General features: G+C 47.8%; 3 protein-coding genes across 5 annotated transcripts; 1 reads left to right on the top strand and 2 right to left on the bottom strand.

Annotated features, from left to right (window-relative positions):
- Nucleotides 1–46792: 46792 nt before the first annotated feature.
- On the bottom strand, nucleotides 46793–120857 carry slc17a8 (solute carrier family 17 member 8). Its single transcript, XM_070901554.1, has 12 exons — nucleotides 120390–120857; nucleotides 106966–107221; nucleotides 103055–103173; nucleotides 81700–81814; nucleotides 75459–75546; nucleotides 71475–71561; nucleotides 69032–69174; nucleotides 65599–65748; nucleotides 62052–62184; nucleotides 56875–56985; nucleotides 52266–52393; nucleotides 46793–48362 (listed from the first exon to the last, which is right to left on the bottom strand). Exons 1-12 carry the CDS (start codon nucleotides 120488–120490, stop codon nucleotides 48009–48011), a joined length of 1785 nt encoding a protein of 594 aa, XP_070757655.1. The 5' UTR covers nucleotides 120491–120857; the 3' UTR covers nucleotides 46793–48008.
- Nucleotides 120858–125813: 4956 nt separating this feature from the next.
- Nucleotides 125814–160501, top strand: fgfr1op2 (FGFR1 oncogene partner 2). Of its 3 annotated transcripts, none has more exons than XM_070901551.1 (6): nucleotides 125814–125865; nucleotides 134727–134863; nucleotides 142613–142730; nucleotides 145353–145495; nucleotides 154047–154160; nucleotides 159380–160501. In XM_070901551.1, the coding sequence occupies exons 2-6, from the start codon at nucleotides 134729–134731 to the stop codon at nucleotides 159512–159514; spliced, it is 645 nt and encodes a 214-aa protein (XP_070757652.1). In that variant the 5' UTR covers nucleotides 125814–125865; nucleotides 134727–134728; the 3' UTR covers nucleotides 159515–160501. The 3 variants fall into 3 exon arrangements, with proteins under 3 accessions (XP_070757652.1, XP_070757654.1, XP_070757653.1); XM_070901553.1 differs by lacking the exon at nucleotides 125814–125865 and adding an exon at nucleotides 126339–126358; XM_070901552.1 differs by lacking the exon at nucleotides 125814–125865 and adding an exon at nucleotides 126492–126592.
- An 11808-nt stretch (nucleotides 160502–172309) lies between these two features.
- tm7sf3 (transmembrane 7 superfamily member 3) lies at nucleotides 172310–221485 on the bottom strand. Its single transcript, XM_070901550.1, has 12 exons — nucleotides 221384–221485; nucleotides 202283–202437; nucleotides 199853–200000; nucleotides 194381–194501; nucleotides 192247–192418; nucleotides 189585–189762; nucleotides 186239–186325; nucleotides 184713–184799; nucleotides 181222–181374; nucleotides 179525–179622; nucleotides 174324–174486; nucleotides 172310–173157 (listed from the first exon to the last, which is right to left on the bottom strand). Exons 1-12 carry the CDS (start codon nucleotides 221466–221468, stop codon nucleotides 172895–172897), a joined length of 1710 nt encoding a protein of 569 aa, XP_070757651.1. The 5' UTR covers nucleotides 221469–221485; the 3' UTR covers nucleotides 172310–172894.
- Between the last annotated feature and the right edge of the window lie 1791 nt (nucleotides 221486–223276).

Genomic DNA, 223276 nt, shown 5'->3' with positions numbered 1-223276 from the left:
GCACACAACAAGCCCAGGTTTCCCTGCTCAGGCCTGAGTTAAAATCACAGTCGGGCCCCCTTCGGGCCGCACCGTGCCCGGGTACAGAAGGACCCTGTTGGCTCCGGGCGCCTGTCCGTGCTGCCCATTCAGGGGAGCAGGTTAAAATCGCAGATGTTGCGATCATGGCGGCTTTCGGCCAGGCAAAGAACCAGGGCGATTTTTACTGCCTACCCGCCAGGTTTCTGTAGCGTTGCCCCTAAAGTGTTTACATTGACCAAATCGAATGTTGAATGGGTGTAAGGTTGCCCAATTAGAATCATAGGATCATACAGCACAGAAGGAGGCCACTTTGCCAATCAGGCCCATGCTGGCTCTCTGAAGGAGCGATCCAATCAGCCCCACTCCCCCAATATTGCCCCATAGCCCTGCACATTACTCTAATTAAGTCAAACTTTGTGGGAAAAAAATGGATAAATCCCAAACAAATGAAAAATAATGTCACTGGCCTTTCATTCCTTGTAAAATTATTGTGTTTCGTGTCTCACAAGTACTCATTTAACAAGCATTACATCATCACTAATGGCCTGTCGTCACATAATCACTAACTGGGGCTTTGCTCATTGTTACTGTGAAACCGCTGTGAGGCAGGACATTAAATCACCAATACATAAAACTGCAAGACTGGATTTAATACTTCTTGCCATAAGATCGATTCTTTTTATTCATTCCTGGGATGTGGGCGTCGCTGGCAAGGCCCAGCATTTATTGCCTATCCCTAGTTGCCCTTGAGAAGGTGGTGGTGAGCCGCCTTCTTGAACCGCTGCAGTCCGTGTGGTGAAGGTGCTCCCACAGTGCTGTTGGGGAGGGAGCTCCAGAATTTTGACCCAGCAACGATGAAGGAACGGCCGATATATTTCCAAGTCAGGATGGTGTGTGACTTGGAGGGGAACGTGGAGGTGATGGTGTTCCCATGTGCCTGCTGCCCTTGTCCTTCTAGGTGGTAGAGGTCGCGGGTTTGGGAGGTGTTGCCGAAGAAGCCTTGGCGAGTTGCTGCAGTGCATCTTGTAGATGGTACACACTGCAGCCACGGTGCGCCGGTGGTGGAGGGAGTGAATGTTGAAGGTGGTGGATGGGGTGCCGATCAAGTGAGATGCTTTGTCCTGGATGTTGTCGAGCTTCATGAGTGTTGTTGGAGCTGTGCTCACCCAGGCAAGTGGGGAGTATTCCATCACACTCCTGATTTATTTAAATCCTTGCTGTACTATTTGCAGTAAATTTATTTAAAAGGTGGTGACTTCTAAACAAGATTATTGGGAGAGCCAACAGGGCAGATTTACATTTTAATTGCCGTTTCATTACAGCATCAACTGGGGAGGGTCACAGGCTGTAAGGGGATGCCCAATTTACCAATCTTCGGATATCAGCCGTGGCTCAGTGGGCAGCATTCTCACCTCCGAGTCAGAAGATTGTGGCTTTAAATCCCATTCCAAGGACTTAAGCACAAAAAAATCTACGCTGTGGCTCAGTGGGCCGCACACTCGCTTCTGCGTCAGCAGGTTGTGGGTTGGAGGGGCAGTGCTGAGGGAGTGCTGCACTGTCGGAGGGGCAGTGCTGAGGGAGTGCTGCACTGTCGGAGGGGCAGTACTGAGGGAGCGCTGCACTGTCGGAGGGGCAGTACTAAGAGAGTGCTGCACTGTTGGAGAGGCAGTACTGAGAGAGCGCTGCACTGTTGGAGGGACAGTACTGAGGGAGTGCTGCACAGTCAGAGGGGCAGTACTGAGGGAGCGCTACACTGTCAGAGGGGCAGTACTGAGGGAGTGCTGCACTGTCGGAGGGACAGTACTGAGGGAGCGCTGCACTGTCGGAGGGGCAGTACTGAGGGAGTGCTGCACTGTCAGAGGGGCAGTACTGAGGGAGTGCTGCACTGTCGGAGGGACAGTACTGAGGGAGTGCTGCACTGTCGGAGGGGCAGTACTGAAGGAGTGCTGCACTGTGTACTGAGGGGGCGCCGCACTGTCAGAGGGGCAGTACTGAGGGAGTGCTGCACTGTCGGAGGGACAGTACTGAGGGAGCGCTGCACTGTCGGAGGGGCAGTACTGAAGGAGTGCTGCACTGTCAGAGGGGCAGTACTGAGGGAGCGCTGCACTGTCAGGGGGCAGTACTGAGGGAGTGCCGCACTGTCAGAGGGGCAGTACTGAGGGAGTGCTGCACTGTCGGAGGGACAGTACTGAGGGAGCGCTGCACTGTCGGAAGTGCTGTCTTTCGGATGAGATGTTAAACTGAGGCCCCATCTGCTCTCTCAGGTGGATGTAAAAGATCTCATGGTACTATTTCGAAGAAGAACAGGTGAGTTATCCCTGGTGTCCTGGGGCCAATATTTATCCCTCAACCAACATCAATATCACAGATTATGTGGTCATTATCGCATTATCTGGTCCTACATTACAACAGTGACCACACTTCAATAAGACCCACATTGGCTGTAAAGCGCTTTGAGAAGTCCTGCGGTTGTGAAAGATGCAAATGTTTACTTTCTGCGCTCTGTCCAAGTGTAACCTTTCACCCAGGTAGTAAAAACAAAAATTAACGGCAACATTTTCTCTTGTAAATTAATCTTCAGGTAATTTTGATTGGTCTGTCTATCATTCTCGGCATGGTTAATCCAATATCTTTAAATTCAAGGAACATTTTGTGTATTGAAGTCTGAACCAACCTGTAACCAAAGGGCACTCAAATTGGTGACATCTTCCTTTTTAAAATTGCTATTTAAGCCCTGGTTAGCAAATATTCAGAAAAATGCACTGGCGTATTCTGCTCGTGGAAACATCACTTCCAACTTTACAGCTATTTGTTTCTCATCCATTAACCAGCTTTCTTTCCGTGGTATTACATTTACCCGTAAACCATAAAACTGGAATGTTTGTAACAAGCTTCTCCTGCACTGCATTGTCAGCTGTGGATCAGTGGGCAGCACTCTCGCCTCGGGGTCAGAAGGTTGTGGGTTCAAGTCTCACCCCAGGGACTTGAGCTCATAAATCTAGGCTGACACTCCAGTACAGTACTGAGGGAGCGCTCCACTGTTGGAGGGGCCGTCTTTCAGATGAGACATTAAACAGAGGCCGAGTCTGCTAAAAGATCCTGTGCCCCTATTTTGAAGAAGAGCAGGGGAGTTATCCCCGGGGTCCTGGGCCAATATTTATCCCTCAATCAATATCACTAAAAGAGATTATCTGGTCATTATCACATTACTGTGTGCGGGAGCTTGCTGTGCGCAAATTGGCTGTCGCGTTTCCCACATTGCAACAGTGACTACACTCCAAAAATACTTTGTTGGCTGTAAAGCGTTTTGAGACGTCCGGTGGTCGTGAAAGGCGCTATATAAATTCAAGTTTTTCTTTCTTTCTTTCCTATCACTAGTCCAGTCACTGCTTCAAGCAAACCTACTAAATTTACAAAGACTGATCTTCATTCAAGGTGGTGTCAGTCTCCGCTGTGGCTGTCCCTGCTGACTAGTGTTATAAGAACATAAGAAGCAGGAGTCAGCCATTTGGCCCCTCGAGCCTGCTCCACCATTCAATAAGACCATGGCTGATCTGATCATGGACTCAGCTCCACTTCCCTGCCCACTCCCCATAACCCTTTACTCCCTTATCATTCAAAAATCTGTCTATCTCCGCTTTAAATATATTCAATGATCCAGCCTCTGGGGCAGAGAATTCCACAGATTTACAACCGCCTGAGAGAAGAAATTCCTCGTCATCTCAGTTTTAAATGTGCGATCCCTTATTCTGAGACTATGTCCCCTAGTTCTAGATACCCTCACGAGGGGAAACATCCTCCCTGCATCTACCTTGTCGAGCTCCCTCTGTATCTGATAGGTTTCAATAAGATCACCACTCATTCTTCTGAACTCCAATGAGTATAGGCCCAACCTACTCAACCTTTCCTCATAAGTCAATGCCTTCATCTCCGGAATCAACCTAGTGAATCTTCCCTGAACAGCCTCCAATGCAAGTATATCCTTCCTTAAATACGGAGACCAAAACTGTACGCAGTACCCCAGTGTTAACTAGTTGACATTCACTATAGAGGCTCATTCGCAAACTAACAGCTACGTAGATACCTGAAGGTGATCAGTGACCAAGGAACCATTGGAAGGTCATGCCGCTAGCATTAGACGACACAAGGTGGGAGGAGGCTCGTGTGGAGCATAAATATCGGCACAGACCAGTTGGGCCGAATGGTCTGTTTCTGTGTGTGATTCTATTTAACCCAACAAGAGAATGATGCCTTGTGAGATTGAATGAGCAAGTTAATTATTAGAAGGTCCTGTCAAAGATTGTATACATTTAAAATGTAATGCTTTAGTTTAACTGCTTCTCAGCATTCAACTTCCCAGCGGCTTTCTGCAATCCCGTAGCTCATTTTACCAACGTGATACAGAAATAGGCTTCAGGTTAAGACTGGCTCGCTGACCTGCAACGTTGCAACTTGAAGCTAAACGTGACCATTTTAGCTTCGGTCCATATTTCAGCGAGTTGATTAACAATGAATGAATTAACGAGTAAATATTTTACTGGTCCAATATCAACAAAGCTTCCTGGAAAAAAAAACGGCTCGATTTGATTTCGACCAGCTGAACGCCTCCATAAATTTAGCACAATGGTGCACGGAAAGTCAAGGCTGTAAATTATTTATCAAATGGGCTGTTTCTCTGAGAACTGAAATTATCAAACGGCCGTGAGGCAATGTTTTACTGGCAGGACAATTGCACCCGTAGTCAAGGGGATTGGAAAGTTACTGCTCAGGAATGGCATTTTTCAGCTGTGATTATTTACTCCAAGTTTTAAATTGGTTCTGGGTAAAAAGTTGCAATGATTTCTGGATCTCTAGAATTTTAACACGGATTCACGTATTTAGAAATTACATGTGAACTTATATTTTGTTTCACTTATTCATTCGCAGGATGTGGGCGACACTGGCAATTTATTGCATTTATTGGGCATTTATTGCCCATCCCTAATCGTCCTGGAGAAGGTGTTGGTGAGCCGCCTTCATGAACCGCTGCAGTGCATCGTAGCAGTTTCTTTTGATATGACAGAGTGGCTTGCTAGGCCATTGACAGTCAACCACATTGGAACTGGAGTCACATATAGACCAGACTGGTAGGTTTGTCAGCCATGGCTCAGTGGGTAGCACACTCGCCTCTGAGTTGAAAGGTTGTGCGTTCAAGTCCCACACCAGAGACCCGAGCACATAAATCTGGGCTGACACTCCAATGCAGCGCTGAGGGAGTGCCGCCTCGTCGGAGGGGCAGTACTGAGGGAGCGCTGCACTGTCGGAGGTGCAGTACTGAGGGAGTGCCGCCTCGTCGGAGGGGCAGTACTGAGGGAGCAATGCACTGTCGGAGGGGCAGTAGTGAGGGAGCGCTGCACTGTCGGAAGTGCAGTACTGAGGGAGTGCCGCCTCGTCGGAGGGGCAGTACTGAGGGAGCTCTGCACTGTCGGAGGTGCAGTACTGAGGGAGCTCCGCACTGTCGGAGGGGCAGTACTGAGGGAGCGCTGCACTGTCGGAGGGGCAGTACTGAGGGAGCACTGCACTGTCGGAGGGGCAGTACTGAGGGAGTGCTGCGCTGTCGGAGGGGCAGTACTGAGGGAGCGCTGCACTGTCGGAGGGGCAGTACTGAGGGAGTGCTGCACTGTCGGAGGGGCAGTACTGAGGGAGTGCTGCGCTGTCGGAGGGGCAGTACTGAGGGAGCGCTGCACTGTCGGAGGGGCAGTACTGAGGGAGTGCTGCACTGTCGGAGGGGCAGTACTGAGGGAACGCTGCACTGTCGAAGGGGCAGTACTGAGGGAGTGCTGCGCTGTCGGAGGGGCAGTACCGAGGGAGCGCTGCACTGTCGGAGGTGCAGTACTGAGGGAGCGCTGCACTGTCGGAGGGGCAGTACTGAGGGAGCGCTGCACTGTCGGAGGGGCAGTACTGAGGGAGCGCTGCACTGTCGGAGGGGCAGTACTGAGGGAGCGCTGCACTGTCGGAGGGACAGTACTGAGGGAGCGCTGTACTGTCGGAGGGGCAGTACTGAGGGAGTGCCGCACTGTCGGAGGGGCAGTACTGAGGGAGCGCTGCACTGTCGGAGGGGCAGTACTGAGGGAGTGCCGCACTGTCGGAAATGCCGTCTTTTGGATGAGACGATAAACTGAGGCCCCGTCTGTTCTCTCAGATGGACATAAAAGATCCCATGGTACTATTTTGAATAAGAGCAGGGTAGTTATCCCCAGTGTCCTGGCCAATCTTTATCCCTCAATCAAAATAACAAAAAAAAACAGTTTAGCTGGTCAATATCACATTGCTGTTTGTGGGAGCTTGCTGTGCACAGATTGGCTTCCGTGTTTCCCACATTACAACAATGACTGCACTTTAAAAGTGCTTCATTGGCTGTAAAACATTTTGAGACGTCCGGTGGTCATGAAAGGCGTCATATAAATATAAGTTTTTCTCTCAAGAAATCACATTAGTGAACCAGTTGTTTTTTTTACAACAATCCAGTAGGTTCATGGTCATACTAGCTTTTTATTCCAGATTTATTTAATTAACTGAATTTAAATTCCCCAGCTGCCGTAGTGAGATTTGAACTGACCTCCCCAGATCATTAGTCGCAGCCTCTGGTCCAGTAACATGAGCACTATACCACTGCATATAGAAGCCTTCAGAGTTGAAAAATTAAATGCCCAGGATGCTTCACATTCAAACAGCTGGTGGGACGGGAAGGAGGATGGCCGAAGGCTTGATCGAAGTGATGGGTCTGGAGTAAGTTTGTAAAGGTAAAGGCAGAGGCAAAGCGGTTTAGAGCAGGAGTTCCAGAGAGCAATATCCATATGACTGAAGACTGTGCTGCCATTTGGAATTAGGATTCTTCTTCTGAGGTGCTCCCTCGTATCATAAGAACATAAGAACATAAGAATTAGGAACAGGAGTAGGCCATCTAGCCCCTCGAGCCTGCTCCGCCATTCAATAAGATCATGGCTGATCTGGCCGTGGACTCAGCTCCACTTACCCACCCTCTCCCCATAACCCTTAATTCCCTTATTGGTTAAAAATCTATCTATCAGTGATTTGAATACATTAAATGAGCTAGCCTCAACTGCTTCCTTGGGCAGAGAATTCCACAGATTCACAACCCTCTGGGAGAAGAAATTCCTTCTCAACTCGGTTTTAAATTGGCTTCCCCGTATTTTGAGGCCGTGCCCCCTAGTTCTAGTCTCCCCGACCAGTGGAAACAACCTTTCTGCCTCTATCTTGTCTACCCTTTCATTATTTTAAATGTTTCTATAAGATCACCCCACATCCTTCTGAACTCCAACGAGTAAAGACCCAGTCTACTCAATCTATCATCATAAGGTAACCCCCTCATCTCCGGAATCAGCCTCGTGAATCGTCTCTGTACCCCCTCCAAAGCTAGTATATCCTTCCTTAAGTAAGGTGACCAAAACTGCACGCAGTACTCCAGGTGTGGCCTCACCGATAACCTGTACAGTTGCAGCAGGACCTCCCTGCTTTTGTACTCCATCCCTCTCGCAATGAAGGCCAACATTCCATTCGCTTTCCTGATTACCTGCTGCACCTGCAAACTAACTTTTTGGGATTCATGCACAAGGATCCCTCTGCACCGCAACATGTTGTAATTTCGCCCCATTCAAATAATATTCCCTTTTACTGTTTTTTTTCCCCCAAGGTGGATGACCTCACATTTTCCGACATTGGATTCCATCTGCCAAACCTTAGCCCATTCGCTTAACCTATCTAAATCTGTTTGCAGTCTCTCTGTGTCCTCTACACAACCCGCTTTCCCACTAATCTTTGTGTCATCTGCAAATTTTGTTACACTACACTCTGTCCCCTCTTCCAGGTCATCTATGTATATTGTAAACAGTTATGGTCCCAGCACCGATCCCTGTGGCACACCACAAACCACCGATTTCCAACCCGAAAAGGACCCATTTATCCCGACTCTCTGCTTTCTGTTAGCCAGCCAATTCTCTATCCATGCTAATACATTTCCTCTGACTCCACGTACCTTTATCTTCTGCAGTAACCTTTTGTGTGGCACCTTATCGAATGCCTTTTGGAAATCTAAATACACCACATCCATCGGTACATCTATATCCACCATGCTCGTTATATCCTCAAAGAATTCCAGTAAATTAGTTAAACATGATTTCCCCTTCATGAATCCATGTTGCGTTTGCTTGATTGCACTATTTCTATCTCGCTATTTCTTCCTTCATGATAGCTTCAAGCATTTTCCCCACTACAATGTTAAACTAAGCGGCCTATAGTTACCTGCCTTTTGTCTGCCCCCTTTTTTAAACAGAGGCGTTACATTAGCTGCTTTCCAATCCGCTGGTACCTCCCCAGAGTCCAGAGAATTTTGGTAGATTATAACGAATGCATCTGCCATAACTTCCGCCATCTCTTTTAATACCCTGGGATGCATTTTATCAGGACCAGGGGACTTGTCTACCTTGAGATCCCTTAGCTTGTCCAGCACTACCCCCCTAGTGATAGTGATTGTCTCAAGGTCCTCCCTTCCCACATTCCCGTGACCAGCAATTTTTGGCATGGTTTTTGTGTCTTCCACTGTGAAGACCGAAGCAAAATAATTGTTTAAGGTCTCAGCCATTTTCACATTTCCCATCATTAAATCCCCCTTCTCATCTTCTAAGGGACCAACATTTACTTTAGTCACTCTCTTCCGTTTTATATATCGGTAAAAGCTTTTACTATCTGTTTTTATTTTTTGCGCAAGTTTACTTTCATAATCTATCTTTCCTTTCTTTATTGCTTTCTTCGTCATTCTTTGCTGTCGTTTAAAATGTTCCCAATCTTCTATTTTCCCACTAACCTTGGCCACCTTATATGCATTGGTTTTTATTTGATACTCTCCTTTATTTCCTTGGTTATCCACGGCTGGTTATCCCTTCTCTTACCGCCCTTCTTTTTCACTGGAATATATTTTTGTTGAGCACTTTGAAAGAGCTCCTTAAAAGTCCTCCACTGTTCCTCAATTGTGCCACTATTTAGTCTGTGTTTCCAGTCTACTTTAGCCAACTCTGCCCTCATCCCACTGTAGTCCCCTTTGTTTAAGCATAGTACGCTCGTTTCTGACACAACTTCCTCACCCTCAATCTGTATTACAAATTCAACCATACTGTGATCACTCATTCCGAGAGGATCTTTTACTAGGAGATCGTTTATTATTCCTGTCTCATTACACAGGACCAGATCTAAGATAGCTTGCTCCCTTGTAGGTTCTGTAACATACTGTTCTGTGAAACAATCCTGTATGCATTCTATGAATTCCTCCTCAAGGCTACCCCGAGGATGACTCGCTTCCACCTCAAAAAGGGATGTGTTCACAGGTGTTTCAATGAAGGACCTAATATTCCAGATCCTGAACTACATGTTGAAGGGTGGATTTTTTTAATGTGTGGTGGCTGTTGCACACCAGCCACCACACGGGCTTGACAGAGCCAGGTCTTGGTCCTGTGGCAAGGGTTAACCATGACGACTGGAGACCTGCTCTGCTGCACGGACCTAGGTGCGCACACATATATCGCAGTGTGCACTGGCCCGTGCTGCCCCTGGGCCCTCGCCTCTTCTGGGCCCCGAACTCACGCCTCTCCTGGGCCCCGATCACATCGCTCTGCAATCTCTCGCCGTTCCTTCGCCCCGACTTCGCCGCTCCTGTACCTGCCCACGCTCCAATCAGGGACCTTGATCATGGTGACATCCAACCCAGTCGCCCTCTTCACAGCCGTCGCCCTCCTGACCCGGCTCACACTGCACCTTGCAGTAGCAACTCCATCTACCCACTTGTTGCACAGAGGGCCAGAGTTAGAGTGTTCAGGAGGGGATATAGGGCTTACAGAAATAGGACGGGGAGGCGTTATGGAAGGGTTTGTAGATATGGACTAGGATTTAGTGCACTAGGGGAGAGGGAGCCAACATACGAGTCAGTGCTGTGGTTATGGAGCTTGTGACAAGGGTTGATTACCAATGCTTCAATCTACCCAACTTGGCGCATGCTGTAGTTCATCCACCTCAGGTGTCAGCTGTGGCTCTGTGGGTCGCACTCTCGCCCCTAAGTCAGAAGGTCGTGGGTTCCAGTACTGCTCCAGGCCACAAAAATCAAGGCGGACACACCCAGTGTAGTACCGAGGGAGCGCCGCACTGTTGGAGGTGTCGTCTTTCGGATGAGCCGTTAAACCGAGGCCCCCCGTCTGCTCTCTCAGGTAAACGTAAAAGATCCCATGGCACTATTTTGAAGACGAGCAGGGGAGTTATCCCCGGTGTCCTGGGGCCGATATTTATCTCTCAATCAACAACACCAAAAACAGATTAACTGGGCATTATCACATTGCTGTTTGTGGGAGCTTGCTGTGCACAAATTGGCTGCCGCGTTTCATACATTACAACAGTGACTACACTCCAAAAGTACTTTAATGGCTGTAAAGCACTTTGAGATGTCTGGTGGTCGTGAAAGCCTTTGGATGTTGGACAAGCAGTGTGACAGCACGGAGATGACCCAGGAGTTGGGAGAACTGGTCCGATTGTGGACTTTTCTCAAACCATTTTATCATCATCATAGGCAGTCCCTCGGAATCGAGGAAGACTTGCTTTCATTCTAAAAGTGAGTTCTCAGGTGACTGAACAGTCCAATACGAGAACCACAGTCTCTGTCACAGGTGGGACAGACAGTCATTCAGGGAAGGGGTGGGTGGGACTGGTTTGCCGCACGCTCCTTCCGCTGCCTGCACTTGGCTTCTGCATGCTCTCGGTGACGAGACTCGAGGTGCTCAGCGCCCTCCCGGATGCACTTCCTCCACTTAGGGTGGTCTTTGGCCAGGGACTCTCAGGTGTTGGTGGGGATGTTGCATTTTAGGGAGGCTTTGAGGGTGTCCTTGACACATTTCCTCTGCCCACCTTGGGCTCGCTTGCCGTGTAGGAGTTCCGAGTAGAGCGCTTTCTTTGGGAGTCTTGTGTCAGGCATGCGAACAATGTGGCCTGCTCAACGGAGCTGGTCGAGTATGGTCAGTGCTTCGATGCTGGGGATGTTGGCCTGGTTGAGGATGCTAATGTTGGTGCATCTGACCTCCTGAGGGAAACAATCCTGTCCCATACACCCCACCACTCCCCTCGCTTCCCCCACCCCTCCCACCCAACACACACACACTCCACAACCACTAATTGTACATTTAGACATCATGGGCTAAATGTCTCACTTCGAAACACATTGCCAGAAATGAATCGGTTGAGGACCTTCGTGATCTGAACAGACATTTAATTATCCCTGTCGCTGCTTATCTTTATAATCCTGCTGCTAAGCAGAGATCCACCCAGCCCTTGTTAAAAGGCGTTAATCAATAAGGCAATTATCGGCTTTATCTGGGAGTCTATTCCACATATCCACGACTGGGTTATATGACACCTGGCATTATTAAATGGCCGTGTGTGGGATAGAGAAAAGCCGAGGCAATAACGCTGATCACAGTTATCAGAAAATAGAAGCCATTTAACAGGAGGGCGAGATTAGATTCCCTTCTCTATCACTGATAAAGGGAGCTGGCAGCACAGTCGGTGGTGTGAGTGCCAGAGATAAGGAGCTGTCAGCACACATTCACCATTCACACACAGCATGTGGGGGCGGAGAGGGCCAGAGAAATCTCCACTAATGCAATAAGGAGAGACAATTAGAAAGCGGAAGGAAGGAAGGAAGGAAGAAAGAAAGAAAGAAAGAAAGAAAGAAAGAAAGAAAGAAAGAAAGAAAGAAAGAAAGAAAGAAAGAAAGAAAGAAAGAGAGAAAGAGAGAAAGAGAGAGAAAGAAAGAGAGAGAAAGAAAGAGAGAGAAAGAAAGAAAGAAAGAAATAAAGAGAAAGAGAAAGAGAAAGAGAGAGAAAGAGAAAGAAAGAGAGAAAGAGAAAGAAAGAAAGAGAGAAAGGAAGAAAGAAAGAGAGAAAGGAAGAAAGAAAGAGAGAGAGAAAGAGAGAGAAAGAGAGAAAGAAAGAAGTTGAATTTAGAAATAGCAATGTTGCATTTATAAGGAAGGACTTGCACATGTCATGTCTCAGAAATGCCCCAGACTGGTTTGCATCCAATGAATTACTTTTGAAAGTTATGTCGAGAAACATGTCATCCATTATCCAGGCGCTGAGTCCTCAGACAGTAGTGACATGAACGATCAGTTAATTGGCTTTGGTGCTGTTGACCTGGGGGGAAATATTGGCCATGACACCGGGACAACTCCCTGCTCTTCATCAAATTGTGCCGTGAGATCTTTGGCATCTAACAAATCCAGGGCAAGTTGATCAGGCGGTTAAGAAAGCACAAGGGATTCTTGGGCTTTGTAAATGGAGTCGTTGAATACGAAAACAAGGACATTACTCTCAACCTTTATAAATCACTGGTTCTGCTCCAGCTGGAGTATTGTGTCCAATTCTGGGCCCCGCATGTTAGGAAGGGTGTGAAAGTCTTAGAGAGGATGCGGAGGAGGAGGTTTACCAGAATTATACAAGGGATGAGGGATTTCAGTTATGTGAAGAGATTGGAGAAGCTGGGATTGTTCTCTTTGGAGCAAAGAAGGTTAAGGGGAGATTTAACAGAGGTGTTCAGAATGATGAGGGGTTTTGACAGAGTAGGTAGAGAGAAACTGTTTCCTCTGACAAGTGAGTGCCTAACAAGAGGTCAGAGATTTCGGGGCCGATTTTCGGCAAGGCCCCCGCCCGCCCAAGTGCTGCCCAAAGTGCTGCCGGTGGCCGCCGAGGTGCCGGACGGTACTTTGGGCGGGATATTCATGGCCGAGGTCCCTCGAAGGTCGGCGGACGGCAAACGGACGACGTACGCCGCCAATCTGGGCGGCAGCGGGCGGGAGGTCTCATTCTCGGCGGCAGAGGTGCTTGCCGGCCAAGTGCCACCGAGGATGGAGTCGGGGCCCACGGAGGGTCGAAGACCTGGAAAAAAAATCACCAGTAAAAAAATTAAAAAACTATCGAAAGACGTCCGGGGGACCCCATCCGGGTAAGTCGCCATTTAACTTTTTTTTTTAATGTTCACTTAATCTTTTTTTTCAGGTTATTCTTACTTACCGTCGGGGACAGGCCAGCCTCCAGGCAGCGGCCCACCCCGCTGACGTTAGCGGGCAGTTCCCGGCAGCTCGCCCCTCACCCCCCCGCTCCAGGCCCGCCCCGAAAGTGGCACTGGGCGGATCTCCGGGAGGAATTTCGGCGGCAGTGGGTGACAGCGGGCGGTGAGTGCTGAATTTCGGCCCCTCAAAATAATTGCCAAAAAATAACTAGAGAGGAAATTAAGAGAATTTTCTCCACACCGAGTGTTGTGATGAGCGGGAACGCGCTGCCTGAAAGGGCGGTGGAATCAGAGGCCATAGGAACTTTCAAAAGGCAATTGGACATGTACTTGAAGAGGAGTAATTTGCCGGGCTGTGGGCAAAGGGCAGGGGGGGAGTGGGACTAATTGGATCGCTCCTTCAAAGAGCCTGCACATGGCACAATGGGCCGAATGGCCTTCTGCTGAGCTGTAAGATTGATTTCTGACGAATTGAACCACTGGAGGAGGTAGATAGGTAATCCTGCAGATAGAACCAGAATACGGTGGAAATTGCCATACAGGCACTTATTTCCACACTTGGTATCTGTGAGCTCAACGTGTGAAGACCCTCCACATTAGTGAAGTCCATTTTCTTTCTTCTGCTCTTCAGTTTGCCAGTGAGGAAGGGCCAATGAGCGAGTGAAAAGCTCCTTAAATCCTCCCGCACTTTGCATTAGTTTCTCCCTGGTATTCCAGCTGAAAGTAACTGTGACGAGGAGGTGACCAGATCCTACATGTCCTTCGGAAATCCCATTTAAAGATTGATTCGGTGCCTTTAAAGTTGACCGCTGAATGAAATCCTTGTTTCATAAAGGACCCAGGTTCTTACAATCGGTCTCAATGTAAGCACAGCAGGCAAAACAAATAGTGAACATTGTCTCACAAAACATCACTGCCAGTAAATCCGGAGGTTTGCAGTCTGTACACTGCCCTTGGTCACAGAGTCACGCAATGCACCAGGACAGGAACAGGCCAAATGGCCCATCAATCTGTCCCACCAGAGCCACCCAGTCTAATCCCGCTCCCCCCCCTCACTCCCCATACCCTTTAATATCCCACCCAGTCTAATCCCACTCTCCCCTCAATCCCTGTACCCTTTAATATCCCACTCAGTCTAATCCCACTCCCCCCCTCACTCCCAGCACCCTTTAATATCCCACCCAGTCTAATCCCACTCTCCCCTCAATCCCTGTACCCTTTAATATCCCACTCAGTCTAATCCCACTCCCCCCCCTTCACTCCCCACACCGTTTAATATCCCACCCAGTCTAATCCCACTCACCCTTCACTCCCCATGCCCTTTAATATCCCACCCAGTCTAATCCCACTTCCCTCATTCCCCATATACTTTAATATCCCACCCAGTCTGATCCCACTCTCCCCCTTGCTCCCCGGACCCTTTAATATCCCACCCAGTCTAATTCCAGCCGCCTGCTCACTCACCAGACCATTAGGTGTCAGCCGTGGCTCAGTGGGTAGCACTCTCATTTCTGAGGCAGGACATTGTGGGTTCAAGACCCACTCCAGAGTCTTGAGCAAACAATCCAGGCTGATACACCCAGTGCAGTGCTGAGGGAGTGCTGCACTGCCGGAGGTGCCGTCTTTCAGATGAGATATTATACGAAGGCTCTGTCTACCCTCTCATATGGATGTAAAAGAGCCCATGGCATTATTTCAAAGAAGAGTAGAGGAGTTCTCCCTGGTGACTTGGCCAATATTTATCACTAAAACCGATTATCTGGTCATTATCACGTTGCTGTTTGTGGGAGCTTGCTGTGCGCAAATTGACTGCTACGTTTCCTACATTACAACAGTGACTACACTCCAAAAGTCTTTCATTGGCTGTAAAGTGCTTTGAAATGTGCTGAGGTCATGAAAGATGCTATATTAATGCAAGGCTTTCTTTCAATAATTCTCTTTTACAATAAACAATCTAATTTGCTTTTATAGACTCCATTTTCAGCAATGTTTGTAGCAAAGAATTCCACATTCTCACCACTCTCTGTGTAAAGATATCTTTCTGACCGCCCCTATCATTCTTTTCGTGATTATCGAATGCCCTCTTGTTACTGTGTCTGCCTTGGCGTTTCTGGTACAAGAACATAAGAAATAGGAGCAGGAGTCGGCCATTCGGCCCCTCGAGCCTGCTCCGCCATTCAATAAGATCATGGCTGATCATCGACCTCAACACTTTCCTGCCCGATCCCCATAGTCCCTTGATTCCCCTAGAGTCCAAACATCTATCGATCTCAGCCTTGAATATGCTCAACGACTCAGCATCCACAGCCCTCTGGGGCAGAAAATTCCAAAGATTCACCACCCTGTGTTGAAGAAATTCCTCCTCACCTCAACCCTAACTGGCTGACCCCTTATCCTGAGACTGTGCCCCCTGGTTCTAGACTCTCCAGCCAGAGGAAACATCCTCCCAGCCTCTAGTACCACTGTATATTACCCAGAGGAGATGTTTTGGCACAGGGACAACAACCAAAATCAGGACACATGTTACAGATTTGACAGTGCTAAGCATTTTAAGGGAAAGCAATACATTAGCAGTGAGAAAGAACAGTTAAATAACGTAAGGTTTCCAACCCTGCCCTTTAAATATATCGCAATGCAACAACAGCTCCTTATAAAAGTAACATGTGGAAACAATTAGTTCAGATAATTAGTTCATCGAAATCATAGAAATTTACAACACGGAAGGAAGCCGACAAAGAACTATCCAGCTTAATCCCACTTTCCAGCTCCAGGTCCGTAGCCCTGTCGGTTACGGCACTTCAAGTGCACATCCAAGTACTTTTTAAATGTGATGAAGGTTTTTGCCTCTACCACCCTTTCAGGCAGTGAGTTCCAGACCCCCACCTCCCTCTGGGTGAAAAAGGTTCTCCTCAAATCCCCTCTAATCCTCCTACTGTAAATCAGATTGGTAGAAGGATTAGAGGGCAGTTTGCAGAGCAGAGTATTTCGGCGCTTTTGGAACTGGTAAAAATATTTCAAATCGGTACCAAAATTCTACAAATCTCTCATTCTCCATGAGGGCGTCATTCAAACATTTGTGTATTGGGCATAATACTGGGGAGTATTTCACAAACATCAAAGAGCTATTTAAAAAACACAAAACCACACAAACTACAAATATGCACCATCAAGACCTTCTGGATCTACCAATCAAAAGGGACTCTGGAGATGGGATGATGTTGAAGCAGCCTTTGTATGGGCTTTCCATGAATTGACATTTTCAATCTTTGTGCTGCTAAATGGTGTAATATTTTGTGGTCTAACTTTCAACAGAAGTATTCTCGACAGACGATCCAACCATAAAGAACGGTTTCCCATATATTTGCCAAACGCTAAGCTATAAGTTGATATACTTTTTAAGAAATATATACTTACAAATATAAACCTGCTGTTACTAACTAGACTTGTCAATTCCACTGCTTTTGAGTGAATGTTGTTGTTCGGGTGACATTCAAGTCTAAATGACGCCTGTTGGTGATCCTCTAGATCTCGTGGCTCCACACTGACATTCTACACAGCTCCTCGTGCACTGGTCCCACCAAAACCTCTGCTGCAGTCCAGGGTCAAGATGAAAGTGTAAACACAGGGATTATTCATTAAACAGTTTGCCTAATACTCTCCAAAACATGTCTTGCCCGGGACCAGCCTGTAACAATGCAGCAACGCAATAACGTGGAGCCCTACTCGAAAATGGACAGTCAGACAGACAATATTAAAAGGGCCGTGACATTATGTGTGGTGGGGGGAGAGTATAAACAAATCAAGAGAGAGAGAGAGGAAATGGAATATAACATTAAATCAATGGAGATGATATGAGACAAGCAATTAAAACAACGAGATCAAACGGGATTCACTGTGGAAGTGAAATGATTAGCTATGTGGTCAACGATTTTTCAGCTAATCAATCGATGGGATTCCACATAAATTATAGGCAAGAATGTTTGAAACATTGGGCACGCACAACATTGGATAAAAAACCTTAACCATAACAGAAAGCACAAAGAGGATGAATAAAGAATGGTTTCAGTATGCAGCAAATCTGATGATTTCCACACTTAGAACTGACACTCCATTTGTGGAATCTGTCGAGGGAATGCTACAGTTGGGGCCATTTGCAATATTAGCTTCAAACACCTTCGGAAAAATGTGCAAGAAAAAGCTGAGGATAAGATAGACTGCGCAGCAGCCAATTGATCTCTTCAAAGATTTCCTTGGCTCAGTGGGCAGCACTCTCGCCTCTAGATTCAGAAGGTTGTGGGTTCAAGACCCACTCCAAACCCGAGCACAATATCTAGACTGACACTCCAGTGCAGTACTAAGGGAGTGCTGCACTGTCGGAGGTGTCGTCTTTCAACAATGAGATGTTAAACCGAGGCCCCATCTGCTCTCTCAGGTGGATGTAAAAGATCCCATGGCAATATTTCGAAGAAGAGTAGGGGAGTTATCCCTGCTGTCCTATCCAATATTTATCCCTCAATCAACACCACTAAAACAAATTATCTGGTCATGATCACATTGCTGATTGTGGGAGCTTGCTGTGCGCAAATTGGCTGCTGCGTTTCCTGCATTACAACAGCGACTACACTTCATTGTGGTGTCAGCTGTGGCTCAGTGGGCAGCACTCTCGCCTCTGAGTCAGAAGGTTGTGGGTTCAAGTCCCACTCCAGAAACTTGAGTTCATCAATCTAGACTGACACTCCCAGTGCAGTGCTGAGAGAGCGCTGCACTGTCGGAGGTGCCGTCTTTTGAATGTGACATTAAACTGAGGCCCCGTCTTCTCTTTCAAGCGGACGTAAAAGATCCCATGGCTCTATTTCGAAGAAAAGCAGAGGAGTTCTCCCAATATTTATCCCTCAACCAACATCACTAAAACAGATTATCTGTTCATGATCACATTGCTATTTGTGGGATCTTGATGTGCGCAAATTGGTTGCCACATTTCCTACATTGCAACAATGACTACACTCCAAAAGTACTTCATTGGGTGTAAAGCGCTTTGAGATGTCCGGTGGTCGTGGAAGACGTTATAGAAATCCAAGTCTTTTTTTCGTTGGCTGTAAAACGCTTAGGGGCATCCTGAGGTCGTAAAAGGCACCACAGAAATGCAAGTCTTTCTTTCTTCTTCCTCGATGGGTTGCACTGAGTGTGACAGGAACCCCACCCAATAATTGTTAAAATGCCATCGGGCTTCTAATGACAGTCGTAGGAACTAGGCTTTGGCCGGAGTCAGGTGAACACCTTGGTCGCCTAAGAAAAGGACCCAGTTGAGGTGGTGACGAGCAGAAATGTGGCGGTAAGTACCTTGGCACAGATATTTTAACTGCCCGTCCGCCTCGTTCCTGCCGGGAGGGGTGGGTTACAATTACCCCACGACTTGTTTTTCAATACCCAGCAAGATGACAGCGAGAAACTACGCTTTCCTGATATACATTAGACTTTCCTCAAGGTGCAAGTTTATTCAGGATCGCACAATCGTGATTTGAAGTGGTAATTAGTTCGACTTTGTGGTGCGAGGTTGCTTATTAATGCCAACTACTGAAGCGATGAGCCCTCGGGGCTCCGTGAGCTGTAACAACAAGCCTCTGAGGCCATTGATAAAGATTGTTTTGGTTGAATATTGATCAATAGCCATTGTGGGTTAATGAAACCATGAGAGGTATGTTGTCAGCTCACAGCCTGGAGCTCTCAAAGGTCAGAGGGCAGCCGTTCGCTCCCTCTCTCTAACAGGTTATTCTCTGTGTTTTCACAGACAACAACAACAACTTGTATTTATATAGCACCTTTAATGTAGTGAAACGTCCCAAGGCGCTTCACAGGAGTGTTATGAGACAAAAACAATTTGACACTGAGCTGCATAAGTAGAAAGTAGCGCAGGTGACCAAAAGCTTGATCAAAGAGGTAGATTTTTAAGGAGCATCTTGAAGGAGGAAAGAGAGGTAGAGAGGCAGGGAGGTTTAGGGAGGGAGTTCCAGAGCTTGGGGTCTCGGCAACAGAAGGCAAGGCCACCGATGGTGGAGTGATTATAATCAGGGATGCTCAAGAAGGCAGAATTAGAGGAGCATAGATATCTCGGGGGGGTTGTGAGGTTGGAGGAGATTACAGAGATAGGGAGGGGTGACGCCATGGAGGGATTTGAAAATAAGGATGAGAATTTTGAAATCGAGGCGTTGCTTAATCAGGAGCCAATGTAGATCAGCGAGCACAGGGGTGATGGGTGAGCGGGACTTGGCGCGAGTTAGGACATGGGCAGCCGAGTTTTGGATCACCTCTAGTTTATGTAGTAGACAGTAGAGGAAGGCCGCCTATAACTACAACTTGCCAAGGAGCCTTGGAGAGTTTCAGATTTGGGCACAAGATAGAAAACAGAGAAAAGCTGCAATCACGCAAAATGATTACATTGCACTGTTGAGGAGTGATTGTGAATTCCTGTATTTAAAGGGGCTCTCAGTCACCTCGTCGTGGAACAGTTTGCTCACTGGTGTCGGGCTGTCGGCTTGCTTCCTCATTTCAAGAGATTTGTCAAAATGACCGCTCGCTGGTTATGTTCACAAAGTTATAGAGTCATTATTAGAGTCATTACGGCACAGAAGGAGGCCATTCGGCCCATCGAGTCCGCGGCAGCTCTCTGCAGAGCAATGCAGTCAGTCCTATTTCCCCCGCTCTATCCCCATAGCCCTGCTAATAAACATAGAAACTAGGTGCAGGAGCAGGCCATTCAGCCATTCGAGCCTGCACCACCATTCAATATGATCATGGCTGATCGTGCAACTTCAGTACCCCTTTCTTGCTTTCTCTCCATACCCCTTCATCCCTTTAGCCATAAGGATCATATCTAACTCCCTCTTGAATATATCTAACGAACTGGCATCAACAACTCTCTGCAACAGGGAATTCCACAGGTTCACAATTCTCTGAGTGAAGAAGTTTCTCCTCATCTTGGTCCTAAATGGCTTACCCCTTATCCTTAGACTGTGACCCCTGGTTCTGGACTGCCCCAACATCGCGAACATTCTTCCTGCATCGAACCTATCCCGTCCCGTCAGAATTTTATATGTTTCTATGAGATCCCTTCTCATTCTTCTAAACACCAGTGAATACAGGCCCAGTTGATCCAGTCTTTCTTCATATGTCAGTCCTGCTATCCCGGGATTCAGTCTGGTGAACCTTCGCTGCACTCCCTCACTAGCACGAACGTCCTTCCTCAGATTAGGAGACCAAAACTGAACACAATATTCCAGGTGAGGCCTCACCAAGACCCTGTACCACTGCAGTAAAACAAACTAATTGGAACAAAAGGGAGATGAATCATAGGAACAGGAGGAGGCCATTCAACCCCTCAAGCCTGTTCCGCCATTCAATGAACTCACGGCTGATTTGTATGCTAACTCCATTGATCCGCCTTGGCTCCAGATCCCTTAAAACCCTTTTATCAAGCAAAAATCTATCGATCTCCGATTTTAAATTATTAATTGAACAATCGTCTGTTGCTTTGTGTGGGAGAGAGTTCCACACTTCTACCACCCATTGCTACCAACCTGAACAGCCTGGCTCTGATTTTACATTTATTTCCCCTTGTTCTGGTCTCTCCCCACCAGTGAAAAAAGTATCTCTCTGTTTACCCCGTCAATTCGGTTCAAAATCCAAGAAACCCCAATCACAGCTGCGTACAGTTTACAAGTAAGGATACTGCATGCAGCGCCAATAAATATTGATTTTGGTTCCGGGAGAAATTTTGCTATGTATTATACTCCGAAGCAAAGTTCAAGACTCGGGCTCAACCACTATCGGCAGAAACATCAGAAAGCAAAGCTGCGGATGTTAAGTAAATATCAGGTTGTACAATATGTATTCAGGACTGGGCCAAGATCAGTTTGCTGCCCGTTGCAAACTCACTTTAATTTTCTGTTCCCGAAGGTCAAGTACAAAGTCAGTCTATCTTACATTAGACAAGCTCGAAACAGGTGCATCTGCAGGGATGCTGTTCCATGCACTGGAAGGCCAATGGGCAGCCTTCTGCTGTGATCTAGAAAGAAAGAACATGGATTTAAACAGCGCCTCTCACACCCTCAAGATCCTGTTGTAATGTAGGAAACGCAGCAACCAATTTGCAGCCAATGAGCCATCAGTAGAACGTAAGAACATAAGAAATAGGAGCAGGAGTAGGCCACTCGGCCCATCATGCCTGCACCACCATTCAATAAGCTGATCTTCTACCTCAACTCCACCTTCCGTACTATCCCAATATCCCTTGCTTCCCTTCGTGTCCAAAAATCTATCGATCTCTGCCTTGAATATACTCAACGACTGAGCATCCACAGCCCTCTGGGGCAGAGAATTCCAAAGATTCACCACCCTCTGAGTGAAGAAATTCCTCCTCATCTCAGTCCTAAATGGCCCAACCCCCAACCCTTTATTCTAGACTCTTCGAGGGAAAATCCTCTCAGTTTCTACCCTTTAAGATTTTTATATATTTCAATGAGATCACCTCTCATTCTTCTAAATGGCAGGGAATATCGGCCCAGACGCCTCAATCTCTCCTCATAGGGCAATGCCCTCATCCCAGGAATCAGTCTGGTGGACGCTCCTGGAATACTCACCTGCTCTTCTTCCAATAGCACCACTACCAGAAACTGAACTGGACCAGCCACATAAATACTGTGGCAACAAGAGCAAGTCAGAGGCTGGGTATTCCGGGGCGAGTGTCTCACCTCCTGACTCCCCAAAGCCTTTCCACCATCTACACGGCATAAGTCAGGAGTATGATGGAGCATGTCCACCTGTGGGGGCAGACGATGCCTTAGATTAATGTCTCATCTGAAAGATGTCCCCTCTGACAGCACAGCGCTCCCTCAGTACTGCTCCTCCAACAGTGCAGCGCTACCTCAGTACTGACCCTCCGACAATGCAGCGCTCCCTCAGTGCTGCAGTGGAGTGTCAGCCTGGATTATGTGCTCATGTCTCTGAAATGGGATTTGAACCCATGGCCTTTTGACACCGAGGCGAGAGTGCTTCCTACTGAGCCACAGCTGACACCTAATTACAGGCTATTTAAGTACTTTTGAAGTGTAGTCACTGTTGTAATGGGGGAAACGCAGCAGCCAAATTGCGCACAGCAAGCTCCCACAGACAGCATCGTGATAATGACCAGATAATCTAATTTAGTGCAGTTGGTTGAGGGATAAATATTGGCCCCAGGACACCGGGGATAACTCCCCCTGCTCTTCTTCAAAATACCATCTGTGGGTCTTTTACGTCCACCTGAGAGAGCAGACGGGGCCTCGGTTTGATTGAATGAATGCAAAATATCAAGTTGTGGTACATTTGGGAAGCAATGCACTGGGAATGTATTGAGGTGAGACTGGACGGTAATGAGTTTGGTGGTGGACCAGATTTTGCTGCATCATCACGGTAGTTGCAGAAATCAGTAAAAGGAGAAAGGAAAGATCTTTCACGACCTCTGGACATCCCAAAGCACTTAACGGCCAATGAAGAACATTTTGGAGTGTAGTCACTGTCGTAATGTGGGAAACGCGACAGCCAAATTGTGCACAGCAAGCTCCCACAAAACAGCAAGTGAAATAAATGACCAGACCTGCTGTTTCGGTGAGGATGGTTGAGGGTGATCAGCAGACTTGGAGAGTGAGTGGAGGGGACGGAGTCCCTGGAATCATTAAAGAAACAACTAGCTGGGGAAAGAGGGCTCCAGCGTTCAGGAGGGGAGAAGATTGGGTTGCAAAGTAAATATTTTGCCACAATAATTTCGAAAGAGAAATTGGTCTGAGTGTCCACTCAATGATTGACAGCTTGTTGCTTAATCCCACGCTCCCAGCTTGAACAGCCCCTGAAAGTCGACAAATATGAGTTGTAGTAAATAAAACCTTTGTCACAGCCTGCAGTATCAACGGTGTTGAAGTTCTGCCAACACAGCCTCGTGACAGCCAGGAATCCATGAAGTTACTGAAGGGCCTTTGAAGCTTATCAGCTTTTCTAACATTCCGTGCAGCAAGTCATTTCCCAATTCTCCCAGGCAGAGGTTGTTTTTTTCCATTGCAATTAATTGAATTCCCATTTTACTCAAAGTTGGCTTCTAATTCAGTCAATTAAACTCAGTGCTATTGATACTGACAGCTACGTGTAAATAGTTCCTTTGCTTAGTTCCCACTCGGCCAGCGCTCCAATGCTCACCGACTTCCATTGCCGCCCCATCCAACTACACGTTGAATTCAAAATCTTCATCTCCATCGAGGAATTCCTCCACTGTATCTCAGGGTAAGGGGTCGGCCATTTAGGACTGAGATGAGGAGGAATTTCTTCACTCAGAGTTGTGAATCTTTAGAATTCTCTGCCCAGAGGGCTGTGGAGGCTCAGTCGTTGATAGATTCAGGTCTGAGATCGATAGATTTTTGGACTCTAGGCGAATCAAGGGATATGGGGTTCGGGCGGGAAAGTGGAGTTGAGGTAGATCAGCCATGATCTTATTGAATGGCAGAGCAGGCTCGAGGGGCCATATTGACGACTCCTGCTAATTCTTATATTCTTATCACTCTTCTCTACCTTTGCAACATCCCCCACCCTTATGTACCAACCGCTGCTCTTCCTGCATTGGCCTCCTCCATATCTTCCTCCCTGCTCTCCCACTACATTATCAGTGACAGAGTCTTCATCATCTCAATCCGACTCCCTGAAACTATCTCCTTCTACCTCTCTGCGTCACTATCTCCCTTCCCTCCTTCAACAGCTTTCTCAGAACCTACATCTTTGGCCAGTTCATCTTTCGCCTCCCCTAATTCTCTTTCGACTATACATTATGTTAAAGGCATCATACAAAACAAGTTGTTTGGACAACATTGGACGCTCATTCTCAAAATAACATTTAGTTATTTACCACAAACTATAACTGGTGCTACATAATGTGCTGCTTTGTATAGTTGTTTCAAAATAATTGAATTATTTCTCTTTTCCTATTTCCACCTTTGGAACAGGTGAGGGAACCCTATTATGGAGCACACATCATTTTACCATCCTGTGTTGAACACATTACACTTCACTGATTTCAAATGACCTCAACTCGAGGGTCCCACTTGGACTATGAAGAAAGAAAGAATGAAAGACTTGCATTTATATAGCGCCTTTCACGACCACCGGATGCCTCAAAATGCTTTACAGCCAATGAAGTACGTTTGGAGTGTAGTAACTATTGTAATGTGGGAAATGTGACAGCCAATTTGCGCACAGCAAGCTCCCACAAACAGCAATGTGATAATGACCAGGTAATCTATCTTTTGTTATGTTGATTGAGGGATAAATATTGGCCAGGACACCGGGGATAACTCCCCTGCTCTTCTTCGAAATAGTGCCGTGGGATCTTTTGCGTCCACCTTGAGGGAGCATTGGTCTAATGTCTCATCCAAAACATGGCACCTCCGGCAGTGCAGCACTCCCTCAGTACTGCACGGGAGCGTCAGCCTAGATTTATGTGCTCAAGTTCCTGGAGTGGGATTTCAACCCACAACCTTCTGACTCCGAGGTGAGTGCACTACCCACTGAGCCACAGCTGACACAGAGGGAGCAGTCTATCACGCCACCTCTCTGCCTCCCTCCACCCTCCTTTGAGAGACAGCTTAAAACCTACCTCTTTGACCAAGCATTTGGTCCCCTGTCCTAATGTCTCCTTCTTTGGCTCGGTGTCAATCTTTGTCCGATTGTGCTCCTGTATATAAATGCAAATTGCGATTGTTCTACAATGGCAGTGATTTTAACCACAAACCTCCTGCTATTCTGGGCCTCGAATCTCAGGTAACTCTGCCTGATTTCTTATTTGCTGCTTTTTCCAGTTTCAAAGTCTTGGAGCTGGAGGTGTCTGAAACTCTGATTCTCTCAATATTGCCTCGCTGATGATGAAACCCGGCACGGTTATGGTACTGGACTAGCAACGCAGAGGTCAAGAGTTCAAAACACATCATGGCAAGTTGTCACATTGAATTCAAAAGGCTGGTATTGTTTGGATTCACGTCGGACAGGACCATGAAAACTGCCGGAAAATTCAACTGGTTCACTAATGTCTTTCAGGGAAGACAGAATTTGCGTTTATCAAGCCCTTTTCATATTCCTCAGGATATTCACAGCTTATGAGGTACTTTTGAAATGTAGGAGACATGTCAGTCAATTGCGCACAGCAAGATCCCACAAACAGCAATGTGGGAATTACCAGATCAGCTGGTGTTGGTGATGCTGGAGAGGAGATTATTGCAAAGGGGATGGAGTATAAAAGCAGGAAAGTCTTGCTATACAACTTATACAGGGTATTGGTGAGGGCACACCCGGAATACTGCGTGCAGTTTTGGTTTCCATATTTCCGAAAGGATATACTTGCTTTGGAGGCAGTTCAGAGAAGGTTCACGAGGTTGATTCCGCGGATGAGGGGGTTGACTTATGAGGAAAGGTTGAGTAGGTTGGGCCTCTACTCATTGGAATTCAGAAGAATGAGAGGTAATCTTATCAAAACGAATAAGGTTATGAGGGGGCTTGACAAGGTGGATGCAGAGAGGATTTTTCCACTGATAAGGGAGGCTAGAACTAGAGGGCATAATCTTAGAATAAGGGGCCATCCATTTAAAACTGAGATGAGGAGGAATTTCTTCTCTCAGAGGGTTGTAAATCTAAGGAATTCGCTGCCTCAGAGAGCTGTGGAAGCTGGGACATTGAATAAATTTAAGACAGAGATAGACAGTTTCTTAACCGATAAGGAAATAAAGGGTTATGGGGAGAGGGCAGGGAAATGGAGCTGAGTCCATGATCGGATCAGCCATGATCGTATTAAATGGTGAAGCAGGCTCGAGGAGCCAAATGGCCTACTCCTGCTCCTATTTCTTATGTTCTTATGGTTGAGGGATAAATATTAGCCTCAGGACACCAGTGATAATGCCCCTGCTCTTCAGTTTTGGTTTCCTAATCTGAGGAAGGACGTTCTTGCTCGGGATGGCAGGACTGACATATGAGGAGAGACTGGATCGACTGGGCCTGTATTCACTGGAGTTTAGAAGGATGAGAGGGGATCTCATAGAAACATATAAAATTCCGTCGGGACTGGACAGGTTAGATGCAGGAAGAATGTTCCCGATGTTGGGGAAGTCCAGAACCAGGGGTCACAGTCTAAGGATAAGGGGTAAGCCATTTAGGACCGAGGTGAGGAGAAACTTCTTCACCCAGAGAGTTAACCTGTGGAATTCCCTACCGCAGAGAGTTGTTGATGCCAGTTCATTAGATATATTCAAGAGGGAGTTAGATGTGGCCCTTACGTCTAAAGGGATCAAGGGGTATGGAGAGAAAGCAGGAAAGGGGTACTGAGGTGAATGATCAGCCATGATCTTATTGAATGGCGATGCAGGCTCGAAGGGCCGAATGACCTACTCCTGCACTTATTTTCCATGTTTCTATGTTTCAAATAGTGGCCCTGGGATCTTTCACATCCCCTTGAGAGAGCAGGCGCAGTCTCAGTATTAACTCATTTGAAAGACAGCACCTCCAACAATACAGCACTCCCTCAGTATTGCATTAACATACTCAAGTCTCTGGAGTGGATCTTGAACCCACAATCTTCCGACTCAAAGATGAGAGTGCTACCCACCGAGCCATAGCTGTCACCTTCCATCATCACCTGGTCTGGCTTCCATCTGACTCCAGTCCCCTATTACATAATTGACTTTTAATGGTCTCAAGCATTCGGGACATTAAAGCCCAAGACTTTGAGAGTGTAGCCCACGTCCGAACAACAAACAAATCCTAGATCAGACCAACAAAATCGGTAAGTATCTGTAGATATACGTAAACTAACGGGAACAGGGATTTCAAGTGTGGATGTGGTCCGTGAAAAGATTGGGCACCTCTGATCGGGCCAATCCCCAACGGGTTTAACGTCCCCAGGTTTCACAAGTTTAAAGTATTTGCATAAATGCGTTGCGTGTCACTTTAACACTGTAATCAATGACCGTCTAATTTTGAACAGGTTGTTACCGCCTTCAAACCAGCACCTAAAGAAATAATGTCACAGCAGAGGAAATGAAGGGGGAGAAATGGGCAGAAGTTGGAGGCTTGGCCAGCTCTTGCTGATTGGTGTTCATCAACAGCCTACCATCGATACAGAGCCCCGAACTGCAGCAGATAGATTCCTATCCTTCTCACCATTTAGAATTTATTCGTCTCAACAATAAACATCGAGTAAGATGTCAGCTGTGGCTCATTGGGTAGCACTCGCCCCTGAGTCAGAATGTTGTGGGTTCAATCCCACCCCAGAGACTTGAGTATGTAAGTGCAGTGCTGAGGGGGAGCTGCACTGTCGGAGGGACAGTACTGAGGTAGTGCTGCACTGTCGGAGGGGCAATACTGAGGGAGTGCTGCACTGTCGGAGGGGCAGTACTGAGGGAGCACTGTACTGTCGGAGGGGCAGTATTGAGGGAGTGCTGCACTGTCGGAGGGGCAGTACTGAGGGAGTGCCGCACTGTCGGAGAGGCAGTACTGAAGGAGTGTCAGAGGGGCAGTACTGAGGAAATGCTGCACTGTTGGAGGGGCAGTACTGAGGGAGTGCTGCACTGTCAGAGGGACGGTACTGAGCGAGTGCTGCACTGTTGGAGGGGCGGTACTGAGAGAGTGCTGCACTGTCAGAGGGGCAGTACTGAGGGAGCGCTGCACTGTCGGAGGGGCAGTACTGAGCGAGCGCTGCACTGTTGGAGGGACAGTACTGAAGGAGCGCTGCACTGTCCAAGGTGCCACCTTTCAAATGTGATGTTAAACCGAAATCCCCATCTGCACTCTCAAGTGGAAGTAAGAGATCCCACAGCCATTATTCCAAAGAAGAGCAGGGGAGGCATCCCCGGTGTCCTGGCCAATATATATCCTTCAAACAACATCACTAAAATACAGATTATCTGGTCATTATCTCTTAGTTTTTTTGTGGCAGCTAGCCCTGTGCAAATTGGCTGCTGCGTTTCCTACATTACAACTGTGACTATGCTTCAAAAGTACTTCATAGGCTGCAAAGTACTGTTTGCCTCCCTCTGCTTATCAAGGCAGACATTATCACATTGTGTCTAACACTTATGTTAAGAAAGGACATGGGGTAAATTTAGCAAGCTTGCATTAAGCCTTGGTACGGGGACATTGTTGGTAGCTGATGCCCACGGCTGTTATTATTAAAACAAGAGCATCACAGAGGGACCCTTCACGCACAGACTGTCGAGCTCAAGTGACATCATTCACCATGAAACAGGACACCATGGAAACGGAACTGACCTAAATAAGTGAGCAGAGTACTCTGACCCTATTAGAGGAAAGAAAAGCATTCGTACGGATCAACTGGAGAAAAGCAATGAAAAGAATTGTTCAGCGCCTGTCCATAATGTCCCAGTGTGCCTTGCACCCCACCTTGTACCCTGTAATACCGACACTCTTGGATTTCTGTGGCACTGTCTTTCATTTTTGCACAGTAGATTTTTTCTCTTCTCTTTCTTGCACTGCACCAAGGTTAGGTAAATGTGAGTAAGCAAAGAAATCAGCCTCCAGACCTCTCTCTGCCAAGTGTCTGCCTGCGCTCAATGGATAGCACGCTCGCCTCGGACTCAGAAGGTTGTTGGTTCAAGTTCCACTCCAGAGACTTGAGCACAAAAATCTAGACTGAGACTCCAGTGTAGTGCTGAGGGAGCCCCGCACTGTCAGTGGGGCAGTACTGACGGAGCCCCACACTGTCAGAGGGGCAGTACTGAGGGAGTGCTGTACTGTCGGAGGGGCAGTACTGAGGGAACGCTGTATTGTTGGAGGGGCAATACTGAGGGAGCCCCACACTGTCAGAGGGGCAGTACTGAGGGAGTGCTGCACTGTCAGAGGGGCAGTACTGAGGGAGTGCTGCACTATCAGAGGGGCAGTACTGAGGGAGTAGTGCATAGAAACATAGAAACATAGAAAATAGGTGCAGGAGCAGGCCATTCGGCCCTTCGAGCCTGCACCTCCACTCAATATGATCATGGCTGATCATTCAACCTCAGTACCCCACCCCAGCCTTCTCTCCATACCCCTTGATCCCTTTAGCTGTAAGGTCCACATCTAACTCCCTTTTGAATATGTCCAACGAACTGGACTCAACAACTTTCTGTGGCAGAGAATTCCACAGATTCACAACTCTCGGGGTGAAAATGTTTCTCCTCATCTCGGTCCTATATGGCTTCCCCTTATCCTTAGACTGTGTCCCATGGTTCTGGACATCGGGAACATTCTTCCTACAATGTAAACAACTGGGGCCCCAGCACAGAACCTTGCGGTACCTCACTAGTCACTGCCTGCCATTCTGAAAAGTCCCCATTTACTCCTACTCTTTGCTTCCTGTCTGCCAACCATTTCTCTATCCACGTCAATACATTACCCCCAATACCATGTGCCTTAATTTTGCACACTAATCTCTTATGTGGGACCTTGTCAAAAGCCTTTGAAAGTCCAAATACACTACATCTACTGGTTCTCCCTTATCCAATCTACTAGTTACATCCTTACATCCTCAAAAAACTCTAAAAGATTTGTCAAGCATGATTTCTGTGATGTCCTTACCCCTTACTATAGAATCACATGAGGCATGTACTGCAGACAAAGTCACTACATGGCCTGAACCTTTATTCCCAGGACCAAGAAGTGCTGACCCTATGTGGGACCTCCCTTTATATACCTGGATGACCAGGTGAGGAGTGTCTCCCACAAGTTCACCCCCAGTGTACAGTGTTGTTACATAAGGGTTACAGTTATGTGAAGGTTACAAACATGACATCACCTCCCCCCAACGTCTTTGGGTCAAAGATTGAGTCTTTCAGGCGGTCGACGCTCTCTCGTGGAGCGCCGCAGTTGGGGCTCTGGTGGTTGGGCCTTGGCATGCGTCTCTGTCGCCTGAGGTGATTCCGGCCTGTCCGGGCTGGCCGCAGGGACTGTGCATGCTGTTGAATGTCCTTGTTGCTCGTTCACTGGCAGTGGTGTGGGTGACATCTCATGATCTTCCTCAGGTTCCTCAGTGTCCATGCTGAACCTTTTCTTGACTTGGTCCAGATGTTTGCGGCATATCTGCCCATTGTTAAGTCTGACCACTATGACCCTATTTCCCTCTTTGCCAATTACAGGACCCTCAAGCCACTTGGGTCCCAAAGCATGATTGAGAATGAATACAGGGTCAACGATTTCTATGCAGTTCCCCACTGAGTTGTGATCATGGCACTCGATTTGAGACTGGGGCTTGCCCTCAACAATGTCTGACAGGGCTGGCTGAATGAGGGACAGCCGCGTTTTAAGCGTGCATTTCATGAGTAGTTCCGCGGGCGGGACTCCCGTGAGTGAATGCGGCCGGGACCTATAGGCCAGCAGGAGGTGCGATAGGCGGTACTGAAGGGAGGGTCCTTGAATCCGGAGCATGCCTTGTTTTATGATTTGGACCGCACGTTCCGCCTGGCCATTGGAAGCCGGCTTGAACGGTGCTGTCCTGACGTGTTTAATATCATTACCCGACATACACTTCTGGAATTCATAGCTAGTGAAACACGGGCTGTTGTCGCTAACCAGGATGTCCGGCAAGCCGTGGGTCGCAAAGACCGTATGCAGACTCTCCGCGGTGGTGGATGTCATGCACGAATTCAATATGATGCACTCGATCCATTTCGAGTACGCATCGACAACAATCAGGAACATTTTTCCCATGAACGGGCCCGCGTAGTCCACGTGAATACATGACCATGGCCTGGTGGGCCAGGGCCACGGGCTGAGTGGGGCCTCCCTGGGGGCATTTCCCAGCTGAGCACACGTTGTGCACCTGCGAACCCAGTGTTCCAGGTCTGAGTCAATTCCCGGCCACCATACATGTGACCGGGCAATGGCCTTCATTAGCACGATGCCTGGGTGCTCACTGTGGAGTTCCCTGATGAATGCTTCCCTTCCTTTCTGGGGCATGACTTCCCGGCTGTCCCATAGCAGGCAGTCGGCTTGGATGGCGAGCTCGTCCATCCGTCTCTGAAACGGTCTGACCTCCTCGGGGCACGCTTCGTGTGCGGGCGCTCAATTCCCCAGTCAGGACACATTTCTTTATCAGGGATAGGAGAGGATCTCTGTTGGTCCAGATTTTGATCTGGCGGGCTGTGATGGGGAAGCCTGCGGTATCGAAAGCCTTGACGGCCATGACCATCTCTGCCCTCGGTGGTCGCCAGTGGGAGCCTGCTGAGCGCGTCAGCGCAATTTTCGGTGCCTGGCCGGTGCCGTATGGTGTAGTCATACGCAGCCAGCGTGAGGGCCCACCTCTGTATGCGAGCTGACGCATTGGTATTGACAGCCTTGCTGTCGGACAACAGGGATGTTAACAGTTTGTGGTCCGTTTCTAACTTGAACCTTCTGCCGAAAAGGTACTGGTGCATCTTTTTCACCCTGTAGACACATGCGAGTGCTTCCTTTTCAACCATCCCATATCCCCGTTCTGCCTGGGAGAGCGACCTGGAGGCATAAGCCACAGGTTGGAGTTGGCCCTCATCATTACTCTGCTGCAACACGCACTCAACCCCATAGGATGATGCATCACACGTTAAAACCAGTTTCTTACAGGGGTTGTACAAGGTCAACAGTTTGTTAGAACAAAGCAGATTCCGCGCCCGATTGAAAGCCCGTTCTTGACAGCCCCCCCAAAACCATTCACAACCCTTACGCAGGAGCACGTGCAGCGGTTCCAACAATGTGCTTAAGTATGGCAGAAAGTTCCCGAAGTAGTTCAAAAGTCCCAGAAATGATCGCAACTCTGATGTGTTGCCGGGCCTGGGCGCACGACGGATCGCCTCCATTTTGGATTCGGTAGGCCGGATCCCATCTGTGGCAACCCTCCTGCCCAAAAACTCGACCTCTGGGGCCAAAAACACACACTTGAACTTCTTTAGTCGTAAGCCTACCCGGTCCAGTCGGCGTAGTACCTCCTCCAGGTTGTGGAGGTGTTCCTTGGTATCTTGACCCGTGATTAGAATGTCATCTTGGAATACGATTGTTCCAGAGATGGATTTGAGCAAGCTTTCCATGTTCCTCTGGAAGATAGCGGCCGCTGAACGAAGGCCAAATGGACACCTGTTGTAAACGAATAGCCCCTTGTGCGTAGTGATGGTGGTCAGTAGCTTGGATTCTTCAGCCAGTTCCTGGGTCATGTCGGCTGAAGCGAGGTCCAACTTGGTGAACAGCTTGCCACCTGCCAGCGTGGCAAAAAGATCCTCCGCTCTCGGAAGCAGGTATTGGTCCTGTAGTGACATTCGGTTGATGGTGACCTTGTAGTCGCCACAGATCCTGACCAAGCCATCCACTTTAAGGACAGGAACGCTGGGGCTTGCCCAGTCACTGAATTCAACAGGCAAAATTATGCCCTCTCTTAGCAGCTGTCCAACTCACTCTCGATTCTCTCACGCATCACATACGGCACGGCTCTGGCTTTGTGGTGCACTGGTCTGGCGTCCGGGGTGATGCGTGATATTTTGGTGCCCTTAAAGGTCCCAACACCTGGTTGAAAAAGTGGCTCGAATTTCTGTAGGACCTGTGAGCATGAACTTCGCTCCACAGATGAAATGGCGTGCACATCCCCCCATTTCCAGTCCATCTCGGCTATCCAGCTCCTCCCCAAGAGCGCGGGACCATTCCCCGGGACAATCCAGAGTGGCAGCCGGTTCTCCGATCCATTGTGTGTGACCACCAAGTTTGCACTGCCTAGCACTGGGATGATCTCTCTGTTGTACGTCCGTAGCTGCGTGTCAATGCGTTCCAGTTTGGGCCTGTTAGCTTTGAGTGGCCATAGTTTTTCAAATTGTTGGGCATTCATAAGTGACTGGCTGACTCCTGTGTCCAGCTCCATGCGTACCGGGATGCCATTTAATAGAATTTTCATCATCATAGGTGACGTTTTGGTGTACGAGCTGTGGACGTCTGCCACATGAACCCGCTGAACTTCAGCGTCCATAGCTTTGCCCCAAGCATCACCCTGCCTTGCAGACCCCTTGTCTTGTTCCTCTGTCGTGTAAACTAGCCTCGCTATGGGCTTTCTGCACATTCTGGCCAGATGTTACAGTTTCTACAGATAAATTGTTGAAACCTACAGGTTTTCGCAGGATATCTGCCACCGCACCTCCAGCATGAGCTGAGATTGTTGTGAACAAAGGAACTGTTAACAGGCATTCCTCTCTGATTGTCTCTTTGATTACTCCTGAGCACTCTGTTGCTGAGTGTCAATGGTCCCATCCCGGGACGCATTGTCCCTTGTGATGGCGTGAATTGCCGATCCCCCTGCCATTGTCTCTGTTGCTGGCCCACCCTAGAGCCTGTTGCTGCCTGGCAGTGTCGAATTGCCCTTGCCTGCCTGCGGGGTTCTGAATCTCGTTTACAATGTTAACTCCCTGGTCCATCGCCACGTTGGAACCAGGGCTGCACGCGTAAATTATCTTGGTCTCCTCTTCCCCTGCCATGAAGGTCTGAGCTATCAACGTTGCCCTTTCCAAAGTCAAGTCCTTGGTCTCAATAAGCTTCCTGAAAATCCCGGCATGACCAATGCCCTCAATGAAGAAATCCCTTAACATCTCCCCACTGCAGGCACCTGTGAACTTACAGAGGCTGGCCAAATGCCGAAAGTCCGCAACGAAGTCTGATATGCTTTGTCCCTCCCGACGCCGGTGTGTGTAGAACCGGTGCTGGGCCATGTGTATACTGCTCACCGGTTTGAAGTGCTCACCGATCAGAGTGCTGAGCTCTTCAAAAGACTTGTCCGCCGGCTTCTCGGGTGCGAGCAGATCTTTCATCAGCTCATACGTCTTGGATCCACAGCTGGTCAGTAGATGCGCCCTCCGCTTGCCAGCCGCTTCCTCTCCCAGCCAGTCCTCCGTGACAAAGCTGTGCTGGAGCCTCTCAGCGAAATCATCCCAGTCCTCACCAACACAGTACCGTTCCTCTGTGGTACCGGTGGCCATCCTTGTGGGTCATTGATTCCCGTTTCTCGTCGCCAAATGTGGTTACCTTACCCCTTACTATAGAATCACATGAGGCATGTACTGCAGACAAAGTCACTACGTGACCTGAACCTTTATTCGCAGGACCAAGAAGTGTCGACCTTGCGTGGGACCTCCCTTTATATACCTGGATGACCAGGTGAGGAGTGTCTCCCACAAGTTCACCCCCTGTGGTCAAGGTGTGCATTACTCAGGTGTATATAGTGTACAGTGTTGTTACATAAAGGTTACAGTTATGTGAAGGTTACAAACATTACAATTTATTTTTCATAAATCCATGCTGACTTGGACCGATCCTGTCTCTGCTTTCCAAATGCGCTGCTATAACATCTTTAATAAATTGACTCCAGCATTTTCCCCCAACGATGTCAGGCTAACCAGTATATAATTCCCTGTTTTTTCACTCCCTCCTTTTTCAAAGGTGCCGTCTTTTGAATCAGTTGTTAAACCGAGGCCCCCTCCTGCCCTCTCAGGTGGGAGTTACACATCCCATTTGTTGTGTATGCAATAACTGTTAGACTGAGTACTGTTTAACACCAATAGGTATAGCCTTGGCTCTGCTTTATTAAAGTCCCAAGTGACTAATATACAAAATGGCTGGCCTTTTATACTTGGGCTGCACAACAGTGATGCCATCTAGTGGCTAGTGATCCCAAAAGTACATACATGACAATACCCCCCCTCTGAGATATTAACAGTCTTTTACAAACTGAGATGGTCCGGTGTTTTACGCTCCCAGGTTGACCGTCTCAGTTCAACTCCAGCCTTGGGTGAGTGTTCAGAGTCTGTTGTGACTGGTAGCTGGGTGGCTGACCTGGTGGGAGTGGCAATGGCCATGTCAGGGATTGAAAGTCCATTTTTATTGAACATGTCAGTGATTGAAAGTCCCGATTCACTGATGACCACTGAGTCCTCTGATGACTGGGGGTAGGTTGGTTGGTCGTCGATTGTCTCTTCCTCCGACTGTTCCGGTTCATCTGTGTCCCGCAGCTTTGTCTGATCCATATGTATCCTGCATGTTTGCCCATTTTCGAGCTTGACAATAAATACTCTGTTGCCTTCCTTGGCCATGACAGTACCAGTGATCCACTTGGGACCTTGACCATAATTCAGAACATATACAGGATCATTTACAGAAATATCGTGTGACACAGCTGTGCGATCCTTGCTGACTTTGTATTCTATATTCAACATGATTATTCAAGTCAGGCTGTAGCTTGGTCTTAAGCTTTTCATCATTAGTTCAGCAGGCGAGACCCCGGTAAGCGTGTGTGGTCTTGTCCTGTAACTAAGCAGTATGCATGACAGGCGGGTCTGCAGTGACCCTTGAGTTACTCGCTTCATACTCTGCTTTATGATTTGGACAGCACGTTCTGCTTGCCCATTGGATGCAGGTTTGAACGGTGCTGACCTTACATGTTTGATACCATTGAGTTTCATGAACTCTTGAAACTGCTGACTGTTGAAGCATGATCCATTGTCGTTAACAACGATGTCAGGCAGACCATGTGTCGCGAACATGACACTGAGATTCTCAATGGTAGCTGTGGATGTGCTGGATGACATGATTATACACTCTATCCACTTCGAATTTGCATCCACCACAACTAAAAACATCTTCCCCAGGAAGGGTTCTGCAAAGTCGATGTGGATCTTGGATCATGGTTTCGACGGCCACAACCACATACTGAGCAGCGATTCCACTGGTGCTTTGTTGAGCTGCATGCAAGTGTTGCACTGATGCACACATGATTCCAGCTCAGAGTCAATTCCCGGCCACCAGACTGATTCCCGGGATGGCGGGACTGACATATCAAGAAAGACTGGATCAACTGGGCTTGTATTCACTGGAGTTCAGAAGAATGAGAGGGGATCTCACAGAAACGTTTAAAATTCTGACGGGTTTAGACAGGTTAGATGCAGGAAGAATGTTCCCAATGTTGGGGAAGTCCAGAACCAGGGGTCACAGTCTAAGGATAAGGGGTAAGCCATTTAGGACTGAAATGAGGAGAAACGTCTTCACCCAGAGAGTGGTGAACCTGTGGAATTCTCTACCACAGAAAGTTGTTGAGGCCAATTCACTAAATATATTCAAAAAGGTGTTAGATGTAGTCCTTACTACTAGGGGGATCAAGGGGTATGGCGAGAAAGCAGGAATGGGGTACTGAGGTTGCATGTTCAGCCATGAACTCATTAAATGGCAGTGCAGGCTCGAAGGGCCGAATGGCCTACTCCTGCACCTATTTTCTATGTTTCTATGAGACCTGGTGATGGCTTTCATCATTACAATGAGGGGATATGTGCAATGTAACTCACGTACAAATTTCTCTCTCCCTTTCTTGGGCATAACAACACAATTACCCCACAGTATACAATCCGACTGAATAGACAGTTCGTCTTTGCAACCAAATGTAAAGTTTGGTCTCCTCGTACATTTGCTTGGGTATGGCAGACCAATCACCTTTGAGGATGCAACTCTTCACCACCGATAAAATCAGGTCCTGGCTGGTCCAGATCTTAACTTGTTGAGCCATGACAGATGTTCCTTCACTCTCAAAAGCATCCATAACTAACAATAGGTGTGGGCAACGGCAGACGGCTCAAAGCATCGGCACAATTCTCGGTGCCAGGTCTGTGGTGAATGACATAATCATAAGCGGATAATGTCAGCGCCCACTTCTGGATGCGGGATGAAGCATTGGTATTGATACCTTTGTTTTCAGAGAACAGTGAAATGAGCGGCTTGTGATCTGTCACCAGTTCAAACCGAAGACCAAACAGGTCATGATGCATCTTTTTAACCCCATACACACAGGCTAGTGCTCCTTTCTCTACCATGCTGTCGGCTCTTTCCGCTTTAGACAAACATTTTGAAGCATATGCGACTGGTTGAAGTTTACCCGACTCATTAGCTTGATGGAGTACGCAACCAATTCCATATGTTGAAGCATCGCAGGCCAATACTAAATGTTTACATGGTTCATAATGTACCAGCAGCTTGTTAGAGCAAAGCAGATTAGTGGCTTTCTTAAAAGCTCTCAAAATTGAGATGCACTCCACACCCAGTTGTCGTCTTTTCTTAGCAGCACATGCAGTGGTTCTAATAAGGTGCTCAATTTGAGTAGGAAGTTTCCGAAGTAGTTGAGTAGACCCAGGAATGAATGCAGCTCTGTCACATTCTGCAGCGTGGGTGCATTCTTAATGGCCTTGGTTTTCGCGTCCGTGGGCCTGATGCCGTCAGCAGCAATTTTCCTCCCCAGGAATTCGACCTTTGACGCCATGAAGATGCAGTTCGAGCGTTTCAGTCTGAGTCCCACTTTGTCCAGATGATGTAGAACCTCTTTCAGGTTGTTCAGATGTTCCTCAGAGTCACAACCTGTGATCAGGATGTCATCTTGGAACACGACGGTTCTGGGAACGGACTTCAGTAAACTCTCCATGTTCCTCTGAAATATTGCTGCAGCCGAGCGAATTCCAAAAGGGCATCTGTGATAAATAAACAGTCCTTTATGCGTGTTAATGCACATAAGTTTCTTCGACATCCCGACCAGCTCCTGTGTCATGTAGGCCGACGTCAAGTCCAGTTTGGTGAACGACTTCCCCCGGCTAGTGTTGCAAACAAGTCATCAGCCTTCGGTAACGGGTACTGATCCTGTTTCGAAACCCTGTTGATTGTAGCCTTGTAGTCTCCACAGATTATGACTGTGCCATCACTTTTCAGCACAGGAACAATGGGGCTGGCCCATTCATTAAATTCAACTGGTGATATGATCCCTTCACACTGGAGTCTGTCCAGTTCGATTTCGACCTTTTCCCTCATCATATACGGAACTGCCCGAGCTTTATGATAGACTGGTCTTGCAACTGAGTCCACGTGGATCTGCACCTTGGCTCCCGTGAAGTTGTCGATGCCTGGTTTGAACAGCGAGGGGAACTTGCTCACTACTTGGGCACATGTATCTTCCTCCGACGACAACGCCTTTATATCGTTCCAGTCGCATCTGATTTCAAGCCAGTTCCTGCCGAACAGCATTGAGCCACTGCTTAGGACAATCCATAGTGGTAACTCGTGAACTGCACCATCATACGATATTTTAATTGTGGCACTGCCAATCACCGTTATGAGTTCTTTGGTGTATGTGCGCAACTTGGCATTGATTAGACTCAGCCTGGGCCTCACAGCCTTAGGATCCCACAACTTGTCGAATGCCCTCTGGCTCATTATCGAGTGACTCACCTCCGTGACCAGTTCCATCGATACCGGCACCCCATTAAATTTCACATTGATCATTATCGGTGTGCTCTCAGTTAGGAACGAGTACAGTTCATACACTTCCTCCTCTGGTATCTCGGATTGTGTATCCAGATCCGCGCTAGTATGACCATCATCCTCCACTTGGTGTGTTGCAGCACACTTGCTCATCTGCGGATACTTGCGCTGGAGATGCCCCACTCTCAGACAGCCTTTGCAACTATACTGCTTAAATCGGCACTGCTGGTGCCGGTGATTTCCTCCACAATGCCAACACGGAGAAATCGGATACATTCCCGCTGGTGGACTTTGGGCAGCCACAGGTTTCACGTATGCAGTCGGGTAGGCCCTGTAATGTGCCACTCTGCCGAATGCCAAAACAATCATATTTACAGTACTTGCCGAGTTTCGATTTTTCACTGATATCTGCTTTACACTTCTATCCGTCACCATGCATGACTGAGCGATCGTGATGGCCCTGTTCAAGTCCAACGTCTCCACCGCCAGTAGTTTACGCAGGATCACCTCGTGGTTGATGCCAATTACAAAGAAATCCCGCAGCATGTCCCAAGGATTAATTAGCAATCTCGTTGTGCGAGGCCCCTTGGGGAAGAGTGATCATAATATGGTGCAATTCTACATTAGGATGGAGAATAAAACAGTTAATTCAGAAACCATGGTCCAGAACTTAAAGAAGGGTAACTTTGAAGGTATGAGGCGTGAATTGGCTAGGATTAATTGATGAATGATACTTAAGGGGTTGACTGTGGATGGGCAATGGCAGACATTTAGAGACCGCATGGATGAACTACAACAATTGTACATCCCTGTCTGGCGTAAAAATAAAAAAGGGAAGGTGGCTCAACCGTGGCTATCAAGGGAAATCAGGGATAGTATTAAAGCCAAGGAAGTGGCATACAAATTGGCCAGAAACAGCAGCGAACCCGGGCACTGGGAGAAATTTAGAACTCAGCAGAGGAGGACAAAGGGTTTGATTAGGGCAGGGAAAATGGAATACGAGAAGAAGCTTGCAGGGAACATGAAGACGGACTGCAAAAGCTTCTGTAGATATGTAAAGAGAAAAAGGTTAGTAAAGACAAATGTAGGTCCCCTGCAGTCAGAATCAGGGGAAGTCATAATGGGGAACAAAGAAATGGCAGACCAATTGAACAAGTACTTTGGTTCGGTACTCACTAAGGAGGACACAAACAACCTTCCGGATATAAAAGGGGTCAGAGGATCTAGTAAGAAGGAGGAACTGAGGGAAATCCTTATTAGTCGGGAAATTGTGTTGGGGAAATTGATGGGATTGAAGGCCGATAAATCCCCAGGGCCTGATGGACTGCATCCCAGAGTACTTAAGGAGGTGGCCTTGGAAATAGCGGATGCATTGACAGTCATTTTCCAACATTCCATAGACTCTGGATCAGTTCCTATGGAGTGGAGGGTAGCCAATGTAACCCCACTTTTTAAAAAAGGAGGGAGAGAGAAAACAGGGAATTACAGACCGGTCAGCCTGACATTGGTAGTGGGCAAAATGATGGAATAATTTATTAAGGATGCCATAGCAGCGCATTTGGAAAGAGGTGACATGATAGGTCCAAGTCAGCATGGATTTGTGAAAGGGAAATCATGCTTGACAAATCTTCTGGAATTTTTTGAGGATGTTTCCAGTAGAGTGGACAAGGGAGAACCAGTTGATGTGGTGTATTTGGACTTCCAGAAGGCTTTCGACAAGGTCCCACACAAGAGATTAATGTGCAAAGTTAAAGCACATGGTATTGGGGGTAATGTGCTGACGTGGATTGAGAACTGGTTGGCAGACAGGAAGCAAAGAGTAGGAGTAAATGGGGACTTTTCAGAATGGCAGGCAGTGACTAGTGAGGTACCGCAAGGTTCTGTGCTGGGGCCCCAGTTGTTTACATTGTACATTAATGATTTAGACAAGGGGATTAAATGTAGTATCTCCAAATTTGCGGATGACACTAAGTGTGAGCTGCGAGGAGGATGCTATGAGGCTGCAGAGTGATTTGGATAGGTTAGGTGAGTGGGCAAATGCATGGCAGATGAAGTATAATGTGGATAAATGTGAGGTTATCCACTTCGGTGGTAAAAACAGAGAGACAGACTATTATCTGAATGGTGACAGATTAGGAAAAGGGGAGGTGCAACGAGACCTGGGTGTCATGGTACATCAGTCATTGAAGGTTGGCATGCAGGTACAGCAGACGGTTAAGAAAGCAAATGGCATGTTGGCCTTCATAGCGAGGGGATTTGAGTACAGGGGCAGGGAGGTGTTACTACAGTTGTACAGGGCCTTGGTGAGGCCACACCTGGAGTATTGTGTACAGTGTTGGTCTCCTCACTTGAGGAAAGACATTCTTGCTATTGAGGGAGTGCAGTGAAGATTCACCAGACTGATTCCCGGGATGGCGGGACTGACATATCAAGAAAGACTGGATCAACTGGGCTTGTATTCACTGGAGTTCAGAAGAATGAGAGGGGATCTCATAGAAACGTTTAAAATTCTGACAGGTTTAGACAGGTTAGATGCAGGAAGAATGTTCCCAATGTTGGGGAAGTCCAGAACCAGGGGTCACAGTCTAAGGATAAGGGGTAAGCCATTTAGGACCGAGATGAGGAGAAACTTCTTCACCCAGAGCATGGTGAACCTGTGGAATTCCCTACCACAGAAAGTTGTTGAGGCCAATTCACTAAATATATTCAAAAAGGAGTTAGATGTAGTCCTTACTACTAGGGGGATCAAGGGGTATGGCGAGAAAGCAGGACTGGGGTACTGAAGTTGCATGTTCAGCCATGAACTCATTGAATTGCAATGCAGGCTCGAAGGGCCGAATGGCCTACTCCTGCACCTATTTTCTATGTTTCTATGTTTCTATGTCTGCCAACACAGCCCCGAACTTATACGGTCCCGCTAGACGTCTCAGGTCAGCAACGAATTCCACCGCATTCTGGCCCTCTGAGCGAATGTGTGTATAAAATCTGTATCTCGAGATGATGATGCCTTCGTCTGGCTTAAGGTGGTCCCGTACCAGTGTACACAATTCTTCATACGTCTTCTCTGTTGGACTCACAGGCAGGGGTCCATTCTTTATCAGGCCATAAATTTTTGGACCGCAAACCGTGAGGAACACCACCCGGCGCCGATCTGCGTCACCGACCTCCTCCATTTTGTTGGCCACGAAGAACTGGCTCAAACAGCTCACTAAGTCTGCCCAATCTTCTCCTTCCACAAATAGCTCCAACAATCCAATTGTGCTCATTTTTGCATGCAAAGGTTCTTGTTACCTCGTCGCCAAGTATTGTGTATGCAATAACTGTTAGACTGTGTACTGTTTAACTCCAAGAGGTATAACCTTGGCTCTGCTTTATTAAGGTCCAAAGTGACTAATATGCAAAATGGCTGGCCTTTTATACTTGGGCTGCACACACGTGCGTGCAGCCCAGTGGCCTCCAACATTGACGCCATCTAGTGGCTAGTAATCCCAAAAGTACATATGTGACTCCATTTCAGCTCTGCGGCGTGATGCGGCCTGCGAGAAGGATGGAATGATGGGGATGTGTTGAGCAAAGGGGATCTGGGGGTTTAAGTCATCCTGGTGTGAGGGTGGAGGTCTGTTTGGAGGAGGTGGCAGAGTTCTGTGACCAGCTCCTTGGTGAGGCACTGCTCCTCGCTTAATGGAAGGTAGGGGACATGCTCCCAGAATACCCTCGGAGGGTAAGGCCTGCTGCTGAGTGCCCTTATGTCCCTCCCCATCTCTCTGTGTTTATCGCTGTCTCCGCTGCCTTGTGGATCCTGGAGAGCGAGGTGGCATGCCAGTACAGCCCCCAGTAATGTTACCAAGTGTAGCAGTCTGAATACAGTTTTGGTTTCCATATTTACGAAAGGATATACTTGCTTTGGAGGCAGTTCAGAGAAGGTTCACTAGGTTGATTCCGGAGATGAGGTGGTTGACATGAGAAAAGGTTGAGGAGGTTGGGCCTCTACTCATTGGAATTCAGAAGAATTAGAGGTGATCTTATCGAAATGTATAAGATTATGAGGGGACTTGACAAGGTGGATGCAGAGAGGATGTTTCCACTGATGGGGGAGACTAGAACTAGAGGGCATAATCTTAGAATAAGGGGCTGCCCATTTAAAACTGAGATGAGGAGGAATTTCTTCTCTCAGAGGGTTGTAAATCTGTGGAAGCTGGGACATTGAATAAATTTTATTCAGAGATAGACAGTTTCTTAACCGATAAGGGATTAAGGGGTTATGGGGAGCAGGCAGAGAAGTGGAGCTGAGTCCATGATCAGATCAGCCATGATCGTATTAAATGGCGGAGCAGGCTCGAGGGGCCTTATGGCCTACTCCTGCTCCTATTTCTTATGTTCTTATGTTCTTATGAATCTTTGAAGAATAAATGTAGCACTTATTAGCTGCCAGCAGACTCCTAATAGATAAGAACCTTAAATTGCTGAATGAAACTGTTGCAGTGGGTGAAACTGTACCAACCCGAGAGCTGCAAGTGATTACTGATGATCCCTTTAATTAACAGTCCCGGGAGCCGGCTTCCTGGTGCTGCATGCCAGCTCTCCCTGTCGCCGTTTACTCCAGGCGGTGAGGTAAGTGGCGAGGATCAATTTAGCAGATCGGCCAGTCAGTGAGCGTTGCACACGCACTGACGTCACGATCCACCCGGTTTTGATGTTCCCGTCGATACCTCTTATTGGCGGCACTGTGGGGGGAAGATTTGGCGTGCGGCGCCGGATTTGCCTCGCCCTCGGCGATACCGGTCTAGCGCCCCATTAATGTCACCTACTGGCACTAATGGAAGGCGCTAAAGGGGACGAATTTTCCCCCCTTGGTGTTTAACTTTCACTTTGAAGTCAATGGAATGTAAAATCGTGTGCGGTGTAAAACAGGTGACCATAGGAACATAAGAACAGGAGGAGGCTATTCAGCCCCTGCCGCCACCCCCCCGCCCCCACACCATCCCCCCCCCCCCCGTGAGCCTGCTCCCTTATTAAATTTGATCAGGGATGAGTGATCTGTTCAGGCCAATTTCCCTGCCTGCTGCAGAAAGTTCAGATCTGTCCCAAAGACATCAGTACTCGATGCCAGGATTTCAAACCAGCTCTGTTCTCAGTGCAATTAAATTGTTGAAAATGTAGTTGGCTATGCAGTTATTTTAAGGAACAATCTGGTTGAGGAAGGGTAATAATGGATACGAATACCGCGGCAGCGAAAGTGTCAAAGAACTATGAGCGCTGTGGCCCTTTGATTCAGATTCCTATGCCTGATTATGATCCTGTTAAGCATCTTGGGAGGTTTTCCTATGTTAAAGGAGCTTTATAAATGAAAATTGTTGTTGCTGTTCTATAGAACCATAACACAACTAGAGCCACCGTCTTCAGGGGAAAAGGGAAGATTATGTAGGATGCAAGGAGGTTGTGAATGGGATGGCCTTATCAATAAATGCATCGCTGAGAGAAAATATCACAACAGTTTGAGATTTAAGCCCGTACCGGAAGAGTTTGAAGCTGTTTATGAAGAAGGGGCAGTTGGTTTGAAGACCATTCGGAGATCTTGGCACCTGTTGTATCTCAACCATACCCAAGCCTCGTTTTGAGGAGTATGTGGATCATGTATGACCTGTGATTGCTTCACAAATACTCCCACCTTTCATATACTCATCCGAACCTCTGCTGCCCATATCCCAACACACATCAAGTCCCGTTCACCCATCACCCCCCTGTGCTCGCTGACCTACATTGGCTCCCAGTCCGGCAACGGCCCAATTTTAAAATTCTCATCCTTATTTTCAAATCCCTCCTTGGCCTCGCTCCTCCCTATCTCCTGCAAATGATATGCTGGCCTTCACTGCAAGAGTAAGAGCAAGGAAGTCTTGCTGCAATTGTACAGGGCTTTGTTGAGACCACACCTGGAGTACTGTGCACAGTTTTGGTCTCCTTACCCAAGAAGGATATTATACTTGCCTTCATCATCATCAGCAGTCCCTCGGAATCGAGGAAGACTTGCTTCCACTCCCAAAGTGAGTTCTTTGATGGCTGAACAGTCCGATACGAGAGCCACAGACCCTGTTGCAGGAGGGACAGACATTCGTCGAGGGAGGGGGTGGGTGGGGCTGGTTTGCCGCGTGCTCCTTCCGCTGCCTGCGCTTGGCCTCTCCACGCTCTTTGCGCTGAGACTCGAAGAGCTCAATGCCCTCCTGGATGGACTTTCTCCACCTCGGGTGGTCTGCGGCCAGGGTCTCCCAGGTGTCAGTGGTGATGTCGCACTTTACCAGGGAGGCTTTGTGGGTGTCCTTATAACGTTTCCGTTGTCCTCCTTTGGCTCACTTGCCTTAGAGGAGATGCAACAAAGGCTCACTAGATTGATTCCTGGGATGAAAGGGTTGTCCTATGAGGAGAGATTGAGTAGATTGGGTCTATACTCTCTGAAGTTTTGAAAAATGAGAGGGGCTCTCATTGAAGCGTATAAAATTCTTAGAGGACTTGATAAGATAGATGCTGAGGGGTTGTTTCTCCCGGCAGGAGAGTCTAGAACTAGGGGTCACAGTCTCAGGATAAGGGGTCAGCCATTTAAGACTGAGGTGAGGATGAATTTCTTCGCTCAGAGGGTTGTGTATCTTTGGAATTCTCTGCCCCAGAAAGCTGTGGATGCTCAGTCATTGAATATATTCAAGGCTGAGGTCGAGAGATTTTTGGACTCTAGGGGAATCAAGGGAAATGAGATCGGGCGGGAAAGTGGAGTTGAGGTCGAAGATCAGCCATGATCTTATTGATTGGAGCAGCAAGCTCGAGGGGCAGTGTGGCCTACTCCTGCTCCTAGTCCTTATGTTCTTACATGCCTTCAACTGCATAGGCCATAAACTCTGGAATTCCCCCCTTAAACCTGTCCGCCTCTCCACCTCTCTCTCGTCCTTTAAGACCCTCCTTAAAACCGACTTCATGGACCATGCTTCAGGCCACCTGTGCTAACGTCTCCTTATGTGGCTCGGTGTCAAATTTTGTTCGATAATCCCTCCTGTAAAGCGCCTTGGGACGTTTTAAAGGCACTATATAAATGCGAGTTGTTGTTGACATTGAATAAAATGAATCCAGTGTTGGCACTGGATCATCTGATCTCATCCAGAGGGGTTTGATTCTTGCGTGCTCTGGTCGTTGCATCCGTGCAGTGCAAATCTACCATCCAGGACTGAACGGTATACTTCATCCAACATTTGCAGGCATATTGATAGAAGAAAGACTTGCATTTATATAGTGCCTTTGGATATCTCAAAGCACTTTACAACCAATGAAGTACTTTTTGAAGTGTGGTCGCTGTTGTAATTTATGAAACACAGCAGCCAATTTGTGCACAGCAAGCTCCCACAAACAGCAATGTGATAATGATCGGATAATCTGTTGTTTAGTGATGTTGGTTGAGGGATAAATATTGGCCAGGACACCAGGGGTAACTCGTCTGCTGTTCTTCAAAATACTGCGATGGGATCCTTTACGTCCACTTGAGAGAGCAAACGGAGCCTCGGTTTAACGTCTCATCCAAAATAATGGCACCTCCGACAGTGCAGCGCTCCCTCAGTACCGCCCCTCCGAAAGTGCAGCACTCCCTTAGTACTGCCCCTCCAACAGTGCAGCGCTCCCTCAGTACCACCCCTCCGACAGTGCAGCTATCCCTCAGTACCACCCCTCCGACAGTGCAGCACTCCCTCAGTACTGCTCCTCTGACAGTGCAGTACTCCCTCAGTACTGCCCCTCCGACAGTGCAGCGCTCCCTCAGTACTGCCCCTCCGACAGTGCAGCGCTCCCTCAGTACCACCCCTCCGACAGTGCAGCTATCCCTCAGTACTGGCCCTCTGACAGTGCAGCACTCCCTCAGTACTGGCCCTCTGACAGTGCAGCACTCCCTCAGTACTGGCCCTCCGACAGTGCAGTACTCCCTCAGTACTGCGCCTCCGACAGTGCAGTGCTATCTCAGTACTGCTCCTCCGACAGTGCAGTGCTATCTCAGTACTGCGCCTCCGACAGTGCAGTGCTATCTCAGTACTGCGCCTCCGACAGTGCAGCACTCCCTCAGTACTGCTCCTCCGACAGTTCTGCATTGGAGTACCAGCCTGGATTTTTGTGCTCAAGTCTCTGGAGTGGGACTTGAACGCACAACCTTCTGACTCAGAGGCACAGGAACTAACTTACTTATCATTTCAGCTTCTCCGCATCATGTAATTTCAAAAATGTCCCAGTGCCTGACACAGTGCTTGTTTATTACTGTTATAATAATCACACCAAGATCAATAAATCCATACTTGCTCACATCAAAGTTCAATCAGTTTAACATCAATAATAGTATGCATGGGCTGTATGGACACAAGTGGTCCTGTAAGCCGATCAGAACACAAACTGTGACATGGTTTAACATGCTATTAAGTTTAACATTACAGCATTCATTCCTGAACTGAAATAATAACACAACATCATTCTGAAGAATCACTTGATTCCGCCACCTCACCCCCACCATCTCCCTTGCCCCGCGAGGTTTTAATCGCTGGTACAGGAACAGTCAGTTTTGGGAAGAGGTTTTGACATGGGCAAAATTCATGCCTTTTATCCGCCTATGTGGGTCATATATGACAACATACAAGCACAATATGGTTTATTTTCATTTACCCTGAATGATTTTCTCCATTCAAGTCTGAGGGGTGACCTAACAAAGGTCTTTAAAATCATGAAGGGGTTTGATAAGGTAGACATAGAGGTGTGTTCACTTGTGGGGAGAGTAAAAAAACTAGAGGCCATAAATATAAGACAGTCACTAATAAATCCAATGGGGAATTCAGGAGAAACTTCTTTACCCAGAGATGGAACTCGCTGCCACAGGGAGTGGTTGAGGCGAATAGTATCGATTCATTTAAGGGGAGGCTAGACAAATATACGAGGGAGAAGGGAATAGAAGGATATGCTTTTTTCCATTCATTCCGGCATGTGGACGTCACTGCCAAGGCCGGCATTTATTGCCCATCCCTAATTGCCCCTTGAGAAGGTGGTGGTGAGCCGCCTTCTTGAACTGCTGCAGTCCGTGTGGTGAAGGTGCTCCCACAGTGCTGTTAGGGAGGGAGTTCCAGGATTGTGACCCAGCGACGATGAAGGAACAGCCGATATATTTTTAAGTCAGGATGGTGTGTGACTTGGAGGGGGACTATGCTGATGGGGTTAGATGCAGAAAGGTGTGAGGAGGCTCGTGTGGAACATAAATAACGGCACAGACCAGTTGGGCCAAATGGCCTGTTTCTGTGCTGTGAATTCTATCTAATATAACTTTCATCCAGGGCCAAATTCTTGGTGAGTATTTATAGTCACCAGTAACTAATTGTACAATTTGAGGGACAGCCATTTCTACAACTGTAATCTTAGAAAAGGGCAACAATTTTTATGAAGTTGTTATATATGACGTTTATAAGCCAATAAAACCGATTCTGTCTTGAACTTTGATATTTAGTCCAATTGTCACAGCATGTAGTGCGGATCACGTGATCTCATTGTGACATATCTCGAAAGTCCCCATTTTCACAGTGAGAACTGTTCTGATCTTCTACCAATTCCTCGTGTGCTTTTCCTCGTTTCTTTCTCCAGCTCTCTTTCCGGGCTCCGTTGATTTGGCTTGTAGCACCATACGAGGTTTTCTTCTTTGGACTGATGTAGCTTTCATCGTTCAGCTCCGTCTCCTCCGCCAGTTCGTCCTGCTCAATGAAGCCACACTTGTCGTCACTTGTCGTCTCGGGGTCCGCCCAGTCCTGCTTCTCCCCCGAGGCAAAGATTCCGTAGAATATCACCCCGCTGTAGTGGACCATCGAGGCAATCACAAATACGTTCTGCCACTCCTCACGGGTCTGAAGGAAATCAATTACAAACATGTAAGCAAAACATGATGGCTTTCTATAAAGAAAGGAAGGAAGAGAAAAGGAAGAGGGAAGGAAGGGAGGATGGGAAGAAGGAAGGGAAGAAGGGAGGGAGGAAGGGAGCGAAGGAGGGAAGGGGGGAGGTTGGGAGGAAGGGAAGAAAGAAGGAAGGAAGGAAGGAAGATGAGAGAAAGAAAGAAAGAGAGAAAGGAAGAAAGAGAGAAAGAGAGAGAGAAAGAAAGAGAGAAAGAAAGAAAGAAAAGAAGGAAAGAAAGAAAGAGAGTAAGTTCTGACAGAAGTGAGAGTGCTAGCCACTGAGTCATGGCTGACACCTTAAGGTGTGTGAACAAGAGGTACAGAAAAGGATACTATGGTCTACACCAATTTGGATCAACTGTTCATTTCATATTTTTAAATTAAGATTAAAATATTACTCCAATGGCAGGAACCATAAGAACATAGAACATAACATAAGAATTAGGAACAGGAGTAGGCCATCTAGCCCCTCGAGCCTGCTCTGCCATTCAACAAGATCATGGCTGATCTGGCCGTGGACTCAGCTCCACTTACCCGCCCACTCCCCGTAACCCTTAATTCCCTTATTGGTTAAAAATCTATCTATCTGTGACTTGAATACATTCAATGAGCTAGCCTCAACTGCTTCCTTGGGCAGAGAATTCCACAGATTCACAACCCTCTGGGAGAAGAAATTCCTTCTCAACTCGGTTTTAAATGGGCTCCCCCGTATTTTGAGGCTGTGCCCCCTAGTTCTAGTCTCCCTGACCAGTGGAAACAACCTCTCTGCCTCTATCTTGTCGATCCCTTTCATTATTTTAAATGTTTCTATAAGATCACCCCTCATCCTTCTGAACTCCAACGAGTAAAGACCCAGTCTACTCAATCTATCATCATAAGGTAATCCCCTCATCTCCGGAATCAGCCTCGTGAATCATCTCTGTACCACCTCCAAAGCTAGTATATCCTTCCTTAAGTAAGGTGACCAAAACTGCATGCAGTACTCCAGGTGCAGCCTCACCAATACCCTGTACAGTTGCAGCAACACCTCCCTGCTTTTGTACTCCATCCCTCTCGCAATGAAGGCCAGCATTCCATTTGCCTTCCTGATTACCTGCTGTACCTGCAAACTAACTTTTTGGGATCCATGCACAAGGACCCCCAGGTCCCTCTGCATCTCAGCATGTTGTAATTTCTCCCCATTCAAATAATATTCCCTTTTACTGTTTTTTTCCCCAAGGTGGATGACTTCACACTTTCCGACATTGTATTCCATCTGCCAAACCTTAGCCCATTCGCTTAACCTATCTAAATCTCTTTGCAGCCTTTCTGTGTCCTCTACACAACCCACTTTCCCACTAATCTTTGTGTCATCTGCAAATTTTGTTACACTACACTCTGTCCCCTCTTCCAGGTCATCTATGTATATTGTAAACAGTTGTGGTCCCAGCACCGATCCCTGTGACACACCACTAACAACCGATTTCCAACCCGAAAAGGACCCATTTATCCCGACTCTCTGCTTTCTGTTCGCCAGCCAATTCTCTATCCATGCTAATACATTTCCACTGACTCCGCGTATCTTTATTTTCTGCAGTAACCTTTGGTGTGGCACCTTATCGAATGCCTTTTGAAAATCTAAATACACCACATCCATCGGTATACCTCTATCTACCATGCTCGTTATATCCTCAAAGAATTCCAGTAAGTTAATTAAACATGATTTCCCTTTCATGAATCCATGCTGCGTCTGCTTGATTGCACTATTCCTATCTAGATGTCCCGCTATTTCTTCCTTAATGATAGTTTCAAGCATTTTCCCCACTACAGATGTTAAACTAACCGGCCTATAGTTACCTGCCTTTTGTTTGCCCCCTTTTTTAAACAGAGGCGTTACATTAGCTGCTTTCCAATCCGCTGGTACCTCCCCAGAGTCCAGAGAACTTTGGTAGATTATAACGAATGCATCTGCTATAACTTCCGCCATCTCTTTTAATACCCTGGGATACATTTCATCAGGACCAGGGAACTTGTCTACCTTGAGTCCCATTAGCCTGTCCAGCACTACCCCCCTAGTGAAAGTGATTGTCTCAAGGTCCTCCCTTCCCACATTCCTTTGACCAGCAATTTTTGGCATGGTTTTTGTGTCTTCCACTGTGAAGACCGAAGCAAAATAATTGTTTAAGGTCTCAACCATTTCCACATTTCCCATTATTAAATCCCCCTTCTCATCTTCTAAGGGACCAACATTTACTCTAGTCACTCTTTTCCGTTTTATATATCTGTAAAAGCTTTTACTATCCGTTTTTATGTTTTGCGCATGTTTACCTTCGTAATCTATCTTTCCTTTCTTTATTGCTTTCTTAGTCATTCTTTGCTGTTGTTTAAAATTTTCCCAATCTTCTATTTTCTCACTAACCTTGGCCACCTTATACGCATTGGTTTTTAATTTGATACTCTCCTTTATTTCCTTGGTTACCCACAGCTGGTTATCCCTTCTCTTACCGCCCTTCTTTTTCACTGGAATATATTTTTGTTGAGCACTATGAAAGAGCTCCTTAAAAGTTCTCCACTGTTCCTCAATTGTGCCGTTTAGTCTGTGTTTCCAGTCTACTTTAGCCAACTTTGCCCTCATCCCATTGTAGTCCCCTTTGTTTACGCATAGTACGCTCGTTTGAGACACTACTTCCTCATCCTCAATCTGTATTACAAATTCAACCATACTGTGATCACTCATTCCGAGAGGATCGTTTACTTGGAGATTGTTTATTATTCCTGTCTCAACACAGAGGACCAGATCTAAGATAGCTTGCTCCCTTGTAGGTTCTGTAACATACTGTTCTAAGAAACAATCCCGTATGCATTCTATGAATTCCTCCTCCAGGCTACCCCGTGCGATTTGATTTAACCAATCGATATGTAGGTTAAAATCCCCCATGGTTACTGCCGTTCCTTTTTCACATGCCTCCATTATTCCCTTGTGGTGCTGTTGTGTTGTTACTTGTACCCTCCTCCGCACACAAACGTTGTGAGGTGTGTGAACCTTTGGCCCCTTTAACACGACAGTAACGAGATCAGCAGTTGCGTTTTGCAGACGCAACACGCACTGGCTTAATGAATTCATAGAATCATAGAATCACACAGTGCAGAAGGAGGCCATTCGGCCCAGCGTGCCTGTGCCGGCTCTGTGAACAAGCGATCCAATGAGTCCCACTCCCCCCTGCTCTTTCCCCACAGCCCTGCACATTTTTCTTTGCAAATTCCTTTAATGAGTTACTATTCAATTTTCTACCATCACCCTTTCATAAGATCATTGACATTTACAGCACGGAAGGAGGCCATTTCGGCCCATCGTGTCTGTGCCGGCCGACAAAGAGCTATCCATTTTCCAGCTCCTGATCCGTAGCTCTGTAGGTTATGACACTTCAAGTGCACATCCAGGTACTTTCCAAATGTGGTGAGGGTTTCTGCCTCTACCATCCTTTCAGGCAGTGCATTCCAGAAGAAAAAAATTCTCCTTATCTTTCGGTTAGATTTATTGCCAATTACTTTACATCTGTGCCCTCTGGTTACCGGACCTCCTGCCAGTGGAACCGTTTCTCTCTATCTACTCTTTCAAAACCTCCTTATAATGTTGAACACCTCTGGTAAATCTTCCCTTAACCTTCTCTGCTTGAAGGAGAACAACCCCAGCTTCTCCAGTATCTCCACATCACTGAAGTCCCTCATCCCTGGAACCATTCTCGTAAATTTTCTCTGCAATCTCTCTAGAGCCTTGGCATCCTTCCTCAAGTGTGATTCCCACAATGGGACGCAGTACTCCAGCCAAGCAACGGAAGGAAATTGTCAGTCAGAAACCGAGGGTAAGTTTGGTTATACCTTGTGTATCGTCATTGCTCCGACGATTAATGGGCAGATCATTCCTGACAGGGTCCCCACACCGTTGGATATGCCCATCAGAATGCTGGCATAGCGGGGCGCGATGTCCAAATGGTTCACATTGAATCCTGAATTCAACAACAATAGAACATAATCCGAATCAGATGGGAATGGAGTGTATCGACATTTCATTGCAACACGTGAATGGTGCTCAACAGTTGAATGAGCTTCCCTTTGCCCCAAGGATACCTGCAAACACATGGCAATAGTTGGAGGGCCCGATTTTCGGCAAGGCCCCCGCCCGCCCAAGTGCCGCCCAAAGTGCCGCCGATGGCCGCCGAGATGCCGGACGGTACTTTGGGCGGGATAATCATGGCCGAGGTCCCTCGAAGGTCGGCAGGCGACAAATGAAAGACGTACGCCGCCAATCTGGGCGGCAGCGGGCGGGAGGTCTCATTCTCGCCGGCAGAGGCACTTGCCGCCCAAGTGCCGCCGAGGATGGAGTCGGGCCCCACGGAGGGCCGGAGACCCGAAAAAAGAACAACAGCAAAAAAATGTAAAAAAGTATCGGAAGACCTTCAGGGGACCCCATCCAGGTAAGTCGCTGTGGAAAAAAAGTATTGAAATGTTCACTTACCTTTTTTTCAGGATCTTTAGCCTCACCGTCGGGCACAGACCAGCCTCCAGCCGGCGGTCCGCCCCCGTTCTGCCACCAACTCCCGCCGACTCCCGCCCGCAGGAATCTGGGAGCTCGGCGGGCGGGAGGTCAGTTGGGTCACTCGGCCGTCCGCTGACGTCAGTGGGCGGTTCCCAGCGGCTCTCCCCTCCCGCCCGCTCCAGACCACCCCCAAAGTGGCACTGGGCGGATCTTAGGAGTAATGTCGGCGGCAGTGGGCGGAGATGTGCTGAAAATCGGCCCCTGAGGTTTTGAAGATCCATTGCTCGGGAATCTCATTGGAGGTGACTGATCGAAATTTCACCCTGGAACTGACCTGCATTATATTGCACCTTTAACGTAGTAAAACACCCCAAGGCGCTTTCACGGGAGCGTTATCCAACAGAATTCAACATCGAGCCACATAAGGAGATATCAGGACAGGTGACCAAAAGCTTGGTTAAAGAGGGAGGCTTTAAGGCACGTCTTAAAGGAGGGGAGAGAGGCGGAGAGGTTTAGGGAGGGAATTCCAGATCTTGGAGCCCCGGCAGCTTGGATAAGATGCTTTCACCTTACAATGGTGATCACCGGGCTGAGTGCTTCCAATTTCAGTCTCGCCTCCGAGGACAAAAGGGGAAGACCCAGCCGAATGCGGCACTGTCGGGAAATCTCAGGCGCGCAGAACCGTGAGCTGTCATCGGCCATGGACGGGTGCTCTCCCTGGGAGCATACAACTGCACAATCGCCTTTACTGTCCCAGCCCGAGAGTCCTGCAACGGATCACTTGGCACTAGCGTTGCAGAATATGCCGTGTGTCCATAAGAACATAAGAAATAGAAGCAGGAGTCGGCCATTCGGCCCCTCGAGCCTGCTCCGCCATTTAATAAGATCACGGCTGATCTTCGACCTCAACTCCACTTTCCCGCCCGATCCCCATATCTCTCGATTCCCCTAGACTCCAAAAATCTATCAATCATAGCCTTGAATATACTCAGAGACTCAGCATCCACAGCCCTCTGGGGCTGAGAATTCCAAAGATTCACCAACCTCTGAGTGAAGACATTCCTCCTCATCTCAGTCCTAAATGGCCGACCCCTTATCCTGAGACTGTGACCCCTGGTTCTAGACACTTCAGCCAGGGGGGGAAACATTCTCTCAGCATCTACCCTGTCAATCCCCCTCAGAGTTTTGTGTGTTTCAATGAGGTCACCTCCCATTCTTCTAAACTCCAGAGATTATGGGCCCCTTCTACACAATCTCTCCTCATAAGGCAGCCCTCTCATCCAGGAATCAATCTCCTGGGATGGTGAGGAGGACGTTCTCAATTTCACATCCCCGAGAGAGGATGCTCCAAGATGTATTCTTTACTAATCTTGTTCTTCCTCCCCCCTCCTCCCACTCCCAGTTTTCTTCCACTATCTTATTTGTTCCCTCGAATCATTCGATGATACCGCACAGGAGGAGGCCATTCGGCCCATCGTGCCTGTGCCGACAATTAGTGCCTGCTCCTGCCCCAATGCCTTGTAAATTTTTCCTTTTCAAGTATTTATCCAATTCCCTTTTGAAAGTTACTGTTGAATCTGCTCCCATCGCTTCAGGCAGCGCGTTCCAGATCACAACAACTCGCTGTGTAAAAACATTCTCCTCCTCTCCCCCTCTGGTTCTTTTGCCGATCACCTTAAATCTGTGTCCGTCTGGTTACCGACCCTCCTGTCACTGTAAATAGTTTCTCCTTATTTAGAATATGAGTCTGTGATTTTTTTCATACAAGAACAAAATTAATGTCCGACTGAAGTTATCACGAGCTCACAATTGGAGCAGTACTATTGCCTACCTGGTGTGTGTCAAGGCTAGATTTTCAATCCAGCGGAGGTTTGCAATCGCAGGGAGCGCAGGTGGGAGCATCTGGGCTGTGATGCTTGGCTTATCTCCACCTCTGACCCATTCACCATTCAAGCACGGCTTTCCCACTGGGAGCCTTGAATTCACTCTGTGATTCACGCATCATGGAGAGGGAGTCACAGCCTCAGCTACCACACGTGTGAAGTCTTCCGCTACTGATCCCCGCTCTGCTGCCACGTAGGAAGCCATTCGGTCATAGAAACATACAGCGCAGAAGGAGGCCATTCGGCCCATCGTGCCTGTGCTGGCTTTGTGAAAGAGCGATCCAATTAATCCCACTCCCCCCGCTCTTTCTCCATAGCCCTGCACATTTATTTTCCTTTTCAAGCATTTTGGAAGTGTTAACAAGGCAAGAAAAAGCACAATAAATGGTAGGAAGCTGAGAAGTGTAGAGGAACAGGTAGATAGGATGAGAGAGCTGTCTTACGATGAGAGGTTGTGTAGATTGGGCCTATACTCTCTGGAGTTTAGAAGAATGATCTCATTGAGACATACCAGGTTCTGAGGGGGATTGACAGGGTAGATGCTGAGAGGTTGTTTCCCCCTGGCTGGGGAGTCTAGAACCAGGGGGCATGAAACGTTAACTCTGCTTTCTCTCCATAGATGCTGTCTGACCTGCTGAGAGTTCCAGCATTTTCTGTTTTTATTCCAGATTCCAGCATCCGCGGTATTTTGCTTTTGTCTCAGGATAAGGGGTTGGCTATTTAGGACAGAGATGAGGAGGAATTTCTTCACTCAGAGGGTCGTGAATCTTTGAAATTCTCTGCCCCAGAGGGCTGTGGATGCTGTGTCTCTGAATATATTCAAGGATGAGACTGAGAGATTTTTGAAGTTTAGGGGAATCGAGGGATTATGGAGGTCGAACGGGAAAGTGGAGTTTAGGTTGAAGATCAGTCATGATCTTATTGAATGGCAGACCAGACTCGAGGGGTCGAATGGCCTACTCCTGCTCCTATTTCTTATGTTCTTATAAGGTGGTTAAGAAGACATACTTTCATTATTAGTTGCGGCATAGAATACAAGAGCAGGGAGGTTATGCTAGAACTGCATAAAACACTAGTTAGGCCACAGCTGGAGTACTGCGTGCAGTTCTAGTCACCACATTACAGGAAAGATGTGATTGCACTGGAGAGGGTGCAGTGGAGATGTTGCCAGGACTGGATCGTTTTAGCTATGACGATAGATTGAATAGGCTGGGGTTGTTTCTTTGGAACAGAGGCTGAGGGGAGACTTAATTGAGGTGTATAAAATTATGAGGGGCCTGGGTAGAGTGGATGGGAAGGACCTGTTTCCCTTGGCAGAGGCTTTAATAACCAGGGGGCATAAATTGAAAGTAATTGGTAGGAGGTTTAGGGGGGAGTTGAGGGGAAACATTTCTTCCCCCAGAGGGTGGTGGGGGTCTGGAACTCACTGCCTGAAAGGGCGGTAGAGGCAGAAACTCTCATCACATTTTAAAAGTACTTGAATGTACGCTTGAAGTGGTGTAACCTGCAGGGCTACGGACCAAGAGCTGGAAAGTGGGATTAGGCTGGGTAGCTCTTTGTCGGCCAGCACGGACACCATGGGCCGAATGGCCTCCTTCTGTGCCATAAAGGTCTATGATATATACACATACACATGTGCGTGGACAATATATACACACATGCACATACACAGAAAAAGACATACATTTGACTTGCTGATATATGCACTCATATATACAAGCTCACGTACACAAAGATATTTATACACATGCGCATATCTACGCACAGATCAATACAGAGCATTAAACAATGGGAAATAATGGATTCGATTGGACACAGATCAACAGCAACAACTGGCATTTGTATAGCACCTTTAATGTAATAAAGCATCCCAAGGCGCTTCACTGGAGTGTTATAAGACAAAAAATGAATTTGACAATGAGTCACATAAGAATAAATTATGGCAGGTGACCAACAGCTTGGTCAAAGAGGTAGGTTTTAAGGAGCACCTTAAAGGAGGAAAGAGAGATAGAGAGGCGGAGAGGTTTAGGCAGAGAGTTCCAGAGACTAATAATAAAAGATAACCCACCTGAAATCGCGAATCCACTAAATCCAACTGCGAGCACCAGGAAGGAGATCGCGACCCCCCTGGTGTGGGAATAACCAACAACCAGCAACAAGGTAGCCTCCATACCGAAGCCTGTGAAAAATTAAACTTCACATCAGTGACTGGAATCATCAATTCAACCTATATCCAACACTCACACCAAGTCCCGCTCACCCAGCACCCCCTGTACTCACTGCCCGTGTCCTAACTCACACCAAGTCCCGCTCACCCATCACCCCCTGTGCTCGCTGACCTACACTGGCTCCCGGTTAAGCAACGCCTCGATTTTAAAATTGGCACCCTTCTTGTCAAACCCCTCCAGGGACTCGGTCCCGCCCTATCTCTGTAACTTCCTCCAGCCCTACAAACCCTGTGAGATCTCTGCGCTCTTCTAATTCTGATCTCGGGTGCACCCCTGATTTTCATCGCACACCATTGAACATAATCCTAGAAATTTACAGCACAGAAGGAGGTCATTTCGGCCCATCGTGTCCGCACCGGCCGACAAAGAGCTATCCAGCCTAATCCCACTTTCCAGCTCTAGGTCCGTAGCCCTGTAGGTTGCGGCACTTCAAGTGCACATCCAAGTACTTTTTAAATGTGGTGAGGGTTTCTGCCTCTACCACCTTTTCAGGCCGTGAGTTCCAGACCCTCACTGCCCTCTGGGTGAAGAAATTTCCCCTCATATCCTCTCTTAACCTCCTAGCAATGACTTTAAATCTGTGAATTTTAATCACTGAATGCATTCTTGCAAGGAACAAGAAGCAGCCATTCAGCCCCTTAAGCCTATTCCGCCATTCAATGAGATCATGGTTGATCTGCGACCTAACTGCATATACCTGTGGCCGTGCCTTCAGCTGCCTGGACTCTAAGCTCTGGAATTCACTCCATAAACCTCCCCGCCTCTCTTTCCTCCTTTAAGATGCTCCTTAAAACCTACCTTTTTGACCAAGCTTCTGGTCACCAATCATAGGGCTTTCCTATGAGCCCCTCAACGCTCGGTTGCCCGCTCAGAAAAACCACTAACGTTTGGTGAGTAACGCTGGTGAGAATTTCCACTTTTATGTTTAAACTAATTCAAACGAATCGCCCAGTGAGAAAATGGGCGCTACACCTTTATTGTCGGTGGTTTTCTCAGCGGTTAGTGGGAAATAAGTAAAATGGGCAGTTCTTGCCGGAATGGACGGTAAGTATTTAAAATTTAGTCCGAGGCTGTGGTTGGGCCTAGGGAGGAGGGAAAACTTTAAAAAAAATGTCAATGAAAAAAAACGTACAAAGCATTCCCAAGACACTTTTACATCTGATCGCTATTTTAAAATTTTAAAAAAATACAGAACCTTTAACTTATTTTTCTTTGCAGAGTACTTTAGGACCAAGATGAGGAGAAACTTCTTCACTCAGAGAATTGTGAACCTGTGGAATTCTTTACCACAGGAAGTTGTTGAGGCCAGTTTAGATATATTCAAAAGGGAGTTAGATGTGGCCCTTACGGCGAAAGGGATCAGGGGGTATGGAGAGAAAGCAGGAATGGGGTACTGAAGTTGCATGATCAGCCATGATCATATTGAATGGCGGTGCAGGCTCGAAGGGCCAAATGGCCTGCTCCTGCACCTATTTTCTGTGTTTCTATGTTTCTATGTTAGTGACCTACTGCTCTGTTTAAGCAGCTTTTACAGGGCGGTTCCCTCGGGGATCTGGACGTCGGCGGTTGAGGCCAAACTTATGCGCTGGCGATTTTTTTCGGCAGTTTGATCCTGGCGGGCGTCTTCAGATTTGGGCACTACTAATAAAAAAATGAATGGGGAAACTTTCGCCGGGCGAAAAAACAGCTGTACCGCCAAGAAAATCGCCGGTAACCCGCCAAAAATGACAGGAAAATCTAGCCCATAATATATCATCTGGCTCTACATTTGTTTGGTAGCGCTCCTGTGAGTGCCTTGGGATGATTTTAGTATGTTGTAAATCGGCAATGGTGTCATGAACGGTAACTCTGTCCAGGCTAACTCCCTTTTGCCCGCGGCCGTGAGATTATTGACGCCCCACACAAGTGCCGACGGGAGGTGTTTATAAACTGGGCTGCTGCTTTTTTGAGCGGACGCTGGCGTAACCCGTGCGTGCGTGCGCCCAGGTGGCCAGACAGCTCAGGCGGGCGCAGCATTCCCCCGCGGGCGTTCACCATTCACACGCCTCTCCCCTCTGCGGGGCCGTGCTACTAATCGTTGGCGGAGAGGGTCAAAGACGAGGATGAGGAAGTGGCAAAACATGTGTTCCTGGCACCGTTGGGAGCTGCCCACTTTTGGGTGATTGTCTGGTCAGAAACAGCACGGTGGGGCAGCGTCTGTCCACGCCCTCTCGGGCCACCACACTTTAGGAAGGACGTCGAGGCCTCAGAGAGGGAGCGGAGGAGATTGACCAGAATGGGCCACAGGGAGGAGGGACCTCAGTTATGTGGCGAGACTGGAGAAGCCGGGATTGTTCTCCTTTGAGCAGAGAAGGCTAAGAGGAGATTTACTAGCGATGTTTGATATTATCAGAGTTTTGATAGAGTAGATAGGGAGAAACTGGCAGTAGGGTCGGTAACCAGGGGACACAGAGTTAAAGCGATTGGCAAAAGAACCAGAGTTGAGATGAGGAGAATGCTTTTACGCAGCGAGTTGCTGTGCTCTGGAACACGCTGCCTGAAAGGGCGGTGGGAGCAGATTCAATAGTAACTTTCAAAAGGGAATTGTGCAAATTCTTAGAAAGGAAAATGTGCAGGGCTGTGGGAAAAGAGCAGAAGGAGTGGGACTAACTGGATCGCTCTTTCACAGAGCTGGCACAGGCACGATGGGCCGAATGGCCTCCTTCTGTGCTGTAAGAATCTGTGATTCTACATCATTTGACAAAGGTAGACAGACGTTGAAGGCGATACGATGTAAAGGTCAGTTCTGCCGGCATCAGACTGCCAGTGGTTGTCATGGAGAAAGCTAACACGGCCATTGTCTTGTCAAAAGACTCCAGACATTTCATTGTGTCTCAGAAATAGACTGAAGGCCATCGCTGAGATTGGCTGGACTCAGATCGGAATGGCGATCTGTCAGAGGGCGAATGTTAAGCAGCTTCACTGCTGGTACGGACCCTGACTCAGGACAGAGTGAAGCATCGGGAGCAGAGGTCAGTCAAGGTTACGGGGTCAGAGAGGGGGAAGCCCCCTCCTACTGGTCAAATGCCTGCCATGTGATTCTACGGGTTCAGAAGGTTAACCGTTATCAACATGATTCCATTTGTGGGGAGTCCAACACCGGGGGCCATCAATATAAGACAGTCAGCAAGAAATCCACTAGGGAATTCAGGAGAAACTTCTTTACCCAGAGAGTGATGAGAATAAGAACATAAGAACATAAGAAATAGGAGCAGGATTAGACCATTTGGCCCCCCGAGCCTGCTCCACCATTCAACAAGATCATGGCTGATGTGATCATGGACTCAGCTCCACTTCCCTGCCTGCTCCCCATGACCCTTTACTCCCTTATCGCTCAAAAATTTGTATCTCCACCTTAAATATATTCAATGACCCAGCCTCCACAGCTCTCTGGGGCAGAGAATTCCACAGATTTACAACCCTCTGAGAGAAGAAATTCCTCCTCAATCAGTTCTAAATGGGCGGCCCCTTATTCTGAGACTATGCCCCCTAGTTCTAGATTCCCCCACGAGGGGAAACATCCTCTCTGCATCCAGCTTGTCGAGCCCCCTCAGTATCTTATATGCTTCAATAAGATCACCTCTCATTCTTCTAAATTCCAATGAGTAGAGGCCCAACCTCCGCAACCTACAGAATGTGGAACTCGCTCCCACAGGGAGTGGTTGAGGCGAATAGTATCGATGCATTTAAGGGGAAGCTGGATAAACACATGAGGGAGAAAGGAATAGAAGGATATGTTGATGGGGTGAGATGAATTTTAACCAATAAGGGAATTAAGGGTTATGGGGAGCGGGCGGGTAAGTGGAGCTGAGTCCACAGCCAGATCAGCCGTGATCTTGTTGGGTGGCGGAGCAGGCTCGAGGGGCTAGATGGCCTACTCCTGTTCCTAATTCTTATGTTCTTATGTTCTCATGTTCTTATTAATGCTGGGGAAGTCCAGAACCAGGGGTCACAGTCTAAGGATAAGGGGTAAGCCATTTAGGACCGAGATGAGGAGAAACTTCTTCACCCAGAGAGTGGTGAACCTGTGGAATTCTCTACCACAGAAAGTTGTTCAGGCCAATTCAGTAAATATATTCAAAAAGGAGTTAGATGTAGTCCTTACTACTAGGGGGATCAAGGGGTATGGCGAGAAAGCAGGAATGGGGTACTGAAGTTGCATGTTCAGCCATGAACTCATTGAATGGCGGTGCAGGCTCGAAGGGCCGAATGGCCTACTCCTGCACCTATTTTCTATGTTTCTATGTTTCTATGAAGAGGGGTGGGAGGAGGCTCTTGTGGAGCATAAACACCGGCATGGTCTAGTCGGAGCCGAATGGCCTGTTTCTGTGCCATATACCCAATGCAATCCCATGTAGTTCATCCTCGTTGCCTTTCCAGTGATACGAGGCTCCCGGGGCAGGCAGGTGAGGGCCGGATTCGATTGTAAACATCGTCGCAGCTCGATGACCGGGAATTTTTGGGGGTGCCGGGGGGTGGGGGAGGAGACAGAGGGGACTGACTGCTGTCTACCCGGTCAGAGAAACCCACGGGGGGGGGGGGGGGGGGGGAGTGTGGGGGAGGGGGGGCAGCCGAGTGACCAGAAGCTGAGCGAAGTCTCACCTTCTATTGTTGGGGCGGGGGGGGGGGATTCCTGGTGGAGCAGGAGTGCTCTCACCCACCCCCACCTCCGAGTCCCAGAAGGAATCCTCGGAGCCTCCCCTCCCCCCCACCCGCGCCCCCTCAGCTTTCCCTCTCCACAACCTCAGCATCCTTCCAATACGGCACACATTCCTCTAACTGGGGTCCGATTAAGGTTCGTGATTTTTATATTCTAAACACCTCGTGTGGTAAAACCGAAGATCCCATTAGCCTTCTATTTTTGTAACAGCTTTTTCCACCTCATCGTGGCAAACACACACCGACCAAGGGCAAAAACTCTTCAGACCAACAAATCGTCTGGCAAAAGCACTGACTGAGAAGCGGACGTCCGTGTTACCTCCGCAGTTCATGATTTTCCGGACGGTGGTTGTGGATAGAATATTTCTGCTCCTCAGGAAGTCGGCAATCTGTCCTCCAATTGGCACAACAATGGTCATCACCATATGAGGCACAGCCGACAGTATACCCACCTGCCAGGAAGAAAGGTTTAACACTGCATTCATATAAATTTAAGCAAATGTATAAAACCGCTAGCTATTGATTTGCTTGGGTTTGGCAACGATAACTCTAACACCCACTCTTGTTACTCACAGGATGTCACTGTTATCTCCAAGACCCAATGGCCTCGCGTGTTAACCCTCCATGGGGCCTCAGGAGATCTTAACACGTTATTTGACCTGTCAGCGGCCATTTTATATTTATGCCCCCCCACCCCTCCCCTCAACCTTGTTCTGGACTCATCCACAGGGGAAAATCGTTTCTCCACAACCATCCCTTCACAGAAGCATACATCACAGGAGGAGGCCATTCGGCCCATCGTGCCTGTGCCGTCTCTGTGAAAGAGCGATCCGCCCTTTCAGGCAGCGCGTTCCAGATCACAACAACTCGCTGCGTAAAAAGATTCCCCTCATCTCCCCCTCAGGTGCTTTTGCCGATCGCCTTCAATCTGTGCCCCTCTGATTACCGACCCTCCTGCCACTGAAAACAGTGTCTTCTTATTTACTCTGTCAAAACTCCTCATAATTTTGCACAACTTTGAGGCGATGAAGGGTTTTGATCGAGTAAACAAGGAGAAACTGTCTCCAGTGACAGGAGGGTCGGTAACCAGGGGGCACAGATTTAGATCATCGGCAAAAGAACCAGAGGGGGAGAGGAGGAGAATGTTTTTACGCAGCGAGTTGCTGTGATCTGGAACGCGCTGCCTGAAAGGGCGGTGGGAGCAGATTCAATAGTAACTTTCAAAAGGGAATTGGATAAATACTTGAAGGGGAGACATTTGCAGGGCTACGGGGAAAGAGCGGAGGGAGTGGGATTACATAAGAACATAAGAAATAGGAGCAGGAATAGGCCATACGGCCCCTCGAGCCTGCTCCGCCATTTAATACGATCATGGCTGATCCGATCATGGACTCAGGTCCATTTCCCTGCCCGCTGTCCATAACCTCTTATTCCCTTATCAGTTAAGGACTAATTGGATTGCTCTTTCAGAGAGCCAGCACAGGCACGATGGGCCGAATGGCCTCCTCCTGTGCTGTCAACTTCTATGATTCTATGATTGTATAACTCTATTAAATGACCCCTACTGAACCCCTTCATAATTTTAAAGACCTCGATCGGGTCTCCTCTTTGTCTTCTCTTTGTCCGAGTGAAAAGACCCCAGCCTGCTCCTTTACACATAAACTTCAACAACCAGCACATATACTCTGTGCTTTTCTTTCTCTTTAAGCAATTCTCCCTCACTTATTCACATCTTCGCTGCATTAATTAATTTACCCGCTACAATGGGCTTGACTAGGGATCTCATTATTTTATTTAATCATTGATTTTTCACAGTCTATCAATTATTTGTTAAGACAGCCCTTTAAGGTCCTTCATTCCATATTCCATGGCCCCCTGTTTAATTACATTTCTACCAGATATCCTGTCATCCTGTGCATGATATCACCATCTCAGCATCTCCAGCAGACAAGCAAGAGGCGATATTACAATAATAGACAGCGCTTTAATGAAAGCGCTCACTGTAACGCAGTTGGACCATTCTTCAATCAGATACTGGATGAGTTCAATACTTGTGCTATTTTAATTTCAGTTGCTTACCTAACCCGTTGTGTAAACAGAATACTCAAGGGTGATGTACGGGACCTGAATTCTCTCCCTCTTTTTTGCCGCTGACTGCAACTCACTTCTGAATTCAGGGTTGGTGAGTTCTGGGCTCAGTGAGATTCACTGACTCCATGCTCGAGGGAGAGGCGTGAGTTCGGGGACCAGAAGAGGTGAGGGCCCAGGGGCAGCACGGGCCAGCCCACACTGCGATACGTGTGCGCATTAGGTCCGTGCAGTAGAGCAGTTCTCCAGTCGTCTTGGGTAATCCTTGCCACTGGACCGAGACCTCGCTCTGTCAAGCCCGTGTGGTGGCTGGTGTGCAACGGTCACCACACGTTAAAAAAATCCACCCACAGGCATCTTCCACCCTTCAACATGTAGTTCGGGATCTGGAATATTAGGTCCTTCATTGAAACACCTGTGAACTCATCCCTTTTTGACGTGGGAGCAAGTCATCCTCGATAGGAGGGACCGCCTATGATGATGATTATGTTCGAGGCAAAGGCTTGATTCAGCACAGTCACCTCAATTCTCAAACCCGTCGGGCTGTGAGCTTGGGATCAGTGAGTCGCCCTCTCAAGGGCTCAGAGCTCCTGAATTTTCACCGACAGAGGGATTTTCTTCTCCCTCTGGCCCTCAATGCAGTGCAACATTATCTCGGGTTGGACCCTAAGGCCTGGGTTACCCTCTTCATGGGAGGGTGGCGAGGAGTTCCCAACCCTCCAGGATTATCCTGGAATCTCCAAGAATTAAAGATTAATCTCTCAGACTCTTGCCTCAAACAAGAAAAATCATAGGGGCATTGAGAATAATTCTTTGATCAGTTTCATTTATTAGTTCTAAAATATTGGAGACAAGCGAAACATTTCTGTTCGCTTTGACATTCAAGTACTATCCAATTGGGTAACAGAGCTTGTCCATTCCCAATTGGCTGCGGGAATGCGATGTGCCACGGGGATGGGGGGCGGGGCGGTTGGAGGTCATGTGATCAAACCTCCTGGAATACGCCCAACCACAGATGGCAACGCGAGGGCAGTGGCAAGGCGAGGCTGGACAGGGGAGCAGCAGGACTCCCGGAGGGAGGGAGGGGGGAGGGGGGAGGGAGGGAGGGAGGGGGAAAGGGAAGGGAGGGGGAAAGTGAAGAGAAGGAGGGAAGGAAGGAGGGAGGGAAGGAAAGGGAGGGAAGTGAAGGGAGGGGGAAAGGGAAGGGAGGGGAGGGAAGGGAGGGAGGGAAGGAGGGAGGGAAGGAGGGAGGGAAGGGGAAGGAAGAAAAGAAGAAAAGAAGGAAAGGGAAGGGAAGGAAGAAAGGAACGAGGAAAGGAAGGAAGGAAGGAAGGAAGGAAGGAAGGAAGGAAGGAAGGAAGGAAGGGAGGTAGGAAGGAAGGAAGGAAGTGAACGAAGGAAGGAGGGAGGGAAGGAATGAAAGTGAAGGGAAGAGAAGGGAAGGGAAGAGAAGAGAAGAGAAGAGAAGAGAAGAGAAGAGAAGAGAAGAGAAGAAGAGAAGAGAAGAGAAGAGAAGAGAAGAGAAGAGAAGAGAAGAGAAGAAAAGGGAAGGGAAGAGAAGAGAAGGATTGATTTGGGATCCCAACATTTGAAGTGTTGCTATGTGTCTGACATGTAACCAGGGCTCTCTCCTGAGTAGGAGAACTAGGGATCCCACCAGGCAGCAACAGAGAAGTGCCTGGTTGGAGCAGACACTGCAGCCCCCAATCCGAGGCCAGTACCTGCACTTTCATTGCAGCAGATGTGAGGAATCCCTCTTGTAAAACCCGCTCACTTACCTTGCTGATTGCAAATCCGAAAACCTCCTCAAAGTAGGCGGGCTGGCTGATGAGCAGCAGGTAGAAGGTCCAGCTTCGGCAGAAATTGGCCACAATGATGGCATAAACCGGCATGGAGGTGAAGAACTTCAACCAGGGGGTCCTGAATTTCTGGGAGAGAATGGGAGAATGGGCGCAGTCAGTCTCAACACATCAGGAAATGAGAAGAGCCAACTCACGCACGGGAAGTTCAGTAAAACAGGAATAGCTCACAGGTGGGACAGGAATAGCTCACAGGTAGGACAGGAATAGCTCACAGGTAGGAAAGGAATAGCTCACAGGTAGGACAGGAATAGCTCACAGGTAGGACAGGAATAGCTCACAGGTAGGACAGGAATAGCTCACAGGTGGGAAAGGAGTAGCTCACAGGTGGGAAAGGAATAGCTCACAGGTAGGACAGGAATAGCTCACAGGTGGCACAGGAATAGCTCACAGGTGGGACAGGAATAGCTCACAGGTGGGACAGAAATAGCTCACAGGTGGGAAAGGAGTAGCTCACAGGTAGGATAGGAATAGCTCACAGGTAGGACAGAAATAGCTCACAGGTGGGAAAGGAGTAGCTCACAGGTAGGACAGAAATAGCTCACAGGTAGGACAGAAATAGCTCACAGGTAGGACAGGAATAGCTCACAGGTGGGACAGAAATAGCTGACAGGTGGGAAAGGAATAGCTCACAGGTGGGACAGGAATAGCTCACAGGTAGGACAGAAATAGCTCACAGGTGGGAAAGGAATAGCTCACAGGTGGGACAGGAATAGCTCACAGGTGAGGAATAACACAAGAAAACAGAAAAACCAAAATCTAAAGCCTCCTGGTGTGAGCTCCGCCCTGTGGGAGCGTGTATCGAGAATTGAGGCACTGAGGTTAATATCCCTACACGTTTCATTTTAATAGATGGAGATGTTTACCATCCACACCTGAATCCCCGCTCCACATCCCGACTGCACTAAGCTCTGGGAGTTCGGATTATTTTGGAGGTGGCACCAACTGCACGAGACCCACGTGTCAGGGTGCACATGTTGGGAATTCCGGACTAACAGTCAATGGCTTTAAAGAACATAAGAATTAGGAGCAAGATTAGGCCATTCGGCCCCTCGAGCCTGCTCCGCCATTCAATGAGATCATGGCTGATCTTCTACCTCGACTCCACTTTCCTGCACTATCCCCATATCCTGTGATTCCCTTAATATCCAAGGTTTTGAAGGTTTATTCCGTAGAATTTACAGCACAGAAACAGACCATTTGGCCCAGCCGGTCCGTGCCGGTGTTTATGCTCCAAACCAGCATCCTCCCACCCCTCTTCATCTCACCCCATTACCATATCCTTCTATTCCTTTCTCCCTCATGTGTTTATCCAGCTTCCCCTTAAATTCTTCGATACTATTCGCCTCAACAACTCGCTGTGGTAGCACGGACATTCCACATTCTCACCACGCTCTGGGATTCTCCTGAATTCTGAATTCCATATTGGATTTATTGATGACCATCTTATTTTTATGCTTCCTAGTTTTGGACGAATATTATCTCTATTATATATTATCAGTCCATTAACAACAATTAACGGAAAATCTTGTGGGATCCACAGACCTCGGCACTTGAATACCCACAAGGCAAAGCTCTCCGCACTGGGAGTACGGACTTGTCGAATTGAACCTAAGGAGCTCCATTAGGGCTTAAACACACAGGGGTTGTTGTAACTGTTGCGTAACTGTAAAGCATGCACTCTCATGTTCCACCACCAAGGAGCTCATCCCCTGAAGTTCCAAGGGATCCCAGCATCCCTTGGGAGCACTGTATATAAGCCGGCCCCTAAGGCCTGTTCCTCACTCTGGAGTGTCTTATTAAAGACTGAGGTCACTGTATCTTTAACCTCCCTGTGTGCAGCTTCATCTGTGTTAGGAACACAATAGTAACCATGGGCAATATCCTGATATTGAATTGGCTTCCCATTATACACCTCGCACAATTCCCCCCTTCCATTGACTTCTGTTTAACACCATTCCGTTTAACGCCATTCACCAAAGTGCAAATTACCCCTACAACCTTCTTGGATGCATGTCAGCTGTGGTTCAGTGGGTAGCTCGGAACTCGGAACTCCTTCACGGCAAAGGAGTCAAAGGTGGGCAGAGGAAACGTTGCAAGGACACCTTCAAAGCTTCCCTGATAAAGTGCAACATCCCCACCGACACCTGGGAGTCCCTGGACAAAGACCGCCCTAAGTGGAGGAAGTGCATCCGGGAGGTCGCTGAGCACCTCGAGTCTCATTGCCGAGAGCATGCAGAAATCAAGCACAGGCAGCGGAAGGAGCGTGCGGCAAACCAGTCCCATCCACCCTTTCCCTCAACGACTATCTGTCCCACCTGTGACAGAGACTGTGGCTCTCGTATTGGACTGTTCAGCCACCAAAGAACTCATTTTAAGAGTGGAAGCAAGTATTCCTTGATTCCGAGGGACTGCCTATGATGATGATGATGAGTGGGTAGCACTTACGCCTCGGAGTCAGAATGTTGTGGGTTCAAGTCCCACTCCAGAAACTTGAGCATATAAACCTAGGCTGACACTCCCAGTGCAGTGCTGAGGGAGTGCTGCACTGTCGGAGTTGCCGTCTTTTGGATGAGACGCTAAACCGAAGCCCTGTCTGCTCTCTCAGGTGGATGTAAAAGATCCCATGGCACTATTTCAAAGAAGAGCAGGGTAATTATCCCCAGTGTCCTGGGGCCAATATTTCTCCCACAATCAACGTAACAAAAACAGATTATTCGGTCATTATCACATTGCTGTTTGTGGGAGCTTGCTGTGCACAAGTTGGCTGCCGTGTTTCCTACATTACAACAGTGACTACATTCCAAAAGTACTTCATTGGCTGTAAAGGGCTTTGGGACGTAAGATGGTCGGGAAAGGTGCTCTAGAAATGCAAGTCTTTCTTTCTTTCTAAAACTGCTAAAACTGAGCAATGATATCACTTAAGCCTCGTTCAATTTTAAAACTCTCATCTTTGTTTTCAGATCCCTCCATGGCCTCGCCCCTCCCTATCTCTGACTACGACCCTCCGCGATCTCTGAGCCCCTCAAATTCTGTCCTCTTGTGCATTCTCGACTTTCCATCGTTCCACCATTGGTGTCCGTGCCTTCCGCCCCAAACCCTGGAATTCCCTCCCGAAACCTCTCCGCCTCTCTCTCCTCCTTTAAACTTAACTCCTTGACCAAGCTTTTGGTCACCTGTCCTAATATCTCCTTATGTTGTTTGGTCTTTGTTAATCGTTCCTGTGAAGCACCTCAGGACATTTTGCAACATTAAAGGCGCTGTATAAATGGCAGTTGTTGTTGTTGTTGTTGAGGGCAGGCACAATCCTAGGCCAGTGAGTACTGAGTCTGTATTGGATGTGCCAACTCACCTGGGCAGCGTTTATTAGAGTGGCCCCTTCCCCGATACTGGACTCGATATACGTTTTCTCCTCTTTTGTTATTGTTGGGTGTTTTGCTGGACTTTCATAGGCAAAGAGTAGCCAAAATATGTACCATATCATTCCAAACATGCCTGCAAAATCGGAGAGGAAAAGTGACGACATTGCACTCGATCGGTGTGAGCCCTCGAGGTTATATTTCTGCTGCACACTTCTGTCATGGTTTAATCTTCAAATCCAAGCACAGATAACCCCCTACAGTTAGGTGTCAGCCATGGTTCAGTGGGCAGCACTCGTGCCTGAGTCTGAAGGTTGTGGGTTCAAGGCCCACTCCAGGGACTTTAGCGCAAAAATCTAGGCTGACACTCCAATGCAGTGCTGCAGGAAGCCTCATTGTTGGAGGGGCAGTACTGAGGGAGCGCTGCACTGTCGGAGGGGCAGTACTGAGGGAGCGTTGCACTGTCGGAGGGGCAGTACTGAGGGAGCGTTGCACTGTCGGAGGGGCAGTACTGAGGGAGCGTTGCACTGTCGGAGGGGCAGTACTGAGGGAGCGTTGCACTGTCGGAGGGGCAGTATTAAGGGAGTGCTGCACTGTCGAAGGGGCAGTACTGAGGGAGCAGCTGTACTGAGGGAGCGTTGCACTGTCAGAGGGACAGTACTGAGGGAGCGCCTCACTGTCGGAGGGGCAGTACTGAGGGAACGCTGCACTGTCGGAGGGGCAATACTGAGGGAGTACTGCACTGTAGGAGAGGCAATGCTGAGGGGAAGGGGCAGTACTGAGGGAGTGCTGCACTGTCAGAGGGGCAGTACTGAGGGAGCGCCTCACTGTCAAAGGGGCAATACTGAGGGAACACTGCACTGTCGGAGGGGCAATACTGAGGGAGTGCTGCATTGTCGGAGGGGCAGTACTGAGGGAGCGCCGCACTGTCGGAGGGGCAGTACTGTCGGAGAGGCAATGCTGAGGGAGTGTCGGAGTGGCAGTACTGAGGAAGTGCTGCATTGTCGGAGTGGCAGTACTGAGGAAGCGCTGCACTGTCAGAGGTGCCGTCTTTCGAATGAGACGTTAAACCGAGGCCCCGTCTGCCCTCTCAGGTGGGACGTAAAAGATCCCACGGCGGTATTTCGAAGAAAAGCAGCGGAGTGTCCTGGGGCCAATATTTATCCCTCAATCAACATCATAAAACAGATTATCTGGTCATTATCACACTGCTTTGTGTGATCTTGCTGTGTGCAAATTGTCCGCTGGACAAGTCCTCCACCTGCCATTGCAGGGAGGGAGGGAGCTCGGATTCCCTATGTTGGGAGTTCCCATGCCCTTGGTCTTCAAAGGGACCTGGCAGAGGAACACCTTTTGTACGCAGGCGTGTCAGACCCCTCCATGGCGGACGTGTGGCCCACCCAGGGATCTAGCGCGGGGAGGATCGGGCGGGCGAGTGGCTGTTCCATCTGCACTTTCTGTTCTGGTTTTTAAGGCAAGCCCATGTTGTAAGGTGGTGTCAGGGGCATGTAAAGTACAGACACTCCCTAACAACCCACACTTCATGTGACCTCCTGGGAGAGGCACAGAGACAGATAAATATCCAGGCCAATTCACGGGGGAAAATGGGAAATTCCTCTCCGACCCCCTTAAGCGATTGAGACTAGTCCAGGAGGCCACCCTGTCCCTGAATTCTCTGCAGTAACAACCTCTGGCACCAGGTGATCTCCGCCCCAGCCAGAAACAGGTCCCTCTTGCCTGGAGGAACTCAGCCAATCAGCATCCACTGCACGAGACGGCAGCCTATCCCAGAGGCCCACTGTTCTCTGGGGAAAGAAGACCCGGCCAACATCCAAACCAACTTTGCCCTTACACAACTTGCCCCCGGTCCTACCCAGCCGACCCAGGTGGACTAATTGGTCCACACAATCACAGTCTAGTCACCTTCGTTATTTTCCAATCCTCGATCAAGTCGCCCTTAAGTCTATGCTTCTTCAAAGACATTGCTGTTTGTGGGAGCTTGCTGAGTGCAAATTGGCTAACGTGTTTCCTACACTCCAGCAGCGATTGCACCTCAAAAAATACTTCATTGGCTGTAAAGCGCATTGGGACGTCTGGTGGTCATGAAAGGCGCTATAGAAATGCAAGGCTTTCTTTTTTTATAGTGTTACAGCCTCAGTGTGTGTCCTGGAATTGACCCTATTGTGTTATCACCCGATGTAACACGAGCTCCCCTCTAGTGAAACTCAACGCCAGCGAGCTTGCTTTGCAAAGTTGCCGCTTTGAACCCAGGGACAGCATTCTCACCTCCTCCACCAGCCAATTAACACTGAGCCACCTCTATACCGGGTCTTGCTGCACACTGGGGGAGGTCACTGTTGACAAATTCCTCAGCAATGGTGTCTGGAATAAAATGGTGAATGATTGCGATTTCGGGCCCTTTCGCAGGGGACTTACCATACACGTAGAAAACCGATGACCAGCCTTTGTACTGGACCAGGAGTCCGGCGAGAGGCATCGCCACGACCGCCCCAGCGTAGGAACCTGAGGAGAACACGCAATCGGACGATGAGAGACAGCGCTTCACCCAGACTCTTCGCCAGTAACCCAACCCTCTCCCCGGGATGAGCTTTGTCATCATCATCACAGGCAGCCCCTCGGAATCGAGGAAGACTTGCTTCCACTCTTAACCTGAGTCCTTAGGTGGCCGAACAGTCCAATACAAGAGCCACAGTCCCTGTCACAGGTGGGACAGACAGTGGTTGAGGGAAAGGGTGGGTGGGGAGTCTGGTTTGCCGCACGCTCTTTCCGCTGCCTGCGCTTGATTTCTGCATGCTCTCGGCGACGAGACTCGAGGTGCTCAGCGCCCTCCCGGATGCACTTCCTCCACTTAGGGTGGTCTTTGGTCAGGGACTCCCAGGTGTCAGTGGGGATGTTGCACTTTATCAGGGAAGCTTTGAGGGCGTCCTTGTAACGTTTCCTCTGCCCACCTTTGACTCGTTTGCCGTGAAGGAGTTCTGAGTAGAGCACCTGCTTTGGGAGTCTCGTGTCGGGCATGCGAACAATGTGGCCTGCCCAGCGGAGCTGATCGAGTGTGGTCAGTGCTTTGATGCTGGGGATGTTGGCCTGATCGAGGACGCTAACGTTGGTGCGTCTGTCCTCCCAGGGGATTTGTAGGATCTTGCGGATTTGGCCAATGTGACCGACTACCAGAGGAGGAACAGCCTCCAGTGGCGGGAGGGTCGGTAACCAGAGGACACGGATTGAAGATAAACGGCAAAAGAACCAGAGGGGGAGATAAGGAGACAATTTTTTTTTTGAACGCAGCAAGTTCTGGAATGGAATGCGCTGCCTGAAAGGGTCATCGTTGTGGTGAATCTGCGCAGCCCCCACTCCGAGGCCAATATATCCCTCCTGAGGGGCGGGGCCCAGTTACTCCAGGTCTGACTGAGTCTGACTGAGGCTCTGCGTTAAAATAGCAGACGCAGGAAGCTTCTTTGAAAGCATTTAGCGGCTGTACTTTCTAGCCTCATTTCATATACCTCATGAGCTTCACAAGGTGACCTGTGCAAGACGTGTCACGAGGGTCTGTGCACTCTGGGGTGCAGTGGTCAATAGGTCTCAACGCATTTTGTTTTCATTATTCATTCTCAGGGTGTGGGCACCGCTGGCAAGGCCAGCATTTATTGCCCATCCCTAGTTGTCAATGAGAAACGTAGAAACATAGAAATATAGAAAATAGGTGCAGGAGCAGGCCATTCGGCCCTTCGAGCCTGCACCACCATTCAATATGATCATGGCTGATCATTCAACCTCAGTACCCCACCCCAGCCTTCTCTCCATACCCCTTGATCCCTTTAGCCGTAAGGGCCACATCTAACTCCCTTATCCAATGAATTGGCCTCAACAACTTTCTGTGATCGAGAATTCCACAGGTTCACAATGCTCTGAGTGAAGAAGTTTCTCCTCATCTCGATCCTGTATGGCTTACCCCTTACCCTTAGACTGTGACCCCTGGTTCTGGGGAGAAAGTGAGCCTTCTTCTTTAACCGCTGAGTGTCTCGTTGGGTCACTTCACGGGGCGGGCCATATTGTCCGCAGGCCAGACATGAGACTCCCAAAGCAAGCGTTCTACTCGGAACTCCTTCACGGCAAGAGAGCTCCAGGTGGGCACAGGAAACATTTCAAGGACACCCTCAAAGCCTCCCTGATAAAATGCAACATCCCCACCGACACCTGGGAGTCCCTGGCCAAAGACCGCCCTAAGTGGAGGAAATGCATCCGGGAGGGCGCTGAGCACCTCGAATCTCGTCGCCGAGAGCATGCAGAGACCAAGCGAAGGCAGCAGAAGGAGCGTGCGGCAAACCAGACTCCCCACCCACCCTTTCCTCCAACCACTGTCTGTCCCACCTGTGACAGAGACTGTAATTCTCGTATTGGACTGTACAGTCACCTGAGAACTCACTTTTAGAGTGGAAGCAAGTCTTCCTCGATTCCGAGGGACTGCCTATGATGATGATGGTGATAGAAGCTTTGTTCCGCCTACATATCCCTCAGAGTTCTTTCAAACTTGCACTGGAGAATATTAAGTCTTTACATTTCGTAGCTCCGTAATATCAAAATGTGTCTGTTGCTCGCTAATCTGACTGAGTTGATTATATTGGAAGTCACTGCTCGCTAGCTGTGCAGCAGGCTGTATTAAAAACTTCCGGTATGAAGCAACATTAATATGTCACCATAGCAACAGACATTCTTTCCCATCAGATATCAGTTAACAAGTGAACATTTACCACATGTCCCTGCATTGTCTACTGCGTGCAGGGCTGGACATTAATCCTGCAGACTCCCTCTTCTGTCAGCAGCATCGAAATGGCTGAGCTGATAACATGGTCAGTTTGATGGTCATCCGCCTCGCGGCTGGGAGTCCGAGCTTTTCACCCTCGTGCGTCACATGGGTTCGCACCATGGAAATCTACGCCACAGGAGGCCATTCGGCCCATCGTGTCCGCACCGGCCGACAAAGAGCTATCCAGCCTAATCCCACTTTCCAGCTCTTGGTCCGTAGCCCTGTGGGTTACGGCACTTCAAGTGCACATCCAAGCACTTTTTAAATGCGATGAGGGTTTCTGCCTTTACCACCCTTTCAGGCAGCGAGTTCCAGACTCCCACCACCCTCTGGGTGAAAAAAGTTCTCCTCAACTCCCCTCTAATCCTTCTACCAATTACTTTAAATCTATGCCCCCTGGTTATTGACCCCTCTGTTAAGGGAAATTGATTCTTCCTATCCACTCTATCCAGGCCCCACATCATTTTACACACCTCAATTAAATCTCCCCTCAGCCTCCTCTGTTCCAAAGAAAACCAGCCCCAGCCATAGGGCCTTATGTAAAGTTTGAGTCCCTGTTCTAATTAATTCCCAAATACCTCACCCTATTGATACGAATAGATCTTGGTATCCTGGTTTAGGATTTAGATGTCCGACATGACTCAGTAATTAGTGCTCTCTCTCTCGCCCCTGTGGGTTCCAGTCCCACTCCAGAGACTTGAACACAAAATCCAGACTGACACTCCCAGTGCAGTGCTGAGAGATTGCTGCACTGTCGGATATACCGTCTTTCAGATGAGAAAGAAAAGAAAGATTTACATTTATATAACGCCTTTCACGACCACCGGACATCTCAAAGTGCATTATAGCCAATGAAATACTTTTGAAGTGTAGTCACTGTTGTAATGTAGGAAATGAGATGTTAAACCGAGGCCCCGTCTGCTCTCACAGGTGGACGTAAAAGATCCCATGGCACTATTTCGAAGAAGAACAGGGGAGTTCTCCCTGGTGTCCTGGCCAATATTTATCCATCAATCAACATCACTAAAACAGATTATCTGGTCGTTATCACATTGCTGTTTGTGGGAGCTGGCTGTGCTCAAATTAGCTGCCGTGTTTCCTGTAGTAACTACACTTCAAAACAAAAGTACTTCATTGGCTGTAAAGTGTTTTGGGATGTCCGGTGGTTGTGAAAGACCCGATATAAAATCCTTGTTTTCAAATCCCTCCATGGCCTTGCCCCTCCCTATCTCTGTAATCTCCTTCAGCCTCACAGGTGGTTAGACTCTCGCTTGTTGGAGATGGTCATTGCCTGGCACTTGTGTGGCACGAATGTTACTTATCAGCCCAAGCCTGAATGTCATCCAGGTCGTGTTGCACGTGGGCACGGACTGCCCCATTATCTGAGGGGTTGTGAATGGAACTGAACACTGTGCAGCCATCAGCGAACATCCCCACTTCTGACCTTATGATGTTAGGGCTATGGCCTTCTCGCGACCTATCTACTCAACTCCTCTCTCATTGGTTACAGCGTGCAACCTTCATTACATCCTTGTTGGACGAGAAGCTAACGGCTAGGCCTGCTACAAAACCATGGCACAACCGCCGGCACTGACCACAGAATGACGTAGTAGCCAACCGGCTCCGTTCCAGCGGTGGGGCCCACATGCTCCATAGCCCGTGGCATGCTGGGTAGGTCACTCCCTGTAAGACAGTAATGGCCGTTTTTAATCCCTTTGCAAATGCAGTGCCTTCGCACAGCGATAATTAGAATTCACAACAACACAGAGAAGTCACACCATCCCTGTTATGTTCATAATAAAGTAATGTGACTGAGTACTGTAGACATGAGTAAGTGTGACCTTAGCTCCTTTATTCAAACTCCCAGAGTGTTGGTACAGCATGGGAGACCTGCTTATATACAGTGCTCCCAAGGGATGCCGGGATCCCTTGGGACTCCAACAGGTAGGCCATCTGGTGGTGGTATGATACAGGTTACCTAGGGTTGCATACATAACAATCCTGACTTGGACATATATCGGCCGTTCCTTCATCGTCGCGTCATCGTAGGAAGAATGGAAAAGCAGAATATTTTTTAACAGGTGAGAGACTAGTAAATGTTGGTATTCAGAGGGATTTAGGGGCCCTTGTACAGGAATCACAGAAAGTTTACATGCGGGTATAGCAAGCAATTAGGAAGGCAAATGGTATTTTATTGCAAGGGGGTTGGAGTATAAGAGTAAGAAAGTCTTGCTACAATTGTACAGGGCCTTGGTGAGACCGCACCTGGAGTACTGTGCACAGTTTTACAGGAAGGATATACTTAACTTGGAGTGGGATGCAATGGAAGTTCACTAGATTCTTCATCCTACGAGGAGAGATTGAGTAGATTGGGCCGATATTCTCTGGCGTTTAGAAGAATGAGAGGTGATCTCATTGAAACATATAAAATTCTTAGAGAGCATGAATGGGTAGATACTGAGAGGATGTTTCCCCGGGCTGGAGAGTCTAGAACCAGGGGTCACAGTCTCAGGATAAGGGGTCGACCATTTAGGACTGAGAAGAGGAGGAATTTCTTCACTCAGAGGGCTGTGAATCCCCCTCTTCCCCCCAGTCCTACTCTCGCAATCGAATTTAAAGCTAACGGGTACAGTAGCATAGTGGTTATGTTACTGGACTAGTGATCCGGAGACGTAAGTTCAAATCCCACCACAGCAGCTGGGGAATTTATAAATCAATTAAAATAAATCTGGAATGAAAAAGCTAGTGTCAGTAATGGATTGTTGTAAAAACCCATCTGGTTCACTAATGTCCTTTAGGGAAGGTAATCTGCCGTCCTTACCTGGTCTGGGCCTGTATGTGACTCCAGACCCACAGCAAAGTGGTTGACTCTTAAATAGCCACTCAACCACCTTCAAGAAGGCAGCTCACCACCACCTTCTCGAGGGCAATTAGAGATGGGCAATAAATGCCGGCCTTATTGGCAATGCCCAAATCCTGTGAATGAATTTTTAATTCCTGATTGTCCTTTTCCCCTACCTTTAACTTTGTGTTTACCTCTATAAGAACATCCCTTCCAAAGTGATAAACCCGAAGGCCCCGAGGACCAACTGAAATAGGGTCTCATTTAAATACTCCGGGCAGGCTGCTCCATGGACAGCTCCCCCTTCAGGCCAATTAAATTTGGGGGCTCAGAGCCCACCCCAGAATACATCACTCCCTCCCCATAACTTTTATCATAACATCCTGCCCTCCCACCTCGCCCTGTACCCCCAAAGCTAGACTTTCTTTTTATTCATTAACGGGATGTGGGCGTCGCTGGCAAGGCCGGCATTTATTGCCCATCCCCTAATTGCCCCTCGAGAAGGTGGTGGTGAGCCGCCTTCTTGAACCGCTGCAGTCCGTGTGGTGAAGGTGCTCCCACAGTGCTGTTAGGGAGGGAGTTCCAGGATTGTGACCCAGCGACAATGAAGGAACGGCCGATATATTTCCAAGTCAGGATGGTGTGTGACTCAGAGGGGAACGTGGAGGTGGTGGTGTTCACATGTGCCTGCTGCCCTTGTCCTTCTGGGTGGTAACATAGAAAATAGGAGCAGTAGTAGGCCATTAACCCCTCGAGTCTGCACCGCCATTCAATATGATCATGGCTCATCCTCTATCTCAACACCATATTCCCGCTTTTTTCCCATACCCCTTGATGTCTTTTATGTCTAGAAATCTATCTATCTCACTCTTAAATATATTCAGTGACTTGGCCCCCACAGCCTTCTGTGGTAGAGAATTCCACAGGCTCACCACCTTCTGAGTGAAAAAATGTCTCCTCATCTCGGTCCTAAATTTCCTACCCCGTATCCTGAGACTGTGACCCCTTGTTCTAGACTTCCCAGCTAGAGGGCGCGGCTTTGTCGAGTTGCTGCAGTGTATCTTGTAGATGGTACACACTGCAGCCAAAGTGCGCCGGTGGTGGAGGGAGTGAGTGTTTAAGGTGATGGATGGGGTGCTGATCAAGTGGGCTGCTTTGTCCTGGATGGTGACGAACTTCTCAAGTATTGTTGACTGAAGAACTCCGACCATGAATGAGTTGCCACATTATTGCATATAATTACCTGAATCAAATTGCCCCAGGATTTACAGCATCCACTGATAACAAGACTGAGAAGATAGTGAATGATACCGTATCAGAATTTTAGTGCATTTGGCAGGATTGATATTTGGTTTATCATTCCTTGATACGCCAGACACTTCAAACTCAGTTTAAACAGCTCCATAATATTAAACAATTTAACGATGATGTTGAAATAGGCCAGAGAGGAATTTAACTGGCTAACTAGTGCTCTATAAATCAGCAGACGGGGAGATTAATTGTACTGTGTTTCAGATTGCACCTTACTACGTAAGCATTTGTCATTAAGCTGTGGGTTTGTCAGGAGTAACTAATAAAACTGTCGCGATATCAGTTCCGATTCGCACAGGTCCGAGAAACGACGCACTGCCAGACCTGGAACACTTTGGGGTGCAATCGCTGTGCCATAACCCTCGGGGGCCAATCACCTCCGAGCTTTTCAGATTCCGCCATGGTAACTTCGACATAAGTGGGGTTCCCGCCAAAGGTACGACAGCGGAGGAGGAGAAATCCCGAGGAGGTTCCCTCCTGTGGAATGTTATAGTACGGAGAAAGGCCAATCATCACTTTGTCCAATCACTCAGAGAGTTTTTAACCTGTGGAATTCCCTGCCGCAGGGAGTTGTTGATGCCAGTTCATTGGATATATTCGAGAGGGAGTTAGATATGGCCCTTACGGCTAAAGGGATCAAGGGGTATGGAGAGAAAGCAGGAAAGGGGTGCTGAGGGAATGATCAGCCATGATCTTATTGAATGGCGGTGCAGGCTCGAAGGGCCGAATGGCCTACTCCTGCACCTATTTTCTATGTTTCTATGTTTCTATGTTTACCACTCTCGTCCTTGCTCCTCATTCCATTTAATATTCAAACATCTCATTCCCCGTTTAACAGAAGTTACGGATTCTGTCTCGACAACAGTTTACGGGAGAAAAAATCCAACCTCCCCTTTAATTCAGTTCTGGGCCCCGCCCCTCAGGGAGGATATATCGGCCTCGGAGGGGGAGCAGCAGATTCACCAGAATGATACCGGGGCTAAAAGGGTTAAATTCTGAGGACAAGTTGCACTGACTGAGCTTGTATTGCCTCGAGTTTAGAACAGTAAGGGCCGATCTAATCGAGGTGTTTAAGATGATTAAAGAAGTTGATGGGGTAGTGAGAGAGAAACTATTCCCTCTGGTGGGGGGAGTCCAGAACAAGGGGGCAGCACCTTAAAATTAGAGCCAGGCCGTTCAGGGGTGATGTCAGGAAGCACTTCTTCACACAAAGGGCGGTGGGAATCTGGAACTCTCTCCCCCAGAAATCTTGAGAGAGGGTTAATTAAAAATGTCAAAACGGAGATTAATATAATTTGTTGGGTAAAGATATCAAGGGTTATGGAACCAAGGCGGGTAAATGGAGTTAAGATGCAGATCAGCCACGATCTCATTGAATGGCAGAACAGGCTCGAGGGGCCGAATGGCCTCCTCCAGTTCCTATGTTCCTTAACTGTTTCTTGCGATTGTAAATGCCCTCTTACCGTCGCACCAACCACTGCGAAGAGTTAGTCACGATCTACCCTGTCGTAACTTCTTTTGATCTTGGTGACCGCAATTGGGAGGAAGGAATCAGACGGCCATCACCACAGGGAGGCTGGCCAGCAACAAGGGGTGAGGCAATTTCGGTGTGCGGGGGGGGGGGGGGGGGGCATCCCGGGGAGGGGGGTCTCGCAAGAGGTAGGGGAGCGGCAGAAACCCAGGGCATGGGAGGGAATATTCTTTCCTTGCGGTGCCCACCCGAGCTCTCCTGTTTCCCCTCTGCTCCCACCAGGAAAGGTAAAGAACTGCCGGGTTTGGGCCCCTGCTGTTCCTGGAGCCTCTCCCCTTGGGTTCAGGCGGGTGGCACTCATCACCTGCTCAGGGAACCTGGCGGGATCAGTACGTGGACCATTTTAACTGCCCGCCCAGGTGGCTGGGGTAGAGTTAAATTTGTTCCTTCAATGTTTAGGCTCACGTTTAAATATCATCATCATCATCATCGGCGGTCCTTCGAAACGAGGATGACTTGCTTCCAGGCCAAAAAAAGATGAGTTCACAGGTGTTTCAATGAAGGACCTAATATTCCAGATCCCGAACTACTTCCTGAAGGGTGGAAGATGCCTGTGGGTGGATTTTTTTAACGTGTGGTGGCCGTTGCACACCAGCCACCACACGGGCTTGACCGAGCTAGGTCTTGGTCCAGTGGCAAGGGTTAACCAGGATGACTGGAGACCAGCTCTGCTGCACGGACCCAGTGCGCTCACATATCGCAGTGTGGGGGCTGGGCCCATGCTTGGGTGCACACAGTACCCAGGCAAGGGGTCAATGGGGGAGAGATTCGGTTGGAGAGCGCGGTTTACAGCCGCAAACGTTGACATTAGCGCCGCTCGGCAGATTCAGTGTGGCGGTACCGGCGGGGCTGAGGAGAATCGCCCGGGAGCGCCACGCCGGTGCGCAATGCCCGCGGTCTCGACACACCTGCAACGTTTGGATTGCGTGGCACCCATAGCGCCCCCTAGTGACCCCGCCAGAGAACGCTGGCCTACAGAGCTGTCCCGGGGCACTAAGGGAAGGAACGACTGCATGAGGTAAATGTATAGTGATATTTATTTTTTGGCGATTTAACTTTATTTGGGGCGAATAAAGTATTGGGAATGTTCTTTGTCTTTTTTGTTCTGATTCTTTTTTTTTGCAGGGAGGCCTCTCTTAGCAACGGGATATTCAGCTCCTCACCCAGCCTAGTGCCCCGAGAGAAGTGTGGAACACCTCCCTTAGCGCTCCGCTCCACTCTCAGGGCGCAACCACTGAACTTTGCTGTTTCCGTCGCAAAGAATTTCCACCGCTAAATTTAGCAGCTGGCCGACATTAGCCTGAATTGTGTCAGCTGTGGCTCAGTGGGCCGCACACTCGCTTCTGCGTCAGCAGGTTGTGGGTCGGAGGGGCAGTACTGAGGGAGTGCTGCACTGTCGGAGGGGCAGTACTGAGGGAGTGCTGCACTGTCGGAGGGGCAGTACTGAGGGAGTGCTGCACTGTCGGAGGGGCAGTACTGAGGGAGTGCTGCACTGTCGGAGGGGCAGTACTGAGGGGGTGCTGCACTGTCGGAGGGGGCAGTACTGAGGGAGTGCTGCACTGTCGGAGGGGCAGTACTGAGGGAGTGCTGCACTGTCGGAGGGAGCAGTACTGAGGGAGTGCTGCACTGTCGGAGGAGGCAGTACTGAGGGAGTGCTGCACTGTCGGAGGGGGCAGTACTGAGGGAGTGCTGCACTGTCGGAGGGGCAGTACTGAGGGAGTGCTGCACTGTCGGAGGGGCAGTACTGAGGGAGTGCTGCACTGTCGGAGAGGGCAGTACTGAGGGAGTGCTGCACTGTCGGAGGGAGCAGTACTGAGGGAGTGCTGCACTGTCGGAGGGAGCAGTACTGAGGGAGTGCTGCACTGTCGGAGGGAGCAGTACTGAGGGAGTGCTGCACTGTCGGAGGGGCAGTACTGAGGGAGCGCTGCACTGTCGGAGGGGCAGTACTGAGGGAGTGCTGCACTGTCGGAGGGGCAGTACTGAGGGGGTGCTGCACTGTTGGAGGTGCCGTCTTTCCAATGGTCGTAAAAGATCTTATTACCACCATTTTGAAGAAGAACAAGGGAGTTCTCCCCGGTGTGCTCAACCAAAGTCACTGAAGAGCTCGCCCTTGGCCCCAATCGCTGCCCTGTTAAGTAGATTTAAAACGTACCTCCACAAGACCCTGGAGTATCCTCACGAACAGCACACAGCCGAAATGGGCTCTCGCTGCTGAGGGGATGAGCATGTTCAGTGTCGAGGTCAAAAATATCGCTGCTCCAAAAACCCTGGGATAGAAAACAGAACGAAAGGCGATCGGTAACATTGCTCATCAGCCAGCGAGCTTCACCCCCAAACTCCCATATAAACAACTATCTGAAGATTGTTTGTTCCATCACTGGGACGGCTGTTCGAGCGGTTGACGGCTGATGACATTATCGGAGGCATTTGTCCCGACTGAGGGAGCTGAGTTACCTCGTCACACCTCGCTTTATGTTAATCCAGCTTCCTCACGCTCAGCCTCAGACACTTTTCCCAAACCGTATCAGCAGTGGCTCAGTGGGTAGCACTCTCGCCTCTGAGTGAGAAGGTTGTGGGTTCAAGTCCCACTCAAGAGACTCCAGCACAATATCGAAGCTGACACACCCAGTGCAGTGCTGAGGGAGCGCTGCACTGTCGGAGAGGCAGTGCTGAGGGAGAGCTGCACTGTCGGAGGGGCAGTACTGAGGGAGCGCTGCACTGTCGGAGAGGCAGTACTGAGGGAGTACTGCACTGTCGGAGGGGCAGTACTGAGGGAGTGCTGCACTGTTGGAGGGGCAGTACTGAGGGAGAGCTGCACTGTCGGAGGGGCAGTACTGAGGGAGCGCCGCACTATCGGAGGGGCAGTACTGAGGGAGCGCCGCACTGTCGGAGGGGCAGTACTAAGGGAGCGCCGCACTGTCGGAGGGGCAGTACTGAGGGAGCGCCGCACTGTCGGAGGGGCAGTACTGAGGGAGCGCTGCACTGTCGGAGGGGCAGTACTGAGGGAGCGCCGCACTGTCGGAGGGGCAGTACTGAGGGAGCGCCGCACTGTCGGAGGGGCAGTACTGAGGGAGCGCTGCACTGTCGGAGGGGCAGTACTGAGGGAGAGCTGCACTGTCGGAGGGGCAGTACTGAGGGAGAGCTGCACTGTCGGAGGGGCAGTACTGAGGGAGAGCTGCACTGTCGGAGGGGCAGTGCTGAGGGAGTGTCGGAGGGGCAGTACTGAGGGAGCGCTGCACTGTCGGAAATGCTGTCTTTCGGATGAGATGTTAAACCGAGGCCCCGTCTGCCCTCCCAGGTGGACATAAAATGGCTCTATTTTGAAGCAGTACAGGGGAGTTCTCCCTGATGTCCTGGGTCAATATTTATCCCTCAACAAAAACAGATTATCTGGTCATTATCACATTGCTGCTTGTGGGAGCTTGCTGTGCGCAAATTGGCTGCCGCGTTTCCCACATTACAACATTGACTACCCTCATTGGCTGTAAAGCGCTTTGAGACATCTGGTGGTCGTGAATGGCACTATAGAAATCCAAATCTTATTTAAACCAGTGCCGCGATGGTATAAACCAGAATGCTCAAATACTCTGGGGCCCTGATATTTACTGGAGCGGGTTTTGTGAGCAGTGAAGAAGAGGTTTGGTCACCTGCCGCTGTTTTACCATCACAGTGTGCGTCTTTGTTTCCCAGCAGATTCCCCGCCCTGATTGGCAGACTTGTCTCCCTGTCCAGGGGGCGGGAGGGGGGCGGAACGTTCCAGAGGCTGCGGGCCTGGAGCAGCTGGGTTAGTGATAACGTGCGGGGAGGGGGGGTGGAGGTATCCAGAATCTGAGGGGTCTGGATCTTGGGGGTGGGGGTGGGGGAGGGAGAGTGTTCACCAATCCAAGGGGGTCCGATACCCGAAACCGGGTGGGCGGGGGTGGTGCTCTGATCGGGGTGTGGGGGGGGGAGGGGGGAGGTCTTTGGATCCCAGGGAGGATGCCCATAGTAGGTAGGGAAGCAGGGCAGCTTGGGACGGGTTGGGGAGGACGCACTCCTGCTCTTCCGGCCCACAGTCAGTGCTGTGAAGGCACGTACCTGCTTCCCGAATCTGTCCCTGCCTCCCTTCAGCTGCCGGGTTTCCCGAGGCCCAGGAAATCCGTCCGGCCGGGGTTAAACCTGGAAGAACTGGAAAGTGGGATTAGGCGGGATAGTGTTTTGTTGGATGGCACGGACACGATGGGCCGAATGGCCTCCTTCCGTGCTGTAAATTTCTATGATTCTAAGAGAAATAATATCTGAGGCATTCAACCTCATTATAATATTTCAATGGCCAACGGGAGGTGGGTGGGTTGGAGGCGGGTTGGAGATTTGGGGCGTGGTCAGGAGGCGAGTTGGAGATTTAGGGCGTGGTCAAGAGCCGGGTTCCAGCATTCCCAGCATGCCTTTCCTCCAGTTCGCTGCCAGCAACTAGAGGAACACAGGAACAGGAGGAGGCCATTCAGCCCCTCGAACCTGTTCTGTCGTTCAATCGGATCACGGCTGATCTGTACCCCAACTCCATTTTCCCGCCTTCGCTCCAGATTCCTCGATACCCAACAAACATCTATCGATCGTAGTCCTAAAACCTCCAATTGACCCTCAGCATCCACATTCAAGAAAGCAATGGATTGGATGTGAGGCCATGATGAGGCGCCGTATAGCTGCCCTGGGCTCAGTGAGCTTCCCCAAACATCCGCAACTGGAGGTTGAAGCTAAAAGTAACCAAAGAAATGAAAATAAGCAAATAAATGAGGACTATTCGGAACTTGCGTTTCTGGAAATGGCACTAAAGATCAGATTTACGGGATTAATTATGGGGTTAATTACGGGGTTAATTACGGTGTTAATTATGGGGTTAATTATGGGGTTAATTACGGTGTTAATTATGGGGTTAATTACGGGGTAATTCTCTGCTCAGCGTTGTTCCTTATGCCCACCGAACAAGCTTGCACCAAGTTCCGCTCAGCACTAAGTTATCGCAGGGGTTAACCCGTTTTTAAGCACCTGCGGTAACTAGCACAAAGAGGAATTCGGTACGTGTGTCTTTAGTATCTGTTGTAGAGTGGAAAAAGTCTCGTAGAAATTTTGTTTTTAGGGAAAATCTAGAAATAATGTTTAACATGAAAGGATTGCGTATATTTCATTTTCAGTGGCTTTCAAATATAACCTTTGGTGAAAGAAAGAGAGAAATATTTACCATCCCTCTTGGCCACATCAACCTCTAGAACTTCCAGAGCCTCAATGGACCCGTCAAGCACTGGGTCATTCCCCACATTGCGGAAATACCCTGAGAGAAAAGATCTGTCTGTTTACCTCACACCTCCTGGTCAATGTTGATATATTTATGTCTGCTTCTTAGATTACACAAAGCATAAGGGACTTGTACGTTTTGATGGACAGATGCCCTCTTTGTACATAGCCAGTAAAAGATTTCTCGGTCAATAAATAACCCTGCTGACAACTGCAGCTCAGAAGCGAAGCAAATTCAAAAGCACATGCCAGGAAAGATAATTAAATAACATCATTGATAGACAGTCAGAGACACGGCCTCAGACACGATCCCAGAACTGAGAGGTTATAACTATCAGGGAAGACTGAAGATGTCATGTATTCAACCAGCATTGTAACCCATGTATAGTCTGGCCTGGGTTGTACATTGTGGGAACACTGACCACTAGGTGGTGAACTTGTGGGAGGCACTCCTAACCTAGACCTTCAGGTATAAAAGGGGAAGCTCCGCCCACTTCCATCTCTTGAGTGCTATGAAATAAAGGACAGGTCACAGACTGACCTTCTCTCAAGCATGGGCCTCGTGTGCATTTATACTGTATAGTAAGGACGTATCAGAACAGGCCTGAGATCTTTTCTACAGAAAAGAGATGGCTGAGTGTAGACATAATAGTGGTCCTTAAAATTATGACGGGTTCGATAGGGTAAATGTCGCGAAGACCACTTGTGAAGGAGACCAAAACTACAGGCCATAAATATAAGACAGTCACTAATAAATCCAATGGGGAATTCAGGAGAAACTTCTTTACCCAGGGAGCGGTCAGAATGTGGAACTGGCTGCCACAGGGAGTAGTTGAGGTGAATAGTATCGATGCATTTAAGGGGAAACTGGATAAACACGTGAGGGAGAAAGGAATAGAAGAATATAGAAACATAGAAACATAGAAAATAGGTGCAGGAGTAGGCCATTCAGCCCTTCTAGCCTGCACCGCCATTCAATGAGTTCATGGCTGAACTTGCAACTTCAGTACCCCCTTCCTGCTTTCTCGCCATACCCCTTGATCCCCCTAGTAGTAAGGACTTCACCTAACTCCCTTTTGAATATATTCAGTGAATTGGCCTCAACTACTTTCTGTGGTAGAGAGTTCCACAGGTTCACCACTCTCTGGGTGAAGAAGTTTCTCCTCATCTCGGTCCTAAATGGCTTACCCCTTATCCTTAGACTGTGACCCCTGGTTCTGGACTTCCCAACATTGGGAACATTCTACCTGCATCTAACCTGTCTAAACCCGTCAGAATTGTAAACGTTTCTATGAGGTCCCCTCTCATTCTTCTGAACTCCAGTGAATACAAGCCCAGTTGATCCAGTCTTTCTTGATAGGTCAGTCCCGCCATCCCGGGAATCAGTCTGGTGAATCTTCGCTGCACTCCCTCAATAGCAAGAATGTCCTTCCTCAAGTTAGGAGACCAAAACTGTGCACAATACTCCAGGTGTGGCCTCACCAAGGCCCTGTACAACTGTAGCAACACCTCCCTGCCCCTGTACTCAAATCCCCTTGCTATGAAGGCCAACATGCCATTTGCTTTCTTAACCGCATGCTGTACCTGCATGCCAACCTTCAATGACTGATGTACCATGACACCCAGGTCTTGTTGCACCTCCCCTTTTCCTAATCTGTCACCATTCAGATAATAGTCTGTCTCTCTGTTTTTACCACCAAAGTGGATAACCTCACATTTATCCACATTATACTTCATCTGCCATGCATTTGCCCACTCACCTAACCTATCCAAGTCACTCTGCAGCCTCATAGCATCCTCCTCGCAGCTCACACTGCCACCCAACTTAGTGTCATCCGCAAATTTGGAGATACTACATTTAATCCCCTCGTCTAAATCATTAATGTACAATGTAAACAGCTGGGGCCCCAGCACAGAACCTTGCGGTACCACACTAGTCACTGCCTGCCATTCTGAAAAGTACCCATTTACTCCTACTCTTTGCTTCCTGTCTGACCACCAGTTCTCAATCCACGTCAGCACACTACCCTCAATCCCATGTGCTTTAACTTTGCACATTAATCTCTTGTGTGGGACCTTGTCGAAAGCCTTCTGAAAGTCCAAATATACCACATCAACTGGTTCTCCCTTGTCCACTTTACTGGAAACATCCTCAAAAAATTCCAGAAGATTTGTCAAGCATGATTTCCCTTTCACAAATCCATGCTGACTTGGACCTATCATGTCACCATTTTCCAAATGCACTGCTATGACATCCTTAATAATTGATTCCATCATTTTACCCACTACTGAGGTCAGGCTGACCGGTCTATAATTCCGTTTTCTCTCTCCCTCCTTTTTTAAAAAGTGGGGTTACATTGGCTACCCTCCACTCGATAGGAACTGATCCAGAGTCAATGGAATGTTGGAAAATGACTGTCAATGCATCCGCTATTTCCAAGGCCACCTCCTTAAGTACTCTGGGAATCAGTCCATCAGGCCCTGGAGATTTATCGGCCTTCAATCCCATCAATTTCCCCAACACAATTTCCCGACGAATAAAGATTTCCCTCAGTTCCTCCTCCTTACTAGACCCTCTGACCCCTTTTATATCTGGAAGGTTGTTGGTGTCCTCCTTAGTGAATACCGAACCAAAGTACTTGTTCAATTGGTCTGCCATTTCTTTGTTCCCCGTTATGACTTCCCCTGATTCTGACTGCAAGGGGACCTACGTTTGTCTTTACTAACCTTTTTCTCTTTACATACCTATAGAAACTTTTGCAATCCGCCTTAATGTTCCCTGCAAGCTTCTTCTCGTACTCCATTTTCCCTGCCCTAATCAAACCCTTTGTCCTCCTCTGCTGAGTTCTAAATTTCTCCCAGTCCCCGGGTTCGCTGCTATTTCTGGCCAATTTGTATGCCACTTCCTTGGCTTTAATACTATCCCTGATTTCCCTTGATAGCCACGGTTGAGCCACCTTCCCTTTTTTATTTTTACGCCAGACAGGAATGTCCAATTGGTGTAGTTCATCCATGCGGTCTCTAAATGTCTGCCATTGCCCATCCACAGTCAACCCCTTAAGTATCATTCGCCAATCTATCCTAGCCAATTCACGCCTCATACCTTCAAAGTTACCCTTCTTTAAGTTCTGGACCATGGTCTCTGAATTAACTGTTTCATTCTCCATCCTAATGCAGAATTCCACCATATTATGGTCACTCTTCCCCAAGGGGCCTCGCACAATGAGATTGCTAATTAATCCTCTCTCATTACACAACACCCAGTCTAAGATGGCCTCCCCCCTCGTTGGTTCCTCGACATATTGGTCTAGAAAACCATCCCTTATGCACTCCAGGAAATCTTCCTCCACCATATTGCTTCCAGTTTGGCTAGCCCAATCTATGTGCACATTAAAGTCACCCATTATAACTGCTGCACCTTTATTGCACGCACCCCTAATTTCCTGTTTGATGTCCTCCCCAACATCACTACTACTGTTTGGAGGTCTGTACACAACTCCCTCTAACATTTTTTGCCCTTTGGTGTTCTGCAGCTCTACCCATATAGATTCCACATCATCCAAGCTAATGTCTTTCCTAACTATTGCATTAATCTCCTCTTTAACCAGCAATGCTACCCCACCTCCTTTTCCTTTTATTCTATCCTTCCTGAATGTTGAATACCCCTGGATGTTGAGTTCCCAGCCCTGATCATCCTGGAGCCACGTCTCCATAATCCCAATCACATCATATTTGTTAACATCTATTTGCACAGTTAATTCATCCACCTTATTGCGGATACTCCTTGCATTAAGACACAAAGCCTTCAGGCTTGTTTTTTTAACACCCTTTGTCCTTTTAGAATTTTGCTGTACAGTGGCCCTTTTTGTTCTTTGCCTTGAGTTTCTCTGCCCTCCACTTTTCCTCATCTCCTTTCTGTCTTTTGCTTTTGCCTCCTTTTTGTCTCCCTTTGTCTCCCTGCATTGGTTCCCATCCCCCTGCCATATTAGTTTAACTCCTCCCCAACAGCACTAGCAAACACTCCCCCGAGGACATTGGTTCCGGTCCTGCCCAGGTGCAGACCGTCCGGTTTGTACTGGTCCCACCTCCCCCAGAACCGGTTCCAATGCCCCAGGAATTTGAATCCCTCCCTTCTGCACCACTGCTCAAGCCACGTATTCATCTGCGCTATCCTGCGATTCCTACTCTGACTAGCACGTGGCACTGGTAGCAATCCCGAGATTACTACTTTTGAGGTCCTACTTTTTAATTTAGCTCCTAGCTCCTTAAATTCGTTTCGTAGGACCTCATCCCTTTTTTTACCTATGTCGTTGGTACCAATGTGCACCACGACAACTGGCTGTTCTCCCTCCCTTTTCAGAATGTCCCGCACCCGCTCCGAGACATCCTTGACCCTTGCACCAGGGAGGCAACATGCCATCCTGGAGTCTCGGAGAAACGCCTATCTATTCCCCTCACCATTAAATCCCCTATCACTATCGCTCTCCCACTCTTTTTCCTGCCTTTCTGTGCAACAGAGCCAGCCACGGTGCCATGAACTTGGCTGCTGCTGCCCTCCCCTGATGAGTCATCCCCCCAACAGTACTCAAAGCGGTGTATCTGTTTTGCAGGGGGATGACCACAGGGGACCCCTGCACTACCTTCCTTGCACTACTCTTCCTGCTGGTCTTCCATTCCCTATCTGGCTGTGGACCCTTCTCCTGCGGTAAGACCAACTCGCTACACGTGCTACTTACATCATTCTCAGCATCGTGGATGCTCCAGAGTGAATCCACCCTCAGCGCCAATTCCGCAACGCGGACCGTCAGGAGCTCGAGGTGGATACACTTCCCGCACACATAGTCGTCAGGGACACCAGAAGTGTCCCTGAGTTCCCACATGGTATAGGAGGAGCATAACACCCGACCGAGCTCTCCTGCCATGACTTGACCCTTAGATACACTTAAATTGGCAACAACAATGTTAAAAGTTACTGACTGATATAAAAAAGAAAAAGAAAAGCTACTCACCAATCACCAGCCAATCACTTACCCCCTAGGCTGTGACGTCACCTTTCTGTTTCTTTCTACTTCTTTTTTGCCTTCTCCCTGTAGCTGCACAAGTACGCCTTTTATAGGCCTCTGCTGATCCCCGGACTCACGCCTCAGCGACCACGAACTCCCGCTGCCTCTCGCGGCCTTTTATAGGCCTCTGCTGATCCCCGGACTCACGCCTCAGCGACCACGAACTCCCACTGTCTCTCGCGGCCTTTTATAGGCCTCTGCTGATCCCCGGACTCACGCCTCAGCGACCACGAACTCCCGCTGCCTCTCGCGGTCTTTTATAGGCCTCTGCTGATCCCCGGACTCACGCCTCAGCGACCACGAACTCCCGCTGCCTCTCGCGGCCTTTTATAGGCCTCTGCTGATCGCCGGACTCACGCCTCAGCGACCACGAACTCCCGCTGCCTCTCGCGGCCTTTTATAGGCCTCTGCTGATCCCCGGACTCACGTCTCAGCGACCACGAACTCCCGCTGCCTCTCGCGGCCTTTTATAGGCCTCTGTTGATCCCCGGACTCACGCCTCAGTGACCATGAACTCCCGCTGCCTCTCGCGGCCTTTTATATATTGATGGGGTGAGATGAAGAGGGGTGGGAGGAGGCACGTGTGGAGCATAAACACCGGCACGGACCTGTTGGGCCGACTGGGAGAACTCACCTACTCTCCAATTAGTGCCATGGGATCTTTTATGTGCACCAGAACATGCAGACAGTACCTCGGTTTAACATCTCATCTGAAAGACGGCACCTCTGACAGCACAGCACTCCCTCAGTACTGCTCTTGAAAAGTGCCTTAAATTGGACAAAAATTGTGCACTTAATGAATTAACCCAACATGGCCTGGTCTCAGTCCAGGTTAGACCTTGTTCCCAATAAATCAAACTAGTCCGGCAACAAAAAAATCAAACTAAGCAAAATATGTTGCTGTGGCTGTACTGGGGGCCCAGTTATTGTTTGACTCAGGGCGTGGGTCGTTTAACACCCATTTCGAAGACTCTGTGTAGTACACTTACTGCGCACTGTCTAGACTTTCTCTGTTAACAGTACCATCTAGTGGATATAATAAAATAGGCTTTACTATTTTAAAGGGTTTAAATGGCCAGTGTGGCTGGGTGGTTGTAAACTACCAGAGTGTTGGGACACTCTTGGTGAATACTGTAAATTCAGTGATAACAGAACAACAACTTGTATTTATACAGCACCTTTAACGTAGTAAAACATCACAAGGTGCTTCACAGGAATGTTATCAAACAAAATTTGCCACTGAGCCACATAAGGAGAAATTAGGGCAGATGACCAAGTGCTTGGTCAAAGAGGCAAGTTTCAGCAGGGTCTTAAAGGAGGAAAGAGAGGTAGAGAGGCAGAGAGGTTTAGGCAGGGAGTTCCAGAGATTGGGGCCCAGGCAACCGAAGGCACGGCCGCCAATGGGGTTGAGCGATTATAATCAGGGATGCTCAGGAGGCCAGAATTAGAGGAGCGCAGATATCTCAGGGAGCCAATGTAGGTCAACGAGCACAGGAGTGATGGGTGAGCAGGAGTTGGTGCGAGTTAGGACACGGGGCAGCAGAGTTTTGATGACTTCTAGTTTACATTCCCTTAAAAAAATGGGTGGGGTAACAAATCTAGAGCCCCCTGGATGTCAAGGGACATACAGGGTAAGATAAAGAAAAAAAGGGAAGCTTATGACAGATACCGAGAACTCAATACTGCAGAAACTCTAGAGGTGTATAAGAGTGCAGAGGTGCAATTAAAAAAGATATCAGGAAAGCAAAGAGAGAGCATGAAAGAATGTTGGCAAGTAAAATCAGGGAAAACACAACGATGTTTTATAAATACATTGAGAGCAAGAGGATAACTAGAGAAAGATTATTAAAGAAGCAGTAGCAGGATATTTGGAAAAGCATAATTCGGTCAGTCAGAGTCAGCATGGAATTATGAAAGGGAAGTCATGTTTGACAAATTTGCAGGAATTCTTTGAGGATGTAATGAACAGGATGGATAAAGGGGAACCAGTGGATGTGGTGTATTTGGACTTCCAGAAGGCATTTGACAAGGTGCCACATAAAAAGTTACTGCACAAGATAAAGGTTCACGGGGTTGGGGGTAATATATTAGCATGGATAGAGGATTGGCTAACTAACAGAAAACAGAGAGTTGGGATAAATGGTTCATTCTCTGGTTGGCAATCAGTAACCAGTGGGGTGCCGCAGGGATCAGTGCTGGGACCCCAACTATTTACAATCTATATTAACGACTTGGAAGAAGGGACTGTGTAACGTAGCCATGTTTTCTGATGATACAAAGATGGGAGGAAAAGCAATGTGTGAGGAGGACCCAGAAAATCTGCAAAAGGACATGGACAGGCTAAGTGAGTGGGCAAAAATTTGGCAGGTGGAGTATCATGTTGGAAAGTGTGAGGTTATGCACTTTGTCAGAAAAAAATCAAAGAGCAAGTTATTATTTAAATGGAGAAAGATTGCAAAGTGCTGCAGTTCAGCCGGACCTGGGGGTACTTGTGCATGAAACACAAAAGGTTAGTTTGCAGGTACAGCAAGTGATCAGGAAGGCCAATGGAATTTTGGCCTTTATTGCAAAGGGGATGGAGTATAAAAGCAGGGAAGTCTTGCTACAGCTATACAGGGTATTGGTGAGGCCACACCTGGAATACTGCGTGCAGTTTTGGTTTCCATATTTACAAAAGGATATACTTGCTTTGGAGGCAATTCAGAGAAGGTTCACTAGGTTGATTCCGGGGATGAGGGGGTTGGCTTATGAGGAAAGGTTGAGGAGGTTGGGCCTCTACTCATTAGAGTTCAGAACATTGAGAGGTGATTTTATCAAAACGTATAAGATTATGAGGGGGCTTGACAAGGTGGATGCAGAGAGGATGTTTCCACTGATAGGGGAGACTAGAACTAGGGGGCATAGTCTTAGAATAAGGGGCTGCCCATTTAAAACTGAGATGAGGAGAAATTTATTTTCTCAGAGGGTTGTAAATCTGTGGAATTCACTGCCTCAGAGAGCTGGGACATTGTGGAAGCTGGGACATTGAATAAATTTAAGACAGAGATAGACAGTTTCTTAACCGATAAGGGATTAAGGGGTTATGGGGAGCGGGCAGGGAAGTGGACCCGAGTCCATGATCAGATCAGCCATGATTGTATAAAATGGTGGAGCAGGCTTGAGGGGCCGTATGGCCTACTCCTGCTGCTATTTCTTATGTTCTTATGGGGCCAATTAGAGACCATAAAAGAAATCTGTGTGTGGAGGGAGAAGACGTGGTTACGATTCCTAATGAATACTTTGCATTGTTTCCACAAAAGGGATCCAAGGCAAAGTGGCAAGTTGGATCCAAAATTGGTTCAGAGGCAGGAAACAAAGTGACTGGAAGGATGTACCCAGTGGGGTTCCGCAGGGCTCAGTGCTGGGTCTCTTGCTTTTTGTGGTATATATTAATGACTTGGACTTAAATGTTGGGGATATGATTAAGAAGTTTGCAGATTACACTAAAATCGGCTGTGTGGTTGATAATGAAGAAGAAAGCTGCGGATTGCAGGAAGATATCAATGGGCTGGTCAGGTGGGCAGAACAGTGGCAAATGGAATTCAATCCGGAGAAGTGTGAGGTAATGCATTTGGGGAGGGAGTAGTGTGAAATATTAGGCAAGATAAATATAGTGAGAGAGGAAGTATTAAGGGGCCAGTCCCGGATGAAATGTATCCCAAGCTGTTAAGAGAAGAGGCTCTGACCATCATTTTCCAATCCTCTCTGGCTACAGGTGCAGTGCCAGAGGACTAGAGGAGTGCTAATGGTGTACCTTTGTTTACAAAGGGAGAAAGGGATAGACCGAGTAATTACAAGACAGTCAGCCTAACTTGGGTGATGGAAAAATTATTGGAAAAAATCCTGAGGGACAGGATAAATCTTCATTTGGAAAGACATGGATTAATCAAGGACAGTTAGCATGGATTTGTCAAGGGAAGGTCGTATCTGACTAACTTGATTGAATTTTTCGGGAGGTTACCAGGAGGGTCAATGAGGGCAGTGCGTATGATGTAGTGTATATGGATTTTAGCAAAGCTTTTGATAAGATCCCACATGGCAGACAGGTCACAAAAGTAAAAGCCCATGGGATCCAGGGCAAAGTGGCAAGTTGGATCCAAAATTGGTTCAGAGGCAGGAAACAAAGTGACTGGAAGGATGTACCCAGTGGGGTTCCGCAGGGCTCAGTGCTGGGTCTCTTGCTTTTTGTGGTATATATTAATGACTTGGACTTAAATGTTGGGGATATGATTAAGAAGTTTGCAGATTACACTAAAATCGGCTGTGTGGTTGATAATGAAGAAGAAAGCTGCGGATTGCAGGAAGATATCAATGGACAGGTGGGCAGAACAGTGGCAAATTGAATTCAATCCGGAGAAGTGTGAGGTAATGCATTTGGGGAGGTCTAACAAGGCAAGGGAATACACATTAAATGATAGGACACTGAAAAGTGTAGAGGAACAAAGGACCTTGGAGTGCAGGTCCACAGATCCCTGAAGGTAGCAGACCAGGTAGATAAGACGGTTAAGAAGGCATATGGAATACTTGCCTTTATTAGTCGAGGCATGGAATACAAGAGCAAGGAGGTTATGCTTGAACTGTATAAAACACTGGTTAGGCCGCAGCTGGAGTACTGCGTGCAGTTCTGGTCACCACATTACAGGAAATATGTGATTGCACTGGAAAGGGTGCAGAGGAGATTTACAAGAATCTTGCCTGGACTGGAGAATTTTGGCTTTGAGGAAAGATTGGAGATGCTGGGTCTGTTTTCTTTGGAACAGAGGAGGCTGAGGGGAGACCTGATTGAGGTGTATAAAATTATGAGGGGCCTGGATAGAGTGGATAGGAAGGACCTGTTTCACTTGGCAGAGGGGTCAATAACCAGGGGGCATAGATTTAAGTAATTGGAGGGATGTTTAGAGGAGATATGAGAGGAAATTTCTTCACCCAGAGGGAGGTGGGGGTCTGGAACTCACTGCCTGAAAAGGTGGTAGAGGCAGAAACCCTCACCACATTTAAAAAGTACTTGGAGATGCACTTAAAAATCGAGAACTGGAGCGTGGTATTAGGCTGGACAGCTCTTGGTCGGCCGGCGCAGACACGATGGGCTGAAATGGGCTCCTTCGGTGCTGTAAATTTCTATGATTCTATGATACGTAGGGTAGAATATGGGAGGCCAGCTAGGAGTGCGTTGGAATAGTCAAGTCTAGAGGTAACAAAGGCAGGGATGAGGGCTTCAGCAGCGGATGAGCTGAGGCGGGGCGGAAACGGGTGATGGCAGCCCCTGCATAAGACTGCCGAGAAAAGCGTTGGGTATCTTTGAAGGTGGCAGGACAGGTTAATGTAGCAGTTAATGATGCATATGGGATCCTGAGCTTTATAGAGAGGTATCGGTCTGGAAATTCGGGTGGTTAGCAGCTCCCGTTAGCCCCCGCGGGGGGGGGGCATTAGCAAGGCACTAGCAAACGGCTTTCCGCCCGGGCTCGGCGCTGTCCACGACTCCCGCTAATTTCCGCGGGGAGTTTGGCGGCTGCGATAACCGGTAGCGTTCCGCTCCGCTCCGCTGGCCGATGCTGACATCGTCATCACCGTGTGCAGCGGCCCAGAGCAAAAATTGGGCATCGCCCTCCCCCCCCCCACCCCCACCCCCCCCTCCCCCCGAAGCCGTGGTGGGCGATGTCAGCGACAGGTTCAGGGGTCGTGAACCTGGGGTGCGGGCCACTCGCGGGGCGACACTCAAAGTGGAGGTGCGTTGTTGTTTTTTTAATTCCGATGTTTTGGTGCTCCCCGTGAGCGCTTTGAACATGGGGTTTGTGCTGCGATGGGTCGGCCTCAGTGCCGGGCTGTTAGCACAGCAACCCCACTCCCTGGGGGTCCAGGTAGGCCCCTCCTACGCGGCAGCGCTACAAAGCCCACCGCTGCGTCCCGCTAACGCCCCAGAAAGGAAGCGGAACACATTGGGCCAACAATTCCGGCCTCCTCGGGTCCGTACGGAGTTCTTACAGACCCGGGAAGGCATCGGAAATAACGGTTTCCAGCGCGCAATGCGCATGTGCTGGAAACCGCCTTTTCCGATCTGTCAACTTTCTGGCTTGACAGATCTCCCGCATCTCGGGAGCGAGGACATCTATAAGTGGAAATTTCCCATATTTACGATTAAAAATGTCCTCAAAAATCTTGCGCCTGAAAAAGCAGACGCATAGCCTACTTTTACAGGCACAAGTGCTTTAAAAAACACAAAAACATATAAAAATAAAGTTATTAAAACATATTTTATCATTAAAAACCCTCCCCACAATGGTAAGTTTATTTTAAAAAACTTTTTTTTTTAATCCGGAAATTATTTTATTTTAAGACATTAATAGCTTTCATTTAAATGAATGTAGTGTAATTATTTTCTATTTTTTATTATTGTTTTGGGTGTTTCGGGCTCTATCACAATCATAGTAATAGGAGTTTAGGACCCTGCGGAACTCCTATTACTACGATACACTACCTGATTGGCTGCCCAGAGCCATGTGACTCCAGCTGTGGGCCTGCGCATGCGTCGATGTGCACGCGCTGTGAATCGCAATCAGAAGAGGCCTCAGCATCGGAAAGTCGAACGTGGGCAGCAACTTAAGGTAGGTGCGTATTTTTTCTCTAAAATGCCCACGGGAAGGCCAAAACGGAATTTCAGGGCCAATATTTTGCGCTCCACTTCCTTTCCGGAGAGGGGGGGAGGGGGGGGGGGGGTGGGGAGGATAACCCCAATTTCCCACGAGAGTCGAGACTTCCACGCCTGGTGCACAGTCCCGTGCCTCGTGAGTATTACCACCCCTAGACGAGTGCAGTAGAATGTTCCCCCCCCATAGACTGCAAAGGCCAGGGAGCTATGCGAATCCTGTATAAAACATTGGTTTGGCCTCAAGCTGGAGTATTGTGTCCAATTCTGGGCCACTGCGCATTGGGAATTATGTGAAGGCTTTGGAGAGGGTGTAGAGAAGATTTACCAGAATGGTTCCAGGGATGAGGGATTACAGTTACGTGGAGAGACTGGAGAAGCTGGGGTTGTAGAGGTGTTTAAAGTCATGAAAGGTTTATATAGAGTAAATAAAGAGAAACTGTTCCCATTGGCGGAAGGGTCGATAACCAGAGGGCACAGATTTAAGGTGATTGGCAAAAGAACATCGAGACATAGAAAATAGGAGCAGTACTAGGCCATTCGGCCCTTCGAGCCTGCACCACCATTCAATATGATCATGGCTGATCCTCTATCTCAACACCATATTCCCGCTTTTTCCCCATGCCCCTTGATGTCTTTTGTGTCTAGAAATCTATCTCCCTCTTAAATATATTCAGTGATTTGACCTCCACAGCCTCCTGTGGTAGAGAATTCCACAGGTTCACTATTATGTATACAAGAACTCCACGAGGCTGAGTACTGTGAGCTAAACTTAGTGTGACCCTAGTCTTCTTCATTACAACTCCAGAGTGCCTAAGCAACGTGGCAGCCAACCGTTTATATTGGCCCAGTTGCGCCCTCTGGTGGCAAGTATTACATAGTTGCATACATAACATCCATCACCCTCTGAGTTAAAAAATTTCTCCTCATCTCCTAAATTTTCTACCCCGTATCCTGAGACTGTGACCCCTTGTTCTAGACTTCCCAGCCAGCGGAAACATCCTCCCCGCATCCAGTCTATCCAACCCAGTCAGAATGTTATACGTTTCAATGAGATCCCCTCTCATTCTTCTAAACTCTAGTGAATACAGGACTAGTCGACCCAATCTCTCCTCATACAACAGTCCTGCCATCCCAGGAACCAGTCTGGTGAACCTTCGCTGCACTCTCTCTATGGCAAGTATATCCTTCCTTAGGTAAGGAGACCAAAACTGCTCACAAAACTCCAGGTGCGGTCTCACCAAGGCCCTATATAACTGTAGTAAGACATCCTTGCTCCTGTACTCAAATCCAGAGGCGACATGAGGAAAAACTGCCGGATAGCATGGTGGGGCAGATTCAATAGTAGCCTTCAAAAGGAAATTGGATAAATGTTTGAAGGAGAAACAATTGTAGGGATATGGGGAAAGTGCGGGAGAGTGGGACTGATGGGATCGCTCTTCAATGGGCCGAATAGCCTCCTTCTGTGCCGTATGATTCTCCATCAGTTGGAGTGACCAAATCCCCAGTGAGATATTATATGGAGGCTTAGACAGAATAACCACAGAGGTAAAGCACAGAAGGCTGAACCTGGCTGCCCATTCTATCAGAGCGCAAGAGGAACCGGTTTCAGAATTATTGGCTGTCTATAAGTCCGCAAATTATTAAAAGCCAGGTAGAAAAAGTCATCGCACAGGCTAATGGAATGTCGGCCGTTAACTCAAGGGGTCTCAATTACAAAGGGCAGGAATTGATGTTTCAGTTGTACAGAGCTCTGCTCAGACCCTGTCTGGAGAAACTGTGTTCAGTTCTGGGCCCCGCCCCCCAGAGAGGGAGTGAGCGCAGATTCACCAGAATGATACCCGGGGCTAAAAGGGTTAAATTATGAGACCAGGTTGTACAGACTGGGCTTGTATTTCCTCGAGTATCAAAGATTAAGGGGTAAACTGATTGAGGTGTTTAACATGTTAAAAGCAGCTGATGGGGCAGATAGAGAGAGAAACTATTCCCTCTGGTAGGGGGAAGTCCAGAACAAGGGGCAGAACATTAAAATTAGAGCCAGGCCGTTCATGGGGTGATGTCAGGAAGCACTTCTTCACACAAAGGGCAGTGGGAATCTGGAACTCTCTCCCCCAAAAGGCTGTGGATGCTGAGGGTCAATTGGAGCTTTCAAGACTGAGATCGGTAGAGTTTTATTGGGTATAGAGAGCTAGAGAGCAAAGGGGTGTAAAAAAAAAAGAAAAAGAAAAGAAAGACTTGCATTTATATAGCGCCTTTCACAATCACCAGATGTCCCAAAACGCTTCACAGCCAATGAAGTACTTTTGGAGTGTAGTCACTGTTGTAATGTGGGAAACACGGCAGCCAATTTGCACACAGCAAGCTCCCACACACAGCAATGTGGTAATGGGCAGATAATCTATCTTACAGATGTTATATTAAATTAGATGTTACATTAAAATATCACATATAGAGCTATAACCAATTAGTTCACCTTAAATTATGATCGTGGTTATGATCAGATAACCTGTTCTTTTTATTATGTTGATTGAGGGATAAATATTGGCCAGGACACCAGGGATACCTGCTCTCCTTCAAAATATCACCATGGGATCTTTTACATCCACCTGAGAGGGCAGACAGGGCCTCAGTTTAATGTCTTCTGTGTAAGGCAGCACCTCTGACAGTACAACACTCCCTCAGCACTGCACTGGGAGTGTCAGCCTGGGTTTTTGTGCTCGAGTCTCTGGAGTGGAGCTTGAACCCACAACCTTTTGACGCAGAAGCAAGTGTGCTGCCCACTGAGCCACAGCTGACACAGTTAATGGAGCCAAGATCCAGATCAGCCATGATCTCACTGAATGGCAGAGCCGGCTCAAGGGGCCGAACGGCCGACTCCTGTTCCTAATGTTATTATTAAGGACAACTGTGATTTGACTGTCCACACATCTGGACCTCCTGAGGAGTGAAATAATTGTAAACATTACAAGCTGCACAAAACTGGAAAGTAATCCGCAAAAAATACATCATTTATCCCATTTCCCCGTTCCCATGATTGTCGATCAGTCAGAAGGAGATTTTCCAGACGATGCCTATCCCTTACAGAAGCGTAATGAGCTCCGATTAAGTGTCTCGGTGCTCTAGTGTTTTATTTAACAGAGGTATTGATTCCTTCACAGCAACGATCGGAAAATCTCCCTCTGTATGTGCGATGCTCTGGGACGTCCTATATATATATATATATATATATAGGTCAGTATTCACTAGAGTTTAGAAGAATGAGAGGGGGTCTCATTGAAACGTATAAAATTCTGACGAGGTTGGATAGATTGGATGCAGGGAGGATGTTTCCCCTGGCTGGGAGGTCTAGAACAAGGGGTCACAGTCTCAGGATACGGGGTAGGAAATTTAGGCCCGGGATGAGGAGAAATTTCTTCACTCAGAGGGTGGTGAACCTGTGAAATTCTCTACCACAGAAGGCTGTGGAGGCCAAGTCACTGAATATATTTAGGACGGAGATAGATAAATTTCTAGAAACAAAGGGCATCAAGGGGTATGGGGAAAAAGCAGGAATATGGTGTTGAGATAGAGGATCAGCCATGATCATATTGAATGGCGGTGCAGACTTGAAGGGCCGAATGGCCTAGTACTGCTCCTATTTTCTATGTTTCTATGTCCAGAAAGCCATCGTAACAAAGGCGTTAAATTTATCCGCCAGTTCCAGTGGAGGCTGGGTCTTTGAATGTATTTAAGGTGGAGATGGACAGATTTTTGAACGATAGGGGAGTCGAGAGTTATGGGGAGCGGGCAGGGAAGTGGAGTTGAAGCCAAGATCAGATCAGCCATGATCTTATTGAACGGCGGAGCAGGCTCGAGGGGCCAAATGACCGACTCCTGATCCTGTTTTTTATGTTCTTTCGTCTGCACAGCGACTTTAAGCGGCAGCGGAGAATTCGCCGATCCGATACTGCGAGGGCGGAGGGAGGAGCGTGAATAATTAACCGCGTCGACTGCAGCCCTCGCTCCCCGCGCGCTCCCGTTACAACAGACTGATCGTTTGACAAAGGAACAAAGAAAGCCGTTGCCAAGAAATGATTTCTGTGCGGGTGCACAATTATTCCCAGCCCTTCCCGCTCGGGCAGGAGAACGTGCCTTTAAAATGCAATCAATTTGCCAACAACAACTGGCTCAGTGAGGAGCTGAACAGCGACTAACAGTGCTTTGCCGACCCATATATACGTCAGAGCCGCAGACAAGTAATGGGATATATTTCACAACGACAAATGAGATAAAACACAAAAAGCTTTCATGGTTTCACAGATCTCTTCATCTGATTAGAGAAAAATTATGCCTTGCTCAGACAATGAATGTCTCGATATTTTCTCAGCGCAGTTTATTATCAGAAAGAGGGACATTGAGCAGCAGCTTATTACTTGTTTTTAAAACTGAGATGTGTCAAAATAGATGAGGTTTTCATTCCGTGAAACTCCAATTCCAAACACTAATCCAGGCTGACACTCCGCAGTGCAGTGCTGAGGGAGCCCCGCACTGTCAGAGGGGCTGTACTGAGGGAGCGCCGCACTGTCGGAGGGGCAGTGCTGAGGGAGCCCCGCATTGTCAGAGGGGCTGTACTGAGGGAGCGCCGCACTGTCGGAGGGGCAGTGCTGAGGGAGCCCCGCATTTTCAGAGGGACAGTACTGAGGGAGCGCCGCACTGTCGGAGGGGCTGTACTGAGGGAGCGCCGCACTGTTGGAGGGGCAGTGCTGAGGGAGCGCCGCACTGTTGGAGGGGCAGTGCTGAGGGAGCCCCGCATTGTCAGAGGGACAGTGCTGAGGGAGCCCCACACTGTCGGAGGGGCAATACTGAGGGAGCGCTGCACTGTCAGAGGGGTAGTACTAAGGGAACGTAGCTCTGTCAGAGGGGCAGTACTGAGGGAGCACTGCACTGTCAGAGGAGCAGTGCTGAGGGAGCGTCGCACTGTCAGAGGGGCATTACTTAGGATGCACCGCGCTGTCAGAGGGGCAGTACTGAGGGGAGCGCTGCACTGTCGGAGGGAATGTACTGAGGGATCGCTGCACTGTCGGAGGGGCAGTACTGAGGAGGTGCCACACTGTCAGAGGGGCAGTACTGAGGGAGCACTGCACTGTCGGAGGGGCAGTACTGAGGGAGCGCCGCACTGTCAGAGGGGCAGTACTAAGGGAGCGTAGCTCTGTCAGAGGGGCAGTACTGAGGGAGCGCCGCACTGTCGAAGGGGCAGTGCTGAGGGAGCGCCGCACTGTCGGAGGAGCAGTACTGAGGGAGCGCCGCACTGTCGGAGGTGCCGTCTTTCAGATGATGGCCGCAGATGCCCCCCAGGTGGACATAAAAGATCCCATGGCACTATTTCAAAGAAGAGCAGGGGAGCTATCCCCGGTGTCCTGGGGCCAATATTTATCCCTCAACCAACACCACTAAAACAGATAATCTGGTCATTATCACATTGCTGTTTTTGTGGGAGCTTGCTGTGCACACATTGGCTGCTGCGTTTCCCACATTACAACAGTGACTACACTCCAAAAGTCCTTCATTGGCTGTTAAGCACTTTGGGCCGTCCTGAGGTTTCGAAAGGTGCTGTATGAAAACAAATTTCGTCTTTCTACTTTAATTTATCACGTGACAGAAATATGGGTAACACTGTTTTGCTCTCGGCCCAGCTGCATCCACCCACCGAGCTGGAATCATAGAATCTCACAGCACAGAAAGAGGCAATTCTGCCATCGTGCCTGTGCCAGCTCTTTGAAAGTGCTGTCCAATTAGTTGTTCTCACTGAATCTCTCGCGTCACAAAGTACGTCTTAGGATAAGGGGTCGGCCATTTAGAACTGAGATGAGGAGAAACGTCTTCACTCAGAGGGTGGTGAATCTTTGGAATTCTCTGCCCCAGAGAGCTGGGGAGGCTCAGTCAATGAGTATATTCAAGGCAGAGATCGATAGATTTTTGGAATCAAGGGATATGGAGATCGGGCGGGAAAGTGGAGTTGAGTCCGAAGATCGGCCATGATCTTATTTGTTTAAATTCGTTTACAGATGTGGATGTCACTGCCAAGTGCCAGTATTTATCGTCCATCCCTAATTGCCCTCAACAACTGAGTGGCTTGCTAGACCATTCCAGTTAAGAGTCAACCACATTGCTGTGGGTCTGGAGTCACATAGAGGCCCAGACCGGGTAAGGACGGCAGATTTCCTTCCCTAAAGGATATTAGTGAACCGGATGGGTTTTTACGACAATCCAGTAGGTTCATGATCACCATTACTAATGCTAGTTTTTTTTTATTCCCGACTTATTTAATTGAATTTAAATTCCCCAGCTGCCGTGGTGGGATTTGAACTCACGTCTCCAGGTCATTAGTCCAGCTCTTTGGATGACTAGTCCAGTGACATAACCACTGTGCTACCGTACCCTATTATTGAACAGTGGAGCAGGCTAGAGGGGCCGAATGGCCTACTCCTGCTCCTATCTCTTAAAGTTCTTACCTGTTTGCAGCAAACTTGTTGGAGATGAATCCCCCTGGGATTTGGGTTACAATATACCCCCAGAAAAAGGAGCCATGGATCAGCCCCACTATCTCCGGGTTCCAGTTGAATTGCGGTTTCTGGAGGGAGAGAGAGAGGAGGGAAATGGGCAGAATTACTGCGGCCCTTGTCATATCTGCTCACCATGTTATTGCGTTTAATCAGATCACGGTTTAAAGCCAGCAGCCACTGATATAAAGCGCAGCCTGACCAAAGTGCTGCATCCAACAGCTGCTCTCCCTCTCAGCCCGCTCCAGATAAAACACGCCAGTGCCCAACAGGCAGCCTTTGATTCCACTAACATCTCAGCAAATCTCATTAAAGCGAGAGTAAGTGAATTAACGATTCAGTGAAATTTATAAACGCTGCCTGGTTCCTGCTCTTTCATGTCTTACAAACCCACACACCTGCGTACTTATGATTGGGTTACTTGCCGCATCTTTCATTCCCGCCTCTAACCGGTCACTAACTTGCTGCCAGATATTTATAACACCACGGTTCATAATTAGCAGCTCCCAGAGTCCCCTTTTGGAAATCACTATTGCATTGCACAAATTAGGTTGTGTGAATCATTTCCTACACCAGTTAAACTTGGAATCAGCTGAGATATCTTCCAGGAACAATCTGTCAAAGCAGTTTAATATATTTTTTTAATTCATTCTCAGGATGTGGGCATCGCTGGCAAACCCAGCATTTATTGCCATCCCTAATTGCCCTTGAGAACATAAAAACATAAGAAATAGGAGCAGGAGTAGGCCATACGGCCCCTCGAGCCTGCTCTGCCATTTAATACGATCATGGCTGATCTGATCATGGACTCAGGTCCACTTCCCCGCCCGCTCCCCATAACCCCTTATTTCCTTATCATTCAAGAAACTGTTTATTTCTGTCTTAAATTTATTCAATGTCCCGGCTTCCACAGCTCTCTGAGGCAGCGAATTCCACAGATCCACAACCCTCTGAGAGAAGAAATTTCTCCTCATCTCAGGTTTAAATGGGCGGCCCCTTATTCTAAGATCATGCCCTCTAGTTCTAGTCTCCCCATCAGTGGAAACATCCTCTCTGCATCCACCTTGTCAAGCCCCCTCATAATCTTATACGTTTCGATAAGATCACCTCTCATTCTTCTGAATTCCAATGAGTAGAGGCCCAACCTACTCAACCTTTCCTCATAAATCAACCCCCTCATCTCCGGAATCAACCTAGTGAACCTTCTCTGAACTGCCTCCAAAGCAAGTATATCCTTTCGTAAATATGGAAACCAAAACTGCACGCAGTGTCCCAGATGTGGCCTCGCTAGAAGGTGGTGGTGAGCCGCCGCCTTGAGCCGCTGCAGTCCCATAAGAACATAAGAAATAGGAACAGGAGTCAGCCATTTGGCCCATCAAGCTTGCTCCACCATTTAATAAGGTCATGGACTCAGCTCCACTTCCCAGCCCGCTCCCCATAACCCTTTATTCCCTTATCGCCCAAAACTCTGTCTAGCTCCGCCTTAAATTTATTCAATGACCCAGCCTCCACAGCTCTCTGGGGCAGAGAAGTCCATAGATTTACAACCCTCTGAGAGAAGCAATTCCTCCTCATCTCACTTTTAAATGGGCGGCCCCTTATTCTGAGACTATGCCCCCTAGTTTTAGTTTCCCCTGTGAGTGGAAATATCCTCTCTGCATCCATCTTGTCGAGCCCCCGTGTGGTGAAGGTGCTGTTAGGGAGGGAGTTCCAGGATTTTGACCCAGTGACGATGGAAGGAACAACCGATTTATTTCCAAGTCGGGACGGTGTGTGTAACTCAGAGGGGAACGTGGAGGTGATGGTGTTCCCATGCGCCTGCTGCCCTTGTCCTTCTAGGTGGTAGAGGTCGCTAGTTTGGGAGGTGCTGCCGATGAATATGAAATAATGGGAACCTACTTCTAGTAAAGGGGTGTCCAGAATGAGTACCTTGGTCAATGCCAGTCCAGCCCTTGAAGCCCAGGCCACTCAAACTCAGTTTTGCTTGCATTTCTCACCCTCTGAAGGTTTTGGAAAGGGCTGATCCAAGCCCTGTTGCCTCAATGGTGAATCAGACACCTGAGACAGATGCGGGGATTTAAACTTTATCAGTAGCCCATCAGTACAACAAGCTTGGACAACCTTTTCTCCATATTATCAGAAGTAGCTGATAAAGGGAAGTGTCTGGCTAATATTGGGTGGTTTGAATGTTCACTAAACGTGTACTCAAATGAAGTGGTAACCTACCTCTTAAACATGCCTCAACAGTGATATTTCATGGGAATTATTCTTTGTCGTGGATTTCACCTCTTATTATTTTTAAGATTTAACTGGACCAGCCACATAAATACTGTGGCCACAAGAGCAGGTCAGAGGCTGGGTATTCTGCGGCAAGTGTCTCACCTCCTGACTCCCCAAAGCCTTTCCACCATCTACAAGGCACAAGTCAGGAGTGTGATGGAATACTCTCCACTTGCCTGGATGAGTGCAGCTCCTGCAACACTCAAGCAGTTCGACACCTTCCAGGACAAAGCAGCCCACTTGATCGGCTCCCCATCCACCACCTTCAACATTCACTCCCTCAACCACCGGCGCACCGTGGCTGCAGTGTGCACCATCTACAAGATGCACTGCAGCAACTCGCCAAGGCTTCTTCGGCAGCACCTCCCAAACCCGTGATCTCTACCACCTAGAAGGATTAGGGTAGCGGTCACATGGGAACACCACCACCTCCACGTTCCCCTCCAAGTCACACACCATTCTCACTTGGAAATATATCGGCCGTTCCTTCATCGTCGCTGGGTCACAATCCTGGAACTCCTTCCCTAACAGCACTGTGGGAGCACCTTCGCCACACGGACTGCAGCGGTTCAAGAAGGCGGCTCACCGCCACCTTCTCAAGGAGCAATTAGGGATGGGCAATAAATGCTGGCCTTGTCAGCGACGCCCACATCACGTGAATTTTCAAAACTTAGGTGTGGCTGCCTGGTGCAAACATAGTGCCAAAAACTCATTGAGCTTTGGTCCCAGCTCCCCCGGCCACAGCCCCTCCTGTGACAGCCACCAACACCTTTCCGTGGGAACTCATGGGGTAATGCTGGGATCCGAACCGGCCAAATCCCTGCCGATCCTGGAGCCCAATTGGTGGAGTTAACGGAGGGACTGTGCATGAATTGGCAATTCCAGCAGGAGGGGTGGAAATGGGGGGAGGGAGAAACAGGGGGGAGGGCTGGAAACCTAGACCCACCCGGGGTTTCCCGCCTTATTATCGCTACCCAGCAAATTGCATCTCGAGAGGGTGGGAGCTCGTTCTGTGCACCCACTCCCCGCTTTGCCTTATGTCGTGGCACCAGTTTGGCAGTGAATCTGTGGGGTATTCCTGGGCTACCCCAGGAACCTCAACAGAAGCATTACATAGATTACATAGAATCTACAGACCAGAAACAGGCCATTTGGCCCAACAGCTCCATGCTCCACACGAGTCTCCTCCCACCCTCCTTCATCTCACACCATCAACATATCTCTCTATTCCTTTCTCCCTCATGTGATTATCCCGCTTCCCCTTAAAGGTATCTATGATGAATGGGGCCATTGGCACCTTGGATTTGCTGAGAGCAGGGGCAGGTTGTGTTGTGGGCCTGCACTGGGGCCTAACGTTGAATGACTGTTTGGCCTCTTTGGCCCAGGCAACCTCTTGCTCTTCAACAACAGCCAGCAACCTTCTGGCATCACATTAGCCCCACCTTAAAATTCTAGGCTCCCTTCTTGACATGAAATCGTCACGTAACGTTACACCCACATAACAACACGCCATGTATTTCCCATCTTTTCCGCCCTTCGTTAGATGCCCATCTGAGGGTTTACCTAGTGTGCGTTACACCTACCTCAATCTCTGCTTTGCCGTTTACATAGACGGTGTTGTTGTTGACCATCTCCACTATGGCCACGCCCAGGTTGCACCTGATGCCGAAGGAGATGCAGAAGCCAAGACCGCTCATGATGGCGATCATGTAACGCTTGGGCATCCCGAAGCAGTGGCAGTCACAAAACGGCTGCCTCAGCACCTCGCTCTTCACCGGCTGGCCATCTTCATTCAACTCAATTTCTTCCTCCTCCTCCACATTGGTGCCATCCACAGCTCTGGAGGGGGTAACAGCAAGCACAGAACACAGAGGATCAAATTTAGCAGCAAATCACGGAAAGCTTCACGTTGTCACAATGGGAACTATATCAATTATCTGGACGAGGGGACCGAATGTAATACCTGTATATCCAAGTTTGCTGGTGATACAAAGCTAGGTGGGAATGTAAGTTGTGAGGAGGATGCAAAGAGGCTTCAAGGGGCTATCGACAGGCTAAGTGAGTGGGCAAGAACATGGCAAATGGAATATAATGCTTAGAAATGTGAAGTTATCCACTTTGGTAGGAAAAATGGAAAAGCAGAGTATTTTTTTAAATGGTGAGAGATTGGGAAATGTTGGTGTTCAGAGGGACCTGGGTGTCCTTGTACACCAATCACTGAAAGTTAACATGCAGGTACAGCAAGTGATTAAGAAAGCAAATGGTATATTGGCCTTTATTACAAATTTGAGTATAAGAGTAAAGACGTCTTACTGAAATTATATAGGGCCCTGGTGAGACCGCACCCGGAGTATTGTGTAGAGTTTTGGTCTCCTTACCTAAGGAAGGATACACTTGCCATAGAGGGAGTGTAACGAAGGTTCACCAGACTGATTCCTGGGATAGGGGGGTTGTCCTATGAGGAGAGATTGAGTAGACGAGGCCTATATTTTCTGGAGTTTAGAAGAATGAGAGGTGATCTCATTGAAACATACAAAATTCTTACAGGGCTCGACAGGGTAGATGCAGGGAGGATGTTTCTCCTGCCCGGGGAGTCTAGAACCAGGGGTCACGGTCTCAGAATAAGGGGTCGGCCATTTAGGACTGAGATGAGGAGAAACTTCTTCACTCAGAGGGTGGTGAATCTTTGGAATTCTCTGACCCAGAGGGCTGTAGAGGCTCAGTCTTTGTAGAGTTTGACGATGTTTAATGTTATGAAGAGATGGGACAGAGCAGAGAGAAACAGGCTGTTTCCTGTGGGAGCAAGGTACAAAATTAAATGTAAAAGATTTAGGACAGAGAGCGGGAGAAACTATTTCACACCGAGGGATGTGCGGCTGAGGAATTCACGGGCGGAGTTAGTGATTGAAGCAGAGTTAATGTCAGCATTGAAGAATACGTGAGATAGATGGTTGAATAAAAGGGGATGAAGGGATGTGGGAAAAGGGCGGGTACATGGGATTAGGACACTGCTCCTGTGGGGAATGAACACCAACACGGAGTGGATGGGTCGAACAGCCTGTTTCTTTGTTGTCATATCTGCTACAACAACAACTTGCCTTTTTCGCAGTAAAAATGACCCAAAACACTTTGTAATCAGACAAAATTTGACATCAAGCCACATAAGGAGATATGAGGACAGGTGAGCAAAAGTTTGGTCAGAGGTCGGTTTTAAGGAGGGTCTTAAAGGAGGAGAGAGAGGTAGAGAGCCGGAGAGGTTTAGAGAGGGAATTCCAGATCCCAAGCATCTGATGGTACGGCCACCAATGGCGGAGTGATTATAATCAGGGATATTCAAGAGTCCAGAATTGGAGAACGGAGAGATCTCAGAGGGTTGTTGGGCTGCAGGAGGTTACAGAGATAGGGAGGGGTGAGGCCATGGAGGGATTTGAAAACAAGGATGAGAATATTGAAATCGAGGCATTACTTAACCGGGAGCCAATGTAGGTCAGCGAACACAGGGGGTGATGGGTGAACGGGACTTGGTGTGAGTTAGGACACGGGCAGCCGAGTTTTGGATGACCTCAAGTTTACGGAGGATAGAACATAACTCTTGATATACTATATATCGTAACAGAGCCAGCACATAATCTAAGCTGGCACTTGACAGTAGTACAGAGGGAGTGCTGCATTGTCGGAGGTGCCGTCTTTCAGGTGAGATGCTAAACTGAGAACTTGCTTGCCTGTTCTGGTGAGTGTAAAAGATCCCACGGCACTATTTTGAAGAAGAGCAGAGAAGTTCACCCCAGTGTCCTGGCCAATATTTATCCCTCAACCAACATCACTAGAAAACAAATGATCTGGCTATTTATCTCATTCTTGTTTGTGGGATCTTGCTGAGTGTGAATCAGTCACCGTATTCCTCTACATTACTACAGTGACTAGACTTCAACAATAAAAAACCTAGTTCATTGGTTGCAAAGAGCTGTGGGACGTCCTGAGGTCATTAAAGATCCTGTATAACAGCAAGTTCCTCAATACATTTCAGCAGGATTCTCATCGCCGTGATATCACTGAGTTCCCATTGTGTTCATGCTGGGGGAATCATTTTATCCGCACGCTGTGTGTAATGGAATTGTGAACCCGTTCCTTTCGTGACACATAGCTCGCAGCAGAAATCTCCCCCCATCCCCCAATCCCCCACATCTCCTCCAAACCCCCATCCCCCCATATCTCCCCCAAACCCCCATCCCCCAATCCCCCATCCCCCTTCCCAGCTCAGATCACAAGACACTAACGGATGAGGGAGGCCATTGAGCCCTTCTGAGGGCCATCCAGAGTGACCCTACAGTTCAGTCATTGCAGCATTCAATTAGACTCACAGAATCACACAGCACAGGGGGGAGGCCATTCGGCCCATCATGCCTGAGCCGGCTCTGTGAAAGCCCCCCCCCCCTGCTCTTTCCCCACAGCCCTGCTAATTTTTTACTTTTTCCAAGTATTTATCCAATTCCCGTTTGAAAGTTACTATTGAATCTGCTCCCACCGCCCTTTCAGGCAGCGTGTTCCAGATCACAACAACTCGCTGCGTAAAAACATTCCTCCTCATCTCCCCCTCTGGTTCTTTTGCCAATTATCTTAAATCTGTGTCTCTCTGGTTACTGACCTTCCTGTCAGTAGTTTGTGGTGAATAATTACCGTGTCTGTGCAACGGATCTGTGCACAAGAGGATCTAGGCTGAGATACGCAGGAGCTACTTCCTGAGCAGAATCTGATTGAAACATGCAAGATACTGAGGGGGATCGACAGGGTAGATGCTGAGAGGATGTTTCCCCCCCGGGCTGGAGAGTCTAGAACCAGGGGTCACAGTCTCAGGATAAGGGGTCGGCCAGTTAGGACTGAGATGAGGAGGAATTTCTTCACTCAGAGGGCTGTGAATCTTTGGAATACTCTGCCCCAGAAGGCTGCGGAAGCTGATACATAAATTCAAGACAGAGATCGCTAGATTTGTGGACTCGAGAGGAATTAAGGGGCATGGGGATCGGGCGGGAAAGCGGAGTTGAGGTCGAAGATCTTATTGAATGGCGGAGGGACCGAATGGCCTACTCCTGCTCCTAATTCTTATGTTCTTAAGAAAGACAAATCATCAGCTGCAGCGAGCTGTGTAGTATTGAAGCCATCAACAGGCCGAGGCCATTGGAGGGAGCAGCGTGCGGTGGTATAGGGAGCAGCGCGTGCTGCTGCAGGAGGGCGACGGCTGACTACAGTGTGGGCAGGCACAGCAGGAGCGGCGAGGTCGGGGCGAAGGAGCGGCAAAGAGTTCGTAGAGGGATGTGATCGGGGCCCACGAGAGGCTAGTGTTCAAGGCCCAGGCGAGGCGAGGGCTCAGGGGCAGCATGGGCCAGCCCACACTGCGATACATGTATGCGCACTAGGTTCGTGCAGCAGAGCTGGTCTCCAGTCGTCCTGGTTAACCCTTGCTGTTGTGTATCTGTAAAGCATGCACCCATGTTCCGCCACCAGGGAGCGCATCCCCTGAAGTCCCAAGGGATCCCAGCATCCCTTGGGAGCACGGTATATAAGCCGGCCCCTAAGGCCTGTTCCTCACTCTGGAGTGTTTTAATAAAGACTGAGGTCACTGTTACTTTAACCTCCCTGTGTGCAGTCTCATCTGTGTTAGGAACACAATAACTGGCGACGAGTATACAAATCCAACGCAGAGATGCAGTAAACTGTGGGCATCCTGGAGAAGTTCTCGGAGGGTGAGGACTGAGAAGCCTATGTCGAACGGCTAGACCAGTACTTTGAAGCCAACGAGCTGGACGGAGAAGGAAGCGCTGCAAAAAGGAGAGCGGTCCTCCTCACGGTCTGCGGGGCACCGACCTACAGCCTCATGAAGAATCTTCTGGCTCCAGTGAAACCCACAGATAAGTCGTATGAGTTGTTGGGTACACTGGTTCGGGAGCATCTTAATCTGAGGGAGAGCGTGCTGATGGCGAGGTATCGGTTTTACACGTGCCAGCGATCTGAAGGTCAGGAATTGGCGAGCTACATCGCCGAGCTAAGGCGACTTGCAAGACAATGTGAGTTTGATGGCTACCTGGAGCAGATGCTCAGAGACTTTTTTGTACTGGGCATTGGCCACGAGACCATCCTACGAAAACTTTTGACTGTAGAGACACCAACCCTCAGTAAGGCCATTGCGACAGCACAGGTGTTTATGTCCACCAGTGATAACACCAAACAAATCTCTCAGCACACAAGTGCTCGCGATGTTCATAAATTAACTGGAACTGTGTTTGCGAGCAGAAATGTATAGGGCAGAAACCACGAGTCTGCAACTGCCAGCAGGCCGCAGGTGACCCAGATGGCTCAGAGTCCCTAACAAAGGATGAATGCAAGGCAATTCACAGCTTGTTGGCATTGTGGAGGCTTCCATTCAGCCTATTCATGCCACTTCAAAGGATATGTTTGCAAGAGCTGTGGAACAATGGGGCACCTCCAACAAGCTTGCAAACGTGCTGCAAGCTCTGCAAAATCTGCTAACCACCATGTGGCAGAGGAAGATCGGTCCATGGTGGATCAAAGCAATTTCGAGCCTCAGAGAGAGGAGGCAGATGCTGAAGTACACGGGGTGCACACATTTTCGACGAAATGTCCACCTATAATGCTAAAATTGAATGGCTTACTAGTAGCCATGGAACTGGACACTGGCACTAGCCAATCCATCATGAGTAAAAAGATGTTTGAGAGACTGTGGTGCAACAAGGCACTCAGACCAGCCCTGAGCCCATCCACACGAGAATGTACACCAAAGAGCTCATCACTGTCCTGGGCAGTGCCATGGTCAAGGTCACCTACGAGGGCATGGTGCACGAACTGCCACTCTGGATTGTCCCGGGCGATGGCCCCACACTGCTTGGAAGGAGCTGGCTGGGCAAAATCCACTGGAACTGGGATGACATCCGAGCGCTATCACATGTCAATGAGGCCTCATGTACCCAGGTTTTTAACAATTTTTCTTCCCTTTTTCAGCCAGGCATTGGAAAGTTTTCCGGGGTGAAGGTGCGGATCCACTTGGTCCCAGAGGCACGACCCATTCACCACAAGGCGCGAGCGGTACCTCACATGATGAGGGAGAGAGTGGAAATCGAGCTGGACAGGCTGCAGCGCGAGGGTATCATCTCCCCAGTAGAATTCAGTGAGTGGGCCAGCCCGATTGTTCCAGTACTCAAAAGTGATGGCACGGTCAGGATTTGCGGCGATTATAAAGTAACTATTAATCGTTTCTCGTTACAGGACCAATACTCGCTACCTAAATCAGACGACCTATTTGCGACGCTGGCAGGAGGCAAGATGTTCACCAAGCTCGACCTGACTTCGGCCTACATGACGCAGGAGCTGGAGGAGTCTTTGAAGGGCCTCACCTGCATCAACACACACAAGGGACTGTTCACCTACAACAGATGCCCGTTTGGAATTCGGTCGGCTGCAGCGATCTTCCAGAGAAACATGGAGAGCCCACTCAAGTCGGTACCACGCACGGTGGTTTTTGGACGACATATTGGTCATGGATCGCGACACCATTGAGCACCTACAAAACTTGGAGGAGGTCCTCCAGCGACTGAATCGCGTAGGGCTGCAGCTGAAGAGGTCGAAATGCGTCTTCATGGCAACAGAAGTGGAGTTTTTGGGGAGAAAGATCGTGGCGGGCGGCATTCCGCCCACAGACGCCAAGACAGAGGCTATCAGGAACGCGCCCAGGCCACAGAATGTCATGGAGTTGCGGTCGTTCCTGGGACTCCTCAACTATTTTTGTAACTTCCTACCGGGGTTAAGCACCCTCTTAGAGCCCCTACATGTGTTATTGCGTAAAGGTGAGAACTGGGTATGGGGAAAAAACCAAGTAATTGCTTTTGAGAAAGCCAGAAACATTTTATGCTCCAACAAACTGCTTGTATTGTATAACCCGTGTAAAAGACTCGTGCTAGCATGTGATGCGTTGTCGTACGGAGTCGGGTTGTATTACAACAAGCTAATGTTACGGGGAAGTTGCAACCTGTCGCCTATGCCTCCAGGAGCCTGTCTAAGACCGAGAGGGCCTACAGCATGCTTGAGAAAGAGGCATTAGCGTGTGTGTTCGGGGTAAAGAAAATGCATCAGTACCTGTTTGGCCTCAAATTTGAGCTGGAAACCGATCACAAGCCCCTCATATCCCTGTTCGCTGAAAACAAGGGGGATAAATACTAATGCCTCAGCCCGCATACAAAGGTGGGCACTCGCGCTATCAGCGTATAACTATACCATCCGCCACAGGCCAGGCACCGAGAACTGTGTGGATGCTCTCAGTCGGCTACCATTGCCCACCACGGGGGTGGAAATGGCGCAGCCTGCAAACTTGTTGATGGTGGCGCAGCCCGCAAATTTGTTGATGGTCATGGAAGCGTTTTAAAATGATAAATCACCTGTCACGGCCCGCCAGATTAGGATTTGGACCAGCCAAGATCCTCTGCTGTCCCTAGTAAAAAATTGGGTACTGCATGGGAGCTAGGCCAGCATCCCCGTTGAAATGCAAGAGCCAATCAAGCCATTCCAGCGCAAAAGGACGAGCTGTCCATTCAGGCAGACTGCCTGTTGTGGGGTAACCGCGTAGTGCTACCAAAAAAGGGCAGGGAGACATTCATCTCAGATCTCCACAGCACACACCCGGGTATAGTAATGATGAAAGCGATAGCCAGATCCCACGTGTGGTGGCCCGGTATCGACTCTGACTTAGAGTCCTGTGTACGGCAATGCAGCGTGTGTGCTCAGTTGAGCAACGTGCCCAGAGAGGCACCACTAAGTTTGTGTTCCTGGGCCTCCAGACCATGGTCGAGGATTAATGTCGACTATGCGGGCCCGTTTCTCAGTAAAATGTTCCTGGTGGTGGTGGATGCTTTTTCAAAATGGATTGAATGTGAAATAATGTCGGGAAGCACCACCACCGCCACCATTGAAAGCCTGAGGGCCATGTTTGCCACCCGCGGCCTGCCTGACATACTGGTCAGTGACAACGGGCCATGTTTCCCCAATGCCGAATTTAAAGAATTCATGACCCGCAATGGGATTAAACATGTCACCTCGGCCCCGTTTAAGCCAACCTCCAATGGGCAGGCAGAGCGGGCAGTACAAACAATCAAACAGAGCCTTAAACGAGTCACAGAAGGCTCACTCCAAACCCGCCTGTCCTGAGTACTGCTCAGCTACCGCACGAGACCCCACTAGCTCATAGGGGTGCCTCTGGCTGAGCTACTCATGAAAAGGACACTTAAAACCAGACTCTCGCTGGTTCACCCCAACCTGCATGATCAGGTAGAGAGCAGGCGGCAGCAACAAAATGTAAACGATGGTCACGCCACTGTGTCACGGGAAATTGATCTGAATGACCCTGTGTATGTGCTAAACTATGAAAATGGTCCCAAGTGGATCACGGGCATGGTGATAGCTAAAGAAGGGAGTAGGGTGTTTGTAGTCAAACTAGACAATGGACAAATTTGCAGAAAGCACCTGGACCAAACGAGGCTGCGGTTCACAGACTGCCCTGATCAACCCACAGCAGACACCACCTTTTTCGAGCCCACAACACACACCCAAAGGATCAACGACACCACCCCGGACCAGGAAATCGAACCCATCACGCCCAACAGCCCAGCAAGGCCAGGCTCACCCAGCAGCCCTGCAGGGCCAACAACATGCCAGCCCAGTGAGGGCACAGCCAACACACCAGAACAGATATTTGTACCGAGGCGGTCCACCAGGGAAAGAAAGGTTCCCGACCGCCTCACCTTGTAAATAGTTTACACTTTGGCTTTGTGGGGGAGTGATGTTGTGTATCTGTAAAGCATGCACCCCCATGTTCCGCCACCAGGGAGCATCCCTTGGGAGCACTGTATATAAGCCGCCCCTAAGGCCTGTTCCTCACTCTGGAGTGTCTTATTAAAGACTGAGGTCACTGTTACTTTAACCTCCCTGTGTGCAGCCTCATCTGTGTTAGGAACACAATACTTACCACTGGACAAAGGCCGAGCTCTGTCAAGCGCGTGTGGTGGCTGGTGTGCAAAGGTCACCAGACGTTAAAAAAATCCACCCTCAGGCATCTTCCACCCTTCAACATGTAGCTCAGGACCTAGAATATTAGGTCCTTCATTGAAACACCTGTGAACTCATCCCTTTTTGGCATGGAAGCAAGTCATCCTCGTTTCGAGGGACTGCTTATGATGATGATTTAAGCCTAGCCGCAGAGGTGAAAGAGCAGTGTCCCCTTCTGTTTATAGACCTTCAGATAAAATCTCATGGCTTAATCATGGGGAGCTCTGAACTATCGCAGTTCATCATTGTCGATACTTTTTTAAACCTTCCAAAAATACAATTAGAATGCCTCCCGTAACAGTTTCTCTGAATCCTCCCTATTGTATCCTTTTAAACACCTCGCTTAGATCATCCAAGGTAATTCCTGACGTCGCAGGTTTGTGCTAACTCCACAGTTTTGTACTGAGGTCGACGGTCTCCCCTCGTAGCCCAATCCTGGGACTGAGGGGGTCAGCCTCAAGCTCCCTCCTCCGCACCTCCTTCACATCTCAAATCATTCCCTTGTGCCTCAGTAACCAGACTAAGACACCAGTACTAGCGCAGAAAGAACCTGCATTTATATAGAGCCCTTCACAACCTCAGGATGTCCCAAAGCGCTTTACAGCCAATTAAGTACTTTTTGAAGTATAGTCACTGTTGTCATGTAGAAAACACGACAGCCAAATTGCGCACAGCAAGCTCCCACAAACTGCAATGTAATAATGACCAGATTATCTGTTTTACTGATGGTTGGTTGAGGGATAAATATTGACCCAGGACACCAGATATAACTCCCCTGCTCTTCTTCGAAATGATGCCATGAATTCTTTTACGTTCACCTGAGAGGGCAGACGGGGCCTCAGTTTGACGTCTCATCCAAAAAACGGCACCTCTAACAGGGCAGCACTCCCTCAGTACTGCCCCTCCGACAATGCGGCGCTCCCTCAGTATTGCCCCTCCGACAGTGCGACGCTCCCTCAGTACTGTCCCTCCGACAGTGCGGCGCTCCCTCAGTATTTCCTGTCCGACAGTGCAGCACTCCCTCAGTACTGCCCCTCCGACAGTGCAGCACTCCCTCAGTACTGCCCCTCCGACAGTGCAGCACTCCCTCAGTACTGCCCCTCCGACAGTGCAGCGCTCCCTCAGTACTACACTTGGAGTGTCAGCCTAGATTATTTGCTCAAGTCTCTGGAGATGGACTTGAACCCACGACCTTCTGGCTCAGAGGCCAGAGAGCTACCCACTGTACCGTGGCTGACACCTAACACATGTATAAATTATAAATAACACAGGTTGGAGTAGGTTTCAGGAATGTAACAGATACCCAGGTTTGGATAGCATTGAAGAATTGCTCCAGCTTTATTGCAGCATAGCTCAGTTGCTTGACATATCAATTTCTCAAACCATTCCAGCCTATTTGTTATCACCATCAACAACATGTATTTATATAGCGCCTTTAACGTAGTGTAATGTCCCAAGGTGCTTCACAGGAGTTTGATGAGATAAATAATTTGACACCGAGCCACATAAGTAGAAATTAGGGCAGGGGTCAAAGAGTTGGTTTTAAGGAGCGTCTTGAAGGAGGAACGAAAGGTAGAGAGGCGAAGAGGTTTAGGGAGGGAGTTCCAGAGCTTGGGGCCCAGTCAACAGAAGGCACGGCCACCGATGGTTGAGTGATTATAATCAGGGATGCTCAAGAGGGCAGAATTAGAGGAGCGCAGACATCTTGGGCGGGTTGTGAGGCTGGGGGAGATTACAGAGATCGGGAGGCATGAGGCCATGGAGGGATTTGAACTCGAGGAAGAGAATTTTGAAATCGAGACGTTGTTTAACCGGGAGCCAATGTAGGTCAGCGAGCACGGGTGGTGATGGGTGAGCAGGACAGTGCGAGTTAGTACATGGGCAGCTAGCACAGGTGGTGATGGGTGAGCGGGACTTGGTGTGAGTTAGGACACGGGGCAACGAGCACGGGGGGGGGGGGGGGGGTGATGGGTGAGTGGGACTTGGTGCGAGTTAGGACACGGGGCAACGAGCACGGGGGGGGGGGGGGGGGGTGATGGGTGAGCGGGACTTGGTGCGAGTTAGGACACGGGGCAGCGAGCACGGGGGGGGGGGGGGGGGTGATGGGTGAGCGGGACTTGGTGCGAGTTAGGACACGGGGCAGCATTTCTGGGTTGGAATGGAAAGTAACACCATCAGCAGAGCTGTTAGTTACAGCAGTCAACAATATTTACACGGCAGCGCACATTTTAAAATGAGCAAACAGTTTTATGAATGCGTTTATCAATGTTGAGGTAAAAAGACTTCTCGTCTTCAAGGTGGATCCCCTGAAATAAGGGATCGACACCCGCCTGTATAGCAACCACGGAATCACTCAGACAAAACCTCGAACGAATCAATAATTCATAAGCCGTACGTCTGCAATGGATCGCCATGCATTTCACGTACATTTCAGTTCTGATCGCATGAAGCTGTTTGATGTTAATGTAAATAAATGTGTGATGGATATCGAAGTAGCATTGATTGCGATTGATGGTTCTTCTCGCAGTGATAAACTCTCGGGGGAGACTGGCAGTGCACAATCATAACTAAAAATGGTAGTTTAATTGCATTGTCATGACACAGATCCCTGGTAAATTAGTGCAACTCAAGGTTTCTCTTTACATTTGAAAGCTTGCAATTATAACACGCACCAAAGTAGCACTTCTTCCATTTACATCTATTAACATGGCGACAGTAATTAATTTATCATCACTGACAGTGAAAGGGAGTCTTGGATTGAGTTGATTTTGCCAGAGTAGGATTCCTGATCCCTGAATGTGAATTAGAAAGGTTTGATAGAGCAGATACAGAGAGAGAATGTTTCCACTTGTGGGGAAGAGCATAACTTAGAGACCATCAATATAAGATAGTCACCAAGCAATCCAGTTGGGAATTCAGAAGAAACTTCTTTACCCAGAGCGTGGTGAGAATGTGGAACTCGCTGCCACAGGGAGTGGTTGAAGCGAATAGTATCGATACATTTAAGGGGAGGCTAGACAAGCGTATGAGGGAGAAGGGAATAGAGGGTTATGCTGATAGATTTAGATGAGGAAAGACGGGAGGAGGCTCAAGTGGAGCATAAACGCCGGCATGGACTGGATGGGCCGAATGGCCTGTTTCTGTGCCATATATCCTGTGTAATCCTATTTAGATGGTGTGTGATGGAGAGAATTGTTTTTAGTTAATGACACTTTTCAAATAATGCCAGGACATTATTACTATCAAAATGTTGCAGTTAAATAATACATATTGTAGCATTACTGCATAATGATGAACATAGAATGAATACACTCAGTCAAAATTATGAGGGTTCTGGATAGAGTGGGTAGGAAAGATCTATTTCCCTTAGCAGAGAGGTCAATAACCAGGGGGCATAGATTTAAAGTAATTGCTAGGAGGTTTAGAGGAGAGTTGAGGAGAAACTTTTCACCCAGAGGGTGGTGGGGGTCTGGAACTCACTGCCTGAAAGGGTGGTAGAGGCAGAAACTCTCACCGCATTTTAAAAAGTACTTGGATGTGCACCTGAAGTGCTGTAACCTACAGGGCTAGGGGCCTCGAGCTGGAAAATAGGATTAGGCTGGGTGGCTCTTTTTCAGCCAGTGCAGACACGATGGGCCGAATGGCCTCCTTCTGTGCTGTAAATTTCTATGATTCCATAATTCCATGATAATGGGAAGGTAAATATTATTTGTAGCATCTTAAGGTTATTATTTTTTCTTGTAATATCACTTACCAGACTTTTTAATAAGGAGGTGCTTTGCAGACATTTTATTAATTATGAAACTGAGATGTCTATTGAATCATTACTTTAGTTTATACTGCGAGTTTGGGTCTTGTCTGTGGAACATCATTACTGTAGAGATCTTGCAAATCTATCCATTTTCTATGTATATATATATATAAAGGCATTAGTTGCAGCATCCAACACATAACATAATGTATATAGTTGACTGAAGATATCAAAGTTTAACCAGACAGGCTTGGGACCTTTTAATTATTTCTTGTAATTAAACAAAAATTATATCTGAACCAAGTGTGCCATGGCTCAGTGGGTAGTACATTCACCTCAGCATCAGCAGGTTGTGGGTTCAAGTCCCACTCCAGACACTTGAGCACAGAACCTAGGCTGACACTCCAGAGCAGTGCTTGAGGGAGTGCTTCTTTGAAATAAGAGCAGGGGAGTTATCCCCGGTGTCCTGGGGCCAATATTTATCCCTCAACCAACATCACTAAAACAGATTATCTGGCCATTGTCACTTTGCTGTTTGTGGGAGCTTGCTCTGTGCAAATTGGTTGCTGCGTTTCCCACATTACAACAGTGACTACACTTCATTGGCTGTAAAGCGCTTTGGGACGTCCGGTGGTCATGAAAGGCGCTATACAAATGCAAGTCTTTCTTTTAAACATCTGAAATCGAACGGCATCAAATTATCTCGTTCTTATTTGAAATAAATAGCCTCAGAGTTATGTCCAGATTAGATTATCTTTTAAAAGGGCACAAAAAATAACATTTATGGAAAGGTTTTAATTAGTGACATTTGGTAGAAATTGCTAAATAGCAGGGTGTTGGAAGTAAATCTTTTAAACTCCACAAAGCGTGCCCCAGCAGCTAAGAGTTAACCTGTACCAATTTCTGTCTCAATATTTTGTTTTTAACGAATATTGTTGATTAATGATAAATACTCGCAGTCAGCCCATGACCCAGCAGTGTCTGATTGTACTGTCTCAGACATGTCACAGGCATCTCCTTACTGCAATCTCTACAACATTTATTCAGCAATAACCAGTTCTCTGCATGGATTAGGGGTCTGGCTAGCTTGATATTACAGCGCATCTCCAAAATCTTTATGAAGTTTGTAAAATAATTCTGTTTCTGTACCTTCGAAGATGACCCAGCGAATCTCCCACCGTATACTTGGCTTCCTCCTTGACCGGTTTGAAGAATTTATCCTTCAGATTTGCAAATCCTTTGAAAGGCATCTTTGCTGGTCTGGAGGGGGGCAATCTGTCCTCCTTGTATTCTTCCTCCCAGTACCAATTATATTCTAGCAGTACTATTAAACCAGGGACATTTCTGTCCTTGCATTGCTTTCCATGGTCACTGAGAGAAGAGCAGTCTGTGGTTTCCCCGTCTTTACTGATTTAGGTTGTTTTTCTCCACCTCTCTCTCTTTCCAAGCAGTTGCTGTGGGAAGTTGAGGAAATAATCCCAGGGATTTCTGGCGATGAGACTGAGCTAGAGGACAGAGCAGGTGTGGTTTTTATCATCCATGTACAAAGTTCCTGGTGCTCCTTGGGGATATGTTCCTGTTCACACACATGGAGGCTCAATAGATGTTCACTGCCTTTCCCCCCCCACCCCCAAAAAAAAAATGTTTTAAGGGATCAGCGGAATTTCAGCAGCTCACAATCTGTGAGATCTTGTGTTCACTGGGCTGTGACGAGGGGCTGGTTCCTAACTGTTCGCCCTCGTTCATATGTTTCTCAAGTCCATGTCACAACACAAGAGGCTGGACAGAGAGAGAGAGAGAGAAGTGGGTGGATGAAGTTTATTAAAAATTGACAGCATTGTAGTCGATCTGGATGACGCAGACTGTAAGCTAATGTTAGCAACCTTGCCTTTGTGTGTGTGTGTGTGTGTGTGTAACTGATGGGATGGAAACGCGTTGCAAACTCCACACCCCTTGAAATAGACCGTGCATGAATCTTTTAAAGAGTTGCATTGACAGAACGCCTCATCAATCTCTCAGACACATCCCTAAGCTGCTCTCGACAATTAATTATTTCACACAGTCATTCATGCAACGGTTTATATTTGCCGCCACGTTTATTTCAAGAACGGGCGCAGCCTGTAAAACGGTGGCATGTAAATAAATGCACTGAAAAGATCTGTTGCAATATTTATGTGTTAAAACATGATACGTTTCTCAACGTACAGGAAATTATTCCATTTCCCAATCCTGTATATTTTACATTTTAGCCATACTGTAATTTACCGGAATTAAAACATTTGATAATACAGCTTTTATTTGATTTGATTGAGTTTTAAGCTTCTCTGAAGTTCAGAAGTTGGTGAAAGGGGATGCACTCTAGAACGAGGATTTTCAGACCGCTTTAACTATTTTACCGACATGTCACCTGGTGGATATTTTTTCCCTGAATATATATATATTGCAAACCTTTCCCGATACAACATGCCCGCAATCCTGCAGTCACCAATTGCCGCAAGGTGATGGCTGGGACTGGCTATCCCGGGATTTCCCACCCAATCCCGCTCATGCTCAAGTTGCCCTTTCACAGCAGGCTGGCATCAGTCTTTCTCCTGCTCCTGTTTGCTGCCCACTCGTGGTAAACGAGGCGCCTTACACCAGAGGCGTTCAAAATTTTCTGACGCCCTTGTAAATCCTGGAATCATACAGAACCGAAGGAGGCTATTCGGCCCACCGTGCCTGCGCAGGCTCTTTGAAAGAGCTCTCCAGTTAGTCCCAACCCGGCGCTGTTTTCCCCACAGAATATTTTCCTTGCAAAGGTTTTCCTTTAAAATATTGGCACCCTCCCAGGGACTCCCTAGAACATCATCATCATCATAGGCAGTCCCTCAGAATCGAGGAAGACTTGCTTCCACTCTTAAAATGAGTCCTTAGGTGGCTGAACAGACCAATACGAGAGCCACAGTCCCTGTCACAGGCGGGACAGACAGTCGTTGAGGGAAAGGGTGGGTGGGACTGGTTTGCCGCATGCTCCTTCCGCTGCCTGCCCGAGAACAACTTGCATTTATATAGCACCTTTAATGCAGTAAAACGTCGCAGGGTGCTTCACAGGAGCGTAATCAAACACAATTTGACACCGAGCCACATAAGGAGATATTAGGACGGGGGCTTGGTCAAAGAGGTAGGTTTCAAGGTGTTATATATGTAGACTTGTATTTACTCTGTACAGCCACCAGAGGGCTCATCCCCTGGAGTCCCAAGGGATCCCATAATCCCTTGGGAGCACAGGTATTTAAGAAAGTTTCACAGGTTGGAGAGGCACTCTGGAGACCTGCAATAAAAGACTAAGGTCACACGTTATTTTGAGCTCACAGTGTTTAGTCTGACTCTTTCTCCATATATAACATAAGGAGCCTCCTAAAGGAGGAGGGAGAGGTAGCGAGGTTTAGGGAGGGAATTCCAGAGCTTAGGGCCCAGGCAGCTGAAGGCACAGCCGCCAATGGGGGAGCGATTGAAATCGGGGATGCGCAAGAGGGCAGAATTGGAGGAGTGCAGAGATCTTGGAGGGTTGTAGGGCTGGAGGAGGTTGCAGAGATAGGGAGGGGCGAGGCATCACTGGACTGGGAGCCAATGTAGGTCAGCGAGCACAGGGGGTGATGGGTGAACTGGACTTGGTGCGAGCTAGGATACGGACAGCAGAGTTTTGGTTGAGCTCAAGTTTATGGAAGCTGGGCAGGAGAGCTTTGGAATAGTTGAGTCTAGAGGTAACAAAGGCATACGTGAGAGTTTCAGCAGATGAGCTGAGGCAGGATTGGAGACAGGTGATGTTACAGAGGTGGAAATAAATGGTGTTGGTGATGGAGAAGATATGTGGTCGGAAACTCATCTCTGAATCAAATAGAATGTCGAGGTTGCAAACGGTCTGTTTAGTCTCAGACATATTGTCCCATTCCCAGGGACCCCCTCCAAATACTGAGCCATTCCCAGGGACCCCTTCCAAATATTGGCCCATTCCCAGCGACCCCCTCCAAATATTGGCCCATTCCCAGTGACCCCTCCAAATATTGACCCATTCTCAGCGACCCCTCCAAATATTGACCCATTCTCAGCAACCCCCTCCAAATATTGGCCCATTCCCAGCGACCCCTCCAAATATTGACCCATTCCCAGTGACCCCCTCCAAATATTGACCCATTCCCAGCGACCCCTCCAAATATTGACCCATTCCCAGCGACCCCCTCCAAATATTGACCCATTCCCAGCGACCCCCTCCAAATATTGACCCATTCCCAGCGACCCCCTCCAAATATTGACCCATTCCCAGCGACCCCCTCCAAATATTGACCCATTCCCAGGGACCCCCTCCAAATATTGGCCCATTCCCAGCGACCCCCTCCAAATATTGACCCATTCCCAGCGACCCCCTCCAAATATTGGCCCATTCCCAGCGACCCCCTCCAAATATTGACCCATTCCCAGGGACCCCCTCCATTGGCATTGGCCAAAGACGATGGCTTCAGCCTTCCTAATGTTTAACTGGGAGAAGACATGGCTCTTCCAAGCCTGGGTGTCGGACAAGCATTCTGACAAACAGAGGCAGTGGTGGGGTTGAGAGAGGTGGTAGCGAGGTAGAGCCAGATGTCATCAGCGTACAAGTGGAAGCTGACCCCGTGTTAATTTTAAAGAGGAGCAGAATCTGAGTGACCTGGGAGTGCTATCGCACAAATCTTTGAAGGTGGCTGGTCAGGTTAACAAAGCAGTTAATAAAGCATACGGGATCCTGGGATTTATAACCAGAGATATAGAGTACAAAAGCCAGGATGTTACGTTAAACCTTTATATAAAACACTGGTTTGGCAAACTGGCTGCTGTGTTTCCTATATTTCAAAAGTACTTCATTAGCTGTAAAGCACGTTGAAACGCCCTGAGAAGGGGAAAGGTGCTATAGAAATGCAGGTCAGTCTGTAGCTCTGTGTGGGGAGCCCCAGGTGTGTGTGTGTGTGTGTGTGTGTGTGCGCGTGGAGGGGGGTGGCAAGTGTGTGGGAGGGGGGAGGGAGCCCCAGGTGTGTGTGTGTGTGGGGGGGGGGGGGCGCAGGTGTGTGTGGGGAGGACAAGTTTGTGTGTGTGTGGGGGGGGAGGCCCAGGTCTGTGTGTGGGGGGGGGGGGGGGGGGACATGTGTGTGTGTGTGTGTGAGGAAGCCCAGGAAAATGCGTGTGTGGGGGGAGGGGGCGGGGGGGCTGTGAAGAGCCCCAGGGGTCATCACCATCATCGGCAGTCCCTCGGAATCGAGGAAGACTTGCTCCCGCTCCAAAAGTGAGTTCTCAGGTGACCGAACAGTCCAATACAGGAATTACAATCCCTGTCACAGGTGGGACAGACAGTGGTTGAGGGAAGGGGTGGGTGGGGAGTCTGGTTTGCCGCACGCTCCTTCCGCTGCCTGCACTTGTTTCTGCATGCTCTCAGCGACGAGACTCGAGGTGCTCAGCGCCCTCCCGGATGCACTTTCTCCACTTAGAGTGGTCTTTGGCCAGGGACTCCCAAGTGTCGCTGGGATGTTGCACTTTCTCAGGGTGTCTTTGAGGGTGTCCTTATAACGTTTCCTCTGCCCACCTGGGGCTCGCTTGCCGTGTAGGAGTTCCGAGTGGAGCGCTTCCTTTGGGAGTCTTGTGTCGGGCATGCGGACAATGTGGCCCGCCCAACGGAGCTGGTCGAGTGTGGTCAGTGCTTCGATGCTGGGGATGTTGGCCTGGTCGAGGACGCTAATGTTGGTGCGTCTGTCCTCCCAGGAGGATTTGCAGGATCTTGCGGAGACATCGTTGGTGGTATTTTTCTAGCGATTTGAGGTGTCTACTGTATATGGTCCACGTCTCTGAACCATACAGGAGGGTGGGTATCACTGCAGCCCTGTAGACCATGAACTTGGTGCCAGATTTGAGGGCCTGATCTTCAAACACTCTTTTCCTCAGGCGGCCGAAGGCTGCACTGGCGCATTGGAGGCGGTGTTGAACCTCGTCGTCTATGTCTGCCCTTGCTGATAGTAGGCTCCCAAGGTATGGGAAATGGTCCACGTTGTCCAGGGTTGCACCGTGGATCTTGATGACTGGGGGGGGGGGGGGTGGCAGGGTCAGGTTGGTAGAGGACCTTTGTCTTACGGATGTTTAGCGTGATGTTCATGCTTTCGTACGCCTCGGTGAAGATGTTGACGATGACTTGGAGTTCAGTCTCTGAATGTGCGCAGATGCAGGCACCGTCCGTGTACTGTATCTCGACGACAGAGGCTGGGGACGGTCTTGGACCTGGCCTGGGGACGGCGAAGGTTGAACAGGTTCCCACTGGTTCTGTAGTTTAGTTCCACTCCAGCGGGGAGCTTGTTGACTGTGAGGTGGAGCATGGCGGCGAGGAAGATTGAGCGGGTTGGCACGTGTGTGTGTGTGTGGGGCTCGGGGGAGGACCTGACTCCATCTGGTCGCAGCGCCACCTGTGGCCGGGAGGCCAAATCGCGCCCAAGTCTCGCACACGCGCAATGGGAGGAACTACAGCTCCCGGCTGGCGACGCGCGGGGAGGATGTGCGCAGGCGCTGATGCGGGTTTCCGGTTTGCGCGTAGCGCCTGTCGGGACGTTGATGGAGGCGGCCGCCCGATGAGGTGAGAGAGAGGGAGGGATGCAGAGAGGAAGAAGGAGAGGGAGAGGGAGAGTCCGGGGCCAGGGGGAGGCCCGGAGAGCAGCGCGGAGAGTCCGCGCGGTGCGGGGCCCGCGGGCGGTGGTCGGCGGAGCGCGGGCACCGAGAGCGGCAACCGTCCCACATCCGGGGGCTCCCCAGACCACGCCCCCTCTCACTCCCCGGACCCCGCCCCCTCTCACTCCCCAGACCCCGCCCCCTCTCACTCCCCGGACCCCGCCCCCTCTCACTCCCCGGACCCCGCCCCCTCTCAGGTCCCGCCCCTACCCACAGGCCCCGCCCATATCAACAAGCCCCGCCCCCTCCCTTCAGACTTTACCCCCTCCCCCTCCCTTCAGACTTTACCCCCTCCCCTCAAGACCCGCCTCCAGGGGCCAGGCCCCTCCCCTCAAGCCCCGGAGCAGACCCCCCCCCCCCCCCCCCCACATAAACATAAAAAAGTAAGCGGGTAGTCAAAGGTAAGGTGCGACCACAAAGGAGGCCTAATTATGGAGGCTGATGTACTAAATGAGTTCTTTACATCTGTCTTCATCAAGGAAGAAGATGCTGCAAAGTCATAGTGAAGGAGGAAGTAGTGGAGATACTGGATGTGATAAAGATGGATAGAGGGGGTACTCGAAAGGCTGGCTGTACTTAACGTAGATAAGTCACCAGGACCGGATGGGATGGATCTAAAGGTGGAAATCACGGAGGTATTGGCCATAATATTCCAATCCTCCATAGATACGTGGGTGGTGCCAGAGGTCTGGAGAATTGCAAATGTTACACCCTTGTTCAGAAAAGAGTTTAACTATAAACCCAGCAACTACAGACCCAGTCAGTTTAACTTCGGTGGTGGGGAAGCTTTTAGAAACGATAATCCGGGACAAAATTAACAGTCACTTGGACAAATGTGGATTAATTAAGGGAAGCCAGCACGGATTTGTTAAAGGTAAATCGTGTTTAACTAGCTTGATCGAGTTTTTTGATGAGATTATAGAGGGTTAATGAGAGCAATGCAGTTGACATGGTGTACATGGATTTCCAAAAGGCATTTGACAAAGTGCCTCCATAGGCTTGGCAGCAAAGTTGAAGCTTATGGAATAAAAGGGACAGTGGCAGCATGGATACAAAATTGGCTCAGTGACAGGAAACAGAGAGTAGCGGTCAACAGTTGTTTTTTGGACTGGAGGAAGGTATACAGTGGTGTTCCCCAGGGACCACTGCTTTTCTTGATATATATTAATGACTTGGATGTGGGTGTACAGGGCACAATTTCAAAATTTGCAGATGACACAAAACTTAGAAGTATAGTGAACAGTGAGGGGGATAGTGATAGACTTCAGGAAGACACAGACAGGCTGGTAGAATGGGCGGACACGTGGCTGATGAAATTTAAGGACAAAAAGTGCAAAGTGATACATTTTGATAGGAAGAACGAGGAGAGGCAATATAAACTAAAGGGTACAATTCTAAAAGGGGGTGCATGAACAGAGAGACCTGGGGGTATATGTGCACAAATCGTTGAAGGTGGCAGGGCAGGTTGAGAAAGCAGTTTAAAAAGCAAATAGAGGTATAGAGTACAAAAGCAAGAAAATTATGATGAACCTTTATAAAACACTGGTTCGGCCTAAACTGGAGGATTGTGTCCAATTCTGGGCACCGCACTTTAGGAAGGATGTGAAGGCCTTAGAGAGGGTGCAGCAAAGATTGACAAGAATGGTTCCAGGGATGAGGGACTTCAGTTACGTGGATAAACTGGAGAAGCTGGGGTTGTTCTCCTTGGAGCAGAGAAGATTTGATAGAGGTATTGAAAATCATGAGGGGTCTGGACAGAGTAGAGAGAGAGAAACTGTTCCCATTGGTGGAAGGGTCGAGAACCAGAGGACACAGATTTAGGGCGATTGGCAAGAGAACCAAAGGCGACATGAGGAAAAACGTTTTTTTACGCAGCGAGTGGTTAGGATCTGGAATGCACGGCCTGAGAGGGTGGTGGAGGCAGACTCAATCGTGGCTTTCAAAAGGGAATTGGCTAAGTACCTGAAGGAAAAAAATTTGCAGGGCTACGGGGAAAGGGCGGGGGAGGGGGACGGACTCGTTGGTAAAATGGGCGGACACGTGGCAGATGAAATTTAACACAGAAAAATGCAAAGTGATACGTTTTGGTAGGAGGATCGAGGAGAGGCAATATAAACTAAAGGGTACAATCACGGGCTCGACAGACAGAATGGCGTCCCACTGTGCTGCAACCATTCTATGATTCTACTGGTCCAATAATTCAGAGGCCCACCACATAAGCTGGGGAATTTAAAAATTCCGTTAATTAAATAAATCTGGAATAAAAAGCTAGTATCTGGAATAAAAAGCTAGTGTCAGTAATGGTGACCATGAAACTACTGGATTGTCGTAAAAACCCATCTGGTTCACTAATGCCCTTTTAGGGAAGGAAATCTGACGTCTTTACCTGGTCTGGGCCTATAGGTAACTCCAGACGCACAGAAATGTGATTGACTCTTAACTACCCTCTGAAGCGGCCCAATGAGCCTTGTATAAGGTGGCTTACCACCACCTTCTCGAGGGCAATTAGGGACAGGCAATAAATGCTGGCCTTGCCAACGACTCCCACATCCCGAGGAATTTGGCTAAAAATAAATGATATTTTCAAATCAGGATGTCTTTCAAGTTCTGAATAAATGTAGATATATTTGGCATAAAAGTGATTGGCTGCCTAAATATACTGCATCATAATCATTAAAGGCAGTCCCTCGAAATCGAGGAAGACTTGCTTCCACTCCAAAAGTGAGTTCTCAGGTGACTGAACCGTCCAATACGGGAATTACGGTCTCTGTCGCAGGTGGGACATAGTCATTGATGGAAAGGGTGGGTGGGCGGGGAGTCTGGTTTACCGCACGCTTACTGCCTGCGCTTGTTTTCTGCATGCTCTCGGCGATGAGACTCGAGGTGCTCAGCGCCCTCCCGGATGCTGCTCTTCCACTTAGGGTGGTCTTTGGCCAGGGACTCCCAGGTGCCGGTGGGGATGTTGCATTTTATCAAGGAGGCTTTGAGGGTGTCCTTGAAACGTTTCTTCCGCCCATCTGGGGCTCGCTTGCCGTTTAGGAGTTCCAAGTAGAGCGCTTGCTTTGGGGGTCTCATGTCGGGCATGCAAACAATGTGGGCCGCCCAACGGAGTTGGTCGAGTGTGGTCAGTGCTTCGATGCTGGTGATGTTGGCCTGATCGAGAACACTGACATTGGTGCGTCTGTCCTCCCAGGGGATTTGCAGGATCTTGCAGGGGCAGCGCTGGTGGTATTTCTCCAGCGATTAGAGGTGCCTACTGTATATGGTCCACTTCTCTGAGCCATACAGGAGGGTGGGTATCACTATAGCCCTGAAGACCATAAGCTTGGTGCCAGCCTGAAGGTGACATTTGCGATACTCTTTAGTCCCCTGGTTCTGGCCTTTTGTCCGCTCCTTCAACCACCTCGGTCCCATTCCTTGGAATTCCTAAACCTTGCCACCTCCCTCAAGACACTCCTCACAACCGAGCTCTTTGACCCATGTTTTTTTGTCTTTTCTCCCAGCCTCCTTTGGCTTTGCTTGCCATTTCTCCACCATTCTCTGAAGCACATTGGGATGATCTTTCTGTATACATTCAAGTTGCTGCTTTGATATTGCAGAGTGTGGTGCCAGGAATTTGGGATTATTCTGTGCGTTTTCCACAGCATCGCTGGTACATGCAATAGGTCACTTATTGGTGTTTGCTGGTGTATGTGCACAAGTTTTCATATTCATCTCTCCGTGCGCCTAATCTGAAGATAATACAAATGGAAAGTTTGTATTTATTAGTGAAAGGGGCTCATTTGCTGTTGTCCGTCATCTGAATTAATTATTTGTGATGAATTTAACGGCCGATTGATTGAGATCAGTCCAAATGTTGAAACTTGCTTCCTGGATGCTTGGTTTGCTATTGTATGAATGCTGGTGTTAAACCCCATCTGGGCAAAGTTAATTGCACAAAACTGGAGTACGTCTCGAACACAGACACCTGCACAGTTTACTGAGTGAGGCACTGAACAAGATAAGCACATAAAAAATAGGAGCTGCTGTAGGCCATTTGGCCCCTCGAGCCTGCTCCACCATTCAATAAGATCATGATCTGATCTTGGCCTCAACTCCACTTTCCCGCCCGATCCCTATAACCCTGGACTCCCCTATCGTTCAAAAATCTGTCTATCCTAGCCCTGAATGTATTAAATGACCCAGCCTCCACAGCTCTTTGGGCAGAGAATTCCACAGATTCACGACCCTCTGAGAGAAGAAATTTCTCCTCAGCTCTGTCTTAAATGGGCGGCCCCTTATTCTGAAACTATGCCCCCCCCCCCCAGTTCTAGATTCCCCCACGAGGGGAAAACATCCTCTCCTCTCAACAGTCGGGAGTTTCCAGCTTGCAGCTGGTGCTTGGCTTGGCATCCTTAGTCATTGTTTGTCCAGTTTGAATATTGTAGGTCTGGAAAGGGCTGTTCTTGGTGTTGCTGCCATATATATTTTTTTTATATTCATTCATGGTGTATGGGCGATGCTGGCAAGGCCAGCATTTATTGCTCATCCTTAATTGCCCTTAACTGAGTGGCTCGCTGGGCCATTTCAGAGGGCAGTCAAGAGGCAATCACATTGTGTGGGTCTGGAGTCACATATAGGCCAGGTCGGGTAAGGGCGGCAGATTTCCTTCCCTAAAGGACATTAGTGAACCAGATGGGTCTTTATGACAATCCAGTAGTTTCATGGTCACCGTTACTAATATTGGTGGACAACTACTAAATCAGAAAAATAACATGAATTTATATCGCACCTGTAATATCGAAAACAGGTCCCCATGGCCTTACAGAGATGGGGGGGGGGGGGGAAATCAGGATCTGTTTCTATCAGGAACTTGAAATACAAATGAATGGAAACAGGGATTCATAGAATCTTAAAGCATCTAGTCCGTCATGTCTGCGCCGGCTCTTTCAAAGAGCGATCTAATTAGTCCCACTCCCCCTGCTTCTTCCCCCATAATCCTGCAAATTAGTCCTCTTCAAATACATGTCCAATTGCCTTTTGAAAGTTCCTACGGAATCTGCTACCACCGCCCTTTCAGGCAGTGCGTTCCAGATCACAACAAGTGTGTGTGAGCACATTTCTCCTCATTTCCTTTCTAGTTCTCTTTGTCAATTATTTTAAATGTATGTTCTCTGGTTACTGACCCATTTGCCAGTGGAAACAGTTTCTCCCTACTTGCTCTATCAAAACCCTACATTATTTTGAACACCCCTATTAGGTTTCCCCGTAACCTCGTCTGCTGTAAGGGGAACAGCCCCAACTTCCCCCAGCCTCTCCACATAACCGAAATCCCTCATCCCTGGCATCATCCTGGTACAGGTTGAACCTCCCTTATCCAGGACTCCCTTATCCGGGACTCCCTTATCCAGGACTCCCTTATCCGGGACTGTCCCTCATCCGGCACCATTCCCGGCTAGCGCATGTGCAGAACGCAACCGTCAAAATCCTACCCTACTCACCAATCTAATCTTTCTCCTCGATCGGCTGCCTCCTCGTCGCCCTGCTGGAACTCCTGCAGCCACAGTCCTCGGGCCGGCCGCTCATCCCCACAGCATTCCCTCGGCGGTGGGGGGGTGGGGGCCGGGTCCTTGGGCCGCGCCAACTCTTCGGGGCCCATTCGAGCCGCCGACCTCCCCCCCCCCCCCCCCCCCCCCCTGACCTCGGGCGACCTCCCCCTCCCCCACCCCCCCGCCGATCACCTCCCCTCATCCGGCAAAATCCCTCATCTGGCACAGGCCAGATCCTGAGGGTGGCAGATAAGGGACGTTCAACTTGTACCATCTTGGTAAACCTCCTCTCTGAGGCCTTGACATCCTTCCCAACGTGTGATGCCCAGAATTGTCCACTGAGGCCTAACCAGAGATTTGTACAGATTTAATGTAACTTCCTTGTTCTTGTATTCACTGCCCCTATTTACAAAGCCATAGCCCACACGCTTTCTTAACCGCCTGATCAACTTGCGCTGCCAACTTCAAGGTCTAGTGATCATGCATCCCCAGGTCCCTCTGCCTGGATTTAAACGTTGTACCGTGATATGTGACCCACAAGGGCAAAAATTAAAATCCTATATCCGAGATATTAAACAGCTAATGTCACAGCTGGAACTGCAGCTCATGTTGGGAAACAGCTTTTAGCATTTTGTTTTCGAAATCATGGTTTATGTTTGATTTTATAAAATTGCACCGTTAGTGATGTTTGTTACCTCTGCTCTTGTGGCTAATGAAGGGCTTTCACAATGGGACTACGTACTGCTTAAAGTTACAAAGCTAATAATAGAATGCTGTACTTTTTTAAAAAAAAAAATCTTCTGGATTTTTATTGCCTTATAAAATTTGTGCAACTAAAAATGTCCTGTTTAGTATCACAGTGGTTATATATTTAGGACTAGATACAGAAAAATAGGGAGAATATTTGGGGTGCAGCTGTACAACCACTTTTCTGTCATTGCAAAGTGGTTTTAGTATAACCCGAGTCAGGTTTCAATCTGACCCAGGAGTGTAGCAGTGTGAATCACTCACTGCCTTCTCTCCCTCATCCCCCCCATCTCCACCACTAGTAGATGGGTCTAGGATGAGGGGCCATAGACACAGAATGAAATGTCAGTGAAGAACAGAGGGCAGGAGAGACATCTTCACAGAGAGCCACCAGGCTGTGGAATGAACTTCCGGGGTTAGTGGTTGGGACGGTAACTATGTTACCATTCAAGATTAGATTGGATGGGGTGCGGGTTGAAGGGATGTGGGAACAGGACGGATAGATGTGATTAGAACTATTTGCTCATCTGGGTGGGGAGGGTTACATGGTGACATGGATTGGTTGGGCCGAATGGCCTGTTTCCGTGTTGTAACCTCCATGTATTTTTATGAAGCCTTCACCCCGCCCCAGGAAGGCTGTCTCGCCCTGCTTGCCCCTGCATGGAGCCTCGGTTCAGTGCAGTGTGAAGCCGGTTTAGAAAATGCTCACGGTGTCTTTGGGCGATTAGCTGCTTCCACTCGCAAACATTTCAAACTCAGTGGATAGAAGCAAAGCTTTGATCGCGTGTGCGCGGTGTGAATGAGGAATAGCTGTCTCGGGGCCGCAGGACCCCTGATTTGCAGCCACAGGAAACCTTTGTTGTAAATGTGGTGCCGTGGGTTCTGACCTCCTGTTGCTGCTGCTCTTGGACCCCGTAGCGTATAGCAGCAGCCTTAGCTATCTAAAGGGAAGCCCACTTTAAACGGAGCACTGATAAGTAGGCTGGCAATTAGTGCGGCGGTATGGTCATTAAAACACAAGAGGATTTCAACAGATCCTCGTATGTGTTTTGTTACTTCCTTTGGTGTGATCATTCTCTGCAGCAGTTGAAGGATTTTCTTTCATCAGCAGGCTTGCCTGTTTCTGCAACCGTCGACATGGCCCAATTACTGGGACTCTTGTCAGGCGGGTTCAAGTCCACTCCGGGACTCGAGTACGCAGCCTGAGCTGACCCTCCAGTGCAGTGCTGGGGGACTGCTGCGCCGTCAGAGGTCTGCCTGTTCTGTGCTTACGCCAGTCATTAAAGATCCTGGGTCCGAAATTGCCCCTCTCCTTAAGGCCTGTTGCCACCGCAAATTGGCGGCCACGATGCGGAGCGGAGAGGCTGCCGACTTTTTGTGGAATGGCCGCTGCTAGCCCAATTGCCCCCCGAGGTTTCCCGGCAGTGCCCCGATCCCCCCCTTACCGCTCCGCTGCTGCCGATCCGCGTTAAGTGCGTCATCACCTTGCGCACGTCGATCTCTCTTTCCCCCCCCCCCCCCCCCCCCAATCCCTGATAGCGACATTCCCCTCGGCAAATCTTCGGCCTGCCCGGCAGTGCCAAAACAAGCTTTTCCCCGGTGATCCAGTGAGGCTGTGGCCTTCTGCAGCGGCGGTGCGACTTCCCTTAAAGGGGAGGACGCGCAGCCGCTGCTGCCATTTTTTTTTGGTCAGCCATCTGCCATGTTGGCCCGACAATTATGCCCCCGGGTTCGGCCGGGCCGCCAGCAGGCAACCTGGCACCCCCCTGTTGGGTGCCAGACCACTGGCCCGGCCGAAACCCTCCCTGGGGGCCCAGTGGGAGGGAAGTTTTAAAAGCACGGAGGCGCTTCCCTTTAAGTGAAGGCGGGGGGGGGGGGGGGGTGACGCGGCGTGTGATGACGTCATCGCAGCGGCCACTCCGCTCCACCCCTCGGATGTTGCCACCGCCGCGAATCTGTCCCGCTCATGTAGTCACCGCCCCCATTAAGAGCGACTTCTGGATCCGAATAAAAGAGCGGAATTTCACTCGAGGCGACCTCGACCACAGCTGCGGTTAAAAAACAATGAAGCGCCCCGTTTCGGGGGGGGGGGTGGGGGCGGAGCAATTTCTACCCCCGTCTCCCGACCAACATTTCCCACTTGACCAACGCCATCGAAAACAGACCAATTCATCCCGTTGCTGTCTGAAATCTTGCAGCGCACGTGATTGGCTCCCACGCTTGCTTACACAACACGACTACACTTACTCCAGTGTAGTCGACGTACTTGAAAAGGAAACATTTGCAGGACTGTGGGGCGAGAGCAGGGGGGGTGGGACTAATTGGATCGCTCTTTCAAAGAGCCGGCACAGGCACGATGGGTATGGGCCGAATGTCGTCGTCCTGTGCTGTAAGATTCTCCACTTCAAAGTAGTGTATAGTATGTGGAGCGTTTTTGGGGTGTTTTCTGAGCCATGTGATTAGGTGCCAAGTAACCCCGACTTTCCTTTTGCAGCAATGAGTTGCACTATAGAAAAGGTTCTGGCTGATGCGAAAGCACTGGTGGAACGACTGAAGGAACATGACAGCGCGGCAGAGGCTCTCATCGAGCAGACCACCGCCCTTAACAAGCGGGTGGAGGCTATGAAGCAGGTGAGTGAATCCTAGAATCATAGAAATTTACAGCGCCGAAGGAGGCCATTCGGCCCATCGTGTCCACGCCGGCCGACAAAGAGCTATCTAGCCTAATCCCACTTTCTGGCTCTAGGTCCGTAGCCCTGAAGGTTACCTCACTTCAAGTGCACATCCAGGTACTGTTTAAATGTGGTGAGGGTTTCTGCCTCTACCATCCTTTCAGGCAGTGAGTTCCAGACCCCCATCACCCTCTGAGTGAAAAAGTTCTCCTCAACTCCCCTCTAAAGCTCCTACCAATTACTTTAAATCTATGCCCCCTGGTTGTTGACCCCTCTGCTAAGGGAAACAGGTCCTTCCTATCCACTCTATCCAGGCCCCTCATAATTTTATACACCTCAATAAGGTCTCCCCTCAGCCTCCTCTGTTCCAATGAAAACAACCCCAGCCTATCCAATCTTTCCTCATAGCTAAAATTTTCCAGTCCAGGCAACATCCTCGTAAATCTCCCCTGTACCCTCTCAAGTGCAATCGCATCTTTCCTGTAATGTGGAGACCAGAACTGCACGCAAATGGAGGTGCAGCAGTTTCTCTGCCGTCGAACTCAGCTCCCCATCTCTGCATTTTCCTCCTGTCTGTGAGAATTCTGCAATGTGATTGGCTGCTTAGACAGTTTGTTGATGTCACAGCAGCTCGCATTAGGGATTCCCCATTGCAGAGCGCTGAAATCTATTGCGTGTCGAAAAAGGCAAGCTTCTCGCCACGGAGAGCGAGAGATCGCTCTGGGCAGCTTCCTTCGGGGCCAGCGGCGAGCTCCGGCGCTTCACCACTGACCGCAAATTCCGGGCCCTTGCCTTCACTCTGATTCTCGCTCTGATGGTGTCCTGCACCAGAAGCTTTGCTCTTCACTTGGGTTGCTCAATTAAAAATGTACACTATATCTGGCGTGTTGTAGATGCTAAGTTCTGAGCGTGTTACTGGAAGTTTTGAGGCTAGGTATTTTAGTTTTGAGCTGGCGCCATTAGTCACTCCACTTCCTGATGTAACGGGGCTTGTGGCTTTCTTTAAGAAACCACACTGGTCTAATTTACTAAATGCACGTGGCTTGAAATTATTTACCAATAAACATTCATAAAGGAAGTTCAGTGAAGGCGTAAGTAGCATGATGTGAAAGCAGATTAACACAAGAACTACTGGAGGAGCTTAATCTTTTTAACGGCTGTCACTGTGAGACACTACAAGCAAAAGCACTTCCGATGGCCCTTCTTACCCACACATCAACGCTTCCCGTTAAATAATTGCAAGGATTATTTTTTTACTAAGTGTATGCGTCACCTCTAAATAATGAATCTTTAGAAATTGCTTGACTGCTCCAGTGCAATCGGAGGGCTGGATGGGACCCACAGACTGAACTCTTGTTCTATAAAACAGTCTTAACGCAGGATTGCTTCTACAAATTGGCCCCCCCCCCCCCGCTCACTTTCATTACTATATTCAAAATGACAGATTGAGTTAGTAAGTTGCTAGGAGATCAGCAAAAAGCAGTGGTGAGCATTTGAAATGTTCCACCTGTTTCCACTCAAATAGTGAAAAACACTCTATGGGCCCAAGTTTCCACAGGATAAAAAACGGGCGCCCCTCCGAGCTGGGCGCCCGTTTTTCGCGCCTAAAACGGCGCCAGAAAAAAAACGCGCTATTCTCGAGCGCTTTGCAGCTCCTTGTCTGTTTGGCACGCGCCCAGGGGAGTGGAGCTTACACTCGCGCCGATTTTGTAAGTGGGAGGGGGCGGGTACTATTTAAATTAGTTATTTTCCTGCCGGCAACGCTGCGCGTGCATGCTCAGTATGAAAAAAAACATTGGCACTCGGGCATTTTTGTAATTCTTTGTAGCTGTTTAATTTTTGAAATTTTTTTAATAAAATCACATTGCCATCAGCACATCAGCACTAAGGCTTCCCTTCTCACTGTCTCCTTCCCCTCCCTCCCCTCCGCGGCAACAAACGGCTGTCTCCTTCCCCTCCCTTCACGGCAACAAGCCGCTGTCTCCTTCCCCTCCCTCCACGGCAACAAGCCGCTGTCTCCTTCCCCTCCCTCCCCTCTCTCCACGGCAACAAGCCGCTGTCTCCTTCCCCTCCCTCCCCTCCCTCCACGGCAACAAGCCGCTGTCTCCTTCCCCTCCCTCCCCTCCGCGGCAACAAGCCGCTGTCTCCTTCCCCTCCCTCCACGGCAACAAGCCGCTGTCTCCTTCCCCTCCCTCCCCTCTCTCCACGGCAACAAGCCGCTGTCTCCTTCCCCTCCCTCCCCTCCCTCCACGGCAACAAGCCGCTGTCTCCTTCCCCTCCCTCCCCTCCTCTGCGCGGCAACAAGCCGCTGTCTCCTTCCCCTCCCTCCACGGCAACAAGCCGCTGTCTCCTTCCCCTCCCTCCCCTCCACAACAACAAACCGCTTTCTCCTCCCCCCCCCCCCCCCCCACCCCGCTCAGCGGCACGAACGGCTGCAGAATTCTCCCAAGCTGAAGCACTTTCACACAGGTAGGAAGATGGTTTGTTTAATCTTTTCTTTGCTTATAAATGTTTATTCAGGTTGGATTTATTTGTATAAGTATAAATAAGGATTTATTATAAAATTTAATGACTTCCCTTCCCCCCCCCCCACCCCGTTCTGGACGCCTAATTTGTAACCTGCGCCTGATTTTTTAATGTGTAGAACAGGTTTTTTCAGTTCTACAAAAATCTTCACTTGCTCCATTCTACTTTAGTTTGGAGTACATTTTCACTGTGGAAACTTTCAAATCAGGCGTCAGTGGCCGGACACGCCCCCTTTTGAAGAAAAAATCCTGTTCCAAAGTAGAACTGTTCTACCTGACTAGAACTGCAGAAAAAAAAATGTGGAGAATTGCGATTTCTGAGATAGTCCGTTCTCCACCAGTTGCTCCTAAAAATCAGGTGCAAATCATGTGGAAACTTGGGCCCTATGTGTGTACATTTAACTCGGCAAGCTGGAGCGCATTTTGAGCTGTATACCACCAGGGTAAAGTACTGATGGTTAGAAGTCTCTGGGATAGAAATTACCCTCTGCCCCAAACGGGGCGGGTAATTCGAATTAAATGAATATTATTCGCCTGCATCCATGGGGCGGGAAATAGAGGGATTTCGGCCTCTTTAACTTTTGGAAATCGTTGCGGCAGTGTTTGGGCAGCTGAAGGGCAGAGGTTCGTCAGGAGCAGGGCGGAAGTTGGGCGGTGTCACCAGCCCAGCACTGATGACGTCAGCGCGACGTCGCACTAATGCGTAGCGACGTTTCTCCCCTTCGGTTAAAAGGGTGGGCCGCTGCGAGCTCTGCAGCCACTTTAGTGGCGCCCACTGGGGCCACCGGGGAGGTCTTCGGCTGGGCCAGCGGTCCGGCGCCAAAGAAGGGGACGCCAGGCTGCCTGTTGGCGGCCCGGCCAAACCCGTGGCCGCCATTGTCGGCTCACAATTAAAGTAAAATGGCGGCGGGGCAATTTCCCTCGAGGGGTGGAAAGGGGTTGGCACGATAATGGACTTTAAAGAGGGAAGCAATTTCAGCCCCTCCAACCACTGGTGATGGTGGGAGCAATTTGAGGTAGTGGAGTGAAAGGAATGACGTACAGGGTCTTATCATGACTCTTGCAAACACCCAAAGCACTTCATATCCTATGACTTATTTTCAAGGGCCATCACTGTTATGTAGGCAAAACCAGCTGCCATTTGTACACAGCAAGATCCCACAATCAGTAATGAGGTGACTGACTGGTTAATTTATATTAGTGCCAATACAGTAAGCTCGGTGACAACACTTCACATGCTTATCACGCGTCGAGGTTCTTCACACAAACTTGCTGTAAGAGATAAGAACATAAAAATTAGGAGCAGGAGTAGGTCATACGGCCCCTCGAGCCTGCTCCGCCATTCAATAAGATCATGGCTGATCATCTACATCAACTCCATTTGCCTGCCCGATCCCCATATCCCTTGATTCCTCTAGAGTCCAAAAATCGATCTCTGCCTTGCATATACTCAAAAACTGAGCATCCACAGCCCTTTGGGGTAGACAATTCCAAAGATTCACCACCCTCTGAGTGAAGAAATTTCTCCTCATTCCAGTCCTAAATTGCCAACCCCTTATCCGGAGACTGTGACCCCTAATTCTAGACTCTCCAGCCAGGGGAAACAGCCTCTCAGCATCTACCCTGTCAAACCCTCTAATAATGTTATATATTTGAATGAGATCGCCTCTCATTCTTCGAAACTCTAGAGAGTATAGACCCATTTTATTCAATATAAACAAGGACCTAGTATGGTACTGAGTCCCCAGCCTATGTGCATTGGATGACCTTAGTCGGAGCAGGTGATACGGGCCCTACAATTAGAACCACACAAACTGTTCCCATTGGCGGAAGGGTCGAGAACCAGAGGACACAGATTCAAGGTGATTGGCAAAAGAACCAAAGGCGACATGAGAAAAAACTTTTTTAGGCAGCGAGTTGGCTAGGATCTGGAATGCACGGCCTGAAAGAGTGGTGGAGGCAGACTCAATCGTGGCTTTCAAAAGGGAATTGGATAAGTATCTGAAGGGGAAAAAAATGCAAGGCTACGGGGAAAGGGCGGGGGAGTGGGACTGGCTGAAGTGATCTTGCAGAGAGCCGGCACGGGCTCGACGGGCCGAATGCCCTCCTTCTGTGCGGTAACCATTCTGTGAATCTATGACAGGTCCGGCTCTAATTTATCGACTATGCTCCCTAGTCCTAGAATCCTCACCCAGTGAAAATAGTTTCTCTCTATCTACCCTATCTGTTTCCCTTAATATCCTGAAAACTTCGATCAGATCACCCCTTAACCTCCTAAATTCTAGGGATAATCTCTCCTTGTAACTTAACCTGTGAAGTCTGGATATCATTCTGGTGAACCTGCCCTGCACTGCACTCCCTTCAAGGCCAATATATCCTTCCTGAGGTGAGGTGGCCAGAGCTGCTTGCAGTGCTCCCAAGTGTGGTCTAACCATCATCATCATAGGCAGTCCCTCGGAATCGAGGAAGACTTGCTTCCACTCTAAAAGTGAGTTCTTAGGTGACTGAACAGTCCAATACGGGAATTACAGTCACTGTCACAGGTGGGACAGACAGTCGTTGAGGGAAAGGGTGGGTGGGACTAGTTTGCCACACCCTCCTTCCGCTGCCTGCGCTTGCTTTTTGCATGCTCTCGGTGACGAGGCTCGAGGTGCTCAGCGCCCTTCCGGATGCTCTTCCTCCACTTGGGGCGGTCTTTGGTCAGGGACTCCCAAGTGTCGGTGGGGATGTTGCACTTCATCAGGGAGGCTTTGAGGGTGTCCTTGTAACGTTTCCTCTGCCCACCTGGGGCTCGCTTGCCGTGTAGGAGTTCCGAGTAGAGCACTTGCTTTGGGACTCTTTGTCCGCAGGCCTGACACATGTGGCCCGCCCAACGGAGCTGGTCGAGTGTGATCAGTGCTTCGATGCTGGGGATGTTGGCCTGATCGAGGACGCTAACGTTGGTGCGTCTGTCATCCCAGGGGATTTGCAGGATCTTGCAGAGACATCGTTGGTGGTATTTCTCCAGCGATTTGGGGTGTCTACTGTATATGGTTTTGTACAGCTGTAGCATAACCTCTACCCCCTTGTATTCTAGTTCTCTAGATATAAAGGCCAGCATTCCTTTAGCCTTTTGACTATTTTCCGTAGCTATTCATGACATTTTAATGATCTATGTTCCTGAATCCGCAAGTCTCTTTGGACATCCACTGTTTTTAGCTTTTTATTACTTAGACAGTACCCTGCTCTATCCAAAGTGAATGACCTCACACTTTCCTACATTGAAATTAATTTGCACAGTTTTGCCCATTCACTTAACTATCGATGTCCCTGTGTAATTTTATGCTTTCATCTACACTGCCTACAATGCCGCCTATCTTTGTGTCATCGGCAAATTTGGATTATATGACTTTCTATGCCATCATCTAAGTCGTTAATAAATATTGTGAATAGTTGAGGCCCCAACACAGATCCCTGTGGGTCACCGCTAGACACATCCTGCCAATTTGAGTCCCTACCCATTATCCCTACTCTCTGTCTCCTGCCTCTCAGGCAATTCCCTAAGCAGGTCAATAATTTGCCTCAATTCCGTGGCCTTCTACCTTAGATAACAGCCTCTTATGTGGGACTTTATCTAATGCCTTCTGGAAGTCCATCTAAATAACATCCATTGACATTCCCCTGTCCACTACTTTATTTACCTCTTCAAAGTAGGCGCACTCTCATTAAGAAGTGTTAATGGCACTGTGAAGCTGCTGATGTCAATGTATGAATAGTTGCAGTTAGAAATTTGTCTTGTCAAAATTTATACTTTGAAACATGTTAACTTAGAGGAGACCTGATAGAGGTCTTTAAAATTATGAATGGGTTGGACAGGGTAGATGTGGAGCGAATGTTTCCACTTGTGGGAGAATCCAAAACGAGGGCCATAAATAAAAGGTAGTCACTAATAAACCCAATAAGGAAATATCTTTACTCAGAGACTGGTTCGACTGTGGAACTCGCTACCACAGGGAGTGGTTGAGGCGAATAGTGTAGATACTTTCAAAAGAAAACTAGACGTGTACATGAGATAAAAGGGAATAGAGAGATAGGCTGACAGACTGAGATGAGCCAGATTGGGTAGGAGGGAACTCATGTGGAATATAATCATCATCATCATAGGCAGTCCCTCGGAATCGAGGAAGATTTGCTTCCACTCCTGAAGTGAGTCCTTAGGTGACTGAACAGTCCAATATGAGAACCACAGTCCCTGTCACAGGTGGGACAGATAGTCGTTGAGGGAAAGGGTGGGTGGGACAGGTTTGCCGCACGCTCTTTCCGCTGCCTGCGCTTGGTTTCTGCATGCTCTCGGCGTTGAGACTCGAGGTGCTCAGCGCTCTCCCGGCTGCACTTCCTCCACTTAGGGCGGTCTTTGGCCAGGGACTCCCAGGTGTCAGTGGGGATATTGATCTTTATCAGGGAGGCTTTGGGGGTGTCCGTGTAATGTTTCCACTGCCCACCTTTGGCTCATTTGCCGTGAAGGAGTTCCTTGTAGAGCATTTGCTTTGGGAGTCTCGTGTCTGGCATGCGAACAATGTGGCCTGCCCAGGGGAGCTGATCAAGTGTGGTCAGTGCTTCAATGCTGGGGATGTTGGCCTGGTCGATGACGCTAATGTTGGTGCATCTGTTCTCCCCGGGAATTTGTAGGATCCTATATCCTGGGCCTATATGTGACTCCAGACCCACAGCTATGTGGTTGACTCGTAACTGCCCTCTGAAATGGCCCAGCGAGACACTCAGTTGCACCAAACTGCTATGACAAAGTCACTGAGGGAACACCTTCACCACACGGGACTGCAGCGGTTCAAGAAGGCGGCTCACCACCACCACCTTCTCGAGGGCAATTCGGGGTGGGCAATAAATTCCAGCCTTGCCAGCGATGCCCACATCCTATGAACGAATACATTTTTTTAAATGTACAAAAGGCTGACTATCTCCTCTCTTTCTCTCCCCACCCCCAAACGGAGAGAATCAGATTAGTGTGGGAGCCTCTTAACTTGTACCATCGGACTCTCATTCAGCTACTATGATTGCACGGTGACCTATTTCTGTGCGCAGGATAATTCGGATAAAATGCCGTGGATTTGAGGTCTATTTTTTTTTTTGTTAATTGTGCCCGAGGAGAATTGTAATCCCTGTTCTGTTCTTGTTTTGTTACTCAGTACCAGGAAGATATTCAGGAATTAAATGAAGTGGCCAGGCACCGACCCCGCTCCACCCTGGTGATGGGAATCCAGCAGGAAAATCGGCAGATCAGGGACCTGCAGCAAGAAAACAAAGGTGAGCTGTCATTGTGTCGATTAATAACGGTGATCGAGAGGCACCATGCAGTGTGCAGGCATCTCCCTTCAAAACACTCATCGTTACTGGGCAATTTAGTAAAACATTCTTTTAATTTTGTGCATCGGAGCTCTCGAGCATCCAATCGAGGTGTTTAAAATGATGAAGTAATTTGTTAGGGTCGATGGAAAGAAACCTATTGCCTCAGCTGGGGAGAGACCAACACAAGGGGGCACAATCTTAACAGTGGAGCCAGGCCATTCAGGAGTGAAATGAGGAAGTGTTTTTTTTCCACAAGTGAAGGGCAGTGGAAATCTGGAACTCTCTCCCCCACCCCATCCCCCAATAAAGGCTGTGGATGCTGGGGGTCAATTGAAATTTTCAAGACTGAGATCATAAGAACATAAGGAATAGGAACAGGAGTAGGCCATACGGCCACTCGAGCCTGCTCCTCCATTCAATAAGATCATGGATGATCTGATCATGGACTCGGCTCCACTTCCCTGCCCGCTCCCCATAACCCCTTATCCCCTTATCGTTTAAGAAACTGTCTATTCCTATCTTAAATGTATTCAATGTCCCAGCTTCCACAGCTCTCTGAGGCAGCAAATTCCACAGATTTACAACCCTCAGAGAGAAGAAATTTCTCTTCATCTCTGTTTTAAATGGGCGGCCCCTTATTGTAAGATCATGCCCTCTAGTTCTAGTCTCCCCCATCAGTGGAAACATCCTCTCTGCATCCACCTTGTTAAGCCCCCTCATAATCTTATATGTTCGATAAGATCACCTCTCATTCTTCTGAATTTCAATAAGTAGAGGCCCAACATACTCAACCTTTCTTCATAAGTCAACCCCCTCATCCCCGGAATCAACCTAGTCAACCTTCTCTGAACTGCCTCCAAAGCAAGTATATCCTTTCGTAAATATGGAAACCAAAACTGCAGATGTGGTCTCACCAATACCTTATATAGCTGTATATACTTTGATAAAGTAGATGCAGCCAGTTCAAAAGCAAAATAGTGCAGATGCTGGAAATCTGAAATAAAAACAGAAAATGCTGGAAATACTCAGCAGGTCAGGCAACATCTGTGGAGAGAGAGAGAGCAACAGAATTTTAAAAAGAATCAGACTCTCCCAAATTTTGCCCAGTTGTGGGCTGCGGCACTGTTCCAGAATACGGAAGCCTCTAATATAAGGGAGAGCGACCGGCATTGCACGGGCTCTGTTTGAAATTTCTTAATATTGGAGTTCTATCATTAATAAACTGCCCCAAAGCAGGAATGCTGTTTCTCTCAACAACAGAAAACTGATTCCAAGTGGGTGACCACTGCGGAGATGATTTACACTCCAGCTGTAGCGTCTGCGCGAAGTGGTTTCTCTTCCCGCCCAGTGTAAAGGAGTCAGTTGGGGCCTCAGTGCTCAGTTTACACTGTCGAGGCTTGGAGTCGCTGGGAAGCCGAGATCACCTTGTATGCCGATACTAAACTCGGAGTGTATGTGTACACCAAGTTTCACTTATTGACTGAATGTCTATAGATGAATTGTACACTTCCGAAAGAGTTTGTCGAGTTTTTTTTTTTCTCCTGCGTACCTGTTTGCAGCCTGAGCCTGCAACAGCAAATTCAATTACGCAGAAATGCTTTGTTGGATTTTCGCCCAGCCTTCATCAAAGCAGGCAACTGGGACCTCGTGTCAGCCTTCCCTTCAATCTGTCAACCCAGACTATCCAGCCAGTTGGTGCAGAATCGCTTTATAGTGTTTTGTCTAATGTTAAATTTATCGGCACAGTGCATTACAACATTGAGGTTACATGTTTTAGTGCATTTCCAATAATCTAGTTTGACATCCCACTGCAGTACTGAGGGAGGACTGTAATGTCGGAAATATTGTCCTTCAAATGAGGTGTTAAACTGAGGCCCCGCCTGTCAACTCAGGAGGACATTAAGGACCCCGTATCGCTATTTGAAGAAGAGTGGGGCTCTCCTGCTGTTGCACCCAGCGTTTCTCCCTCAGCCAGCACGACCAAAAGCAAAATCATTTGCCTTTCAATTCCGCTCTGTTTTTGTGAACCTGCTATGCACAAAGTGGCTGCCACATTTGCTGACACCACCACAGTCCTTGCACTTCAAAGTAATCCATTGTGCAGCACTTTGAAACATTTCTGAGGGTCGTCATAAGGCATTTTTTGTACGCCATTACTTAAAAAACCTCGCCTTCAATAATGCTTACAGGCTGCACTTTCTCCATACAATGGCCAAACCCATTGGGAGTCCTTCTCGGCTTCCCGTTCACAAGCCCAGCTCTGCCATCACTCTTTTTGTGAGCCGCCGCCTTGAACCGCTGCAGTCCCATGTGGTGAAAGTGCTCCCACAGTGCTGTTAGGGAGGGAGTTCTAGGATTTTGACCCAGCGACGATGAAGGAACGGCCGATATATTTCCAAGTCAGGATGGTGTGTGACTGAGGGGAACATGGAGGTGGTGGTGTTCCCGTGCGCCTGCTGCCCTTGTCCTTCTAGGCGGTAGAGGTCGCGGGACTGGGAGGTGATAGGGTCGGTAGTGTAGTGCACACAGATCGGAAAGCATCGGCGACGAGTTGTCATTGGAATCTCTTCATGTTCCTAGAGCTGCGGACGTCACTGGAGGAACATCAGTCTGCGTTGGAGCTGATCATGAGCAAGTACAGGGAGCAGATGTTCCGACTGCTGATGGCCAGCAAAAAAGATGACCCTGTGATGATTACAAAGTTAAAGGAACAGCATTCCAAGGTTAGTGGCAGGATGGCCTTCTGTTTCTTCCACTGTGTGTGCCAAGTCCGCTTTTCAGTTTTGTGTGTCACAGCAGCCTTGCTTAATGAGCATGATTCACCGAGGAGGAATCTGCCCACTTGGATTGCACCGCAGTGGAATCGTGGCGTCTTCTACTACAAAGCTTCTGATCCAATTCAAGGTTTAAAATATCCAGCTTCATTTTTACGACTCTGAAAATAATGCCGACCTTAATTGTGTCCACACTGCGAGTTGTTGTGATCTGGAACACGCTGTCTGAAAGGCCGGTGGGAGCAGATTCAAGAGTAACTTTCAAACGGGAATTGGATAAATACTTGAAGGGGAAACATTAGCAGGGCTGTGGGGAAGGAGCAGGGGGGGGAGTGGGACTGATTGGATTGCTCTTTCACAGAGCCGGCACAGGCACGCTGGGCCCACTATGGCCTCCTATGCTGTACCATTCTATGATCTCAGGCATGAAATACAGTGTGCTGCCACCTAGGCCCTTGAAAAGGACATGCATATTTTAAAACTGGAATTGTTTTTTGTAGTGTGCCTGGCTTGTTTTCAAACTGAACACTCCATTCTATTAATACTGCAGTAGAATTTGTTTCAGACCACTGGCAAATAATAACTATACCACTATTGGAGAAATTCTCCTGCAACGGCTTCTCTTCCCACTCCTGCATCGTTACGTCTGGTGTCCCCCAAGGATAGATCCTTGGCCCCCTCCTATTTCTCATCTACATGCTGCCCCCTTGGCGACATCATCCGAAAACACAGGGTCAGTTTCCACACGTACGCTGACGACACCCAGCTCTACCTCACCCCCACTTCTCTCAACCCCTCCACGGTCTCTAAATTGTCAGACTGCTTGTCCGACATCCAGTTCTGGATGAGCAGAAATTTTCTCCAATTGAATATTGGGAAGACCGAAGCCATTGACTTTAGTCCCCGCCACAAACTGCGTTCCCTAGCCACTGACTCAATCGTTCGCCCTGGCATCAATCTGAGGGTAAACCAGACTGTTTGCAACCTAGGTGTCATATTGGACCCTGAAATAAGCTTCCGGCCACATAGCCGCAGCATAACTAAAACCGCCTATTTCCACCTCTGTACATCGCCCATCTCTGCCCCAGCCACAGCTCATCTGCTGCTGAAACCCTCATCCATGCCTTTGTTACCTCTAGACTTGACTACTCCAACGCACTCCTGTTGGCCTCCCACATTCTACTCTACGTAAACTTGAGGTCATCCAAAACTCGGCAGCCCATGTCCTAACTATTGTGTTCCTAACACAGATGAGACTGCACACAGGGAGGTTAAAGTAACAGTGACCTCAGTCTTTATTAAGACACTCCAGAGTGAGGAACAGGCCTTAGGGGCCGGCATATATACAGTGCTCTCAAGGGATGCTGGGATCCCTTGGGACTTCAGGGGATGAGCTCCCTGCTGACAGAACATGGGAGTGCATGCTTTACAGATACACATCACTTCCCGCCAGCCCCCTCCTCTCCCCAAAGTCAAAGTGAAAACTATTTACAAGGTGATGCGGTCGGGAGCCTTTCTTTCCCTGGTGGACTATCTCGGTACAAATGTCTGTTCTGGTCTGTTGTCTGTGGCCTCGCTGGGCTGGCGTGTTGTTGGCTCTGCAGGGCTGCTAGGTGAGCCTGACCTTGCTGGGCTGTTGGGCGTGATGGGTTCGATTTCCTGGTCCGCGGTGGTGTCGTTGATCCTTTGGGTGTGTGTTGTGGGCTCGGAAAAGGTGGTGTCTGCTGTGGGTTGATCAGGGCAGTCTGTGAACTGCAGCCTCGTTTGGTCCAGGTGCTTTCTGCAAATTTGTCCATTGTCTAGTTTGACTACAAACACCTTTTTCCCTTCTGCGATCCACTTGGGACCATGTCCATAGTTTAGCACATACACAGGATCATTCAGCTAAATTTCCCGTGACACAGTGGCACGACCATCGTTTACATTTTGTTGCTGCCGCCTGCTCTCTACCTGATCATGCAGGTTGGGTGAACCAGCAAAAGTCTGGTTTTAAGTGTCCTTTTCATGAGTAGCTCAGCCGGGGGCACCCCTGTGAGCGAGTGGGGTCTTGTGCGGTAGCTGAGCAGTACTCGGACAGGCGGGTTTGGAGTGAGCCTTCTGTGACTCGTTTAAGGCTCTGTTTGATGGTTTGTACTGCCCGCTCTGCCTGCCCATTGGAGGCTAGTTTAAACGGGGCCGAGGTGACATGTTTGATCCCATTGCGGGTCATGAATTCTTTAAATTTGGCACTGGTGAAACATGGCCCGTTGTCACTGACCAGTATGTCAGGCAGGCCATGGGTGGCAAACATGGCCCTCAGGCTTTCAATGGTGGCGGTGGTGGTGTTTCCCGACATTATTTCACATTCAATCCATTTTGAAAAAGCATCCACCACCACCAGGAACATTTTACCGAGAAACAGGCCCGCATAGTCAACATGGATCCTCGACCATGGTCGAGATGGCCAGGACCACAAACCTAGTGGTGCCTCTCTGGGCGCGTTGCTCAACTGAGCACTATGCTGCATTGCCGTACACAGGACTCTAAGTCAGAGTCGATACCGGGCCACCACACGTGGGATCTGGTTATCACTTTCATCATTACTATACCCGGGTGTGTACTGTGGAGATCCGAGATGAACGTCTCCCTGCCCTTTTTTGGTAGCACTACACGGTTACCCCACAACAGGCAGTCTGCCTGAATGGACAGCTCGTCCTTTCGCTGGAACGGCTTGATTGGCTCTTGCATTTCAACGGGGATGCTGGCCCAGCTCCCATGCAGTACACAGTTTTTTTACTCGGGACAGCAGAGGATCTTGGCTGGTCCAAGTCCTAACCTGGTGGGCTGTGACAGGTAATTTATCATTTTCAAACGCATCCATGACCATCAACAAGTCTGCGGGCTGCGCCACCATCAACAAGTTTGCAGGCTGCGCCACCATCAACAAGTTTGCAGGCTGCGCCATTTCCACCCCCGTGGTGGGCAATGGTAGCCGACTGAGAGCATCCGCACAGTTCTCGGTGCCTGGCCTGTGGCGGATGGTATAGTTATAAGCTGATAGCGCGAGTGCCCACCTTTGTATGCGGGCTGAGGCATTAGTATTTATCACCTTGTTTTCAGCGAAGAGGGATGTGAGGGGCTTGTGATCGGTTTCCAGCTCAAATTTGAGGCCAAACAGGTACTGATGCATTTTCTTTACCCCGAACACACACGCTAATGCCTCTTTCTCAATCATGCTCGGCCTTAGACAAGCTCCTGGAAGTATAGGCGACAGGTTGCAACTTCCCCGCAACGTTAGCTTGTTGTAATACACACCCGACTCCATTCGACGACACGTCACATGCTAGCACAAGTCTTTTACACGGGTTATACAATACCAGCAGCTTGTTGGAGCATAAAATGTTTCTGGCTTTCTCAAAAGCAATTACTTGTTTTTTTTCCCCATACCCAGTTCTCACCTTTAAGCAATAACACATGTAGGGGCTCTAAAAGGGTGCTTAACCCCGGTAGGAAGTTAGAAAAATAGTTGAGGAGTCCCAGGAACGACCGCAGCTCCGTGACGTTCTGTGGCCTGGGCGCGTTCCTGATAGCCTCTGTCTTGGCGTCTGTGGGCGGAATGCTGTCCGCCGCGATCTTTCTCCCCAAAAACTCCACTTCTGTTGCCATGAAGATGCATTTCGACCTCTTCAGCTACAGCCCTACGCGATCCAGTCGCTAGAGGACCTCTTCCAGGTTTTGTAGGTGCTCGGCGGTGTCCCGATCCATGACCAATATGTCGCCCTGAAAGACCACCATTTGTGGTAACGACTTGAGTAGGCTCTCCATGTTTCTGTGGAAGATCGCTGCAGCCGACCGAATTCCAAACGGGCATCTGTTGTAGATGAACAGTCACTTGTGCGTGTTGATGCAGGTGAGGCCCTTCGAAGACTCCTCCAGCTCCTGCGTCATGTAGGCCGAAGTCAGGTCGAGCTTGGTGAATGTCTTGCCTCCTACCAGCGTCACAAATGGGTCGTCTGACTTAGGTAGCGGGTATTGGTCCTGTAGCGAGAAACGATTAATAGTTACTTTATAATCACCGTAAATCCTGACCGTGCCATCACTTTTGAGTACTGGAACAATTGGGTTGGCTCACTCGCTGAATTCCACTGGGGAGATGATGCCCTCGTGTTGCAGCCTGTCCAGCCCAATTTTCACACTCTCCCTCATCATGTGGGGTACCGCTTGCGCCTTGTGGTGAATGGGTCATGCCTCTGGGACCAAGTGGATCCGCATCTTCGCCCCGGAAAAGTTTCCAATGCCTGGCTCAAAAAGGGAAAGAAATTTGTTAAGAACCTGGGTACATGAGGCCTCATCAACATGTGATAGCGCTCGGATGTCATCCCAGTTCCAGCGGATTTTGCCCAACCATCTCCTTCCAAGCAGTGTGTGGCCATCGCCTGGGACAATCCAGAGTGGCAGTTCTTGCAGCATGCCCTCGTAGCTGACCTTGACCATGGCGCTGCCCAGGACAGTGATAAGCTCTTTGGTTTGCGTTCTCAGTTTCGTGTGGATGGGGCTCAGGGCTGGTCTGAATGCCTTGTTGCACCACAGTCTCTCAAACATCTTTTTACTCATGATGGATTGGCTAGCGCCAGTGTCCAGTTCCATGGCTACTAGTAAGCCATTCAATTTTAGCATTATAGGTGGACATTTCGTCGAAAATGTGTGTACCCCGTGTACTTCAGCATCTGCCTCCTCTGAGGCTCGAAATTTCTTTGATCCACCATGGACTGATCTTCCACTGCCACGTGGTGGTTAGCAGATTTTGCAGAGCTTGCAGCACGCTTGCAAGCTCGTTGGAGGTGCCCCATTGTTCCACAGCTCTTGCAAACATACCCTTTGAAGCGGCATGAATAGGCTGAATGGAAGCCTCCACAACACCAACTAGGTGTGAATTGCCTTGCATTCATCCTTTGTTGGGGACTCTGAGTCATCTGGGTCACCTGAGGCCTACTGACAGTTGCAGACTCGTGGGTTCTGCCCTGTACATTTCTGCTCGCAAACACAGTTCCGTTAATTTATGAACATTGCTTGCACTTGTTTGCTGAGAGATTTGTTTGGTGTTATCACTGGTGGACATAAACACCTGTGCTATCGCAATGGCCTGACTGAGGGTCGGTGTCTCTACAGTCAAACGTTTTCGTAGGATGGTCTCGTGGCCAATGCCCAGTACAAAAAAGTCTCTGAGCATTTGCTCCAGGTAGCCATCAAACTCACACTGTCCTGCAAGTTGCCTTAGCTCAGCGACGTAGCTCGCCACTTCCTGACCTTCAGATCGTTGGCACGTGTAGAACCGATGCCTCGCCATCAGCACGCTCTCCCTCGAGTTAAGATGCTCCAGAACCAGTGTACACAGCTCCTCATATGACTTATCTGTGGGTTTCACCGGAGCCAGAAGATTCTTCATGAGGCTGTAGGTCGGTGCCCCGCAGACTGTGAGGAGGACCGCTCTCCTTTTTGCAGCGCTTCCTTCTCCGTCCAGCTCGTTGGCTACAATGTACTGGTCTAGCCGTTCGACATAGGCTTCCCAGTCCTCACCCTCTGAGAACGTCTCCAGGATGCCCACAGTTTGCTGCATCTTTGCGTTGAATTCGTATTCTCGTCGCCAGTTATTATGTTCCTAACACAGGGAGGTTAAAGTAACAGTGACCTCAGTCTTTAATAAGACACTCCAGAGTGAGGAACAGGCCTTAAGGGCCGGCTTATATACAGTGCTCCCAAGGGATGCTGGGATCCCTTGCGACTTCAGGGGATGAGCTCCCTGGTGGCGGAACATGGGAGTGCATGCTTTACAGATACACAACACTAACATTCCACTAAGTCCCCTGTGCTCGCTGACCTACATTGGCTCCCGGTCCGGCAACGCCTCGATTTCAAAATTTTCATCCTTATTTTCAAATCCCTCCATGGCCTCACCCCTCCCTATCGCTGTAATCTCCTCCAGCCCCACAACCCCCCGAGATGTCTGCGCTGCTGAAATTCTGCCTTCTTGAGTAGCCCTGAATATAATCGCTCAACCATTGTTGGCCGTGCCTTCAACTGCCTGGGCCCCAAGCTTTGGATCTCCCTGCCTAAACCTCTCCTGCTTTCTAGCTGTCTTCTCCTTTAAGAAGCTCCTTAAAACCTACCTCTGACCTTTTGGTCATCTGCACTAATTTCTTCTTATGTGGTTCGGTGTCATATTTATTTGTTTTGTCTTAAAACACTCCTGTGAAGCGCCTTGGGATGTTTTATTACATTAAAGACGCTATATAAATGCAGGTTGTTGTTGTTGTGTCAAAACAAGCGCGTTGGGTTATTGAGCCGTGCAGTGGGCTGGTGTGTTCACCTAAACTTTCTGGAGTCTGGGATTGACTCCAGCCTCATGTGATGAAGACCTCTCTCTGGTGGCTGCAAAGGCCCCATGCCAATTTTCCCTCTCGGCCGCACGGACCGCTCACCGGCTTCTCCGGTGTAAATACCACGCGTGTACGGAGATTTACAGGGACCGTGCGCTAATAGAAACAAAACGCTGCTCCCAGGGACGTTGCCCCACACTACATTCTGGTCGTCACTATAAACAGGATATAGAGGCACTGGAGAGGGGGCAGGGAGGATTTACAAGGATGATACACTGTGTGGTTGATAATGAAGAAGAAAGCTGCAGACTGCAGGAAGATATCAATGGACTGGTCAGGTGGGCAGAACAGTGGCAAATGGAATTTAATCCAGAGAAGTGTGAGGTAATGCATTTGAGGAGGGCTAACAAGGCAAGGGAATACACATTAAATGTAGGACACTGAGAAGTGTAGAGGAACAGAGGGACCTTGGAGTGCATGGCCACCGATCGCTGAAGGTAGCAGGCCAGGTAGATAAGGTGGTTAAGAAGGCATATGGAATACTTGCCTTAATTAGTCGAGGCATGGAATACAAGGGCAGAGAGGTTCTGCTTGAACTGTATAAATCACTGGTTAGGCAGCAGCTGAAGTACTGTGTGCAGTTCTGGTCACCACATTATAGGAAAGATGTGATTGCACAAGAAAGGGTGCAGAGGAGATTTACATGAATGTTGCCTGGACTGGAGAATTTTGGCTATGAAGAAAGATTGGAAATGCTGGGTCTATTTCCTTTGGAACAGAGGAGGCTGAGGGGAGACCTGATTGAGGTGTATAAAATTATGAGGGGCCCGGATAGAGTGGATAGGAAGGACCTGTTTCCCTTGGCAGAGGGGTCAACAACCAGGGGCATAGATTTAAAGTGGGATTAGGCTGGGTGGCTCTTGGTCGGCCAGAATGGACACGAAGGGCCGAAATGGCCTCCTTCCGTGCTGTAAATTTCTATGATACTAGAAATGCGAGGGTAAACATATCAGGAAAGGATGAACAGGCTGGGTCTCTTTTCTCCTGAAAAAAGAAGGCTGAGGGGTGACCTAATAGAGGTCTTTAAAATTCTGAAAGGTTTTGATAGAGTGACATAAGAACATAAGAATTAGGAAAAGGAGTCGGCCATCTAGCCCCTCGAGCCTGCTCCGCCATTCAACAAGATCATGGCTGATCTGGCCGTAGACTCAGCTCCACTTACCCACCCGCTCCCCGTAACCCTTAATTCCCTTATTGGTTAAAAATCTATCTATCTGTGATTTGAATACATTCAATGAGCTAGCCTCAACTGCTTCCTTGGGCAGAGAATTCCACAGATTCACAACCCTCTGGAAGAAGAAATTCCTTCTCAACTCGGTTTTAAATTGGCTCCCCCGTATTTTGAGGCTGTGCCCCCTAGTTCTAGTCTCCCCGACCAGTGGAAACAACCTCTCTGCCTCTATCTTGTCTATCCCTTTCATTATTTTAAATGTTTCTATAAGATCACCCCTCATCCTTCTGAACTCCAATGAGTAAAGACCCAGTCTACTCAATCTATCATCATAAAGTAACCCCCTCATCTCCGGAATCAGCCTAGTGAATCATCTCTGTACCCCCTCCAAAGCTAGTATGTTTCCACTTGTGGGGAAGAACATAACTAGAGGCCATTAACATGAGATAGTCACCAAGAAATCCAATAGGGAATTCAGAAGAAACATCTTTACCCGGAGAGTGGTGAGAATGTGGAATTCGCTGCCACAGGGAGAGGTTGAAGCGATTTCAGGCTCCAGGTCAGTGATATTTTGACTAAGTATGCCGTGCTGAATCCAAGATCTCCAATATTTAATGCCGACATTCCACATCCTGTGAGCTTATCTGAATGATTTTTGACTTTCACAAGCCGTCTTTTAGTTTCTGGGCAAAAAAGCCACGGTCTTTCATAGTTTGCTCATTTAATAATGAAACCTCAATTTAAACAGGGAAGAACACAACTACATTTTAAGTGCGCTGCTTGGCTTTGGGAACTATTTAAAAAAAAAAAAATGATTGATGAACATCATGGGCAGATTGTGGTCCAGCAGTAATTGTCAGCACTCACTGTTATTAAATGTGTAGAATTTATTTGCTGGCACTGTTCCCCGCAGGAACTCCAGGTCCACGTGGATAAGATCAATGAAATGGCCACAGTGATGAGAAAGGCCATTGAAATCGATGAGCAACGCTTGTTCAAAGAGCAGGAGCGAATTGTCCAATTGGAGGTAAGTGAGTCGAGTCCAGATATCAAACTATAATCGGTCCCTTGTCCGTCGTTCACTCACATTTTCTTTCTCACTAAATTTCCGCTCTGCCCTGTTAATTATGTTGCTTAATTCAAAGGGTTGGACAATTCCATTTTTAAAATGTCGAAAATGACATCGGCAGGACTGGAGCAAACTGTATCGGAGAGTTTACATAGAAACATAGAAGCTAGGTGTAGGAGTAGGCCATTTGGCCCTTTGAGCCTGCACCGCCATTCAGTGAGTTTATGGCTGAACATGAAACTTCAGTACCCCATTCCTGCTTTCTCGCCATACCCCTTGATCCCCCTAGTAGTAAGGACTACAACTAATTCCTTTTTGAATGTCTTAATGTCTTACATGACTTAATGACATCTTTAATGGTTGCTGTACTAGAGCTTCCACTTGTACATTCCTGCTTGCAGTTTTAAAAGCTGCTGGAAAGATAAAGTGATCATTCTGGATGAAACGGCAGCAGAGAATACTGGAAACACACAACAGATCCAGCCAGCATCTGTAAAGTGAAAAGACTGCTTGCATGTTTCGGGAACCTTTTTACAGAACCTTTCACACCCGATACACGAGCTGTCCTATCCCCTTACAGAGATTTATTGCGACCATTTACTGTGTTAACTCCTGGTACCCATTGTTTGCATAATTGTATGGCACACACCTGTTTCTCAGGGGTGAAACCATTCTTGCGAACACGCAGTTTCAGGTCGCATAACCAACATAGGCACTTGATGCTCTGCTGTGTATAATGTTTCTGATGCTGCAAGTCCAAGGGAGCTACGGAAGATGGCTGTTACTGCTAGGCTTACGTTCCAGGTGATCTGTTTAAATTCATCCCAAAGAACATAAGAAATAGGAACAGGAGTAGGCCATACGGCCCCTCGAGCCTGCTCCGCCATTTAATACGATCATGACTGATCTGATCATGGACTCTCGTCCATTTCTCTGCCCACTTAACCCCTCAATCCATAACCCCTTAATCCTTTGGCAGTTAAGAACTGTCTATCTCTCTATTAAATTTATTCAATGTCCCGGCTTTCATAGCTCTCTGAGGCAGCGAATTCCACAGATTTACAACCCTCTTGATACTGCGGATGTTGAAAATCTGAAATAATAAAACAGCAAATGCTGGAAATGCTCAGCAAGTCAGGTAGCATCTGTGGGGAGAGAGAAACACAGAAAATGGGTGCAGGAGTAGGCCATTCGGCCCTTCGAGCCTGCACCACCATTCAATGAGTTCATGGCTGAACATGCAACTTCAGTACCCCATTCCTGCTTTCTCGCCATACCCCTTGATCCCCCTAGTAGTAAGGACTACAGCTAACTCCTTCTTGAATATATTTAGTGAATTGGCCTCAACAACTTTCTGTGGTAGAGAATTCCACAGGTTCACCACTCTCTGGGTGAAAAAGTTTCTCCTCATCTCGGTCCTAAATGGCTTACCCCTTATCCTTGGGCTGTGACCCCTGGTTCTGGACTTCCCCAACATTGGGAAAATTCTTTCTGCATCTACCCTGTCTAAACCCGTCAGAATTTTAAACGTTTCTGTGAGATCCCCTCTCATTCGTCTGAACTCCAGTGAATACAAGCCCAGTTGATCCAGTCTTTCTTGATATGTCAGTCCCGCCATCCCGGGAATCAGTCTGGTGAACCTTCGCTGCACTCCCTCAATAGCAAGAACGTCCTTCCTCAAGTTAGGAGACCAAAACTGTACACAATACTCCAGGTGTGGCCTCACCAAGACCCTGTACAACTGTAGCAACACCTCCCTGCCCCTGTACTCAAATCCCCTCGCTATGAAGGTCAACATGCCATTTGCTTTCTTACCCGCCTGCTGTACCTGCATGCCAACCTTCAATGACTGATGTACCATGACACCCAGGTCTCGTTGCACCTCCCCTTTTCCTAATCTGTCACCATTCAGATAATAGATTGTCTCTCTGTTTTTACCACCAAAGTGGATAACCTCACATTTATCCACATTATACTTCATCTGCCATGCATTTGCCCACTCACCTAACCTATCCAAATCACTCTGCAGCCTCATAGCATCCTCCTCGCAGCTCACACTGCCACCCAACTTAGTGTCATCCGCAAATTTGGAGATACTACATTTAATCCCCTTGTCTAAATCATTAATGTACAATGTAAACAGCTGGGGCCCCAGCACAGAACCTTGCGGTACCCCACTAGTCACTGCCTGCCATTCTGAAAAGTAGCCATTTACTCCTACTCTTTGCTTCCTATCTGACAACCAGTTCTCAATCCACATCAGTACACTACACCCAATCCCATGTGCTTTAACTTTGCACATTAATCTCTTGTGTGGGACCTTGTCGAAAGCCTTCTGAAAGTCCAAATACACCACATCAACTGATTCTCCCTTGTCCACTCTACTGGAAACATCCTCAAAAAATTCCAGAAGATTTGTCAAGCATGATTTCCCTTTCACAAATCCATGTTGACTTGGACCTATTATGTCACCTCTTTCCAAATGCGCTGCTATGACATTCTTAATAATTGATTCCATCATTTTACCCACTACCAATGTCAGGCTGACCGGTCTATAATTCCGTTTTCTCTCCCTCCTTTTTTAAAAAGTGGGGTTACATTGGCTACCCTCCACTCCATAGGAACTGATCCAGAGTCTATGGAATGTTGGAAAATGACTGTAAAGATGAAGTATAATGTGGATAAATGTGAGGTTATCCACTTTGGTGGTAAAAACAGAGAGACAGACTATTATCTGAATGGTGACAGATTAGGAAAAGGGAAGGTGCAACGAGACCTGGGTGTCATGGTACATCAGTCATTGAAGGTTGGCATGCAGGTACAGCAGGCGGTTAAGAAAGCAAATGGCATGTTGGCCTTCATAGCGAGGGGATTTGAATACAGGGCAGGGAGGTGTTGCTACAGTTGTACAGGGCCTTGGTGAGGCCACACCTGGAGTATTGTGTACAGTTTTGGTCTCCTAACTTGAGGAAGGACATTCTTGCTATTGAGGGAGTGCAGCGAAGGTTCACCAGACTGATTCCCGGGATGGCGGGACTGACCTATCAAGAAAGATTGGATCAACTGGGCTTGTATTCACTGGAGTTCAGAAGAATGAGAGGGGACCTCATAGAAACGTTTAAAATTCTGACGGGTTTAGACAGGTTAGATGCAGAAAGAATGTTCCCAATGTTGGGGAAGTCCAGAACCAGGGGTCACAGTCTGAGGATAAGGGGTAAGCCATTTAGGACCGAGATGAGGAGAAACTTCTTCACCCAGAGAGTGGTGAACCTGTGGAATTCTCTACCACAGAAAGTAGTTGAGGCCAATTCACTAAATATATTCAAAAGGGAGTTAGATGAAGTCCTTACTACTCGGGAGATCAAGGGTTATGGCGAGAAAGCAGGAAGGGGGTACTGAAGTTTCATGTTCAGCCATGAACTCATTGAATGGCGGTGCAGGCTAGAAGGGCTGAATGGCCTGCTCCTGCACCTATTTTCTATGTTTCTATGTTTCTAATGCATCTGCTATTTCCAAGGCCACTTCCTTAAGTACTCTGTGATGCAGACCATCAGGTCCTGGGGATTTATCGGCCTTCAGTCCCATCAATTTCCCCAACACAATTTCCCGACTAATAAGGATTTCCCTCAGTTCCTCCTTCTTACTAGACCTTCTGACCCCTTTTATATCCGGAAGGTTGTTTGTGTCCTCCTTAGTGAATACCGAACCAAAGTACTTGTTCAATTGGTCTGCCGTTTCTTTGTTCCCAGTTATGACTTCCCCTGATTCTGACTGCAGGGGACCTATGTTTGTCTTTACTAACTTTTTTCTCTTTACATATCTATAGAAGCTTTTGCAGTCCGTTTTAATGTTCCCTGCAAGCTTCCTCTCGTACTCTATTTTCCCTGCCCTAATCAAACCCTTTGTCCTCCTCTGCTGAGTTCTAAATTTCTCCCAGTCCCCGGGTTCACTACTATTTCTGGCCAATTTGTATGCCACTTCCTTGGCTTTAATACTATCCCTGATTTCCCTTGATAGCCATGGTTGAGCCACCTTCCCTTTTTTATTTTTACTCCAGACAGGGATGTACAATTGTTGTAGTTCATCCATGCGGTCTCTAAATGTCTGCCATTGCCCATCCACAGTCAACCCCTTAAGCATCATTCGCCAATCTATCCTAGCCAATTCACGCCTCATACCTTCAAAGTTACCCTTCTTTAAGTTCTGGACCATGGTCTCTGAATTAACTGTTTCAAAAACAGAGTTAATGTTTCAGGTCGATGACCTTCTGTCTGTTCTGACAGAAGATCATCGACCCGAGATGTTGGCCCGGAAATTGCAGTCCTGATGGTGGCCAGTGTGCAGCGTTCATCGTCATTTCGCCTTTGAAACTTGCTGCAACTTCAGGATTTAGCGCGTGTGCAGCTGAACGCGGAAACCCTGAAGTTGCAGTCTGTCAATCATTGCTCCTTCACTGGTTGCACTGTCCCCACCACATCCAGAGCCGCAAAACAGTGATATCTGTCAAATCCTGGAAACTGATGAAAACTTAGCTTTTTCCATGGTACAGGGTAATATCACTGTTAAGTACCCCATTAAAAGTTAGACCCCTTTGGATTAGGTGTAGCTGGGGTTTTAACAGTGTATTGACTGCTACTCAAACGTTATGCCCCCCACCCCCACCCCCGGAAATCAAATTTTACTTCTATGCAGTGTCAAATTTCCCCATTTTAATAAAAATTAAGAAACTATTTTTTAAAGTTTGCTCATCTTTATTTCAGGTTTGCCTTTTCCCCGTTAGAATTTTAGGAGCTTACCCACTTCCTGGTTCGCTGTGTTGAGAGAATTCCACGTTTTGATTGGCTGCTTTCGACAGCTCGATGCTGTGACAGCATCTCGCCCAAGGGAATCCCCGTTGACTTGCGTTGATTTCAGTTCGGCGTGGGGAAAGCGGAAGCTCCCGCCACAGAGATTGCGAGATCCCTGTGCGAAGCTGGCTTCGGGTACCAGCAGCTAGCGCCTTCTCTTCACCACTGACCGCAAGTTACAGGCCTGTCTGCTCTGTTTCTCTCTCTCTCTCTCTCTCTCCCCGCAGGTGCTGTCTGACCTGCCGAGTGTGTTCGAATTCATCCCTCAGTTCGGTCGACATCGCCGCGGTTGCTTCGTTGCTTAAAAAGCTGCCGTTGTTTATTTTGCAGTTTGAAAACAAAGGCTTGCGGGAAGTGCTGCAAATCAACAAGGAATCGTTTCTCTACCTGAAGGAAGACACGTCGGAAAACACGTCGTTATCCGGGTTGCTGACGAATGCTGACTTCAGCCTGCACAAGAGCTGAAAGGCTGCTCCGATCCACGAACTTCCACTTGTTAATCCGTGTACCAGCGCGTGTGAACATTCTATCCAAGCTGACTGAGCCAGTGCATCGAATACGTACAGATTACTGTCAATTTTTCAAGCTGAAAAAAGGGGTTTCATGGCGAGCTAATTAAAACTGACAAAAGTCCCTCACCTATTTTTCATTGCATGGTTTAAAAAAAAAAGGAATCAATCTGTGCACTCGTTTCGGTTTTTTTTTGTTTAATGCGGCCGGCGTTTGATGTTCAGTTCAGGGACGCCTCGGGGCCCATTCCTACCCGGTTAGCTGTAGGAGAGTACGATTAAAAAATAAAACATACGTTGCTGCTGCCACCAGAACAGGCCTCAGGGAAAACAAAGCAATCATTTGTTCACGATTACCCTTTATTACTCTTTAACTATGAAACCCCTGTGTGTATATATTTAAAAACAAATTCTCAGCGTAATTTATAATGTCGAAAAATAGGACGGGGGGTGGGGGGAGGGAGAATAGGAACTGATTTGTGCCATTTAGCCAAACGTCACCGTTACAAAGTTGGAATTGGATAAACATTCTTCAGAAGTTTAACTGACCAGGGCTAGAATGGACTGTGAGCAATGTTCCCTCTGCGCGGCCCATTCAGAGTTTCCCGCACACGCGGTTTTCCCATTTAAAAGCCGGTGAGCCGGCTGCACGGGCGCCAGAGCACGCACAGCGTTAAAGGGAACATTGGCTGCCAGTGTGACCCAGCCCGGCGCAGGGCAATAGGAGTTCCAAGAATGGTCTGTCATAGTGAGGTTTGTGCTAAATGTGCTCCTGATCAAGTCGATAGAATAAGATCTATTTTTTACCATGTTTATTCACCATGTGAGATCAGTAACTCGGATTGGGTGGTTAATCCTACACTTTCTGTACAATATGCTGTCTGTGGATGTGTATATTTTGTTTTAATAAAGAGATATTGATTAAAGTCTATTGTCACACACACGCAGCAGCATTGAAGCAATGAGTCACTCTGTGCGAAATCGCAACCACTGACTAAGAACTTAAGATAAGAATCAGGAGGAGGCCATTCGGCCCCTCGAGCATGTTCCGCCATTTAATGAGATCATGGCTGATCTTCGACCTCAAACTTCACTTTCCTGCACTGTTCCCATAATCCCTTGATTCCCTTAATATCCAAAAATCTGTCGCGCTCAGCCTTGAATATACTCAGCGACTGAACCTCCACAGCCCTCTGGGGCAGAGAATTCCAAAGATTCACCACCCTCTGAGTGAAGAAGTTTCTCCTCATCTCAGTCCTAAATGGTTGGCCCCTTATTCTGAGACTGTGACCCCTGGTTCTAGACTCCCCAGCCAGGGGGAAACGTCTTCCCTGCATCTACCCTGTCAAGCCCTGTAAGTTTCAATTGTATGTTTCAATTAGATCACCTCTCCTAAACTCTATAGAATATAACCTAGTCTACTCAATCTCTCCTCATAGGACAATCCCCCCCCCCCATCCCAGAAATCAGTGTGGTGAACCGTTGCTGCACTCCCTCTATGGCAAGTGTATCCTTGGGTAAGGAGACCAAAACTGCACACAATTCTCCAGGTGCGGTCTCATCAGGGCCCAAATAATTGCATTAAGACGTCTTTACTCTTGTACTCAAATCCCCTTGTAATAAAGGCCAACATACCATTTGTTTTCTTAATTGCTTGCTGTACCTGCATGTTACCTTTCAGTGGTTGTGTACAAAGGCACCCAGGTCCCTTTGAACACCAACATTTCCCAATCTCACCAGTTAAAAAAATACTCTGCCTTTCTATTTTTCCTACCAAAGTGGATAACTGCACATTTCTCCACATTATATTCCATTTGCCATGTTCTTTCCCACTCACTTAGCCTGTCTATATCCCCTTGAAGCCTCTGCATCCTCACAACTTGCATTCTAATCAGCAGATGCTGAAAATCCACAGGGCTACTATTGTATTCCTAACACAACTGAGACTGCACACAGGGAGGTTAAAGTAACAGTGACCTCAGACTTTAATAAGACACTCCAGAGTGAGGAATAGGCCTTAGGGGCTGGCTTATATACAGTGCTCCCAAGGGATGCTGGGATTTCAGGGGATGAGCTCCCTGGTGGTGGAACATGGGAGTGCATGCTTTACAGATACACAACAGCTACCATGCTGGAATATTGTTAGCGTATCTTCCCTTGGACAACAGTGTTGGAAAGAGTTAAAGGCTGTTTAACACTCTGACAGTGATGTTTAAGGATCTTCATGCACTTCATTTGGGGAAGGAGTTGCAGGCTGGTTCACAGTCTGGCTGGTCGCGATCATCGTTACTTGCAAGCGGAATGGACCAATCTGTGTTTTGCCTCTGCAGAGTAGACTGCTGCGTGAGCAGTGAATACAGTGTAGGTGGAGGAAGAAATAGTACTGTAAATCATTGTATGGGAGGGGCTTTCGGATGTTCAAACACTGTTGTGATGACATAAGAAATAGGAGCAAGAGTTGGCCATTTGGCCCCTCGAGCCTGCTCTGCCATTCAAGAAAATCATGGCTGATCTGATCTTGGCCTCAACTCCACTTCCCTGCCCGCTTCCCATAACCCTTGATTCCCTTATCGTTCAAAAATCTGTATCTTCACTAGTGCTTTGCTGTGGAATGGTGTCTGAAACTTCCAGCTTTCCTTTGTTCCCCCTACTGCCAAAGTAAAAGCCAAAGTTACTTACAATCCTGCCCTTAATTTCCTGTAATTAGTACTGTTAACTTTAAGCAGGTCTCCTAAAGAATGGTTTTGTACCAAGGGTGTTTTAACCACCTCAAGGTGATGTGTTAAGTTTCAAAACTTCACAATACAAAAAGTCATCCAGGTCTCGGGCAAACAGAGCCTTTGACAAGTTAATTCTGTCCCAGCATTGAAGCACTGACCACACTTGATCAGCTCCACTGGCTAGGCCACATTGTCCACATGTCAGGCACGTGGCTACCAAAGCAAGTGCTCTACTCGGAACTCCTTCACGGCAAACGAGCCAAAGGACACCCTCAAAGCCTCCTTGATAAAGTGCAACATCCCCACCGATACCTGGGAGTCCCTGGTCAAAGACCGCCCTAAGTGGAGGAAGAGCATCCGGGAGGGCGCTGAGCACCTCGAGTCTCATTGCTGAGAGCGTGCAGAAACCAAGCGCAGGCAGCAGAAGGAGTGTGCGGCAAACCAGTCCCACCCACCCTTTCCCTCAACGACTATCTGCCCCACCTGTGACAGGGACTGTGGTTCTCCTATTGGACTGTTCAGCCACCTAAGGACTGATTTTAAGAGTAGGAGCAAGTCTTCCTCGATCCCGAGGGACTACCCATGATGAATTCTTCTGCCCCAAATTCAGTCGGTATTGGGTTCAATTTCCCTTTTGAATGTTTCAGTTGAATCAACAACCACCACTCCAGGTAACAATCTGTTTCACAAGTGTAAATAAATTAATTGCACCATTTCAATAGCTTGGAAAAGAGAGCTGTACTTCTGCACAAAAGCACATTCATGCCCAGTATTTAAGAATCTAAATCAAGTCTCCGCCCCCAGCTGTGTCTGTATTTAACTACCTTAACCGACACGCAAAGCTGGAATTATCTTTCTGTTGCGCAAATAGAGTGATTGGAACTGCATATAAATTTGTGGTCTCATTTGCGAGGGCATCACTGCTGTGGATTTGTAGTCTATGAATCCACTTCTACACAAACATTGTCAGCCTCAGCTCAGTGGTAGCACTCTCATCTAAGACAAGGTTGTGGTTTCAAGCCCCACTCCCAGTACAGTACTGAGGGAATGCTGCACTGCCAGAGAAGGCAGTACTGAGGGAGTGCTGCACTGCCGGAGGGGCAGTACTGAGGGAATGCTATACTGCCAGAGGGGCAGTACTGAGGGAGCGCTGCATTGCCAGAGGGGCGGAACTGAAGGAGCGCTGCATTGCCGGAGGGGCAGAACTGAGGGAGTGCTGCACTGTTGGAGGGGCAGTACTGAGGGAATGCTATACTGCCAGAGGGGCAGTACTGAGGGAGCGCTGCATTGCCAGAGGGGCAGAACTGAAGGAGCGCTGCATTGCCAGAGGGGCAGAACTGAGGGAGTGCTGCACTGTCGGAGGGGCAGTACTGAGGGAGCACTGCACTGTCAGAGGGACAATGCTGAAGGAATGCCGCAGTCGGAGGGGCAGTACTCTCCGCTGCACTGTCAGAGGGGCAGTACTGAGGGAGCGCTGCACGGTCAGAGGGGCAGTACTGAGGGAGCGGTGCACTGCCGGAGGGGCAGTACTGAGGGAATACTGCACTGCCAGAGGGCAGTACTGAAGGAGCGCTGCATTGCCAGAGGGACAGAACTGAGGGGGTACTGCACTGTTGGAGGGGCAGTACTAAGGGAGCGGCGCACTGTCTGAGGGGCAATACTGAGGGAGTGCCTCACTGTCAGAGGTGCTATCCTTCAAGTGAGATATTAAACAGGGGCCCCATTCACTCTGATTAAAGATCCTACTGAATATAGAGGGAGTTCACCTGATGTTCTGTGCCACATTTATCCCTGAACCATCAGTAAAACAGATTTCCTGTTCATTTAGCTCATTGCTGTTTGGGGCCTTGCTCTGCACAAATTCACTGCCGCATTTCCTACATGACAATAGTGACTATATTTTGCAAGTACTTCATTGGCTGTAATACACTTTGGGACATTCGGAGGGCTATAAAAAAATGCAAATTTTTCATAAGATCTCAATTGTATTTTTATTTAAAACTTTCCATCTGCCATTGGAAAGGTGGCGGCAGTCCGAGAGGCGGGAGTGCATGGTGTCAGAGCGGCCTATAAAGGCCCAGGTGCGTGGAGAAGCGGCGGCAGTCCGAGAGGCGGGAGTGCATGGTGTCAGAGCGGCCTATAAAGGCCCAGGTGCGTGGAGAGGCGGCGGCAGTCCGAGAGGCGGGAGTGCGTGGTGTCGGAGCGGCCTATAAAGGCCCAGGTGCGTGGAGAGGCGGCGGCAGTCCGAGAGGCGGGAGTGCATGGTGTCAGAGCGGCCTATAAAGGCCCAGGTGCGTGGAGAAGCGGCGGCAGTCCGAGAGGCGGGAGTGCATGGTGTCAGAGCGGCCTATAAAGGCCCAGGTGCGTGGAGAAGCGGCGGCAGTCCGAGAGGCGGGAGTGCATGGTGTCAGAGCGGCCTATAAAGGCCCAGGTGCGTGGAGAAGCGGCGGCAGTCCGAGAGGCGGGAGTGCATGGTGTCAGAGCGGCCTATAAAGGCCCAGGTGCGTGGAGAAGCGGCGGCAGTCCGAGAGGCGGGAGTGCATGGTGTCAGAGCGGCCTATAAAGGCCCAGGTGCGTGGAGAAGCCGGTGCAGCTGCAGCGGGGAGAGAATGCAAAAAAGTAGAAGAAATAAATCAAAAGGTGACGTCACAACCAAGAGGGTAAGTGATTGGCTGGTGATTGGTGAGTAGTTTTTCTTTTTTCTTTTTTATATCAGTAAGTAACCTGTTAACATTGTTGTTGCCAATTTAAATGTATCTAAGGGTTAAGTCATGGCAGGAGAGCTCAGTCACGTGATATGCTCCTCCTGTACCATGTGGGAACTCAGGGACACTTCCGGCGTCCCTGACGACTACATCTGCGGGAAGTGTATCCGCCTCCAGCTCCTGACGGACCGCGTTGCGGAATTGGAGCCGAGGGTGGATTCACTCTGGAGCATCCACGATGCTGAGAATGACGTGAGTAGCACATGTAGCGAGCTGGTCTTACCACAGGTGAAGGGTCCACAGCCAGCTAGGGAATGGAAGACCAGCAGGAAGAGCAGTGCAAGGAAGGTAGTGCAGGGGTCCCCTGCGGTCATCCCCCTGCAAAACAGATACACCGCTTTGAGTACTGTTGAGGGGGATGACTCATCAGGGGAGGGCAGCAGCAGCCAAGTTCATGGCACCGTGGCTGGCTCTGTTGCACAGGAGGGCAGGAAAAAGAGTGGGAGAGCGATAGTGATAGGGGATTCAATTGTAAGGGGAATAGATAGGTGTTTCTGCGGCCGCAACCGAGACTCCAGGATGATATGTTTTCTCCCTGGTGCAAAGGTCAAGGATGTCTCAGAGCGGGTGCAGGACATTCTAAAAAGGGAGGGAAAACAGCCAGTTGTCGTGGTGCACATTGGTACCAACAACATAGGTAACAAAAAAGGGATGAGGTCCTACAAGACGAATTTTAGGAGCTAAATTAAAAAGTAGGACCTCAAAAGTAGTAATCTCAGGATTGCTACCAGTGCCACGTGCTAGTCAGAGTAGGAATCGCAGGATAGCGCAGATGAATATGTGGCTTGAGCAGTGGTGCAGCAGGGAGGGATTCAAATTCCTGGGGCATTGGAACAGGTTCTGGGAGAGGTGAGACCAGTACAAACCGGACGGTCTGCACCTGGGCAGGACCGGAACCAATGTCCTAAGGGGAGTGTTTGCTAGTGCTGTTGGGGAGGAGTTAAACTAATATGGCAGGGGGATGGGAACCAATGCAGGGAGACAGAGGGAAACAAAAAGGAGACAAAAGCAAAAGACAGAAAGGAGATGAGGAAAAGTGGAGGGCAGAGAAATCCAAGGCAAAAAACAAAAAGGGCCACTGAATATAAAGGGGCTGCAGGAGGGGTCAAAACTAAAAATCATGGTTTAAAAACTAGGATTAAAACACTACCTAAACGCACGCAGCATTCGAAATAAAGTAAATGAGTTGACGCCACAAATCATTACAAATGGGTATGATTTGGTGGCCATTACAGAAACATGGTTGCAGGGTGGCCAAGACTGGGAATTAAACATACAGGGGTATCTGACAATTCGGAAAGATAGACAAGAAGGGAAAGGAGGTGGGGTAGCTCTGTTAATAAAAGATATCAGGGCAGTTGAGAGAGATGATATTCGCTCTAATGAACAAAATGTTGAATCATTGTGGGTGGAGATTAGAGATAGTAAAGGGAAAAAGTCACTGGTGGGCAGAGTTTATAGGCCCCCAAATAATAACTTCATGGTGGGGCGGGCAGTAATCAAGGGAATAATGGAGGCATGTGAAAAAGGAACGGCAGTAGTCATGGGGGATTTTAACCTACATATCGATTGGTCAACTCAAATCGCACGGGGTAGCCTGGAGGAGGAATTCATAGAATGCATACGGGATTGTTTCTTAGAACAGTATGTAACAGAACCTACAAGGGAGCAAGCTATCCTAGATCTGGTCCTGTGTAATGAGACAGGAAAAATAAACGATCTCCTAGTAAAAGATCCTCTTGGAATGAGTGATCACAGTATGGTTGAATTTGTAATACAGATTGAGGGTGAGGAAGGTGTGTCAGAAACGAGCGTACTATGCTTCAACAAAGGGGACTACAGTGGGATGAGGGCAGAGTTGGCTAAAGTAGACTGGAAACACAGACTAAACGATGGCACAATTGAGGAACAGTGGAGGACTTTTAAGGAGCTCTTTCAGAGTGCGCAACAAAAATATATTCCAGTGAAAAAGGGCGGTAAGAGAAGGGATAACCAACCATGGATAACCAAGGAAATATAGGAGAGTATCAAATTAAAAACCAATGCGTATAAGGTGGCCAAGGTTAGTGGGAAACTAGAAGATTGGGAGAATTTTAAACATCAGCAAAGAATGATTAAAAAAGCAATAAAGAAAGGAAAGATAGATTACGAAGGTAAACTTGCGCAAAACATAACAGGTAGTAAAAGCTTTCACAGATATATAAAATGGAAGAGTGTGACTAAAGTAAATGTTGGTCCCTTAGATGAGAAGGGGGATTTAATAATGGGAAATGTGGAAATGGCTGAGACCTTAAACAATTATTTTGCTTCCGTCTTCACAGTGGAAGACACAAAAACCATGCCAAAAATTGCTGGTCACAGGAATATGGGAAGGGAGGGCCTTGAGACAATCACTATCACTAGGGAGGTAGTGCTGGACAGGCTAATGGGACTCAAGGTAGACAAGTCCCCTGGTCCTGATAAAATGCATCCCAGGGTATTAAAAGAGATGGCAGAAGTTATAGCAGATACATTCGTTATAATCTACCAAAATTCTCTAGACTCTGGGGAGGTACCAGCGGATTGGAAAGCAGCTAATGCAACGTCTCTGTTTAAGAAAGGGGGCAGACAAAAGGCAGGTAACTATAGGCCAGTTAGTTTAACATCTGTAGTGGGGAAAATGCTTGAAACTATTAAGGAAGAAATAGCGGGACATCTAGATAGGAATAGTGCAATCAAGCAGACGCAACATGGATTCATGAAGGGAAATCATGTTTAACTAATTTACTGGAATTCTTTGATATAACGAGCATGGTGAATAGAGGTGTACCGATGGATGTGGTGTATTTAGATTTCCAAAAGTCATTTGATAAGGTGCCACACAAAAGGTTACTGCAGAAGATAGAGGTACACTGAGTCAGAGGAAATGTATTAGCATGGATAGAGAATTGGCTGGCTAACAGAAAGCAGAGAGTCGGGATAAATGGGTCCTTTTCGGGATGGAAATCGGTGGTTAGTGGTGTGCCACAGGGATCGGTGCTGGGACCACAACTGTTTACAATATACATAGATGACCTGGAAGAGGGGACAGAGTGTAATGTAACAAAATTTGCAGATGACACAAAGATTGTGGGAAAGCGGGTTGTGTAGAGGACACAGAGAGGCTGCAAAGAGATTTGGATAGGTTAAGCGAATGGGCTGAGGTTTGGCAGATGGAATACAATGTTGGAAAGTGAGAGGTCATCCACCTTGGAAAAAAAAAAACAGTAAAAGGGAATATTATTTGAATGGGGAGAAATTACAATATGCTGAGGTGCAGAGGGACCTGGGGGTCCTTGTGCATGAAACCCAAAAAGTTAGTTTGCAGGTGCAGCAGATAATCAGGAAGGCGAATGGAATGTTGGCCTTCATTGTGAGAGGGATGGAGTACAAAAGCAGGGAAGTCCTGCTGCAACTGTATAGGGTATTGGTAAGGCTGCACCTGGAGTACTGCATGCAGTTTTGGTCACCTTACTTAAGGATATACTGGCTTTGGAGGAGGTACAGAGACGATTCACTAGGCTGATTCCAGAGATGAGGGGGTTACCTTATAAGATTGAGTAGACTGGGTCTTTACTTGGAGTTCAGAAGGATGAGGGGTGATCTTATAGAAACATTTAAAATGAAAGGGATAGACAATAGAGGTGGTTTCCACTTGTCAGGGAGACTAGAACTAGGGGACACAGCCTCAAAATACAGGGGAGCCAATTTAAAACCGAGTTGAGAAGGAATTTCTTCTCCCAGAGGGTTGTGAATCTGTGGAATTCTCTGCCCAAGGAAGCAGTTGAGGCTAGCTCATTGAATGTATTCAAGTCACAGATAGATCGATTTTTAACTAAGTGAATTAAGGGTTATGGGGAGCGGGCGGGTAAGGAGCTGAGTCCATGGCCAGATCAGCCATGATCTTATTGAATGGCGGAGCAGGCTCGAGGGGCTAGATGGCCTACTCCTGTTCCTAATTATGTTCTTATGTGCTTATGTTCATTCAGTTGTGTGTGTGTTTAAAAATGCAACCTTTTGAAGCATTCCATTGCATGTCTCTTTCCCACAAGTGTTAGCTTTCACAAAGTCTATGTTAAAATGAACTCTATTTGGCTGCAGTTGCCACCCCCTTTGTCTACCCAGGTTGATGTTATGCAATTAATTCGTGCAGTCCATAAAACTTGTAATCAACTTTCCTAAGATTTGTTGCACAAGAGCATTGGCCAAATAGTTCAATAACCGTATTTAACAAAGAATTCTGACAGCAGCCAGGCTTCAATTAAAGAGTTTACTATTTTCAGTAAAATTGCTATAAACCTTGAACCCACAACTTCTCATTCGGCAGCAACAACTTGCCTTTATATAGCATCTGTAATGCCTCGAGCATTAGACAAGATTTGACACAGCCATATAACAGGATTAGCACAGGTGACCAAAAGCTTGGTCTAAGGTAGTTGTCAAGGAGTGACTTTAAAAAGGAGAGAGCTGGCGAGGCAGAGGGGTTTAAGGAGCGAAATCAAGAGCTTAGGGCCCAGTCAGCTAAAGGAATGGCTGCCAATGGTGGCACGGGGATGTGCAAGAGGCCAGAATTGGAGAAGTGCAGAGATCTTGATGGGTTATAGCAAGCTCGAGAGAGGGAGAAAGACTTGCATTTATATAGCACCTTTCACAACCAAGCACTTTACAGCCAATGAAATACTTTGGGAGTGTAATCAATGTTCTATTTTGTGGGAATTGCAGCAGCCAACTTGTGCACAGCAAGCTCCCACAAACAGCAATGTGGTTAATGACCAGATAATCTGTTTAAGTGCTGTTGATTGAAGGATAAAAATATTGGCCAGGACACCAGAGGATAACTCACCTGTTCTTCGGAACAGTGCCATAGAATCTTTTACATCCACCCGCGGGGGTAGATTTAATGTCTCATCCAAAAGACAGCACTTCCAAAAGTGCAACACTCCCCCAGTACTGCCCTTCCGACAGTGCAGCACTCCACTGGAGTGGGACTTGAACCCACAACCTTTTGACTCAGGAGTGTGCTACCTAGCCACTGAGCCACAGCTGACACCATGGAGGGATTTGAACAAGCTCCATTAAAAAGGTTTTAATTCCAAAACACCATTGCGCTGAACACAGTAAAAATTAGCAAGGGGAAGATACGCCCCTTGCCTTGAAGATACGCCCCTTGCCTTGAAGATACGCCCCTTGCCTTGAAGATACGCCCCTTGCCTTGAAGATACGCCCCTTGCCTTGAAGATACGCCCCTTGCCTTGAAGATACGCCCCTTGCCTTGAAGATACGCCCCTTGCCTTGAAGATACGCCCCTTGCCTTGAAGATACGCCCCTTGCCTTGAAGATACGCCCCTTGCCTTGAAGATACGCCCCTTGCCTTGAAGATACGCCCCTTGCCTTGAAGATACGCCCCTTGCCTTGAAGATACGCCCCTTGCCTTGAAGATACGCCCCTTGCCTTGAAGATACGCCCCTTGCCTTGAAGATACGCCCCTTGCCTTGAAGATACGCCCCTTGCCTTGAAGATACGCCCCTTGCCTTGAAGATACGCCCCTTGCCTTGAAGATACGCCCCTTGCCTTGAAGATACGCCCCTTGCCTTGAAGATACGCCCCTTGCCTTGAAGATACGCCCCTTGCCTTGAAGATACGCCCCTTGCCTTGAAGATACGCCCCTTGCCTTGAAGATACGCCCCTTGCCTTGAAGATACGCCCCTTGCCTTGAAGATACGCCCCTTGCCTTGAAGATACGCCCCTTGCCTTGAAGATACGCCCCTTGCCTTGAAGATACGCCCCTTGGCCAGGCTAAAATGGGCACCATTCCCAAGACTTCAAATAATTGTTCAAAAAAAAATCAGCTGATCGATGCACAAGAGTGTGAGAGTCATACTGTCACAGGTTCCTGCATAAAGGCTTGGCAACTAGTGAGTCTGATCCATGAATGGGAGTTTTGGGGTGGGGGTGGGGTGGAGGTGCCATTATTGAAAATGGGGGATATGAAGCCCCACTCCAGAGACTGGAGCATATAATCCAGGCCGACACTCCCAGTGCAATACTGCATCATCAGAGGTACCGACTTGTGGATGAGAAACAAAGGCCTTCTCTACCCCTCAGGTGGATGTAAAAGATCCCACGACAATTTCAACAACAGTTTTGTGGGGGTAAGGCAGTCTCCTAACCAACATTTCTCCCTCAACTAAAAGATTATCTGGTCATTTATCTGGGCAGCCTTGCAGTGCACAAGCACTCATTTCCCTACATTACACCAGTGACTAAGTACGTCATTGACTGAAGTGCTTTGGGATGTCCTGTGGTGCAAGTTGTGTGTGAAGAGACAGGGTCAATGAAACCACTTGTAATGTATGCACCTGTAATTGAGAGTGGCATAGCCCACATAGTAATGTGCAGAGAGATTGTTAAACCTTTGCTAATAAAACCAACTAGTTCTTAATAGCAATGTGTTGCTAGGAATTCTTAAGCAAAGAATTAAGTAAATACATTACACCACTTCAACTACACAATTGTATCAAATATTTTATTCACATCTGCAGTATAAAATGTATACAAAATACAATTGCTTCAAGTGTTAGACTGAAAAAATGTTTATTTGCAACACATTCACTGCACACCAATTTGTGCCGATTCCCCAATTCTACAATGCACCCTGATCAGTACCACAGCCGTGCAGTGAATCTGGATGACCAGAGCCAATAGGAGTGTAGTGCGCATCCTTATTTCACGATTCCTCAAAATCGATTTGAGCAGAAACCTTTTAAATTGTTTTCAGTGGAGATTAAAGCCACCACCACAATGCATTAATGCATCATTTGTAAAATTATCTCCCCCTTCCCAATAATCCTGGGCAGAGCAGAGCAGAGCCAAGCAGCACAAGGGAAGGAAGGAGGGGGACTGTTTAGCCAATGTTTGATCAACCCATGCACCTTATACCCAACTGATTTCCCCCTGTAGCCATAGTGCAGGAATCTAGGCAATGGAAAATATTGCACAATTTCCAGTTTATTTTATCCAAACTTGGCTCAATTCTGAAATCTCTATTCCCAAATGTTTAATACAAGTCACCATGATAATTTCAACATTTTTTTTTGGTGGAGGGGGGGGGGGGGGGGGGGGGGGGAAGAACAGGGGAATCACCTGGCCAACATCTCCTAGGTACAACTTGGTAGCACTTAGTAAATACTGTGGAACAAAGTTTTTTTTTAAAGTTTTTTGGAATTTTTTTTAAAATTAAAAGCCAAGTTTGTTGTAAACAAGCATTTAATTCCTAGGTCAGAAATAGTGATCTAGAATTCAATGAGGTATTTAAATGTGCATTGCACTGTGCAAGTCTTTAATTCTTTGAATACATTTTTTTAAATCTATAGCTCTCAGTGTTTGATATCACTGGTTCTTGACAGTGGTAAATGTTAGGACCAACTGTTCCCCAATTGCCCAGGATATACTAGGTACTTTTTTTTAAAAATTACAAATAAATAGTAATTGTACCAACACTGTGCAAATGGCCAGAGTAGAGCACCAACCCATACCAGTCCATGCATTCCTACACCACTGCCACAATAGGTCCCATATTTACAAATGCTCTCTGTGCAAGTTTCACCCAGTGACCAGCCAATCAGTTCATCAGACCAATAATGGGTTTACATTGTAGGACAGTCCTTTATGACAGTCAAGATTCAATATAAACACCTTGGAATAAAATGAACACTGGTTTAAGTCAGCCTACTATTTGGATACCTAATGTGAATTGGCAAGTCAGTACAAAGTCCTGATATTTGGAACTAAAGGGAAAGGAGAGCCACGCCCTCCCTGGATGTTGTCCGCAGCCTATAGAAGCAATGGGGTTTGTTCACCCGCAGGCTGCCGTTTGGTGAAGAGCCGTTGGACACCAGTCAGCGCGTTCTTCATGCGATCCTTGAGCGGTGGGATATGGTGACTGGGATCCAGGATGTTGGTCCGACGCCGCTCCCGGTCTCGTTTCCAGGTTTGGTATGGGCTGGATGGGAAGATGGGCTGGCCCTTCTCTCGGTGAAACTGGACCACCATTCCACACACCAGCAAGACCACCCACACAGTTATCAAGACATAATCTGAATTAAGAAAAACACATTTACTGTACACAAATCAAGAGAACTGTGCAAGCCACAGAATCTTGCAGCACAGGAGGCCATTCAGCCCATCAAGTCTGTGCCAACTCTGAGTGATCCAATTAACCCCACTCCCCCTGCTCTTTCCCAATAGCCCTTCAAGTATTTATCCAATTTCCTTTTGAAAGTTACTATAAAATCTGCTCCCATCTCCCTTTCAAGCAGCACATTCCAACTTGCTGTTAAAGAATCTTCTCACCTCATTGTAGAATTCACGTGAATAATTCTGCACTCAAGCCAACAATAGCACTGTTAAACTCCATCTATACAATTAGAGAAATTACCCAGTTGCATTGCAGCAGGTATGTGCTGGAGGGATAATCTCCTAAATATCTCTAACCAGTTGCCCAGCGTGTGTGAACACTAGGTGGCACCATCAAACAAATCAGAATTTAAAACCAGTGAAAAACAATGGTTGTATTCTCAGTAAAGGAAATGACAGTACAGGAGGCCATTCAGCCCATCACACCTGCACATTCTCCTGCCCTTAAGTTTAAATTTTTAATCCATTTCTTTTTAAACAAAGAACCCCCAGTTTCTCCTTCAAATCAAGACCCCTCAAAATCGCTTCTACCCCTCTAAATAGCCCCAGCATCCTTCCTGAAGTAGGACACCCAATGTATAGTGTATTGCTGGCCCAAAATACTCCAGTACTCAGCCCTCTACTTTGTGGCCAAACCTTCATCCATCTTAGCCCCACTCTCATCCCAAACCCCTTTCCCCAACTATACCACTATCCCCACCTTTAAAAGCCTTCTCAACCTATTGGTTGAACTGAACCTTCAGTCCCCTGTCCCAACTCTCCCACAAAGCTCAGACACTTTCTCACCTGCTCAAGCTTCTTCAAACATGTTTTTTTTGCTCTAGATTTTAAAAAATGTTACTATTTACTGCTGCACTAGAGAAATGACAGAATTCAGAACAGTCTGAAAAGACAAACCATGAGGAAACTACCAGGATGGTAAAAGGTAAACCAGAGACTCCCACCTGCAATCTAGCAATTCCCATGTTCAATCAGAACATGACCACCTGTTAATTGTATGACCTTGTAACAGCAGACCTCAATGTGAAAGCAGACCCTCCCACAATGGAGGTTTGAGTGGACTCACCATTCATCTGAAAGGGCACATTTGTGTAGGCAGTGTTGAAGGAGTCATTCAGAGCACGTTTGAGAATGTTCAGTGTGATGTAGGCAAGGCTGGTGTACACAAAGTTATGGATGGCCAGGATCACCGCATAAGAGCCAACAAATCCACAGCTCGTTATATTCAACTAAACAGAAAAAAAAATTATTCAACACCTAAAAGCAGGAAAAAGCCCCTACAAACCTTTGCAATTCCTTAGTCCAGGTATAATGCAGCAATGCACACTGGTGGGATTACTGCTTGAAAACATTTTGCAACACAGTATGGGAGTAATTGGAGATGTGCCATGTGGTGAGTGTAGCGAGCTCGGGGGCTGGGGGGGGGGGGGGGGGGGGGGGGGGAGAGAAACAGGGGACGTTGGACCTGTGGTTCCTAAAGCTCTCCCCGACTGGGGGGTTTTCCTCACATTCTGGGTCTGTTGTAGACTGAGGGATATAGAGTGCTGTGATTGGTCAACAACCCCATCATTAGTCATGGGACTCCCAGGGTGGGAGGTGGTGAATGAGTGGACCTGGGTCTGTCACCCAGCTATTCCCATGTTCAGGATTGTGAACAAATTAGCTAAAGAGTTGTGTAATTTGCATCATGCCAAAAGGCAATGTTTGCATGTTTAACATCTGTTGCTGAGATTCAAGGGAGACATTTCAGTTTATGCCATCACCATTTACAGTTGGTAAATGTACCAGTGTTGTGTTACCATTCTCCACCCCTTCCCCCATATAGAAATTCTACCCAACAAAAAAAAAGGGACAATCCTGGAGAGTTAGCCCTTACAAGGGAGGGGTCAGTTCTGGACTCAGTTTTTGGGAATGAAGCTGGGCAAGAGGAAATAGCAGAGGCCTTGACCATTTTTCAGTCATCTTTGGATTTGGGTATTGTGCCAGAGGACTGCCTTGTTTAAGGGAGAAAGGGATAGGCTGAGTAATTACAGGCCTGTCAGCCTAACCTCAGTGGTGGGAAAATTATTGGAAAAAATCCTGAAAGACAGGATAAATCTATATTTGAAAAGGCAGGGATTAATTAGGGACAGTCAGCATGGATTTGTTAAGGGAAGATAGTGTTTGACTAACCGGATTGAATTTTGTGAGGTAACCAAGAGGGTTGTGCATACAATGTAGTGAATATGGACTTTAGCAAAGCTTTTGATAAGGTCCCACATGGCAGACTGGTCATGAAGGTTAAAGCCCATGGGATCTAGGGCAAAGTGGCAAATTGGATGCAAAATTGGCTTGGAGGTAGGAAGCAAAGGGTATTGGTTGATAGATGTTTGTGACTGAAAGGATGTTTCCAGTGGGGTTCTGCAGGGCTCAGTACTGGGTCCCTTGCTTTTTGTGGTGTACATAAACAATTTAGATTTGAATAGAGAAAGTATGATTAAGTTTGCAAAATTGGCTGTGTGGTTGATAGAGGAAGAAAGTCATGGGCTGTTGGAGGATATCAATCTACTGGTCAGGTGGGCAGAGTAATGGCAAATGGAATTTAATTCAAAGTCATGAGGTGATGCACTTTGGGAAGGCCAAGAAGGAAAAGGGTATACACATTAAGCAGGCGGCCACTTAATAGTGTAGATGAACAAAGGGACCTTGGAGTGCTTGTCCACAGATCCCTGAAAGTAGGCCAGGTAGATAAGGTGGTTAAGGTGGTATACAGAATGCAAGAGCAGGGATGTTATGCTTAACTTGTATAATACTTTGATTAGGCCACAGCTGGAGTACTGCATGCAGTTCTGGTCGCTGCATTATAGGAAGGACGTGATTGCACTAGAGGGTGCAGGAGATTTACTAGGATGCTGCCTGGAATGGAGAATCTTAGTTAGGAGGACCGATTGGATAGGCTGGGTTTGTTCTCATCGGAACAGAGGAGGTCGAGAAGACCCCATTGAGGTGCACAAAATATTAAGGGGCCTGAACATAGTGGATAGCAAGGGCCTATTTCCATTGTTTGAGGGGGCATAGTTTTAAGGTGGGTGGTGGAAGGTTTAGAGGGGATTTGAGGGGAGCTTCTTTACAAAGAGGGTTGTGGGGATCTGGAACTCGCTGCCTGAAAGAGTGGTGGATGCAGAAACCCTCACCACTTTTAAGAGATGATTGGATGGGCAAAGTGCCATAACCTGCAGTGTTACAGACCTGGAGCTGGTAATTGGGATTAGACTGGATGACCTTTTGTTGGCCGACACAGTATTAATGGTAAGTACTGCAGGGAATTGAATACAGCCAGGGTGATCTCCTGGACTAGTTTCAATTGCCTGGATGGTCGGAGGAATTTTCCCAGATTTTTTTCTTCCTAATTTGGCCTGGTTTTTGCCTCTCCCAGGAGATCACATGGCTCCAGTTGGGGTGGAGTGTAGAATGTTTCAGTACAAGGGGTCTCGCAGTAGTGGGAGGCGGACTGGTTGGGCTGGATGCTCTTTACCTTCGTCATTGTTCATAGGTTTATATGTAACCTTCAGGGCTGCTGAGCAAGGGTCATGCGGCTCTTAGTGTCCACGCCAGCCGACAATGGGCCGAAATGGCCTCCGTCTGTGCTGTAAATTTCGATATTTCTAGGTGGAAGGGGCATCAGTGGGAGAGCATTTGGGGTCTGGAGATCATAATTCAGTTAGATTTTGGGTAGTTATGGAAAAAGGACAAAGATAGACCAGGAATAAAGTTTTCAATTGGGGTAAAGCCAATTTTACAAAGCCAAAATGGTCTGAAATCAGCTACTGGAAGGCAAATCAGTCAGAGCAGCGAGAGGCATTCAAGGAAGAGATCCTGAGGGTGCAGAGCAAGTATGTTCCCTTACAGCAAAGGGGTGGGACTAACAAATCTAGAGCCTCCTGGGAGGTCAAAGGCATATAGTAGGTTAAAGAAAAAAAAGGGAAGTTTATGACAAAGGACTCAATACAGCAGAAAAACCAAGGGGTATAGAAAGTGCAGGGGTGAAACTGGAAAGGAAATTAAGCAAAGATCATGAAAAAATGTTGGCAAATAAAATCAAGGAAAACCCAAAGATGTTTTATAAATACATAAAGAACAAGAGGATAACTAAAGAGTAGGGACCACTAGAGACCATAAAAGGTAACCTATGTGGCAGAAGATGTGGGTATAGTTCTTTGTATTTATTTTTTTTTACAAAAGAGGCATGATGCAGACATTGCAATCAGGGAAGAGTATGAAATATTAGAAGAGAGAGTGTAAGTATTAAGGGGTTCAGCAGCTTTGAAAGTGAATAAGTCCCCAGGCCCAGATGAAATATATCCCAGGCTGTTAAGCAAGAGGAAATAGCAGAGGCTTAGATCATTTTCCAATCCTCTGGCTACAGGTACAGTACTGGAGGACTGCTAATGTGGTACCTTAGTTTAAAAAGAGAAAAAAAAGGGATCAACTAAGTAATTTCAGGCCAGTCAACCTAACCTTTGGTGGGAAAATTAAGGGACAGGATAAATCTGCATTTACGGATTACATTGAAACTTAGTGCAGAAGGAGGCCATTTCGGCCCATCATGTCCACACAGGACAACAAAGAGCCACACGGCCCTCGATCAGCAGCCCTGAAGGTCACATATAATCCTGTGAACAATCAACAATGGCGGACAGGTAAAGAGCACCCAGCCCAACCAGTCCACCCCACACAACTGCGTTACCCCATGTATCAACATTTTACACTCCACCTGGAGCCATTCGATCTCCTGGGAGAGCGAAAAAAACAGGCCAATTGGGGGGGGGGGGGGGGGGGAATAAAATCTGGGAAAAGTTCTGACCCACCCAGGCGATTGACTAGTCTAGGAGATCACTGACTATTAGATTCCATTAATCAAGGACAGACAGTGTGGATTTGTCTGACTAACTGGATTGAAGTTTGAGGTGGTCGCAAGGGTTAATGAGGATGCGTTTGATATAATGTATACGGATTTTAGCAAAGCTTTTGATAAGTTCCCACATGGTAGACTGGTCACAAAAGTAAAAGCCCATGGGATCCAGGGCAGAGTGGCAAGTTGAATCCAAAATTGGCCCAGGCAGGAAGCAAAGGGTAATGGTTGATTGGTGTTTGACTGGAAGGCTGTTTCCAGTGGGATTCTGCAGGGCTCAGTACAAGATCCCTTACTTTGAGGTATACATCAATGATTTAGACTTGAATGTAGGTGGTATAATTAAGAAGTTTGCAAATGATACATAAATTGGCCAGGTGGTTGATGAAGAAAGCTGTAGACAGCAGGAATATATGAACTGGTCAGTTGGGCAGAACAGTGACAAATGGAATTCAATCTGGAGAAGTGTGAGGTAATGCATTCGGGGAGGGCTAACAAGGCAAGCTCGAGTCACCACATTGCAGGACAGATGTGATTGCACTGGAGGGGGTAGAGGAGATTTACGAGGATGTTGCCTGGACTGGAGAATTTTAGCTATGGAGGAAAGATTGGATAGGTTGGGGTTATTTATGTTTGAAACAGAGGCTGAGGAGACCTTAGGTGTATAAAATTATGGAGGGGCCTAGATAGAGTGGGTAGGAGGGACTTATTTCCCCTAATAAAGGGGTTCAACAACCAGCAGGGATATATTTAAAATAATTGGTAGAAGGGCAAGAGGTGATTCAAGGGGAACTTCTCACCGAGAGTGGTGGGGGGTCTGGAACTCGCTGCCTGGAAGGGAGAGAGAGGCAGGAACCCTCACCACATTTTAGTAGTACTTGGATGTGCACTTGAAGTGCCGTAAGCTACAGGGCTACGGACCGAGAGCTGGAAAGTGGGATTAGGCGGGATCGCTTTGTCGGCCAGCACAGACACGATGGGCCAAATGGCCTCCTTCCGTGCGGTTAATTTCTGGGATTTGAACAGGGAAAATCGCCTGCAGAGTTTCTGCACTGGATTAACATCTAGCCCACCCATTCTTGCAACGCACAGGCCAGCCGGTGTGTGGTGATGTCTGCAAAATAAAAAAGCTTGCCAGGACTCAAGTATTTCAGAATGGGTACTTCATTGAGATACCAGACACATGTAATCAGGAGAAATGAGAGACTTTCCAAACCACTTTACACCACCACCCCCGCATCAGAAACCCACTTCTCCATTTTGCTCAATGAGAGTTTCCTCATTCCTGGCCAACTTTCCCTTTTAAACAAGAGCCTAGACAACACTTTGCACCGCTTGTTGCCTTCAGTCACTGCCCGGCACAACACAGAACTCACAGCTCTTGGGCAGCTAAAGAACACCAGAGGTACCAGCAAAGCCACACTGGTAAACACCACCCAGAAGACAACATCGTCATGGAAGGCAGAAAGGTTTCCTGAAATATACAAAAAAAGTCAGCATCACTCCTCAAACACAAGCAAATTAAATTGGCTGTGGAGTCTCCAACATTAAGTTAACTCAGAAATCCTCAGTAGGAATCAAAAATGTGTTATGTTCAGAATAAATCCACAGGACTATATCGCAAGCTCAAACTGTTGTGACCTCGGTCTCTTTATTCAGACTCTAGTGGGGAAGCAGCACGGTGAATCACCTTTTATACCTGCTTGCCTCAGGGTGCACAGGTGACCCTTAGGTCTCCCACAGGTGTGCCCCCTAGTGGCAAGTCTTACATTTGGGTGAGGTTTATGTACATACATAGAGGAACTTTAAAAAAAATGAATTTGTTCCTGTGTTGGGTGTCACTGGCAGAGCTAGCATATATTGCACATAAGGTGGTGAGCTGCCTTCTTGAACTGCTGCAGTCCATGTGAAGGTACTCCCACAGTGCTGTTAGGGAGGGAGGGAGTTCCAGGATTGTGACCCAGCGACAATGAAGGAACAGCCAATATATTTCCAAGTCAGGATGGTGTGACTGGGAGGGGAATGTGGAGGTGGTGGTGTTCCCATGCACCTGCTGCCCTTGTTCTTCTAGGTGGTAGAGGTCACGGGTTTGGGAGGTGCTGCCGAAGAAGCCTTGGCAAGTTGCTGCAGTGCATCTTGTAGATGGTACACACTGCAGCCACGGTGCGCCGGTGGTGGAGGGAGTGAATGTTGAAGGTGGTGGATGGGGTGCTGATCAAGCGGTACCTGCTTTGTCCTGGATGGTGTCGAGCTTCGAGTGTTGTTGGAGCTGCACTCACCCAGGCAAGTGGAGAGTATTCCATCACACTCGACTTGTGCCTTGTAGATGGTGGAAAGATTTTGGGGAGTCAGGAGGAGAGACACTCGCCGCAGAATACCCAGCCTCTGACCCGCTCTTGTAGTTTCTGATCAATGGCAACACCCCCAGCATGTTGATGTTGGGGATCCACCAATGGTAATACCATTGAATGTCAAGGGACAGTGGTTAGATGCTCAACACAGTAATGAAAAGCTCAATGTGCAAGAGCTTAAAAAAACAGCAAAAGGACTTGCATTTATATAGTGCCTTTCATGACCTCGATGTCCAAAAGCATTTTACAGCCATTAAGTACTTTTGAAGTACTGTTGTAATGTAGGAAATGTGGCACACAGCAGCCAATTTGCACACAGCAAGCTCCCACAAACAGCAATGTGACAATGACCAGATAATCTGTTTTGGGGATATTGGTTGAGGGATAAATATTGGCCAGAACACCAGGGATAACTCCCCTGCTCTTCAAAATAGTGCCATGGGATCTTTTAAGTCCATCTGAGCAGACGGGGCCTCGGTTTAACGTCTCATCCGAAAGACGGCACCTCCGACAGTGCAGCACTCCCTCAGTACTGCACTGGGAGTGTCAGCCTAGATTCGTGCGCTCATTTCTCTGGAGTGAGTCTTGTACCCACAACCTCTGACTCAGGCGAGTGTCGCTACCCACTGAGCTAGGGATGAAATAATTAAACCTGAAATTGAACTTGAAACCAACATTGGGCTTTTGTAGACGGGTCAGTAAATTACTCTTCAATTACTCACCCAATGGTGTGAAGAAGACCAAAGACGACAACAAGAATCCCAGCACCAGGCCAACGACCAACATGCAGAACGCGACGGAACCCAATCGCCACCAGCAAGTCACCAGCAAACCACCTCCAGCAAACCCTGCCACAGCCACCAGACTCAACACCACTGAGGGGAACAAAGGATAGAATTTACAATCCAAACAATTAGGAGTTGGCCATTTGGCCCCTCGAGCCTGCTCCACCATTCAATATCATGGCTAATCTTCCACCTCAACTCTACTTTCCCACCTCATCTCCATATCCCTGGATTCCTCTAGAAGCCAAAAATCTCAGTCTTGAATATACTCAACATCCACAGCCCTCTGGGGGAAAAGATTCACCACTACCCTCCGAGTGAAGAAATTTCTCATCTCAGCCCGAAGTGGCCGACCCCTTAACCAGCGACTGAGCCCTGGTTCTAGACACTGCAGCCTGGGGGGGGGGGGGGGGGGGGGGAGAAACCACCTTAGCATCTATAGTACAACAAGCAAAGAATCAGGTTCAAATGACCCTCTTGTTGGGGTGGTGGGAAGGAAGAGTTTAGGCTTCAGTTTTTACTTCAGGGACCAGTGTCCAAATCCAGTCCAGACTGATTCACAAAAGGTTTCCCCTGCGACCTTTCAGAGACAGATAATGTCACATGTTCTAGTATTCTCTCGGTCAAGGGCATAATGAAGTGTGCGCGCTCAAATTTATGTGAATCAGATTAACGTGTCTTATTTTAATTTAAAAATGGTCCCAAGTACAACGCATCACTGGTGTCACATTTTTGGGGGGCACGGACAATTAGTATGCGACAGAGATGAGCACACCCGCTGCCCCGATTCACATCCTTCACTGAATTTTCATTGTGGTTGTTATGCATATAATAAAGGTTCAAACTGAGTACTGTTTAACTAAGCAAGATACAATCTTGGCTCGGCTTTATTTAGGCCCAAAGTGCCTAACTCTCAAAATGGCTGGCCTTTTATACCTGAGCACAGTGTGCAAGTGGTCTACATGGTTTCTCAATGAACATTAGAACCAGATCGAGAAATGGAAAAAATCCCACTCTTACATGACTGAATCCAAGGAAACCCAAACGAGTGAAGCAATTCAAGTCATGCCCACCCTGCAAACACTGGCTACGTGTCCCTGGAGACCCAGAGAGTCGTCACCGCACAGTGTGCTCTGGGCAGGTGGCCCTCCATCAGAACATGCTGCTGATGGAGGTCAGCACTGGTATTGTTCAGCCACTTATTTCTTCTACCAGTTTCCTGCTCGTTTTGTTTAGGCTTCTACCCACTTCCTCAGCTATTCACACTCTGGCTCACATGTCTTGATTGCTCATTCTGCTTATATTTGTCTCAGCCAGTTTAGGCACACTGACATCACCACGTGCAGTTTCCTTCAATATCCGAGTTCTGATTAAAGCATCCATGCCCGAAAACAGATTTACCCAATCTCTCCAGATGAGCATTCACAAGGGGGCATAATCTTCAGAGCCAGGCAATTCAGGTGTCAAATCAGGGAGCACTTTTCCCCCTTACCACAGCAGTAAAAATCTGGAATTCTCTCCCAAAAGGCTGTGGATGCTGGGCAACGTTGAGCTTTCAAGACTGAGATGGAGATTGAGAGTTGGGTAAGGGTATCGAGGGACACAGAGCAAATGGGATTGAGGTACAGATCAGCCATGATCCAATTGAATGGTGGTGCAGGCTCGAGGGACTGAATGGCCGAGAGTTCCTTTATACAGATTTCTAGCATTTTGTTTGTCTTAGTCAATGTGGAACTAGGGGAAGGGAAGGGGGAAAGTGTGTTTTTTTTTATACAAATTCCTTCAATTTAGCTTTTTCTTGTTTTTAAAAAAAAAAAATTGTTAGACATGTAGGCAACAAAACAGTGTGCAGACAGCAAGTGTAGCCAGATCCTTTTTGAACGTGGAGCCGCCCACATGAACTGGCCAAGATCAGCTTCAAACAGAACCACAAACTCCACCACCCACCCCCCCCCACCCCAAGCCAACCCTGGTCAACAGCATGCAGCTCTGCTCCCCGTTCTACATGGACAATGTTTGATAGAGAATTCAAACAGGCTGCATTTAGACAGGCTGTGAAAATTCACAGACAACAAGTCAGAGATGCTACATGCATTTCAGCCACATTGCATTATCAACTTGACATTTTCAGACCTTGGGTAGTGAGCCAATAAGGTCAAAGGTGGTCAGTTCTTTTCTGTAAATTGAACCCAGTATAAAATACAGCCATTTTGACCATGTGTCTCAGTAAGACAAAGAAACTGGCAAACAGCCAGCAGCTTGTTACTCTGCCAAGATTAAAAAGTTAAAACTACCATCGGAGTTTGTAGTTCATTGGCAATTAAGAGATCTAAATGTTATACAGAACACAAGGTGCATTAGCTTGCACCCATCTCACAAGTCGACCAAATTGCAGTTTAGATTGAAGGCCATTAAATGGCTTGAAGTTTGCACCTTTGAATAATGATACAGCACAGGAGGCAGCCATTTGGCCAAACAGAACTCCACTATTCAAAAAGGAGGGAGTGTGTAGCCGGGAACTACAGGCCAATTAGTCTGACATCAGTGGTCAGGAAAATGCTGGAATCCATTATTCAGGAACTGGTAACAGGGTACTTAAATCATAAAATTCTCAACCTGGTTTTCAAATCCCTCGATGGCCTCACCCCTCCCATCTCTTTCCCTCCCTCTCACTCCTCCACCCCCCCCAGATGTCAGTGCTCCTTTAATTCACTGAAAAGGATGATCCAAATCAGTCCCACTCCCCTACTTTCCCCATAGCCTTGTACATTTATTCCCTGCAAGTATTTATCCAATTCCCTCCTGAATGTTACCACAATCTGTATTCTCCACCTTTTCAGGCAGCGCATACCAGATCACAATTCACTGCCTAAAAAGTTCCCTCACATCGCCTCTGGCAAACAAATCAATCTCCTTAAATCTTATGTCTTCTGGTTATTGACCAGTGGAAAGTTTTTCCTTACTTATATCAAAAACATGTACATCTCCTCAAACTTCTCTGCTCCAAGGAGAACCACACCAGCTTCCCTAATCTCTCCATGTAACTGAAGTCCCTCATCCCTGGAACCTCAAATCTTTTCTGCACCCTCTCCAAGGCCTTCACATCCTTCCTAAAGTGCGGTGCCCAGAATTGGACACAAAACTCCAGTTGGGGCAGAACCAGTGATTTACACAGGTTTACTTCCACGCTTTTGTACCCCATGCCGCTATTAAAGCCAAGAATTCCACATGTTTAAAATAAACAGCCTTCTCAACATGTCCTGCCATCTTCAAAGATTTGTGTCAATTCACCCACAGGTCTGTTCCTGTACCCCCTTTGGAAATGGCCCCAGTTAGTTCATACTGCCCCATTCAACTAATCCAGATTTTGTCTAAAAACCACTTCTTTGCAGAACAGTAGTCCACTCATCATTCGCCAATTCATTTACCTTCATAATCCAGCTCCATCGTTACCGTTCGTATGATGAGAACGAAAAACAGAAATCCCATGAAAGTGAATCCCATGAAGAACAATTCTGTAATACACAAAAAGTATTTACTTTAAATAAATTACCACTGCAGTTTGCTGCAAACACTGCCTTTTCCGCTAAACACGCTCAGGTGAAAAGATGGGAATATGGCACTTAAATCCTCAAGAATTCTCAGAAGCACATGCATTTAATGTGCTTAAAATTCACAGAAGAGATGGTGCTGGATTACATCGACTCTGCCGAGAGAGACCGGCCATTCGGCCCAACAGGTCCAGACTGGTGTTTATGCTCCACACGAGCCTCCTCCCACCCTGCCCTGTATAGGGACATGGGCAGAGCTGTTGGGAGCGGGTTTTCCAGATTTCTGCTACCTCTGAAGTGCTCCCTGACATCACCCCTGAACGGCACGGCTCAAATTTTAAAGTTCTGCCCCCTTGTTCTGGACAGACTCCCTCCCCTTTCCAACAAAAGAAATAGTTTATCTATCCCATCGAATCTTTTAATCATCATCAGTTGCATTGAGTGTTGGGGCATACGCACTGAAGATACTGGCGCATTGGTTCTGGGATAGGGAGAGTCGGAGTGTCACGAGATGTTCACTAATCCCACAGGGGGAGTCTGAGGCAGTCGACCAGCTCGCTCAATAGTGAAACAGACTCTGTGGAGGTAGTGTTCTTCCTCTGGTTTGCCTTTCCAGAATGTGTAACCTCGATCTTGTTCCTGGCCTTCTGCCTGCCAGGTCTGGCTTAGGGCAGCGATGCCAACCTCAAAGCACCCAAGTTCCTGGGCAACTATGGTGGTGCGGCATTCCAGCCAGTCACTGTTGGGAGTTGTCCACGAGGGTCCCGAACTTCATATTGAAGGGTGGAATAGGTCTGCATGAGTTCTTAACTTGCGGTGGCCGTTGCACACCCCAATTAGACCACCCCTTAATCTTCTAAACTCAAGGGTGTATGGTGTATGTAGGCACCTTTAGTAATGACTCCACAAGGCAAGGTATGATACTTAAAGCTGTAGACCTGTAGTCCTTTATTTGCAGGTGACAACAACAAGCAGAGTTCCCTACAGTGTGCAGGCAACCCCTAGGTCTCCAGCAGCAGCACCCTCTGGTGTACTGGTAAGTTGTGTACAGTATAAGGGTATATTCAATGTAGCATAACTGTTAGACATCACACAGTAAACAGGCATGCATACACAACAAAGGGAATACAAGCCATCTGTCTAACCGGTGCTCAATTTAATCCTTTCAGACCAGGTAAAAATTCAGGTGAATCTGTGCTGCACCCCTTCCAATATATTCTCCAAGGTGCAGTGCCCAGAACGAAACCAGAAGTACCCAACTGGAGAATGTTTGGATCGTAGCCCTGGCCATCGATGCTTCAGACCATCAGCAACCTTTTTAAAAAGTAAGGCAGGTGCACACCCTCGGAGTGGAAATGATCCCCACAAGGTGGAGCCCATTCTCCATCAGACCGAGAACTCACCTGTTTTTAGGTATCGATGTCCAAAGAAGCAAATAAATAATCCAACGAGCCCAGCAGAAGCAAAAAATATTCTTGTTGAAATCCTTCCTAAAAAGAACATTTAAAAAAAACTCTCGTTAATAGATTCTTGACAAACTCCCCACATCTTGCGGACATAACATTGAGTCAAGGCCAAGTATTACAACACCCCATTACTAACCACGCACTAACCGACAATATCAGAGCCTCAAGAGGAAGTGGCAATAAGGAGCAGAGCAAAGTAAAAGTATTAGTCTGAAGTGCAGCAATAGCCATGGTCTTTTTGAATGGCGGAGCAGGCTCGAGGGGCTAGATGGCCTACTCCTGTTCTTACGAGGTCTTGCCTTCGCTGTAGCGCTGAAGCAACCTTTTGAAGTATTGCACCATGTGCAGCACGGACACCTTGTGTGTGTCAACCGTGGCTCAATGGACAGCACTCTCACCCAAGTCAGAAGGTTGTGGTTTTGAGGTCCCACTCGAGACTGGAGCACAAAAAATCCAGGCGGAGACTCCGGGGCAGTGCCGAGGGAAAGCTGCACTGCCGGAGGGGACAGTACCGAGTGAGCGCCGCACTGCCGGCTTTCGGGCAGGGGGGGCAATGCCAGGTCCTTTGTGACATCCAGCAGTCATGAAAGGTGCTATATAAATGCAAGACTAGCACTCTAAGTTACTTTGTCTGTAATGTACTTATGAATGCCTCCACGAGGCAATGTGTTGTACTCACACTGTAGTGACCTTGGTCCTTTATTCATAGCTCGAGTGAGGCAGCTACCCTTTTATACAGCCTCTGCCACCAGGACAGGAAACCCTGGTCTCCACCAGTTGTACCCTCTAGTGGTGCCAGTATATTATTGATAGTATATCAGTAAAGTCTCCATCTTATGCAACTATACAGTGACTACACAGTATAGCTATAGTCTGCATATATAACAAAGCATTAGTAAATCAGCTAATGGTTTCTAGATTTGAACAAAGGCCACAAAAAGAAACACTGGTGCAGAAATCATGAACCTTATATACACCTTACCAAGAGAGCTGCCTACACCAAGAATTAAACTCCATAAAACACACAAATCAGTAAAATAGTCGATCGTTTCCAGTCAGGTTACTTTTTGGGGGAATTAGAAATGCAAATTGGTGCACACCAGAAGATAACTTGCATCCACTGACCTGGTGTCCCAAAGCAATTCAGACCCAAGTTACTGCAGGTGAACACAGCCACCATTTTGCAGGAGATTGTTGGCCAAGAGTATCATGGGATTATGTAGCCAAGGCAGTTAAAGGCATTGAGGTATGGATCAGCCTTGATTGGACTGAATGGCGGAACAGGCACGAGGCTGAATGGCCTCCTGTTCCTCAGTAAACATGCCACATCAATAATTATACAGCATGGATATTGGCAAATCCTCGGAAGCAAAGGGCCAGAAACTACAGACAATAAGACATCTTTCTCCACGAGATTTGAGTAACATTGGGACATGGGGCTGCTAGAAGTGATATTTGCATGGATTTTATTTTCAAAGAGGTGGTGTACTTAAAGCACCCACATTTAAACAATAAATCAGGCCAAACCAAATCCTACCATCAATCAACTGGTCAGAACAGTGGCAAATGGAATTTAATCTGGAGAATTGAGGCAATGTATTTGGGGGAGGGGAAGGGCTAACAAGGCAAGGGAATACACATTAAATGGTAGGGCACTGAGAAGTGTAGAGGAACACAGGGACCTTGGAGTGCATGTCCACAGATCCCTGAAGGTAGCAGGCCAGGTAGATAAGGTGGTTAAGGCATATGGAATGCTTGCCTTTATTAGCCAAGGCACAGAATACAAGAGCAGGGGGTTATGCTTGAACTGTATAAAACACTAGTTAGGTCACATGCAGTTCTGGTCACCATGTTACAGGAGAGGGTAGAGAGGTGATTTATGAGGATGTTGCCAGGAATGGAGAATCTTAGCTATGACAGATTGGATAAGCTGGGTTTGCTTTCCTTGGAACAGAGGTGGTTGAAAAAGGGCCTATTTCCATTATCAGAGTGGTCAACAACCAGGGGGCATAAATTTAAAATAATTGGTGGAAGGTTGAGGGGATTTGAGGGGGAAATGTCTTCACCCAGAGGGTGGTGGGGGTCTGGAACTCAGGTAGAGGGTGGTAGAGGCAGAAACCCTCACCACATTTAAAAATACTTGGATGTGCACTTGAAGTGCCGTAACCTACAGGGTTACAGATCTAGAGCTGGAAAGTGGGATTAGGCTAGATAGCCTCTTGGCCAGCGCGGACATGGGCCGAAATGGCCTCCTTTGCTGTAAACTTCTATGATTACTGTCAATTGCAAAGTCATCGATCACTGTGCTCGGTAAGTAACTGGCATGTCGTTAAGGTGCAATTGTCTTGTAGACTTAATCTCCCCCCCCACCCGCCAAAGTGCAAAGGGTTTGACTGAAGCACAGCTTGCCTCGAAATATGAAAAGATGCCAGGCCAGTGTTGCGTATGCAATAACTCAATAGCCTTAGTACCATGAACTCAATCAGGTGTGACCTGACTACTTTATTAGTTCTCAAAAGGGAGGATTAAACATGGAGGCTTTTATATACACAAGGGCTGCACGCATGTGTCTGTGGCCCAACGACCTCCGACAGTCGCTCCCCCTGGTGGCAGGTAAATCCAGGCATCCAGCCAGAAATATGGTCTGGGGCTGGGGAGATTGGAAATGCCTGTTAACTGCCTACAGGAGGCAATGTGGCTGCTGGGATCCTCAAACTACTGAGCTAGTCTGTAAGGAAACCAGTATCTGCAAGAGGCAAGAAGCAAGAAGGGAAAGTGGGGTGGGGCAAAAGGAGGGCTGTTTGAGAGAGTTTGCTGTACAGTGCTGTGATGTCCCAAGGTCCCAAAAGGTGGTTTTCTTCCAAGAATCTGGTGAGATGGGAAAATGGAATGCAAGATTCTAGACTCATTTCTCTGCCCCAGAGAGAGAGAGATAGGCAGCTAGAGCACAATAGGAGCAAGAGTCGGCCGTTTGGCCCCTCGAGCCTGCTCCGCCTTTCAAGATCATGGCTGATTGGATCAGGGACTCAGCTCCACTTCCCTGCCCACTCCCCACAACCCTTTATTCCCTTATCACTCAAAAATCTGTATCTCCACCTTAAATATATTCAATGACCCAGCCTCCACAGCTCTCTGGGGCAGAGAATTCCACAGATTTACAACCAAGAAATTCCTCATCAGTTTTAAATGGGCAGCCCCTTATTCTGAAACTATGCCCTCCTTGAGCGCCAATTAAAAGTGGACCTCTCCAAACCACGGGCGATGTGAATGGTTCGATACTTACTCCCCATGTAACAATTGTCCAGGGTGGCGGTAAAGTTGCAGCCATAGGTATGAACAGGGCTGTAGGCCGCCGACGTGTTCAGCGCAGGATCTGTCACAATAACGTTGTAAATCACCCCCTGGCCGGGTATGGAGGACACAGACACACTGGGCTTGTCTTGTGCGCCCAGACTGAACAGCTGAAACACAGGATACAGAATGTGAAAATAGGTCATAGCCTTGCCAACCACAAACCTGTTTGGAACAGAATACTCTGACAAGTACTTCAATTGGGAGGTTAGAAGAATGAGGGGTGATCTTATTGAACCAGATTCTGAGGGGGCTTGACAGGGTAGATGGAGGATGTTTCCCCGCATGGGGGAAATCTATAACTAGGGGGCATAGTTTCAGAATAAGGGGTCGCCCTTTTAAGATGGAGATGAGGAATTTCTTCAGAGGATCATGAATCCTTGAAATTCTCTGCCCCAGAAAGCTGTGGAGGCTGTGTCATTGAATGTATTTAAGGCAGAGATACAGATTTGTGAGCGATAAGGGAGTGAAGGGTTATGGGGAGCAGGCAGGGAAGTGGAGCAGAGTCCATGATCAGATCAGCCATGATTTTATTGAATGGCAGAGCATGCTCAAGGAGCCAGGTGGCCTACTCCTATTTTCTGCATAATAGTTGGGCAAAGCAGACATCAATCAAGGTTTCTTATTCCATTATTTGCTTCAACCCATGAAGTTGCCAGAGGTCACTTCATTTACTTGTAGCAGAGGTGGATCATCTAGGCCCAATTTCAGAACGGATCAGAATCTAGATATTCTCTCTGGAATAGACCAATGGCAGATGAAAACTTAAACCAAGTTGGAGGATCCCGAGGGAGTTTGACTGGGGCCCTGGGAAGTAACATGAGGGATTGTCATTTCAGGACTGTCATGTATGTACTTCTGGGATCACTAGCCACTAGATGGCATCACTATTGCACATGTGTGCAGCCCAAGTATAAAAGGCCAGCCATTATTCTAGATTAGTCACTTTTGGCCTTAATAAAGTTTTATCTCTTGGAGTTAAACAGTACTCAGTCTAACAGTTATTGCATACACAATGGGGGCCAGACAGCAAAGGGGATGAGAGTCAGGAAGCATGGGTGAGGTGGGGGGGCATTCGGGATATTTTGGCAGGTTCTCGTTCGTTTCCTGTGCTGGAGCGACAAGCCCAAGAACATTTCCCAACGTGACCAAGCACTGAATCGAGTGTCTTGGGACAGACTTCTACACCCTCAGAGCAAAAACAAACCTCCATCCCCAGTGACCCTTCACAAGCCTCACTCCCCCAGGTTCAGAGCTTGCTGGAAACAACCAGGCATGGGTTACCCATCGCAACATAGTGACTCTTCCTGTAATTAGCAGGGGCCTACTCCACCCGGCTAACACCAGCTCCATCAGAATTATAGGCCAAGGTTCGCATGGAGGAGGCAGCAATAATCAGTTTTGCTTTTAAAGCACTTATACCAAAATATATTATATTCACTTTGTACCAACATATTGGAGAGAGTGCGTTCACCAAAGAATTATAAACTTTAAGTCCTTGGATAAATCAGAGAATGACCTTCGAAGTGGTGGACCATGACTACTCTGCATCCTAATGAGGTTTTCACTTGTGGGGAATCCAAAACTAGGTCACTAATAAATCCAATCAGGAATTCAAGAGAAACTTCTTTACCCAGAGAGTGGTGAATGTGGAACTTGCTCGCACAGGGAGTGGTTGAGGCGAATAATATTGATGCATTTAAGGGGAAGCTGGATAAACACATGAGGGAGAAAGGAATAAAAGGATATGTTGATGGGGTGAGATGAAGAGGGGTGGGAGGAGGCTCGTGTGGAGCATAAACACCGGCACGGACCCATTGGGCCGAATGGCCTATGTGCTGTAAATACTATGTAGAGTAACAGCCTTTAAACCTAGTTTTGGCAATATTCCAAATTTTGATCTCCAATTTTAAAGTTAAATCCTTACTCCTGCAGTTAAAAAGGTTGTTGGAAGAAATAAGTACAGGATACAAGTAAAAACTTATACCAAATATTGAGAACTTTCTATCCAGAGAATTAAACCTTAAGCCTGTCCATTGGCAAGTCAGTGGATGCACATACCAATAAGCCAAATCCACCACCAGCGCACCGTAGCTGCAGTGTGTACCATCTACAAGATGCACTGCAACAACTCGCCAAGGCTTCTTCGGCAGCACCTCCCAAACTCATGCGCCTTCTGCCCTTGTCCTTCTAGGTGGTAGAGGTCATGGAACATCACCTCCACATTCCCCTCCAAGTCACACACCATCCTGACTTGGAAATATATTGGCCATTCCTTCATCACTGGGTCAAAATCCTGGAACTCCCTCCCCAACAGCACTGTGGGAGCACCTTCACCACATGGACTGCAGCAGTTCAAGGCAGCGGCTCACCACCATCTTAAGGGGCAATTAGGGATGGGCAATAAATGTCAGCCTTGCCAGAGACACCCACATCCCCAGAATGATTTAAAAAAAACTTTGGCCATTAAAACTCTTGGATCATTCACTACGCACAAAATCTTCAGCCATGAGTGACAAAAATCCACTGACCCCTCAGAAGGGGTGGGGGGGGCAGGGGGAAGAGAGGGAGGGGGAGACAACTACTGCTCATACCTTGACACCATTTGCTTCCACTTGCTTCACATCAGCCATCTTCTGGAGAGCAGTGAGGAGGACCTTTACCGTCAGGTCAGTCTCGGGTAGAAAATACTGATAGATATGGTATCGAAGTCGCCACCTTTCACCGGACCCTTCACCGATGTCACACGCGGGTGGAACTGCTCCCCTACAACACAAGGGCAGCCATTGAATTAATCACCTCTGCTCCAAGCCAGCAACCTCAGCCCTTTCATTGTCACATGGAAAAGGAACTTGGGTCACTGATTTGAAGAACAGACCTTCAAGCTAATCGAGCATTTATTCCAGTCAACACAACATCCAAGCCATGGATCCATCAACAGATTCCTCAGCAGTATGACGCTACATTGGCAACTTACTATGAGCCAGGTTTTATTAATGTATATGTTCCTGGTATGTGGGTGTCACTGGAAAGTCCAACATTTATTGCCCATCCCCAATTGCCCTGGAGAAGGTGGTGAGCCACCAACTTGAACCGCTGTGATGCTACAGTTTGGTACTATTTCAGAGGGCAGTTAAGAGACAACTACATTGCTGTGGGTCTGGAGTCACATATTGGCCCAAATTGGGCAAGGACAGCAGATTTCCTTCCCGAAAAAGAGATTAGTGAACCAGATGGGTTTTTAAATAACAGATTACTAGCCCAAAACAAACACTATGCTACCGATCAGCCAGGTTTTGATTGAATAAATACAGTAAAATCTATTGCATCAAGCACACAAATTAGGAGGCGGCCATTCAGCTCCTTGAGCCTGTTTCAAATAGATCATGGCCCTCAATTCCAGTTTCCAATATCCCTTAATTATTAAGCCAAGAGTTATTTGGAAAGACCAGGATTAGACCACAATGTTGGTGATATTATTCTGTTCGACTTTTTTTTAAAAAACGGTACATTTGGAAGCTCCTGATAATTATGGACTTAAAAAAGGAAACCAGTTTGAGAGAAGATCAGCAGCAATCAACTAGACATCACTGATGTGACTTTGTGCAACACCTTCAATATAAAACAGAGTCCGTGGTGAAATGGTTATGTTCAGAATAACTCCACAAGACTATGCTGTAAGCTCAAACTGATGTGACCTTAGTCTCTAATCAAACTGGAGTGAAGCAGCAGCATGGCAGACAACTTTTTATACTCGCTTGCACGAGGTGTGCAGGTGACCCTTGGGTCTCCAACAGGTGTGCCCCTGGTGGCAAGTCTTGGCAAGGCCAGCATTTATTGCCCATTTCCAGTTGCCCTGGAGATTGTCACGGTGAGGCACCTTGAGCCACTGCAGTCTGTATTGTTTTTTGTGGCGGTTTGATACATTTCAGAGGGAAGTTAAGGGTCAACCAGTGCTGTGGGTCTGGAGTCATAGGCCAGACTGGGTAAGGATGGCAGGTTTCCTTCCCTAAAGGACAGAGTTTCATAATCACCATTACTGACACTAGTTGGTTGTTCCAGATTTATTTAATTCAACAAATTTAAATTCCCCAACTGCCATGGTGGGATGCTCATGTCTGTAGATCAGGAGTCCAGGCCCCTGGAATACTGGTCTAATAACCACAGGGCTTCTAAAGATGATCAGTGTTCCCAGTGGGGAAAAGGATCAGTGCAGGTTCGCAGTGATGGAGATTTTCTCTCGCAGTACAGAATTAAGCACTTTCCTTGCCTTTAAGTTCAGCATCAGGAGATAGGGATTACCCTATGGACAATCCCTAACAGTTACTAAATAAAGGCTGGCTCAGTGGTTAGCACTCATCTCAGTCAGAAGGTTGTGGATCAAGACCCACTCCAGGGACTGGAGCACAAAAGTCTAGGCTGAGTGCTGCACTGTCAGAGGTGCCATCTTTCAGATAACTTTAAACCAAGGCCCTGTCTGCTCTCGTGTGGATGTAAAAGATCCTGTGGCATTATTTTGAAGAGGAGCATGGTCTCCTGGGCCATCAAGCAACATTACTAAGGGATAGTCATTATCTCATGCTATTTGTGGGACCTTGCTGTGCACAAAGTGCTTTGGAACATCTAGGTCATAAAAGGAGCTACACAAATCTTTCAAAACATTCATCCTAAATTCAGAAATCTGCAACATTAAGCAAGACAGGAGAATATTGCTGTTATTTACTGTACCTTGCATATCCAACATTAGCTGGGGCAAAACTTATTGTGGCTTCATACATGTTGTACTGCAAGTATAGGCTCACATCTACAGGCAAGTCAGACTGCAGGTTGCATCCACCTGGTACAGGATCTGCCAAATGGGATTGTCAGAAAGTTAGTACACCCAACATTTCTGTAACACATACAACAGTTCTACAGTCAGGCAGAATGGTTATAGACTTTGAAATTTTCTACTGAGGGGGCTGTGGATCATTGAAGACAGATTTTTGGACTCTGGGGGAAAAAAATCAAGGGATATGGGGATTGGGCAGGAAGGTGAAATGGAGGTCGAAGAGCCGCCATTCAATAAGATCATGGCTGAGCAGGCTCGAGGGGCCAACTCCTGCTCCTAGTTGGGGTTTGTACCTTTCCCCACTTAAGAACCTAAGGCTCGAGACAGTTCAATGCTACACAGCTAGGCGTTTCCACTTGATCGTAAGGCAGCTATTCGAACCTAGTAAGCAGTGAACTTTTTCCAGTTCTGATAAGTCATTGACCTGAAACTTTCTCTCCACCTGCTGAGTATTTCCTGTTTTAATTAAAGCACTGGTCAGCATGCCTTTGATATACTACCAGGCAACCTCTACTGTACAGGGAGTGGCCTGGAACCCACAACCTTCTGAATCAGGCCAGGATGCCAGAGAGAAAGTTATAAAAAAAGTGGATTGAAGACCTACCAAATATATTAAATGCAGTACCCAAGGCTTTAAATTGAGAAAAAACTTTCAGCAGTTTATATGGCCAAAGGCCCAGAACAACCTTTACAATCAGTGACTGAATTCTTAGCATTAAGTAAATGTAAATAATGATCCAAGAAATCATACTCAAGGAAACCCTTCATATGAAAAAGGCCATAAACAGGACTCATTGAAAGACAAACGTGATTATGGTCCAAATTCAATGCACTACCCCCAGGTGTACATGTCTGATGGCAACAAGACCACATCAGGGCAAAAGGAGTACAGGGCAAGGCACTCGGTCAGACCTATAGGCCATTCGGCCCAACTGCTCCGTGCCGGTGTTTATGCTCCACACAAGCCTCCTCCCACCCCTCTTCATCTCACCCCATCAACATATCCTATTCCTTTCTCCCTCGTGTTTATCCAGCTTCCCCTTAAATATATCAATACTAGTCACCTCAACCACTCTGGTAGAGTGTTCCACATTCTCACCACTCTCTGGGTAAAGAAGTTTCTCCTGAATTCCCCATTGGAATTACTAGTGACTATTGGATATTGATGACCTAGTTCTGGTCTCCCCCACAAGCGGAAACATCTTAGACCCCCATCAAACCCTGCCATCATTTTAAGACCTCTATCAAGTCACTCCTCAACCTTCCCTTTTCTAGAGGAAGCAGCCCCAGCTCTCTCTCTCTCCATCCTGGCAAATCATTTTAATCTTCTCCAGTGCCTTGATATACACAACAGCTGAAAGATAGAGACAGAAACCAGATGAGTATTAGAATTACCAAAGGCAGGGGTGTCATGTTCTGATACAGCCAATACAGATAGCCAATTGGCAATGTTGGGGCAATTGGGTGCCAGAATTTAATGGTCATCAATTAATTAGTAGTATGTGATATGCTCAAAAAAAAGGATGAAACGGAGCGCAATAAGTGTGACCTTAGCTCTTTTAATAAGACTCCAGAGTGCAGGTACCTCATGGGAGCACTGTCTATAAGCAGATCACCCAAGGGATGCTGGGATCCCTTGGGACTACCAAAAAGGTAGGCCCTCTGGTGGTGGTGTAATACAGGTTACCAAGGGTTAAATACAACAGTATGACTTTTTTTGGAGGGGGGGGGAGGAGGAGAAGGTGGAATAGCAAAGAGAAAGAGAGCAAGCGAGTGAGGGACAGGAATAGCTATGGACTCCATATTGGAAAACCAACATTTTTCCAACCATGTAGCTACACAAAGCAATCGCTAAACTATCTACCACTGATTACTATTGGGTAACATTTTCAACAAAATTGAACGGTTTATTATTCAGATTGCCAAAGTATGTAAAGCAACAGATCAGATTTGTATCAGTTTGTGGTGTGTAGCATTTACATTTAGTCAAGCCCAACAATTTAAACAGATCAGGAAATAAACAATTTAGTCATTTATCGACAATGTCGATGGGATTTACAACTGTAAACAATGCCAAGCTTTGCTGCAGCTCCATCAACTACTGGAACAAAAAGTCAATTCAGAAAGAAACATATTTTACAGAGACATATCCCAGTCAGAGTAAACAAGCTGGATTTAAGAATTTTATTGTGAGGAAATACAATTGCTAGTGTGTATAAACATATCTAGATTTTCAGTGGCCTGATGAATTGATTAAAGATTACTTCCTCCCAAACGAGACAAACAAAATTACAATTCTGTGCAGAGAAAAACTGTTTCCATGTGTATTCCAACACTGGTACAAGGTTTGTGCCCGGCACAGGGTATATCTCCGCTGCAGCAGCCTCCACTTCGACACTAAGCCAAATGTCAAGATTCTCCCCGGCCTAGCCAAGCCCACTCCCTTCTCTAAATTGCCCTCCCATCTCCCCTCTCCAAGGTCACCTGTTCACAAGATGTGACCGTTTGCTCTCTGACCCAGTTTGCTCCAGACTGACCACCCAACTTCCATTTAAGCCCCATGCTCAGACACTAAACTGTACACTTTCCTCCAGTACTGACCCCTTTCCTTTCAAAAACACCCCCACCCCCTCAACCTCAATCCATGCAAACTATCACCCCATCTCCACCCTCCCATATCCATCTTTCCCCACCCTTCATGTTCAAATCTCTCCACCCTTGCCAAAGCTCTGAAAACAGCTCAATCAAAAAAGGCACTCGTGACATCCTGTAACTGGCCACGGTGAACTTTCCCCCCTCCTCCGCGACCGGTCCTACAACTTTCGACATTGACAAACGCATCACCCTACTCCATGGTCAAGTTCAGTGGGACCAAGCTCGCTTGGTTTCTATTACCTATACAATCCTAGCCATGGTACTATTGCCCAAGTCAGAAGATCAGGGGGTCAAGTTCCACTAAGAAGTGAACAGAATCTAGGCCAACACTCCAGTGCAGTGCTGCAGGAGTGCTGCACTGTCAGGTGCCGTTAAACACAGGCCCCGTCTGCTCTCAAATATGGCACAAGTTTCCATGGCACTATTTCAAAGAACAGTAGTTCTCCCTGGTGTCCTGGCCAATTTTTAATTCCTCTAACACCTAAAAACAGATCATTGCTGTTCTTTGGGGCTTGCTGTGCACAAATTGTCTGCCGTTTCCCCTACATTACGTGTGACTACACTTCAAAAAATACTTTGGGATATTCTGAAAGGCGCTATATAAATGCAAGTCTTTCCTCGGAGCATCTCCAGTAATGGCTTCTCTCCACCCTGCACCGATATCTAGAGAACCCACAAAATCTATTCTCCACCTCCTTCCTCTTTCATCCATCTGTCTATCTGCTGCCCCATGACATCATCCTTCACAGGCCTGGGGATCAGGTTCCACGTGGATGCTGACAACACCCAGGTCCATCTCTCGGACCCCCTGCACTGTTTCCATTGTCCGACATCTAGTCTTGGAGCGTCAGTTTTATGTATTTAACCCTTTGTAACCTGCAGCACACCCAAGCACCAGAGGGCCCACCTGTTGGAGTCCCAAGGGAGCACAGTTTATAAGCAGGCCACCCACGAGGTACCTGCACTCTAATTGTAATGCAGGAGCTAAGGTCACTCTTGCTCATTACACATACACAATAAATGGTGAGACTAACAGTAAATTCCCTCCAAGAGACCAAAGCCATTTCCTTTGGACGCCACCACAAACACCAAACCCCAGCCAGTGTCTCGGGGTGAAGCGGACAGTATCCTATTTGACCCTGTACTGCGCTTCAGACCTCACGCTTCGCTAACCAAACCAGTCACCACCCCAGCATCAGTCATTTTATACTTTCGTCACCTCCAGACTGAAATATTCCAATGCTCCCTGGCCAGCCTCCGATGCTCCACAAAACACCAACTCATCCAAAGATCTGCTGTCCATTTCTCACATCTGGTCCTACTCACATTTAAAATTATTTTCTGACTAGAACTCGGCACTCCTTCGACTCTGGCCTCTTGTGCATCCCCCACACACTTCACACCATCATTGGCAGCCATGCCTTCGGCCTTGGGTGTGGAAAATCCCTCCCCTCCTTCAAGGCCTGCCACAAGAACACACCACAGGAGTAGGCCTCAAGCCTGCTCCGCCATTCAACATCATGACAGGTCCTGGATCTTACCTTCACTTTCCTGCCCGATTCACAGATCCCTCAATTTATCTACAATCCAAAAAAAACCTATTGATCTCAGCCTTGAATATACTCAGAGCATCCACAGACCTGAGGTAGAGAATTCCAAAGATTCACCACCGAATGAAGAAATTCATCAGTCTTAAAATGGCCAGCCCCTTATCCTGAGATTATGCCCCCTAGTTCTGACTCTCCCGCCCTTTAGTTTATATGTCCTCTACTCATCCTTTCTACCAAAATATATCACTTCACACTTTTCTGCGTTAAATTTAGTCAGGGGTCCACCCATTCCAGCCCATCTGTCTTCCTGAAGTCTATCACTATCCTAGTCACTGTTCGCTATACTTCCAAGTTTTGTTTCATCTTCAGATTTTGAAATTTGTGCCCTGTACACCTACATAAAAATTATTTACAAACAAGTGGTCCTAAAACCGACCCCTGGAGACCACCACTGTATACCTTCCTCCAGTCCGAAAGACAACTGTTCACCACTTGTGTTTACTATCACTTAACCAATTCCATATCCATGCTGCCACAGGCTTCAACTTTTCTGGTAAGCCCATTATGTGGCACTTTAACACCCTTTGGAAATCCATGTACACCACATCAACTGCATTGCCCTCATCAACCCTCTTACCTCAAAAAAAGACTCAAGTTGGTTAAACATGATTTGCCTTCAACAAATCCACGCTGGCTTCCCTTAATTAATCCACACTCGTCCAAGTGACTTAATAATCAGGGACAAAATGGTTTCTAAAAGCTTCTCCACTACCGAGGTTAAACTGACCAGCCTGTAGTTGCTGGGTTTATCTTTACTCCCTTTTTTGAACAAGGGTGTAACATTTGCAATTCTCCAGTCCTCTGGCACCACCCATTTCGAAGGAGGATTGGCCAGTACCTCCAATTTCCACCCTCGGTCAGTATGCAGGAGCAAGATTCATACCACACTGACTGCGGCAGTTCACCACCACCTTAGAGGGCAACTAGGGATAGGCAATAAATGTCAGCCTTGCCAGCGACTCCCACATCCAGAGAATGAATTTTTCTTTAAAACCCATCAAGAACACAAAAGTAATGGGAAAGGAGTTCGCAAGGTGAACCGTTCATGTTAAAATACAAACATTCAGAACATCGCGAGATCGACAAGACCGAAAGCAGCCCAACCTCTCTCATTGTACGGGAGAATGACGGATGTCGCGGAGGCATCTCCAGCCAGTGAGCGCAGATGCCACATCAATGAATTCTCCTCTGGCTTCAGACGTAGCAGCAAGCCAGGATCCTGACCCGTCATCGACATTAGTCTTGTAGGAATCTGAAAACAGGGAAATTAAAGCCTTTAAAAAAGTAATGGGGAGGGGGAAAAAGGGATTTCAATTAAGAAAAAGCCTCAATGATGACTGTTTTAGGAAATTATCCCACTTGAGTTAACAAAAGGATCAATGCTTATTCATTTAGCCTTTGGTTGTAAAGCAAAGATTTCCTCGCAACTAGGGAACGGAAAGCTCCCTTTCCCAATAGTCTAATGGTCACCAACACCATTTAAATGTGATTTGTGTTTACTGTACAGGCTCCAAGTGGTAATCAGGGAACATAGAATCAATGGTTACAGCACAGGAGGCCACCATTCGGCCTGTCGAGCCCATGCTGGCTCTCTGCATGAGAGCATCAGCCAGTCCCACTCCCCCACCCTTTCCCCATAGCCCTGCACTATTTTTCCCTTCAGGTACTTATCAAACTCTCTGGTTAATACCGGATTTAGGATAGTAACTGCAATTTACACTAGACATGCATGTATATAGCACCCGACAACCTCCGGATGTCCCAAAGCACTTTAAAAAAGATCACCTGTGCTGGATAGTGGGACCAAGACACACATGCTGGACCAATCCACACAGTGATAAATCAATGATTTTTTTCCTCAATAGTACACAGAGGAATGAAGAAAATTGTGCAATTTGCTGTTTGATTTAAGGAAACTGCCACTTCACTCCTGCAATCTTGTTCCCTGGCATTGAGCAAGCCTTGCAATCAAATTAACATGACTCAGCTGAACACAAACACCAACTCTGTGAAGCACTTTGGAAAACAAGTTGCTGCAACTCTTAATACAATAGGTGCAGTTGTAGAATGTGGTTGAAATGAGCCAATACTGAAGATGAAGGAAGGAGTTGTGATGTATGCATGCCTGGAACACTGTGCAACATTGAATGTACTCTTGTACTGTACACCTTACCAGTATACTAGAGGGTGCTGTTGCTGGAGACCCAAGGGTTGCCTGCACACGGCAGGAAACCCAGTATAAAAAGGGAACTCAGCGTGTTGCTGACACTCAGGAGCTGGAATAAAAGACTGCAGGTCTGCAGAGTTTAATCACCATACCCTGCCTCAGAGAGAGTCATTACTCAAAGGTGCCTACATACACCACAGGAGTCACAAGTAGTTTGTCTTTCTTGCCTATACCAGAAAATCATGCAGAAAAAAGGATCAATATTTAGTGACTCACATTACAGCAGCGACCACACTAAGAGTACATTAATGGCTGTGAAGCACTTTGGGACATCCCAGGTCATGAAAAGACACACTAGAAGTGAAAGTCTGGTTTTACTCCTGTTCGAGCAAGGTCTGCACAAGACATTACAACATGGCCAACATCCCAGAATGGTGTGACTTTACAACAGATAGCAGTGGAGATTTGGAGGCAGAGTTGGAGGATTAAACATCTCAACCCAGCACAACCACCAGCTGAAGCAACATGCTTCCAATAGACCAGTGCTGCCCTGTACAGTCCCTCTACCCACATTTAGCCAGAGTTAGTGAATGAGATAGGACAACTTGCATTTATAGCACCTTTATCGTAGTAAAATGTCCCAAGCACTTCACAGGATTGTAATCAGAAACTGAGGAAGCAAAAGGGAGGACATGGAGAGGTTTAGGGAGGGAATTCCAGAATCGAGGGGCTTCAGCAGTTGAAGGCATGCCAGCCAATGGTGGAGCAATTTCAGGGATGCTCAAGAGGCCAGAATTGGAGGAGCGCAGAGATCAGAGGGTTGTAGGGCAGGAGGATGTTAGTGATAGGAGGGGTGAAACCAGAGCGATTTGAAAAGGAGAATTTAAGAAGTGTTGCCAGACCAGGAGTCAATGTAGATCAGAGAGCACAAGGGTGATGGATGAACAGGAGTCAGGAGATTGGAAACAGCAGAGTTTTGGATAAATACAAACCCAGTGAGGCAAACTGTTGTGTATGGAGAAAGTCAGACTGAACACTGAGCTCAAAGTAGTGTGACCTTAGTCTTTTATTGCAGGTCTCCAGAGTGCCTATCCAACCTGTGAAGCCTCCTTAAATACCTGTGCTCCCAAGGGATTATGGGATCCCTTGGGACCCTGGGGAATGAGCCCTCTGTTGGCTGTAGAGAGTAAATACAAGTCCACATATATAACACAAACAACCAGAAACAGAAGTGTGCATGGGCCAGGGGGGATAGAAAGAGAGGAAGGTCAACATAAAGACATTATATTGAGACATCAATCCAAGCCACCAAACAAGTTTAAAAAAGATGGACATTTGGATTCAGTACATGTAAAATGAGCACATACCTTATTGAAGGACAGAGTTGTATTAACATATTGGGTGTGCACTTGAATGATGATGAATGTTACGTTCCTGGGAATGTTCCACAAAAAGGCATCAAATGACACATTCTCGATTAGAGATATCTCTTGAAATCTTCCAAGTTTAAATTCAATTAGACCTACACAAGAGTTAATATGCAGCTGGTTACATTTGCACTACAAACACATTTATATAGCACCTGCAGGACATCCCAGGCACTTTAAAGCCAATGCAATCCTTTTGCAGTGTAGTCATTAGGTCAGAAACACCAGCCAAATTGTTCACAGCAAGATCCCAAACAGGAAAGACTTGGATTAACATAGCACCTTTCACCACTGGACATACCAAAGCACTTTTTGAAGTGTAGTCGCTTTTGTAATGAGAAACGCAACAGCCAATTTGTGCACAAGCAAGCTCCCACACACCATATCAGTTTGTTTTATGTTGATTGAGGGCTAAATAAATATCGGCCAGGACACCTGGAGAACTCCCCTGCTCTTCAAAATAGTGTCATGGAATCTTTTATGTCCACAAGAGTGCAGATGGGGCCTCGGTTTAACGGCTCATCCGAAAAACGGCACCTACAATAGTGTGGCACTCCCTCAGTACTGTCCCGTCGACAGTGCAGCACTCCCCCAGCACTGCCCTGGAGCATCAGCCTAGATTTTGTGCTCAAGTCCCTGGAGTGGGATTTGAACCCACAATCTTCCAACTCCGACCCACTGAGCCACAGCTGGGGCAGAGGTGAGAATTCACATCGAGAGGTGATCTTATCGAAACATATATGAGGGGGGACTTGATAAGGTGGATGCAGAGAGGCTATTTCCACTCAGGGAAAACCAAAACTAGGAGACAATCTGAGAATAAGGGGCCACCCATTTAAAACAGATGAGGAGGAATTTCTTCTGAGGGTTGTAAATCAATGGAATTCTCGGCCCTAGAGAGCTGTGGAGGCTGGGCCATTGAATATATTTAAGGTGGAGACAGATTTTTGAGCGATAAGGGAGTAATGGGTTATGAGGAGCAGGCAGGGAAGTGGAGCAGAGTCCATAATCAGATCAGCCATGATCATATTAAATGACGGTGCAGGCTCAAGGTGCCAAATGGCCTACTCCTATTTCTTATGGTCTTATATTTAGTGGCATTGATTATAGACAACTTTGGGCCAGGACACCAGGGAAAACACCCCTGCTCTTTTGCAAAATAGTGCTATAGAATCTTACATCCACCAGAGGGCCATCTCATGCAAAAGACAGCATCTGACAGTGCAGGGCTCCCCCAGTACTGCACTGGGAGTGTCAGCCTGGATTCTGTACTTTAAACCACTAGAATTCTATAATTTTTTTTATATTTGAGATAGCCTGGTCAGCATTTATTCTTCAATCACTACTAGATTAGATAATCTGGTCAATGATCACATTGCTCTTTGTGGGAGCTTGCCGTCCACAAATTAGCTGCCATGTTTCTTACATTACAACTGTGACCACACTTCAGTGGTTGCAAAGCACTTTGGGACGAGGTTAAAGGCACTTTATAAATGCAATTCTTCCTTGAGAATGCCTGATTTGGTCAACACTTCTGCCTCCATTCCATCCCCCTTCCCCTCCTGCATGGTGACAATCCTCTGCAAGATTTATGCCCCATGAAGTGTTGGTCTGTTTCAATGAGCTCAACCACACCTCTACTTGAATACATTTTTAAAATGAGACATCTGCGATTTGCGATAAGGGGCGCAGGTTACCAACTCTGCTGGCCCTACTCCTGGAGCTATCATATGACCTTCCGCCTCCAATTCCCCGCCCCCAGGCTCCAGTCATTGGCTGTGGGAGGCAGGGTGCTGTGCGGCTGGACCAATCAGAAAGCAGACTATCCTATTGGATGATTGTAGACTGGACAGACAGCCCATTTTCTTCCAGCTCCAATATTTCTAGAACAAATGAATGTTTTCTTTAAAAATATAATTGCCCCCAAGCTTTTTCTCCTGCTCACAGATTAATCTTTCCATCTTTGAGTTGGTAACCCTATGGGGTGGTTTGCTTTGGAACAGAGGAGGCTGAGGGGAGACCTTAGGAGGTGTATAAAATTATGAGGGGCCTAGATAAAGTAGATAGGAAGGACCTATTTCCCTTGGTAGAGGCTTTAATAACCAGGAGGCACAGATTTAAAGTAATTGGGGAGAGGTTTGGAGGGGATTGGAGGGGAAATTTCTTCACCAGAGGGTGGTGGGGGTCTGGAACTCACTGCCTGAAAGGGTGATAGAGGCAGAAACCCTCACCACATTTAAAAAGTACTTGGATGTCCACTTGAAGTGCCGTAACCTACAGGGCTACGGACCTAGAGCTGGAAAGTGGGATTAGGCTGGATAGCTCTTGGTCGACCGGCACGGACACGATGGGCCGAATGGCCTCCTTCTGTGCTGTAAATTTCTATGAAAGGAATTCAGTACAAAATTCTGATGCGTGGTATATTTCAGATTGCTGGGCGGACGGGTACCCAAGAGGGAACATTGCCCCAACAGACTGGTGCTCAGACAATTTTAAAGTTAGCTTCTGAAAAACATTAGATACTACAAAAAGTACAGAATCAGCAGAAAGAGCACAACAAGAGAAATCACTTGATCAGAGAGATCGTATCACGGGTTCGTGCAAAACCACGGTAGTTTTCTCCGAAGTTAGAGATAGATAGATGTACAAATGCAGCATCAACACATCAGTCCCAGTTAGCGAGTGTAGAATGAAGCAGAGACAGAACATCCCTCAGTACAACTACTTCAGCACATCAATCTCCCCCTGCATTGAAGGCTTCCACTTTCCCCAGGAGCCACTCATTACCCAAGCACACTTTGCAGATTACAGATGACTGCACTCTGGAACCATTTCCTTGCAACAGCCCAAACATGTCTCACCATTCACTTATTGCGAAGCCAAGCTCCAACCTAGTGCTGGGTTGGTTTACAAAATGGGAAAGAACTTGCGTTGTAAACCAGTGTGTGACTTGTAGAATATTAGTTATAAATTGAGCAACTGAGACTCAACCTCATTTTCAAATCACTCCATGGCCTCACCTGTGTCATGTATGTAACCTTTATGTAACACTGCAATACTGTAGATACTTCAGAAATGCACACTGACCACGGGGGGGGGGGGGGGGGGGGATGAACTTGTGGGAGACACTCCCCACCTGGTCATCCAGGTATATAAAGGGAGGTCCCAAGCAGGGTCATCACTTCTTGGTCCTGTGACTAAAGGTGCAGGTCACAGTGACCTTGTCCATAGAATGTGGATTTGTGGTATTGTGCAAGGACTTTACAACCCGCATATGCCCAAAGCTCTGGAATTCCCTCCCAAAACCTCTCCACCTCCTTAAGTCGCTCCATAAAACCTCTCTGACCGCCTGCCCCAATATCTTGTGGCTCGGTGCCAAATTTGTTTTATAATGCTCCTCTAGCACCTTGGGACGTTTTACAACATTAAGGCGCTGTATTGGGCTTTCGGGTGAGACGTTAAACAGAGGTCCCGTCTGCCCTCAGGTGGATGCAAAAGATCCCATGGCTACTATTTCGAAGGGGAGTTATCCCGTGTCCTGTGGCCAATATTTGTCCCTCAAACATCACAGATTATACAGTCAGTATCACATTGCTGTTTGTGGGAGCTTGCTGTGCACAAGTCGGCTGCTGAGTTTCCCACATTACAACAGTGACTACAACTTCCTGTGCGGCCCCCGGCCTGCGAGCAACATCGGAGCAGGCCAAGGAGCGGATGGAGCAGCGTACCATTCCAGCAACAGCACTGAAAAGGGCAACTGGATTGGACGTCACCAAGATCCAGGTCGGTGATTGGAGAATGGGCAGCTATAGCAGGAGCTGTGATGTGCACGCACTAGGTCCGTGCAGCAGAGCTGATCTCCAGTCGTCCTAGTTAATCCTCGTCACTGGACCAAGACCTAGCTCGGTCAAGCCCGTGTGGTAGCTGGTGGGCAACGGTCACCCCACGTTAAAAAAAAAATCCAACCACAGGCATCTTCCACCCTTCAGGATTTAGTTTGGTCCTAGAATCTTAGGTCCTTCATTGAAACACCCGTGAACTTTTTGACATGGAAGCAAGTCATCTTCAATTCGAGGGACTGCCTATGATAAGGACACTTCCAAAAGTGTCATTGACTAAAGCGCTTTAGGACTTCCGGTGGTTGTGAAAGGCGCTATATAAATGCAAGTCTTTTATAAATACCAGTTGTGCCAAACACACTGCCCACCCCTGCCCTGAGAAGCACAGAACCTTGGGATTCCTTTGGTTTGTCTGAAATTCCTCTCCACTAAATGGCTTGAATGGTTCCATGCAGTGGCTTTGCTTTGCAACGCAGGGAATATGTCAAGGCTAGCGCTGCAGCCATCTAGTCTCCACATATTCTACTCCAGCTCGATGAATAAAAGCCAATGTTGTTTGAAAGATTGTCATACATGGTGTAACAAATCAGATATTGGTTAATCAGATCAGGAGCCGTGTAATTTTATCTGCATGAGATTAACAGTGACAGCGATAGATCAAGATTCCACTGAAACCAAACCCAATTTTACAATTAAACAAAAAGGCTTGAACTCAAATCGAAGACACGGCTGTCCTCCATGGGATGGAAGAGATCCCACTGCAGTATTTGAAGAACAGGCCATCTCTCTCCCCCTGGTGTCCCAGCCAACATCTATACTTCAACCAACCCACAGATTACACAATGAAAACACTGCAGAAGGGACAGCTCCCTCGATGACACCCTGGTCCATTCCTCAATCACCCCCAGCACCCCCTCCCATGCAAGCACAGGAGATGCAACACCTGCCCCTTTACCTCCTCCCTTCCCACTGTCCAGGGCCCCAAACACTCCTTCCAGGTGAAACAGCAATTTGGTATACTGTATTCGTGCTTATGGTCGTCTCTATCAAACGCAGATTGGTGACTGCTTTGCGGAGCAACTCCATTCAGTCTGTAAATGTGACAGAGCTTCTGGTCGCCTGCCACTAATTCTCCCCTGCACTCCCACACTAACCTCTCCGTCCTCCGCATCCAACACTGTTCAAACAGGTCGAGGAACGGCACCTCATCTTGATCAGGCACTTTACAGCTTTCTGGACTCAACGATTGCAGACCGTAACCTCTGCCAATATTTTTTTCCCCACATGGCAGCTGATGTTTGCTATTCCCATTTACACCTAGTTTAAAAAAAATAAATGGTCCCTTTACCATCTCCTTTTGCCTCACACCACCAGAAGTCATTTAATCACTCCGGCCTTCCACCCCATCAAAGACCTTTTGATCTTTTCTCTTCTCCCCTGCACTTGCTTAAAACCTTCTTATATCACTAACTTTTTCCAGTTCGGATGAAAGGTCAGCGACCTGAAACATTAACTGTTTCTCTCTACAGATGCTGCCTGACCTGTTGAGTATTTGCAGCATTTTGTGTTTCTATTCCAAAAAACAGATTCTCAGGTTTGTGAGAGCTTGCTGTACAGAAATTGGCTGCTGCATTTCATAAAACCACAACATAACAAGAGTCTGCCATTTGGCCCCTCGAGCCTGCTCCGCCATTCAATATCATGGCTGATCTGATAATGACCTCAACTTCCCTGCCTCATCATTCAAAGATCTGAATCGTCATGTCAAATATATTCAGTGACCCAGCCTCCACAGCTCTCGGACAGAGAAGTCCACAGATTTACAACACTAAGAAATTCCTCATTGGTTTTAAATGGGCAGCCCCTTATTCTAAGATTATGTCCCCTAGTTCTAGATTTCCTATGAGTGGAAACATCCTCCATCCATCTTGTCAAGCCCAATTATCTTATGTTTCAATATCATTCTTCTCAACTCCAATGTTTATAGGCCCAACCTACTCAACCCCCTCATCTCAGGAGTCAACCTAGTGAACCTTTTGAACAGCCTCCAATGCAAGTATATCCTTAAATATGGAGACCAAAACTGTCTGCAGTACTCTAGCTGTAGTCTCACCAATACCCTGTACAGTTGTTGTAGGATCTCTGCTTTTACACTCCATCCCCCTTGTAATAAAGGCCAACATCCCAACAGTAACTATACCGAAGAGTACATTGGCTGTTGGGGATGTCCTGTGGTCATGAAAGGCACTATAGAAATGCACTCTAAACTAGGAGTCCCGATTGGTACACTCATAAGGATGAAACAGAGTCCTATGTACAATGAGCAAGTGAGACCTTAGCTCCTTTAATAAGACTTGAGTGCAGGTACCTTGTGGGTGGCCTGTTTATATACTGTGCTCCCAAGGGATGCTGGGATCCCTTGGGACTCCCAACAGGTGGGCCCTCTGGTGGTCAGGTGTCATGAATTTAAACCCTTTGTAACCTGCATAACACCAAGCTCCAGTGATCACTGGGGACCAGCTCCACCTAAAACAATGGAAATCTCAGCAGCCAAGAAAATTGCTTTTGACTCCTTTTCCAACGCCTACAGAAAGATTCTCCTGCAAGACTCATTGTGGAGAATGCAGACACGAACGCAATTGTAAAAACATTTTAAAAACGAGGGGGGGTCACTTGCAAATTTTAAGCACTTTGGCACTACACACACAACTTTCCAAATCAATTGCATCAGGCTGCAAAAACACAATGGGCACCACCAGTATTGAAGGAATGCATTAAAGTTTGTAACTTGCATGAACATGGGAACAGGTGGCTATTTAGCCCCTCAAGCCTGTACTGCCAATCAGATCTGTAGCTCAACTCCATTTACCCACCTTTGATCTGTATCCCTTGATACCCTTAAAAAAAAATCTATCGATCTCATGTCTTAAATTTCTAATGATCCTGTCAGCCACAGATTATGGTGGAAGTATAGGGCCCTTTCTTGTTGCAGGCTGCTTTCCACAAGGAAAATGTTGAGATCACTGGTCCCACCAAACAATGCATTGGTAAAGTTTCATTTTCCTCATTTGTTCTCAGGGGACATGGGTTACACCAGCAAAGCTGCGCCTATTGCCAGTCCCTGGGTGCCCCGAGAGCCAACCACACGGCAGGGACCTGGAGGCACATGTCGGCCAGACCAGGTAGAGTGTGGCAGGTTCACTTCCCTAACGTAAGTTTGTGAACCACGTGCACTTTTACAACAATCCGTCAGCTTTCAGAAAGGTCATTTTCCGGTACCGGACCCATTTTCGTATTCAGTTTTACCACTTGCCATGCTGGGATTGTTGGTTGCTTGTCCAGTACCATAAGCCATTCAGCCGCACTCCTGTAACAATTGATTGCGATTGTGCGCTGAAAGCCAGGAGATGTGACAGAGCTCTGCCAACTTGTTCCCTCACCCTCCAGCGCATGCAAATAAAGCAGTGCCAAAATATGTGCCGATCACAGATTTTTTTTTTTTATATAAAGGCAGCGTTGTCAGGAAGGCTCCCAAAATTTCCCTTACTTCTTTTATCCGACAAAATGGTACAAAAACCCATCAATTGCTAAGCGATATAGCAATATACCTTTAACAAGCTGAAGCGAACAGGCTGGCTTCCCCTGCCACACCTGTTTGCTATGGGTGTAATGTGTACACCTGCGAGTATGCCCAAAAGAGTTGTAGAGCTGTTGGGTTGTGGTCACGTGATGTTCACAAGACTCAATAAAGCCCCAGCCAGTTGGGTTCAGGGGAATCCATGATGAGGCAGGTATCCTGGTGGATGAACTGGTAATGTGTAGTGTGATTGTTAAACCTTTTGCTAATAAACCAACTAGTTCTTAATAGTAATATGTTGCTATGATTTCTTAAGCAAAGAACCCATGAAGCAAATACATACATATGGATTGTCAGTCATTTAGGCAGGTGCTCCTCAAGCCTCACATTAAGGGGAGGTACTTAATCTAATATACCTTTGAGCCTGTGCATAGGCTCCTAACTTTAATGGGGTGCAAAATAAGCCTCAGGGGCTTTGATGGCCAAAGTAAACCACCTCACGTTTGGAAATGCCTGACATGACAACGAACCAATAATTCACTATTATCTAGGGATATAACAGCAACAACTTGTATTCACAGTGCATTCGACGCAGCAAAAATGCCCCACGAGATCTGACACCGAGCCGCACAAGGAGAAATTAGCTGGGTCAAAGAGGATGGTCCCAAGCAGCGTCCCGAAGGATGAGAGAGAGATAAAGAGGCAGAGAGGTCTAGGCAGGGAGCTTCAGAGCCCGGGGCCCAGGCAACAGAAGGCACGGCCGAGCGACCACAATCGGGGACGCCCAAGATGGCAGAATTAGAGGAGTGCAGACATCTCGGGAGGGCTGCGGGGCCAGAGGAGACTAGAGAGACAGGGAGAGGCGAAACCACGGAGGGACCCGTAAACAAGGACGAGAGCCTCAAAGCCGAGGTGCCGCTCAACCGGAAGCCAATGCAGGTCAACAAGCACAGGGGTGAGCGGGACAGTGCGAGCTCGGACACAGGCAGCTGAGCCCCGGAACACCCCCAGCCCACGCAGGGCAGAATGTGGGAGGCCAGCCAGGAGTGCATTGGAAGAGTCAAGTCTAGAGGTAACAAAGGCAGGGATGAGGGCTTCAGCAGCAGATGAGCTGAGGCAAGGGCGGAGACGGGCAATGCTACGGAGTTGGAAATAGGCAGTCTTAGTTATGCTGCGGATAAGTGGTCCCAAGCTCAATTCAGGTACCAAGGTTGTGAACAGTCTGGTTCAGCCTCAGACAGAAGTTAGGGACTTCTAGTTTTACATCCTGCTAAGTGGAACGTCTTAGTTCAATGTGACATAAGTTTCCTCAGCAACCCACATTATGATCTGTTAAAATGTAGATGAGACAGTTTTATTTTAGCATTCCATGGGCAAAAAAGTAACCTTTTTGCCATAAGAAATAAATAGGAGCAGGAGTTGGCCATTTTGCCCCTCGAGCCTGCTCTGCCATTCAAGAAGATCATGGCTGATCCAATCATGGACTCAGCTCCACTTCCCTGCCCGCTCCCATAACCCTTTACTCCCTTATCACTCAAAAATCTGTATCTCCACCTTAAATATATTCGATGACGCAGCCGCCACAGCTCTCTGGGGCAGAGAATTCCACAGATTCTGACCCTCAGAAGAAATTCCTCCTCATCTCAGTTTTAAATGGGCGGCCCCTTAGTCTCAATAAATCCCCAAGTGGAAATATCTCCTCTGCATCCACCTTGTCGAGCCCCCTCTATTCAAACTGGATATCAATTAAATGTCAGTTTGACTTAGTTGGATAAATGGGTCAATTCCTTTTCTGTGGCTTTGACTGTTGAAATCAAGTAAAGCTAAGTAACAATGCCAGATCTGATGGGTTAGTAATGACTGATAGATGTGCCACAACCAGTTTATTGATGCTTCTGTTGGGAGAGAATGTTTTACAACCTGATAATTTGAGTACAGGAGCAAGGATGTCTTGCTACAGTTACACTGGGCCTTGGTGAGACCGCACCTGGAGTATTGTGCACAGTTTTTGTCTCCTTATCGAAGAAAGGATATATTTGCCATAGTGAGTGCAGCAAAGGTTCACTAGACCGATTCCTGGGATGGCAGGACTGTCGTATGAGGAGAGATTGGGTCGACTAGGCCTGTACTCATTAGAGTTTAGAAGAATGAGGGGGATCTCATTGAAACATATAAAATCCTGACGGGGTTTGGACAGACTGGATGCAGGGAGGATGTTTCCCCTGGCTGGGAAGTTTAGAACAAGGGGCCACAGTCTCAGGATACGGGGTAGGAAATTTAGGACCGAGATGAGGAGAAATTTTTTCACTGAGGATGGTGAACCTGTGGAATTCTCTACCACAGAAGGCTGTGGAGGCCAAGTCACTGAATATATTTGATAGATAGATTTCTAGAAACAAAAGGCATCAAGGGGTATGGGGAAAAAGCAGGAATATGGTGTTGAGATAGAGGATCAGCCATGATATTGAATGGTGGTGCAGGCTCAAAGGGCCAAATGGCCTACTAGTGCTCGTATTTTCTATGTTTCTATGACACTATGTTTCTATTCTACCCCTCCTCCCTGCTCTGCATCAAAAGCAGCCATGGTTGAAGAGGCACTAACCTGGAGGATGTCTGGTGGTCGTGAAAGGCGCTATAGAAATGCAAGTCTTTGTTTCTAAATCTTTACAGAGCCAGTCCTGAAGGAGTGCAGAATTACCCCCAAAAAGGTAGCGTTGAGCAGGTCATCAAAGCCCACACCAACAACTTGTGCTGATATACCACATTAAAACAGGAAAGAAAACTCATGATAAATTCACATGATCAGAATTCACTGCATCTTACAATTTGATTTAGACAAGAACAATGTCTTTGTCTCAGTATAGTGGAAGAAATCTTCTAAGCAAGAGTCTCAAGTATAGCAAAAAGGTCACAAGCCATGTCATGCAGCATCATATGCACTGAACTGACACAATGAGCTGCTTTATACGAAAGTCACATTGCTTTTACAGGGCAAATTTACATTACAAATTTAGCATTGGTGAGAAGTGGTTTTAGAGTTACACGGCAAGTTCCAACTGGCTCAAAGCTGTTGCATCTCCCTCGTGTGAAGTCAGACACCACCTCTGGAGTTAGGCTCCACTTTACAGTGTAGCAGCAACATTAGGTGTCAGCCAAACACTCGCACCTTGCAGTCAGAATCCTGAGGTTTAAAGTCTCACGCCACATAGCACAAAATCCAAACTGACTCCCAGTAGAGTCCCTGTCTAAAAAAGGTCTTTAAGATCAGCCATAATCTCAATGGCAGAGCAGGTAAAGGGGTCAAATGGTCTACTGTTCCTAATTCTTGTGTTCCTAAATGCAGTCAGGTATGCACAGAGAGATGACCCTTTTTCCCCCCCCCTTCGGATGTTAGTTGAGGGAAAATCCATCACCCAACAGTTAATTAACATGATGCCCAAGACAACTCTTGAAACAAAGTGCTTACACATCCCAAATTCAAAAGTAGGGTTAAAAAAACATTTTTTTTTTTAAATAAGCCAATCGCAACACATACAATTGAAAAACCCTTAATAAAAAAGCTCAGGATTGAGCCCACTGCTTGAACAAGTCCCAAGTATTGGAGGATTGGAGTGTTTCTGTATAAAAAAGCATCAAGGTATGAAACGCCATTACAATGAGTGCTGTGGGACAGGATCATTAGCATGGTCAGAATTTACAGCACAGGCCATTCGGTCCAAGCCAGTGTTGATGTTCCACACGAGTCTCCTCATCTCACCCCATCAGCAGATCCTTCCATTCCTTTCCCGTCATGTGTTTATCAAGCTTCCCTTTAAATGCAGCTGTACTATTGACCTCAACTACTCCGTGGTAGCGAGTTCCACATTCTCACCACTCTCTGGGTAAAGAGGTTTCCCTGAATTTCCTAGTGAACTTATTAGTGACCATCTTGTATTGATAGCCCATAGTTTTGGACTCACCTGCAAATGGAAACATCTTCATTAAACACTTCCATAATTGTAAAGACCCTTCCTTCAGTCAAGAGACCCAGCCTGTTCAGCTTTTCCATACCTCAGTTCTGCTATCATCCTTGTAGATCTTTACAACTTATCCAGCGCATAAGAGGAAAAAAATTAAAGCATACAGAAAAAAGGGAACGTGAACAGTAATGCACGAAGATTGGTTTGTGAGAGAGTGAGGGAGGAATGTTTGGTAGCTCTCCCTCCCATCCACCATACCCCACACACAATTTTGGCATATATGGTGACTCTGCAATTGCTGCCAAAAATATATATAAACCACAAGCTTGTTTTGATGCACGTTAATGACCTGAACTTGGGTACCTAGGGATCCTGGTGCATGAAACACAAAGTGAGTATGCAGGTATAGCAAGTAATCAAGGTGGCAAATGGAATGTTGGCCTTTATTGCAAGGGGGAAGAGAGTATAAAAGCAGAGAAGTCCTGCTACAACTGTACAGGGTATTGGTGAGGTCACACCTGGAGTACTGCATATAGTTTTGATCTCCATATTTAAGGAAGGATATACTTGCATTGGAGGCAGTTCAGAGAAGGTCCACTAGGTTGATTCTGGAGATGAGGGGGGTGGACTTGAGGATAGGTTGAGCCTATACACATGAGTTCAGATGAATGCGAGGTTATCTTATTGAAACATAAGATAATGAGGGGGCTCGACAAGATGGATGCAGAGCAGATATTTCCACTCAAACTAAAACTAGGGTTATAGTCTCAGACTAAGGGGTCACCCAATTAAAACAGATGGAGGAATTTCTTTAGTAAATCTGTGGAATTCTCTGCCCCAGAGAGCCATGGAGACTGCGTCATTGAACATATTTAAGGCAGATGTGTATGGAGAAAGTCAGACTGAACAGAGCTCAAAGTAAAGTGTGACTTTAGACTTTTATTGCAGGTCTCCAGAGTGCCTCTCCAACCTGTGAAGCCTCCTTAAATATCTGTGCTCCCAAGGGACTCCAGGGGGATGAGCCCTCTGGTGGCTGAACAGAGTAAATACAAGTCCACATAAAAAACAGCAGAGATACAGATTTATGAGCAATAAGGGAATAAAGGGTTATGGGGAGCAGGCAGGAAAGTGGAGCTGAGTCCATCAGATCAGCCATGATCTTATTGAATAGTGGAGCAGGCTCGAGGGGCTGTGTGGCCTACTCCTGCTCGTGTTCTTAATTTCAAAGTTTACAGATGACAAAACTCAAATGTAGTAAACAAGGAGGCAGATGGAAGCAGACGAGGAGGACAGACTGGTGTAATGCGCAGACACATGGCAAATGAAATTTAACTGTTACATTATGCATTTTGGAAGGAAGAATGCAGAAATACAAAAAGGTACAATTTTTAAAAAAACTTCCACCACCCTTCAGGGACTACATTCCAGATCACAACTCACGACATAGATGTTTCCTCATGTTGCCTTCAACAGCCAAGTCCCCAAGCTCTAGCATTCCCTCCCACCAAAGTCCCTAAATGCTGGCATTCCCCAAGCTCTGGAATTGGCTCCCTAAACCTCTCCGCCTCCTCCTTCGAGACTAAAACCAAACTTGTCTCATCTGCCCCAACATCCCCTCACTCAGTGCCAAATTTTGTTTGGCAACACTCCTGTGAAGCACCTTGGGACATTTTACCACATTAAAGGTGCGATATAAATACAGGTTGTCAGTTTTTTTGCCAATTACCGACCCTCCAGTCACTGGAAACATTCTCATTTATTAAATCTCTTCATTCTCTGCTCCAAGGAGAGCAACCCCAGCTTCTCCACATAACTAAAGTACCTCATCCCTGGTACCATTCCAATAAATGGAGAAAAAAAAGACAAATCAAAAATGCCAATATGGGAGCAACTGTGTCTCAACCAAGCACACTGCCCCCCCCCCCTCCCCCACCCCCATACCAAGCACACTGCTACCTCCAAGAAAATGACAAGAGGCTAAAGGAAGGCTTGTAACATTTGAATTGGTGACACTAACTGCCCAACACCTGAGCACTCAGGGTACAGGGATTTAGATGGTTTCCCATTGAAACACACTAAATTCTGAGGGGGATTGACAGTAGATGCTGAGGGGGTTGTTTCCCCCTGGCTGGAGTGACTAGAACCAGGGGTCACAGTCTCAGGATGAGGGGTCAGCCATTTAGGACAGAGATGAGGAGCAATTTCTTCACTCAGTGGTGAATCTTTGGAATTCACTACCCCAGAGGGCTGTGGAGGCTCAGTCGTTCAGTATATTCAAGACAAAGATCAATAGATTTTTGGACGAGGCAATCAAGGGAGTATGGGGATCAGGCAGGGAAGTAGAGTTGAGGCAAAGATCAGCCACGATCTGATTGAATGGTGAAGCAGGGCTTGAGGGGCCTTATTGCCTACTCCTATTATGTTCTTGCATTACCCCCTTTAAGTCTGCTCATTTAATTTTTCAACTACATGTCTGCAAGAGTTCTAGTCGTGCCTCAAATGCTTGAGACTGCTCTTGTACAAATTTGCTGAGCACAAGCATCACATCTTTGGCAGGCAGCCAAACAGCAGCAACCCAAACATCAAGTAAACCAGATACTGCAACACCAGGCTGGCAGTGGGACTTGGTCACAACACCCAATCTACACCCCAGGGGCAAGCTTACATCTTCCCCCATTCACTGCAACCCTTCCAGGGGCAGCACAACACAGCACCTATAGACAGGGTTTGACAGTAGGACTTTGGTCTGGATCAAAAGAACAATCAGCCACACTGACTTCCACCACCACCACCACCACCACCATCACCGTATGGCCCCCACCCCCGCCCCGCTCTATGAAACTGGTAATTCCCCACATTTTTTGAAAAAATGCAGCAAGTTGCTCTGATCTGCAATGTGCTGCCTGAAAGAGCAGTGGGAGCAGATTCAATAGTAACTTTCAACAGTGAATTGGATAAATACTTGGAGAAAATGTGCATGGCTATTGGAAAGAGCAGTGGAGTGGGACTAATTGGGTAGCTCTTTCAAAAGGCCAACAGGCACAATGGACCAAATGGCCAGCCTCTCCTACATAATTTATTATTGTTGTCCATCATGAACAGGCAGGCTCTTAGTTTACAAACTGTCCTGGCCACCACCAATAACACACCACTCCCACAATGCTGTACTGCAAAGTCCTCAGTCAAGCCGACTGCCAGATTATGGAGAGTTTTCCTGGTGGTCTTCACACTCAAGTTGATGGAGCATCTTGTTTTCACCCACTTCTACAGGTAGCAATCAATCCAAGTTAGATTTGAACCATGGCCAGAAAGTTTCTAACCCAGTTCCATAGGGGGTCTCCATTATCCACATTGTGTTGCAAGCTTCCAGTTACGTTCTGGCCAACATTTTCAGGGTAGCAATGCGGTTATGTTACTGGGCTAGGAATGCAGAGGCATGGAAAAATAATCTAAGGAAGGCAAGTTCATATCCCACCCTTGCAGTTTGAGCATTTGAATTCATTGCCTTTTTTTTTAAGGGAAGGAAATCTGCTGCCTTTACCCAATCTGGCCTATACATGACCCCAGTCCCACATTAACACGGTCAATTTTCAACTTTCATGTTGCTTTGGTTTAAGGTAGTCCACCAACATCCTCTCAGGGCAACTATTGATGGGCAATAAATGCAAGCAATGCCCACATCCCAAGAATAAATAAGTTAATCAGCACTACAATACAAGGAAGAAAGCATTAAGCTGAGGGACAACACAGGCCTGGCGAGAGAGTCCATACCTGACCTTCAGTTTCTTCACCCCAACCCATCATAAACAATCAGCTGCCCTTAAAAATGATCCACCACCAGTCTCCCCAATGAGTTTGGCCCAGGGATTGACCCTCCAAACCGTATCACAGCACCCAGAATTGCACACAGGGTTGGGTTGAACCAATGTCTTTAGCTCCCCTGCTATACATAAAGATCTTATTTGTTTTTATTGCTGTTGCAGTGCAAATAACCAATTGAAACTATCTAGTAGTGCCCCCAGATCCCCTCCTGCAGTCTACAATGGTCCATTGGGGTGGTGGGATTAGTTGTGGATTGCTCTAGCACAGACAACTGGCTGAATGGCCTCGTTCTCAGCTGTAAACTTTTACAGTTCAGTTTTCTATCCATGCTCATCATGGCCCTTCCTCAGCCCCAGCACTCAGCATTAGCCAACATTACATCGTGAACCACGGTTCTGGTCTCCAGATTACAAAGAGAGATAAGAGGCACTGGAGAAGGTACACAAGACTTGCAAGGATGATATCAGAACTGTTATAATTACCAGGAAAGACTGATCAGGCTGGGACACTTTTCTCTAGAAAAGAAAAAAGGCTGAGGGGTGACCAGAGGGGTCTTCAAGATTAACATAGAAAATAGGTGCAGGAGTAGGCCATTCAAGCCTGCACCACCAGCCAATATCATGGCTGATCATGCAACTTCAGTACCCCACTCCTGACTTCTCTCCATACCTACCCGATCCCTTTAGACACAAGGGCCACATCTAACTCCCTTTTGAATATATCTAACAAACTGGCCTCAACAACTTTGTGGTAAAGAACTCCACAGGTTCACAATTCTCTGGGTGAAAAAGTTTCTCATTTCAGTCCTAGAGAGCTTACCCCTTACCCTTAGACTGTGACCCCTGGTTCTGGACTTCATCAGGAACATTCTTCCTCCATCTAACCTGTCCAATCCAGTCAGAATTTTATATTCTTCTATGAGATCCCCTCATTCTTCTAAATGCCAGTGAATATAAGCCTAGTCAATCAAGTCTTTTCATGTGTCAGTCCAGTGAACCTTCGTTGCACTCCTTCAATAGCAAGAATGTCCTTCCTCAGATTAGGAGACCAAAACTGCACACAATATTCAAGGTGTGGTCTCATCAAGGCCCTGTAAAACTGCAGCTTGGGCTTGATAGGGTAGACAGAAGACATTTCCACTTGAGTGGTGGTGGGTGCCTTCTATACATCGTCCATGTCTCAGATCCACACAGGACGGTAGGTATTACTACAGCCTTGTCGACCACGAGTTTGGCAGTAGGTTTGAGGGCCTGGTCTTCAAACACTCTTTTCCCTCAGATGGCCAAAGGCTGCGCTGGCACACTGGAGGCGATGCTGAATCTACACAATGTCTGCCTTTGTTAAGAGGCATCGACGATGTATAGAAGGCACCTCAAGTCGCTGGAGATATATCACCAACAATGTCTCCCAAGGTCCTGCAAATCCCCTGGGAGGACAGGTGAACCAACATCAGTGTCCTCGACCAGGCTAACATCCCCAGTATTGAAGCACTGGCCACGCTCGATCAACTTCTCTGGCCAGGCCACATAGTACGCATGTCAGATACGAGACTCCCTAAGCAAATGCTTTATCAACGTTACAAGGACACCCTCAAAGCCTCCCTGCTAAAGTGCAACATCACCACTGACACCCTGGCCACAGACTACCCGAGGTGGAGAAATTCCATCCGGGAGGGTGTTGAGCTCTTCGAGTCTCAACGCAAAGAGCAAGAGGACAAGCTCAGGCAGAAGAGTGTGCGACAAACTAGCCCCACCCACCCCTTCCCTCGACAGAAGTCTGACATACAGAAAAACAAGAGTCCAAACTCGGCCATAAATAAAAGTTAGTCACCAATAAATCCAATTGAGAATTTGAGAAACTTCTTTTCCCAGGCAGTGGTGAGAATGTGAAACTAACTATAACATGAATCAGTTGTGACAAATAGCATAGATGCATTTAAGAGGAAGTTAAAGTACAGGAGGAAGGAAGACAAGGATCTGTTGATAGGTGAAGGAAGAGGGGGTGGGAGGAGGCTCGTGTAGATAAACCAACCAGTTAGGCCGAATGGACTGTTTGTGCTGCAAATATCATCTGTTAATCAGCCCAATTCCCTCATTATTTGCAGCTCCCAATTTTAGATCCCTTTGTTTAAAAAAACCCAAGGTGTCCCATGATATAGTCCTTACTACTAGGGGATCAAGGGGTATGGCGAGAAAGCAGGAATGGGGTACTGAGGTTGCATGTTCAGCCATGAACTCATTGAATGGCAGTGCAGGCTCGAAGGGCTGAATGGCCTACTCCTGCACCTATTTTCTATGTTTCTATGTTTCTATTCTATGATTCTCACTCAGTTTAAGCAGCTCCAGTTGATACGCTGATCAAGTCTTAGGAGGAAAACTGCCTAATCTGAAAAGGTTAAAGACTTGCATTCACAATGCACTTGGATCACAATTTAAGAAAAGCACCAGAAAATACACTACCCAAGTTGGCAAAACAGAAGTTATGCACAGCAAGTTCACACAACCAATTTGCTGGTTCATCAGTAGCTGGCAAAGGGGAGGGGGTCATTGGTTAGGACACCAGGATAAATTCCCTGCTCTTCAAACTGTTCCATACCCATTGAAAACAGGCAAATAGCTCAATTGAACATCTCCAAAAGACAGCCCCCAACAGTGTAGCACTCCCTCAGTACTGCACTGAAGTGTCAGCACAGGAGCCTGCACTCAGTACTTGAGCCTACAACCTTACAGCTCAGCCCAACATTTACACATGCACTGTACAAGTTACATTCTTGATACTACAATATCTTCCCTCCACACCACAAGTAAATAATGCTGCTTGAGACACTATTAAAGTTAATAATTATGACTAGGTTATCAACTGAGAAAGGTTGCAGGTTCCAGTCCCACTCCAGAGACTTGAACACAAAAATCTGCATGGTCAGAGAGGCAGCACTTCAGATAGAGATGTTAAAGATGTCTGCTCTCCGGTGCTTGTAAAAGATCCCACAGCACTATTTAAAGTAGGAGTGTCCTGGGGCCAATATTTATATCTCAATCAATCACCATCACTAGAACAGATTATCTGGTCATCACAACATTGCTGTTTGAGAGCTTGCTATGCACAAATTAGCTGCTATATTACAACAGTGACCTGCACATAAATACTTCATTGGCTGTAAAACACTAATGAAAGTTATTTCTATTTCTAGTTATCTTGCATTAATCAGAAAACACTTGAGGCCTCTTCATTCATTTTAACCAAATATTAAGTGAAACAGGATTAGAACAAAGATACAAAGTACTTCTTGTATCCAAGCTGCTTTGCCAAGTCCAGCAGTAATTCTACCCCATAACATCTGTGGCTATAAAGAAAATGACCTTGCAATTCACCTCAATTGCTCGTTGAGAATCAGAAATTTACTGCACAGAAGGAGGCCATTCAGCCCATCGTGTCTGTGCCAGCTGGAAAAAAAAAGAGCTATCCAGTCTGATCCACTGTCCAGCTCTTGGTCCGTAGCCCTGTAGGCTACAGCACTTCAAGTGCACATCCAAGTACTTTTTAAAATGCTATGAGGGTTTTCTGCCTCTACTACCCTTTCAGGCGGTGCGTTCCAGACCCCCACCACCCTCTGGGTGAAAAATTGTGGCAGCAATAGCACTCTGATGGTTAAAAAAGTTTCTCCTGAACGATAAATAAGAGGGGGAAGCACACGGTTCAGGATTGTGAAACTAGACTCCTGTATCAATTTTAAAAAATGTAGCATTTTAAAGTGCAGCTTAGAGACATCTTGGTCCACAAACATGAGCAGCTTTAACATGAGCTCCAGGAATAAACCCCAGCCTGGTGAACATACAGAACCCACCTGAAGCAGCTTGGGAGCGGGCGAGAGCCAGGAGCAGGAGGAGGGCGGCCCACCCTGTAAATCTCCCCCTGACTAAGGGCGACATGTCCCGGGCGCTGCCGCTGCTCACAACACAACTTGTGGCTACACTGGCCTGGACTCCGGAGCCGCGCTCCCCGAACTGCTGGCCCGGGACTGGGCGCTCTCTGTCTGTCTGTCTGTCTGTCTGTCCCCACCGGCAGCTGCTGAATATCCGGTGCCTGCCCTTCTCGTGATTGTTGCTATTGCTACTCGTGGTGTCAACTTAACCAGCCCCGGCTGCATTAACCTTAATCAACCCCAGCTGGATCACAGGAATTAGCAGCCGAACCAGTATTTATCAGTTATACACTTCTACATAGGAGGCACTTCTTGTTGGATTCTTTTGCTTGATGACTCAGTGTCCTCCTAATTTGCGACCAACTTTAAGTCCTTTACGAAGTGGGTACTTGCTAGCTTTTAGCTCTCTGGGTAGCACCCACTCCAAGGGACTTGAGCACAAAATCCAGGCTGACACTCCACAGTAGTGAGGGAGAGCCGCACTGTCGGAGGGGCGGTACTGAGGGAGCGCCGCACTGTCAGAGGGGCGGTACTGAGGGAGCGGCGCACTGTCGGAGGGGCAGTGCTGAGGGAGTGCCGCACTGTCGGAGGGGCAGTGCTGAGGGAGTGCCGCACTGTCGGAGGGGCAGTGCTGAGGGAGTGCCGCACTGTCGGAGGGGCGGTACTGAGGGAGTGCCGCACTGTCGGAGGGGCGGTACTGAGGGAGTGCCGCACTGTCGGAGGGGCAGTGCTGAGGGAGCGGCGCACTGTCGGTGAGGCGGTACTGAGGGAGTGCCGCACTGTCGGAGGGGCAGTGCTGAGGGAGTGCCGCACTGTCAGAGGGGCAGTGCTGAGGGAGTGCCGCACTGTCGGAGGGGCGGTACTGAGGGAGTGCCGCACTGTTGGAGGGACAGTACTGAGGGAGTGCCGCACTGTCGGAGGGGCAGTGCTGAGGGAGCGGCGCACTGTCGGTGAGGCGGTACTGAGGGAGTGCCGCACTGTCGGAGGGACAGTACTGAGGGAGTACCGCACTGTCGGAGGGGCAGTGCTGAGGGAGTGCCGCACTGTCGGAGGGGCGGTACTGAGGGAGTGCCGCGCTGTCGGAGGGTTAGTACTGAGGTGGTGCCGCCTTGCGGATGAGATGTTAAGCTCTCAGGTGGACATAAAAGATCCCATGACACTATTTTGAAGCAGAGCCAGGGAGTTCTCCCTGGGGCCAATATTTATCCCTCAATCAACATTAAAAAAAAATTATGTGGTCATCATCACATTGCTGTTTGAGGGAGCTAGCTGTGCACAAATTGGCTGCCGCGCTTCTGACATTACAACAGTGACTACAGTCCAAAAGTACTTCATTGGCTGTAAAGCACTTTGAGACATCTGGTGGTCGTGAAAGGCGCTATATAAATGCAAGTCTTTTCTTTCTTTAATTGATGATGGTAACAGCTGTCAATCAAAGTTATCAACCAATAACAAGTAAACTAAGTTTAACCAACCTCTGTTAGACTAAAGTTAACCAGCAGCCTTAACTAGCCCGAGTTTAACCAGGTACCTGCCTTAACCATTGACACCCATCAATCCCTTCCTCTTTGTTGTGTACGTAAATAAACAGACTAACTGAAACAGGAGTAATGTAACTTACTGTGTCCTTTATAGCAACTCCCAAAATGGTGTCCCAAACCAGCATGAACCAGAATGTTTACAGCAACTGTGAATAGTTCCCGCAGGGTCCTAATGCCTGTCTCGTGAGCTGTAACCAACAAACAGAGTGTGAACACAAAATATTTCCCCCCTTTTGAAAACAGACTCCATGAACAGACAAAGTCCTTGAGATAG

This window comes from Pristiophorus japonicus, chromosome 15, assembly GCF_044704955.1.
Source record: "Pristiophorus japonicus isolate sPriJap1 chromosome 15, sPriJap1.hap1, whole genome shotgun sequence".
Lineage (NCBI taxonomy): Eukaryota > Metazoa > Chordata > Chondrichthyes > Pristiophoridae > Pristiophorus > Pristiophorus japonicus.
Note: the sequence above shows the minus strand (reverse complement) of the source record. Positions and strands in the feature narration are given on the sequence as shown.

Excerpts from the sequence above, each read along its gene's own strand:
- slc17a8 (XM_070901554.1), bottom strand. The coding sequence starts at position 120,490 with ATGCCTTTCAAAGGATTTGCAAATCTGAAGGATAAATTCTTCAAACCG. Across the intron at positions 103,174-106,965 it reads ACGGCAAAGCAGAGATTGAG|AAACCGCAATTCAACTGGAA; the intron begins GTAGGTGTAACG and ends CTCTCCCTCCAG. Across the intron at positions 71,562-75,458 it reads GGCTACTACGTCATTCTGTG|GTTCCTACGCTGGGGCGGTC; the intron begins GTCAGTGCCGGC and ends TGTTCTCCTCAG.
- fgfr1op2 (XM_070901551.1), top strand. The coding sequence starts at position 134,729 with ATGAGTTGCACTATAGAAAAGGTTCTGGCTGATGCGAAAGCACTGGTG. Across the intron at positions 145,496-154,046 it reads TAAAGGAACAGCATTCCAAG|GAACTCCAGGTCCACGTGGA; the intron begins GTTAGTGGCAGG and ends TGTTCCCCGCAG. Across the intron at positions 154,161-159,379 it reads AGCGAATTGTCCAATTGGAG|TTTGAAAACAAAGGCTTGCG; the intron begins GTAAGTGAGTCG and ends TTTATTTTGCAG.
- tm7sf3 (XM_070901550.1), bottom strand. The coding sequence starts at position 221,468 with ATGTCGCCCTTAGTCAGGGGGAGATTTACAGGGTGGGCCGCCCTCCTC. Across the intron at positions 192,419-194,380 it reads GCTAATGTTGGATATGCAAG|GGGAGCAGTTCCACCCGCGT; the intron begins GTACAGTAAATA and ends CTTGTGTTGTAG. Across the intron at positions 181,375-184,712 it reads GATGGAGCTGGATTATGAAG|TGGTGTTGAGTCTGGTGGCT; the intron begins GTAAATGAATTG and ends TGTTCCCCTCAG.